Below are 246,925 nucleotides of genomic sequence, written 5' to 3' on the forward strand. Positions count from 1 at the left end.
GCAAAAAAGATGTGCAAATATCACCTCTTCAATATGAGTAAAAATCAGGGGGAAAACTCAGATAAATTGCTTAACCACTTTTTGAATGGTGTCTGCTGAACCAGACTTCTCCCTTGCCACAGGTTAAGGGGAAGAGGAAGAAAACTGAACTTCAACACTGAGGGTCTCCTTGTCTGACTTACCCTGGCTGAAACTCTGACTGGCCAACGGGACTGCAGCCAGAAACACTTCACCACTCCTTCCCTCACCCGTTTTTCTCACTCCACTCCAAGACACAGTTTCCACAGAAACAGAGTAGCACAAATAGTACAGGTTTTGGGTGCCTTTCTGCAGAAATAAGTGTTTTTTAACAGAAGAGTCTATGTATAGTATTTCCCACTTAACATCTCATTTTGGTGAAAAGCTGTATTAGAGTTTAGGTTCAGAGGTTATCCGGATACTAAAAATCATATTTGAAATTCTTCTCTCAACATTTTAAACCTTGTAGTAACTCCACAGATTCCCTGACTGTCTGGCAGCAGAAATACAAAATGAATATTCTATTTTATCACTTGGTTTAGAACTTTTTCATATTTCTTTTCCCTCTGCTGTTCATCAGCAACATTGGCAAGTGTCTGACATGCAAAACAGAATCAAGCAAACCACTGCATCAGCCCACTATAGGCCTTCCACTGTGCCCCACAGCCAAGCTTAGAATCAAAGCAGAATCCTCCCTAACACTGCACTTATTTAACAATTACAAAGTAGTTTTGTACAATGAAAATTACAGTGAAGGTGGTTGCTCTTAGAAAACAGTCCATGTTCCCAGCTAACCACCAAGCCGGTACCTGAGAGTCCGGGGTCACGGGAAGGCGTACTCTAGTTTTGCCACTGAGCCAGCCTCCTGACCTCCTTACAGACCTTCCAACTGCCTGTAAATAATTTCCCTGACAGAAAAATGTTGTCAGGCCAAGTCACTAAGCTCGATGATTAAAAATTGGCAAGTGTCTCTCGCTCCATATAACAGGCAAACTTTACTGGGCTGTTTCCAGGATTTTGGTCCTTGTCCTTACCTGCGTAAGAGAGCTTAATTTGTGCGCTCCCAGTACCAATGCACTGGCCCAGTGAATGCCCAGCTAAACAAGCTGCTGTGAAAGGACACTGTGGTGAAGTATGTTCCTATTATCTACTTCCTATTTAAAATCATGAGTGTTTACTGTACTCATTCTAGACAGTAGCCTGAAGTCAGTTGTGCTCCTTTTATCAAGTAGCCAGGACGACCCAGAGATTACTTTTGCCAATGCTAATCAGTTTGGGCAACTCTGTACATGAATGAAGGATCAATAGTATCTCCAGGCAGCAGGAAAGAGAAGGGTGATAGAAAGGTGGAGGATTGCCTGTATTCTGAATTTTATTGTCCAAAACTTCATGAGGAATTAGGCATTTAAAAAGGGAATACTACAGTGTGGCTACAGCCTAGAAGTTAACCAAATGTAGATAGCAGGATTTTCTGTATGGATGATGGGGAATGAGTTAAAGTCATTCACAGCTATGAGTAAAAAAATACCACAGGTATTTCCATAATGCATTTCAGTTTCATGTCTCTCCATCTTTGACACGAATGCTGTGGCTTCCAAAGTGTTTTTAGTGACCAGATCCAGTTGTACTGAGGACAACAGGCATTTTACCAGGAATTTAATAGGGGACAAAATTTCACACCAGTAACAGTGATCAAAGGCAGCCAAAAAATTTCATGAAAAACCCAGTGTGACAGTAGGCACAGGCAAGGCAGGCAGGCATATGAAGAGCACACTGCTACCCTGCAGGCCAGCGCTTGAGCAGCACAAGCTGCCAGGATAGCTTTTTCTCCCTCCACCTTCGCAGGCTTCACCTTTCCTCCTGGGTATGAGGCAGGAGCTTTGCTGCAGGAGTCGGTCCCACTCAGCACTGCTCAGCATCCTTGCTCTTTCGTGGCCCTTGGGAGAGGAGCAGGTGCAGCCAGCCCTGCTGGCAGCTCATACTTCAGGCTCTTCATCCTGTCTCAGCTGTTTTCCTCCTCCCATGCAAGTGGCACCAGCCCAAACACACCGAAAGGTCTTTCAGACTTTGGAGGTGAAAGGCCTTCCAAGATAACTGTGGGTGGGTGCAGAAATACATGATTATTCCCCCAGCTCAGATTCCTATTTCTTGTAATACTTGTTCTTTACTGTCATCGCAAAAATTAAATGCTGCCACTCAAAGATACTTGATATGTGGGCGACAACATCCTGTCTTGTCTACACTGCTGCAAAGCTTTGCAAGATCCCTGAATCAAACTTCTAACAGTAAACTAAGGTACAACAAGAAAACATATTTCACAGTTACCTGCCAGTCTTATGGTTAAGGTTTTACTTAATCTTCAATGGTCACACACATTCTTAATTTAAAATTACACAGTTCAGCACAGTGCCTGATGATTTGTTTACAGCTACCTTTATATCATTAATTTTTTAGAGAGGAACAAACTTGGTCAAAAAACCCACAGTCCTCTCTGTCTAAAATTCTCATTCTCTGTCTAGAAAAGATGCTTTTCCACCTTCCTCCTGTTGCAGACTAATTGACCGAGGGATTTGGAGAGATGAATTTGAAAAATAAGCAGCTTTTCGTTTTAAAAAAAGAATGGCGGAAAGGAAAAGGGGAAGAATCAACTTGAAGGTGATGGCTTATTAAAGTGATATAAACCTTGATAATGTGTTGTCTGAAAAACATTTTTTGTCATTATTTTGGAAACCTGTATGATTCTTTTTGGGCTGTTTTCTACATTCTTCAAAGAATCTCCTCACTGCAATTACTTACCTTATGCATTAAGTTCTCTATCTCCAAACCTCTCCATTTTTTAAATAATACTGTACTTTTAGGTTTTGCACAGCAAAAAATTATCACTTCCACTATTTGCTTAAGGCAAGCCTTCAAAATGGGCATTAGAAATGCAAACAACTTGCATATGAAAAATACATTAAGCTTTTAATAGTTCTTTCATTTTGATTCTCTGTGGTGCTATTAATGACAGGTAAAAATCAGACCAGTTAAGTGCAGCTGGTGCAAAGAGGTGTAAAATTACAACTTATCTGCCTGTTTGTTCCCCCAGGAGGCATAAAACTGAAGAAGAGTGAGTGCAGTTATTGCTGCTCTATTTTGTTTGTTTTTTCTATGCAGTGGGAACAGCTCAGCTTCATACCTTTGGGTTTTCAAGGGGCATCTTTGGAGGAGATTGACTCAACATGCTTCTCACCTGTGTTCTTTTCCTAGCCAGGTTTATTATGCTCCCATCTGCCAATACGAGCTACCCTGATTTCCTCTCCTGGGGAGCCTGAGAGTAGGAAGACATTACAAACTTATTAAAGGCCATCACTATGGTCGATCATATTTTTTTCCTGCAAAACAAACCTCCTTCATGTTGCATTAAATCAAGTTTCTGTGGGAATGTACTGACACTCACATTTGAGTTGAGACTATACTTTAATGATAGCACCTGACAGGTATATCAGACCATTTATAATGGAGTATTTTTAATTGTTAAACCAACTGGAGGGAAAAAATGACGCTGAAGTTGCAGCCATATCATTATCTTTTTATTATATTTTACAGTATACTTCTGTACGTAAAAGGAACACTTGATTAATGGAAAGAGAAAGTGGTGATGACTGTGTGCCCTTTGCTAGCCCACACTTGCAAACCATGTTAGGGGTAGACCGTAACGGCAGGTGACTGAGCATGCCGTCTGTCAAGTACTGATGGTCTCTGCTTGCCAGGATGGCTCAGTTTTATCTCAGAAGCAGAACAAGAAATTCCTTCCTTCCAGCCCCTGAACCACATGAAGGATGGTCTCAAGGATTATGCCTGTAGATTCTCAGACAAAGCCAAATAATTCTTTTGTTGGAGGTTGCTTACTGGTATTGAGACAGGAGTAAGAAATTTTGCTGAATATATTAGAAAACTTGAGAAATGCATAGTAATGATCTTAATAGCTATTCGCCTTGTGGTAGCACCTGCAGGTCCTTCAAAATGCTGGTTCTTCACTGTGTGAGGCACTTCATACCACTCCAGATTTTATCCGAGCTGATGGTAGTGGATGATAGATGAACATAGTCAATAGGGAGAACTAACACTAGGGCAATTATCATACAAAGCACAGGTTGTAACATACAAGCTACTTAGTTACTGACAAGGATTTTATAGACAGGAAGGCACTTAATGTAGGAATTTGGAGGAGGAAAAATAAGTATTTTAGGGAACTTCCCCTGCACAAGAGAAAAGAAGCAAAATGTTACATGAGAAAAAAGCATTGGACCGATGCATGGTAGAACACAGTAGAAGTCTTGCAGAAGGATCCCCCCAGCTGGATATTTTCAGCCAGACAATACGCCTTTGCCTGGGAGAGGTGAAGGAATTACCTTTCACATCCACATACCGGGACTCCAGTAACTGGTCAGATGACAGAAATGTTTAAACAACGTATAGCTCTTTTTGTATGCCCCCCCCCCCCCCCCAAGACAGCCTGGGAGCTGAACAGCAGCAGGCCTAGCTCTGGATTCCTCGGTGATGCTACAGTCTTTGGAAGTCCCATACTCTGCTTTGTTGATAGCCAATGTCTATATCGCTGTTCCCAGCCCGCTGTTGGCCTGTTCACAGAAGCACATTAAACCCATCCCTGATACTCCTGCTGGTTTCTAGCAGGTTATTGAAGTTCCAAGCGTGAAGGGTGGATGGAGGGTGGGAACTAATGCTCTAACAGACAAAGCTTTGATCCCCTTCGTACTTGATAAATCTCTGTGGATCCATCCCCGCTCAGAAGTAAGGATAGTCACAAGTCTATGCTCCTCCCTTTCTAACCACAACGTGCATTTCCTTGATGCGGTCTTTTATAAGCTATAGAGCAATGCATGCATACCTGGGACTTTTTAATCCAAACCAAAGCACTCCATTGCGTTACCTCCCCTCCCGGGGTAGAATAAGAAAGTACACAGGATGAGAAAAGAAGTCTCCCATGCGTGCACAGCGGTTGTGAGCCTCATCACACCGGACCATGATGAACAGAATGCAACCAGAGAGTGAGAAGCATGAGAAACTGAGGCGCGGTGCTGGTAGCCTGGCAAAGGGGAGGCCCGAGGCTGGCTAGGGTTAAGATACAGCACAGGGGGGCTTAAAAGCAGAGACAAATCATGCATGTAGAAGTTAATGAAAAGACGCTCCTTGCACCACTGCTTAGAAATACAAGGGGGGGTAGAAGACAAAGTTCTGACAACGTCAGAAAAGACTCGCAATGCAGATCCAGCCTGGTTTGCGTTAGTTTTAAAGTTCTGCCTGCCGCTCCTAGATGCTTTAAGCTGTTTGCTGTCAAAGGAAACTCCGGCAGGCCTGAGGCACCGGATACCGTGCGGGACCCCCGGCGGGCACCGCCGCCCCCTCCCCCTCTGCGAGCCGTCACGCCCGCCGGGCGCCCCGGGAAACGCTGTAATTAACCACGACCGCTCCGTGGCTGGCCGCCCGCTGGCCCCGGGGCAGCGCCGGGCGTTATTCACCGCCTTTCCCTCCGGGCGGCGCGGCCGAGCCCCGTCCCGCGGAGCGGCGGCGCTGCGGGGCCCCGCCGAGCGGCGGAGGCGCTGCCGCCGGCAAATGGCTGCGGCGGACGGGCGGGCGGGCGCGCTGGCCGCCGCTGGGCCGGGCCGCTGCTGCGACGGGGCCGGCCGGGGGCGGGCGCAGGCAGGAGGCCGCCTCCGCACACGCGGAGCTGGGGCGGGCCCGCGCCGCTCGTTCCCGCCGCCTCCTCGTTCCCCGCGGCGCTGGCGCTCGGCCCGTCCTCCCGTGCCGGCGTGCGGGTAAGTGGCACACCGTCCTCCGCTCCCGCCCGGCGGCGGCGCGCCCTCCCCCGGCACCGCGGCCGCCAGGGCTCCTCAGCGGCCGGGCGGGAGCCGCGGCCTCCGCGGCGGGGCTGACTCCCGCCCCCAGGCTGGGGCGCGGGGCCGGGGCGGCGGGGGCCGGGGCTGAGCCGCGGCGCAGCTGCCCCCTCCCCGCGCCTGCGCCGGGCTCTCCCCGGCCCGCTCGGGGCTCCCGCGGCGGGCGGCCGCGTGGTGCCGGAGCCCCCCGGCAGCCCTGTTCTGCTTCCCCCGCTCCTCCCGCCCGCCCCGGCCCCTTCGCTGGCCCCGGCCGCCCCGGGGCTGGCGGCGGCGGAGCCGGCCCGCGGGACCTGCCGCCGCTCCCCGGCCCGGCCGAGCGCTGCCTGCCGCGGCCGCTTGGCCCGCTCCCCCGCGCCGCGCCGCGCCGCCCCGGCCCGCCCCCAGGCGGGTCCCCCACCGCCTGCTGCGCCCGCCTGAAGGGGCTGCTGCCTCACCGCGCCCGCCCGGCGGCGCCGCTGGGTCCCGGCTGCCCGGTGCCGTGGAAGCCGGCTCGGCGGCCGCGCTCCCTCCCGCCCGGCCCTGCACCCGCCGGAGCGGGACGCGCCCCGTGCCCCCAGCCCGGGCCCTGCCGGGCGTCCCCACCATCGCGCAGCGTTACGTGCTGGGGGGAATCCAGCCCTGCATTGGCAACGGCAAATTCAGCTGCTGCTGAGACATGGTCTCCGTTGAAACTGCTGCGGAGTTGCCGTTGGTGCAGATTCTGGCTGTTGTGGAAGCACCTGTTTGCTGGGAAAGGGACCGAGATGGTTGAGCAGCCGTCAAAAAATTGCAGGCGCCTCGGCAGTGGCCTGCGCAGGTGTGATGCAGCGTGCCACAGCCGCTCCACGGGGGCATGCGCTGCCGGGCACGCTTTGGCTTGCTTCTTCGGGTAACTGTCCTGCAGAAACTTTCCCGGTGACAGCCACTGTTTGGCACAGGACGGGACTTTGTGCATGCGAGGCATTCCTCTGCTGTGGGAACGGGCCCGATCTAACAGCTTCAGAGTATTTGTGGCCAGCGCTGAGTTCTTCTAACGGCTTGTGTCATTCAGTAACTAGGTATTGCAATTTTATTTTAGAAACATGGGATTTGTCTCATTACCTCCTTCGACAGGTGTCTCGGAGGATTTTCCTGTGCCAAGCGGTGTTTGGTCGCCAGGTGAAGACATTCATAAGCCATCTAGAAGCCTTTTCCATACCAGTGCTTTATAACCTGGGCTCTTTAAATTTGGCTACATAGGAGAAGAATCTGGAAATGATGGTGAATTGCTTCTGTTGGCTGTGATTTATTTTATTTTTTCTTTTTAAAGAAGGATCTTTATTTGAGCACAAACAAGTTGGTGCTGTCTGCTTGAAGGTATATTGGTTTGGTAATCGTTCTGCTCTCTTCTGCATGTGTTTTGTCTTCCATCAATACTTATGCTTTTCTATAAGTCTGTTCTCATTTCCCTTTTGCCTGTTCTTTTTTCTAGTGCTGTTTTCAGTTCTTCATTTGAGCAAAGCATTTGAGGTGTTTCTAAAACAGTTGTTCCTGCCTCTTTACCTAAATTTGTGACCTCCACAAGGGAAAGTCCAGGCAATAAAACAGCAGTGGCTAACAGCTAACTGGTAACAGATAGTCAATAGCTCAGCACATGGTGATTATCAAGTTAATAATGAGTCTTCCTTTAAAAACATACCCTTTAAAATGAAATAGAATATGCAACGTAGTGGCTGTAGAAACAGTACAGGATGATGTGTGTGGCTCTAAAATACTGCTTTGTACCTAGATTAATTTCCTAGTATCAGTTGAATCCTATTAACTTACAAACTTGCCTGTTGTTGCAGGCAAACTTGTCTTGACTTGGGGAAATTAATTTCTTGCCAGTTATCATGAGCTTTTAATTACTGATTTGGCTAGTGAAATACAAAGAACACCACCAGTTAAACACGGGGAAAACTCCTTTCCTCCCGCTTCCCCAGGCTCAGCTTCACTCCAGACACCTCCCCTTCCCTGGCTGTCGCCACAGGTGACACTCCCTCCCTTGGGTGAGGCAGTAGTCGTGTGGGAGGGCAGGGCTGATGCAGGGAGGTTTCTTTCTGCTGCTGCTTCTTTCTCATTTCTGCTGCTCCCAGGTAGGCCCCTCCATGGGCCGCAGTGCCCTCAAGGGCGTCCCTGCCCCAACATGGGCACCTCCAGGGCCGCAGTACCTTCAGAGGTGTTCATGCTCTGGTGTGGAGAGCATCCTTCTAAGAGTGCATCTCCAGCTGTGTCCCTAACAATTGTCCCCTTCCCTGTGCTTCCCCCCATGTCTTTTTTAGCACGCTGGCACACACCTCCCTCGTGCTTCCCGTTGCACTTTATGCCCCTGGCGGCTCCTCCCTTTCTTAAATAAGCTGGAGCAGAGGTACCGTGTGCTCATCTGACGAGCTAGAGTTTTGGCAGGTGGTGGGTTTGGTCTATTATGGAGCCAGCTGGAACTGGCCATGACCAGCACAGGACAGTTGATGGCCTTTTCCCGTGCAACCCACTGTTACCAGAACCTGTGGTTTATTCCCAGTACGCTGGTGTGCTGGCTGGGTGATGCTGGGAGAGAGGTCCTGTCAATGCCTAATTACAGGAACTCCAGTCTACTTTCATAAACATAGAAATAAAACCAAACTTCTGTGCTGTGGCTTGCTAAATAGCAATATTGTGTCACGTCCATAGGTTGGTAGCACTTTTACAATTGCATTTGTTACTAACTTGTCCATCCGAGTAGTTGTGTCTCCTCCTATACAACTGCTGATACCTGGGTTTGGCCAGCTGGTTTCTGTAACGATCACGTTTGTGCACGTTTGCAGTTGGGATTTTTTTGTCTCAAACTTTCTCAAAGAGTTAGTTTTCCTCTTTTTCAGATCTGAAGGTACAGCTCTGCTAATGCAAAGGTGGCAGCTCAGGTTGCCAGGGAAGAGTCAGAGCTCTGCTCCACCAGCGTGAGTAGTCATGTTCTTCTCAGAGATCATTTCACTTCCTTGGTTTTTTTTTTGTCCCACTCATTTGTAGCCCAGTTTTGCTCTCTCACCCCTTTTATCTTTTGGTCTGAATTGCTGCCACCTTATGTTATGGGGCTGTGTGTGTTAGAAGAGATGAACTTAGAAAAGGAAGAGATGAGATTGCAAACTTGGGAGAATCTAGCCATCAGCCCTTGTAAGAAGGAATCTTGATAGAAAAAAGGAATAATTGAGAGTAGTCATGTTTAACAGAAGGCTTGGGAACAAAAAGTTTCTGAAGCACTAAATCGCTATTGACAGCAGAGCCTGTCAGCTGTGCCAAGAGTTGGCAAGAATGATGATGGTGGTAAATGGTCGGCGTAGTATTGAATCCTGCTGTTCTGTAGCCGAGTGTGCATGCTGCCTTGTGTGTGTATCAAGCCCTCTTAACACCTCCCTTCTCGCTTCCCAAGTACATACTGTTTCTAGCTGTACAAAATCTTTACTTGATGTTTAACTGAAAAATGCAGAAAGTTATGTGGTTTTCCTGAACTGTTGCAGGGGGCAGAGTCCTTGGAGTGAAGAGACTATGTGTTGATATTGCTCTTAAGCAGACAGGAAATAAGCCATTCTTCTTGCTCCTCAGGGCTTTCTGTCCTACACTGTGCCTTAAACATGGAAACTGTAGAAATGAGTAGTGTATCCTTGAAACGTCCTCGCTCTGAGGATGATGTGGCCAATGCAGATGAAATCAAAAGACAGAAGATCGTAGAGAAGTCTAAGACAGGGAACGACTCTGGGCAGAGCATTGAGACTGTAACAGAACAACCTGACAAATCTCTGCTTGAGGACACGAAAAATGAAATACTGCCCAATGAGGAAAGTGAGGAGCAGGAAGATGAGGAACTAGAGGACAGTGATGAAGATGGAGATCCAGAGAGCTTTGCAGACATGATGAAGCATGGACTGACGGAAAGTGATGTTGGCATAACTAAATTTGTTAGCTGTCATAAAGGGTTTTCTGGAATCTTAAAAGAGAGGTAACTCTTTGTCTTGTTATGTATATTAATTCCTCGTGTTAAGCAGCTGTTCTTCATTTTCCTTTTCTAACTTGCAGGATGCACTGGATTATATGTAGCCACTTGGGAGGTTCATTACTTTCTTTTCCTAGCGCTGAGACTGGAAGAAAGGTTTCATTTGGGACTTTTCTAGATTTATTTTTTTTTCTCCTTTTTACCGTGTCAAATAGAGCTCTAAAGAAAGAAGCTGTGTATGTCTAGAAATACATGATTACGCTGACCTTTGCCATTTGTCTTGCTCTCTGGCAGCAGCACACAGCATAAAACCTTACACAGTCATCCACCTTTTGTACCACTCTTCAGTGCAGATACAAGATGCGCTGGAGAACAGTGTTGAAATCGTCCCTCTTTGGTTCTTCTTTGCTTTTCCCTGACTCTCGTGCTAATGTCTTCAAACACGTGTATTGTCAGCTGGTCCGTTAGGCTTTAAATTATAGTCTGATCAGTTGTAATGACACTTATAAAATTTCCTTTTATGTTTTGTAACTCGGGATGTGGAATTTTACATTCTATACTTAATAAGATGTTTGGATTTTAGTAGCTTTTTTTTTTCTAAATGAAACTTCTGGGTTTTTTAAATAACATCTTTGGATAAAACAGAACGCAAATACAAAACACAGTCTGCGCTGAACCTCCTTGGTAATCTGCCAGTTTTGGGCTGAGGTGGCCAAAGGTAGCTGAGTGGTAGGAGTGTTTGTTGGCTTACAGTTTTTCTTCAATCTTAGTTTATAACACCTATTGTTAATTTAGTCCTGGCATTTTTATGGTACCAGTCACTAGCATGTCTAGACAGCTGCAGATAATGAGAGAGGACACGTAACACTCCTCAGGAAGGAATTCTACCAGTATGATATATGGCTGTGGCTGCACAGAGGTGTGGCAAATGGGATCTTGGGGGAGATAGAGTAGAAGCATTCTTATGGTGAAGTTTTACTTCTCTTTCAACATTTATGTTCTGAGGACTTTCTTCTTTTTTTTTTTTTCCTTTACAACCAAATGCTACTTAAAAATCATTTAGCAATTGCAACACAGATTGACTGTGCTCCATTGTCACCGTCAAATTCTTGCCGTCATAGAGTACGCAGAGTAACTGTTTATTTGGCAGATGTTCTCTATAATTGAGTATATGTAACAGAGCTAGATTTGTCCTGCTTTCCTTAGAGCGGCTAACGGGCACTTTATTCTGCATGTTATTTGAAGTGATGGAGTTAATGCATTTGTTCTCATTGTAGCAATAAAGTAGAGTCTTAATTGTCAGTAATGACTGGGATTGAGGATATGCATTACTGATCTCTGCAAGCTACTGAGAAAATGACTCATAATAACTTCAGCAGGTGTTTGGCTATTTGCAAAGAAGTCTGCTGAGTATCTTAGATGTGCCAGAATTCCTTCTGTGTTCTTGTGCTGTCCTGGGGGGAGGGAATAGGTACAGCTTTATCGTGGCTGAAGTTTCTTCCATGTGAATTGAATTATGTGAAATCAGAATTCTTGAGTGAATTCTGCTAACAAAATAGCTTCTTTTGAAAGGACTTTATGTGGTATGGGATTTTTATTTCTTTAATTAAAAAGATAATGCGTGTTTCTTCCTATCAGATACTCGGACTTTGTTGTCCATGAAATAGGCAAAGATGGACGTGTGAGCCATTTAGATGACTTTTCTGTTCCCGTGGATGATGAGGTAAATGTTGAGGTAAAGATTCGGTAATGGCTATGCTCCTTAAGCAAAAGCATCAAGAGGCTGGAAGCTGTTCTGTCAGGGTTACTGGATGTTTGTTTTCCTCCTTCAAATGTGTGTTAGGACCCGCCAGAAGAAACATTTACAGTTTTGTCAGACGAAGACAAGCAGCGTTTAGAGGAGCTCCAGCTTCTTAAGAATAAGGAAACTAGTGTTGCCATAGAGGTAAAATTAATAAATGATATAAAGTTGGGTGGGGGGGAAGGGGGTGAGAGAGTGAGTGCATGGAAGGTGTGCGCTTCCTAGTACATGTAAGGTATAAGAGCAGTTTGAACGTGATGCAGCAGGTGGTACAGAAATGTTTTCAGTTTAGGGTTTAATTTTGTAAAGCCTTACAGATACTCTCCAGTTTGCTCACATGAGTTGTCATTTTGATTTCAGTGGGACTGTACACGTGAACTCACGTACATGTCTTAATTTATGTGGTGTTAAAATTTTCTGGCAGTATTTTGGTTTTCTGTCTAGTAGTATTTTATAGAATAATTGTGCAAGAAGGATTAAATAAAACATCCATCCTGATGAAAGACCTATTTTCAAGGTCAGTGTTTAGTGATTTAATAGAAAAGAAAATAAATACGCTCTTCTGTAACAAGAAAAATAAGAAGGTACAAAATGGTATTAAAACTTGGTATTCTTAAACATCTAAATACTCCGTATACTTGAAGAATAATTGTTGGGCTAAATTTGGGACACAGAGATGAGTAGGATTAAATCTGGTAATTTCAAATAAGCATTCACGCATTAAATAATTGTACCTAGCTTTTTTTTCTTTCCTTTAATGTACATAGAATACCTTTGTTTTGCCAGAGTTGTCATTAGAAGAGGGGATTTTATTAAGCACAGAAAAGGGGAATAAATTTTGAGAATTTCATTTTGTGAATGTTGAGACTGGGATTTGTAGCAAAGTTACTTATTTTTTTCAAACTGATTTTAGTAAGTAGGCTAGGCTTTTAAGAGCATACCTATTCAGTACTTTAGTGTGATTTGGTAGGTTTTCTTTAAACATGGAAAATTCAACTCTAAGAGAATCCTTCCCCTTTTGTATTACTTTATTTGGTTTCTACATGTGTGTATATTAACACAGGTAATTGAAGACACCAAAGAAAAAAGAACAGTTATCCATCAGGCTGTGAAGTCCTTGTTTCCTGGACTGGAGACTAAAACAGAAGATCGAGATGGAAAAAGATACATTATTGCTTATCATGCTGCTGGGAAAAAAGCACTGGCAAGTGAGTTTCAGTCGCGCAGCTGTTGGGTAAAGTAAATGCTAGAATCATCTCAAAGCTAAAAATCGTTAGCAAGTACTTCAAATGGAGTGCACCTCCTAAGGTAGCCTGGTTTGCTTTTTCCTCTTTGCAACTGATGCTGTACATCTAAAATGATGAAGGATACAAGGAGTGTCTTAAATTTGAATTTCTACTTGCTTGTCTTTCGAAATCATTCCTCAAATACAATGGTGTTAAAGTGAGAGGATCTTTTGCTATTTCAGTGGAAATGGGCAAAATAGGGGCTTCATTATCAGTGTTGTTTGAACTTAGCTTTCATGAAGTTACCTGGATGCATAAGTGTGCATTGTGGAAGTAAGAGATTGTAGCTGAAATGCATACATTAGACTGACAGTCAGTGTAATCCTGACTGTCTTGAAAATCATGACAAAATTCTCAGTGATTTGAGTAGAGACAAGCACCTATTTGTTTTCCCAGAGTTATAGATTTCTATAATCATAATATATTTATCGTGATCTTTAAGGCGACTTCTGCTTCCAAGACCAATTATATTTGCAGAAAAATTTTATTGTCTTTATTATGAATTATTTTTTTATATAAATTATGAATTTATAATGAATGAAAAATCTTTATTCATTGTTAATCACAAAGTAATGAAGGATTTTCAAAATGAAGTGTTATCCACCTCAATCTTGCTGAATACTGTTTGGGTTACTGGGGGTAAATTCAGATATTCTACATCTTTTATTGTTTTAACATTTGTTGCTACTGTAAGTTAAGAGAATTGTCTATATGCAGAATGTTGCACATTTAACAAAACTTATTAAGGTTTGATTTGGTTTAAACTGATTGTATTCCTATGTCATTTCAACCTACTACAAATGAGAGTATGTAAATCTAGCCCTTCCATTTTAAAGATGGAGATGGGATAAGGAGATAATGTAAAATTGGAAATAACACCATATCCATTTAAATTTAGTTAGTTTTTAAGGCTTGTTCGAAGTAAATATGGGAATGTTACACTGTTACTGGTACAATTATAATGTGTTTGTGTATCTTGTTTAACCATGTTTAGAAAATCTGTATGTTTGCATGCTTTATGCATGGGTTATGTATACTTATCAGCACAAAATTCTCCTCAGCCAGTTTTGTTCTCTGTTGGTTTGTAATGGTTTTACCCCCACCGTTCCCTTCTGCTGCTTCTATTCTTTAACCATTGTTACACTCCAGTCGTTGTTACTAAGCTGACCAGTCTGATTTAAGAGATACCATATGAAAGAATTCAAGCATTTGAAATACACTGAAAAGAATTTAGTGATGTGTCTCTAGGAGTAAAACATTATATGAAGCACCATCTTGTGATGCAGAGAAGCATCATCTATTTAAACCTTGATTCCTAAGTTTTGGAGCTACAGACACTGGTGCACGTTGGTGAAGATGTGTGCAGTTTCAGTGACTGTGTGCATAAATGCTTATGAATGTAGGATTTAAGAGTGCAAGTTCTTCGTGGTCAGGATTATATTCATCTTTCGTGTGTATAGCTGCTAACATGTCTTAGTCCTGAGCAGGTTCCCCAAGCAAGAAACATTTTAGAAGTGTAGAATATTCAAATATTAGCTGAGATACCTAGGTATCTGATTATTTTGTTGATAATGTAAAAGATTACCAAAAACACTTTCCTAAAATCTAAAATGAGAAGCTGCTTTGTGTCTATAGTAAGTTTACACCCAGAATACTTAAAATACTGTCTTACTAAATTGTCAGTAAACTGCTGTTTCATCATTGTCCACAAATGAAGTTTGTTGCATCTCCGACTGAAGCTTTCCATATGTTCACTGTTTGCCTCTGCACGATTCCATTGCATAACTGTCTAAATTGCTGTCATCCACCACCTAACTGTTGGATGCTCCCTAAAGCATAAACAATCCCATAACCATAAACCCGCATGTTCACCTCTAAAAACCCTTCGACAGTCTAAAAATTAAACACTACTCTTTTGTGCTCTTTATGCTATGCATTGGGACAGAGGTCAGAACTGCAACAGGTAAGAGATGTTGACATTTCATGCTAGCAAAATGAAATGCCAACCATTACGACCTCCTAAATAGCAACAAGACTGGCCAAACTAGTAACAAATAATTCTTTAAAAACCCCTACACATAAGTAATGCTTAAAATTTCCCAAAACACCAAGAATTGGGCTTGTGTTTCCTTTTTTCTTCCTAGTGCAGTATAGGCAGTAGTCATTCAGTGCAGAGAAAGTTTGCCAGTAATAAGTGATGTAAATTATCAGTTTTGACAATACTGTTTGACATCTATGGTAAATTTTCCATTGATTTCATTAAGCCAAGCCTTTGCCCTTCAGCCTTGCGTTTCAGACTATCTGTCTGAATACACTATCTGTATTTATACAACTTTAAAAGTATATATCATACATCCCGATATTAAAAAAGAGTCCTCAAATTGCAGCAAAAGGTTTGGAAAAAGGGCTTGGAAATAATGTTTTTACTGTCAAAAAAAAAGGCAACGTGACTCAAACATAGCAGTAAGGACTGCAAACCATCCTTCTGGTCCACCTGCCCAGTTGAATACTTCAAAGTACTGGATGAGGAGTCGTTAAATACTGGGACTGTAGCTGCAGCCTCCCAGTACTCAGCATGGCTGGCAGCGAGGTGGATAGGCACATGGCTGTGGTGCCCAAAGCATGAGGAGCCCGTTAGTATATATAGCATCTATAGCGGGTGTCCTCAAACTACGGCCCGCGGGCCGGATACAGCCCCCCAGGGTCCTCAATCCAGCCCCCGGTATTTACAGACCCCCCCTGCCCCGCCCCTGCCGGGGGTTGGGGGGGGGGGGAACCAAGCAGCCGCAGATGACTGCCTGCCACTGCATCCGCGTGCCGGCCCCCTGGTTAAAAAGTTTGAGGACTCCTGGTCTATAGCATCCTTTTAGCCTAACCCAGATTAGGGCTCACCTATTGAAGGGTGTTGAAATGACCATGTGCGAGATGGATTAGTTTAAATTTAAAGAGCGATTCCAGCTGGAGAAGACTTTCCTTGTGAATCACGCTCTGTGTTCCTCTCTTCCCTTTAAATCACTGAGTTCTTCAGGGAGGACCTTGCTTTTCAAGCGGAATGCGGTGTTTCACTGACTGTGTGAGAGCAGTCGTGGCTCAGAAGGGAGACCAGCAGGAGCACAAGTTCTCTTAACAGGCTTTGCACCGTACTGCTCAGTTTAGGTCCTAGGAAACTCCCTAAGGGGGGCTTTCCTTAGAAACTGATGGTACAAGACAAGTGTTGCAATAATTTGTAAGTGATAAAAACCTACATGTATAGTATTTTATACTGTAACATCCAAAATCGGTTTTGCAGAAGTGCTTGTGCGGATGGCAGTGTCTCAAAAAAAGCAGGAAGAATTATCCTTTACCAGAAAGTTCCCTGAAAATTAAAGATGCTCACTGTCTGTGTGGTATATCTGGGCTTTTTTAAACTTACTTGAACAAAAAGAGCAAAATTTCCCAGGAAGTTTCTTCCTGCATTGGTGTTTATATACTGGAATAGGACTGGCTTTTTCGGTTAGCTTTTGCTGTTATGAAAGATGCTTAAGCCCTTTTTGTACAAAAACAGGAACGTCTGCTTGGTGGCCACCAAGAGATAAGGGACTTCTTATTTAAAACAAAATAAATCCTTAGTTTTGTTATAAAGACAAAGAATTTATAAACAAAGCACCTCAAAATTGGTTGCTAAGCCTGTGTAGAATCAGCCCGCCTTCTCAATAGTGCCATCAACGGTGGATGATTGTAAAAGGGAAGTTTTATCTCTGGAGGCTTTTATGTGCAACAAAAGCTTCACAAATACATTGACAGTTTTCTTCCTTCTCTAGAAAATGCCAGGTCATTGTACAGAATTGTAATTCAGTTGTTAGTCTGCAGGAGCTGAAGTTATCTCACCCTCTGGCCTTCTCTGAACATGGCACAGTATCTGGCTTTAATTATTTGTTAATGTCTGCGTTGTGCCAGATTTCTCTCTCTCACAGGACTTTTAAAAACAATTCACCTTGGAGTAATCTTTTGTGCGGATACTTTTTGTAGGCTCTTATAGATGACCATGCTTCTGCATGACACACGGAAAAAAAAAATCCTACAGAAATAAATATGTTGGTACTATAATAATTGTAGTCTTCCAGCAAATAGGGCTCCAATGGTCCTCATCTGTTAATTTCAGAAGGCAGCAGATGAATTGTAGAGTGGCTTTTATTGCTGAAAGTCAGTGTAATGATAATGTTTTTGAGAAATTTAATCAGGCAATATGGCAGTTAAATGGCTGGGGTCTATTTTTAGGTAATGTAATGACAAAGGAACTGTCACCATTTCATTGAAGATTTTCTGGGTGACAGAATTGATTAAAGAGAAGTTTCCAGCCCAGTGGAAGGGGAGAAGGTCTTTTTCAATGTGCTTTGCAGCTTTTGCTGTCAGTAACTCGCTTTGTCCATTTTTTTTTTTTAAACAGATGGGAATTAGCAGAAATTTACTCTTACATATTTGTTTTAAGTGTAGCTGCAATGGCAAAGATATTAATTACATTTTTTAAAAATGACACTTTACAAATTTTAACCTTTTGTTTTTAAAGATCCAAGAAAACACTCTTGGCCAAAATCTAGGGGAAGCTACTGCCACTTTGTACTGTACAAGGAGAACAAGGATACTATGGATGCTATTAACGTCCTATCCAAATTTTTACGGTAAGGCTGGCTAGCATGCAGTCCTCCTCCTGTATATTTTGTGTTACTGTGAATGTTATGCTTCAGAATTATGTATGACCAACACAAATGATTACTATTGCCTAATTTGTAGCCAGTGTTTTAAAAAAAAGTTATTCTAGAATATCAAATTTGAAACTCACAAGTTTTGGAAGGAGGTTAGAACGGAACAAAACGATCCCAGGAAATGTAAAAGTACTTTGCTACTTCAAAGGAAAAAGGTCCACAATTGGTCTGAGAAAGGCTTGGCAGCTCCAAAGCCTCAATGTGTGTAACTTGAAGTAAAAGCCGGCTTTTTCCCAGTGTGTGAATATATGCAAGTATGTTGCGAACCTGTCAGATATTGTTGCGATAATATGTTGATCAGTTCCTACGCAGTTACAGTTCACAAACTGTTGTTCCATGTATTAATTTCTCCATGGCAACAGAGTCTTAGTTCCTTTCACCCCATCAAGTGCAGCAACAAAATGATTTGCCAAAGGCATGATGTTAACACACAGAATTGTAGAGGAAGGGCTATTTTAAAATTGGGTCAGATCGGTGATCTACTTGTAGGGAAACTTCCCTGCTTTTTCCCTCCTTTTCCCTTCACTCTTCCTGTCCATAAATAAATGTTTGTAATCTAGACTTCAACCAGTATACTACTAGTATTTGTATTTGAGAACAGAATGGTAGGAGCATAGTTTGGTGGAAAAACGTATGTAATAGCAATCCTGCAACCCCCTGGTGCCCATAGCTGGAATAACTGGAAATACTCACTGTGCAACACAGGCTGCAAAGTACAGAGCGGAAAGGAAAGGTGATTTTCCTCTCAAGGAAAGAAATGGATCAAATTTTAAATTAACGTCTCATATTCTCACATAATGTGAATGCACGGATTTCAAACAGACATGTTATTTGAAGTTTAAGGAAGAAATGGACCTGAATTTCTAGTGACATTAGTGGTGGCTGTGCATTTGTGCATTGAATGGATATACAGAAAGAAGTACTTCAAAGCTCATGTTATGAAAGCACAGTTACGGTAAAAGTGAATCTGTCTACATATAATTAAACCGGAGAAATTTCCCTGTGTTTTATGTACTTACAGTTGAGATTAGAAAATGTCAACATATGTCAAATTGTAGCCTGGTTCTGGGGAATATATGCGTGTTTTCTGGGTTTAATATAGAAGATTAATAATTCTAGGTAATTATGCTGAAATTATGTTTGATCTGTGGCTATTTTAATATACGTAATATCTGTTACTGTTGCTTTTAAGAGTGAAGCCAAACATATTTTCCTATATGGGAACTAAGGATAAAAGGGCTATAACAGTTCAAGAGATCGCTGTTCTCAGGTAAGTGAAAGTATACTGGAGTATTTGCACTTCTACCATGATAGCTTGAATATTTCAGTTAAATACCTCGAAGACTCGGTATGCATGTGACACAGATGGCTGATGCAGGTCCTGGTCTTGTAAAGCACCTGTATTAATGAAGGTGCTATAATCCTTTTTTATTCCATGGCGACTGCTAGTATTTTCAGTCAGCGGTGCTCCGAGTCACAGCCTAGATACATGTGTTTGGCTGAAGCAGCGGGCCAAATTGTCTGCGTGCTTTTATGCTGCGTGGCTCCCGTGCAACAGCAGAAAAACAGAATGACGCGGTGAAAACTATGTCCCATTTCCTTCCTGACTTTTGTTTCCCCCTTCCTCCAGCTGGAATCCTATTTTCTTTCTCACTGAACTCTCTGAACAGCTCCAGAGAAGGATAACTGCTGCCTTTGCTTATCTGTGAGCAGCCAGAAAGGGGCAAAATTAAGAGGAATTTTTCCTGCCTTAACCTACTCCCATAAGTCCCCTATTAAGAGAAAATAACATCTATTTAGTCATATTCCAAGATAATTGTATGGTTTCTGGTCACTTGAAATTAGTGTTACATCCATAAGTGAGAATGATGGATGCCTTGCAGTCATACATTGTGATTTCTGTTAGCTTGCTGGAATATTCTACCTTGACTACTATATACAGCCCTTTTAAAACCGCATTGCTCAAGTGAGGAATTCCAAGGTTTGAGAGCCAGAAATTTGATCAAATTCTTGTTAAATGGAGGGCATTCACTAAATTGTTTTTATTTTTCCTCCCAGTCGTTTGCATGTGCATATGTTTGCACATATAAAAGGAATTAGTAATTTGTGTATTGTGAGAAGCCCCAGATTCTTGTTGCTGCAAGGCAAGTTTGCAAAGTGATGTCCGTTAGTTAAACTTGGGGTGTGGTGTAGCCATCTCAGGTGCTGTTCCGTTTACTTTTAACATGATCGCATTTCATGTTGTGTCCATGAGCTTCAGTGTATTGTAAGCATTGATTATGGGGGGCGGGGAGCATACTGATTTGCGGTGTCTGTCCTGTAGTGCCACAGTACCCAACTCTCCTGTGCAGCGTTGGAGAAGGATGGCACAGGAGAGGAGAGATCACCATTTATCAGCCCGCTCTGAGCCGAGCACGCTGCCCGTGCTACTTGATAAACTTGTCTATCCTGGTACAAGTTTTAGTGGAAGTGTCAAAGAGCAGCTTGGTGATGCAAAAAACGGAGTATGCTTCCAAAAGTACTAGCAACAAAAATGACAGATAGGATTTCCTATTCCTTCATCTGCACTAAGCTTACACAGTGGCTAATTACTTAACTCTGTGTTTCTGGCTGTGCTAACTGGCGTGTATTCATGGTGTAGTTACTCCAGTAAAGCAGAGTTCAGCTTAGGGGCTACAGTATACGTCAATATTGCAACATACTTCTTTTTGAGTGCATACTGTAACAGAGATGTGAAAAGACAGTACTAACAGTCTTTGTCATGGTATACATTTTCTCTTATATGCATAGCCATAATAGTTACCGGTTCTTTTATTTTAGACTTTTCATTAAAATACTTTGAAAAGGCAACAATAGAAAATCGGGGAAACTAGACTCACTGCTTTTTGGTTTGAAATACCAGCATTTCTATAGTTATTTAATAATCTACTTTTCTAAGCATAGGTTGGTCACTGTTGTCTGTTTCTTTTTAGAATCACTGCACAAAGACTTGCTCATTTGAATAAATGTTTGATGAACTTCAAATTAGGAAATTTCAGTTACAAGAACCATCCACTGAAATTAGGAGAACTGCAAGGGAACCATTTCACTGTTGTTCTCAGGTAATATGTCAGTATGTATTTAGACAGTTCTGTTAGAAATTTTATTTTATTTTTCTTTTTTTTCTTTAAATGGGTAAGAGATACCAGTGCATCTTGTGTTACAAAAAAGAAGGAAAGTCCTTCAATTGGCAGGAATCTGTTGAATTTGATATGTGCTGTGTAATGTTGATGTTGAGCTTTAATATTAGGGGGATCACCAAATAGTTTAAACCCTTAGTAACCTGTCTATAACTTTTTTGTTTGCTTGTTTTTTAAATGCTAGAAACATAACAGGAACTGATGACCAGATAGAGCAAGCAATGCATTCTCTCAGGGAAATTGGATTCATTAATTACTATGGAATGCAAAGATTTGGAACCACAGCTGTTCCCACATATCAAATTGGCAAGTATGTGTTGTCTTCATCCCTTTTTTTTTTAATTTTATTTTTATCCCTGTATCACTTCTAATGTATTTTTGGGAACTTTTTCTAGCATATTGCATGTGCCAGTTTTAATTCTAGATTCAAGAAGTAACTTGTTTCTGAACTTGCTTCAGCCGGTATCTTGCATAATACCACTACTTTTAATCTTGCATAAATCAAAACACTAATTTTTTTTAATAAGTTGGCTAAATCTCCTTAAAATATATTTAGTCTGTTATTAATACACTTTCCTGTTTGAATCTTAGAGCTATTCTACAGAACAATTGGAACGAAGTAATGGATTTGATATTAAAACCACGACCAGGAGGTAAGGACTGAAAAATGATATGCAAAGTGTTTCTGCTTGTCCTCCTCCAAGAATTGTATGTTCAGGAACAACACTTTCAGATTTTGATTCTTTTAATTTGAAAGTATGTTTGTGAGAACAGCTTTGTACACGTGTTGTGGTTTAACCCCAGCCAGCAGCTAAGTCCCACACAGCCGCTCACTCACTCCCCTCCTGGTGTAATGGGGGAGAGAATCGGAAGAGCTGAAGTGAGAAAACTCGTGGGCTGAGATAAAGACAGTTTAATAGGTAAAGCAAAAGCCACACAGGCAAGCAGAGCAAAATAAGGAATTTGTTCACCTCTTCCCATGGGCAGGCAGGTGTTCAGCCACCTCCAGGCACGCAGGGCTCCATCACACCTAACAGTTCCTTGGGAAGACAAACACCATCACTCCAAACAGCTCCCCCTTCCTCCTTCTTCCCCCAGCTTTATATACTGAGCATGACATTCTATGGTATGGAATATCCCTTTGGCTAGTTTGGGTCACCTGTCCTGGCTGTGTCCCCTTCCAGTTTCTTGTGCTCCCCCAGCCTTCTTTCTGGAACACCTTGCCTTAAAAATGTCCTCGACTTAATATAAACATTACTTAGCAACAACTAAAAACATCAGAATCTTACCAACGCTATGCTCACACCAAACCCAAAACATCGCTGCACCAGCTACTAGGAAAAAAATGGACTCTATTCCAGCTGAAAGCAGGACAACGTGCTAGAGCCAGTTAAGCAACGGAGAGCTGTCTTCAGACTGTCTGCCTTTCTGCTTCTCTTTCCTTGCTGTGTGGTTTCTTGCAGTGGGGGTGAAAAGGAACCTGAATACTTACAGTCTGCTCAGTCTCCACGTCAGGCCTTCCAGCCCCAGCTACTCTGTGATCATGTTTATCGGTATAATTACCATGACTGAAGCTTTTACATTTTTCAGCTGCTTTAACAGAAGGTGAGATGGATGCTTTTTTGGTGTGTAGTTAAAATATTTCTGTTTTACATCCTCATTCTAGCTGAAAAGGGATACTTAGTAAAATGCAGAGAGGAATGGGCAAAGACTAAAGATCCTGCAGCAGCCCTCAAGAAACTACCCGTAAAAAGGTGCGTGGAAGGACAGCTTCTGCGTGGACTCTTAAAGTATGGAATGAAGAACATAATCTCTGCATTTGGCATAGTGAGTGTAAAAGTGCTGTGGGGTATTTACTTAAACATTCTTTTGATGATATGAATTTGAAAGGGTCCTATAGATGCTTGGTGAGTGGAAGGTTAAATCTTTATCCTGCTTTTTTGCTTGAAGTACTGCTGCATGGTGACCGACGACATCTTTAACTAATATATGCATAATGAGCTTTGCAATTTATACAACAATCTCTCTGGTGCATTGGAAGCAACACAGTTATACTTAGTAACCATGTATAATACAGAGCTGCGAATCGTGCAGAAGTTCAGTTTCAGAATTTTTCTGTTGCTTTAGAAATATAAATCAAACTGATAGTGCACTAATTAATCAGCTTGGCATAGAGGTGGTGGATTCACTGTCATTTTCAAATACTGTAATCAAGATCAAGTCTTTGGAGAAAATACCTCATCACCAGCAAACTACTGGGCCCATTGCAGGAGCCAAGGAATAATGTCTTGTTTACAAAGAAGATAATTAGAATAACACTGTGCTTTCACATCTGCAAAGTTTCCTTAAGATTTCAGGAGGTTGAGTATGAATTCAGTGTTTGATCATAGCCCCAAGTGTTTGATGAGCTGTTGCATAAAATAAATGAAAGCTTTTTTTTTTTTTTTTTTTTTTCCCTCCAGATTTAAGCCCAGGGTTTTTTTTGTGTGGATTTCAAATGTGTAAAAGAATTACTTCTTCACTTACCCTTTTGCCAAATAATGAATAAAAATTAAATCTGTGTACCAAGAAATTGTATTAGTCTTGTTGCTGAAGAAGTAATGTTTCAAATATATGCCTTTTGTTGTGATGGATTAAAAAAAAAACACCTAAAAATACATCTTTCTAATGTTTCATTTTTTTTCTCTTTTCCTCTAGATACCAAGAAATAATCGTTTAATGTATATTCATAGCTACCAGAGTTATGTGTGGAATAATATGGTGAGCAAGAGAATAGAGGAGTATGGGCTTAGAGCTGTACCAGGAGATCTCACACTTAAAGGAGGTAAAATCAGACAAGCAAAAAGCCAGTGGTGCTGTGTAGTTCAAATTGCTAGGAAAACAAGGCACATATCTGTTTATGTGATATTGCTTACATATTTTCTTCTCCTCGCGCATTTTGGTCTAGTGATTTCTGAATCCATTGGCCAGTTTTAGTCAAATTTTGCAAGGAATCTGAAGTTAGGTATTACACTTCCATGAGCTGTTGGTTTGCTTTTTTTCCAAATAGCTGGGTAGGGAAAATAGACTACGAAGGACTAATTGTTCCCAAGGATGAACTCCAACTTAATTGAGCTATGGAGAACTGTCAAAGGATGTTATGAGTGTTTTAATCCCAGAAGTTTTTATTTGCATTAGTATCTTGTGAAGCACTGTTAAAACTGTCCTCATCTGGATTTGCTCCAGCAGTTCCCTGGGGTGAGAATATCCACAGTATTTCTCCTTCACGTACACCTGATGCCTGGTAAGGGGACCCTTGACCTAGCAAACCTTACTTCATTCAGCTTTCAAAGTCACTGGAAATCAGGCTGTGATTATTCTGGTAACTGACAGCCTTGAAGACTGTTACTTCTTTTCTTGGATATGTTGTCTATTAAGTGGAGATAAAACACAGTAGTTATCCCTCTCAAAGTAGGCCTGCTTCAATCAAATGATTCATTTTAAATTTAGCTAACGTTAACTGTCACAGGCATCCGTACTGGTAACTGTTCATTTTTCTGTCCTGATTGTAGCCACAGCTGTTCATATTGAAGAAGGAGATGTTGAAAACTACACTATCCATGATGTAGTGATGCCATTGCCTGGATTTGATGTTATTTATCCAAAGCATAAAAGTAAGTCTTACTGTTCACTTACGTACTTCCTCTGCAAATGTAAGTCTGCTTGAAGATGATTCTTAAAAGGAAGATTAGATCTATGCAACCTTGGCGACCATTAAAACAATACACTATTTTAAATCTCTGATATGTTACTGTCAGCCTCTCCCATTGTGATGGTAATAGTCTGCATTGTAACTTGTTTCAGTGAACGTAAATCTATTCCATATTTCATTTTAGCTAGTAGCTTTTCTAAAGAAAGGAATTTTTTACTGAGGCAAAATTATTTATCTCAGCACAAGGGGAAGAAAATGGTGACGTGTTAATTGAAAAGTGTATGCATTTGATTTTTAAACTGGAAAACAAACCAAACTTCTAGAATTTGTAACCCAAGCAAATGCTTGAAGTTAGGAAACTAAGAACCACATCTGTTTAATTTAATATTAACCAATATGAATGTTTTAAAAATTAAAAATAAAGCATGTCTTTCATTTCCTGTATATACAGTATTGGATGTAAATGGTTTTTAATGGAATAGGTCGAGTGATCTATAATTATTGCATAGAACATGATGTTGTTAAGGCATAGAGTTGTAGAATCATTTCTGTTGGAAAGGACCTCAGGAGGCCATCTGGTCCAGCCTTCTGGTCAAAGCAAGGTCAGTGCTATGTTCAGGCCAGCTTGCTCAGGGCATTATCTGAAACTTTCAAGAACAAAAAGTCTCTAAGTTCTCTTCTAAGTTTTCTCTTCTCAAAGTTAAAGAAGCTTCTCTCAGACTGTTCTCCCAGGGTATGGGCTACAACCCCTGGCCGTTGGGGTGGTCCTCCGTTGGACTCATTCGAGTTTATCAGCATCTCCTTTGTGCTGAACACACTATTCTTAGTGCAGTCTCATGAGTGCCAGTAAGGGGCAGTAAGGTTTTTCTTGGTGTAGCTCCTGCCTAAGCTGTTGCCATTAGCTTTTGTTGCTGCCAGGGTGCTCTGTTAAGTCTCCTTCCCACCGGGAGTGCTAGGTGACCGTCAGCGGAGTTGCCCCCTAGCCTGTACTATTGCAAGGAGTTAATCATTCGCAGGTACAATACTTCGTCCTTGTTGAATTTCATGAGGTTCCTCTTGGACCATTCCTTTAGCCTAGGTCCCTCTGAGTTGCAGTCCTGCCTTTGAGTGTATCGACTGCCACTCTGGCTTGATTTTGGCCGTCAACTTGTTGGGGTGAATTCCAGCTCCTCCTCCACATATGCTAATAAAGGTGTTTAACAGGGGACATCGCAGTTCTTGAAGAATTCTGCTTGTAACGAGCTCAAACCAGTAGTGACTTCCCTTTGAGATGATGAGCCAGACAGTTCTTGACTCATCTAGTAGTCCACCCACTGTAACGTTCTAACCTTGGATACAAGGATGCTGTGGGAACATGTCAACAGACTTGCTAAAGGCAAGATGGGCAACAGTTACTGCTCTCCCCTCATCTACAGGTGTAATAATTATTTAATCACAGAAGAAAGTAAGGTTGTTTTTTTTTTTTTATTTTTATTTGTTTTTTCCCCTTTGGTAAAACCATGCTCATTATTATTCTCATTGTGTGCCCAGAAACATGTTCCAAGAGGATTAGCTCTGTTATTTTTCCTGGGGACCAAAGTGAATCTGACTGGTCTGTAATTCCCTAGATGATCTTTCTTGCCTGTTTTGAAGATGATTGCAGTCACCTGGGTCCTCCCCAGAGCTCCACAATCTTTCAGAGATGGTAGAGAAAAGCTTTACCATGATGTGAGCCAGCTTTCTCAGCCTGTATCTTCTTCCACTACTGGTAGTCCCTCTCTTTCCTGAACCTTGTCTGTAAGAACAGAGGCCTGGGAGACCTTTCTGGTCAAGACTGAGGCAAAGGAGGCACTGAGACCTTCAGCCTTTATGTCTATCACTAGACCAGCTGCCCTGCTTAGCAGAAGACCAACATTCTCCTTGTTGTTGTCTTTCATTACTGATGTTGCAGTTTAACTCTTGTTGCTCTTGATGTCTGCTGCTGATTTCAACTCTAGTTGAGCTTTGGCTTTCCTAGCACCGTCCCAATGTGCCTGGACAATGTTTGTGTATTCCTTCTCTGTAGTTGGCCCTTGCTTTCACCTACTGTATATGACCTTGTGTATGAGCCGAGTCATGAGTTCCCTACTTAGCCAAACCAGTCTCCTAATACATATACTTGTTTTCCTCACTTTTGGGTTGAACTGCTCTTGTACTTGTTTGTCCTTAAAAGAGTCAAGTCTCTTGAGACTCTCTGCCTGTCGGAGCTAAGTCCTAGAGCTAGGATCCCATTTATCCCCCATCTCTGAAACACTGAAAGGTAAAGATCTGTTCGTGATGAGGTGTGGCTCTGAACCACACTGAGTTAAAAGAAAGTGGAAAGAAAAGGTGCAATTTTTTACATTGAATGTATTTATACTGGGATTTGCCCACAGTAAGCCTAAATTATTCCTGTTTAAAATTCCCAACCGCATGAAGTAATGCTGGCAATTGCACTGCAAATCAAAAGCACCAGACAGCATTTTAGCTGCAGTATATTCCTGTATTTCCGTTGCCTTCCCTAAGTGTGCACGCTCACTTCAGGATACAAGACTGTAATATAATTACTTCTTCTGTTGGCAGTGTACTTAAAGGTCCCTGCCAGCTAATTTCTTCAGAGGGCCCTCAAGTCATTTCACTCTGCTGCTTTTTCAAAGATAGAGCAATAGGTAGTCTGGCCTCCCCCCCCTCCCCCCAGTACCTGAGATGATCTTAAGAAGTTTAGATAACTGAACACATGTATGAGATGTCAATGAAATGTCAATAAAATAATTTTGTAAATTTTGGGTTTTGATGAAATTTGGATTTACTAAGATTCTTTCTTGGTTACTGCCTGTATTAATCAGGTTGTAGAAGCAAATATTGTAGGTAATAATATTTGCAGTAATTTATTTTACACTTCTGTGTGACATCCCATATATGCTGGAAGCTACTAAATATAAAGGAAGGCACTATCCATGAAAACAGGCTGTTTCAATCAGTTGCACTACGCTCTCCGCTTTTAAATATTTTCCTCTCTTGCAGTTGGTGAGGCCTATAAGGAAATGCTACTAGCTGACAATCTTGATATCAACAACATGAGGCATAAGATCAGAGATTATTCACTTTCTGGAGCATACAGGAAGATTATCATTCGACCTCAGAATGTCAATTGGTAAGTGAGGAGGATAAAGGAAATTGCACTTGAATTGACGACATAGAGTACATGTGGGATGACTAAGTACAAGAACTATTAGATGGACCCACAGGACATACATATGGACTGGAGCATAAGTAGGGAGGAATCTCTGTGCATCTCCCTTGTGGTTTTTATGCAGCTAGCTGAAGTTGAACCTAACCTTATTCCTTCCATGGTCCTTTCTGTGAAGGCTGAGTGTTAAGACATCTGTACACTCCTTGCAAGGGCTTGCCTGAACACTTCATAGATAATTATTTCTGTTGAAACCGTGATAGATAATATTCAAAACAGGGGTTTTTTGTAGTCTTGCTGTGAGAAAGTTGGTCTCAAATTACCTATCAATCAGAAAGATTTGTGTCACTTAAACCTACTAAATCACTGTTGATAGAGATAAAACCTAGTTGTCATATGACAACTGGATAAATACCTTTTAAACAGGTGACTGTACAGGTGTGCAGAAAGACTTGATCACTGATGCACAGAAGAAAAAAAAAAAGGGGGGGGGTTTTAGGACTGAGACAAAAATACAAATGTTTACACTTCATTTTAATTTCATAAACTGTACATCTTGTATAGCTGGAAATCCTGACAGCCCAAGAGGAAAAACAGATGAGTTACGCAAAGAAACTTCTCATTAATTTTTTTATTTTTTAAAATAATCATCAAACAGAGGCAAGTCTTCTACATAAAGCTTTACCAGTTACTGCACCATAGACGCCACCTCACCATATTTTGTTAGAAAGTCAATTCCATTTTGGTTGTAACTGCTGAATTGGAATAATGATAAATAATAATAAATACTACTACTAAATTAAAATATAAACTTACATAAAATAACAAAATATATAAATGTTATTGTAAATAATAAAAAATAATAATGTCAAAATCTTATGTATATTATAAAGGGACATCGTTGCATATGACGATCCCAGAATCCCGTTATTTACTACAGATTTGGATAAACTGGAAGGAAAACAATTACCAGTTCTTCCTACAGGTAAGTTTGTTTTGCTGCTGGTGTTCGCAAAATAGAAAATTGATCTGACTGTTGCTTTGAAGAGCTACATACTGAAAGCTCTTTAAAGGAAGAGCTTAAATTTAACTAGACTTTCAAGCAATGGTATTAAAGATATCTAAAGTTAGGTGTCTAAATGAGGACCCTTATTTGTCAAGAGTGTCTGTATTGACTGTTACATTTTCTTATAGGCATCTGTAAAATTGAGCAAATGCTTAGCAGTAAATGTCTGAAATGCTTGAAGGTGCAATTAAGCCACAAATTGTCTGTATGGTTGAGCATGTGTTATCTGTGCTGAACACAAGAGACTACTCAAATACTTAACAGAATTCAATGGAAATTTTTTTATAGAACTCTGGTCACAAGGTCTTTTTGACACTGCTTTCCAGAGAAATTGAAGAGGCTAGGAATTCAGTTTTGAAAGGAAAAAAGTTTATTTTGCTTTTAAAAGAAGAAAACCTGCAAAGTACTACTACCTGCTGAGAAAAAAATGTTAGAAAGTTGTTTCATGAGATTCCACAATGGACTGTAAATTGGAGTGTGGTGGCGGCGATTGTTTTGCTTTATGAGTTGGGGGGGGTTGATTGTGGAAAACTTAGTCAAGATGGCATCTGGAATAAGCATTGCTTATGGCTTTAATAACTTTTTCTTGCTTTGTGTCTTCTCTTACCCCTTGTGATAGATGGTAAATTCAGGGCACTAAAGATGGAGTTCTCCCTTCCCCCATCCACTTATGCTACCATGGCGATTCGAGAAGTTTTGAAAATGGACACAAGCATAAAAAATCAGACACAACTGAATACCACCTGGTTACGCTGAATGAACTGCAAAAATTACTTGATTTTAACATATATAAAGTGTTTTCCTATTTCCATGTTCTGTACAAATCTTAAAAGATTGGTAGCGAGAGATTTGTATTTTTTTAAGTTTTTATCAGCGCTAGCGTTTAACTTCAGTAGTCATTTGCAAGACTGTAATATAATAGAGATCTTAGTGACTGGTGGTTTTTAATGAATGAATAAGTTGCTTGAGCTGTAACACGGGTGCATCTTTGAGAAACAAGCGTGGAAGTTTCAGACCTGGAAGAATGTTTAGCTTTGCTTTTTTTTTTTTTTTTTTTTTTTGGGGGGGGGTGGAGGGCAAGCACTGAGTATTTTCTGGAGTTCAGCACACCTTTAAGTCTCTTCAAATACATTACTTTACAGCTTGGGAGAATGAGTTATGACGACATCAAGATATCCACGAACACTTATATCACATAGCATTTGCACTGACGCGGTAGAGGGTTACGTTAGCAAGGCTTTTTATGTGCTGTAAGGATGTACAGCTGTTTTAATTAGTTGGCCTTTTCATTGAGAAAATACTTTCACGTATTTTCCAGCTTTACTAATACCTGTACCAAAGAATGGGTACTGAAAATAAATTGACTGGAAAGTCTAAGCGTGTTACCAGGACCTGCTTCCTTTACGCATCTTGTCGGTGCATGGCCGGCAGGGGACGAGCCGGGCTTCTGGTAGGGGAAAAAAAATATTATTATAAAGCTGTCTAAAAAGACCTTGCGTTTCCAGCCTCTTCGCAAAGCAAATACAGCGCCTACAGTGCTGCTGAAGGCCGGCGAGCAGCAGAGGGCCGGCCGATGCCGCGGGCGGCGCTGCCCCGGGGCCTTCCGCACCCGCCAGGTACCTCAGGGCAGGGCGCGGTTCCCGCGGCGCTGGCGCCTCCCGAAGCGGCGGGGCCGCGCTTCCCGCACGGAACGGAACCCGCTGCGCCCCGCCCTCCGCGGAGCCGAGCCCTCCCTTGGGGCGCGGCCGCTCGCTGCCCGCGGCGGTACCGCCGGCTGCGGGGCCACCGGCAGCGAGCGGGCACCCCCCGCATGCGCGCTGCTGGCGGCGGCGGCCGGGCCCCTCACCCGGGCGGGGGGGGGCAGCGCGCGTGCGCCCTGCGCTCACCGGCGCCGCCCACGAACGTGTCAGGGCGCCCGCGGGGCCGCCGAGGGAGGCGGCGGGTGAGGGAGGCGGCGGTGCTGTCAGCCGGGCGGGCCGGCTCTGCCGCGGGGCCCTGCCGCAGCAGCTGTCCCTCCGGCGGGCGGGAGCCCCGCGGGGGTCGGCCGGCCGGGGGAAGGCGGGCCTGTCCCGGCGGGTCCGTCACCCCAGCCCCGCTGGGCGCCGCGCGGGAAAGCGCCGCCCCGGGGGCAGAGCCCGGAGCGGGCGGAGAGCGGCGCGGCGGGGGGCGGGCGGCTGGCGGGGGAGGGGGCTCGGGCCAGCCGCGGGCGGCAGCGGCCTCCCCGGGGCCTCCCAGCGCCCCGTGGAACGGCGCGGCCCTGTGGCGGGGGCGGGGCTGCGTGCGCCAGCGGGGGGTGGCCGGGGGGTGCTGCGGTGTCCCGTGCCTCTCGCCTCCCGTGTCTTCATCTTTTTCTCTGGTAAGAGCAGCGCTTGGGCAGCAGTCTGGTGCGGTATTACTTGTTTTCCTTGCTGCGAACCGCATGGTGCGTTTTACTACTCTTTTTTTTTTAATTCATTTCTTTGTCAGCAACAGCCTTGGTCTCCCAGTTTGTTCTACTGGCTGCTCGCTGCTGCTTCTCCAACTTTGGCTCAGCAACTGCACCGTTTTCTCGCTCTTTCCTGTCGTCTGCCTAATACTTTGGGGTTTTTTTTACTTAATGAAAACTTGTAGCAGATAAAGTACAAGTGTATGATTTTCATTTATCACTTTTGAGAGCGATACTAAAAAGCTGAGAACTGAACTAGCCAAACAGTTGTCATTGTTGCCTTTTTTTGTTTCACGGTACGTGATCCTCTCAATTTCAGGTCTGGTTTTCTCTGGATGCTGCCAAATGTGTAGATCAGCAAGTGCCTTTTCTGTTAAACTGCGTGGGTTTTCTCAATGATGATTTTACTCCAAATCATCGCAAGACTTGAGTGGATCCTTTGCTAGTATAAGTCAGTCATCAGTTGATATCTGTGGAGCATCCTAAACTGTGCAAAGAGGTAAAGCAGAATATTATCTTCCTTTGTATTTTACAAAACCACTTTTCCAGTATTCCTCATTAAGATTTCTGTATTACATATGTAGAAACTACATATGTACTGAACTGTTTTTAATAAAATTCATACTGTCAGGGAAGGTTGAAATTGACAGGCATACTTCTCTTTTGTAATTATTAACATATGATAAATTACCAGTTGGATGTGTAAGCAAAGTTTTATCAGCTAAGACTTAGGCCACCAAATTGTCTCACTTAAATATGACATTCAAGAAATATACTGCTTTAAGTTTCAGTTTAAATTGAACTGGCCGGCTTTTCATAAGCTCAGTAGATCAATAGTTTTTTGTGCTTAGTGGTGACTAATTAAAAATTGTATGATCAGTATTGCAGAGAAAGAAAACATGGCAGCTGTTGCTGTTGGGAAGAAAGAAGTCACTAGAGACCTAGATCATTGTGATATCCCATACTATGTTTCTGAATTTGTGGAAAGAGAAGTTGGAAATGACTATGATTCTCTTAGGAAGCTAGACAGCCTTATTGATAAGCTATCTGAAAATAAAAAGCAGTTAGAAGAACAGGTAAGCATCTTTTTTTTTTTTCTTTCTTTTTCTATATATGCAGTATGACTGATTAAGTATGTTTAACCAAATTAAAGCAATGTGTTAATATCTCAGATGGCAGACTTCATACTTCTCTGTGATTGTAGGTACTTACAGTTTCATCGGAAGTTCCTAAAAGAATACAGAATGCTTTAAAGAATGCAGAAGATTCTAAAAAGTCTCTGGGTCGGCTTCTAGAGGAAGAAGCTCTTCTGTCTGTTTCAGTCAGTAGCCACTTACTGAAAGCACAGCCATGCATGGAGGATCTCCATGTACTAATTAGTCAAGTGGAAGAGATTGAACGACACCTGGCCTATCTTAAATGGATTTCACGAATAGAAGAGTTAAGGTAACGTTCCGGAGTACTGCATCTGTGTTCTGAGACTGGTAACCTAGATTGTCCCATCGTGACAATAGTTTCATCTTAATTTCTCAATATACAAATGTTTTTTTTTCTGTTACCTTTAATAAGTTTTTGGTCTTGACTTGTATTTTATAGTGATAGCATTCAGCAATATCTGATGACCAACAATGTTCCAGAGGCAGCCAGTACTCTAGCGTTCATGGCAGAACTAGATATTAAACTTCAGGAATCATCTTGTTCTCATCTTCTTGCTTTTGTGAGATCCACTGTTAAATTCTGGCATAAAATTCTTAAAGACAAATTGTCGAGGTAAGAGATGTACTGTCACTCTCTCATCTTTGGGTTGTACTGTAGATTCGAGTTAAATTGCTTATTTTGTGTTGCAGTGACTTTGAAGAGGTACTAACCCAGCTCCGCTGGCCATTTGTGGGGCCACCACAGTCTCAGGCATTCGGCCTTGCTGCACCAGCCAGTGCTCCTGATGTATACAACAATTTGGAGATGTTGTTTTGTCAGCTTCTGAAATTGCAAACCTCGTATCCTTTTAAATAATTGTCATGTACTTCAGTAAGAATAACAAATGTCAGAGATGCACGTTCTCAAGGAGAATTATTTAAAATTTTGTTCTCCCTAAAGACAGAAGATAATTTGAAGTTATGTTAATTTGTGTTAACATTAGAATGAATTTTTTTGTTAGTTTAAAAAATGCCAGGTGCTAAAGTTGCCGTTTCTGGCAGTAGCAAAGTTTCCTACCTCCAAGACATGAGATCTAGTCATCTCACAGCAGCTGACAGTTCAGGTTTCATGAGGATCAGGCCTTACATACACTTCGGTAAGATTACTCGTGTTAGTAAGAAAAATAGTGATGTATATTTTATTTTACACAGTTAATGCTCTTCCTTTCATAGCCTTTTTTGAAATCAGCCATAATCGCCTTGATGCATCCCATCCCAGAAGGAAAAGAGGGAAAGCTAAAGATAATGTTTCAGAAGGAGACTTTGTAAAAAAGGGGTGACTAGAGAAGGGTTTTCATTGTGCGATAGTCGTCTGCCTTTGAGGTTAATCAGAAGGCACTGCTGCTCGTTCTGTTCCTCTGGGGTTATTTTTGTGAGTTAAACAAAGCAGAGCTAAAGCTCAACCAAACAATTTTTTCCTGGAGTGATTGTGGCTGCTTTTTTTAAAGTCATGGAGTGGGAAGATACAAGACCATTCCACACAGCTCTGAGCTGGTAACAATTTTGGCCTGACAGACAGGGTCACTTAAATCAGGTACATGAAAATGGGAGATCATGTTTTGTATTTATTAATCTCACGAGTCTTTTATCCTTCTTTTAACAAATATGAGTGTGTCTCTTGGACAGCCCGTGTGTGGTACTGACAATGGTGGTTTTCTGTGTTGTTTTTTTTTAATGATACGAGTTTCCTAAATCAGACTGACTTAAGTGACTTGTATTGCGATTGAATAAATAATCCTTAGCAGCCTGAGTTGTATTAAATTTTATATGAATGGAAATATTTTGAATATTCTTCATATTTGAGGAATTGTATTGATTGCATAATGCTGCCTTCAGCCAATGAGGTAAAACTAAGAAATGTTCATTTTTATAAAGCCATTCTATTGAAATGATGATGTTGGGAGAATTCCACACTTAAATTCATCCTTAACTGTCAAACTTAGAGATGAACTGTTAACCACACCTAAACAATTTCCAGAAAAGTACTCTTTACCCCCATCGCCACCCATTATCCTTCCAATACAGATCATGTTGAATCCTCTTCAGAAAAGATTCAAGTATCATTTCACTGGAAATAAACAAACCAATGTTTTAAACAAGGTATGGGAGAAAGCAGTTTTGCAGGGGGGGTAATTGCTTTTTAAAGCAAGAGATAGATTACTGTATTTAAATTGGATAGCTTTAACACTTTCCTTTCTGAAATTAAGGTTCTTCAAAATTGTGCAGTTCTTGTACCTACCTAAGTGTGGACAGACATCAAAATAGCACTTGGAGACTTTCCAGAGGCGCAAGCATTTTCTCTGGGCCAGGCAATATTTCTCCCTTGCCCAGATCCTTTAGAAAGCGTTACTACAATCTTAGACTGATTCCCATAATTTCAGAAGTTTTGATATATTTCCTCTGTCTGCATGAAAATGCACTGTTCCTTATCGCTTGAACTCAAAGGCTGTACAAAGCTGTGACTTTGATTTTTGGCATTGTCTTTTGCTGCCTTCATGTAACTGAAAATGATGGATTCTGCTGTCACTAGATAAAATGTGATTAGTCTAAAGGCACTGTTAAATAGTTTTCTGGGTTACATTTTTTAATTGACGTACAAGAGTTTACCAGTTTACCAGTTAGAAACTGAGTCATTTTTTGTCTGTGTTACCTTCAAAGACTGAGGATTTTTATTTGAGAGTAATGATTGGAGCAGGTTTCAATGCATTAATGCTGCTGCAGTACATCTGGAGCAGAGTTCGAGAGCTGATTTGTAACAGTTTAGTTGCACAAGTCTGTGTGCTTGTATTGACAATCTCGGGTAAATGTGAATATGTTTGCAATCGTGACATTTGCTACTATGGTGCTTTTAAAAATAATGTTATGTGTATTAGTGGGGGAGAGGTTTTATAGATATGAACAAAATAATTTCAGAAGCAAACAGGAAAATTACGTTTAAGAGTTGAAATCTGTGAACAAGAATAGGTGAACAGCTATTTTTCTAAAAAAACTTGTGAACTTGTGAAGATAAGTTTACAGGTAATCTAGTGTCAGATCAGAAAGGTATTCCAACAGCACTTTGCTCAATTTTGGGTTGGTTTTTTTAATAATACCTTGGGTAATGGTATAAAGAAAATAGCCATGTGAAATATTTGAAATACATCAACCTGGAAGGGATTACAAGTATTTCAGAGGACAGGTTCAGAGTTCACAGTGATCTTGGCGAGTTGCAGAGGGAGGGTCAAAAAACCCCAACCCCAAACGTGATGAAATTCAGTAGACAAGTGAAAATTAATACAGATGTGAGAAACATGCACAAGATCTGGAGAATGTGAGTGCAGTTCAACAGAAGGTTCTTCGGCTGTTGGGAGTGAGGAGGATAGGAACTGCTTCCACTTGCACTAACGCTGAAAGAAGCGTTCATCAAAAACCACAGACCGTATCTTTAGGTATGGAAACTGCAAAAACTTGAGGGCATTAAAATGTGAAATGAGAAGGTGATACATTCCCCACCTCCTGGGGGAAGGTGGGGCTGAGGTTGGGTACAATGACAGAATGGAGCTACTGGGAAGAATTTTTTCAGGAGTACGTCCTTTTTGCTGTACCAAGAAATAAAGACCACAGAGAAGAACAGGAGGAAGTACATGAAGCAGCGAAGGGGACCTCATGTCTGAGAAAGCAGTAGAGAAGGGGAGATAAAAAATGGAGCTTTTGCTTGAGAAGAAACAGATTAATTGGTGCATTTAAGGCAACTGAAATCCAGAAATACTTCTCTGATACTGCTTTTATGAAAATCAAAGCTAAGTAAAACACAGTGAAAGACTTGTGTAATCTGAGATCGAGAGAAGTCAAGGGAAGAGACTGGTGATTTTAGATGTTTGTCTTAAGATGCTAGTAGCACTTGAACAAATGTTGTTGGATGCATTTAATACTTTATTTTCTTTTTTATATAAGCCTGAGTGGTATTTAACGCAAGTACTGATGTGGATTGGAAATCACGCAAAGTTCCTTGATGACAAAATCCAGCCAATACTGGACAAGGCAGGATCTTCAGTGAATGCTGGGGTAGGCACTTTCATGGTTTTACATATATGAATACAATCAACTTCTGGTAGATACTTGTGTAAGCCCACTTCCACTGATTTCACAAAGTAATTTGGTAATACTTAACTCAGTCTTGTAGCGGTTTGTTATGTACATGTTTGCATATGTTAATACTTCCTGTTTCTGACATTTTATTCACTTTTTTTCTTTCGAAAGCTTGAATTCTCTCGTGCTCTAGTAATGCTGATTTTGGAGAAGCTGGCTGCTGATATTCCATGCCTGTTGTATGATGATACGCTCTTTTGTCACCTTGTGGATGAGGTACTTCTATTTGAGAGAGAGTTATACAGTGTTCATGGTTATCTCAGCAGCCTTCCCAGCTGCATGCATATTCTGTCAGAAGAATCCTGCTTCCAAAGGTGGCTAACAGTGGAAAAAAAATGTAAGACTTCCATTTGATTTTGTTGTCTTTTATATTGCACAATCAGAAAGTATGTGTATACTTATATGAATAGCATTCTCAAATAGGATGAGTCACTTGGACAGGGCTACTACTAAGATGTGTGTATTTTTATACTCTGATTATTTTGGTGGAAGATTGGTTAGACTCTTAATAGTGCTTCTGTACTTTGTAGGACTCTTGTCCCTAAGCTGCATGTGATTCAGTAGACTTACTTTTAGACAAATGTTATATTTATGTGTGTGCAGACAAGGGTGGACTTCAAATTGAAATAGAGGAAAGGTATTAATTTTTGAGAAATGAAGAGGAAATATATTGGAAAGGAGCAAGCCAACTGTTAAAAAACCAGAACAAAATCCCCAAACAATTCTGTCGTAGCTGTTAACAGCATTGCAAATGCAGATATATTGAAGCTGGTTTCGTATGAAGCCAGTCATCAGTAGTTTTATAACCTGAAAATGTAAATTTAACTTACTAGAGTTAAGGCTTTTATCTTTCTGTATTTTAGAAGGGATTTTGTTAGATTATTTTTTTTTAATTAAAAACTTAAACAGTTTACAAGTTTTGTACATCTCAGTTGCTCTTCAGAAAATGGACTCGATGCTTTCATCAGAGGCTGCGTGGATATCACAATACAAAGATATCACTGATGTAGATGAAATGAAAGTCCCAGACTGCGCTGAAACTTTTATGACTCTGTTGTTAGTTATAACAGGTAAATGTTAACGTATGGGCATTGCTCTTGTTTGTAATGAATAGTAAAAACCCTTCAGCTAACAGATTTCTTTCCTAAACATCCATTGTCAGCAGTAGTCACCAAACAATGTTGCGAAGTTAGGATGTTTGCAATTTAATAAAAGCTTTCCTGTTCTTTTTGTATTTTGGACATCAAGTCAAGACACTATTCAATCTTGAGCTAGTGGCATGTTTACAAAATAATAATTAAAAAAATACATTTGATATTTAGCATATTAAAACCCATTCATAACTGAGGGAACATAATTTGTTACAATGCAGTAATAAAAAAATCCTACTATTCCTTTCAAATCTGCGACAATTTAGAAGCTATAAAGTCAAGTCTGCTTTCTTGGAACAGAACGTAAGAGCAAGTAAGTTTTCAGGAGACACTTAATTGTGTATTCCACGATGTTGCCTTACTCTGTGAGTACGCTTCAGGGGCTGCACTGGGTGGTGTGGTGTAATGACGTTGCTTCAGGTATTAGAATACGAAATGCTAGTGGAAGCAGGAGGGGGGAGAATGTAGTTTCTTTACGTGTTTATCTTTTGCATTGAGTAGCTTCCCTGAAACCGTTAAAATATGCCACCTGTTTTAAATACTGTACGATGTTCTCATAGGTGTAAGGTTGTGTAGTAAGATGACTGTAATGTTTCTTTTTGAATAGCTTTTCTTTGGTGTTGGAAAACCTAACAACACTATTAACGTCTTTCCAGACCGGTATAAGAATCTTCCAACAGCTTCCAGAAAACTACAGTTCCTGGGCTTACAGAAGGAGTTAGTTGATGATTTCAGGATACGATTAACTCAAGTAATGAAGGAAGAGACTAGAGCTTCCTTAGGATTCCGATACTGTGCAATCCTTAACGCTGTTAACTATATAGCAACAGTGTTGGCAGACTGGGCTGACAATGTAGTAAGTAACTATTTTACTTAAAATAATTAAGAAATGGACTTTGAATGTTTGTTTGATAGCAGATGTTTTATTTTCAGCAGTGTTTAAGTGTATTCAGAAGAACTAATTACTAAGAAATATAGATTGAGATGTAAATTCAGATTTAATAAAAGATGTGTAAATAAGGACAGATTATTGTTTGAGAGATAAGCTGCATTAATTAGAAACTTCATAGGGAACTGCAGAGACAGCCTGGGGAGTGGAATAATCTGAACAGACAAAAAAGTAGTCTCCTTTACATGCTTTGTATTGTAAAAAGTGAGTTGATTTTGGAGCTCTGTGAGCCAGTATTAATGGCATCAGTGTTAAAGTGCGTGCAGTGGCCTATGCACAATGCTTGAACTAGTCCCATAGCAGGTTAGTTTAAATGGATTTGGCATGGGTATCTGCGTTGCAACCTGGTTTAGGTGTTGCTCAGAAAAGCCACTCACTGATAACAGGAAATTGGGAGTTAGTTATTTTATTCTCCTATATAGTAACCTTGTGGCAGCATGGCTGTTCTGCAGCATTTCAGCTTTTCTATGGTTATTGGTACACAATGTCATAAAAACTGCTACATGTAAAGTGTGTAGAAATAGGTATTGTGTGCAAGATGGGCAGCCTCCAAATCTTTTTTGTCTTCACAGGGAAGTGTGGCTCTAGCAGAGAATAGTCTTGATTTGATAAGAAGCTGCTATCATGTTGTATAGCTGTGGCTACCTAAGTGTCTTGATCTGCTTAAAAGCAAAACCAAGAAGTTGTTACCACTATGTCACATTAAACTATTTTCTTGCTGTTACCAGCCCAGCAAATTTATGATTTAATGAATGATTATTTCTAAAACAACTAAAGATTCTAGTTTACTTTTGCAAACATCAAAAAGGTCAAAATCAGTTTGGTTTGGTTTTTTAAAGCATTCTGCTGTCAGTCTTAAAATACCTTTTTAGTATTTCTTTAGATGTATTCCCATTACCTATCTGTTGTTGTATCTGGAACCCATGTCAGTTCCATCACTAGTATTAAACCACTCTCTTTTGTTTTTCACTAAATCAGGACCATGGGGAAAGACAAGCAAGCATTTTTTAAATCTTTAAAATGTTAAGTTTATAAATGTGTCAGGAGAGTGTTTTCTAGAACCGTGCCTGTTACAGCACCAAAGAAAATGTCAAATGGCAATGACTTTTTGTAGTACTCACATCTGATTGTTTCTCTAGTTCTTCTTGCAGCTACAGCAGGCCGAGCTGGAGGTTTGTGCAGAAAGTAGTGCTGTGAGTCAACTACAGCTCGGGCAGCTGGCTTCCATGGAGAGTTCTGTCTTTGATGAAATGATTAACCTCCTGGAACGCCTGAAACATGACATGCTGACTCGTCAAGTAGATCATGTCTTCAAAGAGGTCAAAGATGCTGCAAAGCTGTACAAAAAAGAGAGGTGATTTTGTCTGTTTACTCTCTTCCCATGTTACAGTATTATTTCCTTTTAAAAATACTGAGGTAAATAAAGGCAGGAATAGCCAATAGGCAAAATTATTTTCCTGAATAGGAATGATGCAGAGTAGTAAGTTTTGGAAAATTTTCTTAACACTTATGTATATATAAGGCTATATATACATATATATATATATAAAAAAGGTTATATATATGTTATATATAAGGCTGTGTATAGTTTTTTGTATATATTTATATAAGACTATTTCAATCCTATATTTTCTAAAGTAATTCCACAATTAGTGAGTGCGTTGTCTTAAAAATCCTAGGAAGAATTCTGGATCGCTCTATTTTGGAGAAGAATTACTTTCTTCGTGTAGTATTAATAAAGTTAATGCAGAATGCCCCGTAATGACTGTTCTGTCTTCACAGACTCAGGGCTTCTTGAATGTTTGCTCCTGAGTAGAATTTCTGACGTACTTCATAAAAGGAATACAACTACTCAGTGATTTTGTAAATTAGATGGGTTTCTTTGAATGGCATGTTCAGAGGTTTATAACTAAAGCATGAGATTTAATATTAAAGGAAATTTAAACATAGCATTAGACTGCGATTACTTTTAGATTTGAAATGGGGAAGAACTCTCTCTGAACCATTGTAAATGGGTAGGGTTTTTCTTTTTAAAGGGTAACTTTGACTTCAGTTGTCATATGAATAATTTCATTATGATGACTTCAGTGTGATAATTTCTTTCAGGTGGTTATCTTTACCATCTCAAGCAGAGCAAGCAGTAATGTCTTTATCAAGCACAGCTTGCCCGATGTTGTTGACCCTACGAGACCGCTTGCTACAACTAGAACAGCAGCTCTGTCACTCGCTGTTCAAAATCTTCTGGCAAATGCTTGCAGAGAAGGTGGATATATACATATATCAGGAAGTAGGTATCAGCAAAATGTGGCCTTTGCAATACAGTGTGGGTGTCAGTGACTGGCTTCAACTGGCTTTCTGTTTGTAGATAATTATGGCAAATCATTTCAACGAAGGAGGAGCAGCACAACTCCAGTTTGACATGGCTAGAAATCTGTTCCCTTTATTTTCACACTACTGCAAGAGGCCAGAAAACTACTTCAAGCAGTAAGTAGGCAAACCTCATCTATGGGTATCTCAAAAGTGAACATCTGGATGAATACAGGTGTCTTACATATCACCAATTTTTTTTCACAGTGAGTTTTGATACATTTAGAATGAGTGGATCATTTATGCTTCCAGTGTTTACAACTAGGAAAGCTTTGACTCAGCAGCACGTATTCAGACAGCACCAGACTGTGGCATGTGTTCCGGAGTATTTTGTGCAGGCAGGATATCCAGATAAATTAACTTACGGAAGGAATAGAAGTAGCACAGACTTCCAAAACTGGGGCCAATAAAACTCTCAAAGATACAGTTAGAACACAGTAAACTTCATTGTTAGAAGAAAGACTACTTTACACTGTCTTCCCATTCAGAATTGCCTTGCATAGCAGTCTAGTTGCTGTCATTGATGAGAAGCAGCTACCTTCTTTGTGGTTAGTCTTTTTTAAATAGCCCACAGTCTTCCAAAGAATCTACTGTTAAACTCCTGGACTAATTGGGGCAGAAATCTTAATATTTTTAAACCAACATGGAGCATGGCATTCAGTCTTGAACAGCTGAAGACAAAGATTATATACTGGCATTTTTTAATTGGAATATTGATGTAGTTATCTTCAGGTTTAAGGCTTTTTTTTGAGCACATGACCTTCATAAAGGTAACTGATACACACGTATTATTCCCAGCATAAGAGGAAGAACAGATGCACAAAGGAGCCATAAATAATGCATAATGGGCACGTGGCTGTCTGTCATACTTAGACTAGAAACACTGTGACAAAAAGACAGGGTATCTGTTTCCTCCCTAATGAAATTAATTAGGGAAAATGTTCAGATTCTAACAACTGTCTGTTAAACTGTGCTCTTAAAATATACTGAACAAGAATTATCTAATTCTTAGGGGAAAAGTGTAGTTAGGGAAAGCCAGACAGATTAAGTGGTAAATCCTATTCTGTATTTTTAATAGTGGTGAAAACTTAAGAAGCAAAAGCCATGCCAAGCACTGGGAGGCAAAATACTGATGCTTATGAAATACACATACATAAGGGAAAAGGCTTAGACAGTAAGAACAAGTATACTGTTTGCCTTGATCTAAGCACTACCTTTGAGTCCAACACTTCTGATCCTTTTCAGAAGTCCATGGAGTGTTTTTTGTTGATCACTTGTGCACAAAATTAAGTGCATCTCATGCACGCTTCTTGTGTTAATCTATTTAACTTTCTCTTTTAGCATAAAAGAAGCCTGCATTATCCTGAACCTGAACGTTGGCTCTGCCTTGCTTCTGAAGGATGTACTACAGTCAGCTTCAGAAAGTGACACGTTAAAGCCAAACCAACCATCCGCAACAGCAGCACTAAACGAACTTGGAGTTTATAAATTAGCTCAAAAAGATGTTGAGATTCTTCTCAATTTGAGAGCTAGTTGGCCAAATACAGGAAAATAAAGACTTCTTCAGGAATGGTTAATACAGTAGCTTGGTCTAGATTACTTATTTCAAACAAAAGCAAAGCAAATAAGTATTAATACTTGTGTAGGTTTTTTCAATACTATATGCTGAATGATTGGTTTAATCTAGTCTTATACCTTACTGTATACGGTTTTAGAAAAATTTCAAAACACTCCTGACTAAACTGTCTTCACGTCTAATGAATACATCTGCCTTGTCAATGGTGTGTGCTGGGTAACGTTCTAAGAAATAGAGAGTACGTAAACACACCCGTATACAATATGGGCAACTCTTTTGTATGAACAGGTCCACCTTCATTGAAGCACAGATTTTTTACATCTTTAAGCCCCAAGTAATGGGTATTCTGTATTGAAATGTGTATAAACAAGACACAGAAGGAAAGAATGAAGGAATATGTCACTTTGAATAAAGAAAACACGCTATTTTTTCTTCTGTGTACTAGAGTCTCTCCTAATTTTTGTTTAAAGTTTCTCCTTAAAAACTGCATAATGACTGTAAGTAAGAAAACAGCATTTTACTTCAAAGTGCTATCCTTCTTTAACTGTGGACATTTGTTGTAACTTGGTCTTCCCTTTAAAAAAGAATGAAACACACCACTACAGCACTATGGCACAAGCCCAACAAACTAAGAACAGCTTCAGAAATAGTTCAACTCTTAAATTTATTCAATAGTAACAGGCTAACAAGTAACAACCCCTTACTGTAGGATACTAACTAAAGGAGGAAATTCTAAAACACTACTTTAGTTCTGCAAAAAGAGATCTGTATTACACACACACACCCCCCAATCTAATAATATTCAGAAAAACAATTCTTAAAAGATACACCTCCAGTGCCTGGTGAACATGACCAAGTTCTTTCATTTGTCCTTTTCAGCTGATTGCTCAAATGACGGGATGTGGGGAAATGAGAAAAAGAGAGGGCTGCTTAAAATCAGTTACCCACAGCTGACGAACAAGAATTGAGCAAGATGCCTGTTTTTCACCTATATATAGCAGACCACTGCTCAAACTAATACACAGTCCAGCTTTCCAGCATTTTTTTCTTCCTAAGACAAAAAAAAAATATATTTCTAGTTAGATAATGAGGGTAATTAGTTCTTTACCTTTCAGTGTTAGCAACAGTTACCAAAAAACTGGTTGTAGCACCTATATACCTTGGCCATGAGAAGTTGTAAGTGAGCTAGATTAATCTACAGCTGTGGTACTACCTCTGGCAAAGAGACAGCACTGCTCCAGTATTCCGTGTTTCTAGATGAGTACTGGAACCCCTGGGCTACCTGATGACTCTGTCTGACCGGAGGGGTCGGTAACCTGGGCGCTCTGCTTTGAGCGGACCCTGAAAGTGAGGTGGTGGAGGTAAATGCCGAGTTTGGCTCAGGCTACAGCAAGCCAAGCAAGGTCGGGCAGTAACGGACCTTGTTAAATCTTGCAGTGCAAAGTAAAGGGGTTAAGCTTAAGTCAGCAAGTCCTTGAATTATGTAGTTTTATAAATAATAAAAAAATAAATCTCAGTGAAATATCTCCTGTGCACATCCCCCCACCCAAAGCTTCCCTCTCAATTAGACTTACACTTCCTCCTTGAATACGTCCAGTGTGATAGTCACGTCATCGCCAAACTGCAGACCATCAGTGCTAAGTCCCAAAGTTTTAAGAGCTGAAGTTAAGGGAAGAGGATTTCCTATGCAAGTCTTTGAAACATTGATTTAACATCAAAGTGGCTTAGACAGACTAAAAGGTAAACACATGCAACTGAAAAACATGTAACTTTTCCAATTTTCCAAGCTGCGCAGCAGCAGATGTATGGATACTTTTATGAAGTATACATATGCATGGCTTTGAAACTATTTTAATAACTGCGCAAACCAATTACAAACCCTTTTCGTATGACCCGCTGCCCAGGGGAGACCCACCTTCTCTGTACTGTGCCGGCCTTATGCAGCCTTGGCCCACCACATCCAGCAGGCTGAACATGGCGGCCAGGTTGGCCTCGTCCATGAGGTAAGGGTACTCCCCCTCGGCCCGCTCCGCCGCCTTCACCCTCTCCAGCGCCTGGATCAGGAACTCGCGCGGCCGTTCTGCAACGAAGGCACAGTCACCCACGGACACGGGGCCTCAGCTGGCGCCCGAGGGGCGCGGGATCCCCTCCCCCACGCCTGGCCACCCCGCTTCCCGCGCCGAGCGGCCGGGCTCTAAACCTGCCCAGGCCGCGACGGGGCGTCCCGCCCTGCCCTGCCCGGCCCGGCCCGGCCCGCGGCGCCGCACCGGGGCGGTGGTAGAGCAGCAGCGCGCCGAGGCGCTGCAGCAGCTCCGGGATCCGGTGGCGCCGCAGGTACTCGCGGCCCTGCTGCTCGCCCGCCGCCATCCCGCGCTGCTGGGAGACCGCGCGCCCCGCCCCGCCCCGCCCCGCCCCGCCGCGCGCCGGCCGTCAGGCGTCGCCGCCCCGCCGGGAGCTGTCTGAGGTGAGCCCGGCGGGACGGGCGCGGGGAGCCGGAGGGGCGCGGGAGGGGCGGGAGTGGGCGCTGCCCGTGCGAGGAGGAGCTGGCGGAGGAGGGGGAAGCCCTCAAGGAAGAAAATGCAGCGGGCAAAGGGACGTGGGGGCTGGGCGGCGGGAGGGACAGCGGCCGCTGGCCGGGGCTCCGGGGCGCTCCCTCGGGCAGCTCGGGGCGTGAGGCGCGGTACCTGGGTTACCTCGGTGGGTAGAAAGTAGGAAGCAAAAATTAACTTGCCCGGACGTCATCACGTTAGCACTAGAACAGGAAAATCATCACTGCCGGCCGAGTTTTGCACCGCAGTTGCATTAATTCGTGGGGAAAGCAAGTTACACGCGATGGTTCTTAACGTTCGCGCAAGGCTGCTCGATGCCCGCCACATTGCTTCCCATGTGCACTGAAGCAGCCGGCATTGCTGCCTTTGCCGTACATCGTCTGCCACCCGGACTCCCTTACTAAAAAGAGGGTCTTGGTTATTCCTACTAAATGCGAGAGGATAGCAAAATGTCCAGATGCCACCTAGTGGGACGTGATGGTGTGTGCTCAGCACTTCCAGGGTAAGCAAAAATCGGTGATGAGCAACTCCGAGTAAGAAAGGTTACATTTTTAAATCGTTATTGAGGCTTGCAGCATTGCCTGTGCCAACGGAGAAGAGACACCAAAGAACCTTTTTATGGTACTACCCAATGTGAGTAGGAGAAAGATAATGAAGCGTCCCACTAAAGAAAAAAAGAAAATACAAGCAAATCTACAGACATAACCATCTGCCATCAAATAAAAATAGATAATGATAATTGAGCATATAGTAAAGAAAAATAGTATTCCTGTGAAAGTCGATCACTATATATACTTAACTATTTGCCAAAACTAAAATGTCGCAAGACATTAATAGAATTCACCTTCTTTTTCCTTAGAGAAAGAGTGGGAGAAAAGCAGCATCCAAAACTGCAGAGATTGTACAGCCATGCTCTGTTCTGTATTCTTCACTATTTTAAAATGGTTATGCTACCTGCTTCAACTCTTAACTGGGGCTAGAGGAGCTGTAGGTTCATAACAGTTACCTCCCTCAACAGCTACCAGCAGCAACAGAAACTTTCTTTTCCTAGGGAATAAAATTCATGGTTGCTGAATCCATTCCTGCATTTGGCTTTTCTACACCTTTCAATGGAGTTTGCAAAGCACTAGCAAAGTTTTTTGCTAAAAAGTGATGGGAGAAAGTGTAGACTGAAGTGCGGAGAAATACAAAAAAGGAGACTGAGCTGGTCAGCAGAGGAGAAAGAGAGACATGGCAAATGTTTTTGTGAAAATGAGAATCTAAGGATAGGGAGATTGACAGGGAAGGAAGGAGCAAATGAAAGACTGGAGAGAAAGGCAGGTAAATCAGTGTTTGGGAGAAGGAAAACAGCATTTGGCAAATGAAGTGTCTCCTTTAGGAGTCAACAAAGATAATCAGTATGAAATACATATGTCGAAGGCTGAAATTTTAAGAATAAACACAGGAACTACAGATTGAAGTGTGTTTCTCTAAGGAATGGTTCAAAAGAATCACTAAGCCAGCAAACCCTAATTTCATTTACAACTCAAAATATTTTTTTAAATTCTATTTCACTGTTAAGCAGGCACAGTTTATTTTCTTGAATAAATTTCCTTTTCTGCAATCACCCATCTTGTTGCTGATGACAGCACTCGGACCCCTCTCCCCTCCTTAATCTTCTTGTCTTAAAACTGAACAAACCTTTTTTTTTTAGCATATGCTTACACATCATATGCTTTAGCTACCGATCGTCTTGGCAACGCTCCACTGGCCTCACTTGAATATATGTGCTGCTGCTTGTATAGTGTATAGTGGGCCCCAGACTGGACACGGTTCTGCAAATGTGGTCTCACAAGTGCCAAAACAGGGGGTGACAGTCAGTTCCCTGACTGCTGCCTACATCCTTACTGCGGCAGCTCAGGCCGTCGTTAGCTTTCAGCACCGCCAGGCCCCTTACTGGCTCCTGCTCAGCTTGCCCACGGGCCCTTTTTCCTGCTAAGTGGGTTTCTTGCCAGTCAGCACCCGGCTTGTTCGATGACATGGGGTTAAACCTCCTTCCTAGGTGTAGGGCTCTGCAGTTGTCACTGATGAACCTAATGAGGTTCCTGTCGGGCTGTTTCTAGCCTGCTGAGCTCCCTCTGAAGGGCAGCCCTGCCCTGTATCAGTCACCTCCCTACCCCACAATCTGTCGTTATCCATGAATCTGCAACCCATCCCAACTTTCAGGATGGTAATGAAATCCTTCAGCATTATTTAGCTCAGCGGTCACCCCTGAGGTACGACACTAGTAACAGCCAACCAACCAGACTTCAAGTGGCTAACCTCAGCCCTTGTGAGTCCTGCTGTAGAGCTGATTTTCCACCCACCTCACAGTCCGTGCCTTGAATCCTTGTAAGAATACACAAAAGCACACCGTGCCAAAAGCCTTGCTAAGGTCAAAGGAAACACCATTCACTGCTCTCTGCTCAGTACCGGCAGGCAGCCGTGTCACCACAGAAGGCAAGCAGGCTGCTCAGTGTAGCTTCTCCTTGGGAAATTCATGTTGCCTGGACATGGCTTCTAGGAAAGTTTGTTCCGTAATCTACCAGGGATTGAGGCTGGGCTGAGCAGCCTGTAGTTCCCTGGGTCTTTCTTGAAACTGGGCATCACATTTGCCTTTTTCCAGTCCTTAGAAGCCCTGTACCCTGCTCACCGTGATTTTTCAAGGATGATAGCAGCCTCTTAATGATACCAGCCTGCACCCTTGAATCGAGCCCAGCTTTTCCCATAGCCTGGTATGGATCCAAGGTAAGTACTCCCGAACTCAGGCTTCCTCTTATGTGGGTAGTACCTCACTCCCCACTCCCTGGACTCTGCCCAAAGATCAGAGTGCAGACGTCTCTAGTTAAAACCTGAAGCAAAGGCAGCACCAAATATACCTTGGTCATTTCCATGTCCTTTGTCACTAGGTTACCTGCCCCACATAGTGGGGCCCATGTTTTACTTAGTCTTCCTTCCATGTTAATGTACAAAAAGCGTCCTTCACATCCCTCCCTAATTCCAACTGCAGCTGAGCTTTGGCTTTCCCAGTTCTGTTTCATGCCTAGGCAGCATTTCTTTATTCCTCCAGGGCAGCCCACCCCTGCTTCCACAGTCTGTATACTCACCTTTTGGGTTTTATTTCAGTCAGGAGTTCCTCATTCAGCCATCCTGGGCTTCTCCCATGTTTGCTCAACCTCCTGCGTATCAGAGTGGACTGTTCCTGTGCTTCAGCTAGCACCCCTGGGCCCTTCAGGGCAGTATTGTGTGGGATTCTGCCAACAAAATGCCTGCAGAAGTCAAAGCCTGCCCTCCTAAACTCCAGGGCTGCAATTCAACTATTTATCTTCTTCACTTCCCTCAGAATCTTAAGGTTTGCTGTCTTGTAGTCACCGCTGCCAAGGCTGCCACCAATGTCAGTGTTCCCAGCCAACCCTTCCTTATGTGTGACTAGCATGTCTAGCATAGCCCAGCTCAGCTTGTTGAGCTCTTCTGTCAAGAAATTGTCCTTGATGTCCTACAGAATAGCCTGGATCAGGCGTGCATCCACCACATTGCCACCCCACTCCCCTCCACAAGAACAAGAGCCTGCAGTTGTAAGGCTAAGCTGTGAATAATGGTGTTTGGTTTTTTTTTTTAGTCAACTGCAAAATACAGACTGAACCTGCCATCAGAAATCATATACTGGGAAAAATTAAATATCGGGAATTAGAAAAATACTTCCAGTTACTGTTTCCAAGTCAAAAAGAAGTAAAAATAGGTCTCAAAAAGACTAGTTTAATATCAGGAGATTTTGCTTTTTTACAGAACTGGCCGCTACCCAGTTGGCTGAAAACCCAAGAAACTGATTTCCTAGAACTACAGTGGGACTCTTGCTAAAGGCAAAGGGAAAAAAGAAGTTATACTGCTGAAGCCGTCATTCTTTGAGATGCATACTGTATTTGTCTGTTTAAGTGTGGCTCTGAGCCCATAGCTCTGAAGACCACAGATGCTTTTATTCTAGCAGTATCTGTAAAGCGAGTTCACACTACACAGGGTGGTGGAGATCAGAGATCCATCTCCATTGTCTTAGTTTCTCTGACCCCCTGCCCCAGTCCCAAAAGAGACATTTTAAACAACAGAAAGGCTGGGCATGCAGTTAGGAAGCAAAACTACGTGTGGGTTATGTGTCTCCAAAGACTCACGTTACTGATGAGCAACCTTTGTCTTTTCCTGTATTTGACTGTAAGTCCGCATGTCTGTTCTAACACTAGTCACTTTAGTCAGTACCCTATAAAAGCACAGTTACCAGGAAGAGGTCTTGGAGGACTTACCGATGTCAGCAGTGCTCTACCAAATCCAGCGCTTCTGAAGGCATCAATATTTGATGAAGGTTAATGCCAATGTAGGTGGTTTTCCCATAGGTGTCAAGAATAGATGTGCTCTTCGTATAAGCTGCAGTACTGCGTGTGCTGTAATAGAGGATGTGCTGATCACTGGGGACAGTAGGTTTAGAAAATAATGCCATCTAGTTCGTTACATGTTAGCCATCCTTAGACGGTCATGATTCCTCTGAAGAAAAGATTAACATTCTTGGAGAACGTTAATTAAGTGCTTGGTTCTATGAACGTAAAAATACAAGACTTAAGGTGGACAGTAGTTTCTCTGCCTCATCCTATGCAGTTTTAGAAACAAAGCAGGTAAGTGTATTCAAAGTAAACTGTGCTATATCTCAAGGACAGCTTTGGAAAAAAAAATCCAGTAAAATATGTATCTAGGAAAGACACGGTGGAGTGAGAAAAGCCAGTGATAAGGTCTTGGGTGACATGAGCTCTGAGTGGGAATTACAGCTACCAAAAAAACTGGTTAATGAATAACATAAAGACCAAGCAATGAAGGGGGTTTGGCATTAGGAAAACACCCGAGAAGGCCCTAGGGAGTGTTTCTGAGAAAATGACCCTACAAGATGAGTCCTTGAAAGAGGAGTTAGATCATCATTGTTGCTTTCTTCACATTTGGGTCATAGGACAGGAGGTCTGTAGTCCAGCCTCCTGCTCAAAGCAGGGTCAGCTCTGAGGTCAGACCAGGTTGCTTAGAGCTTTATCCAGTTTGGGTTTAAAATAAAACCTCAAAAGCTGGGGCTTGCACCCGTCTCTCTAAACGACTTGTTCTAACGCTTGCCTGTCTCCGTGGCAGGCAGGTTTTCCCTTGCATCCAGTCTGAACCACTTTTCTACCAACTTACGTCCGTTGCTTCTCACCCTCCCACTGTGCAGCAGTGCAGAGCCTGGCTCTGATCTACTCGTGACCTCCCTCATGGGCATTGGCACGATGTCCCCTGAAGTCAGGGCATGCGAACTGGAGCCAGAGGTTCATTACAGTGCTGACCCACTTGCTTTGTGCTTCAGTTTCTTTCTCCCTTTTCCTTTCTTGGCAACCTCCTAAGGCATTTTGAAGGCCAGTCTGGACAGAAGCTCGAGATGGAGAAGCTGGTATCTTTCAGGCTTCATTGGTATTTAACTGCAGATGAAAGGAGTTTGGGTCAGGGAGTGTGGCCCTGTAATATGCTGGGGGCAAAGCAGAAGAGGCATCAGACAAGCATCTGTTACAAGTGAAAGGCCTGACACAGAGTCCATTATGTGCTCCAGGAGCAAACATGCACTTGGCTTATTCTAGTTGAAGGAGCACAAATGGACCATTTCCCTTTAAATGACTGGGGGGGGGGGGGGGGGGGAGGTGTGTGTGTGTTTCCCTTTTTTTTTTTTTTCCTTTTTTTTTTTTTGGAAGCATCCACACTCAGGACATGAAGCTGTGTAGGCCTTAGAAACACTGCAAAATAACACAAGGGAAAACCAGCTTTCTGCACTGTGGTGCCTCCACCGATAACGAAGCAGCGAGCCCAGTGTGTTGGTATTACTGTTCAGGCTATGTGTTTCAGATACAAATCCTTGAAGAGAATTAACAAGGAAGGAGTAACTCAAGATTTTTTTTATAAAAAAAAAAAACAACAGCCAAACAAAACCCTCCAAAAACACACCACAAAACTCCAATTGATTATGCATCAAAATAAAACTAAAGAAAAAGGCAAGTAGTTGCAATTTAAGACTAGAGCTGACCAGAAGGGAAAGTTTCTTGCATAGGCTGTTGAGAATATCTTCAGAACTAAGGTGACAAGCCTATATATTCTGAATCTGTGGTGGGAAAGGCTACAAGTTGGAGCCCAAGCAATCCTTTCCCAGTGACCTGTGTACTCACCCGTGACACAGCTCTCCAAATCAACACCGAGTAAATTTGCCACTGGGAGGGGGTGATGTCTTTTCTCTTCTGCAGCGATGCTTACTCTGGTCAACATTTCCTCCTCTGCCTCAGCATGGGCCAGGCTGGAAATCAGCTGACAGACACAGGACTCACAGGGTTGTACTCATGAGTTCATCAGGCCCCTGCATTGTATCTACCCCAACGGGCCTCTACGTCTGTCGCCCTCTGTAAATACAGTTTGTTCATGCCAGGCATCTTTTCTGAAAAACCAGTCTCTTGTGGTGTCACATCAACCATGTTAGTAACTGCTCCAAGTCAACCAAATCCAGATTCAATTGCAGCGCTAAATCTTTCAGGTTTGGGAAATCTGCAAAGGGGCAGCTGAATGTTGTGCACCATCTTGAACCCTCACTGGTGTCCCTCCCCTCAAATCAAGTTCTCCTGGATCCTGACCGTTACTTCTGGCAAGGTTCCCCTAAACTGGGGAAGCTTCCCTTCTCCCTTCCGTAGGAGGGCAGATCACAGACTAGATCTAAATATTTCCGCAGGTCAGCCATAAACACCGTGCCCACCCCCCCAACAGAATCCAACCCATGTCATTTGTGATGCGTTACAAAACGAGAACAGGAGTACGCATACCATCCACCATGGATCCTCCAGCTGAAGAGCGGACAGGGACCCGCTGCTTAATTACCAGCTTTACCTTTCTGCTACGTGGGAAAGTATGTTTTAAAAGTACTCGTTTTGAGTAGTAGCTTTCAAGAGGTACTCCAGGAGCAGAACAGCATAAAAATCTGCATGAAATAAATATTCTGGTGTTCTGAAGTCTGAATCTGTTGTATGAATCTCCTCCAAATATTTCTGGAATCACTATTTGGCATTTCTTCCAGTTGTGAATCCTGACAGATTTGGAAGAGTAAGACAGATACTGGTTGCAACAGCAATGACTTTCTTTTAAAATGAATAGTTCTGTGGTAAAAACAAGCATAAAAACTGGAGTGAAATAAATAAAAAGTTACAGTGTGATCTACTTCCCTCTGAAACTAGTGGTAATTAAGATCATGCTAGATAATACAAGCAAGAGTGCTCTACAAGCAAAATACTTGTTGTATAACCAAAAAAAGGATGGGGAAACCCAACTCCAAATAGAGAACAGCTTGTACATCATTCTAATCAACACGCAAGTCCTAAAAAATTACTCAGATTCACATCTGGAAAACAAATTCACTGGTCTTTGGCCTTTGCTGGCCACGGGCAATGATGGCAAGCAACTAATAACTCATGGCTGCAATATTGCATTTTCTTGGCTGTATCTTTGATTTCTAAATGCCTGCTAGAAATAGCAAAGCATCCTACAAACACAATGTCACTCTTTGGCCATACATGGTGACCATTCTATCAGATCAAACTTCAGTGTCTACTGTTACTTCATGACATTCAGGTTTTCTATACTAGAAAAGACAAACTCAAGATTAAAATAAACAAAGGTTTCAACATATTAGCAGCTGAGACCAAGGCATGAATTGGACAGTAAAGAGGAAGTTAAACTGTAGCTTCTGCGGCAGGTATCGGAACATGCAAGACATCAAAGTTGTTTACCCAGAAGGTAAAATTTTCATCCTTCGATTACCGTTTCCTTAACACAGGCCTGCTTTTTATATCCTCTGCCAGTTCTGAGTGTGTGCATAGAAAAATGCAATTTGCAGTCCAAATGCCTTGTTTTTAAAAAAGATTATACCGTAATTGTAAGCATCCTCCCTACAGTATCTCCAAGACTAAGTTTCCAGATACTTCATAAAAGGAGCAAAAAAAAGTACATCTTCCTCAGATTTGCAGAAGAGGTTTGCTGAGAGAGAAAAAACTGCCATCCTCTCTGCAGAGCTGACAAGCCAAATGAACAATTTAAGTCTCATTTGATCTGTAATTGGAACACGCTTTACACACAACAAGAATCTTAATGCCTAGATAAAAGTTGCATTTTTAGTATTAACAGTGATAAAAAGACTGGTTATAAATTTGTACTGCTTATTGAAGTGAGAATTCGTAAATCGAGCAGCTGTAACAAAGTTAATTCTTACACTGATAAGGAATGAGAAAATGCATTCAGCTAAGCAAAGAAATTTAAAAAGGATTTATCGATGCAAAAACCTCAGTAGCTGATTGTCACACGTGTCCTGACACGTAAATAGAGAAATACTTCAGACATGAGTGCCAGAAATAATCCCAGAGAAGTTCAGCCCTGTACAGAGAGCTGGGCAGGTCTTTCAAACTACTGGTCGAATTCTCAGTGCTGGCTGTCCACACCGTGCGTTTCAGCCTCTGGGAAGAAAAAGGGCAGTCTTGCAATACACACCACTTGTGCTTTGCAAAGATAAATAATGACAAACCCCATCTGTTTCTTACAAACATATAAATTATTTTATTTACAAAGCCATGTTACAAAAAAAAAATAATAATAAAGCAAAAAAACCAAAAAATACAATCGCTCACTAGAGAATATCTCCAGGCCTGGTGTTGAACCATGGCAGTATCAATCAGATACGTGTTTGTTCTGTTTTTCCTTTTTTAAACTGTAAGCCATAGAATTTACTATTTACACCTACTTTAGACATTTATTCTGCTTACAATTATCACAAGCATGGAATGAATTCTATCTGATACTGCTAATACATAAAGGTGCAGGACAAAGAATGAAAATACTTAGTGTTACAAAATATGGATTGTAGAAAAGAAATTGGCTGTACAAGTATGGCATTTTTTTTTTCTTAGAATGATTGGACATGCTTTCTTCAAAAGTCTTCTGGAAAAGGTTCTAAAATCTGTAGTAGGAAAGCACAATATAGCAGGTGCAAATTCATTTCTGTGCAACAACAGTTATTTAATATATCCCATGACTGACCAGCTATGCAAAACCCACAGAGTTTTGTTAAAGTGCCATGGGTCAACAGCATAACAAAATATAAGGTGTAAATAGAAAAATTTCTTTTTTTCTTCTTTTTTTTAAAACAATAGTTCACTGAGAATCAGCAATAATAGAATATGCTGTATAAACTATTCTCTACAAAGGTCGATCAGCACTATTTACAATTGTTACATCAATACAAAAGAAGGCATACAAGTTATCCAAGTCGCTTTTTATGGCTGACGGGCCTATGCATTGCGTATGTGGAACAACCAAAGCTTCTGAGCCTCTATTGCTGGAAACAAATCACAAGATTTTCAGGCAAATGGGGAAGAAAAAGAACTACTGAGTGAATGCTACACTAATAATGCATTATAGGCTGGTCCAGTTTGTATCCATTTTTTTTCAAATGTCTACTTCCATTTCACTTTTCAGGCTGAAATTTTTGATACATATAATTAAATAATGATTCTTTGATGATGAAAGAACACTGTGGGATTTTACTTCATGCTTAACTTTCCTGAAATGCTGTCAGGTGTAAGCCAGTTGAAAAAAAAATTTAAGCAGCATTCAAAGGACAGGCTCCATATTCCAGCTTTCCAATTAAAAGATGCATGGAAAGAGCTAAAGCTTCCTAAAACTACAAAATTGCTCCTTCAGTCATTGATTAGCAGTATTTCTCAGAAGCAACCACTGAATCTCACAACCACTGTTTTCCCTCAACAACTAGAAATAGCAGTTCATTGATTACAGAGGATGACTTTGTTACTGAGATTTTTAAACTCCTGCAGTTTCATAACTCAAAATAAATTAAAAAAATCATAGTACTGCTCCTAAAACTGAACAAGACAAAAATTGTGCAAAAATAACAAAGATATGTACACATTTTTCAGTCTGAAGAAATGTACAATAAAAACATAATTCAAAGAACATTTTAAAAATATAAACATTGCTTAAACTTTCCTAAGTTTCATACTGTTTCTGAAACTATACCGGTCAGTTAGCTCTGAAGTATAGCAAAACATAAATTATTACAAAATTAACACTATAAAAATTTATTTTAAGAATATTTCTAAACTTTTTTCAAAGGGTCTAGCCTTGTTTATAATTGCTTAAACATTTTTAGTCTTAAAATTTGCCTTAAGCCTTCTTTTTTTAAAAAAGAAAGTAGTAATAATCTCCCTATTTGCAGTCTCTCGCCTTTCCCCAAGATGTAAATAAACCAGCATATAAGTGCACTTTTAACACTGTAGAAATAAAAATTAACTCCTCTGTACTACTGTTCCAGTACCTAGTATTGGCTTCCTGATTATAAAATCTATATTTTATTTAAAAAATTATTCAGTAATCCTATAAGAAACACTGTCAGTGCAATTCTATTAATGCAAGCCAATCTGCTCAACTCCTGTCCTTGCAAACCCAAACTGCTTTCTGGAGTTATCAAGTGCTATGATCTTAAGGGTCTAGAAATCCACCAAGATACGGGGATTTTACACGTTGAGCCCGTGATAACATTAATTACAGTTTGGTGCAAAAATCCTCTATGCATTGATTGAAGTATAGATTTCTTAAGAGCCTGATCCTGGAAAAGGCTGAACACTCAGAATTCCCACTGAAATTATTAAATGCTGTAGGTACAGAGCACCAGTCAGGATTAGTCCCTAAAGTTGCAGTGCCCCAGCTGTTTGCAAGTTACTAAGAAATGCACTCAATTTTTATCCATAGGACAAGCTTAAACACAGAATTACTGTAATTTTTAGTTAATGAAAAAATTTGGAGATCCTTGAAATAAATTCAAATCATGATCTGGATTCTTTTTTTTATTATTTTTTTTTTTGGAATGTCCGCTGTGTTCTGGTAAGGAAACAAAGGGAGCATTGCAACGCTAACAGCTTTAAAAAGGCATGAAACATAACCAAGCAGAACACACAGATCAGTGGCAAATACAAGTGAAAAACTAAACAAATCACTATTACAGTTTTCTGTAAATTTAATTCTGGTTAAAACCACAAATTCATAAAAGGTTAAATCCATCTGCAGGACATAGAAAAGAAAAACCCTGTGGAGTAGGGCTGCTGAGAGCTAGAGATTATAGGCTGGTTCCTTTTCCTTGTTATGGAAGAGTCCTTATTCTACCAGTCCGGTTTGATGTCTTCTAAAAGAGAAACCAGAGCCAGGTTCAAAATCACAAAATGTCTTTCAGTATATAATAGTTTAATAACATCTGCATCTGACAGAACTCAAAGCCAGACTGTATTTCAAGTCCCTGAACTAAATTCCCTCCCTGTTTACTGATTACATTAGACCTTTAAGAGAAGGAACTGCTTTCAATAAACATCGTACTTCCTTTTGGGACCGTCTGATTTTAGTAAGCTTTGGTGAATCTTATGTTCATTAACTTGGGGTATCATTACAAACAAGGAGCAGCAATTAGACGACAACTCTGAAGAATCTTTTCCTCTACACAGCATGTTTTCATGCACAAGGAATCCCCACACAGCATACACGTTGTCACCTTCCCTTAATAAAATGATCTAGTTACTCAGTATTTAAAAACCACCGCATACTGAGGTCTTGAAGTGTTAACACATTCAGGCACCTAAAAGCACTATGAAGACAAAAACACTTGATTAGTTATAAACCTAGAACAAGGATAAAATCTGGAGAAAACAAACTTTTAATACATCATTTGCATTAACAGGCACAAATAATCTGACTGTAAAACTACGATTCCATTAATGTTTGTTAACAAACATGTAGGTTTTGTAAAGAAAAGCGATGTATTTTTTATTAAAGCTACAACAGTTGGAAAAACAGGCATGCTTTTATGTATACAAGCCCCCCTTCAGGTCTCAAATAGATGCAGCGGCATTCAAATGAAACATGAATTGAGAATGATTTGTCCGAGTTTACCCTGACTTGAGTTGAACGCGCTGGGAGGGAACGGCCAGGCCCGGCAGTGGTGCTGGCGGTGGGGCGGGCGCCCAGGGGAGCGCCCAGCACTGCAGTGTACTTCCCCAAATGTAGGGGTGACCGAAAGCAGCTACTTGTGTGACATCCAAACCGCCACAGCGCACCTTTATCTCCCAAGTCCATAATGAGAAACGCCCGTTTCCCAGTGGCAGGTGGCTGTCACGGCACTGCTGCGTGTCCCCTCAGCTCCGAGTGGCCACCTTCCGAGGGTGAGCAGGCAGCTCGCCGCCTCCGGAGGGCTGCACACAGGTGAGCCCAGGTTCCCACCAGACTGGGTTTTCAGCCTAGCACGCTTCCCAAACGCCCTCTCACCCAGTCACTCAGCCCCGTGTGCAGTTCAGGACCTTTCTCCCTTCTCTTGAGAGACGACCACCCCCTTCTAACAACTTCTCTGCGCCAGCAGACGACCCCGACGGGTTGCCTGGCCGGGTAGCACGGCGGAGGCCATCAGTAACTGCTCCACATGCACATTTAGCCTGATGGCTGCAATTCTGCTTCAAACTGCATTGTTAAAAGTCTGTTGTCCTGACTTGTATTCATGAAAACTTGCCTGATTTTTCCAACTATAAACCCCAGAATACAGCTGAGATTGTCTCTGCCTACAGACCTGGTTTTGCCTGGACTCCCTGATTATCACGGTTATAACACCACTAACATTAAGAACAAGAGAGCTCAGCCTCCCCCAGTAGTAGCTTTACTGACACAGCATATATTTGCAGATCCACTTATTGTTACCTGATTAATAACACCTTCATAAAGAAATATTATAGCACAGTTTAAGACTAAAACTTCTTTAGAGACTATTCAAGTTGCTAGACTGGAGATGAAAGCTGTCAACAAAGCAGCTCAGAATTATTTTGACAGTGACAAACATCTATTAGATAGGTAATCATTATTCATGGTTCCAAATACTAAAATTCTGTGTTAAGAGTTTTTAAAAAAGTTTTTATTTCAGTTTTCTTTTGTATTTGTATTCTGGGCTCTCTATTCAACTACCAAACTAACAGAAACATATTTTTAACAATAAAGAGTTTGTGGGGCTTAAAACAAACACTTCTACTTTTGATAAAAACTTTGGGAACAAGCAGCTGAAAAGCTCAGCAATAGCCTCTGTTTACATAAGGCTGCCACAAAATCAGCGCTTTGTACTGTTAGGTTTTCCCCATGGGATCTAGGCAACAGATCCTAACAAGCTCTGTCCCTTGAGTAGTGTGTATTTTATACTAACACAGGCGCAGGAGGTTAAAGCAAAAAGTCTTGCACTTCAGAACAGCTTTAGCCCATGTTTGTTACTGGCAGCTGGATGACAGCGTCTCACACAGGAAAATGCCAGTCCCTAGAGGTATGAAGAAACTTTCCACTTTATTCCCTTCAGAGTAGTTCTTCCCTACATATACTGCATTGCATTCAGCGCCACGAGAAAAAAAAATTACTGTTTGGCAGTTCATCTCAAGATGTGAGTGATTCAGAATATTTTTAATGGGGATACAGTTGTGAGTTATCATTACTACAATCATTACTTTTTTTTTTGCTGTGTCTACACAGCAGACACTAAGCAACACAGCCATCTGAAATAACTACTTCTGTATAATTTACACAGAATACATAACAGAATTCTAAAATACTGACTGGTTGTACAGAAAAATCCTCTGAATTTTTTGTTTGCTTGTGGCTGTTACACCTTGCTGAGGTGGGAAACCTTTTCACACCAAGGATCTCGACAATGAATTCTTGTTAAACTACTCAACTTGGAGAGTCAAACAGTAGGGGCCATATTAAAAAACACAGACTAGCCCCTCAGTCTTCCAGACAGATGAGGGCTGGATCACAGGTCAAGCACCTGTCCTCACAAAAAAGCTGAGTTACAGAATTTATTATAATTATACAATTATTATTAGTCTGTGTGATGGATATCGCACCCCTGTATGGCGGGAGTGCTAAGGATTTCTCGCAGTCTTAAGAAGAACTCAGATTATGCTTAGCTTAGTTATGCTTTCAGATTAGTTTCTCTAAATACTCAAGTGCCCTGTCTTCTCTGTCCTGTTTCTGTCCTCCCTTTGCTGCTTTCACTTCTGGTCTATTTTTAAATGCTGTCCTTCCTATGCCAGGCTGGGGACTCCGCTGTGCCATCTCGCTCAGCAGGTCAAGTTAGATAGAAAAACCAGATCAGCTTAGCTGGATCCTCTGCAGACAGTTCCCGCTGCTGCTGAGTTTGTACGACCAAAGCAACAGCCAGTGGCCAACATAAGCTAACCTGAGGTGTATTACAGGTGGTGAAAAACCAGTAAAAACTTTTTATTCATAAATCTCATATGGGAAAATAGCTGGAAAAAGAATTAGGTGAGAGGAGAAATCTAGTATTAGTTCACTGAAAGACACCTTCTCTAAAGAATTGTATTAATAAAGAAATTGTGTTTTAACGTTTTACAGTATAATATCTTTCAAAACCACTTACAGACTACTTAAGTACACTTTTTTAAAAGCAACTTACTTGTCTGTTGTGTACTGGATTTGATGTACTCGAAGGACTGGATTGTGACAAAGCTACACTGCTATTTTTTCCAATCTGAAAGACATTAATTGAGCAGTATTGAGAGGCATATTTGTCAGTTGAACACAGATGCTGGTAATGGCCTTCCCTTTCCTGTGTAAAGTCACACTAATTGCTTTGCATTTGGAACAGGTATTTTGCTATTGCAAAAAATACACTTCGGACAGAATTGTAATTAGGTCTTGGAGCCTGTATACTTCAAACTAACGCTTAAAAGGCACACAGATAGTATGAGAGGTCAGAAAACAATGTAAGGAACAGTTACTGAGAGAACAGAGATTGTAAACCCCCACCCCTCTAGACTGAAATGCTAGTTCCTCTGGTTACTGCAGTGACTCAGAACAGCTAGTCAGCAACTGAGAGAGCACAGAGCGCTCAAGGTCACAGTCTCCTCCCCAGGGGACCTTCCCACTCCTGGGGAGCTTAAAGCAAGTGGCCAAGCACCATAGCATGCCCTGAGTTACCCATTTTCTTTCATGTAGAGTCTTAATTTATTTTTGCTCAATAAAGCAAATGTTAACCAGAAGACTCAAACTCCAGGTTTAAAATTGCAATTGTTTCAATTTACTGCATCAGCAAATTTGTTTGGGAATGAGTGCAAATTGATAGTACACCTATATGCATTTTAAAAGTACTTAGTTAAAATATTGCAGTATTTAATCGTCGTATTTCAGTGCCTGAGAGATTACAGCACTCTGCAAGAGCAGTCTGTCTTCAGGTCTTCTACAATGACCCATAAACATAGCGTAGACGCTTGTTGTGATAGAAAAGGGGAGACAGCTGTTGAGTCAAGAGTAGTTCCTCAGGGGTTACAAGGGTAATAAAAATTAACCATGGACACCTGCCTGCAAATGGCAGATGACTGGAGTTTGAATAGTTATTCACAAGGTCAACGAACTTCAAGTAATGTCAGCTTTAATCATGTGATGGAGAGGAAGCAAGGGCCTGTCTTCTAAACAGTGAGAAATGCAGCTGCAAGTTCCTTACTGAATAGGTGGGACTGTGACGTTGGCTGGCAGGGTTTTCACCAACATCGGTTTTCTCCTTCCCTTCTGCAACATTTTTTGTTATTTTGCCATTTCACATGTATAGTGAAAGGTAGCCTTTGTCTCCCTCTCCGTATCTGTCCTTTTTCACACAGTGACTGCTTGAAACAGTGCTCTCGGTGCACATTCTATCCAGAAGAAATGTTTAAAGTTGTTTACAGCCAGTTCTGAGGGCAGCCCCCATGGTGCGCAAGGACTAAAAGGATCAGCCTCTGCCCATCCTGTTCCCTTTCGCTTGTTTTGCATGCCACAGCTGTTCTCTCAGTAGCAACGTGCTTTCCTTCAGTATACAAATCTTGACTAAAGATACACAATCTTGTAAAACCTTTCCTAGCTATTCAGAACACCATGACACACCTGCACATCTGTCTTCCCTACATCCACCATTCTAACACTCACAAAACCCTTCCGTAATAAAATACGTGTCCATCTTCTAAGTGGAAAAACAGCTACTAGGAAATCGACTTGCTGAGATCCTAGAATCTTGAGAGGGAACACGGCACTTCTTTGGGCTTTCATTCACTCAGCGCTCCTGCAGCTACCAGACTGCCTCTCTACGTAAGACAAAGCAAGGCGCAACACAGCTTGCGGCACTGTGGTCGGCTTTGAGCTGCTTTACCACCCTGGCTTCATTCAGACCTGGAAAGGCAGCGCGCCAGGACAGAAGGGTAATTCAGACAGACCAAACAGTTGCAGCGCTCAGTGAAAAAGTGAAAATAAGAAAGACTGATTTCCAGTTGTGTTGGGTCTTTAATGATGGCAACGCCATATCAAAAGGATCACAAGGACTGGGGTGAGGCCAAGACCCAAATCTTCCCCCCCTCCCCCCCGCCTTTAAAAAATAATGTGTACTTCAAAACCCAATGGTTAACACTTTCAGTTACTATCTATGCAGGCCAGACTTTAATTAAAATAGAAAAAAAACCCACAATAAACCCCCCTCAGCCTATCACCAGTCACTTAACTTTTTTTTTGTGTTCCTAGTCTCTTAATTTGCCCTATTACATCAGGGAACAGGAGCAAGATTTTAAGTAATACTGATTTTTTTTGTGTGGAATTTTTACCGCGATTGCATTTCTAGAACACAGCAAGTCAAAACAGCACAGCTTAAAAGTGATTTCAAGTATTGTATTCTCCAGAGCTTTAATATTCACATGTAGAGTACGTAATATTATTTGACCCATATGCTTAAGTGGGTACAAATTTCATGTATTTATAGCACAAATAAGCAGTAGGAAACGTCTGTTTTGTATTGCATACAATTCAGTATCCTTGTCACAGAGACAACTGGCTCCCAGCCAGACATCTGAAATACAATCAACTCCACTTTACCTCCTATTTTTGATTACTAGTGTAGCTCCAAAGACCAGCAGTATAAAAGGAAAGTGTGACCAACTTTTACATATATACACACACATATATGCATGTATACGTGTATATGTATATGCACTTGTACATGTGTATAAAAACATTATGTTTAAAAATCAGGATATCATTATACTCTTTACATATATTTAATCTTTTACTTACGGAAAAAAATACTAGCGTGAATTACGTATTTACAAATAATCAGAAAAGACCTCTGATTGATTCTTTGTGATTTATTTACTTCTATTACTGTGCAACATGCTTAAATACATCACCAACTGGAACAAGGATGTCCCACAGGAGCAGATCTAATCACTACGGGAATCGGAATCTGAACTCAGAACCTCCTGCGTCTATCTGTAAGACTTCCTCAGACTGCACTAGCTACAGATAGTCTGTGTTCTGTGAAAAGATGATACAGTCCATTTCCTACTACCAATGTTTGTACTGACGTACCAATTTGTACTTACTACTTCTTCCCATTTGAGATCATGTATCTCAGGCTAATTTAATCTTTTTTTGGCACATACGTATTTCAAAAATCAGACGTATGACAGAATGAAGAATTTACAGCATCCTCCACTGATTTCAGTGACTTAAAGATTAGTTGGGATTGCAGGACACATTTAAAAGGCTTAAAACAGAAAGAATGTGCCACTACCCATTTTTCAAAGCCAAACAAGTCATCTCAGTTGCACCTCTGCTGGAAGAAGGAAAGAGAATATACACCTGCTAAGCCACTCTTTGAAACCTTCATTCTGTCTACTATACCAGTTTTAGAATTCATTTATTCTTTTCTTCCACTCCCATTTCTGTCTGCTATTACATATGGATTGCCTTGCCCAAGATCTTACCCTCTCCATTTCCAGATCTATTTGATGTGCAATATCTTTAGGAAATGAGAGTTTCACAAACAAACAAAAAAAATTCCTAAGCTATCTTCTCCGGATTTTCTAAGGTATTCTATTTTTTATGGTTTTGTCTTCCAGGTTACAGGGCCAAGCTTTGTTTTCTGTGCACTGCACAGCACTGGACAAAGCAGCAGAATGGAACAGTAGATCATTATAAAGACCATATTGGCAGTTTCCCCACCAAATTCTACTTCACATACACTTTTTTCCTTATATAGCATCACTGAAAGGGAAGTCAAAGCTCTATTGCTAGTGACAATGAAATGAAGAGTGTGTAACCTTATCTGTTGCACTGACTCCAATATTCTGAACACATTCACAGTAAAGAAGACAACCAAGTGTCCACTAAAGGTCATCTGGTTGAGCTCTTAATTTCTTAATTTTTTCAGTTTCAAACAGGAAACAGCATCTGAGGTCAGGCATCTCAGACTCTCTCCAGAGGAAGGGTAGATGTAAGTGTTTTGCATAAAAGAGAAATCAGGGGACTTGCATAATACTAAGAAATGAATCAGCAACAAGTTTGGGAAAAGAAACAAACAGAAATGCTGACTCTTATCTTCCTGTTTTAATGACACAATTTATTTCAGAGAGATGAGAATTAAGATAAAAAATTAATTGCTAAAAATTATTTATCCATTCTGGGCAGTAAATTTTACTTTCAGAGATACAAATGGCTACTGTATTAATTGAATAAAAAAATATCATAAAAATATTTTAAGAAAGTAGAGATATATATAACTATCAAAACATCTTTCTATGCTTGGTACAAAACAAATACAGATATGTTTCTGTATTAGACTAGAAAGTAAGTTGTGTGAAGTAAAACCATCTGAAGCAAACACAGCATTTTCCTTCCAGAACGCATGAAATATTTCAAGTAAGTCAGACATGACCTGCAAAAAAATAACTGGAAGAGTCCCTTACCTGCCGAGAGATGGAGCTGCTTGTAGGATCTGGCACCGCAGAAATAAGGTTGGCAGTGCTCTTTCTATGAACACTATTCATACCAGGCATTTTAGTGATTTTACAGGCTTTGCTACTAGAACTAGAGTTTTTACGCTTTTTTCCTTCTGATTTGTCAAAAGAAAGGGGTAGAGAAGACACTGCATTATGTGCTCCCAGGGAATGGTCCCCTGAGTGGTGCACAAGAGAAGATACAGACAGATTAGAAGAGTCAATACTGCTTACTACCATGCTCATATGTTTCACTGAGTCTGTTGAACTACTGGATAATGAAGTCCGTCCTGAGGGCTCCGATTTGGCACTGAGTGGGCTTGTTCCGTTATTTGTATTGTGCACAGACATACTGTTATAGGAAGATGTAGCCTGATAGGAGTTCAAAGTTGAACTGGGATTCAGGACACAGTTCTTTTTGTGGGACCCTGAAAATGAAGATGAGGAAGATGTCTGTAAAGATAATGAGGACGACGAGGACGACGACTGCGGCTTTTTCTTTTTGTTACTTGACGACTCATCACTCCGAGATGACAGGTCTTTCACTTTTGAGGATTTGCTGGTTTTTGTTTTGGATGGCTTGTGGGATGGGGAAGGGATGACTGCTGGCACTGGTGACACAGCTGATGGCGCCTTAAAAGTTGAGTCCATGATACTTAGACTTGCAGCCACATGAGGAAAAGCTGTAGTGTGCGACATAATGGAATTCGTATCTGACGTTGTCACAAAGGCTGCATTTGATAACATGGCTGATGTCATTATGTAAGAAGAAGAAGTGATTCTTGAACTGATAGGTGTTGAAGGAATATACACCCCACTGGGGTTGCTGAAAGGCTGTAAGACTGATGCTGGAAAAGGAGTGGAGACATGTGCTGCTGGAGAAGGCATGGGACTATCTGCCGCAGGAGGAATTTTCCTAAATAAATAATAATAAAAAACAAACAGAAAGAAAAAAAGAAAAAAAAGAAAAAAGAAAAAAAGAGAAAATAAAAAAGAAGAAAAAAGAGAAAAGAAGAGATTCAGATGCATAAAAAAATCCATCCAAACAATGCAGATAGGAAACAATTTCTGGGAAGGACCAACTTATTAAAGGCGGCAAATCTAGTTCATTCTAATTTTGAGTCCTATTCTACCAATCACATGTATTTTAATATTCACTGTTCAAAATCAGCTCTGCATTCTACAACAGCTTAAAAATGCTTTTACTTGTGATTTTTTCCCCCTCTTTTTAAACTTGCAATTCCGTTATGAGGTTCTTTGGGATTTAATACAACAAAATGCAAACCACATGTGTTTTAATATTGCAAAGATTCAGGAAAGCTGGATTATGAAGTGTATTTTCCTAAGAATTAATTTTGAAATGAGGCACATTAAATCTGTGAAGGCAGCAGAGACCCAACAGAAGATGATTAGGTAAAGACTTATGCAGCATAATTTTCCCTATAAACTTCTGTTATGGCACACAAGCCCTAAACTGTGTAACTCTGTTAAACCAGAACTGAGCTCCGCTTCAGCACAAGTGCCCCATGTAGCAATTAAGTGCAGTGTTACAGTTTAATCACTTTCTTACAAATTTAATTTCCATTTTTCCTCTCCTATTTTACCAATTAAAAAATGCAAATAAAATGCCTGATGGTGGGAATCTATAAATACTCCAGTCACCATGTTTCATTCATTGCATATGTTTTGCTTGAAAGTTCAAGTTGTGGGACAGTTTCAATATCAACCTAAACTCACAGGTTAGACTTGATGCGGGCAGTAAATGAGCCTGTTTGGGGAGCTGTGAAGCACTTAACCACTGAGCTTGAAGAGGAAAGGAGGAAAGCTCATCCCCTTCCAAATGCAGTGCTATTCCCAACAGCTCATTTGAGAGCTGGTTAGAAGCGATTAACTAAGTTATTGATTAATTTCACTGATACTGAAAATTTGACAAAAAAATTAAACAATACTTTATAAGCTTTATAACTAGTTGAATGCTATTCTGAGAATAAAATCTAATAATATTACCTGTGAAATTAGTAGAATGTATTCAAGCTCCTTCCTATTCAGCCATCTTCTATTATTTTATGTAGTGCAGTGTTAACAAAGAACCAGAACTCTATGATGTCTCTTGGAAAATTATCATGTGAGCTTTTCTCATTATTTAGACTAAAAGTTAATTCACAGTTTAATCCTATTTCTCTTTGTTAAGAAGCTGCACATCACCATAACACTGCCCTTGTTATCCTCATTATTGACATCTTTTCAGTTTTTAAAGGCCTACTCTTGCCCTCAAAGAAGTATGATAAAAGAGCAGCACCGGGTGTGCTGTTTTATCATAAATCAGATCCTAATTACAAGTGTTCTCTTCCGGTATTCCTCCTATGGAGACTGTCAGACAGAACACTGTTTATGGCACAATTATATAAGGGATTACATACAGTCCATGCCGCCAGAAATGAGGAAGCCCTACTGCCTGCGACTCGCTACACAAACAAAGCGGCTTCTTAGATCCATTCCTTGGTTTATTTTTAAAGAGGTGCAAATAATTCTTACACACCTTTGTGAAGTACTTTGAGAAACAGGGATGAAAAGTACTTTGTAAATGTTACTGTCATGCTCAAAACATGGCCTTGCATCCCTGTACCTCTAGCCACAGCTACAGAGCTGCACTAGCACCGGTTATAAAATAACAGCTTTACGCATACCACTGCTTGGAGAAGATGGGAAAAGATCAGTCCAGAGGAGGGTTGAGGACAATAGAAGAATACAACAGGGGTTAAGCACTGTGAGCTTCCTGTGTTATACAGACAAGTAAGTATGGATGGAATTCATTAAAATATTAGAGATTACACCAACAGCTAGAAATTGGGAAAACATTTACAATTGGATTTAGTGGGAGCAGGACGAGGCCTGTTCATTTCTTGTATCATATAACTACTGTAGAGGGTTTTTTTTGGTTTTCATGATAGTAGTGGTACTAGTGACACATTTTCTCAGGAGCCCAAGTATCTTTTCTCCTGACAAACAAAGCCCATAGATAACATGTTTTAATCTTCCTATTTAAGGAAACCAAATTACAGTTTTATTTGTGGAAGGTGACAGGCACTAGTTAACAGTCAAATTTACAAAGCAGAAGAGAGGAACCCCTCGCAGATCAAGTGTGATCTGTCTCTAAACAGACATGAAACTGACCCTTTTATGGCAAACCCAACCACTTCCAAACTATGTCTCCCAGCACAGTAGCACTGTTATCAAGTTACCAGGTTAGTCAGACAAGCCAAGCTTTAGTGTTTCAAAAATATATTTAAATAAAAATCAAACCTTGTTTATCTAATGGCTGGCATCCAATGAATATAACACAATCCTGATAATAAACAGTGACATGAAACACTGCACTTTAGTGTCGTTACATTGGAAGAAGAATGCATATCCTGTAGCAGAATACTCCCCAAAAAATCAATCCTATCTGCACATGCCATGAGCTTTTCAAATATTTTTTTTTAAATAAGAAAGAAGTAGCATCTTTTTTAGAAGTGCAGTCTATTTTATTTAATGTATCTGTGTAGCCAAAACCTATAGTGCTTGGAACCTGCATACGTGATACAGAGGTGCTTCAACAGTGAGTAATAATCATCAGAATTTTAAGACCCCAAAGCCAGTAAGGGCGCTATGGACTAAAAAAACTATCATATTCCATCTTAGGCACAGGCAAATGTGTACTGAGTTCCTTATCTTACAACGCATGCATCTTACAGAGTGAAGTCTGAATGGGTGATACGAGTATAAAAACCTAGGCAAAATCTAACCTGTGTTATAAAATAATATGATATCAAAACATATCTCCAAACTCAGAAAGCTCTGAGCTTTAATGCTTTTAAGTAATGCTAACAGAACTACTGAATTATTCCTCCCAGATCAGAAGGACTAAAAGAAGTCCTAAATCTGGCAGAAATTTACATCACAATAGATCATTCTGTTGTGCTGCATATTCCTTAACAGAAAAGAGAAAATTTGTACTCATATTAGTGCTATGCCTTAATACAGAGGTACTTACAAACGCTTCCCATGGAGTGTTTTATTTAGAAGTTTTACAGAATTAAAAATGCTAAACTGCCCACCAAGTGTAAAAATACCACTTACTTCCACATCTGTGAGTTCAAGTGTTTTTCTACCATGGAGTTTAGTGCGAATCGAAAATGGTCCCATCTTCTGTCAAAAACATAGTAGCCTCTTCCCATTAAGCGACTGCCATATGAACAAAACTGAAAAGAAAGGATATTTCAATGTTCTTTATAAAAAAATGATATGTTATAAAATAATTATCATTTATAGATCAAGGAACACCTTTGTAATTTGTATCATGCATATAAAAGGTGTTTTTCACTATCTGCAGCATAAATACTTTTTGCATGATATATTAAATATGTGCATAATGTTTAGGTTAGTGTGAAGTATACTTCATACTTCACTAACAAGTCAGTTTACTATCAGGCACCAATGTGTGCCAGGGAAAGAACATAAATGCTGAGGTACTGTTAAGGAAGCGGTTCTGGCTAATAATACTCTTACTGCCTCAGAAAGACAGTTACACCATTCTGTGCACATTAAATCTTGTAATACTGTAACAGGAATAAAACTAACTGAAGAGGAAAAAGGTGCAATGGGGGCATTCTTTAGTATCTATTTAATAAACAAACAAACCAGTGATGTTTCAGTAAAAAAATTAATTATCATCCATGGCACTTGCGCTATAACAGAACACTGGATACACTCTTCACGGTGTATGAAAAGCGTCTAGAGGAATAGTAAGTATTTTGAGAATTCTGCGGAGCTCAGGAGTATTTGCGCTGCTTCCTCTGGAGAACTTCCTGGAAAGTCCTACTACACTGCAACGGTGTGATCAAGAATCTACCCTTTCTTGGGCTCAAGCCTTACTGATCGCACGTTACGTAGAAAAATGCTGCAACACCTATTTGTGGGAGAGAAACCTGTTATAAATCACCCTCAGAAAACAAGACAACTCTCCATTGTGCAGGGAGAAAGTCACAAATCCTGACAGAGGGCAGAAGCTACCAATGCAGCAGGAAAGCATCCTTTTAAAATACTTTTCAGCTTAATGGACAGTGAGAGGTGACTGTAACTGTTTATCTTAAGTCTGTTTCACAACAAGGTTAAATAGGTTAATTAAAAGCGCCACTTAAGTTGATAAACTAGCCTCACCTCCCAGTGACACAGATCAGTTACCACTAAGAGGTAGTTTAAGAAGCTACTGCCCTTTCCCCATCAATTACCACCACTTAGCTGGGAGAGGGACTTGGTAAGGAAAACAGTCCACCTCAGCAGGAAATGCAGCAAGTTACCATCAACTGTGCTGGAGGCGATTTACCCAGTCTTTTCCGAATTCATGTTGATACGGACTAAGAACAGCTGCACTTTCAGTTAACTGCTTCAATTGAGAGATGCTAAGATCTTCCAAGAACAGATGAGCCAGTGGGATTTGCCTTGAAACTGCACTAGGATCCTAAACCAAAACGGCTGTTGACAGCCGTGCCTCACTGATGATGCCTGCACAAGAATTGGCTGCACTTTGATTGTTTTTTTGAGTTGTGTGGACACACATGCAGCGAGCTTCTAGTTCTTAATTCATAGAGAAGCAGTCAGCAAAACCATAGTAAAATACAAGAGTACCAAGTAAGCAGGAGGTACCTGCATATCATATTATAGACTATAATAACTCTTATTTTCTGTATAAGAACCAAATTCAGAATTTCATCTGACAGTTATTTCACGTTCAGCTACTTCTTCCTGGTGTCTGACAGTAACAAGTTCTCTTTTGCTCTAGGGAATACGGACAATGTTACAGTTATCACACTGTTTGTTTCATTCTGTACATCATATGGAAAACACATAAGCGAAGTCTTCATTAGCTTTATTCCTTGGCTCAATTTTGATGAGAACCAACTGCTTAGAAGTTCAAGAGTTCTCCCATTGCTTCTTGGTTTGTACAGTGTAAACAAATTCACACTGCAGACATAATGCCACAAGGCAGCTCTTACTACTTACAGCGCAATTTCTCACTAACACCAGAGAGAGACCAAACCAGCTGCCAGAGAAGCGCATGCTTCAGCCACCTCCAGAGCAGATGGGCTGTGCCGCGCTCTAGACTTTCCACTTTCGGATGAATGAAGCAGTAGGTTTTAAGTCCACATCCATTTGCATAAATGATATTTAATTAGAGCTTCAAACCAGACTACAATACTTGACAAAGCACTGTAATAGCCCTTTGCTGCCGTATGATTTTCAGAGCCATAACCAATTGCAAGGTACAGTTTCATAAGAACTATGACAACAAAGAGATTATCTGTTCACGTCACATTTAAAACAATGCAACTTTGCTCAGTTTAACAGAATTACACCTGAGTTGCAGTCTACTGAGAGTAAAATCTGAAACTAGAACTTCTGGTTTTCTGCTGCACATCTTGTCCTGCAACCTGTTTGCCACATGTATTGACCAGTCTTCTCCTCCTACCCTATCCCATCCATACAATTTTCTGTTAAATGTATGTGTTCTCTTTAGAATACACTTTTCATAATACAAGGTCCTCATTCCTTACATTTTTACTGAATTACTTTTTTTTTTCCCCTCCCTTCTTGAATTACATAAGAATAACAGCAAGGCATGCCAGAGACAGACACATACCCCAAGAGGTCTGGGATGGTGTCCAGAAAAATGACAGTCTAATTTCTCAGATTCTTCAGCTCCATCCGCTTCTCCTTCATCACTGGACAATCTGCTCGTTAAATCTCCTCCCATGGAAGGCAGTGGCAGTTCTGGTACGTACCCACTGTGGTTTGAAGAACTGTTGCTGTTTATGCTATTTGCAGATGACGGTCTAGAAGGAGAATATACATTGAAATCATCAGTGTTCAAAGGCTCTGCAAACCTACCTGCTGGAGTCAAGCATCAAAGTAAATTATACCAGAAATGATCATATAAAGAAGACAGTAAAAGATACAGAATAGCTGACACTTGGTCTTGTCAGGAATATATCATGGGTTACCATCAAGTTAACATTAGAAGAAGCACCTTTTTATTGCTGAAAATTTTAAATTTGCCATGATGTTGAGTTTCGGGTCTTGAGAGAGGCAACGTATAGTAAAAACGCAAACAAAAATCAGATGTGTAAAATCTTCTCACATTGCACCATTACTCTGCTACTTGATTAACCTCAAAGGTCCAGTTATGAAATTTTATTTCATACCAAAATCCTGCTGAAATTAGCGTACTAAATATAACAAAAGAGTGTTTAGCTGACACCCTCTACAGCTAATTAGTAATTGGAGGACTGGGAGGACCTCTTATGTAAGTTTTCTTTACCTTTGTCTAAAATCCAATAAAACAAAGTGGGAATGCCTCTGCGCTACAGGGTGTAATGGTGCTCTGCCTTTCAAAAGCAGCCTGGAGATCAGAAGTGGGGGTAGGAAAAAGATTCTCAGTTAACAGTCTGTACAACCAAGTATGTACGTGGACCTCGGAGGTTGGAGGAGACGTTCACATTGAGCAAAATCTGAAGATCTTCCATCTCATGAATTTATGCTATCAGGACAGAGCAGTCATAGACTGCAGACAGCTGCCCTCTTCTGAACTCAGCAGGGATGGCTCACCAGTGTCCGTCAGCTAGAAATAACTGCTGCAGTTGCTGTTGCAAGGGATAGATTGTGCGAGTGCTTCCTAGCCTTCAGGAAAAGCCAGACAGGTCAAGCCAAGTCACCATCAGTAAACCAGCAAGTTCTGCCCCAGCAGAGCAGGGAGCACTCGCATAACTTCTTCCAGCAGCACAGCTGCAGGCTTGCTGGCTCTCAGCAGAGAAGTAGCAAGGCTTTCCTCTGGCATGGCTGCTTGCAAAAACACAGGACGACAGACAGAGGCACTGCAGCAGAAACCGAAGTGTAGATTGTACAAACACAATGCATGACTGCTAAAATCTTCCTCCTCATGTACCACTGCCTTTGCAATTTCTTCAGCTGAGTCTCACTAAATCGCGTTCCAGTTTTGCTGTAACACTTGTAATTCCAGACTATAACACCTACCAAAACCAACATCTGCCTGTCCCTCTGTGCTCCTCTCTATGTAAGGACTGTGTAAGGTCACTCCTTTTCCAAGAATTATGCAGACTTCTCACCAACTCATCTGCAGGCACTCTATTGTTGTCCTTTCACTCAAACCCTGTAAGGCCCACCTCTGCCACTGCATGAATAAAATTTCATTATGGCTTGATGAACACAAAGAAAACAGTGGAAATGGCTGTCTCTGTGAGACTTGAGATAGCAAATAACAACAGATTTTTGTTGTTTGAAATAGGGAGTATCTTACTACAAAAGCCCCAAAACTGGCACCTAATCCTGACTAAGGCTTCTGCAAAGGGAAGAAATATGAAACAAAAGAAATATGAACAAACCCAACTAGTTTAGCTCTATCTACTGCAGCCAAAACTAGTACCAACCCCCGACCCAAACAAAACATAAGGGAAGTTTATCAGTGGATAATTACAATTCAGTAGATCCAGTACCTCATACTAGTTTTTCTAAAGGGATGTCTTTACAAGTTTGCATTGCCTTTCTGAAGACTGGTTTTGTCCTTTCTAAGAAAAATCTTCGAAATGAGTAAAGACATTCTATGGACAGTTTCAAATCTTAGCTGCTTACATTGTCATTTACACTAAATTTCATCTCCCCCCCCCCCCCCCCCCGACATTCCATTGCTATAACTGGTGAAGTATTTGCAGAGAAAAATTCTATGTAAATGTGCAGAATTTCTCCACCGACACCTACTCCGATTCATGCAAACAGACTTTTATTCCCAAATGTGCCATAATAGCTTGAACATAAACTTTCCTAATTATTACTGACCATTTTACCCAAAAATGCAGTTAGTCTGAGATTCTGAGCTGAGGGTGGACACCACTCCTTCCCTCATTCCCAATCAGACCACAGCCTACCCTGGACAGATTTAGGTTAATACAAGCATAATCTGTCTTCTATGGACAGCAGAAACTCTTACATTAATATGTTTTATCATGCAATTGCCTAAAGAGGAACTGAATGCTTGTAAAATGAGCTGCAGGAAAGACTAAAGACATTTCTTACAGTACCATCAGAATGCAACATTCCACACTGGCGAATTGCTTACCTTGGAAGTACAGAATTTGGTGGTCTAGATTTTGCAGGAGATGTTACTTTAGATTCTTGCCCAGAGTTCACTGAAGATCCTGACAGTGAGTCTTGTGCTGGTGTGGGCTGGCTCTGATAGCTTTCCCTTGCAGATGGTGGATGCTCTTTGTCTTTTGCAACTTCTTTTTCCCTGGATCGAGCTTTGTGTTCAGCTAGAAGGATGTCAAACTGTTTTTTACGGCCTGGAACTGCTCGTCGATGATTAAGTGAATGAGTCTAAAAATAGGGTGGTTAAAAAGCATTTGTGTGTGCATGACATTGTTTATGAGTCCTCTATACTTCCGATACACCACAACTCTAAAAGATAGAATCTACTTCAAACAACTTTAGCCACAGTTATGGAAATAAAGCTGTTATCCCAGCATTGATAATTTATGAAGTCATTCTTAAAAAATGCCAACATCAAGGCTAAAATTACTTTTTGCAACAGTTTTCATACAATAAGAGTCTATTGACTTACCTTTTCCAAGACAGAAAATATAATTCCAATAATTTTAAAATACTAAGAAGTAACATCATTGTAGCTCTTAACTTACAATGAAAAAGTGACTTCATTGGCTTGAAAAACATGAATACATTTTAAAGCATATTTAACTGATCATCTCTACTGACAGGAAGCACATACACATACAAATGTTCATTATAACATCTTACATTGCTGCTTCTTTTTGACATGAGACATTACTATCACAAGGGCAGCCCCCAAGTAATTTATTACACAAAAATAATGTGAATTTTTTACTAAAAATTGACTCTACTTCAACACTGTTGCACACGTGAACCAAAAAAGGAGCATTTAAAATAACACTTGTGCTTCTACATGAAACGTTAATGCTTTTTGCATAATAAAATGACACGGAAAAAAAAATCTTTTTAGAAATATCAGTGGAATAATGCAGATGCTCTGATTCAAAGAAACAGAATTACTCAAAAGAATTACCTGAAGACAGCGTCTGAATACCATACCCATTGTCTGTAAGACAGGAGCAGGTATGACCTCTCAAACTACTGTGGTAGGATTTAAACTATAACAAAGCATCTGATATTTTATCTTCTAAGAAAAATACCTTGCAGGTGAGCGATCTTGTGCAAGGTTTCTTTGTTTCAGGATCCAGTACTCCACAGTGTTTATTTGGGTCAAATTCTCTTTCTGTTTGATGGGGGGGTGGGTAGAAAAAGGAGAAAAAAATAGATTATTACAGAAATTTTAAACAGAATAGCTATAAATTTTGCCTGATAGCGCTTAATTCAGCCAGGCTCAACCAGAACCACTGATCCCAACCCCAGCGCCCCATAACAGTTCCATGTGCATAACTCATACAGTTATAAGGACAAAAAAAAAAAAGGCACAAAAAAAAAAAAAAAGCGCAGCATGTTTCATACTATTTAGAGCAGGCTTTCAGTCACAGACTTCATAGAAATATGTCTGCTTACCGAGCTGTACTCAGAGTGGCCCAAACACAGGACCAAGCCAAATAAAGACCCACAAGGAGTTCAACCCCCCCTGTAAGGCTGGCCGCCTCTGAGGCTGTGAAACACAGCATCTGCAAACCCAGCGTCTGCGTCTGGCTCAGGCACATGGTAACTAGATATCACAAGTGCTTTGAACAACCTTTCTTTGACATACTCAAAAAAACAACCCGTGGTGTCTCAAAGCAAATGCAAGATTACTAGTGACATTTTAAAAACAAAATTTCTCTAAAATCTGTCCCCAAAATCTCTGTAAGAATACCATGTACATTAGTTCTTATTTCCCTAAGTGAATGGAGGCATGGAGTTTAATGTTTGCAGGGATTATGAAAAAAAGGCATTTACAGGAGTTCTACTCATGATTAAAAGTGCATTAATATTTAATATGCTATATTTTCATATTTCATTTTCATTAATATTTTAGTATTTATATAGCACAGATACCATCACCTCCTTTAGGTTATGTTAATATAATTTTAGAGTTTGCACTACAGAGCTGTAACAAAACTGTGGACATACACTTTTTAGTTTATGCCACCAAAAAAAATCTACCATTATCTTTATGTACCTTGACATTGTATGTTTTAACTGGCAGCCTGGTTTGCTTCTGTTTGATAGTGGAATATAAACTATTTGCCAAAGCCTGTTTTAACTATACAGTGGTGTTACATTCAGATACAACAAACATCCTGTACTCAAATACAACTTAAGCTGAGGATCTAAAAATTTTTATCAACAAACAAATCAGAGCTAAGATGAAGACAGCAATTCACAGCTATGTTACAATGTTATGACAGCATCACAGGAAGCAGAACAGCTGGAAGAAGAAACGTGAGTCCAAGCAGCCTACATCAGACAACAACTGTCGTCCAGATGTCACAGTTACTAGCAGTTTTATGTATTCTGCTATATGGACTTAAAAAGGATAAAGCAAACATTAAACAGTTATGTTATCGACCTATTAGCAGAGACATGTCAAAAAGCGAGCTTGGAAAAAACAGTTGGCACTGTTTTTTTTGGTGAAATCTACAATGGGACTGAAATCTGTCACAAGTAGTTACAGCTTCTGTGGCCTTTACAGCACAACAGAAAAGTAGCTGTGTACGACTAAATGTAATAAACATTCTTAATGGATGAAAAGGCATGTTCACAAACTAAAGAAGTTAACTACTCCCAGTTTTTGAGTGTATGTTATTCCTATCACAGTTTCCTGAATCACCCATCTAAAAACCTTCAACGCAAGTTAAACCCCAATCTAAATAGGCTATATGGACTTAAAGATACACCTTCAAATGAAAAATCCTGAGGGTAATCATAAGGGTGTGGAACGTGTTCTGAAAGTTACTGAGTGAGGACTGCTTTGGACCAACAGGGATCAAAAATCAAAAGTGGTCCCTTCAGGAGCATCCAGATTGCTCCTTGTCAGGAAGAGTGTCCCAACCAAGCAGGGCTTGCAGGACTGATGATAAAGCCAATTATTAGGATAACATACAGTGGTCAAATCAACATAAGGAATTACAGTTAGAAAAAGTGCAAGCCTCCACCATCTACTGAAAAAAACAACACGCTTTCCCTGAGAAACAGAAAATACTAAACAAACAGAGAACCACTTCTGGCTGAAGCGTGCACGGCTGTTCCAGAGAAATTGTGACCATTTAATTGCCAGCTACAGACATGGCTGATTTGGGCAACACATTAAATGAAGATTATCACCTGCTTATCAGTAACGAAATGCAGTTTCTGGCTATCTCTGTACTAGGAAATGTGCAGCGTGAGAAGCCCTAGACTCCTGTGCACAGCCACAGCTTGAGAAAGTTGCTTTTCCAGAATGAATCCCACTTCTTCATGTTTGGTGGATGAGTAAAAAGCATTCATTATAACCTCACCGTAAGAGGAGGAAGGGTCAAAACTGAAGGGTCTCAAACTCTTGTTTGCAACCCAACAGACATTCTTGGTGTAAACTGGGCATCTGCATTCTTTAACTTCACCCCAAAGAGAACAAGAACTAGGGAAGATTTAGAGAATTATTTTTTTTTCAGTTTGCTACTAGAAAACACTGATCCACTTATGCTGGGCAGCTACAGGCTGTCTTTTGTGGTTCCACAGGCTGTTTCCTCTCTCTCACCAACAACAGTGCTCCTGAAAAGAGGGCAGGTTCATTCATCACCCAAACAACCACCAGCTCTCAGCAAAGAAAAAACCCCAAACTTCAGCCACAGTCAGGGAAATGGTGTGAGAGAGAGTGGCGGTTGCTATAAATAAAAGAAAACAGATGTAAACTGGCCAGATTTATTAAGGAGCTTCAAAAATTAACAGCTGTACAGATCCACAGCAGCAGACTGAGGGAAACCTAAAAACTTTATCCACTGTCTCATTCTTTTAATGTGAAATGAATTAAATTTATAGGATATCTAAAATAATAATCTCATTGACCTTCCAAGATCTTTTTCTCAGCCTTTGCACAGTCCTGTATAACAATGGAGGGGAATCCATCATAGTGACACACAATCTACAGGCAATTCATCTACAGTGCTCTCAGGACTTCTATTTGCATCATTGCTAAATTATTGCATTGCTGCATCAATGCATGAGGCAGTAGAAGCAAGACTAACCAGACTCTAAATCTGGTAGTGACACAGGAGCTGTAAAAAACAAAAGTGTAAATTCTGTGGATTTCTTAACCATATAAAGGTACATTAACACCTATCGGAGTGCCCAAACAGTCCTGTGCAGAAATTTCCACCAGTGAAACGTTCCCTAGCCTAGAAGGCTAGGTGACACCTTAGAGACAGAACAGCGATGGAGTCACCTCCAGAGAAAAAGCAAGCAAGCTGAAGGAAGGGCCTACAGAAATGAACCTCTTTTATGAACACATTCCAGCAAGCACTTGTACAAGAAAGGTATGAGTATCACCTACAGCCCTGCCATGGTACACGGTGATGTGAGGAAAACAAGTATCTCAAAAACAGTAACATTTTCAATTGCCCAAGTACGAATTCAGAATTGATTAGCTAAATTAAGCATCTAAACACTAAAGCAAACAATAGGTGAAAAGAAACCAGTATTTTAAATGAACTGTGAAATACAGAGAGGTTTTATTAGAATAACAAATTGATCTTAGCAAGTGAAATCTAAGGTTTAAAAGCCTTTTCTTGTATGTATCAGCTACGTTCTTGTAATATCTTTTCATTTTGTGGAATGCTATAAATGAACAGCAGTTCTGTTTTCTTATACGCCAGCTTTAACTAGTTAAGAAAGCAATCAGTGTCCTGAATCCTTTAAGGCAATGGCGTTGTTCCATACCCCACACAGCCCTAGCAAACACCTCACGCTGGTCTGGAATCAAGCCAAGGTAGCAGTACCATCGGCTAGCTGCCAAATTTGAGAAAATGAAAAAAACAAACCTGATATTCAGTCAAAAAATAGGGCACACTCATTAACTGGAAATGAAAGCATTTATCTTGTACAACTTATACTTGGTTCATAACTAGTGCACATTTAGAAATCACATGAACTAACTTTCTGCCAAACTGACGATCTAATGCGGATCATGCTGTCATTAGCAAAATTAGCCTTTCAGTACACACGAGAAGTTCCTGCTCAAATCACAAAGTGCTGCCAGCTGATGAATAGACCCCGCACAGCTTCTGAAGCTGTAAAGTTGAGTCAGTTACTTTTGCTTTAAAATAAATAAATAAATACAATCCCTCAAAACACTTTGCTTCTTTTCATTCAGAACAAAAACGTTTTGAGCTTTAGGGGGCAAATTCTCTACTCACTGCCCAACAGCTGGCATGAGTCACCTCTGGGGAACTCCATAGAAAATAATTCTTGCAATAGAAGGCAACCTCTCTGACGGAGCTTCTGCCCTCCCATGATGGGGTGTTCCATGTTTCGGTAGCACTGGGACCTACATCCCCCGATACTGCCCTGCCTAAGGCCATCCAGGGCATTTCCACATTTAATGTCACCCCCTCAACCCCACCATCCTGACCTTTCTGAGGAAGATCAAGATCCCCCACGCTACCACCGTCTTCACTCGTGTGAATCACACAGGGAGAGGGGTGGAGGGGAATTATGATTTTTAAGAATTCCCCAGCATTTCCTGTATCTTCTTAGAATTTTCTAGTATTTAAATCCAAGAAAAAGATTGTTTAAACAATCATGACTTGGTGGATAATCCAATGTCTTAAACCTCAACTGTTCAACCTGATCATGACTATACTGAAGCCACCCAACAAAGGCACATTTTCTTTCATTGTAAACAGACCCAAATGACATAATGACTTGAGGAAGCCTTCTGCCTTTCTGTTTTAGTGAATTTACTTCCTTAAAAATTTCTATTTGGCCTGTTGACCAGTTAAGAAATGCATTAAACACTTTTATTTCAAGCTAAACAGAATACGTACTTTGAAAATATTTTACACAAGCTAAGAATGTGAAAGCTTTTTTTTTCCTTAAGTGCAAACTGGCATCTTAACAGTATAAAAACCAACCAACCAAACAAAAACCCCCAAACAAACCAAAACCAGGCTACAGCATTTTATTAGTACATTATTTCTGAGCTATAGGACAGATGGACCACCTCAAAAAATTAACTACATCACTCACCTGAAAGTCTTTTGTAAGGCTTGTTACTGCTTTTAGTGCCATTTTGGTGTTTCTTGTCTATTGATGGAGCTACAATTCCTTTGCCATTCAGAATCTTTTCTGGTGATGGTGGCACTGACTTGGATGTCAAACCAGATTTAACCAAAGTTGGAGCAGGTATGGTGGATGAAGAGGCTGAGGAGGAGGTGATGGTGGTAGTGGTTGCAGAATTCATTTTAACATTGGCACCATCTGCCTTCACTAGGTTAGGAATTTTCTCTAGACTGACTACTGGAACTGGAACGCTGCAAAACCAAAGGAAAAAAAATCTTCATCATATTTTCTGTACCAAAGATTTACAGTTACTTTATCCCCTTTTGCAGATATAAAAATTTCCATGCAAGTTACACTACCTTAAGATCACACCAAAATGAAAATGTTAGTACCATTATTGCCTATTTTTGTACAATCAAATGCTTACAAAACCAGGCATCTGTAAAGCCTGGCAATGTAGAGAATTATGAAAATGAACCATTGTATTTTTTTAAGATCCAATCCCCTACTATTCATAAGCAAAATAAGTTTTTGCTATTAAGCAAGACATACCCTCTTACACATACAGTCTCATACCTTTAACATAAGCACATAGCAGGTATGCGTATGCTGTACTAAACTCACCATGATAACAAAATAGTTTTCTAACGAATACTAGTATTTTTAAACAAACACAAAAATAATTCATTTGATCAGACGTGTCTGAATGACATACAAGTTCTGGAAACAAGGAGAGAAGAGTTTTCAAGCCTAGAAATCTTAACAGTGAAGCGACCCTTTAAAAGTATTAAAATTCTTGATGAATCAAGCATTACTAAAATGTATTTTTAATAAAATCTTACAAACTTAAAAAATAAAAATTCCCAATACCATTATTAGCTTAGTTGGCCCTTTTCAGAATAAAGTCTCCACTAACTTCTCCTAACCTAACTACCACCACAGCATATTTGTGACACTAACAAATGTTACCTTCTTCATTTGGCAGCAAAAAAAGATTGAGACAAATTATTTTCAATTCCAACATTATTTCAACATTTCTGTCTCCTATCTGCATGAGGAAATACCTGACAACAATAGCTGATTTTTACCTACTCAATTGCCCCAGAATTGTGACTTGTGACTACCTGTTAATATAGAATATACAAATTATACACTCATTCTTACTGAAACAAGCCCAAAGAAAAAGTATTAATTTAAAAACCTATATTCTCAGAGCTTTAAGCCCAAATGTCCCTTTCATTGGAGGCCACGAATGAAAACATCTCACTTATTCAGTTCTTTCCATACACTGCCTGAAGAATTGCTTTTGCCAAATAGTTGACTGTCTGCCTCATAAGCAAATTCACACACAGATCATGCTAATGACAATTTTCAGACTATCATTCCACACTGAGCAATCAAAAGAAACACAAGTTTTCTTAAATGAAAATGCAATGGTGATGTTTAAAAGGTAAACCAAATTCTTCATCTAGAAACATGAGAGTGTGCTTAACAGTATTCCTGTATTTTCCTTTCTGAACTGCACACAACTAAGGTAACCTCAGTAATTTTAATCCCCAGCATAAAGGTGGCTGTCAAAGAGGCTGTCCTACACAGAAAAACTTCTTAAAACTTGGGGATTCTTTAATCTATTATTCTCTTAAAGGTTTAACTTGATGTATACGCTTAAAGGTAAAATTAAATGTATTTACAAGGAGTGCAAAATTTCTCCTTAGCAAACTGTACTGAAAGTACAATCTGCTTCCTGCACATCACTGCAGTAATTCTACGTGGTAGTGCAGAGCTTCTACAAGTGTGTTATGCACGTGACATTTGTTAAACACACAACTGCTGTTAAATCAGTTTATATTCTTAGGGACGCTGGCACGTTGCAGTTCAGGTAAGCAGAGTTGCTTGCCAGGACCCCACCGTTGTCAGTGTCCCAAGACAGGCAACATTTGCCTGTCTGCACATCACTGTACGGTTTGGGGCTTCCCCCTCTTTCACAAGTCTCGCATAATTTCAGTCCTTTTTTGTGTCTAAAAAATGGCACCTTTGCTGCATTTTCCTATGGAAAGAATGGTTAACAGGTGTGGAGTTTCTACAGCCAGAAAAAGATGACTTTGAGATGGCATTCTGCATGGGTCACCCATGGGAAACATCGGAAGCAGGTCCAAAATAACTCAAGTCTTGACCTTCCTGGGATACTATAAAACCTCTGTTTCTCCATAGCTACTGAAGATGATCCGAGGAAGTGCGGCACACGTGGCTGGAGCAGACCCTCCCATACTGGCAAGTTGTTACTCTTTGTTCTAAGGGTATTTTAACATAACAAAATGTACAAACCTTGATATAAACATAGGTGTACAGAACTAAAAAGAAGACTGAGACACCAAGACATATTTTGGAGCTGGAACTAAATTACATGAAACTTCCATATCCAATGGTACTACAAACACAACAGTCAGCTAGTCAGAATACAGATTCGACTGCAGTAAAATGTAGACTGCTGGCCAGTAACTAAGCAAAAAAAAAAAAAAAAATTTACTCACAAAACCAAAATTGCATCAAATATTTCAATGAATGCAAGCACAGAGCTATGAAAGACAGAGGACCCTCTACTTTTTTAAACTGCTCTGAATTTATTAAGTTAAATGACAGACAAATTATAATATCTTAGGGTAGGAATTATTTTTTTTCTGCTTTTAAACAGATGGCAATTACGTTTGCTGAAAATAGGAGATTTTTTTTTACTGTAGATCAAGTAGTTTACTACATAAAAACATATGAACAAATCTTCATGCCCAGTTTCTAAGATCTGTCTTTGCCTTCTTCTATTTTCTATCCTTTTGCTATACCTCTTACTACCTGAACTGCAAGCTTCAGCAAATGATGGTTTACATTTATCTTGTGCACAGCGCAGTAGTGCTCCAGCACTGCTCCAGTCTCTAAGCACTGCTGTATTAATAGCAACAATGTTAGAGAGATGTAGGGAAAAAAAAAAAAAATCAGAGCTGACAGATATTTCTGGATGATGTATTCACAATAATCCTTCACATTCCAACTACAAGAAGAGAAGTATTAAAACAGCAGCTACAGAAGTGAAACAGTTCCAGATCTCTTTCATCTGATCATTCCAATCATGCTTTTTACAGCATTCATTGAGGAGCAACCTGAACCTCTGCAGCACATCTTAGAACAACACAGGGTGTGAAGAAGAGAAAGAGCTACTTGGTCAATGTTTAAGATGATGGCTCAACCAAAACTACAATGAATTAAACAATGGAGGAGTTGGGTCTACATAAAGGCAGGTATAATAACAGATCTACTGGGCCATACTGTTGCAGAAGCCATTGCTGAAATTAAAATACTACTAATTGTAACAGCTAAAATTTATAAGATATCCTGTATGAAAGAATCGGGCAAGTGCAAAGGTTATTCCAGGTTTGGGAAGCAATCACTACAAGTGACAATTCCTGAATTAAGCTAATTTGTAAACCACAACACACTTGGATACATGATCCTATTTGCACTTTTGAATAATTTCTCCCTTAAGAAAACCAGACCTGCTGAATATTTTCTAGAATTCTGAATAAAAATTATAATCCACTAATGGAATAGGAACACACACTTTCTTCCGTAACAGCTGTCAGCTCTATTTAACCTGTGATGATTATCAGGCTGATTTTAGTCTTTAACAAGTTATGTAATCTAAGGGTACTTAACACTAAATTTTGAAAGACAGTTTCACTGATCTCCACTTAAGCCTGTTCGTGATTTGTTAGTGATGAATATAGTATCTTCAACTACCATGTGTCTCATTTTTCCCCACTGGTAAACACAGCCACAGTATTACCTCCTAGCAGATCTGCAAGAATTGGGTAATTCACAGGTACAACTATGACATAATTCATTGCCAAAGTATTAACAGAGCAGTTAAAACAAGAGTTTTCAATGGCTAAATCTACCTCGTTAATCATGAGTAAACACTTGGGATGTTCCCAATAATAGGAAAAGGGATTGGTGGAAATGCTCAGTTATTTTGCTCCCTTCCAGCTTTTCCTGACTGACAGAATGCCATCTGCTGCCAGAACGGAAGATATCGTTTATAGATTCAGTTAGTATGCTGAAATGTGGATATGTAAGTTGCTGTCTGTAACACTAGGATGGGAAACAGGTTTACAGTCAATAGCGTTAACACTCCAAAGTCCTTTCTGCTTTCCTTTTAGTTAGACTATAAAAAAAAAAAAATCCTCTCATATAAAATTCCTCTGCAACAATTAAGAACAAAAAGTCACTATTCAGTCAATAATTTTTCTTAAAATAATAAATGAAGCACACCTTAACTAGAAGAGCCTCTGCCTCATCTGTGTGTAATGTAAACATCCAGATTTTCTATTTTCAAAATTATATACCATTATTGTCCACAATGCTGATCATGCTTATAGAGATGGTGGGTTCAAATTTATAGGAAGATTAGATTTTGATCAAGTTTGTTCCGGTGCAAGGTAAATTCTACAGCTAGGCAGAAGCTGCTCTCTTTGAAATTGTATGTTTCAAGCAGAAAATAGAAGCTATTACTGTAACGTAATTTGAGTTTATGCTTTGTCTCAGGAGTGGATGGTTTGCAATAGATTATTTGCTGCTTTAAGGGAGTTGTGTTCAGAAACTCTACCTAAAATCATGACCTTCTTATGGTAGATATTACTAATAAAAGGGAAAGATCTTTACACAGTAAGCAGATAAAACTTCAGAAGAAGGAAGTCTTACTATCTCAAGTTCACAGACATGCAACTGAGGCTGAGGAGACTTAAGCGTAACAGTAGCCTGTGCAGAACCAGGAACTGAACCCAGATCTCAAGTCACCAACCTAGTGACCTAATCACAAAGCATCTTTTCTGTAGATAACTAAAGACAAAACAGTTTCTTTTGAGATAAAGTAGTGACCCAGTTCTGCTCTCATTTACATTTTTGCAACTTTGCTGCCATCATCACAGTCACGGGAGGATGGGCCTGGCAGTCTCAAAGCCTATATGTATATATATATCACAGTACATGATGTAAGATGCCCCCAAAATAGTGATTTTTGCAGCCAGAATTTTCTTCTGTCTTCTTATAAGGCATCAAACAATATCAACATACAGAAAGAACTCCAACAGCAGCTGTTGTTGAAGAGAAATGACTATAACCAGTAAGTTTTCATAACCATCAGTTAACCCAGGATTAAGAATTCTGCAAAAATTATCCTACTGTTTAAAAGCATCAGTTTTAAGGGCTGATACTGTAATGGAAGATGGACCTTAAAGACAGCAAACTGGGTCAATATCTCACTCGCTATATGCATTTTTGAAAAGCAGAAACTTGCCGAAACATCAGAAAAGTAATCCAGTCCTTTTTCCTCTTCCTATATATATTTTTTTATTATTTAAAACATCCCTGTTTCCTCCCTTAGGAAGCATAGAGGCTTAAAGTGTCAACTTAGGTTAGATAAGAATATGGATTTTTTTTATGATTGTGAACTATACATAGAAATACTTATCATTTTTTAAATGCCAACATCTTTGTGACTATTATTTTGGTACTCACCATGGTTTATCCCGTGATACTTTTGAAGGAAAGACTGTGTGCTGTTTGCTGCTGGAGGTAAGTAGATTGTCTTTGGGCGTTTTGAATGGCTTTGAGTTGCTGCTGACAGGGTTATGGCCGCTGATACAGGATTTCGGTTTCATCTGTACGAGGGATGTCCTGGAATTGCAGGCTGGAGAAGCTGGAGAAGGGGAAGGTTTACACATTGAACCGTGTCTTCGTTCTGTAATGGAAAAATAATAAGCTTTACAGCATTTCATAGGCTAAAAGAAAAAAAAAAAAGTCAGAGAAGAGGAAACTGTTCCTCTCTATGCTAGTTACAATGATTTCATCACTCCGAAGAACACCAGTTCATTGCTGTTGTGAATTACAATCAAACCAAACTGGAATTAAACAAAATTAACTCTGCAAAGTGCTCTGAAAAATGTAAAACCTGGTAAAATAAATGCTAGTAATCTACCAGAAAATTTCACCAAGAAATCTCAAATCATTTTCTTATGTAATTAGCAACTACCAGCATCTGCGTGAGGTACACTAGGTATCCCAGCTCTTTCATGTAAAGAAGAAAGAGGACAGTATGTAACAACAGCTCAAATGACTTGGTGAAATACTCTGTGACAGACATCAGATTGCTTCTATAATGGTTTATGATGAATTCATGTGAGCCGGTTATTGGGCAGTTTCCTTTATGGCTATATGGGAAGCTATATGGAAAACAACCAGAAGACTGAGAAGTAGCGAAAGGTCTGCTTCTCCCAGTCCTTCCAGAGAGGCAGGCTCTGCCTGGTTCGTAGCTTGGAGGCTATCTCCAGGCTCCAATCAAGGTGAATGTTTAATTTTTTCGACAGAGAGCAAATAGCAAGTGCAAAAAAGCAGAAGTTTCTGTATCAGTTACAAACTTTAGAGGTCAGGCCCTCGTGTAAGCACTGCTCACGCTCACATGAGACACCTCTTTAAGTACTGCAAAAAGCAAGGCCATGCTGACGCTGTAACAGGAGAATAGGCTTCAGGACAGACAGACTTCAGTAAAATTGCTTGCGTTTGGTTATTATTATTATTATTTGTTCAAATTTGAATGTCCCATCCCTGATATTGTTAAATAAAAAGATTGCTTTAAGAAGGTATTTGGCCATACTTTACAAATTATATACTTCTCCAGGGGAAAAGTGCTGGTTCTTGGCCAGCCGCTAGATCACAGCGTGCTGCAAACAACAGGCTTGGTGCTGGGAACTTAGGCACAACTACAAAATATTACAAGAGACAGGAATTGGTTTTGGCTGAGGGGTGCTATAAATCCTTAACAGTCCTGTTCCCTCCCATTTGTGGGAACACCCTTTCCCCAATCCCTTCACTCCAGTGCTACCCCCAGAGGCAGCAGGCAGCACGGGCAGCCTGGGGGAAGAGGAATTTTCCAGTCAGCAGGGCCATGGCTCAGCAGCAGCTGACTCCGGCTTGCGGCCGCCCTGGCACTAAGAGCCTCCACGGCGGCAGGGATCAGCCAGGTACCTCTGGTACTGACACAGTAGTCAAACGTAGCAAGTGCAATGTCATCACGGACTGAGAACTTTGGACAAGCTGGAGTTTCTCCTTCAACACGCAGCAATTTTTCCTCATCTAAAGCCTTCAGCGCTTAACTTGAAGAATCCAAGTGGGTGCTACTCTCTGCACTTGCACAGCCTTGCCCCGTCAGCCAGCAGCAGGTTAAGGAAGCAACAGTAACCTGCTGCTGCAAGGGAAGATTTTGTATTTACATCATCAACCCTGTGCTCGCTAGTTTGATATTTCAAGGATAACTAAGAAAAATTTTCCCACAGAGAATCAAAACATGACAATTTGTCTGGCATCCTCACAAGTAAAAACTTGCCAGTAGCAGAAGAATTCATCCATGATTAATTTGCAATAGGCGAATACCTCAAGAACAAAGAGAAATACTTAAAAAAAATCTAAAGAATATTTCAAGCTGTTTCTATCTCCAATGACTAAATAAAGGCATTTTCTATTAAAGGTCATGAACTTCTGCATCTTCATATTCACAGCTTTAATTACAAATGCTGAAATTCCCTCTAGATTCTCGTGCAACTAAAGAACAAAACGGTCTTCATTTTTTTAAAATAGAAAGTGTCTCCCTTCACCCCCCAAATGCCACCTATCGTTTGCCAGTTTTCACCCCAACACACACCTTAGTGTGCAGCCTCTGCCTTTAAAAGTCCTTTGCAGGATGCAGTTAATTTACATTCATTTCACCTCACATCTGTGGCAACAACTATGTAAGCTACGCATCTGCCTCTGAAATGCAGAGATCCACTCAAAGAGTATCCATTTCATTAAATAACAGTCACTGTTTCAGGATTCGCCAACCTTCTCAGCAACTACTTGATTTAAATTAGCTTAATAAAAATTTGTAACTTTCCCATTAATTACTTGGGGACTGATAAAAAGGAACTGCAACGTAACCAACAAAACCAAGCTGTATACAACAAGAAACTTGGGAAAAAGCATGATTTCCATACACAAATTATATAAATTCAGGATTAATTACGCCAATCTTCACATCAGCTAGCGGCTGGTTTTCTCAAGACTGACTGCCTTCTACTAAACTGTGGTCACCGATGTCATTCCTATGGATATATCTGGAAGTAAAATACACTACTCTTATCAAAATTAATCTTCTGGAAAGATGGATGTTCAAGATACTGACCATCTAAAATTATAGTTTAAAGTCATCTAAGTATCACATGCCATAGCAAGTTATTTCTTCACAGTCTCTTTACACTGGAGTTTTAGTCAAGCTAAACAATTTGGTGCTTTTCCCTAGATAGCTTTCCCAATTTATTAACTTCCAAGAGCAAACCAGTATATTAACTTTGTATTTTTTACTGTAACATAGAAAATGGTGGAAGAGGCAGTGTTGGGATATGATAATATAATAAAGTGCGTCCCACTACTTTAAATAAATGTTTACTTAAAAGATAGGAAAGGAAAAGATTACAAGATTACTTATTTTATCGAGTGTGTCAGATTGGTGGTCATTCTCGTGTCAGAACCAACTGCACTATTTGGTGTTTCCGTTTACCTCCTGAAACTCCCCTCTTCCCCCAAAAGATGGCTACAGAAAGCTTCTACCTTTTAGACAGTGTCTGATACATATTTGAGAATTATCAGCATTACCCAGCTTCTCTTGAAATTTCCTAGAAGCGAAATGGAAATTATGACCACTGTAAAGTCGTAACAGGAGGAAGGATGTAAATAGCCAGCGCCACACAACCATCAGTGCTCTCAGACACTGCTCAGATGGGTAAAGTCTGCATGTTCAGTCACATGTTAACATCACTTCAGTGTCAGCAGGAGAAGATGGCAGTAATACCTTGCAGGTAGGGCCACAGTGGAGAACCGGAAGCGTAACTCCCTCCAAGGAGGCAGAAAACCACTGTTTGAGCTGGGCAAGCACAGCCGGAGGAAGTCAAACCTGCTGAAGCTGTGAAAACTTATAGACAAATCTCACTGGTGGGGGCGTAACTTGTAAATAAATATTGATATATTCCTTCTCAAGAACTATTAGGTTGCCTCTTGCTTCCTCCTTCCTTACTACGTATGTGGTAGTGAATCGGCTTTAAACATTGGCAGTAAGTTTCAAAAAGAAATAATGGGAATATATGACAAAGCAAGAAGGCTGTCAGCTGTCAAAATTGGCTGCTTAAACCAGGGTGGTGGTGATCCTCTATCAAACCGAGTTTCCTGGTCACTTTTATTATTTTTTTTAATTTCTACTTATTTGTCTATTCATATTTTACATATATACAAGGACTTACACAGAATATAGAAATCTGCTATTGTATAGCCTATGTAATAAATTAATATGTGAATGAAAGACATTTGCACATCAAATACTTGTTATAAAATTAGGTATTCACATACTAACACATTCAGAAGACAGCCAGCCATCTGTGTAAAAATTTCTACGCTTGTTTGCATTTCATGTGTAGACAGATTAGATCTAGCAGGGCAGGTGAACTTGTACACACACAGCTGTAGACATCGGCTGTCCCTGTTCACGTACAGAAGTGGCATAGTTACTGGACATAAATGAACCTGAAGTAGAATGAAAATCTGGGCCCCTGAAAAACATAAAAAGCCAGCAAGGCAACTAGAAAACCAGTTATCACTTATAAGATACTAACCTAAATTCTACATGCATATCAGTTTATGCAGAAGCCTGCAACACTATGAATGTGTGCTGAAGCTTAAAATATGAAAAAGAACTTTTCTGATTCATTTAAATACTTCCAAATGGATGTTTACACTCCACATAAATAAAAACACATACTCTGTTTTGTTTCTAAATAGCAGCTGCTGTCAAATCCAAGAGCAGAGCGAACACAAGCAAAGTTACAATCCTCATTACTGCATTAATCCTTCTGCAACCGCTCAGCTGTCTTAGGGCAGCCGTTGCAGCAAGGGACAAGCAACATGTGACTTCTGCTGTCAACCAGTTAATGTATTAATGACATTAATCTCAGAGGAAAGTTTAACACTCTCTCATGGAATTAACTGCACTTTCTGAAGAATCAATTTCAGATCAATATCTGTTATTTTTTCTAGTTTGTGCAAGAGCCTAAAAGCCCAACGCTACATACCATGCTAACGCACATTGCAAACTGCATCAGTAGCATTGCGAACAATCTTAAACTATTCCAGGAGATTCTCCACGTCCTATGGAAACATGGATATAGTCCAACTTTCTCAGCCAAATCTGAATTGTTTGTAGATGTGAAGTCCTTATGTTGTTGGAGACTTAACAGTCCCTGAATCTCCAGAGCTTCTCTCCCATGCTCTTGTACTCCATTTCTAATCCTCCTTCCTGCATCATACACAATGCAACCCCCCCACCTTTCCCCAAAACCTCTGCTGCAGCTGCCAAAGTCCTCTAGGTCTGCTTTTGAATCTGTAATTCCACTGAATCCTCTCTGACAGGTCACCAGGGAATACTAGCAGCTGTTTTGCAGGAAACGCCACATCTCCTTCTAATCATAAGCAAAAAAGCAAAGCAATAGAGAGGCAACATGAGCTCCAGAGCCACAAGCACAGCATGTGGGAAAAGAAAGGCAAACCCACATTCCGAGTAGAAAGTCTCTTTTCGTATTTTTGCCTTGACTCTCTTACACAAGATCAGGCACTTCCCTTAACTCACAGCAAACCTTACAAAGACACAACAGTAAATAATGCTGCCTGTAAAATATGCCAACTGTGTGTTTCCAGGTGGATTGCAGTAGTTTTGTACCCAAAAAGATCTTTATATGATCCTGAAACTGCAGGTATCTCTAATCTAGACTGCAAACAAAAAACATTTCTTAGTATATCTCACTTACATCCATTCTTACCCAACATGCGCTACTCAAACTTGATCAAATCAAGTGAACAGATTTTGCTCACAGTTAGTGTCTTCTCCGTCGGTGAGACACAGAAGACTGCAAAGGAGAAAAGTCATGATACAGCTTGAGCGTAGAGAAAGATATACCTTTGGTTTTTCAGTAATTTAGTAGCTGAAACAAAAGAAAAAAATCCCTCTAACGTTGTCAGAAGAGAAACAGTAGAACTTTGTCAGCACCAGTCATTTTGAAACATTACTCTCGTTCAGCACGATCCGACTTCCTGCGTACAAGAGGCCTAAAGCAAAAATCAATTTTAGGTTGACCCACAAATCACCCAGAGACGTATTGTTATGGATTATAGCCTGGTATTGCACTTGGCAAAACCAAACAAAAATAATTGCTAAAACCCAGAAAGGTAAAAATGTTATTTGCTGTTAGTAAACATTACATTTACAGAAATAATAGAACTCTTTTTAAGCTTGTGTTCATCATAATCCTTGAGTTCATAGCCCTTTTACTTAAAATAGCATAAAGTAACTGATCCGACTGCCCTTAACACAATATGAATACTGTTTGTTATTCTCCATTTTACAATATTTAAGCAGATGGTAATGAAATTTAGCATCTCATCCACAACGTGATTCTCTTCCAGTAACATACCACAGTCCTGTTCATGAAGATGTTACTTATGGTAACTCCATACACCACCTATGCGCAAATTACAGTTTTTCTATTTACAGTACATCCTGAGGTGTTTTGTTGCACAGCCCTTCACTATGCAACATTGAGCAATGTATACTTACAATTTCAGTAAATAGCAAGTGAAACCTGCCACCTTGTACTGATCCCAGTTCAAAGTTTGCAAATGTACTTGGCATAAATTCTAATAAAACCAAAACAGAAAAAAACCCACACATGCCCGAAAAGCGACAGCCAGCGACCAGAAAACTGAACAACTTAGACTGCTTGCAGAAATGTGTCATCCTGCAGTAACTGGCAGCTGGTTCATAACAAGAGTTCATAAACACCTTGTAAGCACTTTCATTTTGCAGCCACAGTCTGAAAAACTCTAACAAAACCCAGTACGTGAGGTTAAGCAAAAATAAACTTGGATTCAATGCTAGCAAACTACAGCATAACATTGCAAGACCGAAGGATAACTTTACCAGCTTTTTTGACAAAACACTATTCCAATTCCAGCTGAAAAAGTTTGGAAATAATATCTGCAAACCGTTCCACCCTTCTTGCGCTGCGCCCTGGAAAGGAAACAGCACAGTCGGTTTCATTTTGATACTTCTTGTAAACTGACAAAGGAAATAAACTGCCAGCTCAAACCCCCAGACTGATCCGCTGCATAAAATGCAGCTCGACAATTGCAAGCTTCATTCCAGGTCAAATGACATAATTGGGAAATTATCAAGTGCTAAAATAACCACTGTTCTGCTGGTGTTTATTTACAATAAACACAAGCTTTGCCTTCTGACATAAACCCACTAAAATGAGTCTCCATTTCACAAAGTCTACAAGTGAGTAGGATCAGCAAAATTATGCAAAACATCCTGCTAGAAGAAATGTAAACTGAGCCACTTACAGAGAAGAGCAGGCTGCCAACTTAATCTGATTCTACGACGACTGTAAACATGTACTTTTGGAACGTGAAACGATTCACATTGCCACAGATGCCGTCAGAGAAACACAGCAACGTGATTAGGTATTCTGCACACGGTAAAAAATCAGGCAGATGACCTGCTGCAGCAAATACCAGATCAGCGCTTGCACACACCAACTGTTTTGACTACAGGCACTTGTTAAGCACCAAGTTTCAGGTCCTACCAGTTGGACACCAGAACTGATCCCGTGCCAAGAACAACAAGAGCTGAAAACGGCTGCGGTGGTGTGGTTTTTTTTTTTTTATAATCGTTGATACAACTCAAGTAACTGCAGAAATGAACAAAGTACAAAATTAAAAGCAGCAAAACACACAAGTGTATATTTAGAGGAAGACACTGCATTATTTTTTTTTCTTTCTTGATTCAGGAAAGGAGGAGGGCACTTGTATTTAACACAGTAGGATGAACCTGCTGTTTTCCTGAAAAATCTTTTATTTATGGGATAACTTGGCATTTGACAGGGTAATTATGAGAGACAGGAGGAATAATCTCTAGAATGTCACTAAATTACTTTTAAAAATGGCTGAATTCCATAAAAAGCCACACAGTCAGCATTTCCCAAAATACCTCCATTCCTCTTCGGTAGACAAAAAAAAAAAAACCCAACCACCACCAAAGGGTCAAACGGAAATCCAGCACGGCAAAAATATGCTTCAAATAGTGTGATAAATTACACTAAATGTAAAATGAAGCTGCTGGGTACTTGTCTGCTTCTTTTGGAAGGATTTTGAGATCTAAAGACAAAGCTCCAAAGTATCACTGATGTATCAGGAAAATGATGGAAGAGTGAATACCTTGCCCTGGTGACAATGTCAGTCTTCACATCACTGAGCTGGAAGACCTAGATTTAACTTGGATGTCAAGGCCTGTTTCTTCAGCTATAGAAGGGGATATTAATGATTTAGGGTATTAACTTGATTTAAAAAAAAAAGAGTTTGAGATTTAAGTAGGAATTCATCAATTCATGTAATGACACAATTCCACATGCGTAATCAGCGTTTGCCACCTGATGCACTGCTACTGCAGAAAAACTAACAATTTTCAACTATAAGTCATACACATTTCTCTGCTCAGCAATGCCAAAAATCCCTGGGCAAAAACGAAGTAACAGAGCAAGCAAATCCCAGGTACACCCTTTCTTGAGTGACACTCCACCAAAGCAAAGCAAGGAAAGCTTAAGCACAGAAATTTCCCTTTCTGCTGGAGGAGATGCTCTGGTTGTCCATCATGAAACTAGTGAGCCACTCTGATGTGTCTGGGAGTGTCTGAGGTCAATACCATCCCATAACTCGTGTCCAGGGCTTATACCACAAGGCCAACCCTCACTATGCTTTTGCACGGGTTCCTCTGCACTGGTATCTTACTACCCGCTGACCAGTGGTAATGGTATTTCCTCCATTTTTGTTCTCACAGCAAAGAATATTATCAGCCCTAAAATTAGGGCAGATACATCAGGTGAATGCCAAAATATTTCTAGCAATCAAGCAACGGTACTTCCCTTCAAGCAAAGGTAAACACCACTGACAACTCAGAATTTTGTGGGTGGCTTTATAATGTGATTTTTTTTATTTGGCTGTTTGTTGGATGTAAGAAAAAAAAGCATCTTCACATTTAACACTGAACTACAAGAGAAACAGCACTCTAGTTTATCAATTATATAAATTTAAAAGCAACTCACCTATTCATTCCTCCAAATACCCAGACACAAAGGGGAAAATTTAACATTGCCATCCTCTCACATACTGTGTAACAAAAAGGCCTGTTCCCTCCGGCCTCAGGGAGATCTTTCACATTCAAGGTCATCTGATGATACATATTTTTATTTACTTATACTTATCAAGTAAAATATTTCACTGTATCTCTATTTCCATCTTTAACAATATTTACAACACAGTAACAAAAGTAATTCGTGCATATTATTGGTTTAGGAACTCACTGGATGTTTCCCCTTATCAATCATAAAACTATTACAGAAAACTTATACTTCTTTAAAGCTTTACTTAATCCAAACAGATATAACTGCTTTTTTCCTTTTTTTTTCTCTTTTTCTTTTCTTTTTTTCTTTTTTTTTACAGATAGGAAAAGATAAGCCATAGAAGAGTGAGGTGGGACTGTTGAGGTGATTTGGCAAAAAACAATGCTGTACCACAACTCGGAGAAAACAAGCTACCGATTTTAGGAGACTTAAGTTCTCAATCTGTTTTTGTGCATAGTATCATGTCAGATTTTATTCAATATCAAGATAACACATCATCAGCTCGTTTCATCATTCCTTAGAAGAAACTTGTACAAAACCAGTAACTTTACTGAAATCAGCCCAGAATAATAGCTTTGCAGGACTTTTATACGATCTATTGTTTAAACCTTCTGGCTTTTTCAGCTCTAACTGTTGCTTAGGTTCCAAAACAAGCATCTGGTAAAACAATGTATTTCTTAACAAGCTGTTTTCTAAGCTCAGAAATAATGGAAAATGTTTTTCTAAAAATCCGTGGGTTTGATCCCTAAATTTGCTCCATCTCTGTTAACCTGAGTTTCACTGCCCCCCCAGCACCCTCCCCATTTCACCCTGTTTCCAGTTTTTTGCTCCACTCTGCCCCACCCCCCCCACCCCCCAAAGAAAGAGACAGCATAAGCTTTGTCTGGTCTGTAGGTATATATGTAACAACTGTCAGTACAAGCACAAGAAATACTCTTCCCCTGGGGCACATTAGTTAGGGTGTCTCTTCACAGTTGCTAATTTTCACAAGATTGCTGAAACTTCGTATTTTTGGACCAAATCAGCAAAGAGTTAAAAATTCTTAGACAAAATTGGTATAATCACATAAGCCTTATTGCTATTATTATTACTACTACTAGTAGTAACATTGTTACAATAATTATTTCAGGAAACTCAAGTTAAAATTTCTATATAATTTTTTTTACTTGCTTTTTCTGTGTTGGCCACTTCTCATGGATATTCCCAGGCATCAAATTAATCCCCTTGGAATATTCTGACATCTTTTGAAAATCCAGGTAACCCAAAAGATCTGCCCAACAAAGGACACTGTTTTGTTTTGAAAATTGAATGAGCTTGTATTTAAGTTTCAATTTGCTTTATCAAACCCTGCTACAAAAGCAGCATAACTGTCAGTGCAGAATATTTCCTCAATCCAGACATTTTAAATAAATCAGCTCACTCATCTTTCATGCACATTATTTGCCATAGATAATAAAATCTATTATTTAGAATGCTGCAGGAATACCCACAAGTGATAACCCCCTAATACACACCCTCCAAAGCAGATGTGCAAAATAATTTCTGCAGAGGTCACCTGTTCATGTTTCCAGCTCCTACAAACAAACCACCAAGCTGAACCTTCTACACAACAAAACTGAACAGACAACACCAAAGGACATACCCAAATACAGAACTGGGTTTATACAGCATTTTTTACCTGTTCTTCTCCCTTAAAAATCTCTTTAGTTCTATATTTACATGCAATCTAGATCTAGAAAGACAGTTTCTACTTTAACTTGCATCATTTATGACTTCTAACTGTGCAAAATAAGGAGACTTGGACCTAACTGCACATGAATGAAATTGACGCAAATCAACATCTGAGAGTCCAAGTGTTAACTACTTCATGTTCTGCCTCTGAATGCACCTCTTAACCATTCCTCACTGTAACAAATATAAATGTATTACAAGTTACTTGTTTTGGATAAACTGTAAAAGCTTTCCCTTCGCTCCCTGCAGGGGAGAGAGTGTTTTATACTTACAATTTTAAATGTCTGTTTTACCTATATAGAAGTTTTCTTTCAAATGGCCCTTTACTCAGTTTTTTCAATCTACTATAAAATTAATAACAAATTGAGACTTCCAAAATGTTGTGAAGCATGGTCAGTGTGTGAAGAAAGGTGTTTTCCAAGGCCACACAGTGATTAGAGTGCAGATCTGAATTTAAGACATTCCAAGTTTGCTAACCCACTTATGCTGCCTCCGTCATGAATCAGTGTGGCAGAAGTGGCACAGGGGAGACACAAGATTTCCGTTACAACTACCTACAAAGGTGCATGAACCGCACTGTGGCACAGCTTTCCCTCCTACCACTTCCAATGCCTTGAACAACCTGTCACCCTGTGCAGGTGGTTCCGACTTCCTATGCAACTTCTCAGAAGCACACACATATTATATTTAAAAAAAAAAACAACAAACAGCTTTTAGGAAAAAAATAGATGTGTAGATTCTCATCAGGTGATGACACAGGATATTTTTTCCTATGAGGCACTCTAATTACTTTCTATAATTACTTACATAAGCTCACTGGGGGAAAACCCTCAGTTCTCATTTAAACCAGGCACAGCTCAACTCAGAAGAATTCTTGTGAGTTTTAACACGGACAGTAAGCAAACAAACCAAGATCATTAGAAGTCCAACTTGCAAGCAAGTCCATATGAAGGTATCAGTTTTACCTGAAGACAATTAACTATGAGATATGTTCTTGAGAACAAGCATGCAATAAACAACTTTCCAAGGTATCAAATGTTTGACATGTATCAGTGTTTTTTTATTTAAACCACCAGAGTCAATTGGAGCGTAAGTAAAACATATTAGGATGGTTATTTCCTACCAGGGCTTAGCTGGCTTTTTGTAGTGTGCTAGAACCTGGCTTCACCCATGCTTGGTGTAACATGTCATTTCAGGTGGGAAGAGTGAATAGTACATCTGTTTGTCAAGAGATGAGAGTAGCCTTTGGTCAGCCAAGAAATGATTACAGAGAGAGTAAGACTGGAAGCAAACAGGAAGAAGAGAAAACAATTTTAAGACAAGGATTTCAAAGTGGGTTATTTATAGAGTCAACACTCAATTATCCATGGTCAGATTATCTGTACCAGAGATGCAGAAACAAATCAGCTCCAGCTGGGCTCATTAGCCTAGGTGCAGCTCGGTGCAAATGTTCCTATACTTCTAGGGACAGCATGGGTCCAGAAATTATGCAACAACTTTTTTTCAGCATTAAGACTGAAGTCCTTCTTTTAAAACCTAAAATAAGGCTCTTCAGTTGTGTCTGTATGGCATTTCCAAAGGCAAGAGCACTGGTGAAAATGGCAACTGGCTCGAGACAAGCTGCTGCCTTGCAGCGTTACCTCCGTGCTTTGGGTCCCAAGAATTTTTATTAACTCAGGCACAGTGTCAAGCCCGAGCTGGCTGCATACATTCCTGCCATGCTGCGTCAGGGCTGCGTCCTCTGCCTGGACGTCAGGGAGCTGGGGAGCTCGGTGCAGACAAGCACAAGATACTTGTGACAACGCAGGAGCCAGGCACCAGCCAGCATGGCAAACACTAATAAACCCAAATACAGCTGGGATGGCCTCCGTGCAGAGGGACTGGGCTGTGAGGTCACTTGAGATTATGTGTTACAGTTAAGTCATTTAAACCAGATATTCTAAATAAGGGAAAGCTTAAAACACAAGTGCTTTCCTAACTGTAAGGAAAACACAGCAACAGACAATACCAATCCAGCTTGAAGCTGTTTTCCTGGCCACAATGCCAAAAGTGAAACTGACAGTGAAATAAAAAGGTAGGGAGGGAGGGAAATGGAAAAAAATCCAACATTGTATTTCATACCTGCCAATTGCTTCCTCTGAATCAGAATATCTGTGTTCATGCTGAAGGGCTGAAACCTTTTTCCATCTGTCAGGAGATAGCAAACTCCAGAAGAGACTTTATGCTCTTTAGACTCTTCTGGAAGTTGTCCCTCCTCATCAGACTGCTGCTGCTATAGTTGATAGAAATCCTACTGTTTAAAGATAACAAGAGATACTTCTAAATTGGAGGAGTTTGAGATTCAGTTTATTTTCTTCCAGCAATGGGAGTCACTTGACCAAAGAGGCAGGGAAAGGACAACGAAAAGGATACTGGCATGAAAAATCTCAGCTATAATCAGCTGACTCCAGCTTGATTACAGAGGAGGAACTAAACTCTCTATTTGGCAAATGGATCACAGAGCAAGTCTTTTCTAAAGCTTTTTGCTGAGTCTGCCAATTGGTAGCTAGACAGTACAGCAGATTTAACCAGCAATGGCTAACAAGTGAACCAAAACTAACCATGCCTGAACTATCACCCCTGGGATTTGCCTACTGTATCTAAATACTGAGAGAAAAAGGTTTATTTACAATGAAGAGCACAATGCGTAGCAGAGAACTGCTCAAGTAGTTTCGAGTGACAGCAAGAAATGAAGGGTCACAAAGCACAGGATGAGGCAGACATATCCCAACAGAACACTCGAGGAAATCTGCAGGTCCAAATGCTACAACCTTATTACCCCTCCTTTCTTCCTCCCTAGCCCCAAATGCTTTGATTTCCCAGGTTGCTTAAGGTCTGAAAAACAAGTAATTCAAGAAAAACAATAGTTCAAAACCAAATTTCACTGTGATAGGTATTACTTATCAGAGAACTCTAGCAGTTTTAGTTATTATTTCTCCTTACATTTCAGATTCCTAAATGGCAATTGCCTAAAAGGTGGCAGCAGTGGAAGTTAGAGGTTTATAGTCTTTCTCCACTGTTTCATCTTAGGACATGAAGTTTATTCTCAATGTTAGTGGATAACATGTTTTGGAAGGTGTAACATTCGGCAAACAAAACCAGAAAGATATCTTCAGCTGTACAGTATTTGCAGGTCTCCTGTATGGTATTTATCTTGGAATACATACTAAATGAGGACAGCAGCACAAGCACTAGAAGGGAAAGGGCTCAATTACTGTAAACAACCAGGAGCAAAAGACTATTAAACATTCAACAAGTCAAATCAACCAAAGGTTTAGAAGTTTTCACCTCTTATCTACTGTAACAAAATTAGGTCAACACTCCCCTCCTTCCCCCGCTAAGCCCCATCAAACTAGGGAAGACCATAAATGCAAAACCACTGCACTACCTCACTGTCCTGTTGAAAGTCTCAGTTGATAGAAGGTTTGAAGAAAGACACCCAATATATTTCCCCTTCCTGGGGGCCACTGCCACAGCAAATTTCAGCCTGTAACTTCCAAGTAAATTGGCTGCCTGTCTGTCAAGCACATACACGTGAACTGCAGTTATAAACTTCCTGCTACATTACTGCTCCCCCCACCTCAAGGTATCAATCCTAGCCAGGAACCTGATTAGCAACAGACCGTGAAAGACTTTCAGAGAACTTCAGAGGTGGCGCTTGCAAAAAGACAGTGAAATTTTATGTCCTGAAGGCCCCAGAGCAAAGCATGGCAGCTGGCATCAGGCCTCATGTGTTACGGCTGCGGTCGTACCACAGATCAGATACACAAATTCTATTTCTGCTCTTCCTCCCTTTCAAAACATTCCTGGCTTACCTTTGGCTTCAACCTGGTATTAATCTATGGCTGAATTACAGTGTAGGCATAGAGACCAGGCACGCTGCGTAATATAAGCTTGAGTCTTTCAGCAACTGCTTCCTAGAATAGGCTGCTCTCGTCCTGCAAATACAGCATGTATTGCTGCACCCAGATGCAGCCTCGTAGATTCAGTATATTGAAATAGGCTTACAGAATCTGCTTTTGCAAGCAACCCTGATTCATCCTGTATCAGGGATCTCTCTCTCTTTTTAATTATTTTATACCAGGTTACCAGGCACAAATCTTCCATCCCCCCCCCCCCCTTTGGTTAACCGTAAAATTATTAAATACTGTAGTGATATGGACTACTTTTGTATGACTTCTGTCTTCTTCATAATTACCTGTCAAAATCTGTTACACAGCGAGTTTAACACAAATTATTCTATACTGCTTTTGTATTTTAATTAAATATAAAGCAATACTGGTCAGATACCTCAGGACATTTTCATCTTCACAGAAATCAGAGCTCATTTAACAGCCAAATTTAGAGAGCTAACACATCTATCACATACCACTGGTTTCAGGTAAATAAGTAGGTTTTCTTTTTTCCCCTGAAAACTCTGGTGTTACTTAGATTTCATAGTTATAACCATTTAAAAAATAATGTAATGGAGATACAGAACTTTCAGTTTTTCTCCTTCTAAGTTCATTAGTACAAATAGAGGGAGGCTGTAATCCATGCACACAGCAAATAATTCAGCTGTAATTCATACTACAGCATAGCAGAGGTAAAGCAGTAATGCTGACATTAAACCTGATACTATATAGCCCTTAGAGATTGCAGGTAATCCCTCTCCCTCTTTTCCTCTGAGAGAAATCAAATATATGTAAAGAATAGTTCAGTATCATGAAAGTACTCATTTCCTTTTCATTTAAACGTACATATCTAGAACCATATCAAAGCTTCCAAAAGCAAATGCTCAACAATTGCCTTGTTCTTTATTTGAAAAGCTCTATGGAATATATATAAAAGAGTCCATAAAAAAGTTGACAGCTTCTAATTCAAGAGTCAGCAGTTTCCCATTACAGTGGCACACTGTGTTTAAACTGCTTTGCTACCACTGTCATGTTATTAATCAAATTAAAGAAACACCATGTGAATTATATAATTCTAAACTACTACCTATTACCAATGTAATCAGATGCAGTTTGCACTATTTTTTGTTTACCACATTCTCACTTGTAAAATGTATGTGGCAGAGCAAAACATAGGACATACAAACACATACTACGCATAAGGGAGAAAACATGGTAACTTCTTTGCATATATGGGTCTAGCTAACTTTCTAGTTAGATCTCGCTAATTAGTTTGTGAGCTTAGCATCTGCTCTCAAGTTAAAGATCTTTGCAGTAATTTGTGTAGTTTCTGCATATAAAAATAAAAATCACAGACTGTATTAGATTCTAAGACTGTAAGCAACACGAGCTATCCTATTTGCACAACAACATGCCAATATAGTTGGGGGGAAAAAAAATAAGTCACAGTACAGATAAGCAAGGGTCAAAGTTCTGGTTATGCTTTAAGTTCCAGTATTGGCACTTCCTGTTCTAAAATACTAAAACCAAAGCTAAAGTAATGGATGACTATTCTTGCCCCCTTCATATATGTACTTCTGATTTGCTTGCTTACGTTATTATAAACTACTAGGCCGGATTTAAAAGGTCTTCACTCCACAGGAGGCATTGCCACAGGCAGGCGGCAGGCCGGCCAGCGCTGCACTTAGCCTTCCTGCACCAAGCTCGGCCCAGGAGAAACCTCCCGGTGCAGGGCGGGAGCCACAGCGGTACCCTCGGCGGTACCCTCGCACCCTTCCGCCTCTCGCCTCGCCTGGGTAAGACTCTTGCTGCCAACCCCAGCCACCTGCCTGCGCATTACGCAGCTATCTACAAGTGCGGGTGTTCCCCTCCAGGAACACTCGTGCCCTATAGCCCCGTGCGGCTCCTACAGCAGCTTTCTCGAGCCGCGGGTCCCCAGCGGCAACAAACCCACCCGGGGTCTGGGGCGGCCCACGCTGACGCTCACCCCCCCCCCCCGCGCAGCGCCCTGCCCCGGTGCACGGCCCCGCAGCTCCCCCTCCCGGGCCCGCCGCCCGCCCGCGCTCCGGAAACAAGAGGCGTTACTTAATGACGCATGCTCCCGCGAGGCTCTTTTTTAAATTTTTTTTTTTTTTTTGACGTCCCTGTTCAACTCGACGAGCAGGAAAACCTCGGGATTGGCACAGCAAATGCAAAAATTTTCGTCGTGAAACCCCCGTTTCATTTATCCCTTCATTCTTCGCCTGAAAAGTTGTCAAACTCCGCAGGGAGTTTAGGCGGGCTTACAGAAAGCAAGCCCTTCGAGCAGATGACGAGCCCACCATACCACAGCTTCAGCCACTCCAGTAGGGTTACGTGCTCCGTCTGCCTCTCTCAGAATCTAGCACTTGCTAAAATCCATGGAATAATGCATGGTAACCGGTAATAAAAAATTCAGCTTCTGAGATTCTGATTATCTTTGATTTTTACCCAGCGGTGTCCAAGCAGACCCAGAACTAAGATCCTGTTACAGTCAGCTCCTGGGTAAACACTAAGCTCTTTATCACCTATTTTTCTTCATAAAAGTACTCCACACTCACACAGATTTCCAAGCTGTGGTGTCACCACCCAAAATAAAAAGCTACATCAGCAAGCTGAGCTCTGCAGCAGCACAACTCCGTGTGTTAAAGCAGCCCTCAGGCAGCCGACTGCTGCGGGAAATGGTGGGTTCCCCAGTAGCTGGAAATCCTTCAGCATCACTCTCAAGATGTGGAATGGAAGTGTGTTTAAGCCTTACCCGATGCCATTACAACAAACTTGTTTCAACCACATTTGAAAGGGCAGCCCCTCGGCTCCCCCCACAAACACGCAACATCTCTCGCAGCTGAGCAGTTGTTGGCTTGTCCACTAAAACCAGCCAAACTCAACAGTTTGCAGGACACCAGCATAGGACCCAAGTTTAAACGCAAATTTATTCTCACAGCTGTGTCCAACATGAAGCATACCAACAAATATAAGCTCAAATCATAAGGTACTTACAAATGTTTTAGGATTAAATTCTGTACATTTGCACATGTGCGTGGAGCAGTGTTCCCCAGGAAATTAAGCTGGAAGATGTTCTCTAGAGTGCTGCATTCCCTGGCTGTGCACCCTCCCTGACTCCGCTGGGATCCCAGTAGAGCAGGAATGGCCCCAATTTATTCCAGTTTCTTTTTTAATCACAAAATCCTCTGCCTGAGGCCTTGGAAGAAGAGAGAAAGCGGATGGGGAGTGTGAAAACATGGAACCAGCACTGTCAAAAATTAGTTACGGTAAGCAAGCTCTTCAGTGGGCACTGCGGGTCCTCCTGGCAGCAGTTTTAATAGGGTAGAAGACATGCTGACCCAACTGGACCTAAAATAAAGCCCAGAAATTTAGCCAACAGATCTTTGAAGGTACATAATCTGTTGGTTTGTGTTTTGTTTGGGGTTTTTTGTTGTTGTTGTTTGTTTGTTTTTTTTAATTTAATTTGAACATGAGGCTTGAAGTAAAAAATAAAACAGATTGTATGTTTGGGGCATAAGCACACATAAGCAAAATTATCCTGAGTCCTTCCCCAGGATTTCTGTGTAAGAAAGTATACACTACAGGTATACATGCCTCACAGAAGAGGCAATCACTGAAGCAAAAAAATAATGAAACAAAACAACATACTGAAGCAGAAATAAGCAGAAGAGAAACAAGTAATAGGTACAGAAATAACAGCTAAGTAATAGCAACATGTAAATAAATAATAAGACAAATAGTTAAAAGTTTAAAACTGACTTGAAAAAAAATCCAGCAAAACTTTATGCCCATAAAAAGCTCCAGCAAAGCTGGCTAGGATGTTAGACACTGCTAATACCTATTTGTGCATCTCAGGTTCATGCCTGTGGAGTATGCTGTAACACATAATCCTGGGGATCCACAGGATTGCAAGGCTGCTGCAAAGTGAGTGCTGACTGCTGCCTCACATGAGTACATGATAAAGGTCATTATCGTGGGTCTTGAATGGCCATTAAGTCATTGTGTGGTTCTGAATGTTTAAAATATAACAAAGGGTAATGCTAAAGAAGGGTTAACTTCTTAAACAAAAAAACATACCAGAATTGGGGGTGGGGGGTGGGGGGGTGGGGGGTGTATGCATAGAACCATGCAAACAACCTGGCAGAAGTAAATTCAAAATAATCCTTTTGCTATCTGAAAATAAAAATGCATCTTCTGAAAAGCAAAGCTAACATTAGCTTTTGTTTAAGGTACAATTAGGATATTGACCGTTTTCTCTGTCTTAATATAAGGCATCTCAAGTGATCCATCAATAGATTGCCTGAACTAAATGTTTCAGGAAGTGATAACCAACGCTTTCATTTTCAATCTAAAAAAAAGGAACTTATCAACAGTATCAGAAAGCTTATTTAAATAGAAGAGGACTTCACAGTTGAGATGAAGACCACAGATGAATGTGTTACTTATAGATTATATAGAACCTTATAGATTAACTTCTTGTAAATAGTTTTCTTCATACAATACGATGCTAACAGAGACAGTTTGTGCTAATGATAGACAAGTTCTGCAGTCAATCATACAGAGAAAATATTGCACAGTAATTAATTATTTTCTAACTCTAGAATCTTAATACGTAAGTTTTAGATACAGAACACAATCTGGAAAAAGGTGGAGAACAAAACAAACCAACAGAAGTACAATTCATTGTAGGTAATATGGGGGGTGGGGTAGGTGGGAAGGATTTTTTGGGTAAAGGATCACTCTCTTTGCTCATCTCACAGGCTTTAATTAAGTGACTAAGAAATAAGGAGCAGCTAATAGCGATTCCTTTGTAACCTGCTTTTTTTCAGGCTATGAATGTGGCTCTGGTAATAGTAGTACTACATAAAAACATCAAGGAGACTGCCTATTTATGTCTTGATATAGACATTAACTTACCTGATGTCAGCACCGAGTTAGTCTTAAAAACACCCTGATATCCTATCTTGAAAAGATCTAATTTCTGTAGTTAGTTGTGGACTGATGGAGCTGGGTTTGTCCACACTGAAAAAATCAAGTGATACGCCAGCAGCACTTTATAGCAACTTTTGTGTGCTGTGCATCAGAAGAATATTCTGACAGAATTTTCAATAGAAGGTTCCAAATATAAATATTAAGTGCTTTCCTGATGGACACTGGCACTATCAGACAGCTTGCACATTTAAGCTACTTGAACCTGGGAACATTTCTTAGTACCCAGTACACGGAGACTGCCTAGTCTGGAATGCGTTCTGGGACTAAAACTTTAAAATGCAGAAACAAGAGTCCAATCTGCTGGGAGTATACATGTTTCTTGCTAAAGCTGTGTGGGCCTAAAATAGTGCCAAATTTAATTTTGTTTTCTCATACTGCTAGGTAGGTCAACATGCAGGGGTCTTTTTCCCCACCTAGAAACAAGGCTACAGCTTCAGCAATTCAGCACCAGCAAAAACAACAGAACAGACTTCAGGCAAAAAATCTAACCTGACAGAGAAACAAAATACCAGTACATATATATTTGAGTAGCAGCTGTATGAAGTCTTTCTGGGTTTTCTGTAATTGCATATTAAACCCATTCTGAGCCCCAAATCAGGTTTATGTTTCAATGCCACGGATATTTCAACACCAAAGGACAGAAGAGGGGTGTCAAGAGAAGTGCAAGTCAGAGCACTGGGGAAAGCCAAAATTGTACTGGTTTTGCCTGCAGAGATAATTTCAGAAGAGTCTCTTAAAACTCCGCAGATGGCTGGGTAAAAAGTACCAATAGATATTTCATCTAAACCATATTTAGCAGGAAACAGGAGAGGGCCCCCTGATTTCTATGAATTCCAAGGATCCTGACTCAACAACTCCAACAGGTCAAGTATCTGATCCAGTTTCAGAAACGTGCTCTGTGAAGTTCTTTGTGGCCTATAAAACACCCCTGCTACTCTTAAAGCATCATAGACCTTCATAAATAAATCAAACAACTGTTGTTATACTGAGGAAAAGTACAAAGCCTGACTAATAAGTGCTGCTTGACAGATACTCAGTTATGCTTAGGTTACCCTACAGATCAGACTGATGCCTCAGCAGCCCTGAATTTTCACAGCAGCTGCTCCAGAAAGGCCATGGCATTCTAGCTTCTCGTTTAACCTCTTGGAAATGAAAAGCAATGAACAGAGGTTTAACTGAGGAGTGCCTTAGTTCTGCACAGTTCACTCCTAAATCCATAAATTAGACTATTATTTCTAGGAAATCCTAGAAGGCCTGAGATATATCCATACCCTAGATACTCCATGTGTTTCTGCTTGCCCAATCCATGCATCTGAGATCTGCCCGTATTTCAAGCAAGGAAGCTACTCCAGTCCCTTTCACTTGATAGCAGTCAGTCCTTGCATGAGGTTTGCCCCATCCTTCCCATACAGAGATGTATGACACACATAGTTCTCTCCATTTTCATTCTTCATCCAGGTCAAGGTGGTGTTGCCCATTTAGATGTCAATACTCATACAAGTGACATTTTAAAAATAGCTTCAAATACTGTAACAGCGTAAGAAAAGACAAGCTACCATCTTCTTTCTTAGGAAAAACATAATCTTTTCTGAAAATGCTTATTTAATGTCTAGCATTTCTAGAAAGAAATCTAGGATTTCTCTTTCTTGGTCATGATTCCTAGGGCTTCCTTACAGATAAGTTTCCCTTATTAAAAATAAAGCATTGTAACAACAAAGTTAAGAACAAAATTTTGTTTCCATTTTGAGTTGAAGTTTTCTTGCTTTAAAACTTTTAACCTAAATTATCTAAGCAAGTTGAACTATCAAGAAGTGATCACACTGTACACTATTAATTCTAGCTACGTTTTGGAAAGACAATCACATAAAACCCATTCCTTGTTCTCAATTGCTTATAAATGATGCTATCAAACATTTGGGCACCTCACCCGTGCCATGGAGCTCAGCAGTAAAACCACAAGTGCAGCATCACACTTACATGCTTCTAGGACAGCTGATGAAACTAATCCAACAAGGAACAAACATTCCTTCTCCAACACTTAAATCTGCAATTCTTCAAGCAAGCTCATGGAGACAACAGATCCTTCAGTACTTCTATCATACAACTTTTTTCCACTGCTCTATTCTGAAAGCTTTTGAATATTTTTAAAGAAGTTTTACATGGTAAATGATACACAATGAGGTAATGAATGCACAAATAAAATATGCAAAAATAGTATTTCTTACGGGAGCAATGCTGCTGTACATTGTAGTGCTTTCCTTAAGTTTAGTACTTTTGTCCTCATACACATATTGCTTCCTTAAGGTGTTACATGGAAAAGGTCTCAAATGTATCCTTTAATCACTTAACAGAAACGAGCAAATTTGTTGCTTGATGTGTGCAGTGCTGCATACATCTTCACAAGCACCCCATTGTTAACATTTTCGCTGTGAAATTCCACAATCCTAGGTCCTAGGTGCTATCTCTTAATGACTTAAATCAACTAATTGTTTTATTTCAGTTAGTCTTTTACTCTCACATTAGATTTAGTGATATAGATTTAAATTAAATTCACTTAATTTTCAGGTCCTGTGGGCATGCATGGTTTGACAGTACTGCAAAAATCTACTGCAAGTTGCACAGAAGTTGATTTAAACCATGAAACCAGTATTTAATTGTTTGCTGACATGTACCTCAATATTGACTTATGAAAAATAGTCCAGAGTGGATTTATCTGTACATACAAAAGTACACTCAGAAAACATTTTAAAGACACCTGCATGCATGGAAGGAATACAGGTTTTATTATGATATTTTAATTCCTGAATCACAAATCAAAGCTTTTTTTCCATTATTTGCTCTGTGACTACATGTACCACCTCAGACTTACAGAATTTTTTTCCCACATAATGGTTATTATAAAATTTTACTTTTATGATTAAAAAATACATTTTAGAAGTTTTAAACATAAAAATGTCCTAACTTCTTTTGTTCTGATCCCCAGCCTTTGTGTCATTAAATACATTTGCTCAGATATTATACAATAAAAGCAATCCATAAGTAAAATTCATAAGGTTCTTGCGCAAACTTGTATTCAATCTGTTAGCTCTTCCCTCCTGAATTTAGTGCTGCAGAAGGCAATGTCCTGGTTACACAGTCCAGCAGTCCTCCCCATTTTCCCCCATTTAATTCTAATTTTCTATAATTTACAACTTTTACTGTAATCCTATTCAGTCAGCATATGTGGAGTTTTAGAGTTGCCTTTCTGGACTTCCTGTGTCTTTTTATAATATTAACAGGGTTACTCCACACATTAAAATTTACTCCCTACCACATCTCCCTTTAGGGCTGTGAATTCCTGTTAGAGATGAGCATGCCTTTTTGGGGAAAAAACAGCACACAACCACCAATTCTTAGATACATCAACAGTCTGTAGACACCAACTACCAAAACCCCCACCCCTCAAATCCAAACAGCATAGCCCTGAAAAATAACACTTTCAGATTAAGTCAAACAGTAATTCTTTCATCTTCAAGGTCAGGTGTCCTTTTCAAAAGATACGCTTTTAAGATTGTAGTTTAGATAAGACAGGCAGAGCTGATTTAATAATTAATTGCTGCTGCTGTTGCCTCTGTAAGTGCTACTCAACCATGCATTCTCCCTGCTTTTTCCTTGCACTGTCTCTGGCATTCACTGCCACCCTGCTGGGTGAGCTTAGCTTGCTAAACCAGCTGAAAACTAACCAAAGAAAGGGAGGAAAGGTGTGTAACAACAAGAAAAAAAATAATCAAAGTAAATAGCTTTCTCCTTTTATTCAATAGCAAGTTGAATAGTGTCACTACAGGGCAAGATGAGCAGTGGAAGCACTGCAGGTCAGGAAGAGGACCCCAAGACCGGGTAGGAAGGGTGAGATGAGAAGGGTGGGTTCTGCCACCTATGCAGCAGCATGCTATTAGATTAATTCAGGTGCCCATTAGATGCCCAATGAGCGACAACCTGGCACAGTGATAGCCAACAGAGCTGTAAAAAGGGCACTGATGACACCAACAGAGAAAACATCCTGGAGAGCTAATAACATTGTAAAGCTGCTGAAGGTTTTGCTGCTGTCAAAGCAGGTTCTTGCTTATTTTACAAGGACCGCTGCTGTCACTCGGTGATCAATCCTTGCTGGAGAAGAGCATCACTGCACCTTGTGACCTGGTGCTGCTCTCACAGCTGAGCCTCCAACCCGTACTGCCTTCTTCCAATCTACCAACGTTTACCATTGACACTCAACAGTTTATTCCCGCAAAACATCACTGACTGCTGTCCTCTTTATAACAATGTTATTTTGGGAAACAATGGCAAGCGCTGACAGTCTGGCATCAATCGTCTGATACTTACTTGCACCACACTGGCTGGTCTTAACTAGCTGCCTTCAGTAATGGCCTTCATACAGAGGAGAGGACATGACAAATGTGGGAAGAGTAAGTAACTAGTCATACAGTAATATTCTGTGAAATGTAAAGAACTGGATACAAAAGGAGAAAAACTCTTAATTCATTGTGTATCACCACAAAACAGTGTGCTTCATTTTCAAGAATAAAACACTAGAATAACTTAGAGCTGCTGAGCCTACTGGACACGCAGACCTATGCCATCAGTGACTTTTACATATCTAAAAAAAGACTATTAGAGAAGTAATACAGAGGCACAGGGAATTTGTTATAACGCTTCTATACTCAGTGCACCTTGCTAGACTTGGGACTCAATACTAGTAACATTAGTACCTTACTTGTGAGACCAATACATTTAATTCCAAAAAAAAATCTAATCCTGCCACTGAAAATTCTCTAGAACTTAAACTTTACAATAAAAACATTTTGTATTTTTAATTTGCCCCAAAATTTTCAAATAAAAGATGAATTGGAAATATAAGTTGCACTGTTTATCCTCTCTCAATTAATTAAAAGAACACTTTTTTAGTTAAATTGAGAGTTTAAAAAAAATAAATCCCACTACATTAAAACTAAGTTCCACGTCAAAAGAAAGTTTCACTATACTAAAACCAGTAAGTCAGCATGGAATACATAAAACTAGGTTACTGGTCAAAAGAAAAACCAGCATGAAAGACAGTGTAAGACTGCTAGGTGTGAAGATCTAAATGTTCATTTGTACCACAAGTGAAGAGATATTGCATTTCTTGCCAACACTACATGAATATTCCACACATTAAGGAAAGAGATCAATTCAAGCAACAAACTTCAGGAAGCCTTTTGATAATGTAAGAATAGATGGATTGCAATCAAAGCTAAAAAGGAAACTGCTACAATATGAGAACTTTGCTGTTAAGTGGCTACACCACATTAATAAAAACACAACATCACTGCAGTTAATCTTTTACTTTAGATTAATATCAACTAAGACAAAACATATTTTAATGTAGGTTATATTTCAAAATTGTGTAGTCATTTTTGCCATCAATACAATCTAATGTTTCTAGGAATGCAAGTTATTTTTATTAGGCAGCCAGCTGCAGACACTGTTGGAACTACTTAAGTTTCAGAAAAACTGGGAAAGTTACCATTCATATGCTTTCAAAAGCTTCCCAAACATGTGAATGGAAGCTGTGTTTGAATGGCAAAAGTCAAACAGTTTTGAAACTAAAGGAAATAAGTAGTGATTTATTTGCAATGTATCTTTTTATTCCACATAAACCTGCTTATGCTTAGTGACCAAGATCTGGTCCACGCCTACAAGAAGGTACTACTGCAATGGTGTATTATGAAATAATCTTTAAAAAATGAACCATGAGCAACTGCTTTAAAGAATTACTTTCATGCACGCAGTGTAGAGAAGGCAACAATGACTAATGGGGAGAGGCACTGTTCACCCAGCTGAGTCCCACAGTGTGGGGGAAGCACTGCATACCAAGGAATGCTTGCAGGGAAGGTAAAGCAGAGATACTCTTATATCGCGGTGAAAATACAAGGCAATAAAATAACTTGCTCAGCCTTTCCTCCTGTAGTATTTTTTTGTGTAATCAAAATAAGCTGCTAAATGTCAGTGTAATTATATGAAAATTCCCTTTGCTTTCACTTAGATAAAGCCAATATTGAATGACTACCTCACATATAGATGTCTATACTGTCTTCACCTAAAGACAGGTAAGCCTAGGTCTCCATGCTGTACCATGATAGCATGTGCAAAGCCCACATGATAAAATCTTACTTTTTGTAATAATACTGATTCCCAAGATTTCAGCATTCATCCCTTTTACAGAGAAATCAACACACAAAAGTTACTTTAGGCCACAGCACAGCTTCCTATACAATACTCAGCATAGCTATCATTCTTCAATTTACACAAATTATTAATTACTACAGCTCCACCCAGCAACACTTCTTATGCATATTTCTGAATGATCTAATTAAACTTCTTGTTCTTAGTTAAAAAAGCAGAGCTTAGTTTTTGCAAATAGGCATACTTTATTTTTTAGTCAACAAAAATAGACAATGTAAGTTATCTTCAAGTGATTTGAATCAGACACTTAATACACTCAACTGCAGTCTCTAAGGTAGCATCAGCTACCTACAAAAAGTAGCACCAGCTAACATTACGGTGACCACACCTGAGTGTGCAAGGAACAGCACTAGCGCAGCAATGTGGCCACTCAACTTTATTAAATCTTAGAAAACTTAATGTAAATTCTTGGCAAAAATTTTGCAGACTCAGAGCCCCAAAACCATTTCTCCCGAAGACCGCCAGTATACATCTTGCTAACCAAGTGGATCTCAAAGAAGCCAGCTATACCTGCGCAATGTAACATGCTTGTGCTCTATCTGTGGTCCTACTTCAGCTTGGAGGGTTGAATTATTTAAGAACAAACTGACCTTCCCCAAACTAACCATTAAATGGAACTTTTTAAAAAACAATTGGGACTGATCTGTGTGGTTCAGCTGAAGCTGAGCTTTAAAGTGAAGCATAATAGAAAAATGAGGATGGCAAAGCTTAACTGGTAAAACCAGCTTAGGTCAATAGCGATGCTGTCTCACCAGGTGTAAAGGTCTTATGTGAATTGCACTAACAAAAAAGAATCCTAATTTGGGGCAGGGGTGGGAAGCTGGGTGAAATAGTCTTTAAATGCCCAGCACAATTTGCAACACAAACACCGAGGAGCCAGCAGCTTCCTCTTTGAATGAAGCAAGGGTCTGACCCCTTCCTGTGTCACAACTCCCCATGCTTACTTAATATTTTTTGTACTGGCAGTAAAACAAACATCAATTCTATAAGCTTCACAGACACATGGGTATCAAACAAAAGACACCATATTGGTATTACACCCAATTTTAGAAGAGACAGAAGACTTATTTGAAGGAGCACCTTCAGATCTTTGTTGTCTGGACTGCCCAGTAAGTTTACTTGTGATGAAATAGCTTATAACTTATATTTTATAAATTAACTTACATTTTTAAAGCAGATGCTATACAGCCACATAAGAACAAAAAATGACGACTCTACATTTACAAAAAAAATACAAGACGACCATAAAGAAAATGCTACTTTGGCATCCAATGTAACTCCAAAGGCATGCTTTACAAAGCTGAGTTAAGCCACACTTTATGCATTAATTTCCTTCACAGACATTAAATGCACAGGTCAGATCTTCAGTTAGCTGACTCTTATACAGACACACACAGAAGTTTCAGATGATTATGTTAATTGGAACTAAGAAGGATGTAATACCTTTTCAAGAAGATTTTCTCATAAAAGAGGTTTCAAAAAAATGAAAGTACTAGCAGACCCCTCAAAATCCTGTTTGGGTAGATCTGAGTGGAGTACAGTTTGTATTTGCCAAAGCTAAAGAAGGAAAGGCTGCATAGTAAAGGTGTGATAGGCTGCAGCAGCAGAGACTACTTTTGTTAGATCATGAACACATCAAAGCATCACTTGTTTTACTTGCTTAACAGTTGATATTATGCAACTTTGACTACAGAGAGTCAGAGCTGGCGTATGTACATTGTCTTGCCATTAATCAGGACTTTCCAACAGATATTCTAACTTTCCTTAAGCATTAAAGAAAATAATTACATTGTTTTCTCTTTTTTCTGTTGTATCTATGTTTTGGGGGAAAAAAACAACAAACCCAAAACAAAAAAAATTCCAACCAATCCAACCATACATTAAATGTCAAAATTAAAAAAAACCCAAACAACTCAAAATAAGACACAAGACAATTCTACTAAAATGACTTTAAACAAAAACAGCTTAAAAGCTGAAAACCTTTTTTTATAAAATGGAACTATGGAACAAAAAAAATCAACGAATAATGAATGGTTAAAATAAAATCTCGCACCCAGCTAGCTGAATTTAAGTGTTCAGTGGAATGTATTTGTTTCTATAGCTCTCTTGAAACCGTGACGCTTGAAGCTTTATGTACCATTTAGTTGAACTTTGCTTCATCTCAGTGAGACTAACTAGAATTATCACATCCATACCTACGTGTTAAAAAACAAAACCAAATCTAAGTTGCCTGCTTAAACAGTGCTTCTGGTGCAAATGCTGGCAACAACTTTCTAATTCCTTCATATAACTGCATCACATGATAAGCAACTGGAAATAAACTTGTCCTAGCACAGGGGCTACTGAGTAACTTGAATCCCTCTCTGCGGATGAAAGCAAAGCAGAAGAGACCGAAGCCAACTTTGCCAGGTTTCACTGACACAGATCTCAGAAACGCAAGGGAGAAAGGCACTCCCCCTTTTCCTGCTTGCATTTCCGAATCTGCCTTTGTATTCTGACTTTTCATCACACGAAGAACAAACAGGATACTCACAGGTTCAAAATGACTGGGCATCCTCAAATTTAGGAAGAAGCAACAATTCAGGTTTGTTCCCTTATGCCTCTCTACAACCATTTGCTTCAAGTGCTAAGAGAGAATCACAATGGGAAGGCAGAGAAGCATGTGGATAAAACTGGCACAAAGTGTTGAAAAGTAATGACCTCAGAGCATGCACAGGCAGGATCTTCATTTCGCCCATGCTAACTGTAAGATACAATCTTTTCAGCTGTTTCCAAGATCCCCAAAATTGGGGAATGACTGAATAGGTAACATAGTGATCTCAAAACTACTAATGCCTGTGAGACATGGTAGTCCACTATTTGTGGTTTTGTTTCTCTAGTTTATAAAAACAAAATGAAAGCTGTGAACATAGCATGGACCGGATATGAAAATATCCCAACCTGCCTCTCTTCCTAGTTCCCTTAAATAACCCCCAAACCCTGCAAAGCATGTCCCTCACTGCAACACTGCCACTGACCTTTCATTCTTGCCCCTTTTCAAATAGAAAGACAGGCTAATTTTGATCTGATTTATTCCCAGTCTGCCCGATAAGGCTTATGGAACAGTAGGGATCTGCGCCGTGGAAGAGAAAAAAAAACCCCAAACATTCCAGTTCTTCCCAAGTCTAATAAACAGACACTAGACTAAGTTTTCATGACTCCCAGGACTCCAAGCTAGGAAATACAAACTGTTACACTGGGGTTGTAACATCCTCCTTCTGCCCTTGGGGGAAAAATATAAAGGGTTGGGTTTTCTGGTTTGTGTCTGCATCCCCAGCCCCACCCCACCCTGCCCTCCCCCCACGCCGTTTTTTACCTCTTTGCAAGGAAAAAAAACCCTGACCTTGAGAGGTAAAATGTTACGGGACATCTGAGGTATTATCATGTCATGTATTAAGGAATATTTAACTCAGTGCGTGCACAGTCTACAGCTCTCCACAGCCACCAGACCTACTGGACATGAGCTGTGCAGCAATGAGAAAGACAAACCATAAGGGAACACTCAGGCTTTGTCAACCAACCTACTGCTGGGAACTGCTGTCTGAGCATCATGACTGTCCTCAAAATTATTTTATATTCAGAACACATCAGTAGTTATAACTGATCCAACAAATAGAGGAGCTGGTATTACTATGGCTCTTCCCCGCCCCCCCCCCCCCCAAACTATCAATTTACAATTCTCTGACAATTCTGTGGCTGGCTTTACTTCTTTTATATGACCAGCTACTTTGGCTTGGTTCAGAGAGTGGATTTGTTTTTAAAATTCTGACTGACAAAATACTATGTATTTGTAAATTTTTTTTATTAAAAAGCCATTTAAATGTTATGACCACTTCCCTGATTAAAGCACTCAACTTTCTGTAATCAATCTGAACCCAAATCTTCCCCTCTGCAGAAGACAGCCCTGACTACGAGGGCAAAGTATTATAAAGGGTGTTGACGGTGATTGCTCTCCCTCCCTCCCAATGAAATTATTTCAACCTTTTATAAATACACTTCCTGAACCAAAGATTGGATCCCAAGTGAACATTTTATTTGTCAGAGTTAGGGATACACTCTCTCTTAGTCTGAGCAACAGCTATTTAGTTATTTTAAGCAAAATATAAACATGAAAAAGAGAGAAGCAGTCACTGTGGACTTGAACTTGTGTCTTCCAGTAGCAAAAGCACCAACTCCCTCAGCCTGCAAGTAACTCTGGGCCTCTCTCAATCCTTTCCATTTTTTCCCATATAAAACACACTGGAGAAGCAGGCAAAGCCTTGCAAGAAGAGCTGTTCCATCACTCCCTGTCAGATGAAACACCCCAGTTTCCATTAGCATTTATTAATGGAAAGAACCATACTGTCCACATGGGTGACTACAAACACCCATCAACACTGGTAGCCTTCTTAAGGTGCTCTTGATTCAACTCCCCTCAGATTAGGTAAGAAAAGGGTAAAGAGGATGTCCCACATTGCATATTAACTGTTCTAATCTCCACACTAGTGGCTAAAGGATCAGAAATCATTTTACAGACCTAGACTTAAATATCTTCTGGTTTTTTTCTTCAGTGTCCTAAAAGAAAGATTTTAACCTCAGGCCAAGTACAACATTTCACCTCTAGAGGCATGAAATTTATTTTGATAAGAAAATGAGAGAAAAATTTATAACACTAAAGTCATTTCTTTAACATGAAAAACCTGTGTGTCTTCTTCTTCAGCAAGATATAGAAAAAAAAAATCCCGTATTTTCCAAATGCATCTACCCAGGAAATGGCAATGAACCACTCCCTAGTAGTCATTCTAGAATTAAGGCTACAATTGCGTTCAGGGTGCAACGGATTGATCAGCTGATATATATGTATACATACAGAAATGCACATAGACACATATGTGTAAATAAAGCTTTGTTTCTTTTCTAGTCCTGACAAAAGTGACCTTCATGGTCCAGAAGCTCCAGAGGACTTTGAACAGGGGCAGAGGAGGCTGCAAAGTGGTTTGACAGAGCCAGACCATCTGTATTCATTCAGGAGCTCCCCAGAAGTCACAGATGCAGTTACTAAGCTGTTAAAAAGAAAGCAAAGCCTCCCACTGAAAACCACCTTGAACCTAAAGATCAGAAGGCTACGTGGACATCTGTGGGAGCACAAACAAATAGAGTAGCAAGTTTGCAGTGTATCCAAGCCAGAGGGGTAGAAGCCCTAAGAAGGAACCAAGTTAGTGTACATACAGGTATGTACAATGTATTGGGGGAAAGTCAGTGTAGTTTTGTGGAAGACATACGAGTCACAAACACCCTGGAAAGCATAAAGCGATGTGTGGACAAGGGACAAGGGAAAATCCAACTGACACAGTCTGTGAGACAGGAAGGAGAGTTGCAACCCCCACCCAAAGGCTAAGAAACTACTTACAGAGCAAGGAAAAGAGGATAAAAATGGTCCTCAAAGAGAATTTCAGCAGTGGCATGCAGCAAGAGACTGCATTAGCGCCTGAACTATTCAACATATTCAGAAGTGATCCAAAAAAGAAAGCGATGGGTGAGAGAACAAGATCTTTGGTATATAATTACTCAAGAGTACTAAAGATGAAAATCAATAGATTGCAAAGAGACCTAACATTACTGAATGGTGTAATAAAATAGTAAATGAAATTCAATGTACAGAAATGTAAAGTGACAGACATGGAAGAAAACAATCTTGACTTTACATACAAAATGATGATCTCTGAATTATTCTTACACGGTAATGAGAAACTGGTCTTGTAACAGTTCTATAAAGTTATCATCTCAATCATCTCTAGTGGTCACAAAGGCAAACCAAATGTTAGGCAAAGAATATAGCACATCATACCACTGCTCCCCTCCTTTCAAAAATGGTTTAGAAGAGTTGGGCAAGAGACAAAAATACATAGCAAAGACATGGAGAGTCTCTGCAAGAGTGACAATTAGACAGATTTGAACTTGTCAAACTGGATGTGTGACTACAGAGGAGGGTTATGATGCACATTTATTATGAAGGTGGACAGGAAATGATTGATTGTTGCTGGTTCAAGAACAAACCAAAAAAAGAGGTATTTTGTCACACAGCATATAGCTGAGTTTTGAGAATCCTTTCCATAGGACCCCACAGCTCTCAAGTTTCCATTATGTTAAAAAAAACACCACTGAGTCAACAACGACAAACACCAGACTTTTCAAGGTTCCATTTTTTTGCTGTACCATTTCTATACCCATCTTACTAATCACACAGTTCTGCACTGTGCTCTTCTCCACAGCCTTAACTGTCTGGTCCTGACTATGCCTTTCCTGCCCATACAGAAATGCTGAAAAGCTTTACTGCTCAGTTCACCATTCCCACTAAATGCACCTGGCATTAGACAGTGACAAAAATATTTATTTAAACAGCAAACTAATCCTTTGTTGTCCTAGTCAAATTCAAAAGCATTATTTTTACTCATACCTTACAATTTTCATCTACCTATAGTCACAGAATTGAGAAACACCTGTCCTTAGACTCATTTGGACATACATAACACTACTGCAAGCTTAAAGTACATGTGAGGATGCATCAGTCTGCACCGTTCACGCAATCTGATCACCATCAAACACACACTAAAGCAACCTGAAACACCTATAATCAATGTAGACCTTTTAAGTATTGTTGGCCAACCACTGGCCCATGTTTCAGCTTGCACAGATGTATTCCTGCTTCAGTATTTTGAGGTAAAAGCGGCACCAAAAATGAGACTCCTCCCTGCCAATCTTTCTTCTAACAAATTAAATTAAAAAATAGAAACAATTATTCAATCACCGATCTCAAACCTGAAACTACATTTAAAAAAATATTAAAACTCTCTAGTTACACAATTAGGAAAGCACAACATTGATGATATACTCATGAAAAGAATACTTTATACAACACAGGGAACAAATAGAAAGCAGGCTTATCAAATGATACATTAATGCTTGCACATTTCTCATATGCAATGCTTGATATTTTATGTAAGTATGGTATTAGTTATACTTCACTAGTTGCAGAGCAGATGCTAGGCATGATAAGAGTATTTCACAGAAACAAGAAGCCTGTCCAAAAAAAAAAAAAAAAAAAGGGGGGGGGGGCGGGGAATGTTAACCGGGAACATTTTCTTTTGATTAGTGTTCTGGGAAATAACAGCATTACTAGTCTCACAAACATAAATAGCTAATGAGGCAAGTTACGTGCATTTTATTTAGGCATCTTAAGAATAGCGAGGTTTTGGTGCAGGAAGCTAAATCAAGTATTTGAAATTGAATCGATATCAAGATATACACACAGTGAGGTGAGCAAGTTGCCCATTATCATCTGCCTAACATTTTAAACAGTTCTTTCATTACATCTTGTAAAATATAGTTTCCTTAATCTATCTAGATGAATGCAAAAAAATGTTATTTTGAAAACAGAAGCCTACAGTGTATCTAACCTATCTGTAATAATAAAATATATTTTAGAACAAGGCCTAATTCAATATTTTAGCATTTAATGTGACAATTATTACATTAGTATCACCAGTTAAATAGAATAGCAATAAGCTATATTAAGGTAATTATATGAATCACTACAGGACTGTGAAATGGGAAACACACAGAGCTTCAGCTATATTTGAAATGATGAGAATTTTAAGTACAGTATTTTATGCATGCAAATAAAATGTTTTGAATAGGTTTGGCACTAGTCAGGTACTAGGTTGTGTACTGCTATTACAATGAAATAAACAGAACTCACTAGATTTTAAACATGCAGCTGTAACAAACATACTTGCATACTAGACGAAAAAAAATCATATTAAAATAAAGAAGAAGGAATATTTTAAAAATTAAGGTGGTGTACAAAATCTGGGATAAATATTATTACTTAAAATTGTGGAATAATACCTAAAACAGATTTGCCAGCCTTGTACTAGCTAGCTTATAACAGTTGAGATTCCCCTCTACTAAAATATAAGGGATTTTAAAAATACTAAATAAAAAAATTATTTCTTCATGGAAGGCATTTAATGTCACTACTTCCAACCTGAAAAAAACATAAGGCTCTTGAACTACAGCTCGGTCTTTACCTCAGTTGGTCTCTATTGCACCTCTGTGAAACAGAACATATGACTATCCTATTATCTTCCTGTATTGTCCAGGGACTTTTGTCTTCCCAACTGCACCCAAGTGGCCTGCAGATATTAGAAAAGCAACAGAAACATTGTTGGAAAGCAGGTTTTGAGACTATCAGAACTAGTACTTCCGGAAAATAGCAAACTGCCACTCCAGTCTTCTTTCCGCACACCATTGTACATAGGTAGCTAATCTTGGCAGCCGTGAGGGCCAGCACTATGTTCTGTGGTCATCCAACCTCCTCCCAGGCCCAGTTCTCCAGCTTTCAAGGGAGCTCTGAATGCACCTTCAGCCCCACCTGCCACCTCACATGCAGACTCGGCAACCGCAACTCATGGCAGAGAAGACATTCACCTGCTGGAGAAGACACTAACCAAAAATTGCTGCTGTCCCCTTTGCGAAAAGCCAACAGTCAATGGGACAAGAATCAACTTTATAAGCCAGCTTATAGCAAAAATCTTAGTACAAGGAGAGTAGGAAATTCCTAAACTTGTAATACGCTTTGCAAGAAATTGCTAGTCAGTTACACAGTAGAAATTGCAACAGTCAGAAAATGAACAACCCAAAATGTTTAGACAGCTACCCAAAGTCACGGTCAATGGGCAGGGCTATATTCAGACAAGCCGTCTACAGACTTGGAGTGGAACCTATGATCTTCAGTAGTGACTAATCCAAATGTTAATTACCTTCTGTAACACATGCAGAGTGAAACACTGCACCACCAAAAAACCCTACATCCCACCCTCAAAAACCCCACCACATCTTCCTTGCCTGATCACATGCAGGATAAACAAAGAGATAACAGAGAGAAGAGACTTGCTCTTAACACTACCATACTTTTCAATACAGCAAAGAAGCAATTACTACTTATTAGGGCCTTTGGCAAATTCAGATTCCACTTCAGATTTCTTTTCTTTACAGTGCATCACAATTTGACATAAAAAAGCATTTGTTCTTACTTATCTTTACTCACCAAAACACTTCCAAACAGTGAATTCAAGAAGCTCTTAAGTCTGTTTTGCACTTTATCTAGGAACAGGACTACAAAGTCTTTTTTAAAAATTATTTTTAAAAACATTCCTTCTCCAAGATGGAAGACATCCACCTTATTCAGACCAGGTAAGACAAGCTATGGAAAACCTCAAGTCAAATACTATTATTTTTAATTTTGCCAGATTTTTACATGTTATGATGGAAAATTTTCACTGTACCTTTCACTTCTCCCTCCCTATCACAATCCCCATCCCTCCACCAGTGAAGCAGCTGGAAGAATGATGCACTAAACGCAGCCCTGTAAATTATAGTATGTAGGAGATTAAAACTTAAGCCTAATGCTACAGCCAACCTTCAGCAGCTGAGTTCTATTAATGGACGCTCCTTAAAAGAAATCCTTACTGGTTGCTATTTAAAACTACATCTCTATTAAAAACTTGACTGAAAGAAATTACAAGTAATATGTATCCCTCATCAATGCCATGACAACAACACTCAGTTCAAGTACATACTGCATCATTTACCACAATTTATATGAAGTAAAAAAAAAAATACAAAAGGGTTCACTAATCAAATACTGTCAATGAATACACTATGCAAAAGAGATAAGCTAATTTATAATGATAGGAATTATCTATAAACTGGAACAATACACTTCCAGTGCACTGAAAAGCCTGGTGTCATTATTACTCTTTCAATCTACTTCCTATATCCATTTATTTAAATCAGCATTGTAAAATTACAGCACAGTCAAGGCACTGTAAAGGCACAACTTAACACATTTTCTTCTGTTAAATATTCACTGCTCCCCAATGCCCAATCCTTTAAGATTCAACGCTGCCAAAATATTGCTGCTTTCTCATTCAAAGCATCTTTTGAATGAAGAATTTTTCAATTGACACATCAATCTAGGATTAATTTTTGAACTGCAGTATTTATCTATGGGACGTTGTCAGCTTCCTACTTACACGAATCATTGACCTTCTAACTCTCCCTGTATCATATATATTTCTACATCTGAACTTCGCTGTTTTAGGTCTGTCACTGATGATGAATTAGTAACAACAAAGACGAAGCAGTTTAAGTAGTGGGATGAGAGTAGAAAACATTAAAAAAAGCCAACTCTATCAAATATCCTGCTACTTATTTCTAAGCAGGCAGGTCAGTAAGTCTGAATGCAGCTCCACTTTTGATTCATATGCTAGACTAAGAAAAGAAAACACAATGAACTCCTCCTAGCCTTGTGAGATCTCAGCAACCTGCGGGTGAAGACACATTACATTTGCTGTTGCTCTAAGCAACAGCTGCACATTTTTCAGATCCTATCACACCCCATCCCTTGGTCCTGGTACTACTCCCTGTTTTAGCCTAGGTTATGGTGTGCCTGGTGGTTAGGATATTTTCCTCTCCTAGGGGGTGGAAGATGAGAGAATAGCTCCTATGTGGCAAGGCTACTCAATCCAAACCTCTTGCTTCCTGGACAAGTAATTACAGAGAAGGTAGGATTTTTTTTTTCTTTTCTTGAATGAACATGGCCTTGTAAAAGTATCTTTCACTGAGGTCTCTCCAAGGTACGTATCAAAAAAAAACCCTCAAGCTGTTTGCAGCCCTGGATGAACACAGTAGCCAACAATGAGGTGACCAACACTTTCTCACACACAAGCGGCTAAGATGGATTTTTATTTATTGCTTCATTTGAATCAAGTATTAAAATGCCAATTGATTACCTTTTATGAATCAAAGTGCTTTTTTGTATCTGGCCAGAGTCTACCAGCAGTTAGGATATAGCGCTGGTCTCTTCAAGGAGTAAACAAAGACATACTTTGCATTTCTGTACCTATCCAGAATCTCAAGAATTGCTGACAGTCTAAAAATATGACACTTCAAGAATATGTAGGGGAAAAGATTAATTCAAAGGAGTGCTGTTCTAGTTTTGCCTCTTCAAAGGTAATATTCATTCTACCTGGATTGTAGCAGCAATGTACTGAAGTTCTATGGGAATGGTGCAAAATATGGCTTGTGACTGCAGTTTCACAGTGACTGCCATTACACTGGGTTTGGAGAACTTGCAATGATATGGACACAACAGACCCACATAACCTGAATGTACAATTGCAGGAACTACAGCTTAGATTTTCATTGCAGATAGGAGACAAGAGGTTTACGCCACTGGCTGTACTTTGGTCTCAAGAAAAAGATTTCTGACAGAAAGATTGTAAAGCTGAAGGGAATTTTTTGTATGCTTTCAGCTACTAGGGGGTTCCAATTTAAAGTAATGGAAATGAAAGTTACAGACAAAATCAGTGTATCCTAGGCAATTACACAAGTAAAAATATACAAATAAGGTACATACAGAACATTCAATTACTTCTCCTCCCACCCCACCAAAAGAAAACTGGGATTCTTGTAAGTCTAGCTGGTACTATTTCCATATTTAACAAAAAGCAGGAGGAACAAGGGTAATTTTCATTATTCTAATTCTTTTATGCAGTGAAGCCTAACCATGTGACAACCAGAAAGTTATTCAATCAATAATGATATCATATAACAAGTTTTGACAAGGCTGTGAAAAATGAAAATCTCAGTAACAGAAGGAGAATCACTCAAAATGCCATTCTTTTGAAGGGCACAAGAGCACTCCCCCTGCTAAAAGGCCAAATGCAATGGATAAAATATTAACAATTACAGAATCCTGAACAGCTGTATTTAATAAAAAACAAGGCATTGAATAATTGAAAATAATATAAAAACTGAGACTAATCCATCAAATGTGACAGTGTTTCCTGTATCAAAATCCTTATGCAAAAAAAGATGCCAGCTAGTAATGTTCCAGCTAGCGTTAAGAAAGCAAATAATTCTTATTCATACAGTAAGCTCAGCCTTTTTGTCTTCATTCGTGGTTCATTAGATCGTAACATACAACCAGTACAATGTACAATACTTAGTCTGAGTGATTAAAAACATATAACCTCTCTTAGGAAACTTATTATGATATGAACATGAAAATAATTTATTTAGATTCTTCAGTACTCCATTGCTTTCTAGTTTGTTTTTCTTATAAATGATGCTTATACAGCCAAACAGAAGAATAAAAAGGAAATATCCTTTTCCAACCTTAATGAGAACACAAGGATGTCCATCCAAGGATTTATAACTCAGAAGTAATGAAAAACAAGTGTAGGTTTTTTTCTTTTTTTAAGGAATAAGAACTTCTACTTCTTAATTAGAAACCTGTTAGAATAACCTCAGAGACAGGCAGGATAGACAGCAATGAACCTCCAATAAATAAATCAGCAAAAGAAGAGATCTTCATGGTCATTTCTCCTTGACGAAGGAAATTTGTTCTCCTCTGCATGCTACAACTGCATCAAATGGGGATCTTAACTATTGAGTTCATTAAGATACCCTCCACAGTTTTGGAAACTGTTCCACAGTATGTTTGGAAACCTTCTTCGATGATTATACTGCAGTTATTGTTTAACCAAGCTGCATTATTTAGCTTGATAGTTCACCTCTTCCCCCCACTTTTAACACTTTCCCGTAATTAATTTATTTCCTCATATTAGAGGAAGTAAAGAAGTTTTGACAAGCTCTCTATATGTACAGTGCTTGTTCTTCACTGTGCCAGAGCTACCTTTTAGGAGAGATTCTCCTTTCAACAGGAAAAGAGCAAAGTTAACAAGCCTATTATCATATGGAACATTAAAAAAACCCCTCAAAACACCAACCAAACCCAGAACTGCATCTGATGCTCTTTAGTCTAGTAAAGGACAACACAGTGTAAGAATATGAAGCTTTACTCTCTTCCGGGCCAAAGGAAAATAGAAACATCTGGGAAATGGTACGGGTCCCATCTTAAGTAAAAGACAGACTGTCACAGAACTGGAGTTAACCAAAGTCATACGGACAGAGCTCAGCATAGGCTGCCACCCTAAAAACCTTCTAGAAAACAGATATATTGGACAAAAACCTCCAAACAAACAGCAAGAACATTATGGTATTGAGAGATACTAAACCACAACATTTCTGGTGTCCCAAGAAGTGCTCAGTATCTTCACTGAAGTTGGAATCTGAGAACAAAATCTCGAAACTAAAATTCCCCACATGCCAAGTACACTTAGAAATGCTCCAAGCTGCATAACTAGATTGACTGCTCGTTTCAAACTATTTTACAGAGAAATAAATACAACTACATGTTCACATCTTGTACCACTGCAACAAGTTACTCAAAAGAACTAGCTTCAGAAGCAAACAACAGTATTTCAACCCTATTGTTGATGACATTATGATATATTATTTTCTAAGTGCACAATAATACTGAATGACCTCAAGATATTATTTGATTTATATGGTTTATCCAGCAGCCTATAACAGCAAGTCTCTCTTTCAGTTGGGCTTACACCACATGTACATGAACGGTTTAATCCTTACAAATGGATATAAATGTTTATCCCACAGATAAAAGGATGTGAAACTGCTCTTAAAAATAATTCAGTATTTCTCTAACTTAAGAGGCTAGAACAGATCTACGACTTTGCAACACTGAGCTTTACACTGTTTTTATTACAAAGACTCCGAAGTCCAGCAAGCTAGTCCTCTAATTAGCCAGATGTCTTCTTTTACCTTCCTGATTTCTACCGGTCTAAGGTTGTATGATGCGTTCATTGCCTCCCATTAAAAAAAGCCTGAACCACAACCAGATTTTTCTTTTTCTGCTCAATATTCCAGGAATCAAACCCTTAAAAGTTAAGTAACAACATCTGCCTCTATAACCTTCACAACTTCCCAGAGCCATCAAGGATGGCTGCCACATGTCTGAAATTAAAGACAAATGAAACAGTGGGCCTTCTTACACTCTGGAGGAAGGCAAATACCAGTAAGGGCTCAAGAGAAGTGTTACAAAAACGTTTACTAAACTAAGCATTCCAGTGCTGTTTCAAAAAGCCAAGACCTTCCAGTTACAATGCAGGGAACCTAGAAACATAAAGCACGCATCTGGCACAGACCTAAATCCTTACTGAGAGACTATGGACTGGATCTTACCAGGGATATTAGTAACAAACCACACTTTGTGGGAGATTCTGGGATAGATCTCTACAAGTCCTTGTCAGTAGCAATAAAGACTCCCCAGGTCGCAGCCTTCAAGAGCCAAAAAACCAGTAGTGGCTTCTAATGTTTTCTCATTCCACTGTCTTTGTTACAACTTTACAGCTGCAGTTCAAGACATGTAAAATAATGTGGTTTATCATAAATATGATAGTCTAAACCACCTCAGAGTCTATTGACAGGTATGTTCAGCATCACTGAATTTACAGGTATACTGCTGGATGGCCTAACTAACCTAACAAAAACTGATCCACCAAATTGTGTTCAACAGGTGATAAAACACTAAATAAATGTGAAAATTAAACATTCCTGTTTCACAGAAGAGCCTAGTGCAGCCAGAACAAGCATCTCAAATGAAGCCTTCTCTAGACCTTTCTCAATGGACTACTGGTAACATAACTTATCCAGTGAGCGATTATTCAGCCACAAGCAGCTCACAGTTAATCTTCTCTACTGCAAGATATTTACCATTTTCTCACCATGTAATGCAACTACAGATCAATTAAGAAGATCCATGTATAGCTCTTCTTTATATCTTACTAATTTCTTATAAAACAACTATATGTTAGTAGATGCATGTCACTTATATGAGTACTTTGAACAGATAACTGATAATTATTTTAAAAATAAATTATTAGTCATTTTACAATAGTTCTCAGGATCTCCAAGAAACTTACTTTCTTCTAAAACTTCTTTTATATCATTTTAGTACAGCACCTTCACCTTTACTCCTTTTTCTTTAAAGCAGAAAATGTTATCTATATATTTAAAGTTCTTCCACAGGCCTTTCAGCAATATTCCAGTAAACCTTTTCTGAAATAAGTCTGACTAGATTAAGTACAATCTTCAAAAGGTAGCACTTTTGGTCAATTATTTTCAGTATTCTCCATTTCTCTTAACACAGTCTACTTTTTTTTTTTTTTAAAGTCTTTGTTGACCTTAGGCTGTTAAATCAAGCAATTCAGAATTTAATGCCCAATTTTCAGTGTAACAGGATTGCTATAATGAAGATGAAGTAAAAGGAAATGAATAAGAAATGGAGTAATGGAGAAAAGAGAAGAAGAAAAAAGGGCAGTGACTCACATGGTCTTTGCAGTTTACAGGCAATATACACTGATGGTAACCTGTTACTTCAAAAAAGCTCAGAAAGTTCCTTCTAACATGGATTAATTTACTGACACTAGAAAAAACACCATTCTATATGCCTCCTACATGAAAACAGGACCAACTTTCATCTGCTCTCGAAACCAGAATGTCATGTCGGAACCAGCACAACTATGGAAGACTATGGCAAGGTGTTATATAGGTTCCTCTGTTCTGTAGCGGAGCTTTATTAATGCACCAGTTCAATGTTTATGGTACCCACTGTACCTATGACCATACGCAGAGATGCTCTTCTATCAGTGAAAGAAGCATAAGATACCTGAAGCTGGGCAGGAAGAAGCCATATATGACTAAGGTCAAGAAACCAAGAAACAAATTTTGAAAATAATAGCAGGACAGCTTGTTAAAACACTGAAATTAACACCTGCCCCTACCATTAAATTAGTAAGTTCTTCTCTCACTACATTAATACTTCCAGATCTTTTCTTATTCACTGGATATAAATGCTACATTCTACTATGACCATTTTTGCACAATTATTTCAGTCCAGGCCAAAGGTAGTGGTGAGTCGTACAACTGCCTCTCATTAGCATGAATGCAGTTAGTTACTCCTGTTTGGTTGTTAGCAGTCCATTCATAAAAACCCAAGGTAAAGTTTTGGTAATATCTCTTTAAAAGTAAATAAACTTTTTATATTTTCTGCTCATCCCACTTACATTTTCCATTTACTGACTTGCTTTGCTGTCAAGAAGACTGAAAGGACCACAGGATTTATGTTTATTTGTTGTCTGTAGGCAAGGAAAATCTTTTTTTTTCTCCCCTTAATGTATTTAATTGATTCCATCCTCAATACTAGCTGTCTTTCATTATTATGCAATCACCTTCAAATTAATTTGATTAAACCTTATGCAAAGCTAGCCATTCCAGTCACACTCTACAATTCTTTAAAAAGAAAACCAAAACAAACAAACAAAAAACCCCCAACCAAACCACCACAGAAACAAACCACTGGACAAACAACAAATAAAGCACTGGACAAGGAATAAATAAAGCTGACCTTGGGATGAAGTTTTTCAAGAATATTTCAAAGTAGTTTGTTAATTAATAGCAAAAATTTCTAACTAAAGTAGTTCTGCTTACAAATAATCAACACAAAAATTGTCACCTTGCTGCTGTCACACTAATTGAGAAATAAATATCTGCACATTTCTGCAGCTTCTCAAATGAACATTTTTCAAGAGAATCTTAAGAAACATGACTCAACATGCCAATTATGTAAAAAATGAAACCCTATGATAAATATAAAAATAAACCCTATATACACCCATGCATAAATCCCATCAGAAAACAATCCATAACATCCAACTTGTAGTTAACGTAGAACAGTATTACAACCCTCACTTTACAGCTTTGATAAAAGACAATCCAATGTTAACATCATAGTAGTTTTAGCCTAGCTAGTATTTAACTAACAGGCTTTATTTGTTGTAATACATTAATTTAGTATAACAAATTCAACTTAAAAAGCCCAGCTTCTAGAACAACTAATTTAACTTCCTCTACAGGAAATACGCTTATTTGAAGGCATTGCTGCTATTTTCTGTGGAAAGAACATAAGATAACCAGAAAAGTGTATCTGCAATGCCTCTGTCATGATCGTATGCAGTGATTCTTAAGAGAGCCATACGCCAATTTGGCACTGTAATTCAGGAAAGAAAACATTCACTTACCGCAGTGTGACTGGAAAACCTGTGGCTTGACTACCTGATTGCAGATATTGCACACTACAAGATAGAAATCATCATGAGCTGGATAATGGCCAAATAAGTGCATATCTGTGGGAAAGTTAAAAATATATACAAGAATTAGAAATTATGCTTTAAATATGTATTAAGAAAAAAAAAGGAAAATACTGTAGGGCCACTACTGTTATATTAATTTATACAAAACAAATTTATACACTGCTCCATAAGAGCTTCTTACTATGTTAAAGAGATATTTTTTTTCCTCTTCTGGGTTTCAAGGTCCTATACTAATGCTGCAGCCTCATCCCTCAGTCTGAGTCAGAACACAGGCAGCAACACCTTTGTCTTAACACTCACTGCCAAGAAGTAGAATAAGCATTTCTGAACCGCTCAACTGTTGAAACAGTAAAAGAATAAGTTTTTTAAAATCTCTGCCTAAAGATCCTTTTAGGAAACATGGTGCCCAGGTTATGCTCCACGTTACAATATTCCAAACTTGACTACAGATCGCTAGAGAAAGTCTCCTGTTTAAAAGCCAGTTATAGTAACCAAGGTCAACAATCCTACAGCTCAAAATGCAGTTAGGAATGTCATCCCCGTTTTGAACCAAATATGTCATGACATGAAATTTCTGATTCCATGTAGATCAAATGCCCTGCTGTTTGTTTCCCCAACAAAAACTCTGGGGAGAGACAAAGTTGATTAATGAGGTATTTCTCAGTGACAGCACGAGGAATTTCATTAAATCAAAAGATGGGTACAGTCAGATGATGACAGGCACTTGTCCCTCTCAGCTGAAACACATAATGCAATACATGCATTCTTAAGCCATTACAAACACAGATTAAAATAGGCTTAAATTACTACTGAAGGACTCGGAGCTCTAACATTACAATTGAGGTAACTTGTTTCACTCTGCATTGCTCTAAGTTAAAAACAAGCACACATACTCATCCACCACAGCTCAGCTTAGAAGGCAGAAACTCCAGTCACTTTCATGCACTTCAGTGTGACCATGTCACCATACCCAGTGTTGTTAACAAAAGTGTTGCTGCATTAGTAAACCCATGCAGAGTATTGGCTGCACAGATTGCACTACCTCTCAGAACAAGGCAGTGACATCTTTATTTAAAGATGTCATAAAATGGCATTCCAGTGTTATTCAGCACTGAGAATGTGGTTTCTGACTCAGACTGAAATACCAACCTAGGGCCTTATAAACAGGAGGAAAAACTGGAAGACCCTGAATGAAGACAAAGATGCACAACAGCATGCACGCAAATTGATAAACATCAACGACTAAATCCTACTTCTCCAATTAGTCTTATTTTTCTTTAAAAACAGTGTTTTCTTTCAAAAAGACATTCAAGCAGATACCTTATATCATTAGTTCTTAACCACAGCAAACATTTTGGCCCTAGAACTATTTTTGTAAGTAATTCTGCCCTGACCTTGGCATGATGAAGCGCAAAGTGTCCCTGAAAACCTCACAGAGGAGCCCTCTCATGGTAGTTCAGGTAGTATTCACAAGTAGATCCAAACAAGTTTGTTCAAGCATCCTTGGGCACAAATCAGCACCACAAACCCACAGATATTTTGTATTCTGATACGACGAGAATAATTCCTTTATCCCCTGAAAACCAAAAGTCTCTCTCTATGTTACTGCTTATACCAGGCTATGAAATCCAGTTGAAAGGTTAACCCATCATGACCCCTTTGCAGTGCTGGTCTTCAATTAACCAAGCCTTTAAGTACCTTACACCCAAATGAATACAATCAACACTTCAACATACATTTAAAGGAACAGCAATGGTGAGATATAAACTTCTTTGGTAACTTCTTGGTGTAGTTAGCATTAGTACTGATGAAGCCAAAACTGCACAGTTAAGAACAAATAAAATCCTCCCTACTGCTAAAACAAACAAACAAAACCCTAAGCAGGCACTCCTCTGGCCTGTTTATTTTATTTCTTGTTTTAATTTCTTAAGTCAGTGATCTTAAAAATCACTTCACATTGGCAATTCTTAGCCAAGGATATTTTTGATCAGAACTTACAGATTTCCACTAACAGCATTGTAAACTCCACAACGTAAAGTATTTCTTCCAGGTATAAATTGACACACAGTCTCAGCTTGAAAACATATATTTAATTACAGTTATGAAATACTTCAAAAATGGCTAAAACAACTCAACTTAAAAACATGTTTTTCTGTTGTTTGAATGGTCTGGTGGCAATCTTCTTAAGAAAACATCCAGACTTTGCACATTACAAACACAAGAGTTACAAATTTTTTTCTTATATTCCTGAAGTCCATTCAGCCTTCACAGCTCTGTATACTACCAGCCTTTCAAACATGCCCAGTTCTAGAGGCTTATGAAGTCTGGCTGGGTCTGAGTCTTTATGAAGCCTGGCTGCACGGAGTAACTTATGAAAACACAGAAGGTATTAATACTGGAGAAACCTATCCAAGGACATAGATGGAATAAGAAATCAGGTTAGTTCACAGGATCACAAAATCATCTACATTTTCACAGGCACTGTCAAGGAGACGGAGCAATGAAGGAAAAGTCCCCGTACTTACAAGCTCTCTGCACAACCCTGGCAAACTGCACCACACCTAACAGGTAAACAGCACCATTTAAGATTTTATGATATGGAGGTGGCAGAAGTTGACATGCAAAGAAACATCCTACAGATGTGTAGGAGAACGCACCAAAATGTCTGTGAGATACAAAGCATCAAAATGATGCACAGATGCAGAGTAAGTGACATCCTGAAACAGTGCTTTGGAAGTTTTTTCATTTTGCAGATGCCTAGGAACAGCCCAGTGGAGGTGCAAGCATCTATTTTAATTGTGAGTCTTCTGATATGAACTGAAGTTATTAGCTACCTGTTAAAAGTCCACTTAAATTAATCCAAGAATCTCAAGGACACAAGACCACAGGTTGGAAACCAGAAATAGAAATCACAATACAGAAATAAATCATTATTGTTGAATCTGAACAGCTAAAAAACTTAAACACTACCTTTCAGACTGGATTCCTTAAAAGCCTCACTATGCAGAGGTTTGTAAGAAAGGAAAATTCACCAAGTCCAAACAGGTTTAACTAATTCTATTAGTTCATCAGTGTTAACAAGATAGGCACAAACCAGTTTTCATGATTAAAGTCATGATTTGTAAGCACACACAGTATATATAAGAGTATATATAAATTACTTTTTAATTAAAACTGTATGAAGCATCAATATTGCACTAGAAATTCCAACTGGGGACACACTTTACAAGGCATAACAATATTACAAATGCAATCCAGATCAGAGAATTTACAATGAAGAAAACAAGGAAAGCTGAAATGAAAAAGCAAGCAGAAAATATAACTAACTATATATATCTTTTGATACATGTTTTCTTGTTTTTAATAAGAGTAGGTCAATGTTACCATGTCCTACTCAAAGAGACCACGACTGTAGGGTTATTCTGGACACTGCTATCATTCCTAGATCAGATTACAGCCACTTGACAATCTAGACCTTGTAAGTGTAGCAAAAAAGACAATGGCCTCTCCAAAGAATTTGTCTGCTAAAGGCAACAATCACACCTCCCTGCATGTGTGAATATGCAATGGTGATAAGCTTTTCAGAAAAGATTAATTTTGGAGGAGAAAACTCTTTCTCCAAAGTTAGCTGAGGAAAGACTTCTTCGTAGGAAAAGGCAAGACCACTGAGGAAGACAGCAGATAACTGGTGGATAAGGTGAACATCTATCAAACAGTACTGAAATAATTATTAAAGTACAAAAAGAACAGGGAAGGACTGAAGAGCGACTGCAAAGAATATTTATTTTCTACCAAAACTTGGGTCTCCCCTAACAGGGAAACAAAGTGACCAAGGTCTGCATGACTCACCCCAGACTAGCATGGTGATCTCTACCACTGCTTGTGACCAGATTGTTCCCTATGTGTAAATACAGACACCTAGAAGTCTGGACAGGAAGAGCTGGTAAGTAAAAGCCCTTCTGGTAAGTAAAAGCAGTCCACAGCCTCCATCGCAGTTACCTCGTTTCACTGGATGATGTTTTTGATGGATTCAAAGAAGAGTCTTGATGGCAAGAGAGAACTGATAACTCATTTTCCAGTATGTACACACTTTGCAGAAGTGCTGCCTATACACACCCCACTCCCCGCAGTACTGAATCATCCTCCCCTGACACTGAAATCTTTTGGCCACTCATGCCTTTTGATACTGTACACTGACAAAGGTCTTGCTTGAAAATGAGCTATTTGACTAACAGGATGTGAGAGTGTCCTATATCATATGAAAAATATGCAAGATAGGTGGAAATCAGAGACAGTGAATGCTGAGTGTAAGAAATACGACCTTCCTAGATTAAAATCTTAAACCAAGTATTACTTTGTGTATATTTTTTACAAGTGCCATAGCAAAGTATAACTTCTGCTTATAGTTTTTATATTACTAACATTTGCAAATAAAAAGACAGCTGTAGCCATATGACAGTTTTATAAGACATCGGCTTGGTAAAATGTGCATTAAAAACACAAATACCATAGAAACAAAAGAAAATGTTGCTTCTTGCAAATTGTGGCACAAACACAAAAATTCAGGTGTCAGATATGACTTATCTTCTCCAATAAAACACACAAAGAAATTATTTTTAGCAATAATCAAAGCCAGATGACTTATATGATGTTCATTCTCTATTATTATATAATTCATAATAATTTACATCCAACTGTATAATAAAACACACACTAGAAACAATCCAAAACATTCTGCCACTGAAGAATTGGCGTTGTCAAACAGTAAGGCCTCATAATATTGTGTGGGAAATTAAATTTTTTATTGTGATCTTTTGCTATAAATTATACACACTTTAAACATTCTCATAAATCTCTGTTGCTCCACTAAATATACACACAAAGTCTGCTTTGAAAATTAGTGATGTTTATGTGTAAACAGAGAGAAGGAGAGGGAGGAGGGGAGAGAGAAGGACTATTCAACACCAACTTAAAATTAACAAAGCAAAGTTACAAAAAAAGGCAATGGCAGTGGACAAAACCAAATCCACATGGTTTCTCCAGCTCCTGGAGATACAGATTTTTAAACTCTGTGTCTAGAAATGTGCTCAATATCTCCCTCTTGTTCCATAGAAGTGACAAATTGATCCATCAATCAAAAATGGAGGCAAGCACAAAATCTTCAGTGCATTAGATTACTTTAAAAAATAAGTAATTTGAATGCCGAATTGAAACTTGAAGCTGAAACAATAAAAAGACATCTTCAGGGTATTACTCAGAAAGCAGTTAAACATGCTTGCATAGACACGATAGTCTTATCTTAGAAATAAATGTCACACACTTTCCATTTAACTTTATTCTCCCCCAAGTATGGTTTTCCTTTAGTTTTCCTTTTTTTACACAAAAATCAGTAGGTTGTTTCAGCAATTAGTTAGCCAGTATAAATTGTGTTTTACCCCTGAAAATGGCAGAGTCACAGTTGCAATTAATCACAGAATAGTTTAAGCTAAAAGAGATTACTGGATGTCATTTACTCCAAGACCCTGCTGAAGTCACAGCTAACTTCAGGATCAGAACCATGAAGGAATGCTCAAGCTCATTTCTTTTCTGATGAAAAAAACGCAGGTCATGGATGAAGTAACCAAGAAATTGAGGAAAAAGTAAAATTAAAATATTCAGGACAAAACTAACATAGGGCCAAACACAACTGTCATAAGTCCTGACTGATAGATATCCTTTGGATGTTAATACAAGGAACTAAAGATTCTGCATGCTAAAAAAATCAAGTAATTAATGAGAACAGAAATACTGGACTTTTCAACAACAACAATAATAAATGAAACACAATAGTGACAAAGAAAAAAAAATGCAGGGAAAAAACAGTAAATACATTTAACAAGAGTCAGGGTGGTAAAGAGTCAAGGTCATGACACCTTTTAAATCAGACCAGTAACTCTGAATGGTATGCTGCCTCCTAGGTTACAGCAAGCATAAGGATGCTGGCAATCCTAAAGAATGTTGGGAATTTTTCATTAATTACCGTTCATACAGGAAATACTACTCCCAATGACTTGGAAAGCTTTTGTACTACACTGTTTTATCTAGGTGCTTTGAAACTACTGAAGATGGAAGTGATGCCTTCCATTCCCAAAGACCCGTAACAGAAGAGAAAACCAGAAAAGTTCATGATTGGGAATTACTGATCTAAATGAATATTGCAGATTAAGAGTATTCGCATACCTTTTGTAACAACATGTGTGGAAGGGATTATAAAGTAAACTACATGTCATTGACACTAGTTTTTGCACAAGACACTATATATTAAATAAAAAGAAAAAAGAAATAAACATGGGAGAACATGACAAAGCTTTTCTTCTACAATTCGGAAGACTTTTATTAATTTATGTAGGCTATCTGCCATTCCAGTCTAAAATAATTCGGCAACACAGGACCAGAATTGCCTGGGCTAGCAGACTAATGCATCATAAGAATACTGGAGGAGAAAACCCACAACTCACAGGTCTAGAAAGTATGCCGCATGACACCAAGAAATCTCAGCTTTTTACATCTAAGACATCTAGAGGATAAGACAGTAGCTAACATAAGGTTTTTCTCCTTGAAAAACCTAGTTCTTACAACTTGTTTATATGGAGGCATACAGCCCCTTACTTCTTGGAGCAGGCAGAAGACAGCTCATCTGATTATGGTATGGAGTCTTTATTTCAATCTCTGTACACAACTCAAATAGAGCTTCCAACACCAAAAAACCTAGTAAATGCTCAGCTACTCTTCTGTGTTTGCAAAGACATTTAATTTCTCCTGTAACAATCTTCTTTCTTTAACCCTGTATGACACTGAAAACAAATGCTGTTTTGCAATTTTCTGCAGCATCACAAGAATTTAAACTGATCAGTTAGGCACTGGTATGGTCCTTTTTGACGCCAAACTTCGTATTTTTGCCCCTCCCTTGTGCTTGTACTGTCAATTAACTGATTATACAAGGAGTCAAATTAGAGACAATAGTTTGCTCTGAACCAGGAGCAAAGTAACAACAGGAAGGACAAAAAACAGGTAAAGGTTTTCTTACAGTTTAATTTCATGAGCTGCCCTACTGCAGAACCTGATGAATGCTAGCGTTAAGTGAGGGGAAGGAAATGGAGAGCCCAGAACTGGAGAGCAGGACCAACAGGATCAAGATCAGTTAAAACCACTGTGGAGCAGTGGTGCCTCTCTAGCTCCCACTGAAATCTGTCACACAGATTATGTATGCAATATTAAGGGAATACACGTGGCTCCAAAAGAAACTTTGTAAGAATAAGGCTACCTGTCCCTCAATTAAAGATAGCAGTAAACAAGTTCATTGATCTGTACTGTATAACAACACTCAGAAGCATAAAATCTCCTTTTACATAATTCTTTGTTTCTAACACTTCAGATTACTGAACTAATCTTCAAACCCAGGTTCTCACTTCACCACTTAACTTCTCAGTTATTTTGTGCAGTGTAACCAGACAGATTAACTTTTACCTTTTCAGTTCCTGAACACACTGGCTTTACCTGCCTGTCCTTCAGTCAAAGAGCCTCCTCATTTCTGATGTAAAGGATGTAGGTAATACTGCTAAGAAAAGAGTGCACATTAAGAGAGCGTCATATAACACCGAGATCTGTTTGGATGGTTATGAGAATTCTGGTTAACACCTTCTTTTTAGTTTTTTATCATCAGAGTTTAAACTACAAGGCAAATACAGACATTAAAGCTGCTAAAAGATATTAACGAAGTTAGTGAACATTAGCATTTGGCTGCTGCAGCTAAGGGCTGGAATGACAGGGGATGGTCCTGGAAAGGGACAGCAAGAGCAGAGACAGACCGTTCACTGCTTTGGCCATGGTCTGCACCAGCCCTTCTCCTGCAAGTCTGCAAGGAAGAATTTGGGAAGGGGAACAAGGCTGAAAGGCAAGGCAAAATACAGTTTTAGCAGGGTGACAGGCAATAAAACACATGCTTGTAATTGAAATGGACATAACTGGATTACATAATATTCAGTTTTAACTAGGTAAGTGTAATCATAACATGAACACGAGGCAATTGTAACAACTCTGGTAACATGAAACTATTGCCTACAAAATTGTAACTATTCTTACGTTTCTCTTTCATTATTAGATTACACTTCAGGGAAATCATCTCAAGGAGCATCCTTCTCATGAACCTGGATTTTGAGTTGCCTCCCATTTTACATATAACATCATCTTCCAGGAGCTAAAGCAACTGCTTACAAAGTCTACTATTGTAAAATTGTATAAAGTCACTACCTGGAAAAAAATCCCGTAAAATAGATACCAGTTAAGCATATTAAGGTCCAAAGTCAGAAACAAAAGAAAAACGAACCCCAAAGCTTCTTCCACACCTCAGTTAAATAACATGCCTCAAAAATCAAGGTGAGCAAAATACAAGGAAGAAATAGGCTTTCATGTGTTTAAAAGCAAGCTAGAAGAGTCATGTAAATATAGACAGTATCTTCACTTAGACCAACAGCTAAACAGTTAGATCTGGCTTTTGGGCTTTAAGGAGATGGATGCCCCAAAATCTGTCTATTTTCCCTGCCCACTACAGTTGTTCTAATTAAAGATATCACTTCCAGCTACAAATTTCATCTCGCTTATGTCTGGAAATCTTCAGGACAGCAACAGTATTATTAAATGACAGCAAAAATTAAACTACTGAGGGCAAGGAAACATTAAAAGATACATTATTTATAAGGATCCAGACTACACACTCCATATCCAGAAGCAGAGGTGACACCCTGTTTGTAGAACATAGAGAATAACTATCCTGACTCCTAAGTATGGAAAGCACGGCAAAGAAGTCCTGATCAGGAGACTTTCTCGCCCTTCAGAAACAGTGGATTTCTCTTAGATGCTCACATACATCACTATCCAAAACCCTGTAGAGTGAGCATGGCTGCACACAGCTGTGCATACAAAGGATAGGGAATGTGCAGGAGGATTATCAGTCTCTGGATAAGAGTTCAAATTTCTCAATTTCCCATAGGCAGGCATAAGGGAAGGAATGGCTGGAAATCATCTTCATTTCCCTCGTAATTCAAAGTAAGCATCATGCACCTTGAGTAGAGAGTCTCCATGAACTACTATATAGCAACAGAACAATTCTTTCTTCCTTGAACATATATCAAGAGAAGTCTCACTGCAAGTGAGACTTGTCAGCACAAGTAGTATCCTTCATGGATGATGGGACTAAATTTCAGCTCAGATTGATGTATGGCTCTCCTGAATCTGATGTTTGACCTGTAGCAATAGTTAGAGGGTTGCACCACATACATACTTTCCCAGAGACTTCTACAGCAGGTGGACTCTGTCAGCCTCTCCGCTGGGAGAGCACACCTTGACACAGGAAGAGATAACAGGTCTACAAGTTAATTACAATAACTCACAGAAATAGTGTTTCAGCTTTTGATTTTCTGGCATAAGATGGTCAAAGCTTTCTGATGCCTAGCCAAATAAACTAAAGAGGCAAGGCAACAAAATAACAATACTGAGTAAAGTGAAGACCTGGAGATATATGAAATGCTGGTTGAAATATATGGGTTCTTTTTGAATTTTTCCTCAAAAATCAAGGTGAGCAAAATACAAGGAAGAAATAGGCTTTCATGTGTTTAAAAACAAGCTAGAAGAGTCATGTAAATATAGACAGTATCTTCACTTAGACCAACAGCTAAACAGTTAGATCTGGCTTTTGGGCTTTAAGGAGATGGATGCCCCAAAATCTATTTTCCCTGCCCACTACAGTTGTTCTAATTAAAGATATCACCTCCAGCTACAAATTTCATCTCGCTTATGTCTGGAAATCTTCAGGACAGCATATTACTAAGCTACAAAAGTGCTCAACCTGGACTCCTTCTCAGCTTTCACCTTTGGCATTTCAGCAGCTGATAATTGTCACAGGGCAGTAACTTGGTATTGCTGTCCTTCATTCGTGGAGTGATCAATCCTTTTTGGAGCCTGAGATGTTAACAGGTTTCAGAAAAGCATACTGAACTTCTGCAAGTCATTAGAGCCCTGAAAATCCAATTATATTAGTCTGTCTAGAGCCAAAGGTGAAAACACAGTATCAGTGAAAATGAGGGAATCTCTTGCTGGAAAAATGGGCCATTCAAATACTCCTACCAAGAGTCTGGCTAAAAATGCTAACGAGGAATAAGACTTCTTCCCTTTTATCTGTGATTAAGACCACCTTCTTCATACCTCCACAGCTCTACAAAGTCTATCTATCCTAACATAGGTGATTGCCAAGACCGCCAAGATTGGCACCAATTCAGACAACAAGGCAAATGGTAGTTGAGGGAATGGAAAAAAAAAGGCATTTCAGGTCCTTCAAAGCAAAACGTGCAGAATTTGATGGAGACAGTTCTGCTTGACAGATGGGAAAACACACCTATTTTATGGTAACAGAGAACAACTATTCTTTCAGGAAGTTGTCTATATACAAGGCATTGTGGTTTATTACAAAGTCTCTATTAATGCAGGTTACAGACCGGTACCAGCAGAGCTGGATCTGCCTTAGTCTTGTTCCCTGAAGGCAGATTTAGTTGGAAGAACACTGCTAACACCCTGCCTAGCAGTCTGCTGCTTCTCTTTAGATCCAGGTTGTTACAAAGCTTCCCTGTTCCTTTTGTTAAAAGGCTGATCTCTTTTCTTTCTGAGCTTCTTGGTCAGCACTTGGTTTGATCCCATTTGGTGCTACTTACATAAGCAGCAAAGCTTAGGCCAGAGTATAGTGATCATCAGAACACAGCAGTTGAAACAGAAGATAAAAGGTTGAGAATGGGCATGTTTAACTTCAGCTTAGGAACACAAGAAATTCACAAAGTACAACCTTGCTGTCATGACAGGAAACTAGGGGAAAGCTGCAACTGTTATCGCAACCTCCTGACTTTGTAAACAGAAGACTTCAGCTTTCCAAGCTAAAAGAAGAACTGGACACAGTTAAAAATACTTAGTCTCGCATACCAGTGGCAAGTGCTACTGCAGTGGGACCAGCAGCAGCATCTACTCCAAAGAACCTGTTCCATGTGCGTAAGACATTTCCTCCTTATGGGAAACCAATTAAGACTTTTTAAAAGAAAGAAAAATGCAAGAAATTTCATACTGGAAAAAATGCAGGTCTTTCTCTACTGCAAAGCAAATCTTGCAAATATCTTCTAATGTTCAAATTCAGTTGACAATTGCTAGCTGACTACCTCAGAGAACAAAAATCCTGTGAGGCTATTAAAATAGCTGAGGATCAGCCAGAGTAACCAGAGAAATTTAGTTCTTAGTTCACCATAAATATCACTTCTGATTGTGGCTGGCTGAAGAGGTGAGAAGACAGCATAAAATACTGTCAGTTTGTCTTCTATATCATAGCACAATAATCCTAAGTGTTCACTATAATCAATAAGTATTTACTAATGATGTAGCTATGCTATTATTTGATTTCAAACCAGCAGGGCTTCTACATGGACTTAGGGCAAAGACCTGAAGCTTCCCATTGTGCAAATGAAAATAAATACTTGAAATCAAAATAAATTAATAACCCATCTGTAAACTGCACAACAGTACAACTGTGCTACAGACTATGTTTACAGTGGGTCAGAGTGAGTACTAAAGTTTTTTTCCCCCCATTTGCTAAAGCCACATCTTCAATGATCTTACATTAAGGAAATGTTGAATACTGAAATGTGGAACAATCCCCCAGAAATCTTTTAAATACAACTAATTTGTAATACTTTATTTTAGTAATCCCATCATTTGGAATACCAGTAATGACATACTACAAGGACTGCACTTTTTCTTCTTTCATTTCCTTATTAATGCACACTAACAACAAAATGTTATCTATGTAGTAAAGCAGTCCTCAGGAGAAAAAACCCATGACCGAAACAACCCTTCACTCCTATTTCTTCTGTGCAGACTGCCATGAAACAGAATTTAATCCTCCAACTGGTGTTTTCTTCATAAACACTCAGCAAGACACAACTGGCACTCACATGCTGCTAGCCTGCAAAGCTGTATTATCTTCTGCAGAAGAGCAACTCTGGTTTAAGGCAGTACAACTGGACTAAAGCAGAGAGCTGGCTTAATTCCTGGCTCCTGAACAACATTCTTGCATGACCCCGATTAGATTTTTCTGTGCCTCAGTATCCCATCTCTAAAATCAGGATAATATGCTCTTTGTTTACCCTGCCTGTTTAGATTGCAGCCTTTCAGTATTCTCTTACTATTTGTCCATACACTGTGGCCACAATGGGGCCCTTCATTTTGGCTGGGACCTCACTATGACTATAGAACAAGCAATGAATAAGATAACTTTCAGTATGTTTTAGAAGTGGTGTGTGACAATCGGGATGCTATCATAAAGATTTATTAAAGAAGTCTTAATAATGTTTAAAGGAGTGTTTTCATATCCAAGGGGCATATATAATTGCAGCATATATTTGTCTTTGTTGACATTTCAAGTTGACATACTTTCAAAAGTAACAAAACTTTTGTTATGCATTTTTTATAGAAATCCCGCTTTTTTGAATAAGAACATGTGTTACTAGAAGTCCTATAAAAATGAAAATTTTCACAGCTTTTTAGCTCAGCTCTTTAATAACAAGATTATTATTGTTTTTATAATAAAAGTTTAATAAAGATAGCATCATCAGGAAAATATTTCTCAGACAATGGCTAATGAATATACTCTTCTAATTTTTCTATGAGAAAATAATGAGTAAATGAGCAAAAAATATTGACAAAAACAAAATCCCTAATCTCACCTATGTAATTTTGAAAATGCTAAGTATCCCATTGCTTGTCAATGTACAGGAAGAGTGGACCTACATGTTGTTCCCATTTCATCAAGTGCTGTTATGGGTGCCTTTACTGCTGTCATAGTATCCATTGCTGCTGAGGAAAGTCAGTATTTCTTTATACTCCCAACTCAGCCACCAGAAAGTCCATAGAAAACTCAAATCCAGTTCCTCACCTCCCAAAGTGTTCTGTACAGTTTTACAGTCAAGTCACTATTTCTTAATGCCAAATAAGGAAAACCCCTGTTGCTTCAGTAGACCTAAGAAAAAGATGCTATATCCAGTAATAGAGCATGTTTGGTGTATATCATCTTTCACTACTAAGTTGCTACTTCAAAGCAAATCACTAGTAGTACTGTCCGTTAAATATTTGGTGACCACTGTATACCTAAGTTTGTTCAGAATAAGGTTGCCAACAGAAATAATCACAGACAGATCCACGACATCACTGGTACACTATAACAGAAAAGGAACTCATCTTCAGCAAATCACATCATAAGATACTATGAGGGAATTTGCTGTTTACCTGCTCTATAGTCAACTTCAGTTTCTGGGTCTGTCAGCTCTTCAAAAGCATAGCTAAAAAAAAAGTCAAACATAACTAAATATCTAAATACTTTGCATCTCAAAGCAATCAGAAGCACCCTCTGAAACTAATTAGCCATGACATTTACAACACATGCATTTTACAAGCAAAACAATCTGCAACATTCAAAACCTGACTGAATGAATTGAAGAGGGCACTTTCTATGCAGCCATGTATATCAATTTCTATTTTTATTTTTTTCTTTCCCCCCCAATAATTGCCTAGCTTTTTGCAATCCCCACGTCCATTGCCAAAGGTGTTTCTATTTTGTCACTTCACTTCTCCCCTCAATAAAAGTCAAGGGCAAGAACATAAGATTATTATTTTTTTTAATTTAACAACTCTCTTCTCACTCAAGATGGAAACTATCTGCTTGTTCTTAATCAACTGCTGGGTATTAAATGAAAACATTGTCTAAAGGACACAAATAATTCTTATGCCAATTCTCTGTGCTTCTTCTGTATTGCCTCCTACACTTATAACAGCACCTCTCCAGGAATATTGCTTCTCACATAACTTGAAAGTAACTTCTATGACAGACAGATAGACTTTCAGTACGATCATCTTTTTCCTTCACACAATTCCAAGTGAAATTGATTTTTTTCTCTTCCTTGTTGGCCTGCAGATTGAGGTACCACTTAAAATGCTCAACTGTACTTTTTTTTCAGTTAGAGGACTTTATGCCAAAGAAAAATATGAGAAAAAGTTCATTAATGGGTAACAGGATATGGAAATATGAATGAGAAACTTTTTAACCAAAATCCAAACATACCAAAACTTTATCCCAAGGCCACTTCGGCAAAACAGTAAAACAGACATTAATATTTCCTGCAGATTGAAGTCTTTAGTTCCACTAACATACAACTCCAGAAAATAGCTCTCTTGTTTTAAGAATTCTCCTCTCAAGGGAATAATTATCCTTGCAAGTACAATCAGTCAAATACTTTTACTGTCTGAAAAAGCATACATACATCATCAGCTCTTACACTGAGATTTATATAGTACAGTTACATGTACACCACACTTTCCAGTATAGGAATATGCTCCTCCTGGTTAAACATGTTAAGTATAGAAAAACTAGTCTGACAATGCAGCACTTTGCACTGGTACAGCAGTCTCTTCCGTATTGCAAGAGATAAAAGCAGAGTTTTGCTCGACTAACTGAGCCCATGCCAAGAGCTTGCTGCACACCTCAGGGAGTGTTCTTGCTTCCAAGAGACACAACCCTAAAGAAGAACACAGTCACAAACAGCTTAGGTCAGTGCAAGTCTGCATGCCACTGAAGTGTCCATCAAATCCTCAATATGAACATCCTTAAGCACATGTACATGCTGCATTCAGAGGTATTCCCTTCCTTTCTGCTCCCTCCTTCTTCCAGGGGTGCTACTAATTAAGTTACAGTTTGTCACAGGTGCAGGATCAATCACAATTTAAAGCCTCAAAATAAAGCTCTGCAGTTAAAGCAATCACCCTATGAAGGCACAAACTCCGCTACCAAGACATACTCATGAGATTCACTGCCACTAGATGAAAGAAAAATGAGAATTTTTTGTTGTTGTTGCTACATCAGGCAAAAAAGGCCTTAAGAAACTTGAGGAGTTTTTACCAACTAAGGAATAAGCAAAAGAAACTGTAAGTATTTCACCACTGAAATATCAGGATATTTCAGTTCTGACATCTTTCAAAAAATTTACAGAGCAAGTCTAAAGAAACCTGCCCATATAGTAGTACTGAAAAAGCAAAAGAAATTAAAAAGCAACGGAAGACACATTATTTTTATCTGTCAAAAAAACCCATAAAAATCTGCAGTTGTTATGCTGCACAGTACCTATTCATAATACAAATCACCAGTTTAATATCATCACTCAAAGACATACTCACTAATACAATAAAAGCTATTAATGGGGCTCTTTCAATGAAAGAAAGCAGCAGTTTATTAGTTCAATCATGTTATTGTTCTGTTTCAATTTCTGCCATACTGAATACTGCACAAGTCATATTCTGACCTGCACCTATGTAATTCTTGCTGTTTAACAAACCAAAAAATTATGAAACGATTTAATTTTCACATTCTTAAACAGAGACTTGGAAAAGCTTCAGTTTTCTTTGGAGCTGGTTTGTTTGTTTCCTGGACAGGAGAAAACTGTGGCTTTTGGGGAATGAACTACTCAAAATACAGAAAGACAACTGTTTTTTCCTAATTATAGTCTTAAGTATATGACTACTGCAAGGATCTTTCCAGCTCACTCTTCTTCAGAACGTGACCTCACTTTCCATTTTTTCACTGCAGCAATAACTTATCAGCACTTGGCTAGTAATTCAGAAGGTAACTCGAATACCACAAGGTAGCATTTCTGAGGCTTGGAAAGTCTTTCTTTTTAAAGCAAGACCATTGAATGTAATCAAAAATCAGCGGGCTGATTCAGATCTTGAGATGTGCTACGCTGACTGAAGCCATTTGACCATGAAGATAGCAAGTTGGCTTCTCAATGCAGGCGCTTGAGCCCAGTTCCCTTGCAGTGGGTACCTGCAGCTTCATTACTGTTGACACCTGACTGAGATTAGGATTCAAATGGCTCAGCCATTTTTACCGGGGAGCTAAGAACATCCTAGGAAAACACACAAAGAAAACTGCACCAAGATTAAAGCAAGCTGCCGAAAATGGGTCTGCTCATTGACTGTCTCAGGTTCTTCACACAAACATGCAAAAGGTCAGCAGTAACATTTGGTGACATGACCTCATCCCAGAATCCATGCTTTCACCAGCACCCAGCGTCCCAGATAATCTCATCCACCTAACAGCTCACTGACATGAGCAGACCACTTAACACTTCTTATGCTGCAGCCCAATGCCAGTCAACTTTGCTTAGAAGGAATCTCCCTTCCAGCATTATACTATTCTGAGGATTTGGGTGTAGCAAAGAATTTACTAATTTATTTCAGCCAGCATTACAGTGTTGTGCTAGCTCTGTAATTGTTAAAAATACCAAACAACAAAACAGTTCTGTTTAAAGACTGATTCTTCATGTGTTTAGAATCCACTTTTTTTCAGCTTTTCTTCAAGTCTGCTGTGGCTACTAGTACTCCATGATTTACCTAATTGTAGGATCAGTGGAATAAGAGGTTTCCTAGATAGAGTCCAAGACACAAGTTTTCAGAGACACTGTCAATTCCCTGGCACACACTTGTCTTCAGTGGTGATAGCGCCTTGAATAGAGAGAAGAAAAAGGAAATAGAGAAGCAAAAATGCACTGCCTTGTCTCATGCATTTAAGGTACACTCCAGCATCATAAAGCAATAAAACGTCATCAAGATTCATGGACAGAGACCACTTAAGAGACCTTTTCACCAAACCCATTAAACAAAAATATCCTCCACACTATTACAAGGAACAAATCTTACCCCCATTTACTGTAACAGTATGGGTCCTTGGAGGGCTTTTACTAATTACCTCACAATCCAACGGACCTGTCAGTGGACAGAGGAGTCGTCAAACCCTGCATTCCTTCATTGCCTACTGGGAAAACTTTTAGCCAGATTTCTTGAATTCTTACTGTCTTTCCCTGTATATCAGGAGCAATTATGTACATTGTAACTCCTAATTAAATACTTTCAAATTTACTGATGAAAAGCATCATACACGAAAAGAAGTATATCCATTATAACTTGTATCTTAATATATGTTAACACCTCATCTGCAAGTTTAAGTGTAATTACAATGGCATGAGTGACAGCTAATTCCTATCACAACATCTCATCTGGAAAAAGCCACTTTTCCAGAAGACTGAGTTCAACAAAATTCAGCTCCTGAAAAAAAAAAACCAACCCAAACCCAACCCACAATCCAAACCCAAAAAAAACTAACAGAAAATAGCCTAAATGCAGTATAGCAGCCATGTGAGCAAATATCTGTCCACTGAGAATTGTTTGCATGTCCTCCAAGTGGAAATGTATCAAGGATCAGAAGCAACCTCTGGAGCTGCTTGTGTGAGCTGAAGCTACTTTATTGTGAAAGAGGTACATACATACATATCTTGAGGGATGCAACATAGTTCAGCGCAGGACTGCACTGTGTATGCTGTTGCAGCACCAGACCTGTGGAAGGTACCTGCCTCAGGGCTCTTGGCAGCAGTTGGGTGAGAGATTAACGTGGTACACGGATTTAATGAAGGGTAAATGAATATAGTGTCAGACAGAATCCCTATTCTAACCAAAAGAGGCCGTGAAATTCTTTGTTAAGGAGGCCAGATATCTGAGTATAGAAAAAAATGCAGTATGCACTAACACCCCACTCAGCACAGTACAAGGAATGACCATATACATCTGTAAGGTACATATGTGGAGCATCCATCACTCACAAAACCTCTAAGTTAGTGATGTGCACCTTCTTTCTCAATCTCCTGTTTGATAGATGTGCTGTATCTGACTGGCATAAGACACCACTTGCTAAGGTAAACTCCCTGTTAATGAAGGTTCTGTAAATGATCTATTCAACTACTCAGCAATTAGATACCATTCTGTTTCTGAGATCATCATAGGTATGTTTTCCAACAACTTTCCAACAGAAAGGATATTCTGTAGTTATCAGAGCAGAAAGACTAAACAGTCCTTTTAAACAGGATTCGTGATAGAAAGCCTCTGCCTAAGTAGAACTCTTAAGCCCAGAATACGGTTTCTTCCACAATATTAAAATATGAAGCATCTCCAAAGTATTGGGCAGAGGATTCCTAGACCTGTTTCATACCTCAGAGTACATTTGCTCTTTCAAGTCTCCAAGTTCAAGTGCAGTATACCATTTGATACTGAAACAGAGTCCAAAGACTTTAAACCCTGTATCTCAATTGCAAGCATCAGAGTCCGGAATCTTTGTAGTTTGTAAAACTGAACTCTGTTTTGGTTATAACACGCTTCTGCAATATAAAAAGCCTACAAGAGCTGAAAAAAACCCCAACACTATCTATGGGGAAGCACATACTCTAAGTAAGTTACTAGGATGCATAGTTGCTACATGAGTATACAGTAGGAGTTAAGGCAGTCTGGATACCTTACATATAAATTTCTTTACTGATTTGATGAGTTTCTTTAATGTCTGAAACACTCCTTTATAAATTTTTCACTCATCACCTGTATTTGCGATACTTGAAGGACACTTGCAACATCTCTTTAGCCATTAAAAATTTTGTAATAGTACATTTTCTCAACATAGTTTTAGGTTAGTGAATAACAAAAAAGAGAATTTTTTTCTTTCTAACTGTAGCATACTAAACTCTTCATGAACACAAATCAGAACTTGCTAATTACAATTCTATTTCTTTAACGCTTAAGTGGAAGCAGTTTCCATTTAATGCACTAGCTGAATTTTACAGCTAACATTATCAAAGTCATCAGCGATTAAAAACAACAACGCACTAACAATTTCAATGGAAAACATGGGCATAACTAAGATCCAAACCTAAATTCAAAATCTTAGTCTATAACAGCACGTACGTGAAGTGAGAAGATTTAGTTTCATCTAGAGTTATATTTTACAGCAAGGAGAATGTTGGAACTATCTACCCACTTACAGCTTAGAAGCTGGCTATTTGTCTATCACAGTTATTTTGGTTCAGTATCAAGAGGGTCGCTACCAGAAATTAAGAGGTGACAACCTTCCCCCTTGTGAAAGAAAGGAGGAAAAAAAAACAAACCAAAGAAAGAGGGTGGGGGTGGAGAAAAAAAAAAAAAGGGAGCAATCATGAAAAACAAATTATAATACAATAAAAATTGCTAGTAATCATTCATGCCCAGTTAATTATCACAACATGGCCCAATTCTTATTAGAATAACATATTCATGGCCAGTTCACAATCACTGTTTACATTCCAAGATAATTCACAAGTGCTTTACAACTGCATGTATCAATAACCTGACAAGGACTTTTATTCCTGTGTGGAAACAGAGGATCACAAAATGTCAAACATGTTGCAAAACCGCTGATGAAAATACAAATAAGATCCTCTCTGCTACAATTCCACCAAACAGATTCGCTATGCAAAAACAAATTAAAGCATTCCTCCCATGTGAATATTTCTTCTTTGCAAAAAAATACATTAAAATTTATGTAAATAATACAGGACTATTTTTTCCAGTTCTATCATCAACTGTATTTCACAAACTGGGATTGCATTTCACTTTATTAATGTTGCAGAGCTTTGCCAAGGCCTAAACATATTTTAATGACCAGATTACTATATTATCATCATGACATCTGCATACAAGGATAAAAGGATCCCCTTAAAAATGGAAAGCCACACAGTCAAATCAATGCATTTAATTACATTCAGAAGATGACTAGATTTTACAATCGCCGAACACAAATGAAAAAGAAGTGTTCTCATTTTCAAAACAGTCAATATTCTGAACTTTTAGGAAAGATCTTGGACACATAAGGTAAGCAAGATTATTCATAATGGGAACTATCCTGCTGTTAATGAAAACTTTGTCCTCTATTTTGCTGTGCAGAGCACTGAACACACATACTAAAGGAACTGTAAGCCATCAGTAACCGACACACCATCAAAACTAGGAACACTCCAACCAAACAAAAACTTAATCATTTACCACTCTTCTTGATTCCTTCAAACAGATTCTGGTAATCTGCAAACTCCCATAGTATTCCCATTAGGCATATCTGAAGCACTTACACATAAAGCAAATTAGGCAAGAGGGCACACTATTAGCAAGGACACATCACCTGAAACTTAAGAAGATATGCTCCCAGAACTCTACCACTGTGTGAAATCCCCCCAGCTCCTCTTCCCTATCCTTCTCCAGGGTAATTTCCTCTCACCTCTAGCCCCCCCTGTGCCCTTTCACCTGCCCAAACCCCTCTAATTAAAAACAAACCTATGGCAGAAAATGTCAGGAGCAACTCAAAACCAAGTAAAAGAAGGTATCACATACAACAGCAAGTTCCTTGCTGCAAAATATCTCTCTGAATGAACCAACTCCATAGCAGCACTCTTGAGTCAGTATGCTCTCGTAAAGAGAAAATAATGAACTGATACCTGCTCAAGTGAAGGAAAGCCTCATTCAAGCCATGGAACATATACTGTAGCATCCAATTGCTACTCTGTAGTCTCCTAGGATCTAAGCACAAATTCTGAGCAAAAACTCCCCCACAATTCAAAGCTATCTGAGGTTTCAATACACTGGATAGTAGAACGCAGTCCACAGATATTCCTGTATAAATAATAAATTCCAAGGCAAGGTTTGCAGTGCTGTCTGGACAGAATGTAGTTTTTGCTAAGCACCTAACTTTGTTTGACTGCAAGTATAGCAAAATATCAAACACAACAACAACAACAGGAAAGTTCAACTATACTGATGACAATTTTTTTACCCCCTAAGATAGCCCAGTAAGATTGGCACTTTCTGAAGAGATACAGAAAAGCAGTTTTTCCTCTCCTCAAACAAAAGAAGAATTAAAACTTGCCAGCAGCAGCGTAAAGCTGTGGCTCCTCTCAGTTTCCATGTTCCTACCTATGTACATGGTCCTCCATCCCCCTGCTTTTCAGAAAAGTATCAATTGTTACCCAAAGTGAGGCAAAAAGGGATGGAGCCTCTGTACAGATGCAACTAGATACAATGTAAATAACAAGATACAGGTCTTTGGGGAATATGGTTGAAAACTCGCCATGTGCTGCCATTACATGCAGCAATTTATTTTATTTTTTTTACTTCAGCCTCATACAATCTCCAAATGAAGACGCATTTCAGCAAACTACTCTAGCAACACAACCGGAGATTTATTGTATACGTTTGGAGCAAGTCACTTGGCCTCTCCATGTTTCTGTTTCTCCATCTGTGACACTTCACAGAAAGCTTGAGAGGCTTAATTTATTAAGCAGCCTGCCAAATGCTTTAGAAAAGTGTGTTACTAAAGCATTAAAACTGTGTTTGTTGGTTCTGAAAGGGTAAATTGTTAAGTCAGACCAAAACAAAACCCACAATATCCTTAAAAGAAGGCTACACTTTTTAAATGTAGAAGCATCATGTTTACCTTATTTGCCTTTATACAACAAAAATCTCCAGACTACAGGTATTCTAGGACATCAGAGAACTCACTATCTTCTGAACCCCCTTTCCCTCCATTTACTGTTACACTCCTAAAGGAGGTGATCAGCAGAGAGAAACGCATCAGTAACACCAAATGAAAGTAACACATGCCCAGCCAGACTCTCAGTCCCCAGGCCACAGGGGAAGACCTCTACACACCAAGGCCTGTCAGCAATCTTCAACTGACAGCAGATGTCAACTACAGCTTGCCTGATCTGGGCAGAAACAGTCTGGATGCTAATGCAGACAAAAGCAAACTGTTCCAACACCTGCAAGAGACAACAGATTCAACACTGGCAGTGAACACTGTTTAAGCACTAGACTTCTTTCAAAGCAGTATCCACATGGAAGTTTTGTATCTATACAAACCCAAGGTTCAGACTTTTGCTCTTTTGTAAATGTTGCTTTTGCTGCAATTATCGCTGAGAGAATTCCCACGAAGCCATTCCTAGCAAAAGAAATAGTCCACCTAAAATACTGACAATGGACAAGGATCATCTCAAAATACTGGCTATACAATACAGACACATTGACCAACTCCCAAACACTAGTTCCACTTAAGAACACTTACGAGTATATAATATATACTTTTTATAGATAAAACCAGTTGCTATAAAAGAGACAGCTGAAACAAAATAAGAAACTCAAGAGACTAACTACTTATTTCCTGTAAATTTTCAAATTATTAAAATATGAATAGCCAAATAAGACAAACATTATCCCACATATCCAGATTAAAACCAGCTTTCATTTAGACAAAAACTCCAGCACACTGTATAAAATTTGTAAGATCAGATGAAGTAACATAACTTATGCCTTGCAAGAGGGTCATTTTCAATCACCAGATACTTAAGAAAAATCTCAAAACCCAAAAGCAAATGTGATTACAGAGAATTTTCTAAATATATGAATATATGTATATACATACATATATTTTTAGGGTATCTGCCTGTAGATTTTCAGCATATAAATATGGCCATACTGCAGTGGCATCCTTCATCTTGTTCATGCTAACCTTTTGGTGTGCTTTGTATCTTTTCCAGACTGCAAACATGTGTTTGTGCTACACTTCGTTGCTAGTTTATCCAGCACACAATTTAAAAGATGGCCTGATACAACTGTCAGGATTGTGCACTAGCTCTCTGCATCCCTAAGCTCCCGCATCAGTACAAAGTATTTCAGTTCCACACTTCCAAGTCCACACTGTGGAAAATACCCTGCCCATAGCATCCTGAAGAGTCACTACAGCACAGGTAACATTTTTTCCTCCTGACAGGTCAGTGTGGCTCACTCTCAGCAGGTGACTGGCAGTAAGAAAGTAGAGTTCCAGTTCAACCGGATGCACAGAGATGAAGTACTTGTCTCCTGGAGCTGGCATCTGACTTATGTGCCATATCAAGTACATACTGCTCAGCAAGAGCTAATGGGCGTCACATTGCTGCTGTTCAGGACAGGAACTTTTCTGCTGCAAGTGATTGCTGTCGTTTGTCTCCTGCAGAAGCACACCTTGACATTTTAGTAATGGGAGTGGGAAAAGAGAAGAAGGGCTTCCTCATGATCAACAGACATCAGATGGAAACACGTGGTTTAAGATGCCCTGCCTTTTGATAGGCAGGATACTGACAGAAAAAGCCAGGGAAATACTCAGAACGGTTTTGTGCCATCATCTATGTTCTGAAGGTTCAGAACATCATACAGGTTCTGAAGCTCTGCAGCTCATTTCTCCTGAAGCAAGCACAACTTTTGGAAGATGATGGTTCTGATCCATTTAGACTTTGAGACTGTGGCATGACAATCTAGAGCATGATTTTTTTCAACATGTACTTTGTTCTTGTAGAAGGTAAGTGAAATAAGAAGTGTGGTGCTGTTAGCTTCCAGCTTGAATAATAGCCATGAGGAACACTACCTCAAAGGAAGGTGAAACCTTAAGCTTTCTACAGTACAATGGAGTTTTAGAAGACCTTTATCTGACAATAATAGTGAGATAGCTCTGCCTAACACACAGCCCATCAATCCACTGCCTTGACCAGTCACACTGTGCAGGTAGAGTAACTTTATCTGACCACTTCCTTCAGTTTTTAATGAATCTGTCTCCACTGCAGGGTATCAGTCTCCTTAAACTCCTGCTTTCAGATTAGAAATTACCCTTTTCAGTGCCCTAGATCAAAGCAAATATAATCATTTGTTGTTGCATTTGCCATAGTCTCAAATACAATTTACCTGAATGCAGGTATGGATTAAATGATGCTGGGAAGGTTAAGTAGACCAATCATCTGCTTGATTGATAGCATGGTTGTTAGTATTCTGCAAAGAATACTGGCCTAATAGGCAGATGCTGGCCCAATGTAACATTTGTGAAATTGTGGATAAAGGGATCTACACAGTGAGAGGGCCATGACAGGGACACTCAGTCCAAACATTCAGTCCAGCTCACTACACAAGTAACACACTAAAGGCAACTCCAAGTGTAGACTTCCAAATATTTTTTAACTACTCAGCTAAGAACTGATGGATCAGACACTTAACAAGCTGTGCCACCTTGTCACAGGCAACAACAAGGAACTAAGAAGACTTAGATTCACTGGACCTTTAGAATCCCCTCATGGTACCACAAGGCAGCACATGTGTGACCCTGCACATTCCTGACCAAAACAGCCCAAGCTCACACACAGAGAATTCACATGGTTCTAGAACAGAACACACACTGACACACATTTGAAGCAAATCTCATCTTCCAGTTCACAGTTTTAGGTGGGGGAACTCATCAAAAAACAAACCACAAACCAAACCAAACAAAAAAACCAACAAAAACCCCACACCTGTTCTGCAGTCCTGAAATTCTTTAGTTTTTGTTCAGTCTGTAGGCCCAAAACACAATGATTTCATCAAATAAAATCCAATATTGCACGTTTTCTTTTTTAGAACGTCAATTTATGCTGACTTCTTTTGCTTTCCACTTATTTCGTATATAGTACTTACAAGAGCTACAAGACCACCAATGCTGTGGAAACCTCTGGAAGTATGTCTTCACTGAAAGTAGCTTATGTGTTTCCTTTAACCCCACATACACAACATCTCTCATGTAAGTTGAATGGTACCTTAAATCAGCATTGATAGGCCTTACTGTGGGCATAACCAAGAGAAAAGGTGACACTTTCAGACTGGTGATGATTTTACAAAGAGGCAAACTAAATGATGCAAGTGCTTCAAAAGATTCCCGCTATTTCTTTTGTAAAACCAGGACAAAAAAAGTTTTAACAAAAGCAGCATTTAAAAAAATTGTGAAATCTTAGGGAAGACAGGAATTAAGAACAAAAATCTTCCCTATGATCTGTACTGAATCTCTATGTTAAAACAGGACATAGAATTCCATATTATTCTAGCTTCAAACCCAAGCCTTCTGGCTGGCTAGAGAACCAGGTGCTTCCTGGGAAAGCATAGAGCCTTATGCGAGTGTTTTGTGCGACAGAGAGCCTACTACATCCCTTGATAAGCTGTTCCTATTTAATTGTATCATTAGAAAACTGCACCTTATTTCTACTCTGAACTGATCTAGCTTCAGCTTTCAGCCATGAGAATCCCCTTAATCTAGCTGACAAAGAACCATCTAACTGTCAGATACCTTCACCCTGTCTAAGTACTTATAGACTTATCAGGTAGCCTCTACCGTCTGTTGATAAACTAAATAGACTGAGCTTCTTAAATCTTCCATTCTAAAGCTGATTATCCAGACCTCAAATTAAGGTAGATTTTTTAGAACTCCTTCCACTTTTCCCGACACCTGATGTGCTCATCATAACTGTGATACAGCATTTCAGTAAAGCTGTATAAAAAGCAGTAGTATTCACTTCCTTCCTACTCTCCAGGTCATGCATATTCAGCCTTCTTCAAGACTGCTTTGCACAGAGAGTAATACTTAATCAACTCTCTAAGGTAATTCTTCCATCCCTACTTATATTCTAGATAGTTCTTCCTAATACAACAAATTCAGAACGGATCATGAACAAATGTACTTCCACTTGTTATAAAGAAAAACATTTATTTTTTTAACCTCAACTACGTAAGATCCTATGAATTCAGTGTCTACGTTTAACAAGAGAAAAACCGCAGAGAAAAAGATTACATTGCAATCATGTAATGGTTACCCAATTTAAAGCTACCTCTTCAAACTATTCCATTGAATAAATTCACCACTTCCAACCTATTCTGCACATGGCATTCTGATGCTCACTTGTGTATTATTCACCTCTTAAGGTGCTGGGTGGCCACAGTAGATTTTACTTTCAGCAAAATCCAGTGGGCACAACGAAAGATTGCTTCAGGCTAGAGGCAGTGTTCTATCAGACAAAAGGCAGAGCTGCAGGCTAGTCATGGAGGATTTGCTAATGTTATAAATCTACTCATGTAGTGAAAATTAATTGCCAGTTATAATCTTCAATTATTACTGTATCACCAGCTAGTTTCCCTTCCTATGCTGGATGAAAAAAGAACCCAAGTAAAATCACAAAGTATCTAGGATGACCATTTCCACAAATGGAAACAAAAAGCAAACTGCCTCCCCCCAAAAAAATCAAAATAGAGACAAGATCATATCTCATAAAGTATACATGGTCCCCATTGGCAGAGCAGGTGCAGGAAAGATGCTGCTAGTGATGTTTGCACAGGAAAGGAGCAAGCAATCTAGCTTTTGGAGCAGTAACATCAAATTCTACTTCTAAGTAATTTTAAAATGATAGAAACCCACCATACTAGTATTTGTGGTGACTTGCTAAAATATAGTGAAGGACTGTGATTTTTTGCCATAAAAACTGGCCTATTTTTGTAAGCTTGGTTTGGATAACCTTTCTTTGATAGAAAGATTAACCACAACGATGTATTTTGAAAAAATGGCACTCTTTGATCACTGCTTAATTTTAATGAGAAAAATATGGGAGCATCATATTTTGGAAACCAGGAAACGATTGCTAGTCAATAAAGCATGCCATGACCTCTCACAGGGAAAAGTAACATGCTTTTGTCATTTTACTTTTGCTGTTGTTTGCAAATAAATTCATTCGATGTACCTGTATTCTCTGTGTAATCTAGAAATAGGGTATTGTTCCTTTACTTTCCAAATAATCATGCAATAACATATTTCAGTGAGGACTGGATTACACCCTATCAGTACACAGTAGGCTTTCAGCCTTCTTTCATTTAATTCCAGTGCAGGTAGGATAAAGCTTTAAGCAGCAGCCATACCTGTGTTCAGAGACACTCCTGCCCCCTTTCAGTGACAAATGGATTAATTTTTGCACATATCTGGTAGAACACTTTGGGTCTTTTTCTAATGAAAGGTGATCTATAAACATTATCAGTAGTCAGCTTGTTTATTCTCATTATTTCTTCCCATCCACTCGCTCTCTCTGCCTCTCTCCTCACACCGATAGGTGGGCTGTAGGCATGAATCACATTTTATACCCTTTGCCTGTATATAAACACACTGTCCCGATTACTACTCAAAACAGTTTTAATAGATGATTTTAAATACAGGGAAAGTCTCACAAATTCAGCGTTAAAACAAACAAGCTTTTAAAAGCACTTGTTCTATGTATTGTTTTCATAGCACTCTATGCTTGCACATGGTGCACCAGAAAATTCAAACTTCAGAGGAATTCGGACACAACAGGACTCACTCTAAGGCTGAAAGTTCATAACAAGAGTCAAAGCTGCTTAGAATTTCACATGTCATTTACTCTCCAATTCTGTAATATACAAACAAATAGGCATAAAAGTACTAATACAGAGGAAGGAGGAGGAGTATGGAAGAATGACCAATGTTCCATACATAATGTGTTAGTTTCTCTTCACTTTTTGCCCAGTATCAAAACTAGGGCACCATTCAAAAGAATAGATGAGGTTGAAACCTAGTAAGAAAGGGAGTGTTTTAAGTACTTGGAGGACAGAGGGCATGGTTAGGGAAGATTAAGATTTATCTTTCAATATTTATGTTATTTTTGCAGTTTGACAATTACAATTAGTTTCGCTTTCCATCTCCAAGACAGTAAGACAGTATTAACAAAACAGGGAGAGTTTATTTTTACAAATAAACTGCTTTCACTAGAAATCTGTTCTGCACGCTGCTTTCCTGTGCGCTATACTATTAGCTTTGATGCCTCCTTCCTCCACATCAACTAATTATTCTCCATCTCCTTCAAATTCCTCCTTTAAAATAGCTGCCTGCATTAAATTTCTCAACATTCATAGACTGATTTTTGTCTTTGTAACATACACTGCTTATGGTTTTGTTTGAAGTGCATTGTAAGCTCTCTGAAATATAGACCATACCTTCCTGGTTTTTAGAAGCTACCACTTCTACACACGTTGCATCATTTGAACACGTTGTGCATCTCTTCACAACTTTTCCAAATATATACTTAATAACAAAAAATTAAAAAAAAAAAAACAAAACAAGAAAAACCAAACCCCACAAAAACTCACATTCAGGATTCACTCTTAACTTCCCGGAAGTGATAAAGGTTTACAATAGCTTTGATTTGCCAAAGAACTTGGAAAACAGTCAGAATAACGACAGTTATCTGACAGTGTTGGTAGAAGGCTGGAAACAATAATAAATGCTGCAAAATAAAACTTGTACCACTCCTTCCTTCTGTAATGCAGTCAAGAATAGCTTTTTCTGGTGAACACAAAACCCCAAAATACGTAAAACTACATTACCTCTTTCAAAGTTTAAATACCTACAAGTCTTGGTAATGTTCACACCCAGTGTGTCCTGAGTTATGAGTATAGCTGAAGAAAACTTACACCAAGCTCAGAATGTACAAAGACTCTATTGAAAGTGCTATACACACAGCTCACCATAATTTCAAGAGCTAAAACATTTTTTCTCCTATTTCTCCTTATGTTTTCCCATTGTCATGCATTCAGTTTCTTAGTAAATTTGCCCAAGGTTCTTCGAGTTTTCTAAAAAGCCAAAAATAAAACAAAGCACGAATACAGATTAGAACCACAAACTTTATGATAGTGCACAAAAAAACCCCGAGAGACCCTGAAGTGAAAATCTGAAGACTTTTTTTTCCTTTCCTTTTTTTCCTCAGGAACTCTGCAATACAATGTATGTAAGCTGTTGGGATGACTGAACAGTAGTAACATACAGGGACAGGCAGAGAGTTGCTTAGTAAAAGCAGGCAAGGTAATGGATAAAACCTTCCAGCTCAAAGGATCAGCTCAATCCTTTGTGCATGAGTGAACAACTCTATCTCGCAGCATTCTCCTCTTCCTGAATCTTTCCTTAGACAGATGTTTAGATTTAGTAGAGAGATGTAAAAACCTGAGATAATTTCTTAAATACTGAGAAGCCTGCATTATGAATGACAGCCATTCTATAGAAAACCTCAAAAATAACGAAGTCCTGCTTTCTCGGGGGGGGGAAAGTGCTGTATCATAAAGCATGCCTGCCCATAGCATGTAGACAGAAACAAGCTTGTTTTGTCCTGCAAGACAAGCAAAAGCCATACAACCATGTTTACTGCAGCACTGCACTCAAGCTCTGCTGATACACCCTGCGCAGTAGACACTAGCTGGGGCCCAGTCCATGATAATGTAATCCCATTATGGCCTTGTCTTGGCTCTGCAAGCATGAAGCACAGGTCAATATCAGTATATGATCATGTAGACTTATTATCTACTTACAATGCACTGCAAAGAACAGAATGACTGAGCTATAAACCAGCAAGCAAAGTACTTTCGTGTCCATCACGCAATGTTATAGATATGACCAGTCACCAAGGCACCCTGCTGCCACAGCCATGGTCTACACACTCTTCTCTCTCCTTGGAGAAAAGGCAATATCCTCTGGACTTCTCCAAAATGCTGCTTCTCTTCAAGGTTTTGAACTTTCTCAAAGGTGCGTTATGGATTCAAGCATGAAGTTGTCAGAGAGCACAAACTGCCAGGAGTCTTCACTCCAGTAATCTCCAAAGAATCTTTCATCCAAGAATGTGACTCAAAGGCTGACCTGGCATATACTGAATGGCACCAATTTACTCTCTCAGCACTGTTCATTATTCACATCCCATTATTTCCCATACCCAGGACTCCACCCTCTTCCACATTGACACAACATTTTTTGGCTATTTTGTTTCCACACTTTATGGTTTTGCTTCTCCTTTCCACAACTAGGCCCAACTCTACTAATCCTGAACCCATGCTCATCTTAAATATCCACTTCTTTCGCTTTATTTTTGCCTGTCCTAGAATTTGCAGTGGAAAGGGTAACCAGTCTGGAAATGAGGTTATTGCACATTCTCTCTTTCTCTCTCTCCTGCTGCTTACTAAGCTGTGCCATTCTTCCAGTTGAGCCGAACCCACACCTGCTATTTCAGCCTTTTTTCCTCCTACTTTTGACTCACTCCTCAAACCTTTTCTCTTGTATCCATTTCTTTCTCCACAATAGAATGCAAATATTTATTGCAAGAGAAAGCCAGGAAACATAATAATAATTTCACCTTCTCTCTTCCCACTCTCTTTCTCCCCCTTAGAGCTCTCCCTTCTTCCTCACACCATAGATATGAAACACATCTATCCCACTTTCCACTTGCCTCACTCACATCACCCCATACCTCACTTCTCCTTTTCCCCTCTTGCTCTGATGGAGCAATAGGACAGCCAATCAGTCTTTCATATATTTGGAAATCTACTTCTGACCCCTAGCTTCTCTAACTACACTGTTTTTCTATCCTTCTTTCACCTTTAAACACATTATGAACTGTTTTATAACAAATTACACTTTTAATTTGCCTCTAACTTTAGTCTGAATTCCCTTCAGCTGTCCCCTGCATTACACTGAAACTATTTTCACTAAAATGTCTAAAGCCTTTCACTATTGCAACATCAAAATAGCTTAATAATTTCCATCACACATAATCCTTGTGCATTCTTCATAAAAATTAAATGCATTTCTCCTTTTGAAGCATTGATTCTTTTCTCACTTCCACGACTCTACCCTCTCCTGCTTCCCTTCCTCCCTGTATCAACTCCCTCACAGGTTACCGGGAGGCTCCTTATCCTCCTTTGTCTTCTAGAAGGGCTCCACTGAGCTACATCTTTTGCCCCTTCCCTTATGTCTGGGAATTTCATACACAAACTCAGCTCCTAAGGAGGCAGATCTCAAATAGAGTAGATTTATGACTAAACAGAAAAATCTCAGTCTGTCTTTTTGACACCTCTTTTCACTGAGTAACTGTCAGCTTCAGCTCAATACTGCTAGAACAGAACTTAGATGTCTCCTCTCCCACCCTCTTCTCTCCACCTCCTCTCTTGATCATTGTGGACAGCATTATCATCTTGCCCATCATTCAGATAAGAAATACTATGTCATCTCTTGATCTGTTCATTCAAGCTACATCTATATCTAAGTAATTCTTCTTGTCTTGGATCTGTAGGACAAAGTCTTCTCTAAACACCTTCAGAGCTAAAGGTTTGTCTGGGCCTTCACCTCACATTAGTTACTAAAATTCTCTTCTTGTTCATTTTGACAAACGTTATCCTTGTCGTTCACACTGCTCCAGAAGTTCTTTCTTCTATACTGTCATATCAATCTACCATTACTCTCTCTGCACAATCCTAATCCTCCGTTCCAACTCTAAACACTGCGAACTACTCGTGTTTGCTTTCCAGGCTCCTCTATCTTACCTACACTATGCTGTCCACATCCTACTTGCTATCAGACTATTTGCTCACATTTCTAGTTGGCTCGTGATTCAGTATCCATTTACTAAGCTTTTACCAACCAGTCTGTGTCCTCATTCAGGCCAACTTGGACACGAGTAAGTATACTTTCCAAGCTCTTGCAAAACTACTTCACTGCCCTTCGAACATCAGCTTAAATCTTTCCTTGCCACAGTTCTAAGAAAGCCACAGTTTAGGCTAGAGCCTACCACCTGTCATGTTGAGCAACTAAGTGCTTCTGTGTGTCAACATTAAAACTCCTGCTTCGTCACATATTAAAAAACTAGTTCTCTGCAGCACAATAATTTCACAACACAACCTCTCTGCACTGGTACTCTGCTTGGTAGTATTTAGTCTCTGATGGGGCTGCTAGGCATTAGGATCATGCAAATAATAATACTGCCTCCCTAATCATGGCAGTAACAGATAAAATTACTTATATTCATCCAGATCATTGTCCTCTGAATGTCTCCCATTATCAGCCCCAAGCAAACAAGGTTTTTGCTCTGTCAGTGGTTGTTGTGGTGGTGTGGGTCCAACAAACTTTTCAGATTTAAATCATCAGTAACATCCTGTCTGCATGAGACATAACTAAGAGCATCTTAAAAAATAACTGAATAGGCTAACTACCATCTGATAATCTATCTAATCTGGACAATCACATGGGGCCAGCCTAAAGGCCACTTGAGGACAGAATACCTATCAGAGATTCAAAGATGAACACACATGATGAATTACACTTCTGTAAATCTCTGCTTCCATTCTGACCATTTCAGCTCAGAACAACGACAAGCTGAAGTCACCTTATTCTGCCACTAGAGAGATCCAGTCCCATCCTGCTGTGTCTTGCTAGAGAAGACACTTTTGACCCAACAAACTTGTCAACAACTATTACTTATATGATGTTATTAATGTTCAATACAAATATAACTGCAGTTTCCCAGTCTCTGCCTGCCTGCTACGTCTAGCCCCTGCAGTAGGAAAAGGAAGAGAAAGAATGGCTGGAAAGGAAAAAAAAAAAAAATCAAACACTGTATATTAGAAAAAATTATAAACAAAACAAAACAAAGAGCACAAGCAATGATCACCACAGAGAATCAAACCCCATGAACTCTTGCCCTTTGCCAGTCATTCTTAGGTCTTGATGTTACTCATCAGTCACCCTTCTGTCTCTTCTGCTGAACACCTGCTCCAAGGGAGCGGAAAGGGAAGCAAGCCTAAACCCCTTGTGTACTGTGCACAGCTCTGTCACAATACAACTGCTTCCGTTTTACAGATTATTCAGGAGAGGCCTGGGGATTAAGTGAAACTGCACTAGACGTACACTGGTAACAAGAGTTGTGCAGATACTAAAACTTTTGTCTTCAAGCTCTTTGCTGCTTCTGGCTGATGCTCTTTCTGATCTGGGAAAATTCCACTTCTTTTTTTGCTAAACACTACACATTTTATAAATACCTGCATGCTGAAACCAAAAAGCAGGAAGAGCAAACAATTCTAAATTCTAACTGCTGTCAAGAAGGCAGATAAATAGGAAGATGTTTCAGGCTTAAGGGCTGTGTTATTAATACAGCTTAGTTAAATCTGAAAGGAAATTGCTGAATAACATACACAACATTTCAGAAGGAAGGCATCACTAGTTCTATTGAGTGCAAGACCAAGAGTAATCAGAAAGCTCACTTTTCTAGCAACATCAGTGGCTTTCAAGCATAACTTTTAATATGCCATACAAAAAGATATAACACCAATCCCTTAAAATCATCAACATTCAACCATAGAAAGTGACACAAAAAAGAGAAAGTGAGAAATGATGTATGCAATAGGTGTTTTTCCATTGCCCCCTATCAGTCCTAAGTAACTGTGCTGGATTCCGTCTCCATTTTGGGTTTGCTTAGACAGTTGCACAGGACTACAATAAAAAAATGGTATAAATAAAAAAAATAAATAAAAAATTTTACCCCCATAGCATCTCTTTCTCATCCAGCAAGAGAACCATCAAAGACTTCTTGCTATAAACTTGCTGAAAGACCTCTGTCAAGCACCATTACTGTGTCACGACAGCATTTGCCAGAGGTTTTTTGGCATATAAATTACCTAGAGACACCGGCTTCACCTGGCATTCTGCACCATTAACTCCTGAATCAGCTTTTTCAAGGACAAGCTGGAGAACTTCTGCACTAAGTTGAACTTGGAAGACCGAAAGATGCAGCAACTTAACCCACGCCACATAAACTGAAAATCTTTCTTGCTAGTTATTCCAAAATTACTCCTAACAAGTTATCATGGCACTCATATAACCTTATGGTGGAGTTAACTCTCTAAGAAGTACTCATACCAATACACTATTTTTACTAAAGGTGATCTTTCTCAGTAATGCATGCAGTGTTGTAAACCTGAACTTTCATTGGGACTACCAGAAACTTATGCTTTCTGTGTACAGAACATAAAATGTGACTTGAAAAATGTTTTCTACAGGATTTTCCACTGCTTCCATCTCATACACCTCAGCCTTGCTCAAATGGCTAACATTTTTTGCCCTAAAGGCAAAACAGAACCTGATAATGTCCTAATTTTTAATTAGCTAGAACAAAAGGCCATTTCCAGGAAATTACTCCTTTCACAGCGGAAATGGTTCAAGTTTTGGAGTCATCTTTTTTTATATGTGGAAACATATATTTCATCTATAAACTATTAACCACATACAGAGGCAGATCAACAAGGAAACACACACAAGGAGTCATTTCACTTTCCATGGTGACAGAAGGGCTTGGAGTACACTCCAGTAAACACATCACTTCCCTCTTTCTCAAGTCTGCTTACAATTTACAAGTAGAAAGAATGTCAAAGACAGATCCTTAGTGACAGTGCTATCAGCTGACAAAAAGTCATACACAGATTCCTCATCAATGATCAAAAGAGGTACCTTAGCCTACAGGAGATCTAACCTCTTCAGAGTAACTGTTGCAGACATGCTGAGAGAAACATCACCTGAACTCCATCAAGGTATGTGCCACATAACAAAACCAGAATTTTTAAAGAAGTAATTTATAGAACAACAGTTTTAGATACATATTAAAAAAAACAAAATCCTGATTCAAAACACAGAATGCCTGATCAGAAAGCCTTATCATTACTCCACTCTTTTCATCCAGTGTGTGGGTTGATGAACTAAAGGACAGGTTTCAGAAAATAACTATGAGGATAAACTACAATTCTGACTAAATTTCTGGGCACTAGCATACATAATGTTTCATTCTTCCTCTGTCACCATTCCTTAAGACACATTAAATGAGGTGACAGCCACAACCAGAAGCCACACCACCCCCTTGCAGAAGCTGTCCATGGGGGGAAAAAAAAATAAATATTTGGCATCAGTTATCATGTATGAGCTGATCAGGCATTTAAATACCAGAATGAACACCAGAATTGAATCCCACTCTCATTTCTCATCCTAAAGAAACCCCACCTGGGGACCTTTGCTCACTATTCTTGTTCCCAGCAGAGAGATAAGAATGGTAAGAAAACGTTTCTCTCGACAACAGCCACAATTTTGTACCCTGATAATTCTCAGTTCTTTCGCTCATCACGGTCCACCTGAATACGACATCTGTTTTAAGAACCAGTATCTATGGAACACATTATTAGCTTACAGTGAAGAGAAAAAATTATACAACATTCACCCCTCTCTTTTGCTCACTGCAAAACCAAAACCAACTCCAAATCACTAACTAAGGTGGTCTAATTCGATAACCTCACCTCTTTCTTTTGGGGTATGTGTTTAAAACATTATTATAATTTCTCTTCCCTCTCAACCCTTTCCAGCATCCCCTACCACCACAAAAAGGTGAAAGATTAAGTTTGCTAAGAAAACCAAGAATGTTTTACTCTTAAGCCTTTGTTTGGTATGTTTTTAAAGGAGACAAACAGCACTGTTGGCAAACCACTGGTGAACAGAACAAAACAAAAAAGTTGAAAGAAAAGATCAACTCCAATCCCCATGCTTACATTAACCAGCTGGTTTTATCTCGTCTTTTCTTCTTTGACAATCTCATAAATAATTTTAGTTCTCTTCCTCTTGCCTTTCAAAAAGTAGAATACTGTATGCTACATCCTTTCTTTCCTATAGAAGTGTTCCCTACCATCGCCCAACCTCCTTAACTTATTTTTCCACAAAGAATGATAAAATCTTCAAGATATTTTTCTGAAGAATAAAAAAAAACCACTGAAAGCAAAACTAACCAGTATCCCTTTAATTTTGTTCTGATGTTGCCAAAGAATTTACCAAAAAGCTTTCCATCAGATATTTATGTGGGAAGTCAAAATAGGAAAAATATATTGTAAACAACTATCCAAGAGATTTAAAACATGTGATTTACACGTGTAATCATCAAGCAAAATGGTCAAGTTTGGGGCTGTGCAATTATGATAGATAATCTCTTAATTTTAACACAACATGAGAAAAAGAAAATAGAATTTTTCACATACATCCTTAACGTTAAACAATAATGAATCAGTACAGTTAGTGAGAAGATTATCTAAGCCAAACACACACATCAGATTGAAACCTTAATAATACAAACCCACTGAACTGTGAAACTGAAGTTGAGTACAACACCAAATACTCAAATATAGATCTGAATCCCATAGGTCATATTTAACCCTGCTGTAGTTGATGAAGATAACACAGGGTATCTTTTGCTTCTTTACAGCCTGTGCCTACCTAGAAATAATCACTTAATGCTTGGACATTTACTAACTGATTATTAATAAGAGATCTGCACATAAAACCAAAAAATCTCATTCTTCTATTACTTTCTTAAGTATTGTATAAAGTAAAACACATGCCTCCAAAAATCAATCTAAAATCAGTTACAGGTTATGACGGATCTATCTCAGGCATACAGTTACTGTGACTTTTTAGAGGACATAAACTGTCAAATAAATACAGACTCCTTGTAGCATGCATGCTATCTACAAGAAAATCTTCAATTCTTCAAATATGCCATTCAACTTTTTAAAATTCAATATAAATTCTAAATGCTGTTCTAATTCTGATAACCCCTCTTTTAGCTAAGCCAGTTGGTTGGTAGTGATTTGTCAGATAAGTTACACAATACTGTTTCTGTTTCCTGATTAGATAAGCAGATATTTTTTTTTTCCTGGCACAAACACTTAAGCATAAAATTTTTCATTTTCTGTGAACACTTGCAACTTTGTAATCCCTTCTCCACAAATCTACATGCCAGTAGAAGTCAACCACGGCCATACTGCATTTGCTAAAGGAAAACATAAAGTAAGTATTAGCATGCAAAAAGCAATTCTGTCTACAAAACTGAACAAACGTTCAGGAAATTTCTCTCCCTCTGTGCTGCCTACATATACGCTGTAGAATAAAGGAAAGCAGCAAGCAGTATTTCTACATCTTTATTTCTGCCCTAAAGATGGGGCACATGGCCTCAGTGCATCTCTTGCATTGCAGAAATGAACAGCATAGCCAGACTGCGACCCCTTTGCTCAGACATGCACTAAGAAGTACCAACCACTTTGGCAGGCAGAGGTTGGCAGTGCTTCTCCCCACTACCACAGGGGAATGCTGCCTCCTGGGTCCCTGCCTGGGTCAACAGGAGGCGGAAGAGCAGCCCACGACTCTAAACACATATCGGGCACACCTAGAAAGGAGGCAGCAACGCAAGGATGAAGCTAGCTGGAAGCACTTTTTGACATCTGATATAATTTTCTTCTACAAAAGTGAAGTGGAACACCTTATCATGGTCCAGAGGAGACCACCATCTTCCCAGCCCCTCCCTCAACCAGGTTCTCCACACACAGTTTCACTAGTCTAAAAAGGTTCCTTGCTTAACTGCTTTCAAGGGAGCAGCCATGTAAATCTGGTTGTTATCAACTGAAGTTGACATTATTAAGCAGACAACTATTACAAGAAGTAAATGCAGTGAGATCACATTTTACCCTGTCTTTATGAATCAGGACAGTAGTTTTTGATACTTAAAAGTCCTGTCCATCTGTCATCCTCCTGTTACCTTATACAAGTCTTATTTTTCTAAAACACGGCTTACAATCTTCTGGCACCACAAACGTCATAAGAAGTGGTGGTGCAATTCAGATAAGATTGCAAAATAAAATGCGCTGGGTCTGGTATTAAGACCTACCATGGCCACAACCCTTGTCTATGACCAAAGCAGGCAAAAATGCCAACATGTCACATGACAGATGCGTGCAAGATCAGAATAAGCGCACAAGCATTTCCACAAGTACGTGAGCAATATTTTCTGCAAACCAATCTAACTATTCAAATTTTTCTCCACCTTTATTAATAAGGACAGTGAGGCTCAAGGAAGATTTACAGTGGGTGTTCAGACACACAGATGGGTGCAGTGAAAACACCTCTATTAACAGACTGCTGAAGTGAATACAGTAGAAATATTTCAACACGTACTAATTTATTCAAACTGTGAAAGTTCTTTCTAAGTGATCCAAAGCAAGTTACTACTCAGAAGCAATAAAATTCCTAAAGCTTTTTATTTTCTAAATATAACAGTCAGTTTGGGCTTTTTAAACCATATTACAACATAAGTACTATAAAGGCTAGTAGAGTGCTTCACACCTGTCACTGTCAGCAATGACATCACACTTTGTTTGGAAATAATTTTTCTGGACAGCGAGTTTAAATAGAGCTCCTTTGACAGAGTCTCTAACCCCCCCAAAAAACAAACAATGAGAGATTAGAGCTGATAATCTAAACCAAATCTTTCTAGGAAACAATCTGCATATTATCTATGACTAAGGAGCAGGGATGTGCTTCAATCTTTATATCTCAAGTAAGCTTATAGTAGGAATTAGTGTTCAAGAACTTCTAGGTGCAAAGTATTTTACCTCAACAAATTAAGCTCCTTATTAAGGCCAAGCTCTAGTAGCAAGATTTTTGTTCCGATTACTTCAGAAACAAATGTACATTCAACATTACTGATAAGACGTACAAGTTCTTTGAGCCTTGAATCTTTTACTTATAAATATACTACATGAAAACCCCAGTTCTGCCTCTCACTTATTTTGGGGCTGGCAACATAAGATAGGTTCAGGCATGTAAGAATGAAGACAGGAATACAATCAAGCTTGGCATCTCTATAAAGGTCTTTCAAAAGGGAGGTTTTAGGATATTTTAAATAATTTTATTTAATGTGTACTCTGTGCAATTTTATAGTTTACCACACAAATCTACGTTACTGATTAATTCATTCTTTTTTCAAGAGCTTGTTTAGAAAACATACAATCCATTTAAGCTGCCAAGATGCTCAAAATTGAACGCACGTGTAACGACAACTATAATATAACGAGAAACTTAACATCATTTCAGAATATATATTATGACATTACAGGTAATAGTGTTTTTTTTCTCAGCATGAGTAAGTCACACCGAAGTTTCACACTGATGGGACTGTTAAACCAACTTCACAAGAAATATTTCTCATTACAGAAAGGCTGTAATGTATACTGCTTTCTTAACAAACCAGAAACAAACAGAAAGCTACAGAAAAATATATATCCCAAACCATTTCACTAGTTGCATCAGGTGTTACCCCAGCATGATGTCGCCATGCACAAAATAAACAAAATGTGTAAATTAGATGTGCTTAAGCTCAACACTGAAGTTTCTCCTCTTGCAACTGACAGAACTGTGTCAGGTATGGCATGTGAGCAAATACCATTAGCGTGGAATTTGCCTGTTCATACTTATGGTACAAAAAAACCTTGTGGCCCAAATGACCTATTGTATTTGGTTTTGCACAATATGCATGGCTTGGCCTAACGTAAGATAATATTAGACGTTACTCACTCAGTTGACTGTAAGTCACACTCAGCAGTGAGAATGAAAGAACAAAATGCGACTTGAGCTAAACTGAATGAACTCAAAGATTGCAACAGACCGCTTCTCTCTGTGAATGAAAATGTTTTTCACTCTAGTCACTAACGATAATAAAACATTTAAAGTTGATGCACAGGTTTATATGCTTATCTTCACACAGAAGCATGTGAAACATTGCACCAAGGGGCAGGTTTCTCAAAAAAAATCCAATATGGCCACTGATGTGTAGTTGTCTTTTGACTTAAAATTGCCTTATCTTTTACCACGTCTGTCAGTCGCACGCATACACCTGTTATACCCATACTTCAAAAGAAGTTGACACAGTGACAGTCATCTGTGTGTATCCAACCCTGAAACATTCTTCACGGCAGAGAGATCCATAGGCTATTAGGCTACCCTGTCAAGGCCAAACCACAGTCATCCACAGCCACCAAGAGACAGACAGGTAGAGAGGTGTGCCAGCACTATCCACTTACCTTCTTTATTAAGCCTCATAACCTCCCTGCTTTTTCCACCCTCCTTTCCAGTCTCTTCTAGATCTACACCTGCAGAAGAGAAGCAGAGTCAGGAAGCGCCGAGGGCCCAGAGGTGTGCATTTATTGTTTGGCGGGGGGAGGAGGAGAGGTGAGGAGGTGAGCAGTGTTTCTATTTGCAACAGCAAAAGCACAATGGTCGGAGCATCTGCCAGGGAGCGGAACCGCCGGGCCCCCCGCGGCAGCACCCTCCGGCCCCCCCCGCAGCATCCTCCGGCCCCTCCGCGCATCCTCCCCCTCGCCCCCTTCCCCCACCGCGGCGCCGGCCCAGCGGCGGAGCCCGCGCCGCGGGGCAGCGGCACGGCACAGCACGGCGCGGCGTGCGCCAGCGCCTCCCGCACACATGGCACCGGGGGCTCGGCGCGTCAGCTGAGCGCCCGGGGGGGCGGCACCTCCCGCCGCGCGGCGCGGCCCCGGGGAGGGGGGGAGGGGGGGCGGCCCGGCCGGGCCCCCGGCCCCTGGCCCCGCCGCCGTGCGTGCGCTCCGGGGGAGGGGAGCGGCGTGCCGAGCCGCGGGCCGGTCCCTGCCCTTACTGTGCGGGGGGGCGGCGCCGTGCGCGTGCGGGGGGGCGGCCTCCCGCACCCAGGCGGCCCAGGGCTGGCCCAGGAACGCCTCGGGACTGGGCACGGGCCGCTCCAGGGCCGCCATGGCGCCGCGCCTGCTCCTGCCTCCTTGTTGCTTTTCCCGTTTCCTTCGGCGGCGGCGGCGGCGAGCGAGCGAGCGAGACACGGGATTCGAGAACGCCGCACGTCATCCTCGGGACGTTCCGCCGCCCACACGGGGGTAGTGTCAGCCCCTGCTCCCTATCAGATCGGGCTCCCCGCCGCCCAGCGCGCATGCCCGCGCCCCCCGCGCCTGCGCGCCGCGCCCCGCGACGCCGCCGGCAGCCGGGCCTGCCGCCCGCCCCGAGGGGGGCGCCGGCCCCGCGCCGGCTGCGCGCCGCGCTCCGCGTCCCCGCGCATTGTCGCCACCCGGGCCGGCCGGGCCCGGCGGAGCCGCCGCCGCCGCCCCCTGGAGCGGAGCGGAGCGGAGCGGGGCCGGCGGCCGAAGAGCCTCGCCGGGAAGGCAGCCGCTGGGTTGCGCGCCCGGGGGTTGTGTGCCCCGCGTCTCGCAGCGCCCCGCAGTAAGTCCCTGGGACGCGCTTTCGGTAATTGCGGCACGGCACCCGCGGCCCGGAAACGGCCCCGGACTGCGGTGGAGGGGCTCCCCCTCCTCCCGACCCCTTCCAGCTGCGCTCCTGTGGATCACCTATAACCACAACCACAGCCATTTTGTTGTCCAAATACTACCTAATCTGTGTGTGAGTACGGGCTGCGTCTGTTTGCAAATGGGTTTTCTCTTGTTTTGATGTTTTAGGCTGCAGTACAGCAGCTCTGAACTCACAGGTCCCGCGCCTCTCCAATAATGCCAAGGTTTCCATCTCGCAATACATAACCTATGGGATGTACATGCTTCTAATTTAATTTTAGGACTGTGTCATTTCTGGCTTATTTATTGAGATAAGAATAGAAGATAACACTACCGTGAAGATTTCTGTACTCAATATACCTAATTTGGCTAAGGAGTTAGGGCATAAGCACATTGCTCCAGCTCACACCTATCAAGCCAAACATAAACACCACTTACTGGTGAAGGACCTGGTTTCATTTAAGCAGCCTCACTGACTCCACATGCAGCATCTTTCAGACAGCTGTACAGCCCCAGCAGGAGTACTGATATTGAAGTTTGTGGTTCAACAGACACTTCTCAGAGTGGTGGTGTGGACTGTATATGGTCCCTTCCCCGTCCTACCTCTCTTCCCAGCCTCTCATTTAAGGCCCTTTGTCACCATTCACTTTTCGCTGGTTCAAACCGTGGTGGGACAACACTGAAGCAGAGCATGGAATTAATCTAGACTCAGGAAAAAAGAACAGCATTTAGGGCTCCCTCAAGGGTTGGAGCAGTGGTCAGAAGGGCAGGACAGGAGTTGCTGAAGTCAGCACTGCTGCCTGCAGAAAGGTACGTGGTAGTACAGTCTACAATCAATTTAAGTAAACTTCTTACAGTTTCATTAGAACTGGGCTCTTTGCAGTGCTAAAATGTATAAACATCTGGGGCAAAGGACAAACTCTTTGCTTTATATATCCTGTCAACGGATGCAGTATTAAATACAGACAGCATTCACACTCCACCTCTTTCAAAAAGTAGCTGGAATATACAAGTCCTATCTGTAATACCCAGAGGCAAGCCTAAAAGCTGTCATACCCTATGGCCTGGCCAGAGTGTCTCCAGTTGTGTAACATTAGCTACAAGAAACTACAGGAGCGCAATTAAAAGAGAGAGGCAGAAAGCTCACCAAAGTATGCCTGAAAAGAGAACCAGTCAATGGCAGCAGGCTTATTAGCAACCAGTGTGAAGCAGCCATAAGATGCGTGACCTTAGATACTTTACACAGGGAATTTCCAGAAGCAGAAAGGTTAGTCGTGGTATAATATGCAGCCCAGGCAAGACCTATCCTGGAATATTAAGTACAGTTCTAGCCACCAGTTTAATCTTCCTACAAAAAAGTGTGGAAAGGGTTATCAGAATGATCAAAGGAATTAAGAGTCTATCATACGAGAAGAGCTTGACTTAGTCTAGCAAAATTCAGCTGGGAATTGATATGATTGATGTTTTTAATTACAAGGAGACATAATCATCGGTGAGGAAGAAAAAATAAAAAATAGACATAAAGTGCTTATGTTGAGGATGAAAACTCTGCTCACTACACATAAAACTCTTTGGTTAGGAATAGCAAGATGGAATTCCTTAGAAGGAATGATAAATGACATGAACTTAATAGTCAACCATGTTTGGCACTTCTGCTCAAATTCACTGCAGGATAGTTGAACAAAAGTCTTTACAGCAGACAAACAGTCTCATAATTAAAGAAGTTACACTGCACAGCTTATGTCATAACACTTCTGTGATTACCCAAGACATGTATCTGGAGAGAAGGTACAAAAGCAAGTCATGTGAGCACCCAGGAAATCCCCATCAATGAAAACCAACGTAAGATTTCAGGGAAGTACGTATGGCCAAGCATCTAATATTAAACACTGCCACAGGATACACAAGCAATAAAGCAATTCCTAACCACACAACTGAGAAAAAACAGGAGGGGGAGGGGGAAACTATTTAATACAAGCAGCCACAAACCAAGCAAAAAAAGTGAAGAAACTTTCCAACTTTAACACATGGCACTAATCTACATGCTGCTTACCATGACACACTGCAGAACTACAGTCTAGGCTCTAACAGAAACAGACCATATGAAGGAAAATTAGCATTAAATCAAAGATGCAAGATGTACCAATTCCTTCCTAAAAAGAAACAATCCAGTGACTTACAGTTCAAGAGAAAGGTTTCCAAAGCCCTCCCAAAGGAATTCTTCCTCCTCCCAGCCATATGTATTCAAGAACAACATTATCATTAAACAAATGGTTCCACAGTCTTCAGAACAGATTTGCCCAGCTTCCTAACGATCAGCATCTTTTGTTTCAAAAGTGCAAGTTCTGCTTTGATTATGTCTATGCTACCTCTATGATCTGTACCAAGGAATGAACCCCATCCCTGAGGAAACTATAGATCAGTTTGTGTCCATTGGTTTGTAGGGTGCAAGTCCTGAAGCTGCACAAAAGTAGCCTCCATTCTGCGCTAGGGCTTTTCCCCAAGAGCACTACTTATTTCACTCCGGACTGGAACCAAATCAAACTAGTGTATGGAGCATGGACAACTGTGTTATGCTCTACAGCCCTGTAGCAAAATACAAAGAGAGCTGATCTGACATTATAGAACTTTTTTCCCATGGTTGGGAATATCCGTAGTTCTCTGTTGTGATTGTGAACTCAGGCTGCAGCTTTACCATAGCAAGGGCATTCAGATGGTTTCTTCTTCCTTTTTCCTGGCATCTGCTTTCACAAAGTTTGTAGGAAGACAGTTCTATTTAAGACTTTTGCTCCTCTTTCAAATCTGTTTTTATTAATCAATGGATCCGAAAGTTATGGGTGGAGAGGAAAAAAGGGAGGGAAAGGCACAAACATGATCACAGAAGAATTACTTCCATAGGAAATGAGCAAAAGAACTGCACATGAAAGTGCAGATTAAACATTCTCTGTTTCTTTTGCACCTGCTCACCAATACAAAAATTTAATTCTTCTATGACCTTGAACAAGTCACTTTGCTATCGAAAAATAATTAAGTCAGTCAGAAAAGGTACTTCTTTCCCTCCGCAGTCCCTATGGATCTTGTTTTATTTCAACTGCCAAGTAGAGGCTTCCTGTTACTATGTGTTTTTTCAGAATTCAGTATAATGCAGCCTTGATCTTAGTTGCATCTTCTAAATACTACAGTGGTCCAATCGTAACATGGAATTAAAAAAGTAAACTATAAGCAAATTAAGACCTTTAATTAATAAGCAGCAAAATACAGATGAAACCTGAACTCTAATCTTTTTAATCCATATATCACAGGTCTTTTAGTAAGATGATTTCCAAATGCAAGCTTTCCACCAAGTAACCAGGAGATAAAAATCATATGGTCCTATATCTACTTACTAGGATTATAGTTAAAGAGTTGGGCTTTATAAAAGCACAGGAAAAGTTATGACATTTAGAAGAGGTCCAAACCTGTGTATCAATCTCTGGCTTATGTGGAGATTCATCCAACTTTTATATGATTTTCAGGATCTAAATGTTAAAAGATAACAAACTAAACTAGCAGTTCTCACATGTGGCTATCAGGAACATTGTATGTAGTCACCATGTAGAAATAATGACATGATTCCATATCAACTCCGCTGTCATATGCTGAGAAAACATGACTTTGCTGAAGATGCATGTATTGTAGTCACAATAACAACAACAAAAATTTGTGACCCTCTGCTTTAAATCATGTACACCTGGCAGTACGTGCACCAGATGGCTTTTAATGGGCTACAAAAGTATTAAAAAACCCCAGCTGTATAAGGCTTCACTATTATAACAAGATTATAAACATATGATATTTTTGTGACAAAGTCATTATTGTTTAAGCAGTTTGGCAAGAGATTCATTAGTACTTCTCAGGATCCTATTTTGCAATGGATTTACCACAATAGTGGTTTTATCTTACATAGTAGAAATTATTACATAGCAGACAGTTTTATGAACCCAGGTATCTAGTTTGGTGGGAATGGAACCGTAAATGAATCACAAGACTTTCTTAAAGATAGTCACCAATGGAGTTTGCATGTGAAAATCACCAGCAAACTAGCTGGCTGTCAGTAACACAAGTGCAAAAGCATCAAACCTCCTCCAGGATTTTGAGGAGTGTAAAACTAATTTATATGTTGACTTGTGTGCAAATTATTTTTATAGTGGATTTTTACACTCTTGCTAATTTTAGCCTGTAGATTAACTATCTGTACTCTCTCTTTCCACAGTGGATAAATCAAGTTACTATTTAATACTACAACAGCACTTCAGAGGAAAAGATGCCAGAGGCATTTATATCGGGAAGGTGCAAAACCCACCAGATAGATAGTCCTGCCTTTCTCTGGCAAAACTGATTTAAAAAAAAAATAATACTTTAATGTAGTGTAGCATTCTTGTCTGCTATGTGATTGTTGTCAACAGGTAAATTCATTAAACAAACCAGATAGTTAACCCTCTTCCCCCTATCTAGGTTTCTGCAAAAAAGATGCGTACAGGATGGCCATTAAAAGAAGTCAGCACTTAACAAGCCAAATGTAAAAGCCACTATGAGTCAGTCTCCCCAGAGCCACTCTAGCCAGAAGTTCAGTCTCTGTACTATTTCTAAGCTCTTTGTATTTTCAGAAGGTGTCTCGAACACCATGTGGATGCCATCATAGAAATCTTGAGCTAGAAAACTGTATTAAATAGACACTCATAGTAGAGAAATCTATTTTAATGTCCTCTGAAACAGCACAAGAAAAAAAATCTAAATTAAGCTTTTGGTTCCATCTTAGCCAAAGAAGCCAGCACTCAAAACAGAAACAGTTAGAAAAATGGAGAACTGAAAAAGAAATTCTAAGTGAGATACTCTTGTATCCTAACAAAAACATATTTCTCAAACAAGTGTTGCAAATTGCTTCACACAAAACAAAACAATGCTCCAAACACTACAGCAGCACTAATCAGATGAAAAGGGAAATCTAAAGTGTAACTAAACGGTATATTGCACAGATCTATGAACAGAAAATGCACAATAAGATAACGTATTACAGTAAACTCTGGAAAGTTTCAAGTAAAAATGCTACCAAAAAAAGGCCGTGAACTAGAGGTGAAAATCAACAGTTACTACACATTTCAAACCCAAGACAGTTATGCAAGCACTGTGAAAAAATAAATTGCACATCCTTTGATTCCAGTGTCTAAAAGCTTGTTCTAAACAATTTTGCTCAAGTATTGGTTGTAGTCTAAATGCATTAACATAGCACTGTACTGCAGATAATTTATCCTGCTTTTCAAGAGGATAATTTATCTTATGTACTGTATTACCATAGCTGGAGTGTTTTATGATACCAAAGCTAGTAACGCCAAGTATCAATGTATCATAGGACTGCTTTGTACAGTGCAGACATGCATCTTCACTGGATGTGAGGACTTACTAATAGCTTGTAAGAAACAAAGCAGTTTCATTATTTTATGCAACAGTTTCAGGTTTCATCTAGGAGTGGCTGAGAGTTCACTTCAGACCCATCTTCCTTTCCAATACTTTCTCTCCCTCGAGAACATTCCCCATGTCCTGACTTCCACCAAACACTTGAACATCCAGTCTCAGCGCTATGGTATGAACCCTTATGAAACATGGATCTCAAACTTGGAACTTCTTAAAACACACTACCCAAGGTCCCTGGTGTAACACTTCATCAGGTGGACTTAGGGCAAGGAGCTGAGGATTAGACCAAGTTGGGGGAGTGTATTCACTGCAGAACACTGAGGGGTAGATTCTTAACAGTATGGCTATTTGGGAAGATGTGAGACATGAATGACAGGTCAGAGTGCTTGACAGGCTAAAATTCAGTTTCCCTGTATTGACAGGTATTCAGGAAAGATAACAGGGGAATTGTTTTAAAACATCCTCAGGGCATGTTTCTTACTGCTCCTTAAAATTATTAAGCATGTCTAGAACTGGTGCAGTGAATCACTTGTATTTTACTTACTAAATTGTATCTGTTTTATTTGAAACAGTTTCTTGGTAAATAACAGCAACGATAATATCTTTGAAGGCCATATCCAGAGTCTAGAGGAAGGCTCTTAACTGTCCACTTGGGACAGAAACGAAGAAAGTTGTAGGAATTCCCTGCATTTTTTAAAGATATGGCAAAGTTCTGTAGATTTAGAGATAAAGAACACTGGGGGATGGAGTTACCCTCACCTCAGTATCAAGTCTGCATTCAAACAGCATGCTACTTTCGTAAGCTTTGTTCTCTCACAATGCCCGTGTGAATAACAAAAAACACAAAATATGGCTCCCCAAAGATCTTAAAACATTTCTCATGAGGTAGACATAGAAATATTCTTTCATTAAAAATTAAGTTTGCCCTGCTGAATAATGCATATTATAACTTGCCATTCACCAGCCACGTCTGTGTGTGTTGGCAGCACACAACAGCAACTTTCTGCATCTCCCTTACTGCATCGCAGTCAATTTGATTCTGTTGCTTCTCAGTGTAGATGCCATGTTTCTCCTGTTTGTATCCCTCTTTATTCCAGACGCTTCACTTTTCTAAATTTTGTTTGCTTCTGTCTGTCACTTTTACCCTAACACTGCAGAGTGGGTTTTCATCTCCCATCAGGTTTCTCTGCTGAAGCACCATCTTGGGGCCTGTTTTTTGCTCCCAGCCTCTCACCCACCATGCTCACACTTGGGCCCAGCTGCCTCACCAAACGCTACCGTGTCTTTAATATGCCTTCCTTTGCTTTTTGTCCCCTGCTTTGCAGTTAGGAGCCTCTCCTCTCCCCTGCCTCCCTCAGTGGAGTCATGTCTCCACCTCCCACCGGTGGGCTGCCTCTCTCCTCACAAAGCCATTTGGAGTTGCCCTCTTCTCCTTTTTTAAACATTTCCTCACCTGTCTGGGGGAAAGCTCTCTTTCCTTCTCCTCTTCTTTCAGCAGCCAGTTCTCGTCTGCCTCTCCCTGGGCAGCCAGCAGTCCTTCCCAGCCTTCCCCCAGCCCTGGCTGGAGGCCCCTTTCGCTCAGCGCAGGGGCCTGCCTCCCCTCCCGCCATTTTCTGTAAGTGCTGTCGCACAGGCTTCCCCCGTCCCAAGGGCTCACTGACTCCCACTGTAAATGGAGGCTCATTCCTGACAGGGCCAAGCGGTGTGTGTGAGTAGGCTGAGGGGAGGCACTCCAAGGGCTGCCAGAATAGCAAAATAAAGATTTCAGCCTGGGTGGACTGCGCCTTGGCATTTGGGAGACAGTTGAATTTTACTTCAGCCTGGCTCTGGAAGTTTGGGGCTGCCCAGACAAGAGGTCGCAGTGATGCCTTTGGTGGAGGTCACGTTTGGGCCCTAAATCCGTCGATAGCCAGATAGCGAGGCAAGTCGACAGTGAGGGCTCAGCCCGCTTGCACAGCTCCCCAAGCACTTACTGCTTCCAGAAGCTGGCTCCAATCACACGTTGCTTGAGGTCCTGAAATGTTTTGACAGTTGTTATGGTATGTCCTCTTTCCAGCTTGTACAGGAAGCAGACATGTTGAAATCACAGAAGAAAGCAAGCCTGTTCGTCTTGTATTTCTGGCTGAGGCTGGAAGTGGAGTGCCAGAAATCAATTGTGTCTCATCTATTGTACAGAGAAGTCTCTTGTAGCTCCTCACATTGCCATGCTAAGTTTGTGAGGAGCTTTGTCCTGAGAAGATCCCCATCCCAACCTGGAAGAGTCAAAGATAGTATATGCTGATAAGCACTGCAAATTCTGTACTCAGCCCAAATGGATCTCCAAGGCCTTAGCAGGAATTTGGGTATAGTGAGCGACGTGCCTGACAGTTAATGGCACCTGAAGTAAAAAATCTGCTTGATATTTAAGCATTGGCTTACATGCAATAGGAGGTTTCACAGATGTTTTGATACTGCCATCCTTCAAAACGTCTCACAGGCTACCTTGCACTTCTGTCATCAGACTTCACCAGACATTTTACAAAGGCAACATGGCTGCAAAGAACAGATCTGGATAGGCCTCAGGTACAGTCTTACAGATCTAATGAATTTTTGAATTAAATCCTCCTCTTAATGATATAAATATGTTGTCCTTTGATAGTCTATTTATTGGAAACCTGTAGTTTGATGAGTGTTCCTAAGGCACTATTTCCTTCAAGCAGACAAAGTATAAGCACAAAGTACTAATGATTCTCTGGGGTTAGAAGGAAAAACATAGCTAGTCAAGAAGACAAAGTAAAAGTTGAGACTTTATTAAAAATATCCCATGTTGCCTGTAAAGGGTGCACACTTCTGAAATGCCTAGGAGCTAAGATTGCAACTTTGCAGGTTTAGATTAAGAAAATCTTTGTATGTCTAAGGCCATCAAATATTTTAACTGGCTAATAACCTCCAGTGATGCAGCTCTGTGTGTTGAATTGTCTGGTTTTGTAGATAATCAGCATGTGACATTTGATATATGCAAAAGTTGGAAGACCAATGAAAGTGAGAAATACTGGTTTAGGAGAAAAAAAACTACACTAAAAATCATTATAAAATCAGCATTTGAGTATTTTGTAGTTCAGATACCTGTTTGATGCAAGATTATAGCCAGAACTTTCTGTTGTTTTCCAAATCTTGTAATTGACAGATAAAAAAAAAATGTTTTTCCTTTACGAGACAGTGGGCATCTGTGAATTTTCTCTGTCTGTGTTTAATTCTGCTGAAAAATATACAATAATAATAGATCAATTAAACATATTTAAATTCAAACCATTTACTAAACACAAACTCCTCTTCCTCCTTGTGTGGAATTGGAGTCTTATTCTGCATATAATAAATCTGAGCTATTACATTTTTAATTGTATTCATATTTACGTTCAAGGACCATAATAATCTGATAAGACAGTGCTTGTTTTTCCTTCTGTGCTAAGAATGTTATTTTTCTCTGGCCATTGCATCTATTAGTGACTTCAAAATACCGTTACGATTGTAGCCTGTGAAAAAAAGCCACAAAAAAATCAGAATACTTTATGTGTAGTGGACTGTATAGTTTATCTTTTGGAAAGCTACCAAAATCAGTATACTTTATGTACAGCAGACTGAAAAATCTCAAGGAAGATTATCTGTCTAAATATATTTTGGCTGGCAAGAGGTGTCTACTCTTCCGTTTACAAGAATAGTGGAGCCTTTTTTCTGTGCCCTCACCCACCATCATAATGATCATAATCAATACAGCCAAGTCAAATGTATTAGTAGCATAAACAGTGGCATTTTATGGAATTTGTGTTTGTGTCACAGTAGAATTGGGCACTTTTAAATATTTCTAAAATTGTTCTTAACCAATGGATCAGAACTTATGTCATGCTGTTATAAACAAATACAGATATGAAGTCAGAGGCTGTATGGAAACAGTGAGTTAAGGTGGTGAAAAGACCTAACACCTGTCCCTTGCAACATTTAATAGCAGTACAGTACAAATTCCTTGAAATAGAGAGATGAGTCTACATTGGAGGGGTTAGAAATGGTCTTGTTTGGAGAACTTACGGGTGCATGGAACCACGAACATGTGTATTCTGTGTTTGCAGGGGGAAAACTTGAAGGCCATTTCTAGGTCCTGAAAGTGCTCATGTGGGTGAATTCTTCCATTTATGCAGGGTTTAATATCTTTGCCTGTGGAAATTTTTACATCAGCCTACAGAATCCCCTCAGTCAATCTGAATCTCAATGCAGCCAACTGTTCTGTTCTGTTCTCGTGCTGCATTTGTGGTGTAAGAGTCTAAGAGCATGCTGTGTCAGCCATGGGATTGTTGGTCCTAGATTTTGCAAAATTTCCCATACACACGTTTAAAACAACAGCAGATAATTATGAGAGTTGGCAGATACCACAGATGCAATTGTTTTCACCAGTTAAAATAGATGTTCTAGGAACATTTCCTTACTCAAATCTTTAGTTAGTTTGGGGCTGATGAAATACAATCTTTCCTGTTGTCTGCTGCCCTCAGTGTATCTCTGGGTAAAACAATCAGCAGGACTTCCATCTTTCTTGCTCCTTCTTGCTCTTCACCTGCCAGTCTCACCTTTTAGATCACTGCTTCAGGTAATTTGCTGGGCTGCCTCTCTGATCTGCTGCCCCTACAGCTATCCAGCCTTTGCAAAGGCTTCAGAAGAATCATACATCAAAATAACTATTCCATCAAAACTGAACTATGCTGGAAAGATGGTTGAACTCATCAGCAATTTGTTTCAAAAGCGAGCATGGATAATAAGTTCCATTGGTATCAAAATGTCATGTGTTAATATTTAAGGAATGGTGATGATGATGATGTCACTGTTGTCTTTTACTTTCCTTTTTTTCCTGTCCTTCTCTCTAACTTGAACTGACCTGGGATTAAACAATCAGAAATGTCACCGTAACTTGCTTCTCATGCTAAAAGAGCACATATAGGCTAACCTCAGCACACAACAGAAATGGTTGGAGTGGCAAAAGGTAAACAACAGTTTACAATAGGTACACATGTGATCTTGACTGATTCGTTTATACCCACACCCTGCCTGCAGCACAAGTGGCCACACATCAGTGAGATGATAGAAGTTTTCCTTTCTTTTCTACCCATTCACTTCCCTACTCTGTTTACCTAAGCAGCAGGAGTCATCTTAACAGTTGTTAGTGAGATAAGGTACAGAATTTAATACATCTTCTTGTCCCTTTGGAAAGACTTTTGGTAATTTTGGAATGAATGTCTTATTCTCTCCAGGATACTCTGAATGTAAATTTGGAAAGAGGAATTCCTCCAAATAATTGTAGTTTAAATGCTGAATGCCAAATATGTTTATTTTCTTTGCTTTTTTGTTGGTGCACATTGCATACATGCTTTAAGAGATTTCTTTTTTGTGGTTGCTATGGTAAAAAACAGTCCCCAGTCCTTTTACTTAAAATCCATGAACTCCAATTAACTGTTTAATGTTGTAACATACAACAGCTCTAGTAACACCTTAACAGCTTTGAGCATGATACTCCATCATATCAGCAGATGGTGATTTTTGGCATTCTGTTTTCAGTTTAGTCTTCTCCTTTATAATCCTTGCCATTATATCTTTTGACAAATACTTCTGGACTAACTTAATTACAATTTGATTATACTGAGGCATTCCTCACATCTTTTTATATTTCCATTAAATATGACCAATACATGAAAAAAATGTTTGTACATGTATCCCTGGCAGCAATTATAAAAGCAGATTTCAATGTACCTTAAGAATCTGTTTCTTCTTATCTGTAACCATAAAAATACAGTCTTGAAATACCCTTAGTATGCTACAGGAGCCCTACACCTCAACAGAAAAGGTGACATAATTGATTCTTTTGTGAAGAAAGTGCAACCCTAAATGTTTGTCAAGTGTCTGAACTAAATAAGTTACCAAATTCAACTTGTTTTACCAAAGGGATTTGCCCTTTAATATTATTATTTTTATAGAGCTGGACACTGAATTCCCTATGAATATTGCTCAGTGTTTCAAAGATTTATGACTCATATAAATCTCTTTTAACATGGAGTTTCAATCATATTTAGAAAAAAGTTGACTTTGTCCAGACATTATCAAGAGCAAGATTATCGGGTAAAACCCTTTTTCAGCTGCTCTCCCTCTTTCTCCCATATAATACATTTGCATTCCATTCCTAATTTTTTTTTCCCAGTTAGAAATGGATTCTATCAATTTAAAATCAGGACTGTTCTTTGTTATGCTCCTTGAAGCTCCTTTATCTATTAAGGACACTTCAGATGTGTAATTCTGTAATACAGGACAAAGAACCTTTTTTTTGGGGTAGCATTTCTTCTCCTTTAGGAAAAGAAAACAACAGTGAAAAGGAAAAGAACAGTTTTCCTAGAATCATAACAAGATAATTTTGCAGTTTCAAGTTTTGAAATATGAATGTCTCATTCACAGCTATTTTCTGGCTGACTCCAGGTTTCTATGATTATTATTTATTCAGTGCTGATAGTGTGCTTGACATTGTGCAAATATAGAAGGAGATATTCATGTGGACTATCTGCCAGGATTTCCTAGTTGTTAGTGGCAGTGTTAGCCTCTTTAAGCAAAAGCTTGAGGCTGTCTTTAAAACGGAGATGCTTATCCATCCTGCCAACATACAGCTTCATGCATATGACCATGGGAAACACTGCTTAAAAGCACCCAGCAAGGCTTTGGAAGGGTGGACCCAATGGAGTTTAATTTAGTTAGGACAGCAGCAGTGTCTGGTAACTCTGACTGATCAAACCTCAAGACTAGTCATGATAACTTCAAAAGCTGGAAATTTTTTAGGGAAAGGTAACTGGGAAGAATCAATATTCCTGATCTGATACCTAAAGAATCAAAGATGTTTGCCTGAATGCCACATGCTTTTAAAATCCTGTGTCTTCTGTGAAGTCTGTGAACTCTTTTGTAACTTATCTGTGGTAACTGCCAACAACCCATGTGCTTAGTTCACCTGGACAGTGATGTTGGTGTACCTCAAGTTGTTGCTGCCATTGGCAGACTTCTGTTGCCAGACGGATGTCTGCCACTGGCTTTGTCAGAAACAATATCTTCCAAATGTGAAGTGGCAGTGAAGACTTTTGTCAAAGACTAATTTCTCATGTTAGTGGCATTTGACCAAAAAAAAAAATTTCTTTTTAGTTTAAATGAGAGGATTGTTTGTCTCTATTAGAACAGTTACCATCTTTGAAATTCCTCTCCAATGGAGCCACAGCAAAATCATTGTAATAGATGAGATCTTTAGTGACTGTTTCTTGACTTTATACATGAAAGAGCAGAAGGGTTGCTTTTTCATGAATGAAGAATATTTTCCTCATGATCGCTTAAAAAAATAACATCTACTCCCCTGAAAATCCCACCAAAAGAAACAACCTGCAGTGAGGGAAAAGGTGGAATACAAATACTTGTTTCTCCCTGGCTAGGATGAGCATTTCATTATCTGGTCCTTTTCAGATATCCCAGCAGAATGAAAGGATGATGACAGTAAGCTTATTTCTTTGTCTGAGATGGTGATACCCCCTGTCCAAACTAACACTCAGAGGCCTTCGTTACAGAAACACAAGTCATATACAGGAGTCAATATCAAAAAGCCCCACATCCAGAAATGAACGTATCTGCCACCTATTGTACAGAAGCGGCCAAAGCAAAAAGACTCATAGAAAAATAAAAAAACTGAGGAATTTGAAAGCTGAAGTCAAATGTATTGAGCTCAGTTCAGAACTGTAAAGAAGGTTAAAAAGTTATACATCAAGTCTAATGTATAAATTACAGTTCCTGTATTAGTCATAGTTCTTATATCCCAGATTTTTTTTGGAAAAGAAAGGGAGTGCCTAGGTTTCCTTGCCTCTCTACCCGTCACCAAAATACTTCCCTTTGTTTGCAAGCAGTTTTTTACACTGAGAAAATGCCTGGTTTACTCTCAGAGGAAAAGTCTAATTAATTCTCATTTTACAAATCCTCCACAATATTTATTCAAAAGATTGGCAAATTCCAGGAAGTTCACCCATCCCTGAAAAAGAAGTTTTGTAAACAAATCTGGCAACAAATTCATTGAAACAGCAGCAGCCCTGTGAATCTGTCAAGATGTAGTTTGTTTCTGACACTTGATTAAATTCTTTTTGCTTAAGAATATAAAGTAATTTGCTACAAACCATTTAGCTGGGACATGGTGACTGCCCCTCTGATACTTCCCAGAGCATTAAATTCAACAGAAAAATCTAATAGTGTAATGTTTAGCTTTTTTTTTTTTTTTTTTTTGTTAAACAGAAGAAAAGCTAAATTTCTGTATTCACAAACCAGGAACAACATTAGAGGTTTCAGGATCTGTAAAACCCATTTATGGTGTACCCACAGCCTGGATCATCATTACTCCACATCCTCTGGACACAAATGGAGTGTTTTAGGCTGTGGTTCCACAGGCAGTTGCCCAGACCCCCTGTTTCCTGGCTATTTGTTCCTGGCTGTGTCATCCACTTGCTCACTTCTTACCCAGCATCAATTCATAGATTCAGTTCCCTGTGCGGCAACACCAGCATTTGTGCGGACATGTTAGCCTGGGCTACCCCAGGCTGAGATGAAACAACTAAGTGGACTGTACAGCTTAGGCTGGTTTTGTCAAGAAAAATGCCTATGTCCAGGAAAATGGTTTATGCTAGGAAACAGTCTCAGAGGTTTGCAAATATCAGTAAAGCAAAATGGCTAAACCCCACTGTCTGCCATTAGTGTCAATTAACACAAAAGATACATAGGTGCCGTTGTTAAACATGCATGGATGTTACCTTTCTTTGCATTAAGATTGTCCATCCAACTGGACTACTGGGTGTGTGAACATTTTGGGGTGTCCATCTCTTCATTCTTAAAGAGATTTGGCATGTCATGTCACTGCAGCTCCTTAGCACAGGAAAACAATTTGTGAATTTATCTTATGTCATAGCTTCATAAAGCTGCACATGTCCTGCGGTAAAGGCTCAGCTAATGCAAATGTCAGTGGGTCATGACAGTTTGTACCAGCAGGTAAAATGTCCATCCTGACACATCCCCAGCTCCCTCAAACCTAAAAGGCTGATCCAGATCCTGGTGAAGTCAGTGAGTGCTTTCTCTCTGTGCTGGATCCAGCTGTAGGCAAGTATGCAGCCTCTTAAGCACAGCAATTAAGATATTGAGCTAACGTTAGTAATCCTTTCCTGCCTGCCTGGAACACCCAGACTGTCTGAGCTAGCCTTCATCTCAGGCAAAAGCCTGAGGAAATCAGCTGGGTTTATGTTGCATCTGAAAGGTCAGTCTGTGTCCCCATGGACTAAGAGGTATGGGAGAATTCCAGAATTTGCTGCTAGCTTCTTGGTATTTATTTCTGGAAGCTGTTAGCTTAGATTTTTTTTAGCTAATCTTAGTTATGGGGAACTGAGATGATAGAGTGAGGGGTTTATAAAGTCACCTTTCTAGGCGCTTTAAAGTGTATTTATAAATCTACCGTCCTTGCTTTTCAGTTTCCTTTTTAGATGGAATTTTAATTCAACATTATTTATTGACACTCAGGACAGTGTATTTATGCTACTTCTTTTCTAATATCACATGTAAGGACTTTGCTAAGTGACTGTCCCTCTAAAGCAAAGAAAATACCCCTAAAAATTACTGACAGTGTTTGACATCAGTAACTTTATACACTACTATTGTTGTGAGACATTTTATTACCTAAGTAATTCCTCATTTGGGGGAACCTGTGATACTCATTTTTTGCAGCATATTTAAAAACAGCGTAGAAAAGGAGAAAATCCCCTGTAAGAATTTATATTTGATGATGTGAAATAATGAATTTTTAAAATATAAACAAATTAATTTAGCAGCCTCTTGCTTAATTTGGATTCGTGCTATTTAAAAGAAAATGGAATGGTGGGTGTCTCAAATATTCTAACCCTTCTCAGGCTGAAAATTAATACTCTTTTACATTATTGATTCTGATTCTCTCTGTGAATCCTTTTATTTACATGGTTAGTGGGTAGAAATAGTGGGAAAGTCACAACCACAAGCGATAACATGACAATTAACTTAGAGGTACTGGTGGGACATTTAAGTAATTTTAAGACAACATATATAAACATCACATGGTTGGCTTGAAAATCTGGACATTGTTTGCAGCTGGAAGATTTGATTGCCTAATTGATTTTGATTTTCAAATTGCTTTTGAAAATCAACCACTGGATCAAGCACTGGAATCTGCTCCAGATGGGCAATGACTAAAAATTGTTATAATCTGGCACGTATTTGGAAGGATAGATAAGTGAGTTGATGACTTCGTTAAAAGTATCTCAAACATACGCACTGATTAAAAAAACCCCTCATCTCTGGCTCAGCCGGGTCTTGACTGAGGGAAACTGAACTGCTCTGTCACCCCTAAGAGCTCTTTTGGGCAAGACAATGTGAGGAAGTTCATAATGTTGTTGCACACAGAGGTGAATATAAAATATATTATGGTCTGGTGTGCCTGCCTATCAGCGAATGCAGTATGTTACAGACCAGCGCTTTTTTCCACTGAGGTCAGTGGGAACTCTTGTGTGAGTACATGTGCCCCCCTGCACCCGAATGAGAATCACACAACTACAATCATGGGGTTTAGGACTCTGAAAGTGATACTTATTTTTCCACCAACAGGTCATCAAAATTATTGCCTACCTAGTTAAAAATGGTAGAGAGAGACAGGCACTAGGGGTTGGAGGGATCTGAACTTCAGATTGTCACTGTGGAGAAACAGATGTTTCAAAAGTACAGGGCTTCCCATCCTAAAGGCGATGGCTAAAGTTGGTGACACCAGTTGTGCCCTAGTAGTGCCTCTTTGTTTCCAAAAGAAGCCTAGGGTGACTATATAACATTAACATATACAGGTCAGTGGTTTAGTTAATTCAAGGTAGGTAAGATAAAACCCATCCTCAACAGCATCTCATCATTCTGACTGCTACTTGCTAAAGTACTATGTAAGTACTTTTGCACTTTTTTGGCGACCTCTGAACAACTGTGAACAGGGTATGTCCTCCAAAGTGTTATTACTTAGTTCCCTCAACACAATGTCATTTTTTTAAAGGAGAAAATGTACCATTTTCAATAACAAGCTTGGCAAAGACATTGACCAAAATGATGTCCCTGGCACATAATGTCCCTGGTTTTTAGTATGCTTTGTAACCATCACCTACATGAATTAAATGGCACTTTTCTGTTTGGACAGCTGGATTTCTGTGTGGCACTAGATGGCAATATTCCCTCAGCTCCAGAAATGGACAGGGGAGCCATACACAGCAATGGGACATATTCTGACCTTGTTTACTTGTTATCACCCATGTAGCTCATATTGTAACAGCCAGGTTTTATGTGAATGAGGTCAATCTCGACTGCAGAGGCTTTTTCTCTCGATGCATCTATCCACCTACCTTTACAGCTTTGCAGCTCTCTGTCAAAATATTTGTTGGACAGTGTGCTTACTGTGTGTTGTCTTCTGTTTCATTAAGAAAGCTCCTGTGGTCTCAGGCTGTTCCATGATGTTGATGCTCAAATACACAGGCAAGAATTATCTACATCCAGGCTATGGCACTGCTTTCCTGCTGCCTTTTGCTTATTACTGTGGTGGCAGACTCAGTCAAGTCATTACTCAGATATAATGTTGCCTCATGTCACTTATAAGTGGCTTATTTTTTTCACTCGTGTTTGCTGTCAGATAAAATAAGCATAACCTAAACTCAGCAACTGTAAAAAAGTGATTCTGTGTCTGCACCCGTTTATTTTGGCCCTATCCCTGTGTGATACTTCTAAAGGCTTTCTCTAGTCACAGAGCTTACAGGCAGCAAGGAACAGAGCCAGCGGTGAATATTGCATCTGTCTTCTTTGCATGATTAAGATTTTGTTTGCCTTCAGACAACTTTATTCAGGCCCAGGTCTGTTGAAACTGCTTCTTTCAAAATCAGGCTTGTCATTGATCTTTGTGAGATCAGGATTATTAAAATTATTTTCCAGTAGCCTAGATGAAATAGTAGTGTTACCCAAATGTGGAAAGATTCCAAGGATGGCTTTAGACAATGTATGTCCCAGGCAAGGTATTGAGTTAGAAACAGAAATTATTGTGGAAAAGCTGGGGGTTTTGTTCCCTCACTGTCATAGGACCACCAAAGCCTCCTCTTCAAGCAGATGCCTGCCACTTGCCATTCACCCCACCACTCAGCCTTTTTTCCAATTTATAAACCTACGTCTGTGCTGTCACAGCTGTTCTGCCACATGATTCTTAGAGTGAAAAACTCAAAACCACATACACTGCCTCCCTCATCCTGTTACTGCACATCTCCATGTCCTCAGATCAAGACCCCAGCTTCACATGCCCAACCTTTTTCTTTCTTTCACTCCCCAACTTTCCCAGCAGAGATCCAACCTTTTCTCCACCAAGTCCCTTCACTGTCTCATACTTCATATGTATGAGATACATATGGGGCTCATAAAGCCCCAGCTTTAATCCTCTGCCTCACAAATCTCTGTCCTCATGTAGCTGAGTAAATTGTGGTACTACTGCATTGACTATTGCTAAGTGTGTGAACGGAGCAAAACCAAAAATGATACACTAAATCCTCAGGTGGTATCAAACAGCTGCATGCTCTCTGATCCATAGTAGTGGAAGGACTGAGACTATGCATGCTGCAGTTGCCATCAGTCAGCTGATGGGTAGTCATTTGATGGGGCAGAAGCTCACAGGAACACCAGAAGTACAGAGCCTTGAGCAGTGACCTCGCAGTTATTTAAAGTCCTGCAGAAAAGAGTATTGTCCTCTTTCAGACAGTTCAGTCCAACAGTTAGACTGCAGCTTATACTGTGAAACAAATGGGGAAGAGAGTGAAACATCCCTCTTTACTCCCTTACACGTCTTCTAGATGTCAGGTTCAGCCACAGAGGAGGGAAGAAGCCACTTTTCCCCCAGGGGAAGCCTATGGTAGAAGGTAGATGCAGTACTTTTTTCCTCACTGGCTTTGCCATGCCAATAACTGGAGGAGAATGTTACTCTTCCAGGTATGGGCTGCTGTTGGGCTATGATCTGCCAAGGAGAAATGAGTAAATTCAGCACCTTTTGGGACTTCAGGCAAAGCTCATTGGAGCCCTGGAGCAATAAACCAGAAAAGGATGAGGATCAGGGAAGAGCAGAATCAGGTATAAAGCAAGAACCTGAGGTAGAGATTTGCTAGTTTTGTGTGCTACATCTGATTAAAAGATTAAAGAATCCCACAGGAGAGCACAGAGCTACTTCTGACCAGTGTCTCTGGGGATGCAGCCATTGAGAGGGGCTGGAAGTGAACAAGATGACTGTCACACAGCATGGTGCCCCAGGGGCCTGGCACAGGTCAGTCTCTGCCACAGCCTTGGCAGCCCAAGCAAAACTAGAGTGTATCTACATGCCCTTCTCTCATCACACGCCCCTTCTCTGGTCCCTGGGAGAGTTAGAGAGCCCAGTTGAATAGCTCACAGTTGTTGAAACCATAAACAAACAAATTTTCACACTGTTAGGAAGTAGTGAATCATTCTCACTCCTCCAGTTCAAAGAATGGAGAAACTGAGGTGTAAAAACCTGTCCATCTCCAAGTGAAACTCCACCCTTCCAGCACTCACCCTTTGCTCAGACATGCTTTTTTTGTTAATTGTATACTAGTTTGGGTTTGGGTTTTTTTTCCCAAAGTCAATAGAAAATATTTTATTTGTGCTAAAATGCAAGGTTGCTTTTGCAAAATATAGTCAGATGCCTTTTGATGATAAAATAGATAAAATAGAGTATGTTGCATGATGCAAAAGCCTGTTCAAGGAACTCTTTGTGATACATTAAAATACTTGACTAAGTGAAGTGCATCATGCTGTGTACATAGCAAACTCAGAGTTTCTGTACCCATATTTGCCCAGAGCATTCTTTCTTGTTGCATTTGCATAATTTGCTACTTCACATCCTTGTTTATATATTTACCAATCAGGTCAGGTGGCCAAGCAATTACAATAACAAACAAACTTGTAATATGCAGTAAATACTGTATCATGAGGTACAAAGTATTGCCACATGGGTCTTGGTCCTGATCCAATATCTACTAAACTCAGGAAGAAGACTTAATTGGCCTAAACACATTTTTTCACTGAATAATTACTTGCACAACTGTTTTTTTGAAGACAAATCACACAATTAAAATTCAAGTGACATATGTAAATGGTGTGGACAAGTGGCATAATTTCTCGTAGGTATTGAATGTTCTACACCACCCCATATTTTTGATCTTGAACCATAAAACACAAAGTAGTTGCTGATATAGTCTACTTTTGCACAGGTGAATGGATATTTGAAGCTTGTATTTCACTGACTTTCATGTTGTGTTAATTGCAGAAGAAAAATGAAGTATTTTTAAGCAATACAAGAACTTCTCAAAGAGAAAAACATTCGGCAACAGTGTGCTTTTTACACTCATCGTGACTGAGATTGGGAGTGAGAAGAACTTTGGCTTTTCTGGATTTCTAGTATGGCCTTGGAGAAGTCACTTGACCTCTGTGTAGGGAGGATTCAAGTACATCTGGAGCTTTCTTGAACTTACATCCTTGTAATCTTCTATCTGCCTCAGTCCACATTTGTCAAGATAGAGTGGAGGGAATGGGAAGTACCAGAACAGTCTCCCCTTCTTAATGCCTTACATATTCTCAGTTCTTCTAAAATAAGTGCTCAGATTCTTTGTGGCAAAAGACAGACGCCCGGGATTCCTCCTTCTGCGACAAATCCTTTCATCCCTTAGGTGTATAACTGCTGGAGCAATGGGAGGAACTTGTCAGCACTGACAACAGCAGTGTTTTGGGGCTTCTGTGTGTACTTACCCAGATTCTAGACCAGGGGTCCTCAAACTTTTTAACCAGGGGGCTGGCATGCAGATGAAGTGGCAGGCAGTCATCTGCAGCTGCTTGGTTTCTGCCCCCCCAACCCCCGGCAGGGGGAGGGGGGGTGTCTGTAAATACCGGGGGCTGGATTGAGGACCCTGGGGGGCCGTATCTGGCCCGCAGGCTGTAGTTTGAGGACCCCTGTTCTAGACTATTCTTTACTTAAACCTGGATCCCAGAAAAAGCTCTTGGTGTGATGGAATAAATTCTTATTAGCAGACATCTCAAGTTAATTATCAAGGAGGTGACTAGTGGGTTTATGTGTCTGCAAGTCAGTGCTAGAAAATAGATGGCCCAGAGATCTGTCTGGGACTTTTTTGCTTAATTGTATGGGTTACTAACCTTGCTAAGATGGGATTGCTTTAGGTGAGATTAAGGTAGCGTGGGTAGTACTCATGACTTTTAGTTTGCTTTTTTCAATCACAAATAGTACAGAGGAAGCTTTTAGCTGAGAAATCAAATTAAATGGTACATAAGTTTTTGGTGTAGGATGCTAAGGTACTGGTTTAATATGTTAGGAAAGGTTACCAAGGCAGTGGATGGAGAAGCTGTACTGTTTAAAGAAAAAGGAGATGAAAATAAAACCTGACAGTCTAGGTGATTTAATTCATAAAATAACAATAATAAATATGCTTGAACTGAGGTTGGAACCAGTGTGTGAAAATTCTCCTTAGGCTGCTCCATTTTTGGTGAGTAATTACCACAGAAGAGCAAAATGTTTCCTTTCATGTGAGTTGGCTAAGAAGAGAGCCACTACTCTGACTGAAATAGCCATTAATGGGGAAATTGTCTTGAATCTCTGATGTGTTTGAAGAGAGAACATTTCTTTCCTGTTGACAGACTGGAAGCCAATTGAGAATTAAATGCATAGAAAAAAGATTAATGTCCTGAACCTGCACATTTTGTTATGCAAGGCTACTTGTCTGAGGCTGGCCTCTGTTAAAATCCCTTACTTTTCTGAGGACAGGCAATTGAAAGCTTGCACATCAGTTCTGCTCAGTCCCACCCGACATCCCTCACTTCCATGTTCTTTCTCTCTGCACCCCAACCTAAGACCAGTGCAGTCTCTTGCACCCTGATCTGTTGGTCTTTCTCTTGAAATGAAGATTCTTTAACTTCTTGGCAGATATAGCATCTTTCTCACATTCTCCACCTTACCTGATAATCCAGAAGACATTTCTTCAGAAGTACATTTTCTCTGCACTACTCTAAAATGCCCTGGTTTCAAATAATCTTGAAAACCAAGGAATGATTAAAAATCCAGATTGTTCCTTGACTTTTTCATTTGCTCCAATTAATTTTTCTTCCCTCTGTTTTGCCTGCAAACTCCCTGGGTGTATTCTTGCTTGCACTGCCTTGACCTCTCTTCATCCAGCTGCCTTAAATTCCCAGGAAGCTCATTCCTGACCTTCCTGCAGCGGCAGAGTTACTGTTGCTAGTCTCACCAGGGAACTTCTGCCTTGCTCACCTTCTCCTAACTCATCTGTTCCTAACCAGCTCTGTACTTGATGATATGCATATATTTATTTCTACTTGATTTTCAACCTGTTTGGGGCTCTTTTTTAACTCTGGCTGCTTTTTCACTTTATTCCTTATAGCCTGGCAGAATGAATCAGAGAACCACAGAAATCCACTCAGCAGAGGGATATAAGAAAAGAGGGATCTATAGGAGGCATTGAGAGGTACTGGCAGTGACTGAAGGAAAAAGAAGGAGCCAGAGCCCTGGTCTGCTCACTCACTCCACCTGTATGAGCTGCCCTCCATGCTCTCCTCCCTCACTGTGTGCTCCTCTTGGCTCTACCCCCGGTCTCCCTGGTCACCTCTATGGTCTCTTCTCACAACATGCTTGAACCATGAGGCTTAACAGGAACTACTTGAAAGCCCTGGAGACACACTCAGAGAGAAAACAGAACTTAATCACTCCATGGGTATTCACATAGCACCTGAAACAATTATCTGTTACACTTCCAGGTGAAGCTGGGGAATGGCAGCATTTCAAGCACATGTGTGTTCCAGATGTCTTTGCTGTCTCCCATATCCCCCTATGGTGTCTCTATCACAAGATGTGCAGAGGAAAGTCTGCTTTATATGTATGGGCGTTGAACTCTTACTGAAAGTAGATCTGTGTACATTCTCAGATGAAGGAAGGACAAAACAAATAAGATAGAAAATGTATTTACAGAAAAAACAATCAACAAAAAACCCTACACAAAAGCGATTCCCCCAAAACCCCAGCCTAAGAAGTAAGAGAAAGAAAATAAAGGACAAAATTTGTGATCTCTGAGTTATGGAGAAGGATGGAAACAGTCCTATCACTCAAGCTAGATACTAAACAAATTTAAACACATATCTAAAAGACTGCCTACTTTAAAACTTAGTCCAGATGTTTCCATAGTTCTTTCAATATTAGAAGAATCAACAGAATAATGGGATAGATTGTATATTGCAACTAAAAGGAGGGAATAAAGCTAGCAGCAGTTTTACAGTGCTCTGATAATTAGTAAAAGATCACAGGCTTATTATACAAGCCTGGTTCATGCCTGTGCACACAGAGCTCATCTTTGTGAGATGTCTGATAAGATCAAAAGCTTCTTTGTGGACCCAGGAAATTCATATGAAGGGGTAGCCAATGATCTGATAGGTAAGAGGACTGGCTAGACCTTTTGCCAGTATAAATATATTTACATTAATATCTTATCAGCATAACTAGGTCATTTGAGGGTGGGATTTTCCGTAATTTTTTTACTAACATAAAGTCTAGGCACACACTTCCTGGGCCAGTGGAAGACCCGCTTCCTCTGTACTACAGGTTGATGCAGTGTGTGCTCCCAGATGATATGTGGCCACATTCACTTTAAACCCAGGTTGCATCTGAACTTGGCAAGACCCTAGAAGCACTTTTAAATAGATGCAGATCAACCATGAAATAAACTTTTCTTATGATTCCCCAAACCAGTATCAGATATGTAGGTATGGCTCAGTTCCTATCAGTAGGTTTCACTGATGTATGTTTTCCAGTTTCATTGTATCAGTGAATCCTCCAGGGCACATACGTACAATAGTTTAAGATACGCACGCAGCAAGCATAGGCAGTGCCTGCTCCAGTGTTAAACTAGCTATTCATGTTCAACATGTTCAATTAACATGCTCATACTACACAAAACACAGGAGCACAGGACAGAGCTTTCTAAACTACTGTCAGCTTTCACTGGGACAGCCACAGAATGTGATACAGAACCATCTAGAGATGTTAGCTTAGCTCACAAATCAGTGTGGTTTCTCCAGAGCTGTGTTAAACCTGAATCTCTAAAATCTGTCTCTTAGTAGAGCTGTTAAGTTTGTGTGGAGGTGTTTGAGAATCAACTAGATGAATCCCTGAGCAACCTGATCTAATTAAGCCTGCTTTGAGCAGGGTTTGACTAGGTGACCTCCAAAGGTCCCTTCCAAGCTAAATTATTCTGAGTTGATACTGATGCACCTATATTGCATCCAGTTCATGTATTAGTGTCACCTCTATACTATGCTCGACAAAAAAATGCTAGGACTACCCTTAAATATTAAAAAAAAAAAACAAAAAACCACCAAAAACATTTCACTGGTGTATTGTGGGCTAGCTAGCTAAATGCCTAATCTAAGGGAGACACTGCACTTTGCATAGTAGTCTATGCGGGTCCTGAGACAGCTACAGCAAAGCTAACTTCATCATGTATGTGTGCTGCTATCTCACCTCCAGGCATGCAGTGTATGTGGCCTGAGTAATGCTCTGATAGCCATAGAAATGAGAAAACTTCAGGTTCTTGGTTTAAGTAAAAAAGCATGAGTATTTGATTCTGGTGTGTGAAGAGAGCACCTAATTTGCCAGTGATGAAAGCAGCATGGTATTTTCAGATTAGAACATACTCGATTCTTTTCATAATGCTTCAATAAATAAAATAATTGCAGTGAAAGACCTATTAATGATTGTTTTCTCAAGTGTGGCCCAGGTCTGTGGATGGAGTGTCAGCAAGGAGCAGTTTTCTGACAAGCAAACAAGGTGAGAGTGTTTAGAAACTCCCTTAGAGACACGGGTCCTTTGTTTTGTTTCTCACTCTACAACATGAAAAAGAGAAAGCAGTTAGGTGGAGCTAATGTAAACTAGGGAAAACATACCATGATCTTCCTTCAGTTTGCATCCTGGGAACATGAAGGACAGGGTCATAAAGACGATGAAAAGCATGCTCCTTCTCCTCATTTCGCTGGCAGTAGTATCTGGTAAGAACATGATTTCATTATGCTGCTAAAATTAGAACACTGTTGGCTGTTATACTTTCTCTTGGGAGCTTTATAATACATATTTAGGGATCAGACACGGATGGAAAAAATCAAGTAACAATTATTTTCCTACTGAAATAGATTGAGCTCTGTGGTTACAACAGTATAATGAAGAAGGGAATAGAACACCTTGCTGGATGAGGCACTTCATGTGCAATTGCCACTGCTCAGTGTGACAGTGTTGGAGTGGGAAAGGAGGACAGCTTTCCAAGAAACAGTATCTAATATTAATACTGCAATAATCATCTTCCAGATATTGATAACATTTCTTTTTGATGAAGTAAAACGAGCAACCAAACAAGACCAAACAGGAAAACGTGGAGAATATTAGTAGGGTAGTATCACTGTCTTTGCCCAGTCTAAAAACGTGGGAGATTAGCCAGTATGAATATGTGCACGTTAGCAACTGAAGGTAGATCTTCAGACTGCAGTCTGTGTGGCTCATGGAGCACTTGGTGTTACTTGTAGTAAGGTAGCTGCTCAGGGAGGGTCACTTTGCTCTCAAGGAACTGAAATAGTTCTGCCAACCCTCAGGAACCTGTCCGTATTTGGCTGTTTTCCTGATGTCCCAAAACACCCAGCAGGACACTGCATATGAATCTCAGCTTTCCCTGAAAAACAGCACTTTTCTAACCTGCATGGTTGAGGAGAGAGAAAAGCTTGAAGGTGTGACTCAAGCACATTGTGAAGACTAACAGATCACAGATAAATAAGACTTAAATATATATATATTTCTCAAAGCCAGTCTTATGGTTGCTTTGTCTTAGACTTAGCATTTGTCTATGTGTGGGGTTGGTAATTCTGATAAATAATGTATTAAATTGCTTCAGGCATGTTTTGTTCTCCGAAGTAAGGAGGTAGGCAAGGACTTGTGAATATGGAAGGAGAGCTTTTGTAAAATCAGTTGGAAGAAGAAGTTGCCATTGAGATGCAGTACCAAAAACTTCAGTTGAAAATAAAGAGCAAGAAATAAGAATTTGTGATTTAGAAAGTCAAATCCTGAATAACCAGCCAATGAAATCTTTAGAGATAATATAAAAATGGCAACTCTTTTCTTTCTGCATCTCTAAATGTTACAAATAATTTCATTGATTTTATGAATGGTTTCCATTAATGAACTGTGGCTTGTTGAGGGAACTGGATTCATCAGGTACTCTCCACAAGAGATTATATTCAAAGTTCAGCTCCACTTAAGGAAATGTATCCCCCAAAGTGCGTCTCAGCCCAGTCTCATTTGCATAGGTGATTTTTATTGATGATGTTTTCCAGAATCTGTAAGGACATTGATAAAAACTCGGTCCTTCAGTGGGTCTTGCTTCCACTGACATAAATCAGTAACAGCTCAGCTGAACTCAGTCCTACCAGTGTCAGTGTGACCTGTTCAGACTAGCTCCTACAGGCAGTTCCCACCTCACAGTCTCCCATATCCCAGCCTGTACCTCACCCACCTGCAGAGCATCCCCAAGGCCTTTTTTTCCATAAATGTCAGAGTAATCCCAACCAGATCAGTGATCCATGGACCTGATGTATCTGGGGTATGGGAGCATGGGAACTCCCATGCAGCTGTGGAGAGGCTCCGGGGAAGTGCCTCAGTTCTGCGTCTTACTGGTGAGGCCCTGTGCTCAGAAGAGGCCTTCCCAGAGGTGAACTCTCTCACCACAGCCTCGTACAGCTGGTTACATGAACAACAGCTGCCATGTTCCCTCCTTCTCCTCCCCACAATGCAGACTGCAAGAGAAAGAACTGGGGGTGTCTGATGGAGTCATGCCACTCTAAGCATTCCAGGAAATACTCCAAGGACAGGTGCCTCCTGGGGTAGGATGTGAGAAGAAGGGAGACCGTGGGACTCCATGCTTTGTCTTGTGGACTCATCTACTGCTACTGGTTTTGCTTCTCATATAGCAAAGGCACTGGGATCCTAAGTCTTCTCTGATCATATAGGGAACAGTTATTTAAGAGGCCAGTAACAGGAGCAATGTCTATCACACAAAGGCCATATGTGGGCTATCACTAAAATGCTCCAAAATTTTTCTAGGGATGTAAGGAAAGAAGATTTTTTGATAGTTTGGGAAAAAATGTCACTAAGGCTTCTTCTAATGTCATTGGAAAGCATTGGAGCTGAACTCTTCCACTCCAGATTAAAAGGCCTGCTGCCCTTGGAGGAATGGCGATTAGAATGCCTCTGTGGTAGCTGATGCGGGGCCATCAGTCAGTCACCAGCTACATGAGGAGGGGCAAAGAGAGATGGTTCTGTCCCACACCACAGAGGTGTTGCAAAGCAGAAGCTTGCCCTTTGGCATTACATTCCCAAGCTCCAGGCTGAGGCTGAGCATCCAAGCAGAAGCATGTTGCAGCCCTAATGGCCTCAGACTAGTTCCTGTAGCAGTCTTTTACCTTGCAGCTGCCCAGTAAAAATAAAAACTTCATGGAGTTTTGGCTACAGTAATAACTGGTATATGAACAGCCTGGTCAAGCTGTGTGAGAAGTATCTGCGTCCCTCTTCACACACAGTGTGTAGGGAGTTTGACTGAACACAGCCGCTTTTCTTGGCAAGTGTTTTGGACAAGCCAGCGAAGCTCCCCTAAGCAATGGTCAGCCCTGCCATGGTCTCACATTGAGGTAAATTGCCAGTTCAGGGATGTGAGGTTACCAAGATGTTGTTTCAGGCCATGCCCTACAAGTTGTCCTGATTTATGTTTTCTAGACATTCTTTATGAGATAAATTTGTTAAAATATTATGTTATTATTTGTTAAAATAACAAACCCCAGAAGCTAAATGAGAAAGGAAGCAAAGATTTTGGTTTGGGAAGTCCAGAGGTCTGACCGAGAAGCAAGGAGCTCATGCAAAGCTGTTGGATGCCACAGCAGTCCATGCTGCTTCCAGGCAGTTTTGAACCATAGGGTGCTTTTGTGGGCCTGCATCTCCTGCAAGGACTGGAGGTTGCTCTTCCATGCTCAAAGCAGAAGACACAACAGCACAACCCCCAAAGTTATTGCTGACTCACACTACCCATGAGCCAGGCGTGCACAGAGCTATCCTAGAAAGAATAAGAAGGAAAATGGAAGAAATGGGCACTGCAGATGGTGTAAGTCACAAAAAAAGATTGCTTCTTTAACATCCAGGTCAGTGTGATTCAAGGTGCTTTTTGATGTGATTAGTGCACAGAGGCAGCAATTAGTAGATGGGGTGAAATGAAGTAACAGAAACATGTTCCATTTCTTTGCTTCTGTATAAAGGCATCTATGAAGGCAAATGATGCAGTAACAATGCTACTTTAACAACAGCCACTGTAGATGACAGCAGTATAGTACTGAATTAGATAAAAGACTGATTCTTCTGCCATTAGCACTGGATTTACTACTGTGCAATGCCACCATTCATAAGCAAGAAGAGAATCGGGCTGTTTTGTGCATTAATAATGGCAGCTTTTGGCACAAGCTGTGTGCTCCTGCTAGCCTAAGATTCCCAGAAGTAATTTTACATTCATTTTCATCTTGCAGGAAGAAGAACCCGGTTGCTTAAGGGCTTACCTGCAACAAGCACCGTCGAAGAAAATGCAGCAGCTGGTGTTTCAGTTTACACCTTTAATGTAACTGTTTCTCCATTGTCTTCTGAAGGCGTTGCAATACTTCCTACCATAGTAAATTCAAATCCACTTACAGAGGCTTTTGATATTGAATCAAAAGGAGGTCTTGAATACAGGGTGAGTTTTACCTTTAGCTTGAACAATGTTTGGTCATGTAGGCTGATGTTTCCTGGATTACTAAGCACCGAGAGCACAGTGCCTTATGATTTAATCAGAAAAGAGTTGCAAATGCAGACTGTGGTAGTATTTGGACATGCTGTAATGGATATGACAAATGAATAGCAATAGTGTAATTTTTAATTGCATCTAGACAAAACCCACATATCACAATAATTCCATTGATTCCATGATAGAAAAAACGTGATTTTTGGAAAATAAGAGGTGGAGAAGGACATATAGGACCTACTTCTCTTTTGAGGATTTGTCCATAGTTTTTCAATTTATATAAAGTCACCATGAATTTAAAATGCTTTAGTTAAACTACATGCAGCTTCTGTTGGGTCACTCTCACCTAGAATTAAAATGAATTTGACTCGCTTCCAAAATAAAGTAAGCTGAGTCAGGTCAAAATCATATTTAATTCTGAATGAAGGCTGTGACACATGAGGAAGTTATCTTGAGGTAAGAAGTTACCACACTTCCACCCATCTGTGATCTCTCTCTATTTATTGCATGCTCTTGTCCTATGGCAAATGCAAAGCAATTCCTTTTACTTCAGGCTAATTTTCATTTCTGGATAAATTAGCAAGTATTAGCTCACATTTGTCACTAGCAATGAGTATTCAGGCACATGATAACTTGTTATACCATTGTAACTTGCTTGCGTGTTTGAGCCTGAACAGTGACAGTGTCTTTAAAAGATACAGACAGGCACTGAGCAGAGTCTTAAACAGTTAATTTGAATACATTTTTCTGGGTGTTTCCAAGAAATTTCAGGTTTTCACAGAACTGATACAAGGGCTCTTTTCTTGTTGTCTTTGCTGGTGTTTCTGGGGATGAAATTTGGGAAAAGTAAGACTGTGACCACAGGTAATTGCAGCTCACTGGTTCAACCTGCCTTCAAGGAGCTGCTGCTGTTCCACTGCTCCCTCCCAGCACAGTACAAAGCTCGGTTGTGCCAGCTCTGCTGGTTCTTTACCTGCTCCCCAGCCAGATCAGTGAAATGGTTAAAAAAAACTCTCAGAAAAGCCTTCTTTCACATGTGAAGCATAGGATGTGGCTGCACAAACAGCTGAACTGGGTCAGCTGAGGGGATGTAACAGGCAGAAGGAAATGGATACATACCTTTAGATGGCTTTGCTGACAGAGAATTTGTAATGTGGGACTCCCTTCCTAGGCTGTATTTTGGCATTTTGAATCAAAGCTATCCATTCTGCTGCAAAACATTGTCCTTTCTTATACCTGTTTGCTCCTGTCCCATGCCTTCTCTATGCTGTGCAGCACAAGCAGTTTATGTTGCTGCTTGTTGAGTGGGACTGAGAAATTAATCTGGAGGGGAAATAAGTCTGCAAATAGATAAAAGGTCTCTTCTTGATTTTTTTTAATGGCAGGCATGATAGAGAAATTCTTGTTCAAGCACAGTGCAGAGTGTGACACAATAATGGAAATGAATGGCCAAGAAAGTGTAGGCTGGAGACTGCTTCTTCCAAAGCACCAATTTATATTAATTTCATACCACAGCCCCATTACCAGAATGGCCTGTGAGCCCTTGTATGCCTTGCTTACACTGTAGCTGTTTACAGGGGGTTTAATCTCACTTGAGGAACTAGAACAAAGAAGTTGGGCCAGTGAATATCAGTCATAAGAAAATAATAAAGAAAGCTACATACAAATTCTGCAAATTAGCAGCTGAGTGCTAATTACAACTCATAAGACAAGGATAAATACACAAGTATTCTTGGTTCATTTATGTGATGAGGATTGCTACTTCTGATTATTTATTCTGTGTTGTGGCAGATCTGTACAACATTCTGCAAAAGTGATGTGATCCAAAATGAGATACTTCAGCTCTACCTACTGCCATTAAATCTTTGCTAAGATATAGAAAAAGACAGTATTTCATGTATGAATTATGAGATTTGCATATGAGCTAAGTACCTGTTAGCACAGGCTCTTCTGTATTTATGAAGCACATTTACTCCTGTTGCAGCAAGCCAAGGCAATATCACAATTTCTGATATATTTTGAGATTCTGAGAACGTCACAGTTTCTGAGATCTGAGCCCTGCCCATTCCTCCTCACTTTACTCTTGTTTGAAGAATCCCGTGGGCAGAAGATATATTGAATGCATGAAAACATACTGCTGCCTGCGGCTGCCTTGATGCTGTTAGTGGTGCTCTCTCTGCATCGTGGGAGTGAAGGGGGGAGCAGGGAGCAGTGAAATTCTCAGGTGGAATGAGGGGTAGACAGTTATGGGGTGACTCTAGATCCCCTTTCATGAAGTGTGCAGCTGCTTCAAGTGTGTACAGTGTTGCCATTATCAGTAGGCATTGCTCCTACCTGGAGGAGAGGTGAACTGTGGTTCACAGCCTATGCCAGTGGCAAGCTGTTCTCAAAAGCAATCTAGAAAGAGGCCATCTAGATTCACATCTTCACTTGCAAGGTCTCTGTAAAGGAGGATAGAAGATGCATAATGAGGCAGTCTGGATGTAGTTACACCACCAATAAAAATATTTGGCTGTGAACTGGAGGGGTAATCCCCAGAGCACATAATTTCTGCTTAGAATTGGACAGTTTCTCATTTTGAATTAATTGCATCTGTTTACTGTATTTAGTTCTCCAGCAAACATTTATTTTGGAGATCAACCTTCCCACTGGTGTTACAAGCTTTTGTAGAATGTTTTTTTCTGAGTTACCATCACTTTTATGGGCAACTGCTATTTGTGCAATATAGGAGAGAAGGAGACCATCCAGGACACAGGTTTTTTCTCCTGTACTATAACAGAAAGATCCATGAGGTTCCAGAGAGCACCTGTTTTACATACCAGAAGGCATAAAATGTTTGTGTTCCTGTTCACTCTCCTCCAACTGTCTTTATTAATTGGCTCTGTTTTGACTTCTGACTCCTAATTGTGCTGAAATCACTTTTGTCCTCTGGCCATGGCATCTCATCTAAAATCAAGGATTTGTTTCATTGTTCTCCTGCATCATCTCCAGGCTCCTCCATTCTGCAGTACTGTGAATACACTGACACACTCCTTGTCACACATACTTCTGAGCCTCAACTCTTCTCCATTTCCACAGCACCCTGCTACTGTGTTCAAGCTTCAGTTTTTTAGCTATACAGCAAATTTGACAGTCACATTTTCCTTTCTTGTCCAAGAAAGGGAAGTTCTTGTTTCTTTATTAGCTTCAGCAGTGAAGATTGAGGCACGCAACTTTCAGCATCCTGCTGTTGCTTGGGGCTCATCCTAATTCCAAAAGGAATGTATTTAATGTTTTTTCATGGAGTGTCAGTCTTGTGCTTGTACATATTCTGTGTTGAGGCAATATGCAAAGCTGGAAGCATTAAAAAAACAAACAAAGCAAATATTTGCCTTATCAATCTTGTAAAACTTAAGGCTTAAGTTATTTTTTAATGAGTTTGGCATTTTCACCAAACAGTTATGGTCCCTCTCTCGTACAGTGTGCTTTTGCAGCTCCCTTCGTCCTGTGGTTTCCTGCAAGTCTTCTCCCAGACACACCTTATACAAGGCAGGGGCTGCTACCTGCTAGACTATACTGTTTCCTGCCCCCCGCTCTCCCCTTATTGCAAGTAAAAGGTCTTCCCTTTCATGCTCCTGACTCACAGAAATAGTGAAGCTGCCCTTGTGTCCTGAAGGGCTTCCTCCCAGTTTTCAGTCTCATCACACCTCAACTGCTTCTGGAGCTTGGTGTGGAAAGGTGAAGACTTGGCACAGAGAAGTACTTGCGAAGTGTAGTCCTGACCTGGAAGGCGAAGTATTGCCTGTGAGGCAGGACAGCTCCTTCCAGGCTTTCTCCTCCTCAAACTGGCCTTCACACAGGAGGTCCTTGAGTTGCTCTATGAAGCCACAACATTTTGGGCTTTCCACTCTGTTTTTCTCACATTTCTGCCACTGGCAAGAAATGTGCCAGCAAGTAGAAGGTGACCTAAATTACCATTTACTGATGGAAAGTGTCACTTTACTTGATTTCATTCATATAGACTATAACTTACATCTTTTGCATCATGTGCTAATGGTATTTTTTTTTCTTTTCAGGTTGTTACCACTGGAAACCCTGTTCTAGATTATGAAACTATGCCAAAGAGGTTTGATTTAGAAATTTTTGTTGAAGACACATCTGGAAGAACTGACCTTAACATACTCACTGTCCAAGTAATAGATAAAAACGAGCGTCCTGTGTTTCGAGGAAATATGGCAATTCAAAGTAAGATAATGGTAGTATTTGAAAAGAACAATATTTGAAAAGATGACATCAGATTAAAAACCTATGTAGCTGCATACAGTGAATGTAGTTAAAGTGGTCTGAGCATTTTCCTTTAGAAAAACAAGGGAGGAAGGGTACACTGTTTTTATCAGAGCTTTATTTTACACAAATATTTGGTATACTTCATCTCTGGAAGAAGTGCCCTTTTAGTTTTCTTGAAGTTTTGACCAAAAATGATTTGACCATTTTGAAGCACCTGAAGAATTAAAAGAAAAAAAAAGACATTTTTTGTACAATTAAGTATACGTGCTCTTTTTTTTTGTAAGATGAATACCTACCTAGCTGTATGTATTAGAAACTTGACGTTTGGTGGGGATGTAACTGTTGAGTATGTTTCAGTAGTTTGTTGAAAATGGTACTGATTTGGAAAAGCAAGACACATTTAAATAAGTGTATGTTGTGTACATGCAAGAATTTCTGAGGGAAAACAGTAAAAACACTGCTCTGCCAATGTTTTACACCTGCATTTTTCATTTGCATCTGCACATGAGAAATTAAGTGGAAAATCAGTTTGAAGAGTGTGATCTCAGAGATTATGATCTATGGTGATGCAAATGTAGAATCAAAGAGTTCTGTCTCCTGTGTGGGGCAGATGGTGTTAACCAGGTTTACTTTCAGACCACAGGCAAAGGTGCATTGGGGAGGAGCATGCAGTAGCCTTAGGAATGAGGCTGGAGAGTCTGGACACCAGCTGTTGTCAGTGCAGGATTTGCATGCCGTGCAGTACTTAATACAAGGGACAACGCCATCAATAGGATAGGAAATAATTGTCTTACTCTCTGAGCAATCTCGGTTTTTTCATTTACTAATGAGAGGGACCTGGAAAAGTTGTACCATGAGGTGACAGAGTATAGTGATGTATTTATTATGTATTCACACACAGACAGAACAGTTCAGGCAGTGAGTAAAAAATATGTTCCTATTATTTCACGAGGTACTGAGAGCCTGTTTGAAGTCTTGATATTCTAACAGCACTGTACTGAAGAGCATTCAATAATTCAATATTCTTTTTTTAAAAAAATCTGAAAATATCAAACTGTGATCTGTTCATGGGAGGTATTCGGAGCTGGCTGCTGACCCCCCCTCCAGGTCTGGACTAGCAGCTGGAATTATGTAGGCTGGATTCGCAGCCCTTGGTGTGGTCAGCAGGACTGCAGTCTTGATTTTTGTGTGCGGCTGCAGAGGGCACGGCTTGTCTGCCTGGACGGTTTTGGACCAGGCCCACTCAAGTTCATCCTGCTTCACTAATGCCTCCTAAGCACGTTGACACTCCTGCTTCCATACACTACTTAGTTTGTAAAGCAAATTAGCTTCCCTGAGGGAAGAGGCTGTGTCATCTTCTCACTATAGCTGGTGTCTTGCATATCATGGGTGCTGCTGGAATCTAATAATAATTAAATGTGACACTTCAGGGGATCGGCACAGCATGAAACACACTTTACGTGGGAGCTTGTTACAAATAAGTGCATCAGCTTAACTCTCAGCTAGAGCTGCCATTAATTGGCAAGCACAGATGTCTGATCTGTCTAACTGTGTGGCTTTAGTTAACAGTACCAGCCACAATTAGACACTAATTGCGCATTCGCTGGTTATGAAAAAGCATCTCCCTCTCATTAAACTTTATATTAATATTGTTGTCCTCTGGCAACAACTCATTATGCTTCCCTGGGATTCCCACTGCTGTGATGAGAAGCAGCAGTCATCAGGGGTCACAGTGGAAATTAATAGTCCAGAAATAGCAGGTCCAGCAGACACAAAAGGGCATAAAGCAAATAATGTGATCTAAAGATATGTTGTTCTGTGTCCTGGTTTCAGCTGGTATAGAGTTAATTTTCTTCCTAGTAGCTGGTACAGTGCTGTGCCTTGGATTTAGCATGAGAATAATGGTAACATGCTGATGTTTTCGTTGTTGCTAAGTAGTGCTTAGCCTAAGTCAAGGATTTTGCATTTTCCCATGCTCTGCCAGTGAGGAGGAAGGAGGTGCTCAAGAAGCTGGGAAGGAGCAGAGCCAGGACAGCTGACCCAAAGTAGCCAAAGGGATATTCCATACCACAGAACACCATGCGCAGTATATAAACTGGGGGGAGCTGGCCAGGGGTGCTGATTGCTGCTGGGGGACTGGCTGGGCATCAGTCAGTGCGTAGTGAGCAGTTGTACTGTGTATCACTTGGGTTTTGGGGTGGGTTATTTCTCTCTCTCTTTTTGCTGACTCCCTTTTCATTACAATTATTTTTTATTATTAATATAATTACATTTCATTTTATTTCAATTATTAAACTGTTTTTAGCTCAACCCATGGGTTTTACATTCTTTCTCATTCTCCTCCTCATCTCACCACTGGTGGGGGGTGGGTGGGGAGGGAAATAAGTGAGCAACTGTGTGGCACTTAGTTGCCGGTTGGGGTTAAACCATGACATTCTATTAATTGCTCTACCTAAGGAGAGATAAGCCTATTGCCAGTGGCCCAGTACAGGATAGCCCAAATGTGAGAATTACTGGCATGGGAAGAAATACACTTTGCACTGAATTAGCACCCTTAATAAGGCAAGAATTTAAGTCAGAGCAGACCTTTCACTATTCATTTAACTCGCAGGTGTAAAGGAAAAGCAGAAATGAAGAGTAAAGTCTCTGAGCTCTCCTGGCAGGGTGCAGGGGGTGAACAGGGAGGGGATGGTGATGAGGACCCAGTACAGGACTATGTTCTTCCAATCAGCATAGTAAAGTGTGTTGTGGTTTAACCCCAGCTGGCAACTAAGCCCCATGCAGCCACTCACTCACTCCCCTCCAGGTGTGATGGGGGAATCAGAAGACTAAAAGTGAGAAAACTCATGGGTTGAGATAAAGACAATTTAATAATTAAAGCAAAAGCTGCACACACAAGCAAAGCAAAACAAGGAATTCATTCACCACTTCCCATGGGCAGGCAGGTTCAGCCATCTCCAGACAATCAGGGCTTCATTATGCATAATGGAGACTTGGGCAGACAAGCCGTGACTCCAAACGTACCCCCCTTGCTCCTTCTTCCCCCAGGTTTGTATGCTGGGCACAATGTCATATGGTCTGAGCTATCCTTTGGTCAGTTGGGGTCAGCTGTCCTGGCTGTGTCCCCTCCAACTCCTTGTGCCCCTCCAGCGCACTCGCTGGTGAGGTGAGGGGCAGAAAAGCCCTTGGCTCTGTGCAAGTGCTGCTCAGTGGAAAGAAAACATCTCAGCTTTATCAACATTGTTTCCAGCACAAATCCAAAGCACAGCCCCATACTAGTAGCTACTATGGAGAAAATTAACTCTATCCCAGCCAAAACCAGCACATAAAGACACATGTAGCCCAAATGCATCATTTCATTCCATACCCTGTGAGCAGCTCAAAATAGGCTGTATGTAAAGATCAGTCTTTCTCCTGAAGGCACAATTAATATTGCAACTCATGGGCACAGTTAATATTGCAACTCATGGTGATGTTTGCCTGTTTACAGACCTGCAATTGGTTTCTTTTTATCTTGTATTTGTGCTCTTTGTGATGATTTTGGAATTGTGAAGTGAGAAGATGTAATAGGCAATAATTCATCTGGACAGCTTCAGGGTATCAGTACGTTTACTGCTGTGTCCTTTATTCTTACCCAATTAACACTGAATACTCTTCTATCCATGCAGCTGTAATGATCTATGTCTTGGAAGGAACACCTCCAGAACACATTTACCAAGTTGATGCAGCTGATCCTGAAAATGCTGATCTCAAAGTAAGTTGTATTAAAGAAAAAAAAACCCAGAGATGATAGAATCCACTGTATCTGAAATGCTAATTGCCAGCATCTTTCAACAACTTCCTTCCTTATCAGGAACACAGGAAAAGGTTTAGTCAGGAAAAAAGAACAATTTTCAATAATAAACTAAGTAAACCCAGCCTCAGTGTTTGGACACAAATTGTTTTTTGAGTTCTTAGCCCTCCAAAATTAAGGGATATTTAAGGCAGAGTTTGATATAGTTAATCAGAGATACAGTAGAAATTGTCTTTTTTTTTTTTTTTGTAACATAGCTTGCAAAACATTTCTTGTAATTGAGAGTGACTAAAAGTAAATTAAAAATTTTAACCTTCTGTATCAAAATATAAATTATTTTAAATGAGACAGTAAGGAAGTCACTTACAAGGCAACTGAATCTCAGCTTTTTGACAATCCCAGGGCAAACGTTAAGAAAATGTTAGCTGATCTAAAAATACTCTTGGTATCAGAAAAAAATTCTGGAAAGTGGTAAGTAACTGCACTTACCTAAGAATTGTGTTGTGGCTTTGCTTTATTGGCTTTGGCTTTGTAAAAGACAGCACATTCAAGAAATGGAGTTGAAGATGCCTGAGTAGTGTAGCATTATTCAAGAGAGCAATTAACTTGAACTCCATCCTCAGGCTTTGCCCAGTTAAACCACCGACCTGAGATGGTGAGGAAGGAAGCAGAGGCCTGGGGGTTTAGCTCTGATTTGTTTCTGAAAGCAATGGCAGGGAGTTCCATGCGCCTTCTAACCCCTGATGAATCTCAGGCATGATAAGAAGCTGCAAATATAGAAATGCTGGGCAACAGGTAAAATAATAATCCAGAGAGGGAGTTTAAAAAGTTCAACTGGCAAAAAATTGTTAAAAGAATTGTGATCACCTAGCCACTTTTTTAAAGCAATTTCAATTAAATCTATCATTGCAGGAGGCAAGTTGTTTCACTCAACTCTCTGTACCTCCTGTTTTTTTCCCAAAAGGTAACACTAGAGCAGTTGCATCCCCTGGACAGATCTGCTCTATGGATTTTGCAGATTACTTGTATGGTGCATGACCCTCTGATGTTGCATACTTCAGACTTTATGGGTAGTATTAGCATCTGCACTAGCAAAGGAAATGTCCTTGAGGGCTTATTGGTGATGGCTTGGCATGTGGAAGATAGCAGGGGAGGACATGGTGGGTATGTAGTAGCTACCTCATGGCCACAGGGAGGAGGGTGCTGGCTTCCACCCTACCGTGTACAGTGTTGGGGTACTCTAGTCCTTCCCACATCTGCACGCTGCTGTTGTACCCGTTTGTGTTGTGTACTGTCCAAAGCAGCTGCTGCTACATGCTGCTGCTGGGCAGCCGTGTTAAGGCTGTTGTGAACATGCTTCACTCTCACAACCCTCATGTACTCTGTGAAAGTCCACTCTCTCCTTCTTGCCCTCTCCCATCATCCGGACCCGCAAACTTCATTGCCTCCTCCATAGCTCTTATGTCCCCCAAATCCAGCCTCACTGATTCTTCTCTCTCTTCTTTGTGGATGTACTCTGCTGACACCATAAAGCTGATTTTTGCCTATGGCGCTGTGGCTCTGCTGGCTGGCCTTTATGTTAAATTCTCATTGCAGACCTGGAGCTCACAGAGGTATAGCGTGGGCTTTAATGCAGCTCAGTGGCTGACTCTGGCAGGCAAAGCACTTACAACCAAGTTTGAGCTGCTTCAGCTCAGATGATCAGGGCTTGTGCTGGCATCTGTATGTCAGCGTGTTTCATTACACAAAGTTTGAGGCAAATGCTGTACTATAACTTGGCCTGTTCTACAAGGCAAAGAGTGAATGGAGGGATATTTAAAGTCACAAAGACTAACTCCTTGCTTTCTTCATTTCAGTATTCACTGCTCCCTGCATCAGTGCCATTCTTGGTCTTGGAAAGTGGAGCCATTTTTTCCACAAAAGAATTTGATTATGAGAAAGATCCACATTGGTGAGAGTGTATTTTATTCATGCGGTCTGTTAGCTTACAGTAGGCAGAGAAATGTTTTCCTGTATAGCCACAGAATGATTTGTGTTTTGTTTTCTTATTTAACAGTTACCTTTTAAATATAACAGCAACAGATCCAGATGGACTCAACACGACTAAAACAGTGAACATAAATATAATTAATATCAATGATGAAAGACCTTATTTTACCACGTGAGTGAAAAACTTCCATTGTACTTGAAACGTAGATGTTTTCCCAGTTTACTGCTTTGGCACCAACATAAGGGCAAGTAAATATAACAACAAAATACTACTGAAAACAGTATTTTAATTTTGTTATGATTCCTGTTCTTGTACTGGAAAGCTTTGCCCTCATTTCCCTCTTTTATTCTTTTTTATATTAATAGTTTCTAATAGTTTTCTAATTTATATTAATAGTTTCAAGTTTTCCAGGCTCTGCGTTCATACTAAGAACAGCCAAACAAGCTTGTTGTACTTGTTAGCATTTAGAGAGGTTAAAGCTATGCAAAGACCTTTGGACAAGTTCAGACAAAGAGATGAATGTTACCCTGTGTGAATACAATCATATAGAATTTACCTCTCATGCAGATGTGCATTTCACCATAATAGTGTTTATTCATGCAGAAATGTCTAGACATAAAAAGGTCTCACTTTTGATCTGCCTTCCTCTTCTTCCCAGACACACTTGTAAACGATTCTGGTGATCTTTGAAACACCATTGTCTCTTTCTGTGTCATAAGCAGGGAATTGTGTCATAATACACAGAAATAGATTTTGAAGATTAATGGGGTTTTAGTTGGAATCAGGAATATTGTTGAAAATTTGGAAAAAAGGGAAAGAATATACATGATTACAGAATATACACCAGCAGGCTGTTGTGAAAAGCATGATGGGTGATTGTTTCTGAAGCAGGAGCTTGACAGTTATTACAGTCGATCCAATTCTGATGATTTATCTCTGTCACTTGCATGAGGCTCTGAAGGGATTCAAGACACTTTCTTTGTGTCTTCTGATCCTGAGTCTCTATAAGGTTCCTGCTGAGAATATTTATCATGTCTGCTCTCCTGCCATCTATGCAGAGGAGAAGACAGTGTAGCACCTGGGTCATGCCAAGAGGTTTTCAGCCACTTGTTTGGAGCAATCTTCTGGGTGTTTTGTGGAGGCAGAACAATGCATGGTTCCTGGGCTGAGGCCAAGGATCTGGACCTTGCTAGGTAAAGTGGTGGAGAATCTGAAGAAACAGAAGAATAAAGTGTTAGAAACAGAGATGAATTGTTTTTGTTGTTGTTACTTAATTAATACTTTAACCTCATGTCTGCAATAATCAATAAGGTTAACAGCTTTCTCCACGTTTCTGTACAACTACAAGCAGGAAGAATCCTCCTCCCAGTGTCAACATTTGCACATTGTGTTCTAGACTGATTATTTCCTCCAAATGTTGCTATTTCTATGTATTTATCCTTACGTCTGGAATGCTAAAGGAACTCTTTCAAACATTTATCTACTTGTTTGAATTAATGAAAGTTGCAGTGACTTGAGCATCCATAACACCTAAGGTCCAAGATTCAGTTATCATATGGCACAAATAAGTCCTGGTATTTGAATCTTCTCCCTTTTAGATTGACACTACAGACCAAAAAGAGAAGCTCAGTTTGTAAAGAACTTTAAGTTACAGTTCATGATCTGTCCTCAGTATGCACATGTATGGCCTCTCCCCTGCTAAAATGTGTGCTGCATGCTGGGGCTATGTACTTTCTGATGCTATAATAATTAGTGCTGGGATGGGAGCTGGGGAAACTTGATGAGTTAGCAAACCTTCTTTATTTTCTCCCGATCAAAGCTGTCAAGAACAGAGTTTCAAAGGGTCTTTTTAACTGTTCCCATAGTATATGCAAGCACATCTGGTTTTGGTGTTCACAACACTACATTGGCATTCAGCCTTTTGAATTTCTGGCTGTTAAAATCAATGAAGACTTGTGGAGTCAGGAAAACAAAGAGAAGACAAGAAAGCAAACACATGCTTCCTTTGCAACTACTTTGCACTGTTTAAAATGTCTGCTTGAACCATCCTGTAAAAAGCCACTGACAGGTGGCAGACAGATGGACAACAGGGCACAGCCCAGACATAGCTGCGTAGGAAGTGGCCCCCAACTCCTTCCCAGCTGTACTAGTACTTAGTGCTATGGGGTTGTATTCAATAAAGTCCAGCTTTGGCCCAAAAGATCTGGTGGGGACAGGACAATGGCCCATGCAGGGTGCAGGAGGGCTGGTAAGGCTGTGAAGGTGGAGCTGTGGTGAGTTTACTGTCCACGGAGAGGACAGAGTTGTGGTCCCTGTGGGCATAGGGAGTTCCGTACTTCAAGCCAAAACCAGTTAGATTTGTCCCTCCCGTATTCCCCAATGATCAGAGAGTCATTCTGGGGTGGCATTTTTGATAACAGTGAAGGAGATCTGTTGCTATTTGTTTTGTTTCTGAGTGACTCCAAAAGCAACAGGAGAACAAGGAAGAGATCCAATGCCAAGAGTGAAGTGAGATAGAAACTTAGTAAAAAAAAATAAATACACTGATTCCACAGCTTTCACAAACTCCTTGTTTACTTCTGGCTGTAAGTTAGGTATATTTACTGGGAAAACCCTATGTGATTTCCCTCCTGTATGCTTGCCTCTTTTCATAGGATCTGAAAAAGCAGTTGAAGATACTGTGTTTTCTTAACCATTTTTAAAATTGCAGGTGGAGACCAGAGCCATGGGATCTTCTGTCTCTGCAGTTCTCTGCTCCAATTGCTAAGTGCCCTGTGATGTTGGTTTTCAGAGGACAATGGAGGGCTCATGCTTTCCTATAATGGGAACTATAGACTAGGCCATTAGCTTAGTGGTGGCATAGGAAGTTTAAAACGTGCAAAAAGGAGTCAATTTTGAAACATACTCCTAATGCTTTTCTGAACTCTTGAGCACCTTGAAGTCCCTTTGATTTCCTGAAGCAGATGTTTGTATGTGTTTCAGCCTTCATAAAATCCTTGCACAATTATTGTGCTTGCCCATGCCTGCTTTTGCATGTGGTTTGCTTATACATTAAGTACCATAATTGCATACCTGAGTACCCATGTGAACATGCAACTGCAACCATTGTAAACAATCCTGCACAACTGCCTGCCAGACTCTATCTGAGATAGAAAATTCACTTAAGTCATGGGAAATTTGGAAGCAGTGACATACCAAACAGCAGTAAAGAACCGTTTTCTCTATGTAAAATGAATCAGACAGACAGATGTTGCTGGGAGTTTGGAACATGTTCATCTGTTGGGCACCCACAGAAGTGCTCCTCCCTGCCTCCACCTACTGCAGGGGCAACTCAGATTTTTAGTAATACTGTTGTCCCCAAAAGGCCTCCAGAGTTCATTCCAAAAGATAATTAATTACATTACTGCATCTGGTTTTGTTTTCCTCTTGCAAAATGAAGGAAGTAAAGCAAGTGGCTTTACAAGCTGGTGGCTCTGTAGGGAGATGGACTGAATGACTTAACAGCCTCTTCCATCTTCAACTTCCATGGTTCCGTGAAAGTCAAATTGGGTTTGCTGTGAAAAAGTTTCAGGGGAAGGACACTTATTTGTGTGGCTATGTCATCCTTTATGACCACATACCGGTTCAGCTATTGCTACACGTCCAGCTGGCAGAACCAGTGACTGGGACATTTACCCTGACTTGCAAATAGCCTTCTCTGAGCCAAGCATGGCTATGTCTCTGCTGCTACAATTGGCTGCTCAGCTAAGTCTGTAATCAGTTGCCCTTGCAAACACAGATGTGCGCTTTGCTGATTTTTATTTTATCTTGTAGAAAACAAAGAATCTACAGGATTCCAGAGGAGCAAAGCCCAGGTACTGTTGTTGCCAATATAACAGCTAAAGATCCTGATGATGAAGACTCTCCCAGCAGACTTTTCTACAGCATCCAGTCTTCTGACAGATATTTCTCCATAAATCCATGTAAGACAAACAAAAATGTGCATTCTGGCACCCAAAAAAAGAGGGTGGCTACTTTGGAGAAAACATTTTTGCCTTGGTTTTAATTTTACTTACTTTATTTTGTGGCTGCCCCTAGAAATAAGAAATGCTCAATACATTATTAGGGTCAAATTCTTTGGTCAGCTGACCAAGATTCAGTAAGACATCTTGAAGAAAGTAGACCAAAGGTGACTTCTTGACAAATATTGATTTGTGCCTGGAGGGTGAAGGTCCCTTCAGTGGTAGTAAGATTAGCTGTCTTCTTTTTAATCTCTGAGGACTGCAATGACCCTTCTGGGGCTCTTGAAACAGCTGCACATAAAGCATAATGTCCTCTGTCCTGCCTGAAACCTGCTCCAGCACTGAGATGCACAGCAAATCTGCACCTCAGCTTCATTGTTTGATTCATGAACCTCCTCAGGCAAGGCCATCCAAAAGAGTCCTCTTTCTCATGCTGGTCCTGTCTCCTCATGCTCTCTGGGGGTGCATAGCCAGTGCCCTGAGGGTTCTGCTCCAGGGCTGACATTCAGTGACTGCTTTGCTCCTTATCTGCTGTTGCTTTAGAACTGCTTATCACAGCTGTAAGAGATTCCACACAACACAGTGCTGTGGGGGATCAGGATGACCCTTAAATGCTTTGGATTCCCTATGCCCTTTGGCCATGTATTGCCACCCTCTCCCTCAATTACAGTCCAAAAGGCAGAGGACATACACACTGTTCCTTTACCTCCTTTGTGCTCTGGGAATAGTATTGTGCTGTGCCATTAAAATCTCTTTTTGAACAGAGGCTAGCAGAAGTGAAAAAAAAATATATGAAGTGAATGACTGACCAGAGTACTTGGTGGAATCTGTCACAGCTAAGAGCTGCTCTGTTGATGTGTGAGTAGATTTAGAGGTGCTGAAGGATGCTTGAACAGTAGAAAGTGAAGCGGCCTTACTAGCTTGGAGAGCAACGACAGCACAGGCATTAGCAGCTCATTCTCCTTGATGCTCTGAGTGCACTCAACTCTGATTTGCGCTAGCTCTTTGAGAACATAAGGGAGATCTAACTGCTTTCCAAGCCCTCTGCTGAGGCCACCTATGGCATATTTTTGAGCAATGGGTATCTATCCGTGGAAGTCTTACACAGACCTTTCAGAGCCATTTTGTATCATTTTAAAAAATGACTGAACTAGCCATGATTTGCACAGAATAGAAGACTTTTTATTCTGCTACCTGCCTGCTAAGCTACCTTGTCCTCTTGCATGTACAGCATGAATGTTTGTTATTTTACCTCTTGGAGAACATCTAACTTCTGGCTGTTTTTTGCCCAGCAACAGGAACACTGCAGGTGACTGGGAGAATCAACCGAGATGCCATTCCTCTGCGGCTCCATCCTAACATCTCATTGATAGTCCGGGTGGAGGACAGTCCCAGCAGTGGTCACACCAGTGAAATTGAAATCACAGTCATTATTGAGGATATCAATGACAACCCACCAGAATGCAATCCTTCTACCTTCAGGTATTGAGGCTCTTCATTGCCTTAGTGCTGCCTTGTTGCCCCAGACCAGTGTGCTGTCTAGGGCCCATCAGTTAGGGTCCCCAGACCTACAGCAAGAGGTTTGAATGGACATTTATCATCAGATTTTAAAGTCTGGTGTTCACTCTAAGTGTCTTAGGGCATGAAACTCAATTTCCTGACATATTCAAACTGGAAATTTGGACTAAAAATATCTGTGTATATTCAGCTTATTTATTTCTATTTCTTTCAGATATCTAAACCCTTAGGATGTGTTGTAGAGTCACTTTTCTGACCTATACAGGTCCAGGCTCCTCCTTTCTTACTTTATGTTAAACCATGGAGAATTATTCAACAAGGAAAGCTTGCCAGTCAGTTCTGGAATTTTATTTTAAACTTCCTGATCTTCTCTTCTGAATTTCTCTCTGGTGACCTGCATGGTTTTGTCTAATGCAATCTGTAAGGTCTTCAGAGTTCAGATCACCTCTTCTTATAAGTGTCCTCTGCACACAGTAACTTAGTCATGGACTTTGCTATGGCTATGAAAGTTCTGAGACCTTTGTGATGATTGAGTAGTTTATATTTGCAGATGAGGGCATAACATTAACTCCGTTTTACAGATGAAGGGTGTCATAGAAAGCCCGAAGTAAAAATTGTCCACCTGAAGTGTTTGATGTGCCTGAGCTGTGAGCTTTCAAGGTACACCACATTGCATAGTGCAGTTCTTCAGGTGTACTTATGGTAGTTTATGGTCCTGTAGGTAAAACCCCAGCATCTTGGGCCAAGAACTTATGCAATGAGGATTTCCCAGTTAGTATCTGTTTAAATTGCTTGCTCGCTATCTAAGAGAAATTTCTTGCACTTAAATCACATACTTTTACATACTAGCAGGAATTGAATCCAATTCTTCAGGGTGCTGCTTAGTTACAACATCCATGACAATAACACAACAGTCTGTTTGTTATCTAATGAGCTTAAATTTTGATCTGAAGGAGGCAAAAATCTTCAGGGAAAAAATGTGATCAAATAAAGAACTAGTCTTACAGAGATTGCACAAGGGAACAAAATCAGGGCTTAGTGGTATTTCAGCTGGTTCTTCTTTTTTAATTTATTTAATTCTCTTGATTTAAATAAATATAATTGACACCCTCTGCCCCTAGTTCCATCACTAGCATCACAGGGACTGTCACTATCAACAGCAGGACCAGAAATGCTAGTTTCACAAAACAGCAGAATGGTCCAGCTATTAGTTAAGGGGAAAAGAATGAGCTTCTTAGCAGGAGGACTTCATAACATACTGAAGAAATGAGTGTTGTAAAGATATTTAAAAAAAATACTAGCTGTTAACTAAGCTAATCTTGAACATTAAGTTCTTGTGGCAGCTTCTGAAGTTTAGCTGAGTTTCAGGTTTATGGTTCAGATCTAGTTAAATATTTCTGCCCTGCCCATTGTACAGGGCTGTTGTCCACCACGGCTTATGGATCAGATTCTGCATTGCTTCATCAACTATTGCCTGTTTAGTTCTAGGATTTCACTTAGTAAATAAATGGAAGTCAATGTTTTGGCATGTGATATGTGAAAAGTTCAAGAGGAGAAATATAAGTTGCTCTGATGGGAAATGTGTTTGTTTTAAACAGGAAAGAGGCAAATGAAAATATGACTGCTGGGACATTTCTTCTTGATCTTAGAAATTACTGTAAAGATATTGATGTTGATCCATCAAACAATCAATTTAAATTCACTGGATTATCTGGTTTTGGAAGCAATAACTTCGCTCTGGAATCTACTGTGTCTGGAAGACTTGTGGTCAGTCATCTGTGGTTTTATGTTAGATTGTCCGGTGTCATAAGTCAACTTATGAAATATTGTAAGTTCTTTGAATTCATTGTCTGTACAAGACAAACGAAGAATTACTGTAGTTCATGTCACAGTGGGTATGATGTGATAATGACTGTTTTGACTGGATGTGAACTACATAGCCTTTGATAGGATGCTTTCTATGGGTTGTACAGAATTTGATGAACAGAGAACTGTTTTCTCCAGTTTTAAATAAATGTGCTAGATGTGATTGAAAAAAAATACCCTTTTTTAGGGAGTGAGAAGTACCAGCTTTGATATAGATAAACAGAGAAATCTGATGCTATTTCATACCCATTTATTCATGCCAGACTGTGGAAGGTCCTTGCTATTCAGCACCAACAATTGAAATACTTGAGAAATCCCACACACAGTAACTACTTCTCAGCTTCGTTGGTCAGAATTGTAAAACAACTTTGATTGCTAAATTTTCACAAAAGTGTGGTGGGATTTGAACTTGTGTGATTCTGATTGTTAAACTATGGGTTCCTTATACTAGTAGCCGCAGGCATATTTGCATGGGCCAGAACCCCCACCAGTTGCTGGACATGTGAAATAGTTGTTGATTCTTTGCTTTGAAAAGAACTGTGGGCAACTACAGAAAAAGGGAAACATAACAAAAAATAGGCATTCTGTCTAAAAGACAAGAGGGCTACAAGGGAAGTAAATTTTTTTTTTATGGCTTGCTTTAATGTTTGATCAGAGGTATATGTGTCAATGAGCACTGCCCATAGCTGCTTCATCTGCCAATTTCATTGCTGTACAGGATATGATTGTTGTTAGCCCTTCGATCACCATGTGTGTATAATGTAACAGGCTATCTGAAGTGTCCTGTTCCTCCAGGAATTTCCCTGTAGATGATCAACAGTGGATGCCTATGCTTTAGTCCTGCTGCCCCAAAGTTTATGAGGCTTCTACAGAAGGATAGACAGTTCAGGAGATTAGGATTTAAATCTGTGTGAGCCACCACTTAGTAACAACGTGGTTCCTGGATAAACACTTGTGGCTGAACCCAGTACCTTTAATACATGTCTGCAGGCATGAGCTCAAGGAGTAACTATTACTATTTAGCAATAGCAGATTCTTGTTGAGCCCACAAAGGGCAGAGTAAATAGCCAGCTCATTACATGAGCTTTGAACTAACCAGGTAAAAGGACAAGACTTTATGGTCCAAATGATAAAACTTCTTGCACTTAAGGGGAAGAAATCGTGTTGGCAGAAGGAAAGAGTTTTGAATTTCCAAGAAACACCAGAGTGTGAATATGTAATTCAATCCTGTAATTGATTAATAGCCTATATTACTCCTATAGAGCAATTCTATATATCCAAGGGGTAGATCACACAGGAAGCTGAAAAAAGTAATTACCATCATGTGTATAGTGACTTTATATAAGGAAATGTAAATACAATTGTGTTTCTTTTTAATTTAGATGACTGAAAGTATTGATTTAGAAAGCCCAGCTAATATAGGAGTTGAAGTTTATTGTTTGACTGTCAGAGTGCAAGATATTGCCTGTCCTACCTACTCAAGCAAGTATCCCTTTTACACTTCTTTTGATATTTTCCTGTGCTGTAACAGCATGGAGAGAGGAATACCATATGTATTTTGAATATATGCATGAGAAAATTTCACAGCCATACTTAACTATGATTTAATCTTCTGTTATATTTCCAGATATCATCTACATTTACATCAGGATAAAGCCAGTGAATGAATTTTTTCCTGTCTTCAGTAATTTATCATATGTATTTAATGTTCCAGAAACTACTAAAGGTACAGTAAGTAGCACTGGCATGATAGAAATAGTGTTGTCATGTTGGTAGTTACCTTTTTGCTCTAAATGGATTTTCATATATTTGAATGAGGAGAATGGCTCAAAGTTCCAGTTCAACCAGGGTCTCTCTATACAGCCACCTACTACCCTCAAATAGACAAAACTGGCAACAACTCCAATTGTACAGATGGAAGCTGAGACACAGACAAATTCAGCAATTGCACAAGAAATCTGTGACAGAGCCAGGAATTGAACTCAGCTGCCTTGTTTTAGACCATCTTTCTGTTCTTGCTAAATTAACCTTTTGGAGGGACTGCAGTGGTGCAAAGACACCATTATAGACTGACACAAATGAGTGAGGACTCCCTTGGCCCAGGCGTGGTACAGGATGGCCAGCACCCTGTCCCCTTAGACCCAGCTCACCTTGGGTGCACTGGGTGCCGTGAAGATGGGGTGGGATAGGAATGCTCAGATGGGGAGTCTGTGCTCAGCCAGATGGCAGTCAGAGCAGCATCTTCAGCCTGGAGTCAGGGTCCTTCCCACTACTGCAACAGCCCAGGACCAGCAGCTGCAAACATGGCCTTAAAACTGCATTTGTTGAAAGTGTTCACATGCTTGACTCTCACCTCAGCACCCTTCCTGTCCCCTGCTGAGTCCTGCATCTCATGTGTTTGCAGAGGAATGACATAGCACCTTGCCTCCTTGGTAATCCTTGTGTGCCAGGTGTGACCACCAGCCGGCTCTGTGCTGTGCTGCTCGGTGCACAGAGGAGTTTGCACAGGAATGGCATTTTCCCTAGCTTTCAGTCTCTCCCTCACATGACCTGAGGTACCAAACACAGGCCTTCTGCCCCAGGACCTCACTTACTGGCTTTATTCTCTTTGCTGAGGAAAAATTGAGAGGTACGTTAGATATATGCTGGATAAATCTTGACCCTCATTCTGAACTTCCTAGGGTCATAAAAAATATTAAGGCGTAAGGGATCTCTGGGGGTCTCAAGTCCAACTCGTGCTCAAAGTGAGGCTAATTTCAAAGCTAGACCAGCTTGCTTGGGGCCTCATCCAGTTGTGTTTTGAAAATTTCCAAGGATGGTGACTCCACAACCTCTCTGAGCCCCTGTTCCATCTAAGCAATCTTAATCCCAGATAATTTTACCTTGTACCCAGCTATAATTTCCTATGTTGTGGCTTGTGCCTGTTCTCTATTGTCCTTTCACTGTCTCCTTCTGAGAAGAGTGTGTCTTGGTTTTCTGTATTCTTGTGCTTAGGTAGTGAAGCACAGCAATTAAATCCCCCCTTTGCCTTCCCTTCTGCAGCCTGAAGAAACCCAGCCCCACCAGCTTCTCCTCCTGCATCCTCTGCTCAACCCTCCCCAGCCTTTCTCCAGTTTTTTTAACATATCTCTCATACCTGGGCCCCCAAACTGGTCACAGGTAGCTTTATGAGTGGTGAGCAGAGTGGATTAGTCATTTCCCAGCATGTGCTGGTAACATACTTGTTAATGCAACCCAGGATGGAGTCCCCATTTCCCCAAGGGTGCCCTGGTGGGGCATGTAGAACCTGTCCCCCAGGGCCTGGGGCCCAGCCCTGCCGAGCTGCTGCGTGCTCAGTCCGTCTCAGCCTGCACTGATGAATGGGCTTGTTCTGGCCCAGATGCAGGACTTTGCGTTTGCCTGTGCTGAGCTCCATGAGTCCTGTTGGCCAGTAGCTCCAGCATGCTGGGCCCCTTTGAGTGGCAGCCCTGTCCCCCAACACACCCAACACTGCCCCAGGCTGCTGTTACTCACAGACCTGCCCCAATGGCCACATGACCAAGGAGAATGTCCAAACGCACCACTGCATCTCAGTGAGACATGGTGAAGCTGCCCATGGAGCTCCAAGAGGTTTAGCAGCCAGCTAATCTAGTATCTGCTTGAATTCATCAAATTATTATGGTCAGGGCAGGCTTAAAGCACAGGTGAAGGCAGCTGTGGCTATGGTCAGCAGACCTGTGGGCTCTATAGTGTTTCTGTGTCCATTTGCCTAAGCCAGGAGGCAGGGGGTGGTGTGGAGGAAATGCTTCAAGTAGCCCTGCCATCCTGCCCACAACCTCCTCTCCCTTGCCATGGGCAAAGGACCAAGCCCATGTTTCCAGCCCTCACACTCATCAATCTGTTTTCTTCCTTTTTTGGTCAGGAGGATCTTGCCAAGGCCCACAGGTCTGCAAAAATCACTCCTGCCTGCTCTGTAGAGAAGCTGACATCAGGCACTGCTGAGTATGGCAAAGCTGCAGCTGGTGTGGGGAGGCATGGCCTGGGAGGGAGCTGGAGAGACGGGGGAGACTGGAGTAGGGGGTCTGGCTTCCAGGGGGTTCTGCCTGGCAGAGAAACCCTGGCAGCCCTGGCTTCTGCAGGAGCCAAACTGTCAGGAAAGGAAGGCTAAGGGGGTATGAGGAGGCACAGGACAGCCACCCAGCAGTCACAGGACACCTTCAGGTGTTTATACCAGCATCTCGCATTGCTCAGCAGCCTGTTCTTGCCCAGCTTTTATTTCTATGGTGCATGGATGCAGCTTGGCTTTCTTCATTGTTTCTCAGTGGGCATGATGTGGTGAATTTTGTAGCATTTCCTATCCTGCATGTGTCTCCGCATGCCACTGACATGTTTCTTAATAGTATAACACTTCAAACCCATCTGTGACATGGATGTGTCTGTAAACCTCTCTGTGTCAGCCACAGAACTTTTCTGGATATTGAGACTATCAAGAGAAATAATATGTTTTTTCTGACTCGACTGCCTTTTGTTTTGGGTTGAGTTGACATTAATAGGGTGCTTGCTATTGCTGTACCAAACAGGAGCCAAGAGTTTGCTGGAGTTCATGGGGTCAGGAAATAAAAAAAAACAACAAAAAACCCCCAACCTTTCATTTACACCCTCCTTCTGTCTTACTCCATGCATGTGGAATATTCATCCTGTATATCCCCAGTTCATGTGGATCCACTTAGCATTGAATCAAGAGATAGGTGTGCACAGTTCCATCTTTGTTCTTACAGTGACAGCACTGCCATTTGTAGTTTGCTTCATAAAGGTATGAAGGTAATTCAAAGCTTCCATGGATCATGCTCTGAATTGTTGTTTTGAAAACAAACACCTGGGAAGGAACAGCAGCAATTACTTTTCAGAGCAGACAAAGAGCCTTGTTCCTTCAACCAAGCCAGCGCTCAGGCTGCCACAAGGTGGGAGTTTGTGCATGTTGGTGCAGGGCTTGGGGTGGTCCTCACCACCAGAGCACTTCTATTGTGGTTCGCTGTAGGCTACTTGTGTTTTGGTATTTATTGCTATAGTGGGCAAGCCCAAACATGGGGGAGCCATACAACAGCATGGTGAACTGGTATTTCTCACACCTTTGCTTTTGTTTTTTGAGGTGAAAAACTCTAAAACAAATCTTTAGTTCAGTTTTATCAAGTTTTAGTTGGAACACATGCTCTGTACTTCCTTTTCCTTAAAATGTTAATGAATTCTGGATTTTTTGTCTTTCAGTTGGATCCAGCATTGGAAGAGTGAACATGCTCTTCCATACATACATACTCTGGACACATACTCTGTACTTCGTTTTCCTTAAAATGTTAATGAAATATGGATTTTCTGTCTCTCAGTTGGATCCAGCATTGGAAGAGTGAATGCCAGAGACAAGGACAGGCCACCCAGTGTCATCACTTATTCCATTATATCTGGAGAAGGCACCAGGGATTACACAAATATCTTCTGGATCAGCCCAACCAAAGGAGATGTGAAGCTTTTAGCTAGATTAGACTATGAATCAACTCAGAAACACATCCTCACAGTCCAGGCCTCAGACCAAGAGAAGACTGCAACAGCGTCTGTGAGCAAATCCACTCTACTTCTCCCACTTTATCTACATTTTTCTCTCTTCTTCCTGGCAAGAATGGTGAGATACTGGGCAAAGCACTTTGGTCAGTAAAAGGCAAGTCCACCTCTGCACAGAGCAGTGTATTAGTCAGATGAAAGAGGTGGTGTTCACTCAGTCTTTTTTATTTCTTTCAGAAAGGATTAAAGTAATATTTTTGTATTTTTAACTCTGGTTTTTGTTTCTCAGTCTTTATTTTTTCTATTTCATCTGGGCAGTGAAATTGTTTTCTGTGCTCTAGACCATTTAAAATATTCTTTATGGCTACATATGTACCAGAAAATAGAAAAATGACAGGGTCTTGAGGCCAGGTAGCACAACCTTATTGTAGTCATGCTTAGTACTAAGCCCTTTTTGGAGCCCGTATAGTGCCCCTTGGCCCTCAAATACATTTTTCATTTTGTATGTGATGTTTTTTCACTGCAAAGTGCCCAAAGTAATGTGAGAATCATTTTGCAGCCCATCAGTTGTGTTTTCATGAGGTTGGACAGAGAGGATGTGCTGCATACCTTGGGGATGGGATGAGGGCTTGGACAGCCTCTCAGGATAATGTCAGAGGGCCCAGCCCAGTACAGCTGTGTCCACACGGCTTACTGGAGATGGACCCTTACATGTGCCTTCCCCTGACCGTGGTCTAGTTTTTTCCCTGATGATGCTATCTGGCAGGAGCCAAGAGCATGTCTGAGGACCATGATAACGTTAAACAGCAGGGTTGTGCTCAAGTTTGCTGCCCGGACCCATTTTATTCAGAAGAAAAAATAGAGACGATGTACCCAGAAAGGTATTTTATAGTCAATTATTTTGAAGAATCCTGGTATCCTTCACATACTTCTTTTTACTCCTTTTCACGTCTTCTCCCTCATGACTGCCTTGCATTTGATTTTTGAACATTTGTTGGGGTGGGGGGTGGGGTGGTGTACAAGTACTAGGTTTGCTTTCTCTTCCATCCAAGAATCACCCATAGAGATGCTAAGTGGGAGGTAATTAAACCTCTTTATCACCTATAATATTTCAAGGTGATGATTAATGAAAATTCAGCATCAGTAGCTTTTAATGATGACAAGTTTATCTGTTGCCTGTTAAAGACCACCAGACATTACAGGAAAGAGCTATGAGAAGGGCAACCTTTTTCTCTCAGCCAGCTAATCCCAGCTGACATTAAGCACATCTGGTGCTACCCAGGGTGCTCACAGTCATGCAGAAGGCCATTGCAAGCGTTTCTCTCTCACTGGGAGCAGTCTATAAGGAGTTTTCCTTTCTTCCATGGATCATGCACTGAATTATTATTAAATATGCTAAGAAGTCTAACTAATGACTGTGGAGCAAATTGAGAGGTTTGAAATGAAGTTTAATGAATACATGCTACTATTATTATTTCTCATTCTAACTATGACACAATTCAAGTGATTCAAATAGTCAGACACATCAGCTTGAAAACTCCACAGTTTGGGAAGATGGTTCAAATTAAGGAACCTGTTCCCAAAAGAGTGCTAATCACAAGAAGAATTGAAGGTGAAATGATCACAGACATTTTCTGGTAGAAACTAGATTGGAAGGAAGGTTCATTGCTCTTCAGCTGCTGTTGATCAAAAGAGCAAAATGGGCAAAGCCAAACAGTTTCTGAAGTTAATAAAAACCTGGCTCAGCACAGTGGAGGGCCTTAAGCTTCCTATTCTCTTTTCTTTCAGGTAACTGTCAATGTTTTGGAAGTAAATGATGAAGAACCAATTTGTTCACCCAGATTCTATTCATTTCAAATTCCAGTCAGCTTAGCTGTTGGGACAAATATTAATGGCTTCAGGATTGAATGTCAAGATCGTGATTCTGATCCCAGGTCTTTCCGTTACTTCATCAACAAAGGTACTGTGTCATGGTGTATGAGCTGGGAGCAGTGCAAAAATTAGTGAATGCTGATGATTCACTTTGATTTGTAAATAAAAATCTAGCACAGTTTATGTGCTACTCGTTGTGATCCACAAGTTCTGCACGTCATTACTTTGCTACTTAGCAAAATAATTGTATCTCCACAAGTTGCCTACTGGTGCTACCACCTAGAACCATTCCCTTGCAAGATTGGATTGCCTACCATGTTAATTAATTGGCAATTAATTACACAGTTGACAAGGACTTCAGAAGAATGAGCTGGAATGATATGCAGGGTCAAATTTCCCTTCCAATTACAGCTGAATAAATCTTGAGAAAAGATGGTGGGTTCTGTAACTCTGCATACCTCATCTTTAGATGCTGGTACACAGTTCAAAACAACTGAGCAAACCTGCACATCCTAGGTCCATGCTGTATGCATTAAAAGCCCATTTTAAGAATGTATGTTTGAACTTAATGATCAGCTGCATCCACTTGGAGAACTGTAAATGGTATGGGATGAGAGCGTCACAAAAAAGGGAGCGCACTCTCTTAGGGCAATTCCTTTTTTTTGCTGCTGAGGTGACTTCTGAGAGAGTAAAAAGAGAGAACTTGTGTCCTGTTGCAGCCCCTTAATGCTGCAGAAGAGTTCTGCAGCAGTGGTATTTACACATGAACCCATACAAGGGCTGTGTCTATATTAGTAAATCAAGGTCTGCCTGCAGGTCCAGTTTTGACTGTGCAGATGTTAGCTGTGCCATGCAGCTGGCCTCTGAGCCACAGAGCAGCCATGGACTGGTTTGGATTGTACGATAGACATGGCCTTCAAGGGCACTTCAACTCTGGAGCTCTATGGGGCAACAAGAGCAAAACCAAAGCACATTTTCATGTCTCTGATCTCTTGTATGTTTGTCCAGAGCCTAAGAGCTGGGGCTAGCCCACCTGCAGCCCAGGCTGCTGGCAGCTCTCCAGCTATCCCAACTGAAAATGAGGGCTGGGGAGCCAGCATCACCAACGACCCCCTCCCCGCCCCCCCCAGGGCAGACAAAGCCCTCGAGGCAATGAATGTCTCCGAGTCATTAGCTCTCTTCTGGGGGACCTGTTCAAAGGCCTCTGCCTCTTGACAGGAGAGAGGAGCCATGGAGAGGGGCTGGAGGGGCCTCTGAAGACACTGGAGGTGTCCATGTGGCCAAGGGGTCTCTCCAGGGATAGCCCAGAAGTGGAATGAGCCCTGCAGCAGCATAGGGCCCTCACCCTGTGTGAGTGCTGCTGCTTCTGGGTGCTCTTCAAGCTGTAAGGGCAGGTCATCCAGATGACCTCTTGGTGTGCCTTAAGGCTCTGAAGTCTTTCCATAGCTTCCTCTCAGCTGTGTCTCCATAGAGGGCCTTATTCTATATCTTAATGTTTTTTTGACTATATTGTTTTAAATTATTGTATCTGGTACCAGGAAGATCGAGGAGCCATTCTTGTCAATGGTACAAGCGTACATGTACATGTAGATGGTACAATGATACCATTTCGCTGTACAGGTGTACAGCGATCCATAGCAAATTGTCAACAGAAACTGATCTTTTTGCTTGTTCCACTCATTTACGTTAATGTGAGATTAAAGTAAATGTTTGGGCATTTCAATGTTTTTTTGCAGGCAACGTGAACAATCATTTCACCTTTTCACCAAGTGCTGGCTCCAACACATCTCGATTGATTCTTGCATCAAGGTTTGACTATGAGAGCGGACTTGACACAAACTGGATTTATAGACTGCGCGTCTATATAACAGACGACAATTTACTATCTGCCAGGGACAAAACTACACACCCAATTAAAACTGGGATGCTGACTTTAAGCATCAGAGTTATTCCAAACCCAACTACCGTCATTACCACAACAGTAAGTTCACTGAAGTTTATGTTCAGTTCTGCATTTATTTTATGGACTAATCTCCACAGAAGTGAAGAAAAGAGAGTAGGTGTATGCAAAAGGAAAGCAAAAACCTTCAGTGGGCCCAGTCCTGGGAACTGCTGAGCCTTGTGCTCTTATGTTGAAGTCAAAGGGGGTTGATGTGCTTAGTGTCATGAAGGACTGGTCCCAGCTACAGAGTCATAACATACATTTTATATTTTAGTTTCTAAAACAAAAAGGGCAAGTAGCCAAAGGACCAGGCATGCTGCCATTACCACGCAACTGGAAAGTTAAAGATTTTGGCAGCTTTGTTAATAAGGAAAGAGTAGGGGTTAACCTTTGCCTAGAACCTTGAAATTACCTCATGCATTTTGCACTTTTTATTCATAGCTATTCAGTCCCCCAAGTGCCTTGCACTTCTATGTGCTTCTTTAGCAGTGGGACACATTAAACTGTGGCTACTAAAGTTGAAATGAGCAACAACAATAGCAACAAATCTTAATCACTTGGAAGGAGCTTTTCCCATACCTTTATATGACCACAGTCATACAAAAATTTGAGCTGCCTGTCAGGAACCGAAGCAGTTGTGCACAGCCTCAGCATGTTGCTGAGGTTTCAGCAGGTTTCAGACAGCAAATCCAGAGAGGTGGGTTGGGTCTTTCTTAAGCTCCTTGCCCGCATGGTGGTCCATAGCTGAGCTGGGGAGGCTTGCACAACTTTTGGCAGCCAGAGTGGCATCTGGCTGTGCACAGTCTGAGGAGCTGTGGGCTTGTGTGCCAGCAATATAGTCTAGTCCTCCGCACGGCCATCCCAGGCAAGCTCTGGCTCACCAGTTCCATTTTGGAGCTGATTTCCATCAAGCTCATGCAGGACGTGAGGACATCTTGCTTTTGTCCTGCCTGCAGAAGTGGCACAGCCTGTCCCCATCCTTGTGCTGGTTGCCACCTCCATCCCTGCTGCACCATCTTTCCATCATCTGGAGTCTATCCATTTTCTGCCTGTCTGCAGGTGGCATTACCCTTTTTTTCTCTTGCATGCAGGAATGAAAATATGAGTATGCTGGTGAAGGGGTAGAAGAGCTATTCACTGTAAAATGGTCTGGATCTGCCAGGGGCTACTGGTAACTGAGCCAGAACCAGAGTATCCTGCAAATAGCATAAGCAAGTCTGGACACTTTGCTCTGAAAAAGCTTAAATCCAAACTTGCAGACTGATTAATAACCCTGTTATTATCTAATGCTCTGTTGGGAGGGTATAAATGGTTTTCTCACAGCCTTCTCCTCCCTTTACTTGCTGTGGAAATGAAAAGTTAAGCTGAATAACAAAACTTCTGTATTTCTTTCCCGTGCTTTACCACAAATACAAACAGTCTAGACCACATACCACCGCGTTAAATCTGCCTCCCCAGAGGTATCAGCCTTCCACTTTCAGTCTATTTTCCAGAAGAACACTTCCATTACAGCAGCTTCTCCTATCACTACTCCTTACATGTGTTCAGTGCAGCAACTTGATGAATCAGGTGCTGGAAGGCTGGTAGTGTAGAAAAGAAGCCCCGTCACAAAAAGTCACTTGTGACTTCAGTCCCAGCAAGGTTGGAGTGGTAGTGGTGATCTTGAGACTATCTGAGAGTTACTCTAAGGATTGGATATATCTTCTATGCAAGGCTAAATAGGTTATTCTAAAGGTATCCTTAAACAGGAAAGAAATAGATACACTACTAAATTCCATACGCAATGTGATTACAAATGTCTTACAGAAAATGAAATAAAAAACTTCAGTAGACAATCAAAACTAATAGTACCACACTAGATGATGACCCAGGTAGAGAGAATTAATTTCTGATCTATGTGAGGATAGTTTCATGATGGGACCTTAATGAATGAGTTGGTAGCACCAAGTGACGTGCCAGATCAGAGACTTGTCTCCTGGCACTTGGGAAGATGTGGGAGACTGCAACTGCTCAGGAAGTGTGGGTTTTCCCTTTTGGAACAAGTCACAGGGGGGAAAAAGGAGTTTCATTTCTTTCTATACAATAACCCAATTCCTTGGGGTTTAGCTCCTCTTATGAAGCGAGCCGAACGATCACTGCAGTGAAGATGACCTACTTCCAGTTTTGCCTTAGGTAACAAGAAACCATTATCTTGGTAATGGCAGTATTCCCTGAACTTGCTCACCCTCGACAGTGTGCTCGCAGCTTCTCAGGCAACCTGAGGCTTTTAAACCTCACCATCACATGCTTGTTTTAATATAAGACATTGAAACGTAATTTGGAACCTCTTTTTTGCATCGTGGGTGGGCTCCGTTTCACCTGCCTTTGGTTGCCCCAGGACCTCCATGGTCCATCTCAGTCATCTGAGCTGCCTTGGCAGTCAACAGGCAAGTGCATGGGATGAATCACTGTCTCCGGCAGACACTATCTCCCTCTGCCCATCATCTGCAGAGCCCCAGGGCAAGTTTGGGCCAGGTGCTTCAGTGCAGAAGTTCAACCAGATGAAAGGTGCCATTTGTGTCAGTAACCTTACAAGTATGCAGCATTGAGGATCTTTTCCTATCTTGTTTTAAAAGCCTGGCTTCACTGTTGTGACAAAAAGGGAAAACATCTACTCTGAATCAGCGTGGTACGTGCCATTCATCATCACCCTCGACGGTTTGCTGCTCCTGGGACTGCTGGGGTACCTAGGGTTCCTGCTGGTGACGTGGGTCCGCACCCGCTGCCCTCCAGCAAGCAAAGCAGATGGCGTGGCTCCGTGAGTCCTCCCAAATGTCATGCTGGGGACATACCCAGCAGCACATGGCAATGACAGAGATAACTCAGGCCTTTCAGCTGTGATGAAATCTATGCTTTGAATATTTTATAGTGGTCTGTCCTTCACTCTGGTAAATGCTATTACCAGCTACAGTGATATTTGGTGTTAATGATATGAAATTAAGGAAAAATTTCCATGTAATTTTTTTTCATGGATTTACTAACACTAGCATTAGCTGAAGTTAACAGTGGTATTAACGATTATGACCCTCTAAAGGCAGCTATGCTCATGAGGCACAGTCAGAGGCTGTACCTGACTGTGCTGACCAAAACCACAAATGTTTTTAGGTTGTGTTTGGCTCCTGCTCCAAGGGAGCTCCCATCTAGGTAGTTACTGGATGTATTTTCCTCCCTTTCAGCTATGGATCCCAGAGTCCTTTCCAAACATTGGTGTTCATGCCAAATGCTGTGTTCCGGCAGCACTTCTGCAGATTTCCTGGAGTTTTTACCCAAGCCCGTTGCAAGGCTGTGGCCCATAAAGCTTCATGGTACCTCTAAGTGCTCCTGCTTGGCAAAAGCCATGGAAGCACCTGGGACTGGCTCTGGTTCACTGTGGGAAGCAGCACAGATCCCTGCTGGCTGCCTTCGCAGCAGGCTGGAGCCAGACTGCCCCTGAATTGACTTTTTACTTCACAAAACAAAGATAAGCAGCTCTTTAAGTGGACTGAGATATTAAAAAAAGGATTTTTATAAGTATTCTCAGGATTTGGACCTAAGTTTAGAAATTATAGTCAATATAAAGAGGTAATATATGACTGTGATTATAATTGAAATGGTGTGTGCAAGGAATTTAGCAATTTGTGATAAAAATGACAAATGAATCTAGCAGCATATAGCTTGGCTATTGTTTTTATTTATTAATAGGCCAAGTGATTCATCGGAAGCCAGGCTCTCCCATTAAAAAGCAATTTATATATTTTCAAAAACATTTACAACATTTCAGATATTTGAAAAGGTATTAACTGAGCACATCAGATCCAAAAAATTGACCTTCCTCCAAGCATGGAACAAGGTGATAATATTTGAAAATATATTTTTCCAGATTATATAAATCCATCATGCTGTCATCAATAAGACTTTATTTTTAATATCAACCCTTCTTGGAGAGGTGTTAGAGCAATGCTCAGGTCTGTTTTCTTGTTTGAGAGCAGAATTAAATGATGCAGGCCTTCAGTGAAAGCAAAACCAGAAACCAAACAAATCAAGCAAATGCCAGAACACAAGGAAACACATCCTTTTTGCCAAATGAAAGAGAAGAAAGCATGATGTTTTTATGTAGGCAAAAGTATGACATTCGTTAATTACACTTTTAATCTTTTTTTCATTACAGGATAAATGCTCCAGGTATGTACCTCTTTTCTTTATTTTAATACTTCATAACAAGACCTTGTTTATGATTCAGTATAAAATTTGTGAATCCATTTCTAGACAAATAAATTTGACCCAGTACAAGAGCACTGAGATTAAATAAACCTGGCTGAGTATGGGAGGCATGCCTAAGTGATTTCGTGGTCCTTTTGGTCTTCAAATCTACTAACTACTAGGTAAACTCCAAATTCAGAGTAGCCTGGTATTCTGGCGTGGATGCTAAAGAAGTACTGTGCTTTTCACATGCAATTCATATGCTATCTGTTAAAAAATAATCCCATCCCTCTACAGCACCTTCAAGAGTCCTCTCCACTCTAATTCCCTGTTCTCTGATCCCTTCATTTGCTCCCTTGACACCATTACTTTATGTACCTGAAGATTTATTTTTAAAGTATTGCTTTTTTAAAAGAGGTTTCTATAACTTAGCAGGGGCACAAGTTGTACATTAAAAGAAAGTGGATTTTTAAGCAGTCTTGTTCTTTTTAGTCCCATTAGCTTTCTGCCAGCAAGCACGGCTCATATGGGCTCAGTAAGACCCCGCTTTTATAACTCCCTCTCCTCACTCAGTATCTCCCAGCTTGAAAAAAACACATGACTAACAAAACCCAACAAAATTAGCTGTTCTCTTGGGTGCCCAATTTGAGACATTTCAGCATTGGCTGGTTTTCAGAAAAATGGATGCTTGGTGCTTTCTGAAAATCTAGTTCCAGATGCTGGGCAGCAAAGGCCAGACAGAACAGGGTTCCCATCAGTGCTCAGGTTGAGACCCATCTGCAGCACTTCAGAGTATTGCACACCCAGCTGTAAAGCCCGTTCATGGCCAGGCATACAGTTCTTCAAAGAGAGGCCATTCAACAAATTGGCAAGGAGCGAGCAAGAAGAAATCACAGCAACTACTTGAGTATCATCAACAGATCCATGCTGTCGAGATGCCCATGGCACTGCTGCTCTATTTGTTTACATGTGGAATGAGTTAATGGTGTGGTAACACACATAACCAAACGGTACTTCGATCTGAATTTTACTTGACTGGATCTGCAGCACTTCCCTGTTTTGTCTCCAAGTGCATGTTTGATTGCACAAACTTTGCCGCTACAAACATTCATGGAGAAAGAATAATCTACATTTGTAGTTCAAATATCCCCAAGGGTGAATTTCTATATCTGTTCATATTATTTAGAAAGGGAAATTTGTTAAAGAAGCCATTGTTATTTATTCATTACTGAAGGAATAAGTCTTTTCAAGGCTAAACTTTTGATTACTCATTGACAACTTTGGACTCTCACTCCAAAATACTATGAAGGAGTTTGCTTTTCAAATAGTATGAGGGATCAGCCTTTGAAAAGAAATAAGGCTCATCTGAGTTGTCTCAGAAGCTGAGTACCAAGAATGTTTGTTTGAGGAAGTCTTGGCTTTAGTGTCTATAGTCACTGTGAGAAAAAATCTGGTCCTTTACAATGTGCATCTTCCTTCCTGTAGAAAAGAAGAAACCTAGGAAAGAAGTAGTTGTGGTAAGTACTGCTGTCCTCAAAACAAAATGCAGTTTTGCCCAGCCCCACCATGCAATATGATTGCAGGACCCTTTCTATGAGTTTCCCAAAGACAGTGTACAAATGATAGGTGAGGAAAAAAGGATTGCCCCCAAATGCAAAACACTTCAGTGCCCCAAGTGGCTTCTGTATTTGGAGACAACATTGAGGTGAGGGGTGCTTACCTGCGCTGTGGCCGCTTTGCTTTTAAGTGCTGAATTTTGTAGAATCTCTGCAGCCCCCTATGTAGGAGGCCAGAGAGGCTGTGCCCAGAGCATTGACAAGGAGGCTCACTGCAGCCACAGAGGCAGGATGACAAGTGCCCGAGCTTCACTGATGGCAATGTTGCATTGCTGAGACACTACTAACCTGTGCAGTTAACCCTGACCCACATGAGTGCAACCAGTAAGGTACACAAGTGTATCCAAGCTGTAGAGTTTGGTCTTGATGAGCTATTTGCAGCAAAATGCCACAGTTACTTCCACTGTAATATATATTTCTTTGCTCCTAGTTCTTGGGGCTCCTTCCTTTTTCATAGCCATAATAGCATAAAGACTGCGAGGCACTTTCATTAGTGTACTCTCCCTCCGCAAGTTTTTCAGAGAGGGGATTACCAAGCCTCCTCTGAGTGGAGGTGACCCTATTGTGGTTACACACGTGGAGGCATTTAGCATGTCAGACCTTATTAAGTCTTCTGTGAACATCTAGTGCCAACACCCTACACCACAAATGGCTTTTGTTGCTAGTTCTGATTAAACCCAGCCTACAGGAATGCAATGTGCAGGTCATACAAATCCAACTTCATCCATGTAGGTCACGGTTTCCAAGTCACTGCTGCTCTTTCTTACTTAACTAATTCACAGGATTCATTTTACATTTTGTCTCTCTTCACAGACAATGACAAGGCTAAACACTGCCTTTGATGGAGAAGCCAGAGACCCAGGTAATAAAAAGCAATTAACAGTGGATATGAATGCCTGGCTGGAAAAAAACTAGATTAGTTGATTTAAATATGGTTTGGCATTTGCTTTTCATATTTCAGGTTTGCTGTTTCCAAGGAGAATGGGAGCTGTATTTCACAGATAGTGAAAATCAAGGCAGTGCCCTAGTAACACTTCTGATGGTAGAATATACCTATGGCCCTCGAAAGCACACATCCAATGGCCAGATTATTCACCACTCTGCTAAACCTGAATATATGGATCTGGTGTAAGAAGGAGTGAGGGGAGAAGGAATTCGCTGCAAGCCTCCTGCTCTGGTGCTGTTACAGCTATGTGGTTTCACCATTCCCATGTCTGGGAAATGACCCAGAGATGAATGTGCTGCCGTTGGCCAGCAAATGGCCAGCAGCCACAGGGGTACCAACTTTGCCTCTTAAACCTCTCCCTGGCTGCAGGGTGGGTGGGTGAGTTGCTCGCTGCTGCACAAACTTCCTCCCTTGCAGCAACAGTGCATTGCTGCTGTTTATCTAAGGCTCAAGCATTGCTTGTTGGGGAGGAAAGGGAAGACCATTCACTTTTAGATACAGTTTTGTTGGCATCAGCTACCAAGTGTGTTGCCAGGCTCCAGCTATGCTAGCGCTGTGCATATCTGATTAACCAGCTGGGAAAAGTGAAATTAAGACAAAAGCTAGGAAAACCAGGATGACCGAGGAGGTATACTGCTTATACCCTTCCTCAAGTGATGGCCACTGTGCTCTGCAGCAGGGTTCATTACAGAAGATTTTTTTTTTTCTAAGGGTTGATGTGCATTACCTCAGTCCCTCTGAACCACAGCCCCTGCCTGAGCCCCACGCCATGATGCTTGGCCTGGCATTAGGGTGCCCACCCCTGCCTCTGATGGCTGAGGGCCCCAGCATGGAGAGGCAGGGCTGGCAAAAAGTGGCAGTCAATCAAAAGAGGTCTTTAACAAATAGATCTGAAAATAGGTCTGAAACAATAAGTCTAAAAATTATCCAGAAGAAAGCAGGCTTGTTTCAAGGCTTGGGTTCATCTAGTCAAATTTGCATCCAAGTGTCTGTACCTTGTGTTTCTTATTAGCTGGTTCAGAGCTGTCGGGTGCCATGAGCTAATGGGAAGCACTAGGCATGGGGACTTCAGTAGAGTTTGGGCAAACAAATGGGACCCTACTGTGCAATTAAGCCCATCCACAAGACTGTTCAAGGCCAGTTTGGTCCAGTTCCAAGCCCACCTGCTATTTATAGAGAGATCTCTAGGGATGGGCTCCAAAGTCCTTGCTGTTTCCCTGTGTAACTGTATTCATAATACATTAAACATGGATGTTCCCTAGGCCGCTGCAAGAGTTGCTTCGTGGTGTTTTTGCAGGACAGATGGTGGCTCCCCTCCTCAGCAAACCTGACCATACCCGACTTAAGGGTATCTAAGCCCATCCAAACCGCCCACCATATTGTCTGTGTCATGCCTCACTTGCATTAAGCTGTTACACAGCTTTGTGGTGTTGGCAGATAAATGTGTGCTCCCCACTCCTCCCCTCCCCCCCTCCATGGCTCATCCCAGATCCTAGAGGAACAAGTGCTGGTGGTTTGGAAATGACATTTAATAATTCCCAGGACATCATCTGTTGAATATGATTAGGAGGAATGGTCAGGAGCAGTTTCCTGTTCTGGGCTGCTTTAACATGCCTGCCTTGTAAGCAGTCGGAAAAAATAACATGTAAAGAGACCCAGTTTCATCTTTAATTGCTCAAATTGTGTTAATGTGTCAGAAACCATTAGTTCTGATACGAACTGTAACATGTAGTAACATGTAGTAACCACCATTTCTTTCCAAGCCTTAATAGTCTTTTGTTTGTCTCGTATTAATAATGTTTAATTACAAGAAATGCCACTATAGCTCCTGATTCTCTAGAGACAGTGATTTAGACTGTGAGACAATCATGCTGGATGCATGGCAATTTTTCCACCTATCTCTAGGTAGTAAATGAACTGAAGGAGAAGGTACTTGCTTTTAAAGTACAAGTGGAAATTGCCCATAAAATCTGATGGTGGCCAAAAATCTTTTTAACAAGGAAAGGTAGCCGTGTGTGCTAAACAACCCAGTTTTTTTTAAATAAATATATATGTGTTTTATATATATATGAAATACTTATATATAGTAAATACATATGTATTATAGATATAATAATTTTATATATTATATATCTATATGAGGGAAGCATGCACTTGCACAAACAGAAAATGCATAGTATTTCACTCTGTTAATGACAATGTGCACAGCAAGCCTGGAGCAAAGCATTTTGTACAAATGAAGAAGCAATGCATACGGGCAAAATTTGTTGGGGATCCCAGATCTCGACATCTTGGGTCAACATAGACAACCTGACATGGTGTGGAAGATGTATGTGCTCCTAGCAGGTTTTTCTACCTCAGGTAGGCAACTACTTGGAAGAATAGGCACAGACATACACAATGGCCTTGTTCAGCATGGCTAAAGGCAAAAGTTTTGGGACAGTAAGTCTTAACAGCTAAGGACTATGGATGTGTGTGTTAAACTGCCCATGTTAACCCATGGTAGCCGTAACTTGGAAAGAGGTATAGGATGATAAGAAGGTCCTGGGTTTTGGAACAGGAATGTTTTGAATATTCCTATTCCCTGGACTGCAGAGCCAGTTTTTATACTGATAGAATAGCATTTCCCCTGAGTGGCCACTATGACACCCAGGTTCCCATGCTCACTTGTGGAAAGGAGACTTTCCCTGTTGGGGCTACCTCCCCAATGCAGCTGATTTTCCAGGTGCTTCACATCTCTCATTTCAACCCCATCCTGAGGAGAACTGTCATGTCTTAATCTGCTAAAGCATACTTAATCTGCTAAATTATATTAATTGGTTGTCTTTTTCCCTTGCAAGTTACTGGCAAAATGTATGAATTCAATACGCGGTCAGGGGCCCGGAGGTGGAAGAAGAGCACTGAGCCCCTTCAGCCGGTGCTGGCTGCACAAGCAAGATCCAGTGCTGCAGACGGTAGTGGCCAAGCTACAGACAGAGCAGAGGCACCAAGCAAAAAAGAACCTTCAGAGAAGGGGAAAGAGTCGGCTGCAGGGACAAAACTAGATGACAAGCCCTCAGCAGGGCAATCAGAAACACCAGGCCAGGATGGACTGAGATTACAAAAACAGAAATAAGAGTCTGAGGACAAGGGGTTATCCTCGCTAGCCCCCCAAGGCAGATACTGACCTCCTTTCCCAAAATGAACGCTGCATTGCTATTAAGCCAGCCTTAAAACAGAGTGCATGAGACTCCAAGGTGCCTCCTAAATGACCCTTACTCTGAATAGCCAGAATCAGATGTGATTTTCTCTATATATATCTCAGCTGCAAAACATAAAGTGGCTATTGCTGTGTAAACTTGGAACCAAAAGGCAGGATGAAGCCAGACTTACCTTTGGCAGGTGCAGGTAAGAATGGGAGAGAAGGGGAAACCGTAAAAGGGGGAGAAGAAGAAATAAAAGCGGGGTCACAGACAGAAGCATCTGCTGCCCTCTGCCCCTGGGCTACAGCCACTGGAGGTTTCCTCCTGGAAGAGCTCTGCACCCCGAGACCAACACGGCCACATCCTCCGACTGCCTTTGGGGAGGGCAGCATCCACACAGACATGCTTTCTTACCAGTGAATGGCATGTCCTGTCCCTGCTGAGCAGCAGAATGGGTGAAAAGCACATCAGGGTAAAAATATCTTCTTTTCATTGAGTATTTTATTTCAGCCCTTCCTCACCCTCCCATCTTGCTGTAGAAAAGACCATGGCTTGAAAGCAATTTTGGAGTGGAGAAAGCCCACAGCTTGTTATGGTATCTCAGGCTGTCATGTCAATGCTTTCAGCTTATTTATCTTTTGTAACACTAGCAGCATTCAGTATCTTCACCTTTGGTATTTCCTCTGGCATATTTAATGTTTTACAGAATCAAGTGGAACACACTCAAAAGAATAATGACAGCAAACACATGGGGTAAAATAATCTTTTCTGTGTGGCAATGTATAATGTCTGTGCTATCTAAAAACCTGACATAAACTAAGCAAACCCTACAAGATTTGAGAAAATTATTTTAATTTGAAGAAAATTAATTATAAATGATGACTTTATACTCCATGTCTTGGCTTCTTTCCTTTCTGGATTACAAAAAGTTTTTCTGGTAGCAAGGGATTGATACCAGGTGGCAAAAGAAAATACTCAGTCTAAGATGAGCAGGGATAATCAAGGAAGATTTTATCCAATCTGTCACATACATTGATTTTTATGTTACAACAGAGGACCTGGATGGAGATGTCCAGGCTAATTTCACTGCAGATCCAGTGCTTTACAAAATCACCCATCACGGTGCTACAACACTTTGCTGTGCTCTGAGGGAGCAGTTTGGCTCAAAAACAACTTCCCTTACAAACACCAAACGTCTTCAGTCAAATGCCATTTCATCGTGTAACCAGAAACCCAGCGTGTCATGAACACCACACTGATAGAGACAGGAAGGAGTGATTTGTACTCTCGGAGCATGTTATCAGTTTACTGTGCCTGTGGTGGTTGCTACAGTGCTGTTTGACCCTCCAGCACCAACAAGGCTAGCCACACATTCAGAGCTCCAACCCACCATTGTTTGCATTCATTTGCTGTAAATACAGTATGTTCAGTTTCGATGCAGGTGATTCTCTGGTGACATGAAGAGATTCTACAGTAACTGGTAGTGCTGCTATAACTGATCTTTCTATCAGTCTCACCCCAAGCTACCCACAGGCACGCCTGGCACCTACAAACATTAAATCTTCATTACCCAAAGAAGATAGCTGCATTCTTTTCATGGCAGGAAGACACACAGTCTTTTGCATTTATTTTCCTGGGCATTTCTTTAGGCAGCTGCTCTGCTGCCTTGATTCCTCTCATTCTACTTTCAGATGAAGAAATAATTACCCTTTTTTAAGGGGAGGCAGAGACAGGGTGTAGTTTCAGCCAGGAAACCTGGAAAGAAATGGATGAAATCTCATCTTTCTTTACTACTGTTCCTGCTGCTGAACTGCACGAAGTTCTTTCCTTTCTTCTCAGGAAAAAACCCAAACCCAACAGCAGCGTAACACGGTATCACAGCATGCTCTGAACATCCATGTATGCAAACACATTTTCACAGCCAACGCTGCTGGTGCCATAGTGTCCCACAGCTGGTCAACAGCTGAGTGAAAAGCAACTACCCCCACTGTGACGCTCACATACTTTAACCTCTGAACAACCGACAGCTCTGCAAAGAGGCACCATGGATCTAAGAGCTGCCAGATCCAAAAGCTAACGCTGCCCAGGATGCCTCCATCCAGTTGAGGTGAGTTTAATTGGTGTACTCAGCCTTTCTGGGGACAGGTTCAGGCAAGATAAGGCATATTGTGAATCTGATGCAACCTCATGCCTGGGGAAACAGGTGTGCTGACCATAAAGCACAGCTACATCCTTCCTTACTCACACTGCTGCTTCAACATGTGCAATGCTGATCTCCAGCTCTAACTAATTCTTCTTCCTGATTTTCACTCTAAGACCTTATTTTGGCCATGCACAAGACTACTTTCCTTGCTCGGGACCTACAAAATCAAGGAATAACAAGGCTTTACTGGAGCATCAGCTTTATGCAAAAGCAGCACAGTTTTCCTATCAGCTGCCCCTACTACTAGTGACTTTCCTCCCTGTGAAGGAATCAAGAATTAATTCAGGTCTCACGGCCATTCATTTCTTTGGCCTGTCCTTGGTAGAGCAAAAGCAAAGACAGAACTGACTGACCTAGATGTACATTTATTGCACATTGTATGGAACAATATGTGAAAAAATGCTTTGAATATATGTAAAAGATACATGTTTCATAAAATATAGATTATAATACTTACGCTGTGCAGTACAGGTTTAAATGTTAGAAACCTCATCTAATTGCTAAACCAGCTTTTGTGCTTTTTTTTTTTTCATTCAGACGTGTCTTTGAGAACACAGGTTCAGTGTTGAAAACTGGCACTAGATGGACTGAGAGCAGGGATTAAGTGCAGGCTCTAGACAATAAAAGCATTTAATTATTAGAACAATTAGCTAAGACTGTGAGGCCTTTCCATCATTTGAAGACTTTAGAAGTCAAGAACAGCTGCTGTGTGCTGTAGAGGGTCAGACTGGATTATGAGAACAGCCTCTCTAGTCTTCAAAGCTCTGTTAGCCTCTGTGCGTATAGTCACAAGGTGTGAACTTCAGTGCCGTTTTTTTAGCATGATGACACCAATAAGCTGAAGCTAGAAGAGGAAGAAAGGTGTCTGGTTCAAAGAGTGGCTGAGGGCAACAGTTCCTGACTGCCAGCTGCCTGTTACAAGTTATGCATTAATTTTATCCATAGTCTCCAAAAATCATTGCGAGTTCTGCCACAGCTTTTGATTGCTGTGTCCCTGCCTATGACACCCCTGAAGTGCTTTGAGACCTTTGGATTAACGTTGCTCTGGAAGTTTCAAGAGTGATTACGGAAGAGCGCAGGTCATATTTCCTGACTAGATCTGGTTCCCCCAGCAGTTCATGCGTGATCGTATTACTGGTATTTTTTTGTGCTTTTCTCCAAAGTGAATGTACTTCTAACATATAAGTGCTCTGCTTTCATGTTGGTATTATAAATAGCACTTGCAATAAACATCAGAAGTCTCAGCTTCTGGCCACATAACTTCATTTATATCAAGGCATGTAAGAGTGCTGGTACCGTATTTGTCCATGGTTTCCAAAAGACCTACACAGGAGAACCGTTTCAGCTCTAGAGATGGCAAAGGACTGGCCGGGAGGCTGCCACTTCGTGCCTGCCCACTAGGAGCAGGAGATGGGGCTTGAACTCCCTCAGAGAAGGGAGGTCAGACAAGGGGAACAATCCTCCTCCTGAGCAAAGGATGTAGCTGCCATGTTATTTTATGAGACCCAGATTGCAACACCAAAATGGATATAACATTTTAACAGCAAAGCAGTGATGACGACACCTTGTACATGCCCCAGTTGATCAGTTGTCTGAGATCCTCAACCAAAACGGCCCTTTGCCAGGCTCCAGCTGAAAGGCTGGACACAGGCTCAGTGCTCACTGGGCTTCACCTGCACACGCCTTGTCTGAGCCAGACGCTGCAAGCTCCCCATGTCATCAGTGGGGAGGAGGAGACGTTGGGGGTGACTGACTGCAAAGTACACACCTATCTAGAACAGATCAGGTGAACTGTGCCCTACAAGCAGCTCTTTCTGGCTGACTTGATCAGGTATCGATGCCTACACACCATACACACAAAGGCAGCCCAGCTGAGTCTCAGCCCCAGTTGTTCAGGTGAGGGCATGTCAGTGCTGCTGCACCAGTGCCCGAGGAAGCTGAAAATCAGCGTGGAGCTGAGCATGGAGATCAGCCTGGCCCTGCTGCTGCCTGCTCAGATCCCAGGAGGAGATGGGGGCACCACCCATGATTTGTTAGTGCTCCAAGGTCTGCAGGCTTCTTTCTGGGACCTGTCTTTGTGGTCATTTTGCATCTAGAAGCATGTATTGGGATGTGCTTCAAAGCAGCCGAGTAGAAAAGCATGGGCCAGGCCAGGCCAGTGAGGACTACACGCACAAGCTTCTGCAGGTTTTCGCAGCAAACTCTATAGTCCTGACTGAAAGACACACTTGATAACAAAATGGATTAATAGATATTTCTTTGAATGTGATTCTGGGATGCCACTGCTCCACACTTCTCTGGTACAAAATTCCAGCTGCCACAGGTCAATAGACGCCCTGAGATTTGATTTTGAGGCAAGGTCCTTGCTTAACTTCCAGGGCTTGAAAAAAGCAGTTGGCGAATGACACAGGCAAGGCAAGGCTGGGTCCAGCCATGCGGTTGTGCCTGATTTTCCATTTCTTCTGGCAGATGCTAGCTGGGGCCACGCACACAGGAGCAGCAGCGCTGCGTTTGCACAGGACCTGCCTGCATTAGTCCCACTGGGCCCAGCACAGCCTGTCCTGCCCAGGTGTCTGCACTGGACTCACTCCCCAGTGCCCTGCCTGCCAGCAGGCTGTGACACCGGCTGTTTCCAGCGGGGCTGAGCATAGCTCACTGCACACGAACCCCGGGGAGCTGGCGGGCGCAGGCAGCAGAGCTGGCAGGCTGCGTGCTGCCAGATCCGCACGCTTAGCGGAGCTCTGGGCACCGCATCCGACAGGGGTCAGGCAGGCTGCCAGGACAGCACGTGGGCCCCGGGGGAAGGGGAAGCATCAGCAACCTCTCTGCTGGCCCGATCCCCCCTTGCTCTGGCCATCTCTCCCGTAATTACTAAAAGCAATAGCAAGGGAGGGGTCTCTGCCATCGGGTCAGTGACTAGTCAGCTCAAAACTCTCACCAGGGCCCCCGGCACCGCTGGCGCAGAGGGAGGCAGGTGACAGCGCTGCATTTCGGACGGAGAAACCGAGGCGCGGTGCTCCCCCGCCCCCCGCCCCGGGCCGACCCCCCCGCCCCGCAGCAGCGCGGCCCCGCCGCTGCCGCGGAGCAACACTGACCCCCGGCGGCCCCTCCCGCTGCCGTGGCCGGTCCGGCACGCCCGGCCGGCGGGGCTCCCCCCGGGGCGGGGCGGCGTGTGCGGGGGCCCAGGAGAGAGAGCAAAGGCAGGAGGAACAAGTACGTTGGGGGAAAACGAGGGAGGAGAGCCGGGTCGTGAGGCATCGTAGCGGTGCAGACGTACACAGAAAGATCCCATTACAGGATTAATTTTCTTGCAGAGCACGCTGGGTCAAGCTTCTGGAATCATCAAGTGCCCTGTTTTGTGTTTTCCTTGAGCTTTTCCTTTCACCACACCAAAGGCAACCCGTTCCTTACTGTTTATGTACAGGAGCATCCATCCTGTGGCTTACTTCATCAAGTAGTCTTTATATCCGTGCAGACTAGGTGCAACCAGCAGGCAGGGAAGGATGCTCTGGCATTTCTCTGCACGGCCATGGACAGCAAAATGATAAGGAATCATATTAAACCCATTTTCACACTGAATTTCTTGAATGCTCCTCCCTGCAATATCCAGCGTAACCACGGCTTCCCACTTCATGCAATCAACACAACCCCTCTGACATCTACAGGGGAGGCTGATCTTTCCCCATTAACTGCCAGCAGCCAGGGCTAACTATCTAATGCACTTGCTCTGGAACAGCCTTACAGGCACGAGGGTGTGCAGCCTGTGGCAGAAGCATTTATGAGATCAGACACCCCTAAAATTCCAGAGAAAAAAAAGCAGTTCAGAAAAGTGACAGCATTCAGAGATCTCAGAGTAGACACCAGTTTCTGCCAGCGACCTTCTGTCAGAAGGTATTTCCTATTATTTCCTATTCCCTACACTGAGAGACAACAGTATTTGTTTGCTCTCAAAGCTTAAAAGGCAAGAAATAAAATCTAGATGTGCAGCCTCACCTGTTCAGCTGCTACCCAGCTCTGCAAGTGTCTGAAGGAGCTGGGCACTTCGGTCTGTCAATCACCACCCCAAAAGCTTCCCCAGTTGCCTGAGCATGCACTTCCTAGCCTGCCTAGAGAGACCAGAGTCCAGATGGTGTCCAACAGTGACATATCAGCCTCGGTGAGGAATTTCCCCCACTACTTTGCCCGATGCCAGGATGTGTTTTGAGGTCCTACCTACCCCACTGGCTCTGGAGGGGATGAGAGGGATGGGGGAAGTGAGCAAAGTGTTGGTGTAACCCTCCCTGGCTGTCTGCACCGGGTGGATAGTCTCCATGGGACAGCTGACAGCTAACCCGCTTTAGTGTGCCCTCCAGGCTTCATACCCTTTTGTTCCCTCTCCCCATCACTGTTGTGTTTAGCGTCAGGCAGCCAGCTCAAACAATCAACACAGAACTAAAATAACAGAACATTTCAGGTTCTGACAGGTAAGTCAGGACAAAGGTGGATGCTCCCAGGGATTTCCTCATGCACAGCGAAGGCTGAATCAATACCGTGTTCTTACATGCTCCTGAAGAGATCCTGCCCCATCAGTGAACCAGAAGCTTCCCCCCCCCCCCCCCCGCCCCGAGTTAAAAGAGTATGAACTTACCCACTTAGCAAAATAAAGCAGCAGCCAGCCCCAGGGTACCTCCAGCCAGAATTTAGCTGCAATCACACTGCTGTGGGGAAGGTTCGCTGTCCTTTTGGCTTTGCTAGCTGTAGGTCACGACACATGGTTGCGGCTGAACAGTACCCCAAGGGACTAATCCTGAAGAGACTGATCCTTCTCAGTTCTGCCGGTTTTGGGGCACCAACACTGATGCACGGCAGGTAAAACTGTCACTCCAGACTGAAGCCCTATTGCATTTGCTGTAGGTCCATACAAGTAACTGCCCAGCACATGGGAGAACAGGTTCATAGTCTTCTGAAGGAGAAAGCAGAGATCTTCCAAGTTTCCAGCAATCCTGCTCTATTTCCAGCAAGGTTGAAAACTCTGAAGTGCCCACATTGGCTGCATCTATAACCAGACAATCAGTAGAGTTAAAAATTCAACTACTTGATTAAGAGCTTTCAGGGCCTCGGGACAAGGATGGGAATGTGGGCCCTTTGGCTTTTTTGCTTTAGTAATGCATTTCTTGGTCTAGCTTCATCCTCAAGATGCTCCTCATGGAGCTGAGTGCAAACCTCACAGCCTCCTGTGCCTGCCAGTCCTTTCTCATTACTTTCGATGCACAGTCTCTGTGGAAACTAAAGCTAAAAATAATCACCCTCATCTCCTCTACTAGCACATACTGTTTATACACTACTAGCATTTCTTCTCTGATGGTAACTGCTTGATCTACCTGCATTTGTTGCCTTCCAGGACAAGATCCTACCAGCACCACGCCCATTTCTGCATGAGTCCTCTCCAGGGGTACTGCTGGTGCTGTACCTGGGGTCATTGCTTGTACACTGTCATGAAGATGCCTTGCATGCCACAGTCACTGCTGGAAACCTCTGATAACCCCGAGTTCAGCTCTAGGCTTCCGCAGCTTGAGGGACTGTATCTCTTTTTCTGCTTCGGATTTGTTATTAGCATATTGTGTCCTTTTCCACTTCTGATCAGGATTTTTTTTTTTTTTTTTTGCTGGCTATCTCAACAAAATGAAATGTTTAGTTGAACTGCAGGCTGTTTCCATAGTGTAAACATGACCTGTTCCAGGAGTGCTAGAAGCACACCATGTAGATAAAGAACCCAGAGACAACGCTGGCCCCTTTAGAGAGGGAAGGCTCCCGAGATGCAATACTCCTTGAAGCCCTTGTGTAAGAATAGTCCAATTTCCATCTGAAGGCATCAGAGACTCCTTTTGCTGTGTTCAGGCTAGGTTGTTGTATGGTACCAGAAAAAATGTTTTGTTTTTAATTAGTTACCCAGCATCTGTCCTTTATAGTTTGCCCAGTTTTTGTTTCTTTGCTGGACAACAGACTTTATGTCACTGCAAGCAGTGACCTTGACAAACCACTAATGCCACTCAGATGATACCAACTTATCCAGCTGAAGGTCTGAGCAATATAAGAGAATCAACAGCAAAAAAACCCCAGGATCATCCAGGCTACAGGCACCTCTCCATGAAAGGGTGTGTCATTTCAGCTCATAGGACCAGGGATGATACAGAGGCAGTGTTCCCTAGTTAATGTAGAGCTTATAAAGTGAAACTTGAGGATACAGTTTCTGTATAACTGTGACTGCTGTGGGAGCAGCTAAAACATTTTGTGCTAACAGAGCCAGAGTAAAAGCAGAAAATGACTGCTTTAACCTGAAAACTGGTTTAAAAGAAAATGCTAAGACATTTGAAAAGGAGTACAGTCTAGTGATTCGAGAAGGTAATAGTGAAATACAGTATTTTCAATTCAGAAAAAAGGGAAAGAAAAGCCACAGAAGCAGAAAGTGGCAGAATCCAGCAGAAGGATTAACATGCACAGTGCAGCCATTCACCCTAGAGCAAAGGAGAGCTCCAAGGGAACCTGAACGTATTAAATGTGAAGCTAAAATTAGAAGCTTGCAAAAGCAGATCAGGATGCAAAAATTAAAAAGAGCTGCTGTATCTGCAGAAAGTGGTAGAGAATTAGATTTGAAGTCACCAGAGGGAGATGATTTAGGGGGTTGATATGTATAAATGGGAAAAGAAAAAAGGAGCTGGAAGCAGCAGCATGTATAACACCAGATAGATTACCATCCCAAGGCAGGGGAGTGCAGCAGGTAAGATTACTGCTGCTTTACGATACAATAAATATCAGAGGCAATTTGAGACACATAGCTGCTGATCTTGGGCCAAGAAAGCAATCACAACTGTGGACTAGAGTGTGGTCCTTTTAGAAACTACTCTAAACTTTGAATTAAAATGAAATGAAAGGTAAATTGATCAGAGTTTGTGCTAACACCAGGTTTAACTCAGATTGTGAGTAAAGGATCAGCATACAGCCTCCTCAAGGACTGCATTAATGCAAATTGCTGCACAGACAGGTAAGAAAACGTAGTTGGGAGCATCAACGTTAAGCCACAAGCCAAGAAAAGACAGAGCACATTTTATGAATAAATGTGGAATTGCTCAAATATTGGTAGGATGTAATAGCAAGTAAAACCACGCATTGCTGATGGGGCATAGGTACTTGCAGCTCTTCTGGCAGCAACAGCAATTCTTGAACGGGGGATAGATTGAGAACTGCTTGCCCAAATATATCCCCACAATTCACAACAAGCACTGATGTAGCAGAATGAGAGGGAACCTACCTAAATACCTAGAAAAATAATTTGAAATCTTACGGAGTATTATGGGTTTGGTCAAGGAGGAAGAAGTGGTGTCAGCCAAGCAGGATCCACAGTAAAATATAATCTGGCTAAGGCAGATTTTCTTAAGGAAAGAAGGCAAGAAAAGTACAGTCAAGGTTAGCACATATTTCTCTAGCCCCTAGAGTGCTTGCCCTGAAATGAAGGGCAAAAATCTTTGACTGTGTCCACACGGACACAAATTTTAACAATGGCACAACCCAGCTCGATATTACTTCCTCCCTGACTCAAGCTGAAGAATGAAATATCCAGAAGAGAGTGCTACTGAGCGCAGGCAAGTTTTTGGCAGTCACAACTGAAAAGTACAAGGAAAGCTTCTAAAAAACACAGGTCAAATTTTCATTTCTTTTTCTCTGCTCTAAATACTGAGTGTCTCTAGGAGGGCAATGTTATTAAGGGTACACCTAGATTCACTTGACAAGACAGAAAAGGGATTCCACATTTGAGTCAGGCTTTAAAATACAGCTCTGAATAGTTGTTTCTCACATACACAGACTTGTTCTTAACCTTGAAAGAAACTGCCTCATTCACTAGTATTTAAGAGAAGAACGAACACACTCCTACCCTGCAGCATTCTTTTGAATAAATTCATTATTCTGGTTAATATTTAAACGTGACTAAGCAGCAAAAACTGGCCTCTGACTTTGTGACAACTTTGTTTTGGGCTATACAGCAAATCTTCTAGGAACAAACACTTAAGTACTGCCGCAAGAATAAAAGTAGATGATCTGATGGGCAGTCACAACTTGCTCGATTCAGGCATTTATGGAAACATCAGGGACTATCTTAAGACAGCTTCCAAGAGTGAGATATGTTGTCAGCTCCCCAGGAGTTTGTAGCAGGGCAGGCAGCCAAACCAGCATAGTGCAGCACAGCATGGCCAAGTTCCCCATCTTTATGGGTTGCTCAGCACTAAAGGATAGGGAAAAATGAAGAGGCTGCAGCTTCGCTGTGTACTCAAACAGGGGATGAGCCCAGTCTCACTGCTCTCTACATCAAGGCGGCACCTATCCTCTTTTTTTGCTTTCAGTGACAGCTATACACCCGCGCCTGCTGCTAGCAACAGGAGGTGCACAAACAGAGCCAAAGCCCCAGTGAATTTGCTGCACATCACAAAACACTGTTCAGCTCTAGTACAGTAAAAGGTGTTAATACTGCTGCCCTGCCAGCTGGCATTTCAGCATCCTAGCTCCAGCCCGCATTTGAGACGGGTTTGCTCACTGGAGCCATAGTGACCACAGCGATACAGATCCCAAAGTGACTCCATTCAGCACTTCCTGCACTGGCTACCAGGGATTTGACATTCAGATCTCTCTTATGCTTGAGTTTCATATGACTTCTCCTGCAGGCTGGTGGCAAAGCTGTCAGCTACCACCAATACCACACCAGCTCCCATAGCAGGGATGCTCCTGGGGGTCGGCACACGCAGTATTTCTCAGCATTGTCACAGAGGCCTGATCTTCAGATCACTGGTCACAGCACCCTAAACCACAGAGTGCTCTGTTCCTTAAACACCTCCTGATGCTGACGGATTTTGTTCTCCACCATGGAGCTCCCTATTGCTATCCTATACTGACTCAGCTTCATTTTCCCTCACTGTCACCATCCAGCCTTTGTTCCAGCCATGGGTTTCTAATTACAATCCCTCTCTCTAGCGTCCCACCAGGTATCATAATTCATTTCACCTGCTAGAGCTGCATAACTATAGCCTGCGACCAGAAGAAATCACACAGTATACAAGGATTTTTATGAGCTTGCTCCATTGATGGCTGCAAGGGAGACTGTTGCCAGCTGAGGATACCTCACCTATAGAGATCTGGCAGATTTCCAGGCCCTTTGTTCCCTCAGTACAGCGGGATCAAGCACACTGCATCTCCTGATAGCAGTGGTGATTCTTGTGCAGTCAAGATAAAGCTGGTAAATTAGCCAAAGTGTCTTCTGCCCACCCCCCACCCCCCACCCCCCCACCCCCATCTCCCGTGGGTAAATAAGGCACAGAGTATTTCGGTGCTGTCAGCATGCATGGGATGTCAATTCAAAGGCAGAGGCTGCTCAGCCCGTTGTGGGTGTCCAGGGTAAATGAGAGCAGCTGCTTGTTGCTGCTGCACGATGCTTTCCATTTCATCTCAGCTGCAGGACTCTAGCAGACGTCAAAGCCAGCAGTGTTCTGCATCAGTCTCCCCCATGCAAAGGAAAACAAGTCTTCTCCTAATGAGCCAGAAGTACACATGTGGTTATTTTTCCTTTTTAAGATCTTGCTTGCTGTGGACTACACATCATGTTCACCTTAGCCTGCAGAGCTAGAATGCTGTTAACATTTAGCTGTGTAGAACAGACACATATGCAGCTTGAATTTCTATAAACATAACCACAGATGTGTTGATCTGTATTTTACCAGCTATAGTCCTGCCTGCCATATTTTGTCTCCATGTCTTCTGAAGGAAAGCACTCTGGGGATGGGGCACACTGGTTTCATCTACAAGAAGTGTAAGGGAAAGTTTTAGCCCTATGGAAAACAAGGTGGTCTCTTTGAGTGCGTATGAAACTTAAGTTTTTGTTGAAATACTCAATCATAGTGTGCTAAGCTTTCCAACTCAGTTTTAGTTTCAGTTGTTGCCTAGATCTGAGCCACCAGTGAAGCATATACTGATCTAATTCATTCCTACTATCATGTGTGCAAGACTACACAAAATTACCATTTTATCACTAAGCCACCCTAATGACTAACAAGGCTATTTGTGACAAAGTCAGTTTGTCATAGAACCGGAGCTTCATTTGGTAGGTAAGCACATACTAAATAGGAACACAGTTTTAATAAAGTGTTTTAGCCACATCATGTGTGACCTTAAAACCCCAAAACCTGAAAAAATTATAGATATTCTAGTAAAAACCTTAAGCAATATGAAAATTCATAGAAGTTTATCCTAAATTAGGAAAAAAACCTCCAAACATTACAAAGAAGGGACCTCTGAAAAAAACTTGATACAATCTCCCGCTCAAAGCATTGCTAACTTTGATCAGGTGGCAAACAATTTGCTTCAGGTCTAGCTTTGAAGTTTAAAATATCGTAACAGAATTACCAAAACATCTAGATACTGATCTTTGTAACGTTGTACCAGTGATCCTATCATAGTTCACCGTGATGAAACAGCACAGAGCTTTTTATTTCAGGTGTCTATAGTTCTGTTCAGAAGAGTGCAACAGAGAAGGTCCAATAGTTTTGGCTTGCCCAGAAAAAAGAAAGAAGGGAAAAAAAAAACCCAACAAAACAGTCCTGTGCACAGCAACAAAGTAATTCTCTTCGGCCATCTCTTCTCTGTCCTGCTCTTCCCAACTACTCATAGTGGTACAGGTATAACTTGCAAAACAAGCCATCTGTGGCAACTGTGAATTCTGGGCAGCATTCAGCAATA

The 246,925-nt window shown here is 40.5% G+C and overlaps 5 protein-coding genes and 1 long non-coding RNA gene across 25 annotated transcripts; 4 read left to right on the forward strand and 2 right to left on the reverse strand.

Annotated features, from left to right (window-relative positions):
* Positions 1-5,708: 5,708 nt before the first annotated feature.
* PUS7 (pseudouridine synthase 7) lies at positions 5,709-31,761 on the forward strand. Of its 9 annotated transcripts, none has more exons than XM_080391962.1 (19): positions 5,709-5,837; positions 7,008-7,250; positions 8,771-8,848; positions 9,407-9,885; positions 11,518-11,614; positions 11,723-11,824; positions 12,744-12,888; positions 17,513-17,624; positions 18,901-18,978; positions 20,681-20,809; positions 21,072-21,197; positions 21,479-21,540; positions 22,554-22,714; positions 23,585-23,711; positions 24,439-24,540; positions 27,600-27,729; positions 28,659-28,750; positions 29,451-30,281; positions 31,576-31,761. In XM_080391962.1, exons 4-18 carry the CDS (start codon positions 9,521-9,523, stop codon positions 29,585-29,587), a joined length of 1,965 nt encoding a protein of 654 aa, XP_080248088.1. In that variant the 5' UTR covers positions 5,709-5,837; positions 7,008-7,250; positions 8,771-8,848; positions 9,407-9,520; the 3' UTR covers positions 29,588-30,281; positions 31,576-31,761. The 9 variants fall into 9 exon arrangements, with proteins under 9 accessions (XP_080248088.1, XP_080248089.1, XP_080248090.1 ...); XM_080391963.1 differs by having other exon boundaries at positions 9,492-9,885; XM_080391964.1 differs by having other exon boundaries at positions 7,008-7,154.
* Positions 31,617-43,064, forward strand: RINT1 (RAD50 interactor 1). Of its 2 annotated transcripts, none has more exons than XM_080391944.1 (14): positions 31,617-31,755; positions 32,137-32,332; positions 32,461-32,702; positions 32,853-33,026; positions 33,104-33,253; positions 34,396-34,552; positions 36,386-36,496; positions 36,692-36,917; positions 37,513-37,650; positions 38,388-38,587; positions 39,820-40,034; positions 40,787-40,967; positions 41,046-41,164; positions 42,389-43,064. In XM_080391944.1, the coding sequence occupies exons 2-14, from the start codon at positions 32,156-32,158 to the stop codon at positions 42,600-42,602; spliced, it is 2,304 nt and encodes a 767-aa protein (XP_080248070.1). In that variant the 5' UTR covers positions 31,617-31,755; positions 32,137-32,155; the 3' UTR covers positions 42,603-43,064. The 2 variants fall into 2 exon arrangements, with proteins under 2 accessions (XP_080248070.1, XP_080248071.1); XM_080391945.1 differs by having other exon boundaries at positions 31,619-31,755; positions 32,145-32,332.
* Positions 43,065-43,268: 204 nt separating this feature from the next.
* Positions 43,269-45,042, reverse strand: EFCAB10 (EF-hand calcium binding domain 10). The gene is made up of 4 exons (XM_080392018.1): positions 44,891-45,042; positions 44,539-44,703; positions 44,198-44,282; positions 43,269-43,674 (listed from the first exon to the last, which is right to left on the reverse strand). The coding sequence occupies exons 1-4, from the start codon at positions 44,988-44,990 to the stop codon at positions 43,638-43,640; spliced, it is 387 nt and encodes a 128-aa protein (XP_080248144.1). The 5' UTR covers positions 44,991-45,042; the 3' UTR covers positions 43,269-43,637.
* An 85-nt stretch (positions 45,043-45,127) lies between these two features.
* On the forward strand, positions 45,128-52,435 carry LOC308065740. Its single transcript, XR_013928897.1, has 2 exons — positions 45,128-49,848; positions 51,954-52,435. It is a non-coding gene; the product is annotated as an uncharacterized lncRNA (long non-coding RNA).
* ATXN7L1 (ataxin 7 like 1) lies at positions 51,145-168,313 on the reverse strand. 11 transcript variants are annotated; one of them, XR_013928887.1, is made up of 13 exons: positions 168,078-168,312; positions 167,488-167,556; positions 127,825-127,929; positions 85,003-85,225; positions 79,405-79,688; positions 74,391-74,473; positions 73,283-73,539; positions 70,793-70,985; positions 68,233-68,354; positions 64,081-65,026; positions 59,772-59,846; positions 52,045-56,462; positions 51,145-51,772 (listed from the first exon to the last, which is right to left on the reverse strand). XR_013928887.1 is itself a non-coding variant. In XM_080391921.1 (12 exons), the coding sequence occupies exons 1-12, from the start codon at positions 168,190-168,192 to the stop codon at positions 56,421-56,423; spliced, it is 2,514 nt and encodes an 837-aa protein (XP_080248047.1). In that variant the 5' UTR covers positions 168,193-168,312; the 3' UTR covers positions 51,145-56,420. The 11 variants fall into 11 exon arrangements, 10 of the variants coding, with proteins under 10 accessions (XP_080248047.1, XP_080248050.1, XP_080248052.1 ...); XM_080391921.1 differs by having other exon boundaries at positions 51,145-56,462; XM_080391924.1 differs by having other exon boundaries at positions 51,145-56,915.
* A 2-nt stretch (positions 168,314-168,315) lies between these two features.
* Positions 168,316-237,411, forward strand: CDHR3 (cadherin related family member 3). Its single transcript, XM_080392019.1, is given in 20 exon segments — positions 168,316-168,434; positions 168,436-168,667; positions 196,972-197,174; positions 201,278-201,446; positions 205,157-205,242; positions 207,138-207,232; positions 207,338-207,442; positions 211,085-211,233; positions 212,565-212,754; positions 214,389-214,557; positions 216,039-216,138; positions 216,284-216,382; positions 220,017-220,243; positions 221,977-222,148; positions 223,797-224,041; positions 226,618-226,799; positions 228,189-228,202; positions 229,706-229,737; positions 230,650-230,698; positions 233,623-237,411. Coding segments are annotated over 20 exon segments (2,847 nt in total). The 5' UTR covers positions 168,316-168,380; the 3' UTR covers positions 233,898-237,411.
* The last annotated feature ends 9,514 nt before the right edge of the window (positions 237,412-246,925 follow it).

This window comes from Falco punctatus (assembly GCF_963210335.1).
Source record: "Falco punctatus genome assembly, chromosome: 6".
In the NCBI taxonomy this organism is placed as follows: domain Eukaryota; kingdom Metazoa; phylum Chordata; class Aves; order Falconiformes; family Falconidae; genus Falco; species Falco punctatus.

Bases quoted from the DNA above. Each gene is read 5' to 3' on its own strand.
- EFCAB10 (XM_080392018.1), bottom strand. From the start codon at position 44,990: ATGGCGGCGGGCGAGCAGCAGGGCCGCGAGTACCTGCGGCGCCACCGG. The intron at 44,283-44,538 runs GTGGGTCTCCCC...CCTTAACTTCAG, and splicing joins GCCGGCACAGTACAGAGAAG to CTCTTAAAACTTTGGGACTT. The intron at 43,675-44,197 runs GTAAGTCTAATT...TTTTTGTCTTAG, and splicing joins GACGTATTCAAGGAGGAAGT to GAAGAAAAAAATGCTGGAAA.
- PUS7 (XM_080391962.1), top strand. From the start codon at position 9,521: ATGGAAACTGTAGAAATGAGTAGTGTATCCTTGAAACGTCCTCGCTCT. The intron at 11,825-12,743 runs GTAAAATTAATA...ATATTAACACAG, and splicing joins AAACTAGTGTTGCCATAGAG to GTAATTGAAGACACCAAAGA. The intron at 17,625-18,900 runs GTAAGGCTGGCT...GTTGCTTTTAAG, and splicing joins GTCCTATCCAAATTTTTACG to AGTGAAGCCAAACATATTTT.
- RINT1 (XM_080391944.1), top strand. From the start codon at position 32,156: ATGGCAGCTGTTGCTGTTGGGAAGAAAGAAGTCACTAGAGACCTAGAT. The intron at 36,918-37,512 runs GTAAGACTTCCA...TGTACATCTCAG, and splicing joins GCTAACAGTGGAAAAAAAAT to TTGCTCTTCAGAAAATGGAC. The intron at 38,588-39,819 runs GTAAGTAACTAT...TTGTTTCTCTAG, and splicing joins CAGACTGGGCTGACAATGTA to TTCTTCTTGCAGCTACAGCA.
- ATXN7L1 (XM_080391921.1), bottom strand. From the start codon at position 168,192: ATGGCGGCCCTGGAGCGGCCCGTGCCCAGTCCCGAGGCGTTCCTGGGC. The intron at 73,540-74,390 runs GTATTTTTCTTA...CCCTATTTTTAG, and splicing joins CAAGATCGCTCACCTGCAAG to ACTCATTCACTTAATCATCG. The intron at 59,847-64,080 runs GTAAGGGACTCT...AATGTCTTTCAG, and splicing joins GCAGCTCCATCTCTCGGCAG to ATTGGAAAAAATAGCAGTGT.